This window comes from Megascapheus bottae, chromosome X, assembly GCF_031878675.1.
Source record: "Megascapheus bottae isolate mThoBot1 chromosome X, mThoBot2.hap1, whole genome shotgun sequence".
Taxonomy (NCBI): Eukaryota; Metazoa; Chordata; class Mammalia; order Rodentia; family Geomyidae; genus Megascapheus; species Megascapheus bottae.
In genome coordinates, this window is record NC_143547.1 from 36240555 (window position 1) to 36528912 (window position 288358).

A 288358-nucleotide genomic window follows, 5' to 3' on the forward strand; every position below is an offset into this window, starting at 1 on the left:
GAAGGGAGATTGATTATACAAAGATATTTTAGACCTTCATGACAAAGGTAGCCCTGCTTATCCCTGAACATATCCAATTTATTTCATAATAATGTAGTTTGTTCCAAAACATTTACTCTATTGAGGTAGGATAGTGAAAATGAGGGTTGGTGAAAGCAATTGCAGAAACAAGGTATTTAGAAGCATTACTGGGCTCTGGTGGCTCATGTCTGTAATTCTAGCTACTCTGGAGGCTGAGCTCTGAGGATCAAAATTCAAAGCATAAAAGTCCATGAGACTCTTATCTCCAGTTAACCACAAGAAGACCAGAAGTGGAGCTGGGGCTCTACATGATAGAGCAGTAGCCTTGAGCTGAAGAGCTCCAGGGCAACGCCCAGGCCCAAGAAGAAACAGAAGCACTATATTTGCTTCTAAGACAGACAACATGATGCATTCTTTTCCTCACTAATTAGCATGTGAGCCCAATGTTGGTGGATCATACATGTAATCTTAGCTATTCAGGAGGCTGAGATCTGAAGCAAGCCTGGGCAGGAAAGTCCACGAGACTCTTATCCAGAAAATTAACCACCGTCATGGCTCAAAGAGGTAGAGTGCTAGTCTTGAGCTCAAGAGCTCAGGACAGCGCCCAGCCTTGGAGTTAAAACCCCACAACTGACAAAAAAAATGCATTCCCTCCTGAGAAAAATGTCCCCCCAACCTGCTCCAAAAAAATTAAATGGTGAACCCAACACATAAATATCCAGAATGTGCACTGGGAGTGTGCTTGCCTAGCAGTCATGAACCACATACACAGAAAAGTCAGAAGTGGTGCTGTGGCTCAAGTGGCAGAGTCCTAGCCTTGATCAAAAAGTGCCCAAGGACAGTGCCCAGGCCCTGAGTTCAAGCCCCAGTGCTGGGAAAAAAATATATATATATACATGCATACATACATACATACAGAATGGTAAACAAGACCCAAAGAACTAGGAAGGGTAAACCACACCAAATATGACTGAGAGCAAATATATACACACACAAAGACACATACAGTAAAGATAATATGCCTAAGACAATGAGCAAGTCTATTGTCTTGTGTCTAGATAGCTTTTTATACATTTCTTAAACAACTTGCAAAACTTTTGGGGCATACCAAGGACTAGTAAGGGTGGTAGGAATCATAATAAAAGGGAGTTAGTGAAGGATTAGCAGATCTTGCCCCTATGTACACCAGGGATACAATTTGTTAAGTTGCTCTCAACACATGTCACATGCCCTGGCTGACCCATCCTGAAGGATATTGTGTGATCCAGTAAGAAGTACATAGGGGTGTCTTACACAAGCATAGACACTTGCTCTTTTTTTCCCAGTCCTGGGGCTTGAACTCAGGGCCTGGGCACTGCCCTTGGACACTTTTTGGTCAAGGCTAGTGCTCTACCACTTGAGCCACAGCACCACTTCCAGTTTTCTGGTAGTTAATTGTAGATAAGTCTTCCCAGTGGGGAAGAGTTTTGAGACCACAGCACTAAAGTAGATTCTCCCCTGACCATGAGAAGGCAAAAGGAAACAAGCAATTTCTCCAAGATGGATACACCTGCTGCTTGAGTCCAATTCTATGAGGAACTCAAGAAAGCAGCATTGAAAAGCATAGTAAAGTTGATTCCCATGAATTGTATTATTTTATTTGTGGCATGTTCAGGAGTTATATAACATTGCCTTTGGAAGGGAGGGAATTTGGGAGAGAAAAAACTGGGTGAAAATGAGGGAGGAGGTGGCACTGTTAAAAAAGATGTACTCATTGCCTGACTTATATAACTGTAACCCCTCTGTATATCACCTTTACAATAAAAAAATTTCCTCTTAATACATCTCTTTTATATCTGGGCATACTGTAGAGGCTCTAAAGCAAATAAGAGAGACAACACATAACTCAGAATAATAAAAGATACTTATACTCAGGTTGAATGTGCCTGTTAGATGTCCTACCAGTCAATTGAGTAATAACTATTACTATAATGGAAGGAATATTCCATTTGTAGAATAAATTACCAGAGGTGAAAGTAGATAAGCCCAATAGAGCCCCTGTGCCCCTGTGCCTCTGCAGGACTTTCCTGAACAGTTATCAGTAGTAAGAGAAGAATATACCCTTAGTTAATTGCCCAAAGCTTGTTGGGCTTGAACTCTGAGCCGGGGCACTGTCCCCGAACTCTTCAGCTCAAGGCCAGCGCTCTACCTCCTGAGCCACTTCTGGTTTTCTGGTAGTTAATTGGAGATAAGAACCTCACAGACTTTAGCCCCTGGGCAGGCTTTGAGCTGTGATCCTTATATCTCAGTCTCCTGATTAGCCAAGATTATAGGTGTGAGCCACCGGTCCCTGGTACCCAGAACCTCTCTTGGAAGCTGTTACCTGAGCATTTTTTGCCAGTCCTGGGGCTTGAACTCAGGGCCTGAGAACTGTCCTTGAGCTTTCTCAAGGCTAGCCCTGTACCACTTGAGCCACGGCACCTCTTCTGCCTTTTTCTATGTATGTGGTTCTGGGGTATGGAACCCAGGGCTTTGTGCATACTAAGCAAGCACATTACCAATAGGCCACGCTCCTGGCCCCTGAGCACATTTTTAATTTGGTCCCAGCTAGGATATTTTGGTGCCTGAACTTGTTGAGCCTGCATCTTCTGGGTCTCTTCAGATTTCTTTGTGGGGAAGGCTCCCTCCATGGCCTGCTCTGTCAATTTTATCGTCCTCAGCTTGTTACACACAAACACCCCCATGTTGTCTCACTAATCTGGAAGAGACACTTTGGTTGTTCTCAACCCTATACCAGTAACCTGTCTGGTCTCATCCATTGTCCTATGTTAACATCTTTCCTTAGAACCATAGGTGAGGTATAAGGAAACTGAGTCCCAAAGGCAAAAGAAGAAGATAGGTTTGTTCCCATTATGGGATTTGTGGTTGGGAGAAGAGAACCAGGCCATTTAATTAAGAGAGAGAGAATGGGAAAGAGGGAGAGGGAGAGGGAAAGGGAGAGGAACAGGGACAGGGACAGGGAGGGAGAGAAGGAGAGGGAGAGGAAGGAGAGAGGGGGAGGTGATTTGGCATAGGGCAGTCTATTTGGGGGCTGCATGGCATTAGCTAAAAGTTGTCATTAAATTTTAAGAAGTCTCCTCCCCGCTTTTATCCTGATTGTTAAATATGTTGAAGGCCATGTTAAGTAGCTGTTGTTGGAATTCGAGGGGGTGGGGCATGTTCTAGCTTTTGGAGTTTAAACAGGGCCTTTAACTCGTTGCTATGACTACAGTAACAAGACAAAGTTGCTTTACCTTTAAGGAGGATAGGGCTGCATTGGAAGCTAACACCAACCCCCATCCTGTGTCCGCCACACAGGCTAGACAGGTACTGGGGGAAGGTTGACAGAAGGAGTTTGCTTACAGAGGACAGACAGGTTCAGCTGAAGAAGACAGGAAGCCAAGAAGAGAGGAGGAATGTAGTGACAGGAGCAAGGATGGAAAAAACTTGGGCAGAGGGAACTTCCGACTGTTGCCTTATTTTCTTTTTCTTTTTCTTTGTTTTTTTTGTCAGTCATGGGGCTAGAACTCTGGGCCTGGGTGCTGTCCTTGGACTCTTCAGCTCAAGGCTAGCATTCTACCACTTGAGCCATAGCGCCACTTTCGGTTTTCTGTTGGTTAATTGGAGATAAGAGTCTCAAAGGCTTTTCTGCCCCACCTGGCTTTGAATCCTGGTCCTCAGGTCTCAGCCTCCTGAGTGGTTAGGATTACATGCATGAGCCTCTAACACCTGGCCCATTTGCCATGGTTTTGGCAAGAGTTATCTTGCAATATTGTGAGGTGCAACTAACCAATTGGTATCGAGGCCAAATCTGAACCCAGAGGCAAATGAGCAAAGATAGGAGTCCTTTGGGGAACTCTGTCCAGGATTTTGGCACCAAGAGGGCCAGTACCAAAAAGTACTGTTACTCCAATATTTTTCATAGGCTGTTAAATCTTCTTGGTAAATATTAACAAATTTAGAGTCAAAAGTGCCAAGTTGGGCTGGGAGAGTAGACTATTGGTAGTGTGCTTGCCTAGCATGCACGAAGCCCTGGGTTCAATTCCTTGGTACCGAATAAAACCTAAAAAAAGCTGGAAGTGGTGCTGTGGCTCAAGTGGTAGAGCTTGAACTTTGAGAAAGCTCAAGGACAGTGCCCAGGCCCTGAGTTAAAGCCTAAGGATTAGCTAAATAAATAAACAGGTAAGTAAATAAATAAAAGTGCCAAGTTAAGGATCTTAGAGGATTAGAAAGCAATTCCTATCCCATTTCCCTCTTTTTGTTTTTTCCCAGAGACTTTAACATGTGTTGGCACATTTAACTATTGCTTGGCCTAGAAGATTGTGAGGTAGGCCTGTCTTATGGGAAATGCTAAAAGTAAAACAAAAATTAACAAACTTTTGAAAGGTTAAGCTCTGTAATGATAAAAGACTTAACAGTAGTCATTACGAAAAAATTTAAACAACAGTAAATTATATTTTCCAGTTACTTTTATTACATATAGTACTTTGGGTTGCTAATTAATATTGAAATCATTATAGCTGTAACTAAGCCTTTTTAGTTATAGTGAGGAATGCAGGAATGTAGACCTGTTGTCTTTTTAAGCTCTATTTCTATTTGGAAAAAAGAAATACTAGACAGTTAAAAAGGAGAATTTTAGTTTTTCATATTTATTTAAAGGGAAATTATTTGAAGGACCTTGTCATAAGCAAACACTTTTTTTTCTTTTGCTAGTCCTGGGGCTTGAACTTAGGGCCTGGGTATTGTTCTTGGACAGTTTTTTTTTTTGCTAGCCCTTTGCCACTTGAGCCACAGTGCCACTTCTGGGTTTACTATGCATGTGGTACCAAGGAATCAAACCCAGGGCTTTGCACATGCTAGGTGAGCACTCTACCACTAGGCTATGTGTCTGGCCCAAGTTTTTCTTTTCTTTTCTTTTCTTTTTAATTATAGCCAATTTAACTACATCCCAACTTTACTAAAGTTTACTAATGTTTTATAAGCTCTAACTTATAAAACTCAAGATGTACAATTTATTTATTTATTTATCTATTGCCAGTCCTGGATCTTGAACTCAAGGATGGAGCACTGTGCTTGGGTTTTTCCTCAATGCTAGCGTTCTACCACTTAAGCCACAGCACCACTTCCGGCTTTTCCATGGATGTGGTATCAAGGAATCTTTGTGAATGATAGGCAAACACTCTACCATTAGGCCAAACTCCCAGCCCAACATGCTCTTTTTTTTAACCTCTTAGTTTTAGTAATTGTAAAGTTTGGTGAAAGGAGACCACCATGTGGTTCAGACAGAAAAAGAGTTTATTTGGGAGAGCCAAACTGCTGGGCAAAACAAGAATATAGGGTATAGCAGTGTGTGGAAGATTGAATAAATGGCAGAGAGAGATTATATAGGGAAGGGCAAGAAGAAGGTGTGGCCTCAGAAGATGCAGAAGTGACCTCAGCAGATGAGGAAGTGATGTCACAACCTGAGGGACCTTCCACTGCCCTAGGCGCTTGGTGACCAGTTACCTGGGTTACAGGTGCTGTCTGAGGACTTCTAGGGAAGGCCACATGTAGTCTTGTACACAGAACAAAGGGGAAGAGGTCTATGTACAGATTTGCATGTCGAGAAAACAGAGAAGGGAGCACCTTTCCCAACAGACTTACTAGTGGTGACATACATTGTTTACCAGCCTGGCATTTGGACTTAGGGCCTCAGCACTGTCCCTGGGCTTTCTCAAGGCTAGAGCTCTCCCACTTGAGCCACAGCACCACTTCTGGCTTATTACCAAATGCAGGTGAGTGTTTGTGACATTTTCCTCTAAAAGTAGGGTCCTTGACTTCAATAGTGGAATAAGGATATCTGGACAAATCATCATGGTAAGAAAATTTGGCAGAGCTTATTGAGTGAGTACATAAGCAAGCAGGCAAGCTGACAGGCAGAAGCCAGGGGCACACTCTAACAGAATGTGAGTGCTCTCAAAGGGTGATGCACAGCACTTTAGCACCAGGCGTTTTTATATAAGTCAGGGGGTCTGACTTAGAATTATGTAGAGATAGGTGTGTATCTTTGCTTTCAATCACTCAGTATTGTTACACTTGCTGAGTTCATGGTGCTTGTTTACAATTCTGTATGTTTACATGTTGGGTCCACCCTTTAATTTCTTTTTTTTTATTGTGCATCACGGGGCTTGAACTGGGCCTGGGTGCTGTCACTGAGCCTCCAGCTCAAGGCTACCACCCTACCCCTGGGCCTGGGCACTGTCCCTGAGGTCTTCAGCTCAAGGGTGGGGGGTAGCCTTGAGAAAGCCCAGGGACAGTGCCGAGGCCCAGAGTTCAAGCCCACGACAGAAAAAAAAAAGAAAGAAAGAAAAGATAATCCTTCCATGTTTCTTTTCTTTTCTTTTTCTTTTTTGGTCAGTTGTGGGGCTTGAACTCCGGGCCTAGGCATTGTCCCTGAGCCTTTTAACTCAAAGATAAGGGGTCTACCATTTGAGCCACAGCTCTACTTCCAGTTTTCTGGTAGTTAATTGAAGATAAAAGTCTCAGGCTGGCTTCTAATCACGATCCTTGGATCTCAGCTTCCTGAGTAGCTAGGGTTATCAACACAAACCACTGAGAACTGGCTTTGACCTCCTTTTGAAATTGTCCTGGCAGGTTGACGCCAGACCTGTGGAGGAAGAGCTATTGTGACAAAGGCTCTCAAGGATACCCACTGTGAAGTCAGTTGTAGGCCCATAAGCTTCAACTGCTGTTTTTAGATCCATTAAGGGTTTTAAAAGGAGCTGGCTACTAATATTGCATATTTTAGCCAGAATTGTTTGGATTGAACAGAGTATCTTGGACTTTTGTGCCTGGGCTGGCTTTGAACTGTGATGCTTAGATCTTAGCCTCCTAAGTAGAAAGATTAAAGCAGGCACCTGAAACATCCTGACTATGCCATAGTCAGAATCCTCTTCTGAATCACTCTCCCCTGACCCCAGTTCCAAGCAAGCAGTAACCGGCACACTAGGATTTTGCTATCTGCAACCTTCTCAGAGTTGCTCATATTCATTTACTGTAGAGAAAGGTATAATACTAAGCCTGTGTCTGAAGTGTTGGGAGAATGCACTTTTTCCTATAATCAAGACACCCATTTATGAACATCCACAAAGTTAAAGTAACAATGTACATAGGAGCTGGTGGCTCATATCTGTAATCCTAACTACTCAGGAGGTTAAGATATAAGGATCACTGTTGGCTGTATTTTTTATTATTATTATTTTTGCCAGTCAGGGAGAATGAACTCATGGCGTGAGCACTGGCCTTGGGCTTTCTCAAGGCTAGAGCTCTACCACTTGAGCCACAACAACACTTCTGGCTTTTTCAGTGTATGTGGTACCAAGGAATTGAACCTGGGTCTTCTTGTATGCTAGGCAAGCACTCTACCACCAGGCCAAACTCCTGGCCCTGATATCTTTTTTTTTGTCCCAATATTCTTTTTCTTGTGGTGGTGTAGGAGTTGGAGTTCTTTGTCTTGTACTGCCAGGCAGGCACCCTACTACTTGAGCCATGCTTTATGTCTTGAGTTGAATTCTTGCTTTTGCCAGTCCTGGGGCTTGGACTCAGAGCCTAAGCACTGTCCTTGGCCTTTCCTCAAGGTTAGCCCTCTACCACTTGAGCCACAACACCACTTCCGGCTTTTTTCTGTGTATGTGGTATGGAGAAATCTAACCCAGGGTTTCGTGAACACTAGGCAAGCACTCTACCACTAGGCCATGCTCTTGGCCCTCCTGATTTGAAATCTTAAAGGCCAGATACTGGTAGATTGTGCCTGTCTACCTAGCTATTCAGGAGACTGAGATCTTAGGATCATGGTTTGAAGCCAGCCTGGGCAGGAAAGTCTGTGAGATTTTTATTTCCACAAAAATACCTCCCCCCTGCAAAAAAAAAAAAGCTGGAAGTTTATCTGTGGCTTAAGTAATAAGTAGAATGGTAGCTAGCTTTGAGCAAAAGAGGCTCAGGGACAGCCTACAGACCCTGAGTTCAAGCCTCAGAACTAACATTAAATAGTAATAAAGAATTGCTGTTGGGGTTGGGAATGTGGCTTTGTGGTAGAGTGCCCAGACCCCCAGTTCAAACTTCAGGACTGGCAAAAAAAAAAAAAGTATCTCAAGGACTTTTTTTTTTGCCCAGGCTGGCTTTGAACCTTAATCCTCAGATCTCGAATAGCTAGTATTTCAGGCATGAGTAACCAGTACCTAGTCCTACTATCATTGTTATGGCGCTCACTCTCCATATGTAGTTCGTGCATACCGCTTGAGGGATAATGACTAAGTTATGACTGTCCACTAGCTGTCCTAAACTGGGAAGAGAAAAGAAGATCAAATAAACAGGCTTGTGTCCTCCCACACCCTGGCCACCCTGACTGCTTTGTAATCAAAGCATTTGGGGAGGCATGTGAAAAGATAGGGAGGGCTTCAGTTTCATGCCACCTAGTAACTCTATTGGATTAAATCCCAAGCTCAGACTGATCTAAGCAGTTGACTCCTACCCAAACTGCCCACCTCACCCCTTGATATGTACTTTGGCTTTTACTGATAAATAACTTTTATTTGGGGCCTATTTTGTTGTACTTGAGGCAGCATCCTAATCTTGGTTGTTGTATTCACTAAATAAGGAATAATTAAGGTGTGTGTGGCTCATCCTGGTAGTTTTATTTTTGCCAGTCCTGGGCCTTGAATTGAAGGCCTGGGCACTTTCTTTGAGATTTTTCAATACTAGAGCTCTACCACTTGAGCCACAGCACCATCTCCGGCTTTTTCTGTGTATGTGGTAACAAGGAATCAAACCCAGGGCTTGGTGCATCCTAGGAAAGCACTCTACCACTAGGCCATATTCCCAGGCTTGTGGTGCTATGGCTCAAGTGGCAGGTTGCTAACCTTGGGCAAAAACTGTCCAAGGACAGTACCCAGGCCCTGAGTTCAAGCCCCAGGACTGGCAAAAAAAAATCTCATGGGAACTTTTCTGCCAGAGCTTGCTTTGAGCCACAATCTTCAGATCTCAGCCTCCTTTGTAGATAGGATCACAGGTGTGAGCCACTAGTGCCTGGGTTTGTGAGATTCCTATGCTACTTATACTGTGGCTTGAACTTAGGGAATTAAGCTGTTGTTTGGCTTCAGTTTGAGTTGACACATATCCTCCAAAAGACTGATTGGAGGGCTGGGAGTTTGGCTTAGTGGTAACAGTGCTTGCCTAGCATGCACAAAGACCCTGGTTTGATTCCTTGGTACCACATACACAGAAAAAAACAGAAATGGTGCTGTGGCTTAAGTGGTAGAGCATTATGCCTTGAGAAAGTTCAAGGTCAGTGCTTAGACTCTGAGTTCAAGCCCCGGGATTAGCAAAAAAAAAAAATGGCAGGTTGGAGTTCTACCCTCATAGTACCTAAGCATTTAAGTATAGAATTGTTGAAGGTCTAATCTCATTAGGATGATGTCACACTGGATTTTGCTTGTTTCATCCACATTATGTTGCTAGATAATTCAGGGTAGTCAGAACTGGCATGACCCAAATACTTGGCCTGGTACCTCCAAAGGTTCCAGAAAAAAAAAAAGAAAGGATACCAAAAGCATAGTCCTGGTAATGTCACCTTCCTCTGTTCTTTTAAATCTAAGTTCCTAGCAAGCAGAATTTAATACATTATCTTAATCTTTTTACTATTTAGATATGAATGCTATCTAAGCATTATTTTTATTATAGAAAAATCATGTAACCATTTTCTTTAGTTATGTAAATGAAGGCAGGAAGGCTCTCTTAGACCAGGAATGAGAAGATCTCTCCAACTCTGTCTCTGTCAGACCCTCTTTTTTCCATCTGCGTCAATAATACTGTTTAGGGTTTAGCGTCTTGAGAAGGTAGTAGATAAATTTGCATAAGAAGTTCAAGGACTTCCTGAGAAGAAAGGGGACTTCGGATAGAAAGTTTGGAAATCTGAGGGGCCGAGAGTTTGGCCTAGTGGTAGAGTTCTTGCCTAGCATGCACGAAGACCCGGGTTCGATTCCTTGGTACCACATACATAGAAAAAAAGCCAGAAATGGTGCTGAGGCTCAAGTGGTAGAGCTCTAACCTTCAGAAAGTCCAAGGACAGTGCTCAGGCCCTGAGCTCAAGCCCACGACAGGGAAAGCTGAGAAAGTGGCTGGCCAGTACACTACCTGCAAGGCAACAAGAATCTAGGCTGTTTGGGGCCAGGAGTGTGGCCTAGTGGTAGAGTGCTTGTGTAGCATGCACGAAGACCAGCATTCAATTCCTCAGTATCACATACATAGAAGTGGTCCTGTGGCTCAAGTGGTAGAACGCTAGCCTTGAGAAAGCCCAAGGACAGAGCTCAGGCCCTGAGCTCAAGCCTAGGATGGGAAAAAAAGAAAAATAAAAAGAAAGAATATAGGCTGCTTGTCTGGGATCAGTCTAAAGCCCCAGGGTTCCTGGGGGCTGAGCTGCTTCTAAAGTTTTAAGACCCCAAACTAATCTGGCAAGGAAAGTGTGGTGTGTTTTGACAATCCACAGTTGAACAGGAGTCTTCACTTTAAGCACTATAATCTGATTTCTAGTCATGGGGCTTGAACTCAGGGCCTAGGCCCTGTTTCTGAGCATCTTTGTGCTCAAGACTAGCACTCTATCACTAGAGCCACAGCACCACGTCTACTTTTCTTCCTTCCTTCCTTCCTTCCTTCCTTCCTTCCTTCCTTCCTTCCTTCCTTCCTTCCTTCGTCGTGGGGCTTGAACTTTGGGCCTGGGCACTGTCCCTGAGCTCTTCAGTTCAAGGATACCTGCCTAGCCCAGGAGCCTCAACGCCACTTCTGGTTTTCAAATGGTTAACTGGAGATAAGAGTTTCATGGACTTCAGTCCCTGAGCTGGCTTTGAAACGTAATCCTCAGCTCTCAACCTCCAGAGTAGCTAGAGTAATAGGCGTGAAACACCCATGCCCAGCTCACTTCTGTTTTTTTTTCTAAGTAGTTTATTAGAGATAAGAGTTTTCTCTGACTTTTCTTCTTGGACTAATTTCAAACCATGATCCTCAGGTCTCAGCCTCCTGAGTAGCTAAGATTATAGGCACATATATAGAAAAAGCCAGAATCCATTCTATGACTTGAGTGGTAGGGCTCTAGCCTCGAAAAAACCCAAGGGCAGTGCTCATGCCATGAGTTCAAGCCCCAGGACTGGCAAAAAATTTAAGGGAAAACTTGAGGCCCTAAGCTCAAACTCCAACGCACTAGCTCAGTGGTAAAGTACCAGATTTAACCCGCATCCCCAACTCCTGTCTTCATTCTTTCTTCTTAAATTTTTTGTTGTTATTATAAAGGTTATATACAGAGGGGTTACAGTTACATATATCAGGTAATAAGTGCATTTTTAATCATTTTTTTTCTTTTCTTTCTTTCTTTCTTTTTTTTTTTTTGGTCAGTCATGGGACTTGAACTCTGGGCTTGGGCAAGAAAGTCCATGAGACTCATCTCCAATTAACCAGCTAAAAGCAAGAAGTGGCACTGTGGCTCAAAGTGGTAAAGCTATAGACTTGAGTAAACAAGCTCAGGGACAGAACCCAGACCCCAGGTTCAAACTCCACCACTGGCAATAAAGGAACAAATAAACAAACAAATAAAAATAGTACCTTTCTTTTTGGACAATGTCAATAAGTACATTTCTTTTGGAACAATGCCTTCCTTACAAATTAATAGAGAAATGCTAATTAGCCTGAGAAAGATGCCTATTTTTCACTGTGTAGGGCTTCTGGAAGGCTGTGTGAGAAATGAATAAAGGCAAGGGTGATTGGAAACAATGAAATTCCTATCCAACCCAGCTTTATACGTTGGATTTCACAATATGCATTAAATAAACACAGTGACCTATATATAAATCATTACCAACAAAATCTAGTAAGCTGGGCACAGGTATCTGTTAACTGTAATTTTAACTACTCAGAAGGTTGAGATCTGAGAATTGCAGTTCAAAGCCAGCCAGCCTGTTAGGAAAGTCCACAAGATAATTATCTCCAATTAAATATAAGAAGCTGAAAGTGAAGCTGTATGTAGCTCAAGCACAAGAACACTAGCACTGAATGAGTCCAGGCCTGGAGTTCAAGCCCCAGGACTGACACAAAACAAAAAAATTGAATGGCATTAAGTTCTTTCCATGAGCAAATAAAATATTTCTTCCTAAGAAAAAAATAAAGGCCTGGGCACTGATGGCTCACGCCTAAAATCCTAGCTACTCAGAAGGCTGAGCTCTGTGGATCAAGGTTCAAAGCCCTCCTAGGCACAAAATCCAAGAGACTCTTATCTCCAATTGACCACCAGAAAACCGGAAGTGGTGCTGTGGCTCAAGGGGTAGGGCAGTACCCTTGAGCTGAAGAGCTCAGGGACAATGCCCAGTCCCAGAGTTCAAGTCCCACAACCAACAAAATTAAAAAAAAAGTTTTATGGACTTCCATGCCTGAGATGGCTTTGAACAGCGATCCTCAAGTCTCAGCCTCATGAGTAGTTTAGGATTATAGGCATAGGCCATCAGAGCCTACTAGCCATCTCTCCCGTTTCATCACTGGATGGGAATGGTCTGAATTTCCAGTTCTGTAGTTTGGAGTAGACTGAATTTTGTATCTACTATTTTGTTTGGCTTTAGGGTGGGGAATTTTAGGGAAGGAGAGGACTAGGTCTTTCTTCCTCAGGGCTGGGGAAAACTCTGTGCCTGAATCATTTTAAACAAGGACCTCTCCTGTGAAGCCCTCTAGGCATAGCTCTTGTTTAGATAAAGTTGAGCTTTACCAAGTTAGTCTGCACCTTGAGATGAGTCAGATGGCCAGATCCACAAACAGACAGAGACAAACTAACCACAAGACTTCCTTACATTCCTTTCCATATCTCTGTTCAGTCCCAGAGCTTAACTGTGTGTGTGTGTGCCAGTACTGAGGCTTGAGCTCAGAGCCAGGGTGCTATCCCCTTAGCTTTTTTACTTATCCACTCTACCACTTCATCCATAGTTCTACTTCTGGTTAAAATCTGTCAGATTTGTCTACTTTGGGCTGGCTTTTGAACATTGGTCATCAGATCTCAGCTTTTTGAGTACCTAGGATTACAGGTGTGAGTGCTTGTTGCCTGGCTTCCAGAGAGTACTAGAAGACACTCACACTTAGCAGATTAGTGCTCTGGTCATAACTTGAGTTCTGTCCCTCTAGTCTTACCACCCTGACATTGAGTGATGGGGGGGCCAAGAAAAAACAAGCCAAAGAAAGTGATGAGTTGGCGTAGCTAAATGGCTGTGTGTTTGCCTAGTGTGAATGGGTTCAATTCCCAGTAATGCAAAATAAATCAGAGGTTCTCAACCCTTTGAGAACTTCCAGAAATTCCTGTAGGCTTGGGAGTCTGAATCAGGAAGAAATAGAAATTCCAGACGAGCCTAGGCTACATAGTAAGTTTGTCTCAAAAAGAGGAGTGGGAGGAGGATGAAGGGAGGAAAGGAGGGAAAGAGAATCAAAACTAAAAAAAGAAAAAAATGCACTTTCTGTTGTTACAACTACACACACACACATACACACACACATTCACACACACACATGAGGGATTATTCTACTGGTATCTTCTTGGTAGAAGTCAGAATGTTATAAGGCAAGAATTTACAGAATATACAGAATCCACTCTTTGCCAGTTCGAATCTTAGGGTCTTTAAAAGGCCAGTGCCTACATGTCAGACTCGTGTCTCAAAGGCCAACAGACAGAAAACATACTCAATACAGTCAAGAAACAGGCCAAAGATGACAGAAACAACAGATACAATACCAACAAGTCCATTCAGCTCTGAAGGATGGTGATGAGCAAACATCCAGGAGACAGGGCACAGTACAACAAACACGGAGAAACTTGGCAATGGTGTCTAATCTAGTTTAGACTTAAAGACTGAGGGAAGAGGGCAGGGTCACAGGAAGCTCCCAGTCACTGGTACTGGACTGACAGGCCTAGTAACCTACCAGCCAAGTGCCCACCAAGGATGCAGGCACCACCCATCACATGGGGGAGGGAGCAATACCTTCCCCACCAAGAGGACCAGAGTCAGACCCCAATCTCCATTTGTAAGGCTTTGTTTGCCCTCAAGCAGCTCACCTTGAGGTTAGGCTTCCGGATTTAATGTTTTCTCACTGTTAGGCTTCCCAGCTCTGGGTGGAGAATTCCCTCCCCCAGCCAGAGGAACCTGGGTGGCTGTGAAGCTCCTAGCCCCCAGCACCTGGACAAGTACTGGCATGGCTGGGACTCAGTTTCCTAAGTCTCAGCCACCTCATTTCATTACTGCTGAACACCCTACTACAGAGTGTATCCCCAACCAAAAATGCCCATATGATTTAAGACAAGAGACCTGGGTTAGGAAAAAAAATAACAGCAAAAACCCACCTGCAAACAAATAGGAGAGAGGGGAAAAACCCACCTGGCTTGAAGGGTTTCAGACAGAAAATGGTTCACCATTCCAAGTCTTCTGATTTCAGACCTCCAGTCCGGGGCTCCACGTGAGATTCCACTTGGTTCCCATTCTAGAGTGAGTAAAGAATTATGGTGTAAGGTCAGGTACTGGTGGCTTACACTGTAGTCCTTGGCTATTCGGGAAGCTGAGATCTGAGGATCTCAGTTTGAAGCACAGAAATTCAGCTCAGTCCTGGCAGACAAATTCAAGAAATTCTTTTTTTTTTTGGCCAGTCCTGGGCTTAAGCTCAGGGCTTGAGGACTGTCCTTGGATTTTTCTCAAGGGTAGAACTCTTCCACTTGAGCCTCAGCACCACTTCTGGCTTTTTCTAAGTATGTGATACCAAGGAATCGAACCGGGTCTTCATGCATGGTAGGCAAGCATTCTACCACTAGGACAGGAGACCCAAATTCAAGAAATCCTTATCTCTAACTAGCCAAGCTAGAAAGGGATATGTGTTTTAAGTGGCAAAACACTAGCTTTGAGGGGGAAAAAAGCCTAACAAGACTGTGGGGCTCTGAATTCAAGTCTCAGTGGAACACACACACACACACACACACACACACACACACACACACACACACACACACACACACACACACACACTGTTAGGAAAATGGAGGAGAAAGGAAGGAAACAGGCCAGACTCGATCTTCCACAGGCAAGGACTGTTTATTTAGATAGAGCAGCAGTGAGGAACACAACCTTCCCTTGGGCTTGGAGATTGTGTGTCTGAGCTGGGACAGGAACTGGGTTTTATGGGGTCTGAGCAAGGAGGCAGAGGTTAATGCAAAAGCCACTAGGTCAAGGGAAGTGGGGGCTTCCCTGTTGGTCCCAAGATAGAATGTTTACAGAGGGACTTAGATATATTATCTTGCCGGAGTCAGACTTATTGCCTGTCTGGTATCTGTATGCACCTAGGAAAACAGGGTGGAGGGGTCATTCTTTCATATACCACAAAGATGGTATAGAAATGGACATTTATCTAACAGAAAGATGTCCAAGCAAGGAGAAGGCCAAGACTGCTAATAGAGGTACATCAAAAAGAGATCCCCACAACAACAGATCATTATTATTGTTATTGTTTGCCAGTCCTATGGTTAGGATGCTGTCCTTGAGGCTCTTTGTGCTCAAGGTTAGTGCTCTACCACTTCAGTCACATCCTTACTTCTGGCTTTTTCTGAGTAGATTATTGGAGATAATAGTCTCACAGGGGCCGCGAGTTTGGCCTAGTGGTAGAGTTCTTCCCTAGCATGCACAAAGACCCGGGTTCAATTCCTTAGTACTGCATACATAGAAAAGCTGGAAGTGGTGTTGTGGCTCAAGTGGCAGAGCCCTTGCCTTGAGGAAAAAAGCCCACGGACAGTGGTCATGTCCTGAGTTCAAGCCCCAGGACTGGCAAAAAGAAAAAAAAACAATCAAAAAAGGATTTATCAAGCTGGGCAGGGTGTCTCTTGTCTGTAATCCCAGCTACTCATCCTTCTGAGATCTGTGGATCAAGGTTCAAAGCCCTCCCAGGCACAAAATCCAAGAGACTCCAATTAACCATCAGAAATCCAGAAGTGGCTGTGGCGCAAGGAGTAGGGCAGTAGCCTTGAGCTGAAGATCTCAGGGATAGCATCCAGGCCCAGAGTACACACACACACACACACACACACACACACACACACACACACACACACACACATCTTACAGATTTTGCTGCCCAGGTTGGTGTTGAACCATGATCTTTAGATCTTAGGATTACCAGTGTGAGCCACTGGTGACTGGCTAGCCAACATTAGCTTTTAACCTCTCTGTTCTTACCTGATAAGGGTTTATCCTTAAAAGAGTGAGAAACTCTAGAAAATAGTACAGAGGTTCCACAAAAGACTGAACATAGAGCTTCCCTAACATCCAGAAATCCAACCCCTAGGCATTTACCAAATGATCATACACAAGGCCATACTAAAACTACCAGCACTCCTATGTTAATCGCAACATTACTTACCATAGCTAAGATATGGAACCAAACCAAATGCCCTTCAGTAGACAAATGGATCAAGAAAATGTGGTATACATACACAATGGTTTTATGTTTCCAGGAGAAAGAATGGCATCCCATTTGGAAGGAAATTGAAAGACTTGGGGAAAAATAATATTGAGTAAGCAAGACCCAAAGAAACATAGGCTCCATAGTTTCCCTTATTGGTAACAATAGTATATGTCTAGGATAATCCTAGTAGAGGATCACGATAGCTCAATACTTAAGTACATATGACCATATAAAACAATACTAATGAAAATGAACTCCAAAGCTGGGCTCAATGGCTCACATTTATAATCCTAGCTACTCAGGAGGCTGAGATCTGAGGATTGCCGTTCAAAGCCAACCTGGGCACTAAAATCAGAGAGACTCTAATCTCCAATTAACCACCAGAAAACCGGAAATGGTGCTGTGACCCAAGGGGTGTAGGATGGTAGACTTGAGCTGAAGAGCTCAGGGACAGCACTCAGAGTTCAAGCCCCAACACTGACAAAAAAAGAAAAAAAAGAAATATATTCATTACTTATGTAACTACACTCCTTCTGTACATCACATTTACAACAAAATTAAATTTAAAATAAGAGTGAAAAAACAAGATGTCCTTAAATTCTATCAAAAAAATCTCCATTTTGCAAATAGAAAATTTCAATGTAGGGCTAAGAATGTGGCTTAGTGGTGGAGTGCTTGCCCAGCATTCATGAAGCCCTGGGCTCGATTCCTTAGTACCCCTGAAAGAGAAAAGACTAGAAGTGGTGCTGTGGTTCAAGTGGTAGAGTACTAGCCTTGAGCAAAAGAAGCTCAGGGACAGTACCCACCCAGTCTATGAGTTCAAACCCAGGAATGGCAAAAAAAAAAAAGAAAGAAAAGAAAGAGGGCTGGGAGTTTGGCCTAGTGGTAGAGTGCTTGCCTAGCATGCACAGAGGCCCGGGTTCGATTCCTCGGTACCATATATATGTACAATATACATAGAAAAAAGCCAGAAGCGGTGCTAAAGCTCAAGTGGTAGAGCTCTAGCCATGAAAAAGTCCAAGGACAGTGCTCAGGCCCTGAGCTCAAGCCTAGGACTGGCCAAAAAAAAAAAAGAAAGAAAGAAAGAAAATTTTTACTTATACCAATCCCAGTAAATTTAAACTTCTTTTATCCATGCCATTGTCTCTATTTGAAAAGGGTTGTTTTGTTTGATTTATAAATTTTATTATAAGTAGCTATACAAAGAGGTTATAATTCCATAAGTTAGGTCATTTTCCCACATTTCTCCCTCTCATCCCCCAAATTCTTTCTTTTCCATTTCCTCCTCCTCCTCCTCCTCCTCCTCCTCCTCCTCCTCCTCCCTCTACTCTTCCTCCTCTTTATTCTTCATCTGGGGCTGGAAGTCAGGGTCTGAACACTGTCCTTGGGCTTTCTCAAGGCTAGAGCTCTACCATTTGAGCAATAGCACCACTTCTGGCTTTTTCTATGTATGTGGTATCTAGGAATTGAACATTTTTGATTGTTTCTTATCTTTTTTTCTGGTAGTACTAGGAATTACACTCAGGACCTTGTACTTGCTAGGGAAGACCTCTATCATTTGAACTATGTGCCTGCAGCCTTCCCATCTACTCTTCTTTTTTTAGTGGGGGGTGTTGAGACAGGGGCTCACTATGTAACTCAAGTTGGACTGGAATTTAGAATCCTAATTCATTTTGAGAGATTGGATTACAGGCATGTGCCACCACACCTTGCAGAATGTCTTTTTATAGCATACATTCTTTTCTACTTTATGTTAGAGTTATTCTTATTAACAGGTGGTTTTCAGCTAGTATACATTTGGCTTTTATAAAATTGGTGTAATCATACATTATTCATTAACCAGCTTTGTGTCGAATTTGGACTTAAATATATCAAGTGATAAGCATTTGAAATTATTGCCTCTAAGTCAAAATCCAATTCCCACAATACAGCCATCTCAGTAGGGATTTTACATAGCAATTAAAATTATTTTGTTTGTATTTTTCTTTTAAAAATTATTTTCTTGCCGAGCACGGTGTCTCACGCCTGTAACCCTAACTACTCAGGAGGCTGAGATCTAAGGATCAAGGTTCAAAGCCAATCCAAGCACAAAAGGACCTGAGATTCTTATCTCCAATTAACCTCTAGAAAATGGGAAGTTGGGCTTGGCTCAAGGGTAGGGTGGTAGCCTTGAGCTGAAGAGATCAGGGTCAGTGCCCAGGCCAAGTTCAAGCCCTATGACCCACTAAAAATATTTTCTCTTATTTCATAAAAACATAAATGGAATGTCAAATAATGGGAATATGGCTTATTAGTAGTAAGCTTGCCTAGGGTACACAGGCTTTGCTGGTGGTACTGGGATTTGAACTCATGGTGTCACACTTGGTAGGTTTTACCTCTTGAGCCACTGCAAGACCTTAAGAAATTACTTGAGTTAGAGATCTTATTTGTTGAATTGGAGATTTGATTTTGAAGGAAAAATTTAAAAGGTAAAAGTGTATCTATAGGCCTGGAGTTTGGCCTAGTGGTTAAAGTGCTTGCCTACTATGCACAAAGACCCGGGTTCGATTCCTTGGTACCACATACATAGAAAAAAGCCGGAAGTGGTTCTGAGGCTCAAGTGGTAGAGCTCTAGCCTTGAGAAAGTCCAAGGACAGTGCTCAAACCCTGAGCTCAAGCCCAGGACTGGCAAAAAAAATGTATCTATAGACTTGCGCCAGGAGTTTGGCCTAGTGGTAGTGTGCTTGCCTAGCATGCACAAAGACCTGGGTTCAGTTCCTCAGTACCATATACATACAAAAAAGCTGAAACTGGTGCTCAAGTGGCAGACCACTAGCCTTGAGAAAGTTGAAAGACAGTGCTGAAGCCCTGAGTTCAAGCCTCAGGACTAACACAAAATCATTAAGAGAATATCTATAGATGACTAAGAATGCACCATTGAAAGCTAAATGAAGAGGACATGAAATGATAAAGGCAATGGAGGATTTAAAAAATGAATTTAGCCTGGTGCCAGAGGCACATGCCTATAGTCCTAGCTACTCAGAAGAGTAAGCTCTGAGGTTTGAAACTATGATCAACAATTAGTCACAGAAAAAGCCAGAAGTGGTGCTATGGCTCAAGTGGTAAAGTGTTAGACTCTAACAATATAAGTCAGGGACAGTGCCAAGGCCCAACCCCCCAAGACCACCAGAAATAAATTTAAAAAAAACCCCTCTGGCAGACTTGTGGCTCATATCTACCTGTAATCCTAACTACTCAGGGGGCTAAGTTCTGAAGATCAATGTTCAAAGCCAGCCCAGGCAAGAAAGTCCATGAGACTTCTATCTTCAAATAACCATCAAAAAGCCAAAGGGGAAGTGTGGCTCAAGTGGCACAACACCAGTCTTGAGCAATAATGCTCAGGAACAATGCCCAAGTCCTGAGTCCAAACCCAGGACTGACACACAAAAAAAGTGAACTGAGATGTAGTACATTACTGAGACATACTTGCTTCTAAAATCAAAGAAGCAGAGTGCCAGGCTAATCAAGAGGCTGACACCTGAGGATTGAAGTTCTAAGCTAGCCTGGACAAGAAAGACCTATCAAACTCTTATCTCCAATTATCTACCAAAAAGCTGTTAAGTAGAATTGTGGCTCAAGTGCTAAAATGCCAACATTGACAAAAAGCTAAAAGTTCCTAGTTCTTGAGCTTCAGCCCGGGTACTGGAACAAGAATAAAAAGAGGACACACACACACACACACACACACACACACACACACACACACACACATATCTTAGCCCTTGGAAGGTTAAGACAAGAGCACCATGATTTTGAAGCTGGGCACAGTGGCTCACACCTGTAATCCAAGCTACTCAGAAGGCTGAGATCTGATGACCACGGTTCAAGGCCAGCCTGGGCACTAAACAGTCAGGGAGACTCTTATCTCCAATTAATCGCCAGAAACCCGAAGTGGTGATGTGGCTCAAGGAGTAGCGCGGTAGCCTTGAGCTGAAAAGGTCAGGGACAATATCCAGGCTGATCAAGTCCCAGGAGTGACAAAAAGAAAAAGGATCATGATTTTGAACTATTGTGAGCTATACAAGACATTGTTTCAACATAAAAAGCACAACCAAACAAAATTTATTTTTTATTGTTATTACAAAGGTGACACAGAGGAGTTACAATTACATAAGTCAGGGGCCAGGAGCTTGGCATAGTGGTAGGATGCTTGCATAGCATGTATGAAGACCTGGGTTCGATTCCTCAATACCACATACATAGAAAAAAACCTGAAGTTGTGCTGTGGCTCACGTGGCAGAGCACTAGGCCTTGAGGAAGCCCTAGGAAAGTGCTCAGGCCCTGAGTTCAAGACCCAGGACTGGAAAAAAAAGAAAAAAAGAAAAAAGAAAACATTTCTTCCTGGGCATTAGGGGCTCACACTTGTAATCCTAGCTACTCAGGAGGCCCTTGATATGAAGATCACAGTTTGAAGCTAGCCTGGGCAGAAACATACATGAGACTCCTCTTATCTCCAATTAACCACTCAAAAAAACCGAAGTGGTGCTATGGTTCAAAGTGGTAGAGTAAAAGAGCTGGGGGGGTGATGCAGGAATTTAGCCTAGTGGTAGAGTGCTTGCCTAGAATGCACGAAGACCCAAGTTTGATTCCTCGATACCACATACATAGAAAAAAGCCATAAGTGGTCCTGAGGCTCAAATAGTAGAGCTCTAGCCTTGAGAAAGCTCAAGGACAGTGCTCAGGCCCTGAGCGCAAGCCCAGACTGGGGAAAAAAAAAGAGCTCAGGGACAGTGTCCAGGCTCTGAGTTCAAGCCCCACAACCAACAACAACAAAAGGCAGTGCATTTCTTTCTTTCTTTTTTCTTTCTTTTTTTAGGTTGTGGGACTTGAACTCTGGGCCTGGACACTGTGCCACTGCACCCTGCTAGGAGTACTTTTTTTGAACAAATTTATCCCTTTCCCTCACTCTCTCCCATTTCCCCCTATGCCCCACCCAAGTCGTCCAGTTCCTATTCAGCATAGTGTCTACTGTGTACCACTGCATTTAGTTTTTTTTTTAGCATTATTTAGTTGTACAAGATTTCAGATTGACATATCCATATATCCACACAATGCACGTTGACCATCACACTTCCTCATCCTCTCACCCATCCAAAACAACCTCAACAGGCTTCATTTGTCTATTCTATAAATTTTCATCATATAGATCCTCCTTCATTCTATTCACCTTACCTCACTTGCACTAGCACTCATGGTCCTGGGTAGGATATGTTTTACATCCAGCCATTTATTTTCTTAAGTGTATGTTTATTGTTCAAAGGGGTTTCACTGTGGTATTGCACATATGCATACACAGTACTTTAATCAGATTCACCCCTTTGTTTCCTCTCACTTTCCCCATCCCACCCCTATTATTCAACAACTTTCAGTGAGTTTCACTCATCATACAGACATACAGTGTATTTCAATATTGTTCACCCTCTAACATTGTTTTTGGAAGGTCATGGGGCTTGAACTCTGGGCCGAGGCGTTGTCCCTGAGCTCAAGGCTACCGCCCTACCCCTGGAGCCACAGTACCACTTCCAGTTTTCTGGTGGTTTTTTTGGAGATGAGAGTCTCACGACTTTAGTGCCCAGGCTGGCTTTGAATCTTGATCCTCAGATCCCAGCTTCCTGATTAGCTAGGATTACAGGTGTGAGCCACTGAGTCCGGCTAACCCTCTAACATTCTTTAAAAATTTATCAAATATTTATTAAGATGGTCACCAGTGCCTCCCTTTAGTCCTAGTTATTCAGGAGGCTGAGAGAGGAAGATCACATTTCAAAGCCAGCCTAGGTAGGAAAGTCTGTGAGATTATTTAGTAAACTAATCAAGCTGAAAGTGGAGCTGTTTCTCAAGTAGTAGCACACTAACCTTGGGCATAAAAGCTCAGGGGCAGTGTTCAGGCCATGGGTTCAAATCTCAGGAGCACAAAGTTAGCAAAGATTTATTTTAATGTAACAGGTAAAATAGGGGAAAATAGAATAAAAGAAGTATTTCCTGCTTCCTATGCAGGAAATGGAGTTAAAAACATTTGGGGGGCCAGGAGTTTGACCTAGTGGTAGATACTTGGTTAGCATGCAGGAAGCCCTGAGAGAAAAGAAAACATTTTTTTTCCCTTTCTCCCTTCCCCCTAATTCCCTCAAACAACCCCACAACTACAAACATTCTATAAATATATGTGTATATGGTTCTGTGTATATTTACGCATGTAAATATACTCACCAGTCACATAGGAGAATAAACATGTAATCTTTGTTTTTCTGGATCTGGGTTACTTCGCTTAACATGATTATCTCCAGCTCCACCCATTAATCTGTGAACAACTATTGTGTATATCTGCCACCTTTACTTTCCTTTTTATTCTCTTTATTTGGAGCTTAAACTCAGGGCCTGGGTGCTGTCCTTTAGCTGTCTTTGTTCAAGGCTGGTACTCTCCCACTTGAGCTATAACTCTGTTTTTTTTTGGGGGGGGATGGTCATTGGGCTTGAACTCCGCCTGGGCTCTGTCCCTGAGCTCTTCAGCTCAAGACTACTGCTCTACCCTGGAGCCAAGCCTCACTTCCCATTTTCTAGGGGTTAATTGGAGATAAGAGTCTCAGGTTCTTTTGTGCCCAGGCTGGCTTTGAACCTTGATCCTTAGATCTCAGCCTCCTGAGTAGCTAGGATTATAGGCGTGAGCCACCGCGCCTGACTTCAGCTATAACTCTAATTATAGCTTTTTTTCTGGCTAAATGGGAAAAAGTCAGATTTTTTTGCCAGTCGTGGGGCTTGAATTCAGGGCCTGGCCACTGTACTTGGGCTTTCGCAAGGCTAGTGCTCCACCACTTGAGCTACAGCACCACTTCCAGCTTTTTCTGTGCATGTGGTATTGAGGAATTGAACCCAGAGCTTCTTACATGCTAGACAAGCACTATACCACTAGGCCATGCTCTGGGCTCCAAGTTTTTCAGATTTGTCTGCCCAGGCTGGCTTCAGACTAGAATCCTCATATCTCAGCCTTCTAAGCAGCTAGGATTACAATCATGAGCCATCAATGTCTGGCTTATACCATATTTTCTTAACCAATTTCTCAGTTGTCAGGCATCTAAGCTTTTAAAATATCTTACAACTTTTAATTATGCTCTCAATAAATGAAGCTGGTTTGGATAAAATTACTAAAACAATTGAAAAGATAGCTCCAAGGCAGCATGAAAGTACCCTACTCAGTCCTTTAGAAGTCATTGTGAAATCCTCTTTCCAAGGCCAAAACAGATGTTTAAAGGAAGAATGTTGAAAAAATTTACAAGATTTGCTGAACTCTAGCCTGGCATGGTGATACATTCCTGCAATACCTGTACCCATATGGTGGAAGCAAGAGGATTATGATTTCAAGGTCAGTCTGTTCTACAGAGAGCTCCAAGCCAGGCTTGGCTACATAATGAAACTCTATGTCGAATAACATTTTTCTTCCTCCTTTGCTTCCCTACTATTTTGAGCCTAGGTGTTGTCACTGAGCTTCTTTTTGCTTAAGGCTAGCATTCCACTTCAGCCACAGTTCCACTTCCAATTCTTGAGTGGTTAATTGCAGATTTGAGTCTCACAGGGACTTTTCTGTTAGGGCTGGCTTTAAATCACAATCCTAAAGTCTTAGCCTCTTGAGTACCTAGGATTACAGGCGTGAGCCACTGGTGCTGGTCTTGTTTCTTTTCTTTTCTTTTCTTTTCTTTTGCCAGTCCTGGGACCTGAACTCAAGGACTGGGCACTGTCCTTAGGCTTTCTGAAGGCTAATGCTCTGCTGCTTGAGCCACAGCACCACATTCAGATTTTTCTATGTATGTGGTAATGAGGAATCAAACCCAGGGCTTCATGCATGCTAGGCAAGCACTCTACCACTAGGCCAAACTCACTGCACCCCTTCCCTCACTCTATCCTCATTTTTCCTCTCCCATCTCCACCTTCAAGTTGTATAGTTCATTTTCAATAGTTTTAGTGAATACCACTGCTTCATTTGTCCCACCATTTCTATGACCTCTCCTTACCATTCCAAAGACATGTAAACAAACAAAGAACACAAAAAAGAAAAGAAACACAGCAATGAAGATAAAAAAACACTTGTTTTCATTTCATAGAGTTCACTATTGAATATTTTTTTAACTGAGGATTTTTAAATCACAGGTCTTTTAGTCTCCTGAATGAATTTGGGAGCTCAGTGCTACAACTTGGCTTAATACTCTATTCCAGGTTTCCATCAAATTGGCACACAAATTTAATGAATGTGTGAACTTCATTGTTTCTAACAAATATTTACTGTGATCCATGGAAAAGATGATGCAGTTATTGAAAGCAGAATGTTTTCAAATGTTAAGACTTCCTTGTGAAGGAAGATTCTGTTCCTAACAAGTTACATTATTATTTCCAACAAGGAGTCTACTATCTTTTCATTATGGTTCTGTATGGTCTTTCTCAAAAGCTGCTTTTATGATTTTTCTCGTTATCATTGATTTTTAACATTTTGACTATGGCATGCCTTTGTGTAGTTTTTTATCTGTTTCTATGCTTGAATGCTTGCTTTTTTTTTTTTACCATCTTTGATATGTGTTTTTTCTAATTTCAAAAAAAAAGTTTGGGAATTGTGTCAGCTATACGTTCTTCAAATACTTTTTTTTATAGCCCTATGCTTCTTTCTGGAGCTCTACTTCCATATATATTATGCTGCTAGAAGTTTTCTCATACTTCACTAATACTTTGTTTATTTTGCAAATCTTTTCTTCTTCAAGTTTACTATTTTCTTTTGCAAGATATCTGTAATATGTATGTAATATGTATGACCTGGAATATATATATATATATATATATTTCTAGTGTCTGTTTCCTTTAAAACATTGCACTTTTTATTTTAGAAATTCAATTTGAACCAGGTGCGGTGGCTCACCCCTGTAATCCTAGCTACTCAGGAGGCTGAGATCTGAGGATCACGGTTCAAAGCCAGCCGGGCTCTAAAGACCATTAGACTCTTATCTCTAATTCACAATTAGAAAACTGGACATGGTGATGTGACTCAAGGGGTAGGACAGTAGCCTTAAGCTAACAATTTCAGGGACAGCACCCAGGCCCAGAAGTAGGGGGGTAACCTTGAGCTGAAGAGCTCAGGGACAGCACACAGGCTCAGAGTTCAAGCCCCATGACCATCAACAACAACAACAACAAAAGTTTAATTTGAGTCTTAAAAAACATCTTCTACTGCTAGGCTCATGCCTGTAATCCTAGCTACTGAGGAGGCTGAGATCTGAAGACTGCAGTTCAAAGCCAGCCCAGACAATAAAAGCAGGAGACACCTATCTCCAATTAACCAGCAGAAAACTGGAAGTAGTAGGGCAGTAGAAGAACTCAGGGACAACGCCCAGGCCCAGAGTTCGAGCCCCACCACCAACAAAGAAAAAAATATATCTTTTTCTATTTAGAGATAGTTTTTTAAATTAAATATATAAAAGTATCTTTCATCTGGGCACTGAAGGCTCACTGCCCTAATACAGCTACTCAGGAGGCTGAAACTTGGAGGAGTGATTTGAAGCCTGCCTAGGTAAAAAAAAAAAGCATTGAAGATACTATTTCCAATTAACCAGCAAATGCTAGACTTGTCTTGTGGCCCAAATGGTACAGCACCACCCATGAACAAAAAGCTGAGCATGAGGGCCGGGAGTTTGGCCTAGTGGTTAAAGTGCTTGCCTAGCATGCACAAAGACCCGGGTTCAATTCCTTGGTACCACATACATGGAAAAAAGCCAGAAGTGGTGCTGAGGCTCAAGTGGTAGAGCTCTAGCCTTGAGAAAGTCCAAGGACAGTGCTCAGGCCCTGAGCTCAAGCCTAGGACTGGCAAAAAAAAAAAGCTGAGCATGAGGCCCTGAATTTAAGCCCTAGTATCAGCACAAGAAATATCCTATTTCTCTTTAACATGTTCAGTCTTTCTTCTGCTTTCTCCAACATACAAAATCTATTTATGAGCTCTAGACACGATGGCGTCCCCAAACTCCAAGCTCCAGGAAGGTTCCCCTTCCCTGAAATGAGGTCTGGAAAGTTTCTCTAAGCATAACCTAGAGCAACCATAGAACCATTTCCACTGTTTCCCCTCTCTTGGACTTAACTTCTCTGCACTGTTTGCTTTCCAGTGTCTACCAAAGTTTCTTGCATATGTTCTTTTTTTCCCCAAGTCCTGAGGCTTGAACTCAGGGCCTGAGCTCTGTCCCTGAGCTGCTTCTGCTGATGGCTAGCACTCTACCACTTAAGCCACAGCACCACATTTGGCTTTTTCTGTTTATGTGGCAATGAGGAATTGAACTCAGGGCTTCATGCATGCTAGGCAAGCACTCTACCACTAGACCACATTCCACGTCTTTCTTGCATATAATCTGCTTTTTTTCATTATTTAAGGGCAAAGGGTCTCTCATAGGTAGACTATTGAAGGATTTTAAGACGGTGGGGGGCTGGTACTGGTGGCTCCTATCTGTAATCCTAACTATGCAGGAGGCTGAGATCTCAGGATTGTGGCTCAAAACTAGCCTGGCAGGAAAGTTTGTGGATTATTATCTCCAGGTAACTAGCAAAATGCTGTAAGTGGAGGCACGTAGAAGAGCATCATCCGTGAGCCAAAAAGACAAGGAAGAGTAAGAGGCCCAGGGTTAAAGCCTTAGTATCAGCACAAACACCTATACAAAAATAGAAGAGGAGGAGGAGAAGGAGGTTATCTGAAGGTTAGAAAGATCACTGGTAGCTGGTGGTACAAGACAGAGGGGCCTGGAACAGTTTAGATCCACGGAAAGAAGCAAAATGGAAGTATGACAGCAAAAAGCAGAAACTCATCTAGTCCCAAGACAGATTTCAAAACTGATTTCTGGAAATGAGTGACGAGAGATTAGAGAAAAGCTGTCCCCAAGCCCAACACACAGGACAGATCCTGTGGATAATAACAAGCCATGATATCAGTCATCTAAACTTTAGATAGCTTTTACAATAGAAGTCTGTGAATGAGGCACATGCTTGTAATCCCAGCGCTGGAGAGGGAGGCAGGAAAATCAAGGACATAGTTGGCAACAAATGTGCTCAGTGCTGGGGTTTAGGAGTGCACTACTAGCTAATATCCCTTCTTTTTTATGCCAGTACTGGAGCTTGAACTCAGGGGCCTAGGTGTTGTCCCTTAGCTGTTTTGCTCAAGATTAGTACTCCACCATTTGAGCCATACCTCCAGTTTTTGGAATTGGAGATAAAAATCTCAGGGACTGAGTGGGCTGTTTTCTCAGATGTCAGCCTCCTCAGTAGCTAGGATTTCAGGTGTGAGTCATGTGTCCTGGCTTTAATAATTCTTTTAAATCATACTATTTAGCTATTATTCTTGGCATATAGTTCATCGAGGTAATTTACAAATACTCCTTAACATCTATATCTATATATTAATGGTTGGGAATTGAATCTTAATTCTTTGAGTGTTCTATCAGTAAGCTATGCCCTAGTTCCCTATTTTTTTTCTCTTTTCTTTTTTGTAGTCCTGTGATTTGAACTCTGGGCCTGGGAATAGAACTTGAGCCACAGCACCACTTCTGCTTTTTTCTGTGACTTAATTGGAGAGAAGTGTCTCATAGACTTCCTGCCCAGGATGGCTTTGAACTGTAATCTTTCGATTTCAACCTCCTGAGTAGGTATGATTACAAGAGTGAGCCACTAGTGCCCAGCACTTGGTTCTTTTAGAGGTACTCTAATAGCTCCATTAAAAGACAAATGTATATAGCAGATACTGGTTGGGTTGCTTAGTTAGCTGGCATCCTCCCTTCCTTTCCTGAATATAAAAATCTAAGTTTATTCAAGTATAAGGCAGGAGATCCTGACCTCATGAAGTTGGTTCTATTCACTATTCCCTATATGTGGTATATTATCAGTTATGGCAAATAAATATAGGGATAACTTTGCTGGGGGTAATCTGGAAAAACTATCTTCCTTAGAAAAAGGAACATGGGGGCTGGGAGTGTGGCTTAGTAGTAGGGTGTTTGCCTAGTATGCATGAGGCCCTGGGTTCAATTCCTCGGGACCACAGAAACAGAAAAAGCTAGATGTGACACTGTGGCTTAATTGGTACAGTGCTAGCCTTAAGAAGCTCAGGGACACTGCCTAGTGCCTAGAACTGACAACAGAAAAAGAAACATGGCTCTCTTTTGCTTCCTGTGTCAGTGATATCTGTTCATCTCCTTTTCTGCCTTGGAATACAGTTGTGATATTCAAATTCAGCAGATAATCTTGAGCACGTGAAGTAAATAGCCTAAGGGGAAAAAAGGAGCCCAAATCCTAGTACATTAAAATGATGGCGTGAGTTCAGTATGGAAACATGCTTGTAATCTAGTGCTGGGGAAGACTTAGGTAGGAAGTGCTCAAGTTCATGGCAAGCCTCGGATATGTGTCCAGATCTGGTTGAAAAAAAATGACAGCCTGGCATGGTGGCTCACACCTGTAACCCTAGCTACTCAGGAGGCTGAGATCTGAGGATCCAGGTTCAAAGCCAGCCTGGCCACTAAAGACCATAAGATTCTTATCTCCAAATAACCACTAGAAAACCGGAAGTGGGATTGTGGCAGTAGCCTTGAGCTGAAGAGCTCAAGGGCTTATGTTTAAAGCCATTCTTGGCAAGAAATCCCATGAGACTCTTATCTCTAATTAACCACTACAAAATTAGAAGTTTTGTTGTGGCTCAAAGTGGTACAACACTAGCCTTTAGCAAAAGAGCTCAGGGACAGTGCCCAGGCCCAGAGTTCAACACCCAGGACTACAAAAAAACTATTTTAATCGACAAATATAATTGTATATGTTAACTTTTCACATGATTTGAAATATCTACATATTGTGGAATGGATAAATCAAGCTAATAATAAGCACATATACATTACTTTTTATTTGAGAATATAGTATTTGAGAATATAGTATCTTAGCAACTATCAAGAATACAGTACATTGGTCAATCAGGAGTTTGGCCTAGTGGTAGAGTGCTTACCTAGCATGCATGAAGGCCTGGGTTCAATTCCTCAATACGATACACACAGTAAAAGCTGGAAGTGGTGCTAGCCTTGAGAAAGCTCAAGGACAGTGCCCAAGCCCTAAGTTCAATCTACAGGAATGGCAAAAAAAAAACCAAACAAACCAGTACAGCTGTTATTAACTATAGTCTTCTTGCTAGAGAATAGATCACTTGAATTTATTTTTGTGTTTGTGGGTTGTGGGACTTGAACTTGACCTGCACACTGTCCCTGAGCTCTTCATCTCAAGGCTATGACCCTACTCCTTGAGCCACAGCGCCACTTCCGGTTTGCTGGTGGTTAATTGGAGATAAGAGTCCCAGGGACTTTATTGACCAGACTGGCTTTGAACCGTGATCCTCAGATCAGCCTCCTATGTAACTAGGGTTATAGGCATGAGCCACCATACCCGGCTAACTTGAATTCATTTTTATCATATATTTGTGTATCCCTTGACTAACAGCTCCTTTAATCCCCTCCTCCTTCATCTCTGGTAACTACCACTTAACTCTTTCTGTCTTTTCTTTTTTTTTTTGCCAGTCCTGGACCTTGAACTCAGGGCCTGAGTACTGTCTTTGGGCTTTCTCAAGGCTAGAGCTCTACCACTTGAGCTACAGCACCACTTCTGGCTTTTTTTTTCTCTATTTAATACCAAAGACTTGAACCAGGGTCTTCGAGCATGCTAGAGAAGTACTCTACCATTCGGCCAAACTCCCGCCCCAACTCTTTCTTAAGGTTACACATAACAGTGAGGTTATGAGTTGTTGTTTTTTTCCCTGAACCTGGTTTATTTCATTTAACACAATGTTCTCCGGGCTCTTCCGTGTTTCTGCAAATAACAGGATATCCTTCTTTTATTTTCTGTATTGGAGATGGAACCTAGAGCTACATGAACAACAGGGAAGCACTCTACCACTGAGCCATACTCTCAGAACTAGGATTTCTTTCTTTACATGGCTGATTTGTATTCATTGTATTTCTATACCACATTGTCTTTACTTATTCATCCATTGATGCTATATCTTGGGTATTGTAAATAATGGTTCAATACACACAGGAATGCAAGTGCTTCTTGGCTATACTGATTCAGTTTCCTTTGGTTTTACACCCAGTAGTGGATTACAGGATTATATGCTAGCTACATTTTTGTCTGCAAAATCCCCATATTGTTTTCCATGTTTGTTCTTATATACATGTATGATATTTTCTATTCTCCCTCTCCTTCTCCTCCTGCTTCTGTCTTTCCCTTTCAGTCTCTCTCTCCTTCTCTCTCTACCCCCTCCCTCTCCTCCCTTTCTCTCTTCCTGAGTAACTCAAAAACCTGAGTCCAGGGACAGGAGTTTGGCCTAGTGTTAGAGTGCTTGCATAGCATGCACGAAGACCTGGGTTCAATTCCTTGGTACCACATACATAGAAAAGCCAGAAGTGGTACTGTGGCTCAAGTGGCAGAGCACTACCCTTGAGGAAAATGCCCAATGATAGTGCTCAGGCCATGCGTTCAAGCATCAAGACCGGCAAAACAAAAATCAAAAAACAAAAACCCTGAGTCCAGTCAGGTGCCAATGGCTAATGGCTGTAATCCTAGCTACTCAGGAGGCTCAGATCGGAAGATCTTGGTTCATAGCTAGCCCAGACAGGAAAATCCAGTGAGATTTTTATCTCCAATTAACCAACAGAAAACTGGAAGTGGAATTGAGGCTCAAAGTTGTAGAGTACTAGCCTTAAGCAAAAGAGCTCAGGGACACTGCCCAGACTCTGAATTCAATCCCCACAACTGAAACAAAACAAAACAAAGTCTCTTACAGATTTTCCTGGCCAAATTGTCTTCTAACCACAACCCTCAGATTTCAGCTTCTTGAGTAGTTAGGATTACAGATAGCCAGCAGTATGCAGTAGCTGCTCACTTCTGAGGTAGGCAATGCTTCTCCTTACACAAGGGATGCTCAACTGTGCTGAGAGGAAGGAGGAACTCCTGGGAGGACGCTAATAACCCCTAGATCATCCAGGTAAGAAATTTCCCCAGTGCCAGAGTTGCCTAGAGAAAAAAATCACCCAGGAATCCATGCCCTGGGAGTTACTGTCTTGAGCAGGGATATATATGGATGAGAAACGTATTTTCTTTGTTTGGCTGTTAACATTTAATAATACTATTTTCAGATATCAATGGAATCAATCCTTCCCCCTCCCTTTCTTTTCTTTTCTTTTCTTTTCTTTTCTTTTCTTTTCTTTTCTTTCCTTCCTTCCTTCCTTCCTTCCTTCCTTCCTTTCTTTCTTTCTTTCTATCTTTCTTTCTTTCTTTCCTTCTTTCTCCCTGGGTCTCTTTGTACTCAAGTGCTCTACCACTTGAGCCACAGCACCATTGCCAGCTCTTTGAGTAATTTATTGGAGATTAGAGTCTCACCAGGGACTTTTCTGCCCCGCCTGGTCTTGAAGTAATCCTCAAATCTCAGCTTCCCGAGTACCTAGGATTATTGGCGTGCGTCACCAGCTCTAGGTAGATTTTTTTTCTTTTCTATATTTTTCTCCATTCCTTTCTCCAGTGAATATTTTTTTGGTTTAGTGCTATACTACTTTGAGCCATAAGGCCACTTCTGGCTTTCTGGTGGCTAATTTAAAATAGGAGTCTCACGGATTTTCAAGACCAAGATGGCTTTGAAGCTTGATGCTCATAGCTCAGCCTCCTGAGTATTTAGGATTACAAGTGTGAGCCACCAGCTTGGCTTCAGTGAGTTTTGTGGTATGTCACAGGAAAGGGAGATAGCAAAGCAGAAAAACATTCTGCCAGTCTGTTTATAGGTGTTTGTATGCATCTGGCTTTTTGCTGGTTAATTGAAGGTAAGAGTCTCAGGAACTTTTCTGCCTGGGCTGGTATCCATCTGATCCCTTATCCCCAGATCATAGCTTCCTGAACAGCTCGGATTGCAGGTGGAGCCATTGATGTCTATTTCTTTCTAGCTTTTATGTTCTGAAAAATGAGCCTTAAGAAAAGGTGGCAAAGGCAGACAGAGGCAGAGACCACATATTTGTGCCAGAAAATTAGAAGAAGGATTTGCACTAAGTTCTGAGTCCAAGCCCTAGTACCAAAACAAAAGGAGACAGAGAGGGAGGGAGCAGGGGAGGAAAGGGAGAGAATGAGAGAGAGATTTGAATCTTCTTCACTCTCCGGAAGAGGTGCTATGGCTCCACTCCCAGAGCTCTAACCTCAAAAGAGTTCAGGGACAGCACCCAGGTTCTAAGTTCAAGCCCCATGGCCCCCACCAAGAGAATGTATTCATACCAATGGTGGACTTGCTAATAAGTCTATACCTCCAACATGGTAAAGATTTTGGAGTAGACCATAGTACTTGAAGAGATTCACATGAGCAGACAGTTTGAAGTAATTGCTATGACCTTGGGAACTAGAAGCATATACCCTAGTTCTAAAACTACATACCACATCCATCTAGGCCTGTGCTCTTTTTTTTTCCTTTTTTGCCAGTCATGGGGCTTGAACTCAGGGCTGAATGCTGTCCTTGGGCTTTCTCAAGGTTAGAGCTCTACCACTTGAGCCACAGCACCATTTCCAGCTTTTTGTATGTATGTGGTACCAAGGAATTGAACCCAGGTCTTCGTGCATGCTAGGGAAGCACTCTAACACTAGGCCAAACTCCCAGCCCCAGCCTGTGCTCTTTCTATCTCCAAAGGTTGCTATCACCTGAATTAAGAGAGACGAACCTCAAGAATGGTTGATCGTGTTCTTCCAATAATATGATAAAAGGAGAGGAGAGAGTCAAAAATTGTGCTTCAGAAAAATTCACAAGTTTTTACCTGTAGGGTTGTCCATGAACTGTGAACTCTGGGGTTTCTCTCAGCTCCACCTTGTTGACAGAAGGAATGATTGTTCTGTGGGGGTAGAAAAGAGACCAGAATCTTTTAGGTCCTTGCATGGTGCTTTGCTCTAAAAATGTTTCCAGCGAAAGTTATTGTGATATTTTTGGCACCAGAGTTTCCAAAAACAAGAAAACCAAACTAGATGGCATGATGTAAAAGCAAATTACAAGTCAAAATGTCACACTTTTTTCCCTGCCTGATGAGTAGGAACATCACGAATGCCACTTGAGAAAGAGTGGAAATCAGCAGGTAGGAAGGGAACATTCCCAGATATACATTGGTGATTAGATCTAATTGCTCACTCTCCTTTCTGCTTTGAGTGGCATTTTGCTGAGCTCAGGACTAGATTGTCACAAATAGAAGACCATATATGTCACTAAAAGGTTAACATAGGAAAGTGTCTGTGGTTGGATGGGAACAGACTTGTCTAATTTTCATATTTTTAAAGCTTAGGGAAGAATTGTTGCACACTATTCAATAGGTGTTAAACCAATGTTTAGTATCCAAAGAGGGAATTCTTGGGAAGAGTTTATATCTCAGTGCATCGAAAAAGTAATATATTTGAGTTTGTTCTGTGCTGAGTATATCATCATGGCCAGAGACAAAAGCAGAGAGACAGGGCCACAAGAGCTAGGGGCTTTGCTTTTATAATTTTGACAATGACAGGAACGGGTTGCTACTGAGAAATTAAAATGGTGGGCATGGTGCTGGGAGTTTGGCCTAGTGGTAGAGTGCTTGCCTGGATTTGATTCCTTGGTATCGCATACGTAGAAAAAAGCCAGAAGTGGTGCTGTGTCTCAAGTGGTAGAGTTTTAGCTTTGAGAAAATCTATGGACAGTGTTCAGGTTCTGAGCTCAAGCCCAGCACTAGCAAAAATCAATCAATCAATCAATCAATTAATCAATAAAAATGGTGGCACATGTTTGTACTTCCCATTGCTAGTGAGATAAGAATGATAGACTTGGGATCATTAGGAATAATCTCTGAAAATGTTCCTTATTGGTTATTTGGCCACACTTCCATTCATTTCCCCATAGCAGTTAATAACCTGACACGGAAACGAGTGCCAGTGGTTCATGCCTATAATCCTAGTTACTCAGGAGGCTGAGATCTGACAATGGAGGTTCAAAGCCAGCCTGAGCAGAAAAGTCCTGAGAGTCTTATCTCCAATTAACCACCAAAACATATGTTGGAAGTGGAGCTAGAGCTCAAGAGGTAGAGCACTAGCCTTGAGCAAAAAAGCCAGAAGTGGTGCTGTGGCTCAAGTGGCAGAGCACTAGCTTTGAGCAAAAGGTGTCCAAGGACTGGCAATAAAAAAGAAAGAAAAAAAAGAAATTAAGAAAAAAAGGAAAGAAAAAAGGACTAGTTTTAGGGACAAAGAGAAGGATTCGGGGAAATCCACTCATTCTCTAGTTAAATGGAAATGCAGACACTTTCTTTTATTGTTTTCTTGGTTTTTTTTGCTAGTCCTGGGACTTGAACTCAGGGCCTAAGCACTGTCCTTGGGCTTTCTCTAGACTAGCACTCTACCATGTGAGCCACAGCACCACTTCTGCCATTTTCTATGTATATGGTACTGGGAAATCAAGCCCAGGTTTTCATGCATGCTAGGCAAGCACTCTACCACTAGGCCAAATTCCCCGCAAATGGAGACACTCTTGAGGTACAGGTGCTGGATTCATTTTGAGAAAACACACCTTGTTCTTCAAAATATACCAGGAAGAATGATTGGATATCTTAGACCTGACTAGTGTGCTCACAGTCTCTCCCGACATTGTTAAAATTGTAAGGTGAAATTTGAATTAATTAAGGGTATGGTCTGAGTTCCATTTTTTTTCCGTTGTGGGAATTGAACCCTGGGCCTAGTCGCTGTCCCTGAGCTCTTTAGCTCAAGGCTACCTCCCTACCCCTTGAGTCACAGCACCACTTCCGGTTTTCTGGTGGTTAACTGGAGATAAGAGACTCACAGACTTTAGGACTTTAGTGCCCTGACTGGCTTTGAACCATAATCTTCATATCTCAGCATCCTGAGTAGCTAGGATTACAGTTGTGAGCCACTGTGTCTGGCTGAGTTCCTTTTATGCTCTAGCAATGCTGGGTTTAATAAGTATTCTTTTAAAAGAAAAAGGCAGGGACTGGAAATGTGGCTTAGTGGTAGAATGCTTGCCTACCATTAATGAAATCCTGGGCTCAATTCCTCAGTTCCACATAAACAGAAAAAAAAAACCGGAAGTGGGACTGTGGCTCAGGTGGTAAGAGTGCTAGCATTGAGCTAAAGAAGCTCCGGGACAGGGCCCACGCCCTGAGTTCAAGACACAGGGTCGTACACAGAAAAAGAAAGGGGAAAGGAGGCGAGATAGGCCTTCAAGGCTTTACTATAATGCTCCATTTGGAGTTTGGAAATTGCAAAGTTAATTTTGCTGTTGGTGGTTTACACCCACCCTCTCATAGTGGAGATTGAATTTAGATCCTTGCACTTACTTGCAAGGTAGGTGCCTCCCACATCTTTACACTTCAATAGGGTCTCCTGTTCCCCCCCCACACACACACACTCCTGGCTGGTCTAGGATCGAGATACTGGTATCTGTGTGTCCTGGATTGCTGGGATTACAGGCGTTCTGACCACGCCCAGCCATAGTGGTGTTTTTAAACAGCAAGGGGAAAAAAAAACCCTAAGCTCTAGAGTCTACATTAAAAGAATAAAAGGTGGGGGTGGGGGGTGTTGGTATCACTTAGTAAAAGGCCTAGGCTAGGCAGTTGCAAAAAGTAGCCTAGTATCTCCCACTCTGGCCTTCAAAAGCAACAAGCTTACTAAGCAAGGCCTCAGGGTTACTGGCAGAAAAGAAATATAACCATTTAGGACCTTTCCTTCAGGTGCTGGGATACCAGGTGCAATCTGGGGAACCGGAAAATGCTTGGGTTCAGGAGGAAGCGCCTCTGGATTTTAAGTTTTAATTCCTCCATCCTTCGTTGTGTGAACTTCAGCAAATTATGTCCATTTCCCTCTCCTGAGCCTCAATTTTCGCCTGTTTTGCCAGGATTTTTACAGAATGACAGAAACGATTCTGCACCATGGCTCACATGGAGTACTGGAAGCACGTCTTAAATAAAGCCGCCGAGCTGAGATTAACGTGCTGAGAAAGCGCAAAGAAGGCAGCATTCACTGTCGGTTTGAGGACTTGGGAATTTTTCAGGGTGGACAGTGGGAGACAAGAGAGCCAGCCCCAGGGGGAGGAGGCCTTTTCGCATGCGCGAAGCTCAGGAGCTCAGCAGAGCAGCAAGTGGGAGGAGCCAGGTTTCTAAGGGGTTGCTATGGCATCATGGGGCCAGGGGAGGTTAACCTAACTCTTAAAACAGTGCACCCAACCCCCACTCGCCATCGCCGGGGCCGAGGGCCATTGTTCCCGGCAAAATGGCGTCGGTAATCCCCCCCCCTTCCTGGTCAGAGGCCTAAATAAAGCTGAGGGTGGGAGTGGGACTGGCGGTAGGAACAAAAACTACAATTCCCAGGGTGCACCGCGTCCCGACTGTGAGGCGCAGGGCACGTGCCCAGGCCTAGCGGGTACAAGCCGTCAAAAATCTATTTCCCTGCTTCCCTTTCCCATCCTTGCTTTGGTTGTTGCCTCGCCTCCGCGTGCGCGCACTGCAGTCCTGGGCAGCGAAGTTGGGGAGGGGGGACATACGCCGTGGCTATTACCTTTGCAACATAATCGGGAGACCCGAATATCTAAATCTGTGCTTCGACTTCTAATCCCGAAGCCGGCAGGTATGGGTCTCGCGAGAAAAGCCGGGAGTTGGAGAAGGGGAATTGGGGGGGGGCGGTGAAAGGGTGCTGGCGGCATTCACATAGTTACACTGTTACCGTATTGACATGCTTGCAGAGAACTGACAGTAAGCTTGCTAGGTAGGAAGTCGTGTATGCTTGGCTGTTTTTCTTTTCCTTTTTTTTCCTCTTTACGAGGGGAAAGGGTACAGCTGCGGTGAGAAAGAGAGGGCTTCTGAACCCGGAGGAGGTGCCGCGCGTGGCAGCACACTGAGATTTTCCTTTTGGAAGGGGGAGAAGCCTTTCTCCTCGACGCGCATCCCTCACTCCCGTTGCGTTCAAGAGGGCGGGGAAGGCGTGTGCACGTTCCAGTTGGCTAGCCACACGGCACCTCGCTGTGATAGGGGCTGCTCTGAGTTGGGGCTGCTCCTTTGGCTTTCCCCGCCCCTCCCCCCCTCTCTTTTCCTCCCCTCTCTTCCCCGCCCCCCTCCGTCCCTCTCCGCCCCTCTGCTAGCCATCTGAATTCCCTGGCTGGAGTACGCGTGCGCTTGGTCAGCTCTGGGGCGAGTGCGAGCTTGGGCTCGTACCCTATTCCCCTAACCCCGCCCGCTCTTTACCTACCGGAGATATCTGGTCTGGTGGGCTCGCTGGGAGACGCGCGCACGCGCATAGGACGCAGAGCAGAGCTCGACCCACCGAGGTGGGGAGTAAGAAGCATCCGAGGCGGCGATAGCGGAGGTGGCCGTGTACGTGTGTTTATTCTACGGTTTGTCTTGTTGAGGGGCTGGTGGAAGCGTGAGGGCGAAAGAGAAGCAAAAAAGAGTCTAGAGTCTTCCTCCGTGAGAGCCTCCAGTCTGGTGAGGGTCCCGGGCCGGCTGAGGCGCAGGGAGAGAGGGAGGAGGCCGGGGGGCGTGTCTGGAATCGGGCTGTGAGATGAATGGGCCGGGGATGAATGGAAGGAGGCAGCGGCGGCCAAGAGTCTGTTCAGAGTAAGCGCCCTAGTGGGGGGCGGCTTGACCGAGACGGGGTGAGTGCCTTTACCAATGGGTATCAGCAAGGCCGGACTCCGATCTTCGCGGGGTTTGGGGTTCTGCTGTCTAAGAGATCGGCTACAAGGGGAGGAAAATTTAGAGGGAGAAAGTGGGGAAGGACAGATCTGATGTTGAGCTGTGCAATTTTTGTCCCCCTCCCTTTTTTTGTTTTGTTTCTAGGGCGTGGGGGGGGGGGGTGGCAACTTTGGGAGCTAATGGGAGACCAGGGAACGGGAAAGATGAGGATAGTGAGGGAGAAACCGGAGACGGTTGACAAAGGACCGGGTGATTATTTAAGTGAGATTGAGGCTACTCAAAGGGAGGGTCGATTGGGATGTGGGAAGTTCACATTGGTTTCAGTGGGTTATATACATGGGAATAGGGTGCGGGGTAAAGTGGGTTTCATTTAAAGGACCAGTTGATATATGCGGGTCCGTGGGACTGGATCTGGGTGAGTGATATTGGCTGGGCGATTGTGTAAAAATGTGCTAATTTTAAGGCAATTGAGAGGTGTTCTTTGGGAAGGGGTGATTTTGGTTTTGCGACTGACAGTTGAGGATTGGGGGGATAAGATTGGATAGGGCTAGGGTTAAAGTGATGAGATGGCTTCACTGCTCAGAAGACGTTTTGTTTGATTAGTTAAGAGTGCTGAAACATTTAGCGATGTATCCGTGGAAATCCTGCACGTGAGTATCTCCAGATCCTGAGACTAAACCCCTCACAATATTTGCAAGTGATGCTGGTATATCTTAAGAGGAACTGTTGGCTGAGACTATCATATAAATAGTCTCTGGAGTGTGAAAAATCTGTAGTAGTGATTGCATCCAATTTTTGAGGCTATCTCATTTTCATGTGTAGTAAGTTTTAATACTAAGAGAACTTTTGAAGAGGTCTTTGTATATATGACACAGCTGCAGGTGTCTTTAATATCATCTTTTAAACCTTTGGATTGAAAAAATTTATTTTAACCTGACAGACCAAATGAAAGATACCTTACATGAAGGATAGCAAATGCTGATTCTGAATGCGTAAATAATTATAGATGACATTTTTGTGGTTATTCTGTATTTATCTCCTTTGAAAATTGGCACTTGCTTTTTGGTATGAATTGGTTAAAACAGCTTTACTTGGACATTTTGTTCTCTGAATATATCACTTATCTTCTGAAAAGGCTGTCTTGTGATTGTTTCATTCTGTTCTGGGTCAAGATTAATAGTTATAGATTGTTAACATTTCATGATTATTTGTAAAAGTTTTCTGAGATGTTTTCAGTCTTCATGGAAATGTTGCAAATTGAGGACCATTTGGGGGCCTATTTTGATATCGGGATGACTGTAATCATACAGTTGGAATTTGAAAGTGGACACTGTGTTCATAGTCTCAGATTAAGATGAATACTTTGTGTATGTGTCTCTGTGTGTATTTATCCAGCAGATAATATACATATATTCAATATAATGTTTGATTATATAGTTCATCTATATTTATATTACAAATTATAAATACAGCACCAGTATAAAGTACAGTCAGAACCTGGAAATGTTACAGCAAGTATGTGGGACTCCCACTTTTGAACTAGATGTTCCTAGAGAAGAATAGCATTCCTTTTTTTGGGGGGGGGCAGTCCTGGCTTGAACTCTTGAGCTTTCTCAAGGCTAGCACTCTACTACTTGAGCTATAGCTCCACTTCCAGCTTTTTCTATGTGGGGGGTACTGAGGAATTGAACCCAAGGCTTTGTGCATGCCAAGTAAGCACTCTACTACTAGGCCACACTCCCAGACCCAAGAATAGCATTGTTGTATAAAGGTATATTTGGAGATTGGAATGAATTAAGACTAGGATGGTAGTTGAGATTGTGGGGAAGGACTTTGCTTCTCACTATTCCTTAAGGCCTCCCTTCTTTCTTTTTCTAGCATCCTTTACCAAGCTAAACTAAATGCCTTTAGTAGAGTTCACAACCCATTTTGTATAGGAAAGATAATTTTCTCTGTACATTTGAAAGAAAAAAATAAAGTTAGAATAATAACAATTTCTGTAGTGAGTGGAAGACTCGAATTATGGCTTCTATATCAGCATTAAAATTGGTATAACATGTCTTCATTTGTTGCTATAATTATTTGTCTTTCAGGAGTTAGGATTCCAATCATGACTTAACCTTCTTGTTTTGTTTTATTTTATTTTTGTTGTTGTTGTCGCCAGTCCTAGGGCTTAAACAAATGCAGGGTCTGAGCATTGTCCTTGGGCTTTCTCAAGGCTAGAGCTCTACCAATTGATCCACGGTACCACTTCCAGCTTTTTCTGTGGCTGTGGTACCGAGGAATTGAACCTGGGTCTTCTGTGCATGCTAGGCAAACACTCTTATCACTAGGGCATGCTGCCGGAGTTAACCTTCTTGTATGAAGTAGAGGAGTTTCTGTTTTCTGTAAGTTGTCCATTGCTTGTCCAATAAATTATAAAAGCCAAAGTTTATTCTTTAGTCATAGTAGAAAGAACTACAGAAAACAAAAATTGTAACATTATCAACATATTTCTAGTTTTGTAAAAGCTGAATTAAAAATCATTAATGGACAGCTTAAGATTTCATATATATTTCTGTATGGTAAAAAATTGTGTATGAGGGAAAAAAACCCCATCAATCTTGCTGTGTTTTATCTCAGTACAACTAGACCAGCTCTGTTTGTAGATATATTCAAGTCTCTTGGCTAAAAGCCAGGATTCTTTCAAATGAGTGTGTTTTTTCCATTTTTGTTTTGAGATATAAAATTCTAGATGTTGTTAGTAGATACTTGATGATTGTAAAGGTTATCTATAAAAGCATTTATAAATTCCCTAAGAAGCATCAAAAGTAGAATTGATGTGTGTTTGAGTGTGTGTATTTCTGTGTCTGTCTGTTTGTGTTGTTGTATTTTGCTGGTCCTGGGACTTGAAATCAGGGTCTGGGTGCTGTCTCTGAACTATTTTGCTCAAGGTTGTCACTACCACTTGGAGCCACGAGTCTACTTCTGACTTTTTTGGTGGTTGATTCGAGATTTTAAGAGACTCATGGATTTTCCTGCCTGGTCTATCTTTGAACCATGTTTCTTCCTTAGATCTCAGCCTCCTGGGTATCTAGAATAACAGGCAGGAGTCAACAGCACCTGGTTGGCTTGATGTCATTTTTTTTTGGGGGGGGGTCGTCACAGGGCTTGAACTCTAGGCCTGGCCATTGTCTCTGAGCTCTTCAGCTCAAGGCTACCTCCCTACCACTTCAGCTACAGCAACACTCCCGTGTTCTAGTGGTTAATTGGACATGAGAGTCTCACAAACTTTAGTGCCTGATTGGGCTTTGAACTTCGACCCTCAGATCTCAGCCTCCTGAGTAGCTAGGATTACAAATGAGAAGCCACAATGTTCAGCTTTGATGTCATTTTAAAATCTTTTCTTATGGACATAAGAGGTTTATCTTTGTGATTGTTCTTAATGGTACTGTGTGAAATTATTTATTTTTCTCTTTTTTCCCCTTATGATTAATCCCATGTGGTGCTGTATCTGACTTTCTTACCTAGTATATTGTATATAATTTTATTTGTTTATTGGAAATAGGGAAAGAAAGGGGAAAAGCAAGATGACTGGGAGGGTGTTGGGGGAGGGACAAAACACATGAGAAGGGGTAACATTGAGAAGTAATATACCCATTACCTGACAAATGTAACTGAAACACCTCTATACATTATCCTGTCAATAAAATACAATAAAAAAAACTAATAAGAGGTAGAGGTTTTATGACAATTTGTCTGGAAAATGTTTGAATTAACTAGTTACAGAAGAAAAACTTACGATCCTATTGTTTTCATTAACATTTTTCTTCTGAGAATATTGTTCCTTTTTTTTTTTGCCAGTCCTGGCACTTGAACTCAGGGCTTGGGCACTGTCCTTGGACACTTTTTGCTCAAGGCTAGTGCTCTGCCACTTGAACCACAGTGCCATTTTCCGCTTTTTCTGTGTATGTGGTTCTGAGGAATTGAATTCAGGTCTTCATGCATGCAAGCCCAGCACTCTTATCACTAGGCTACACTCCAGGCCCATATTTTTCCTTTGTTTAAAGTAGGAAGTGGGGTTTGAACTTGGGGCCATATTGTTACTTAGCTTTTTGCTTAAAGCTGGCACTCTACCAGTTGAGTCACACCTCTACTTCTAGCTTTTTTCTAGTTAACTGGAGTTGATAGCTTGGACTTCTTCCTTTCTTTCTTTCTCTCTCTTTCTTTCTTTCTTTCTTTCTTTCTTTCTTTCTTTCTTTCTTTCTTTCTTTCTTTCTTTTCTTCCCTCCCTCCCTCCCTCCCTCCCTCCCTCCCTCCCTCCCTCCCTCCCTCCCTTCCTTCCTTCCTTCCTTCCTTCCTTCCTTCCTCTCTCTTCCCTCCCTCCCTCCCTCCCTTCCCTCCCTCCCTCCCTCTCTCCCTTCCTTCCTTCCCTCCCTCCCTCCCTCCCTTCCTTCCTTTCTTTCTTCCTTCCATCATATGGCTTGAACTTGGCCTGGGTGCTGTCCCTGAGGTTTTCAGCTTAAGGCTATCGACATACCCCTGGTCCTGGGTGTTGTCCTTGAGATCTTCAGCTCAAGTCTACCATCCTATCTTGAGCCAAGCCCCACTTCCTGTTTTCCGGAGGTTAATTGGAGATTAGAGTCTCAGGTCCTTTTGTGCCCGGGCTGGGTTTGAACCTTGATCCTCAGATCTCAGCCTCCAGACTAACTAGTTTTACACTTCACCAGGCAGTAATTTGGGTTTCTCTGCTTGTCTGCCTCCTGCTGGTTTTGAGCTGAGATTTTCAGATCTCAGCCTGCCGAGTAATGAGAATTACAGATGCCTGGCTTTTTTCCCCCCCAGTCCTGGGCTTGAGCTCAAGACCTGAGCACTGGCCTGGGACTTTCTTAAGGATAGCACTCTTATCACTTGAGCCACTACCTCACTTCCAGCCTTTTCGGTGTGTTACCGAGGAATTGAACCCAGGTCTTCATGCATGCTAGGCGAGCATTTTACCACTAGGTCGAACTCCGATTGCCATAGGGATTTTCGCATGCCAGGTAAGCACTCATACCACTAGGCCAAGCTCCTAGGCCTAAAATGTTTTTTTTTTATTATTAGAAATGGAATACATTGTGTTCTGTGATTTAGCATTGGTAACTTAACGAGTTTTGGTGCAGTGTTATACCAGTTTTCCCATTTAAACCACTTTATACAACCCAATGGCATAATTTATTGCATTGTGCTGCCAATACCCACTTAAAATCAGAAAATGTGTGAGTATGTGTGTGTGTGTGCGTGCCTGTATGCGTGTGCTCATGTGCGCGCATGTGTGTGTGTGTGTGTGTGTGTGTGTGTGTGTGTGTGTGTGACCATGTTAGGACTTTAACTGAAAGCCATTTTCTGGAACATAGTTGGTGCTTTCCTACTAGAACTTTGCCTCCACTCTGGCATCTTGCTGGTTAATTGGAGATGGAGTCTTGTGAACTATTCTACCATGACTGGTCTCAAATCAGATCCTCCAGATCTCAGCCTCTTGAGTAGGTAGTATTACAGGTATGAGCCATGGGTGCTGAGTTTATTTACTGGTACTCTACTCAGTAAGCACCGACTTCCTGTTTTTCTTTCATTCCTGGTGACTCTGTGGCATATAGCATATAACTTTTTATACCTGACTTCTTTCACTTGTTGTAGGATTTTTTTTTTGCCAGTCCTGAAGCTTGAACTCAGAGCCTGAGCCCAGTCCTGGAGCTTTCTCAAGGTTAGAACTCTACCACTTGAGCCACAGCACCACTTCCGGCTTTTTCTATGTATGTGGTACCAAGGAATTGAACCTGGGTCTTTGTGCATGCTAGGCACTGGACCACTAGGCCAAACTCCTTACCCTACTTAGTGTAATTTTGAGATTCATCAATGTTATGCATGTACCAATATATCATTTCCTTTTATGGCTGAGTGATATTCTGTAATATGGACATGCTACCTTTTGTTTATCCATTTATGAATTCATGAATATTTATTATGTTTCTACTTTGAAGCTTTCGTGAGTAGTATTATCAAAATTCATATATAAGATTTTATTTGAACAACTGTTTCAATTATTTTGGGTTATGTGCCTAGAAGTAGAATTACTGTGCTCTATATTATTCATACAATTAATTTGTTGAGAGACTACCAAATTTGTTTTATATATCACTGCACTATTTTACATCTCCACTAAGTATCAGGAGGATTGCAGTTTCTGTACATCTTATCTAACACTTGTTGCTTTCTTTTTCTTTTTGTCAATTTTGGGGCTTGAAATCAGAGTCTGGGCTCTGTCTCTGAATTTTTTTTTCTAGTCGTGGGGCTTGAACTCTGGGCCCAGGTGTTGTCCCTGAGCTATTCAGTTCAAGGCTACCGCCCTACCTCTGGGCCTGTGCGTTTTCCCTGAGCTCTTCAGCTCAAGGCTACCACCTCTCTTCCCCTGGAGCCTCAGCACAACTTCTGGTTTTCTGGTGATTAATTGGAGATAAGAATCTCAGGGACATTTTAGTGTCCAGGCTAGCTTTGACCTGCGATCTTCAAATCTCAGGCTCCTGAATAGCTAGGATTACAGGCATGAGCCACAGTGCTCTGCTGTCTGTAAAATTTTGTCCTCAAGGTTAATGCTCTAATACTTTCAGGTACAGCTGCACTTTTGGCTTTTTGGTAGTTAATTGGAGATTAGAGTCTCCAGGGAATTTCCTGCTTGTGCTGGCTTTCAATCATGATCCTTAGGTCTCAGGCACCTGCATAGCTAGGATTACGAGGTGAGCTACTAGTGTTAGCTCAGTTTGTTGTTGTTGTTGTTTGCTAGTCCTTGGGCTTGAACTCAGGGCCTGGGCACTTTCCCACAGCACCACTTTTGGCTTTTTCTGTGAATGTGGTACCAAGTAATCCAACCCAGTTCATGCTAGACAATCCCTCTACAACTAGGCCATACTCCCAGTCCCTAATTGTAGTTTTGATTTGTGTTTTCCTAATGACCAATGATGTGGAAATCTCTCTCTCTCCCTCCCTCCCCCCCCTCTTTCTCTCATCTTTGGGCTTCATCTCTGGGCCTAGGCACTCTTTCTGAGCTCTTCAGCTGGAGCCAAATTGCCATTTCTGGTTTTCTAGAGGTTAATTAGAGATAAAAGTCTCAGGGATTTTAGTGCCTGGGCTGGCTTTGAACCTTGATCATCACATCTCAGCCTCCTGAGTAGTTAGGTTTACAGGCATGAGCCACCATGCCTGGCAGGATTTTTCTCTTATACTTTCGTTATTTGTATTTTTCATTTGGAAATGTCAATGAAGTCCTTTGTTCATTTTAAAAATTTAGTTCTCTAGATACCAGACCCTGATCAGATTCATGATTTATGGTTTCTTCCATTCTGTAAATTTTCTTTGTAGTTTAAGAACAATTTTTTTAAATTTTTTGCATGAGCACTGTCCTTGGTTTGTTTTTTTTTTTTTTAAGGCTAGAACCAACACCTGAGCAACAGCACCACTTCCAGCTTTTTCTGTGTATGTGCTACTGAGGAATGGAACAAAGGTCTTTGTGTGTGCTAGACAAGCACTTTACCACTAGGCCAAACTCCCAGCCCCTGTCTTTGTAGTTTAGTGTTTGTTTGGTTGCTGTGCTAGGGATTGAACCCAGAGCTTTGGGCATATAGGTAAAGCTCTCTACCTTTACCATTGAGTTACATACCACACTTTTTGTCTTTTTCTTTTTTTTTTTGTTTGGTTTGGTTTGGTGGTGGTAGTTTTTGAAACAGAAATACCAAACACGTGGACCAGGCTAGCCTCAAACTCAAAATTCTTTTAAATTTATTTTAAATTGTTATCTGAAAGGTTATGTACTGAGGGGTTGCAGTTATATAAATAAGGTAATGAGTACATTTCCTTTTAAATAGAATCACCTCTTCCCTGGTTTTTCTCCCAAACTCATGATTCTTTTGCCTCAGGCTCCAGTGTTAGGATTAGTCATATAGCACCATACATGGCTTTCTAACCTTTTTTTGGTGGGTCATGTGGCTTGAACTTTGCCTGGGTGCTGTCCCTGAGCTCTTCAGCTTAAGGCTATCTCCCCTACCTCTGGGCCTGGGCGTTGTCCCTGAACTGTTCAGCTCAAGGCTGAACCCTTGAGCCAAGTCCCACTTCCCATTTTCTGAGGTTCATGGAGATAAGTCTCCGGTCCTTTTGTGCCCAAGCTGGCTTTGAACCTTGATCTTCAGATCTCAGCCTCCTGAGTAGCTAGGATTACAGGCCACAGCCACCCCTCACGGGCGTGCATGAGCGTTGGCTTTCTAAACATATATATAGATAGATATGACTGGCTTGAACTCAGGGCCTGAGCACTGTCCTTTGAGCTTTTTCTCAAGGCTAGAGCTCTACCACTTGAGCCATAGCACCATTTCCAGATTTTCTATTTATGTGGTACCAAGAAATCGAACTTGGGTCTTTGTGCATTTTAGGGAAGGACTCTTCCACTAGGCCAAACTCCCAGCCTTGATAGTATGTTTTGAAATTTGATGAAAACTAGTTTATTTTTTCTTTTGCTGTATGTGCATTCGATTTTACATCTAAGAAAACTGCCAAATCCAAGATCATGACGATTTATTATGGGGTTTTGTTGGTGGTAGTGGCTTCAGATATCAGAACTCAGCCTCCTGAGTAGCTAGGGTTACATTGCTGGTGTGATCCTGTGGCTACAGTGCATTTTCCTTTTTTTTTTTTTGCCAGTCCTGGGCTTGAGCTCAGGGCCTGAGCACTGTCCTTGGACTTTCTCTGGGCCTGGGTCCTATCCCTGAGCTCCTCGGCTCAAGGCTATCGCTCTGCCACTGGAGCCTCAGCACCACTTCCGGCTTTTTTCTATGTATGTGGTACCGAGGAATCGAACCTGGGTCTTCATGCATGCTAGACAAGCACTTTAACCACTAGGCCAAACTCCCGGTCCTACAGTGCATTTTCATCAATATCTTCCCTTTCATCATTCTCTCCATCCCTCCCACCTAACTTCTCCCTTCAATTTTCCTAGTTTCAAAGGATATGCATTGGTTATTATGACTGCATCCCCCCCACTTCATTTGTGTATCTTTCTTTCCTTTAATTTCCCCACTATTAGCCATAGGAGATTGAACTCGGGGCTTCTGGCTAGACTTTTTTTTTTGTTCCAGGTTGGCACTCTTAATATTTGAGTCACCCCTCCATTTTCAGCTTTTTGCTGAGGGGTTGCAAATCTTCGGGCCTTTTCTGCCTAGGGTAGCTTTGAACTGCGATCTTCATTTGTTAGCCTCTGAATAGCTAGCTACCAGCAACTGGCTTTAATTTGAAAATTTGAAAATATAAAATACTTTATATGTTAGTGAAATGAAACTGTGATAATTTTCAGTCACTTTTTTGGGCAGTGTTGGGGGAGAAATGCTTAATTTTTTGGTACCAGTAAAGGAGTTTCAACTCAGGCTCTGTTCTTGCTTGATTTTGAACACAGGGCTGGACCCTGTCCCTAGGCCTTTGTGTTTAAAGCTAGTTCTCTACCATTTGAGCCACAAGTCCACTTTGGGCTTTTTGGTAATTAACTAGGGATCAAAGTCTCATGCACTATCCTGCCTGGACTGGCTTTGAACCGCAGCCCTCAGATTTCAGCCTCTGGAATAGCTAGGATTGATTGATTACAGGTGTGAGTCAGCAGCAGCAGGCATATATAACTTTAAAATAATTAACACAGGAAGTGGCGCTGTGGCTCCAGTGGCAGAGCGATAGCCTTGAGCCGAGGAGCTCAGGGATAGGACCCAGGCCCAGAGTTCAAGTCCCACGACCGACCGAAAAAAAAAAAAAACAAGTTACACAGGAATTATTAATTGCGACATTTCCACATTTCTTTTTTCTTTTGTGGGTCAAGGGGCTTCAACTCTGGGCTTGGGCGTAGTCCCTGAGCTCTTCAGCTGTAGTCTACTGCCCTGGGCCTGGGCATTGTTAGTGAGCTGTTTAGCTCAAGCCTACCACCCGACCCTTGAGCCAAGGCCCACTTCCCTAGAGGTTTTTTTATTCCTAGGCTTGCTTTGAACCTTGATCCTCAGATCTCAGTCTCCTCCTGAGTAGATAGGATTACAGGTGAGAGCCACTGCGCCCAGCTTATTTCCACATATTTATACCATATATCTCAAACAACTTCACCTCCTTTCCTCCTTTATCACCCTAACCTGCTCCAAGACTTTTTTTTTTGCCAGTCCTGGGTTGAGCTCAGGGCCTGAGTCTGTCCTTAGAGTTTCTCAAGGCAAGAGCTCTACCTCAAGGCTAGAGCTCTATCACGTGAGCCTCAGCACCACTTGCAGCTTTTTTCTATTTATGTGGGAACGAGGAATCGAACCTGGGTCTTTGTGTATGCTAGGCAAGCACTCTACCACTAGGCCAAACTACCACCCCTCCCTTTTTTTGGTGTGTGTGTGTGTGTGTGTGTGTGTGTGTGTGTGTGTGTGTGTGTGTGTGTGGTGTGTGTGTGTGTGTGTGTGTGTGTGTGTGTGTGTGTGTATACTCAACTTTTTCTCTTAAGGCTGAGGCTCTACTTCTTCAGCCTCACCTCTGTCTTGTTCCAGCATTTTGCTGATTGATTGATTGATTGATTGGAGACAAGAACCTCTCAAGTTTAGAGATTAGAGAGTCTCAGGTTTTTTTGTTGGTTTTTTTTGCCAATCTTGAGTTCAGGGCCTGAGCACTGTCCTTAAAATCTCTCAAGGCCTAGTGTTCTACCACTTGAGCCAAAGCACCACTTCTGGCTTTTTCTGTATATGTGATACCGAGGAATCGAACCTGGGTCTTCCTGCATGCTGGGCAAGCACTTTACCACTAGGCAAACTCCCGGCCCTCATATTTTTTTTAGTTATTTTTTTTTATCAGTCCTGAAGCTTGAACTTTGGGCCTGGGCATTGTCCCTGAGCTCTTCAGCTCAAGACTAGCACTTTACCACTTGAGCCATAGCACCACTTCTGGTTTTTCTGGTGGTTAATTATAAGTCTCATCAACTTTCGTGCCCAGACTGGCTTTGAATCGCAATCCTCAGATCCTGATTAGCTAAGATTATAGGTATGAGCCACCATTGCCCAGCTAGTTTCTCAGATTTTTATCTGCTTGGGATAGCTCAGATTATTGAATAACTGAGTAGTTTGGATTATAGGCATGAGACACTTATGTCCAGCCCAAGGCTTGTTTCTTTTGCCTGCCTGTACTTGAACTAAATCCCATACGAGCTTGGCTTTCTTTCTCAGAATACTGTCCTACTTGAGTCATATCTCTAGCAAAGTGATTTTTTTAAGTTAAAAGTCTTTGTGACCTGGCACATACCTGGTCATCTCAACTATTTAGGAGATTGACAAAGGATCAAGGTTGGAGGCTGACCCAGGCAAAGCCCCAGATCATGTCTGAAAACTGTGGAAAACAAAAGGGATTGAGATGTGGCTCAAATGATAGATCCTTTGCCTAGCAAGTGCTACTAACTCATAAAAAAGTATTAAGCCTGGGAATGTGGCCTAGTGGTAGAGTGCTTGCTTAGCATGAAGCCCTGGGTTTGATTCCTCTCTACCACATAAACAGAAAAAGCCGAAATTGCAGAAAAGTGGTGTTGTGGCTCAAGTGGTAAATCAGGCAAGCCTTGAGTAAAAGAAGCTCAGGGACAGTGCCTAGGACGTGAAGTCAAGCCCCAAGACTGGCAAAAAAGTATTAAGTGCTGTTTTGATTTGCATTTCTTTTATGACCAGAGATGTTGAGCATTTCTTCATGTGTCTATAGGCCATTTTTGTTTCTTTTTCAGGGAAGACTCTCTCTAAGTCTTTGGCCCATCTTTTAATGGGATGGTTGTTTCTTTGGAGATTAGTTTTGGGGTTATTCAATTTTTTGAGCTGTTGATATATTTTAGATATGAGGCCTTTGTCCGTTGTTTGGTTGGTGAAGATCTTCTCCCATTCTATAAGCTTCCTAATTAATTTACTAGCTATGTCCTTTGCCATATAAAAGCTCTGCAGTTTAATGCAGTCCTACTTATCCAGCCTTTCTCTGATTTGTTGTGATTCTTGGTCCTTATTAAGAAAGTTTCGACCTGTGCCAAGGAGGCCTAGTGTATCTCCTATTCCTTCTTGTAAAGTTTTCAGTGTGTCAGCTTTTACCTCGAGGTCTTTGATCCATTTGGAGTTAATTCTAGTGCAGGGTGACAAAGAAGGATCCAACTTTAGTTTTCTGCAGGTGCTTAACCAGTTCTGCCAGCACCACTTGTTGAAGAGGCTGTCTTTCTTCCATTCTATTTTTTTGGCTCCCTTGTCAAAGATTAGGTGGCCATAGGTCTGTGGTTTAATATCTGGGTCCTCAGTTCTATTCCATTGGTCTTCAGGCCTGTTCTTGTGCCAGTACCAAGCTGTTTACACTTAATATATAAAAGAAACAATTCCACTACTAGGCATTTACCCAATTGTCCAGAAACAAGGACATACTAAATCCACTAGCACAACGATGTTCATTGCAACACTACCATAGCAAAGATATGGAACCAACCCAGATGTCCCTCAGTTGATGAGTGGATCAACAAGATGTGGTATTTGTACACAATGGAATTCTATGCTGCTGTCAGATAGAATGACATCGCCCATTTGTTAGGAAACAGAAAGACTTAGAAAAAAATCATATTAAGTGAAGTAAGCCAGACTCAAAGGAACATAGGCTCAATGGTTTCCCTCATTTGTCATAATCAGTAGAAACCTTGGGCTCTCCTAGCAGAGATTTGCAATAGAGCAAAACCTTGATACAAAAGGCCATATAGTAGGATGCTAAATGAAAGGATCTCTAGGATATAGAAACAAAAGCCCTATAATGAGTGATTGTTGTCCTTAATGTACTATGTTACCTCTCATCTCTTTTGCTGTCCCTTGGTTATCTCATATTGTTACAGTATCTCACTTTGTTATCTGATACATTGGATATATTTGTATTTGGGTATTTGAAATTGGATAGGGAAGGGGGGAAAACAAGATGAGGGGTGGGGGTGGGGGGGAGGGAAATGGGGACCAAGACATGTGAAAGGGTATCAATGTATGTGAATTAATGCACCTTCTATCTGGCAAATATAATGTAACCCTTCTATTAATTAAAAAATATATGAAAAAAAAGAAAAAAGTATTAAGAGCATTAGGTCTGGCATGGCGGCACTTGGGAAATGAAGGTAGGAGGATGGAAAATTCTAAGCCAACCTGGCTAAATAACAAGACACTGTCTCATATATATATATATATATATATCATATATATATATATATCTCATATATATATATATGGAGAGAGAGAGAGAGAGAGAGAGAGAGAGAGAGAGAGAGAGAGGGAGAGAGGGAGGGAGAGGTAGATAGATATATGACTGGGAATGTGGCATAGAGATTGATTGCTTGCATAGCATGCAGAAAGTCCTGGGTTCAGGGCCTCAGTACCACATACACAGGAAAAGCCAGAAGTGGTGTTGTGGCTCAGTTGTAGAGCACTAGCCTCGAGAAAGCTCAGGGACAATGCCCACTCAGGCCGTGAGTTCAAGCCCCACGACAGAGAAAAAAAATTGAAATAAATTAATATGTATGATAAATAAAAATAGAATAGGTTAAAATTTAAAAATAGAGTTTTTATGTTCACGATGTTTTTTTTTTTTTTTTGCCAGTCCTGGGCTTTAGCTCAGGGCCTGAGCACTGCCCTTGGACTTTCTCAAGGTTAGAGCTCTACCACTTGAGCCTCAGCACCACTTCCGGCTTTTTTCTATTTTTGTGGTACCGAGGAATCGAACCCCGGTCTTCGTGCATGCTAGGCAAGCACTTTAACCACTAGGCCAAACTCCCGGCCCTGTTCACGATGTTTTTGTAGGGTGAAAAATCTTTGCTTAAAACTATGGAAAAGCAGTAGAAAGGTACAAAAGGAAGGAAAAGTGAAGAGGAAGATGAAGTTCTCTCAAAGTATTTGGGTAGATCTAAACATTTAAACTTGTAACACATCAATATAATTATTATTTTTTTTGTCTGACTTGGCACTTGTATTCTGGGCCTGAGCACTGTCCCTGAGCTCTTCAGTTCAAGGATACCACCCTACCCCTTGAGCCATAGCACCACTTCAGGTTTTCTGGTGATTAATTGGAGATAAGAGTCTCACAGACTTTAATGTCTGGCTCGCTTTGAACCTCGAGCCTCAGAGCTCAGCTTCCTAAGTAGCTAGGAGCTATAGGCGTGATATTGCCAGCACCTGGCAATATAATTACTTTTGAGATATCTAATACCAATTTGGGCTTAAATAGTTAGTAAGAATAAATCACATGTGTTTTTTGGTTTTCCTTTTTGAGACAGGGTCTCGCTACTTAGCTTACACATATTCTTTTGCCTCAGCCTCCCAGGTGCTATGATTACAGGTAGGTCCTGCTTGGCTTTGAGCCCAACTTCCTAAGGAAAACATATATCAATCAATACTTTGAAGAAACTTTTTTGTGTATAGCTTAGGGTTTTTTGTTGTTTGTTCGTCCTGGAACCAACAGGGACTGGGTGCCTGAACTTTTTCTCTCGTCTAATGCTCTTTGAACCATAGGGCCACTTTTTTCTGAGTAGTTTACTGGAGATAAGAGTCTCATGGACTTTTCATGCCTGAGCTGGCTGTGAATCATGATCTTCAGATCTCAGCCTTCTGAGTAGGTGGGATTATTATAGGCACGAGCCACAGGTGCCCAGCTTAAGTAAGTCACGTTTTAATTGACCATGTATTATGCTATTCATTTAGTTACAATGTAAGATTATTTTTATAATTTAGTTATTTGTAGAAATGAGAAGTAAAATTTGGCATAGCACAGTTGGTTCCTGAATCTCAGCCTTTAGTTAAAAATAATTAAACTAGGACATTAATTTGTTTCTAAAACTAGGAGATGTGTTTTAAAACAAGCATGAGAAATCTATGCTTAATTAGTCCTAAAACTTATCAAGTGGTAGTTTAGTTCTAATTATAGCCATTGGTGCCCAGTGTGTGTGTGTGTGTGTATTGAGGATCGAACCCAGGGCTTTGTGTATTCTAAGTAACTGCTCTACTTCTGAGCCATACTCTTAGTCCTGGGAGAATAATTTTTGTTTTACTGAGTTTTATTGTGGCATTTTCATTTAGAATTAGCCTTTGAAAGTTTCAGTTAAGGGATAATAACCTTGGAAGTTAAATGGTTTATCTAAGGAACCTTTCAAAGGTACTGGGAGGTTACTCTAAAGCTGTGAGCCCCCATGAGTCATAGAATATGGCTTTTTTGTAGGTTTTCCCACTTATTTAATATTAAAATGTTGTAATGTTCCAGGATGGATGTATTGAATAGACTTTAAAAAGGGGGGGGTGCAAAGAAGGCTATGCCTCTGCTTTGAAGTTTCAGTACCTTGGAGAAGAATGAATGAATGAATGCTCAAATAATTTAAGAAAATAAATGCTAAGAAGAGTGTGCAGGGATAGAGGAAAGGAACTTCTTTATCTCAAACATCTAGGGAAGTCTTCTTTGAGGAGGTGACTTTAGACTCTTGGAGGCCAGATTATATCTCCTGGTGGTAGCTCCAGGTAATAAACAGAAAGATCTAGACTTTCCACTTGTATGGTTCCCTTCCCCCACTTCCCTCCTTTCCCCACCCTCCACTCCCTGCTCCTCCCCTCTCCTCTCTTCTCCTCCCCTCCCCTCAAATCTCTACTTCCACTTTGGCCTTGGGCTACTCCTCTAGGCAAACATTCTTATCACTGAACTTTGTCAGCAGCCTCCAAGTATATTGCTTATACTGTTTCATTGAGTTAAAATTTTTAGTAACTCATTTCTTTTTCTTTCTTTTCTTTTTCTTTTCTTTTTTTGCCAATCCTGGACTTGAACTTAGGGTATAAGCTCAGTCCTCTGGCTTTCACAAGGCTAGAGCTCTACTACTTAAGCTACAGCACCACTTCTGACCTTTTTTTTGTATGAGTGGTGCTGAGGAATCAAACAAGGGTCTTCGTGCATGCTAGACAAGCACTCTACCACTACGCCAAGTCCCAGTCCCAGTATCTCTTTTCTTGATTAAATCAAGTCTTAGGGTTCCCCCCCCCAGTATTGACGCTTGAACTCAGGACCAGAACACTATTCTTTAGCTTGGCCCACTGAAGACTGGCATTCTACCATTTTAGCCACACCTCTACATCCAGATTTTTGGTGGTTAATTAGAAAAGTTTCACAGACTTTGTATTTTTCTTTTTTCTTTTTGCCAGTCCTGGGGCTTGAACTCAGAGTCTCAGCACTGTCCTTGGGCTTTCTCAATGCTTTCTGCCACCTGAGCCACAGCATCACTTCCAGCTTTTTCTTCTTTTTTTTTTTGTTGGCCACTCCTGGGCTTGAGCTCAGAGACTGGGCACTATCCTTGGACTTTCTCAAGGCTAGAGCTCTAACACTTGAGCCTCAGGACCACTTCTAGCTTTTTTTTCTCTCTTTTCCCTTCCTTCCTTCCTTCCTTCCTTCCTTCCTTCCTTCCTTCCTTCCTTCCTTCCTTCCCTTCCCTTCCCTTCCCCTTCCTTCCTTCCCTTCCCCTTCCTTCCTTCCTTCCTTCCTTTCTTTCTTCTTTCTCCAGTCCTGAGCTTGAACTCAGAGCCTGAGCATTGTCCTTGGACTTTCTCAAGGCTAGAGCTCTACCACTTGAGCCTCAGTACCACTTCCGGCTTTTTTTCTACATATGTGGTACCGAGGAATTGAACCCGGGTCTCTGTGCTTGCTAGGCAAGCACTCTACCAATAAGCCATGCTCCTGGCCCCTTATAGGCTTTCTGGAATAGGCTGACTTTGAACTGTGATTGTTAGCTTTCAGCCTTCTGAATAGCTAGGATTACAGGTGTGAGCCACATTTTTCATTAGCATCAATAATTGTAAAAGAGAATTTTATTTTGACGTGTTTGCATGTTCATACAATGATGATCAGACTCACTCCACTTTTCTTACTATTGAATATGGGTTAGTTACTGTTTTGTTTCTTAGAAAAACAACCAAACAAAATCTGGTACCATAGGAGATGAAACTGTTCCCTGTGGAGATGTTACTGTTGTAGGAGTCAGCTTGAGTTCTAACCTTGCCTCAGGGTGATCTTGTGAGTCTCCAACCACAAAGTTTTTTGTTATTAAACAAAACAAAAGGCTTACTTTGCAGTTCTTTTGGTAATCAGTGGAAGAAATTACTCTATAATACACATGGAATATAATGTATCACATTTAATGTACTTCTGGAATTAAAGGATCTCAAGAAATCTTTTCCCACCAATTAAATCTTTTATGTATCTTCCCATCTGGTAAATGTTAGCAAAAAAAATGTTGAGGGGCTGGAAATACGGCTTAGTGGTATAGTGCTTGCCTAACATGCATGAAGCCCTCGATTCATTTCCTCAGAACCACATAAACAGAAAAAGCTGGAAGTGGAGCTGTGACTGAAGTGTTTTGGAGCACTGTCCTTGAGCCGAAGCTCAGGGACAATGCCCAGGCCCTGAGGTGAAGCTCCTGGATTAGCCAAGAAATATTGAGGAAGTGGTACTGTGGTTCAAAATAGTAGAGTTCTAGTCTTGAGTTGGAGAGGTCAGAGACACTGCCCAGGTCCTGAGTTTAAGCCCCACAACTGGTAAACAGAAACAAAAATTTAAAAAGCCTAAACTTTGATTAATCAAGAAATATTGGGTTCTTAGAAAGTGGTACTATTAAGCCGTGTGCGGTGGCTCATAGCTGTAATCCTAGCTACTCAGGAGTCTGAGATCTGAGGATCCAGGTTCAGAGCCAGCTGAGGCACTAAAGTCTATAAGACTCTTATCTCCAGAAAACCGGAAGTGCTGCTGTGGCTCAGGTGTCAGAGTGCTAGCCTTAAGCTGAAGAGCTCAGGGACAGCACCCAGGCCCAGAGTTCAAGTCCTATGACCAACAAAAAAAAAAGGAGAAAAAAGGAGAAAGTGTTGGATTTGAATTCCACCACTGAGATTCAGGAAAGAGGATAGAAAGTTTGAGATAATTCTGGGCTATTTAGAGATAATAAACCAAATACAATCACAAGCCAAAAATAATAAAAACCAAAACTATAACAATAACACAAAGCATGAAATGAATGCATGGTGGATTTGAATCTAGAAGACCAGGATTGAAGAAATCTCCCTTTCTTCACTTACTAGTGTGATTTTGGCAAGACACTGAACTTCTTTCTGCCTTCCTAATTTTCAAAAGTCAGTTAATATCAAATAACTCTGGGGCCTATTGTAATGAATAATAGAGTTAATTAGAAGAAGTTTATTCATTTATTCATTTGTTTTTTGCACTGTTGAAGGTGATTAAACCCAGGGACTTGCATACTGCTTCACAATCAAGTATTGGAGCCTTGAATGGATTTCTTTTCAAAACTATAAAGCAAGAGCTTACAAACTTTTTTTTTGTGGGTCATGGTTCTTGAACTCAGCCTGGGAGCTGTCTGTCTCTGAGCTCTTCAGCTCAAGGCTACCACCCTACCCTTGAGCTAAGCACCATTTCCCATTTTTTAGAGGTTAATTGGAGATAAGAGTCCCAGGTCCTTTTTTGCCTAGGCTGGCTTTGAACCTTGATCCTCAGATCTCAGCCTCCAGAGTAGCTAGGATTACAGGCTTGAGCTACCATGCCAGGCCCTTTTAACTTTGTTTTGTCTTTTCTTTTTTGGTATATGTGATCCAATCCTTGACATTGCACTTGCTAGGCAAATGTTTTCATTTTGCCCCTGAGCTACATCCCAGCTCCTGTTTTGTTTTGTTTTTTTTGCTTTTTCATATTTTTCTTGGTGTTTACAAACTTGTTTTGTGCAGGTTCTGGCGTTTGAATTCAGGGCTTAGACATCATCCCTGAGATTTTTTTTGCCAGTCCTGGGGCTTGAACTCAGGGCCTGGGCACTGTCCTTGGACTTCTTAAAGCTAGTACTTTACCACTTGAGCTACAGCACCACTTCCAGCCTTTTCTGTGTATGTGGTAGTGAAGAATCGAGCCCAGGGCTTTGTGTATGCTAGGCAAGCACTCTACCAGTAAGCATGCTTCTGGCCCTGAGATTTCTTTTTGCTCAAGGCCTGAACTCTACTAATTCTGGCCTTTTGGTGGTTAATTGTTGATAAAAGTCTCCCAGATTTTCTTGCCCCTCCTGGGCAGGATCTATCCTCAGATCTCAGCCCCCTGAGTAGCTGGGATTACAGGTGTGAACCACTTGTTCCCAGTAAGAGTTTGTAACCTTATCCTGTGTGAAGGACCAAATAGTAAATATTTTATGCTTTATTGGCCATGAAATGTCTCTTGGAACAACTCATTTCTGCTGTGATTGCAGCTATGGGTGGTATGTAAATGAACAAACATGGTTATCTATGTTCCAGTAAAGCTTTGTTATGGACCCTGAACTATGAATGTCAAATAGTTTTCATGGATCACAAAATACTATTCTTTTTATTTTGTTTCCATTAAAAAATGTAAAAATCTGTCTTTGTTTTCTGGCTTCACAAAACAGGCAATAATGCAGGTTTGACTTAAGGGCAGTATGTAGTTTGGTCACCCATTGCTACAAAGAGTTATGCAGACTGAATATTAATTAGGGACGAGAGACAGGTGGTTGATACAAAGAAATTACTTTTGATGAGAAAAGAAGATGAAGTTGGCTTTAGCCCCTTTTTTTTAGTTTGGACCTAGAACTTTTTCACATAAAATGTGTGTATTTATGGGGCACTAGTGGCTTATGCCTGTAATCCTAGCTATTGGGAAGCTGAGATCTGAAGTTCACAGTTTGAAACCAGCCTGGGCAGAAACTTCCTGAGATTCTTTTTATTTTAAGTGTTTGTGTGGGTCTTTGTGCATGCTACGCAAGCACTCTACTGCTAGCCCAACCTCCTGCCTCTTACCATAATCTTGATAAGCATTTTATCACATAGCCCTCAGCGCCCTGGTTCTGGTTTATTCTAGTTGTGTGATCTCAGTCAAGTTACCTCTTTTTTGCCAGTCCTGGGCTTAAGCTCAGGCCTTAGCACTGTCCTTGGATTTTCTCTACCACTTGAGCCTCAGTACCACTTACGGCTTTTTTCTATATATGTGTCTTTGAGTTGCTTTTGCTCAAGGCTAGCACTCTACCACTTGAGGCATAGCTCTAACTCCAGTATTTTTGGTAGCTCATTGGAGATGAAGCTCTTACAGACTCTCTACCCAGGCTGGCTTTGAACCATGGTCCTCAAATCTTAGCTGTCTGAGTAGCTAGGATTACAGTCCTGTGAGTGCTCAACTGTAATTTTTCTTTGTGAAAGAACCTTTCCTTAGATTATTAAAAAACCTTTCCTTCATTGTTATGTTCTATCACGTCCTTTTTAATCGTTGTGTAATTTTTCTGTGTACCTGTGACTCAGGTGGTCATCTTAGATACTCATACTAAAATCTGCAGATCATGTTTCAGAGCCATATGTAGCAGGACAGTCTCTTGAGTCGCTTATCTCCAATTAATCACAACAAATCAAAATCAGAATTGGAGGTGTGGCTCAAGTTATTGAATGCTGGCCCAGAGTGAAAAAGTGAAGGAACAGTGCCTTCACTTTTCTGCTCAAGACCAGAACCTAGACCCTAAATTTAAGCCACAGGATCCACACACACATGATTTTTTTAAAATGATTTGTCTTTCTTTGTTTGTGGTATGTATGTATGTATGTATGTATGTATGTATGTATGTATGTACCTACCTGTTGGTCCAGGGGGTTAAACTCATTATTTGGACACTGTCCCTGAGCTTTTTTAAAAAAATTTCCCATTTGAGTTATAGCTCCGCTATAATTTCAACTTCTATAGAAATGTTTTGTAGTTTCCTGTATCCGTACTCCAAGAGCTTAGATGAATGTATTCACTATATTATGAAATGGAAATGGTTGCAAGCACTTTATAATATATAGCTGTGAACTTAATAGGAATGACTTGATGTTATTTGAGGGTTGACTTCTGTGGACTTTTTTTGGTAGCAGTCCTGGAGATTGAGTTCAGGGTTTGTGCACTGTCCTTCACCTTCAGATTTTGTGCTCAAGGCTAGCTTATTTTTTGCCAGTCTCAGACTTGAACTCAGGGCCTGAGCATGGCCCTTGGGCTGTCTCATGGGTGGAGCTCAATCATTTGAGCCTCAGCACCACTTCCAGCCTTTTCTATGTATGTGGTATCAAGGAATTGAAACCGGGTCTTTGTGCATGCTAGGCAAGCACTCTACCAATAGGCCAAACTCACAGCCCAAGACTAGCTTGCTTTCTTCTTTTCTTTTTGCCAGTCCTGGTGCTTGAACTCAGGGCCTGGGCACTTTTTGCTCAAGGCTAGTGCTCTGCCACTTAAGCCACAGTGCTACTTCCAGCTTTTTCTGTGTAGGTGGTATCAAGGAATGGAACCTAGAGCTTCATGCATGCTAGGTGAGCACGATACCACTAAGCTACGCTCCCGGCCCGCAAGGCTAGCTTCCTACCACTTGAATCACAAGTCTATTTCCAGATTTTTAGTTGTTAAGCAGATAATAATGTCTCACAGACCTGTATTGACTTCAAACCACAATCCTCAGAACTTAGCCTCCTGAGTTACTAGGATTAAAGTGTGAGCCACCAGTGCCTAGCTTTGAGGACTTTTTCACTGAGCCACATCTCTATATTGCTCCTTGTAGAAGAGAGGTTATCCCGGTCACTAGAGCATATCCATTCAGTAATACCAATATGGTTGATACTGGAAAGCCTTTTAAAAATGTATTATACTTTTTGTGTTACTAAATTGAGTCTCCAAAAATGATTTAATGCTTTCTTGAGTATCATTACTTTAATAAAGTGCTTCTCTAAGGGTTATTAAGAGGTGGAGCATAAAAGGTTTCATTATTTATTGATTATTACAGTGTGCCAGGCACTGTTAAGTATTTTATGCATGTTTTTCATATCAGTCCTATGAGATTTCACAAATGAACTCAAGAGTGAGAGAGGTTAAATTGATTGCTCCAAGGCAACCATGATTTGATTGTCGTTGATTTCTACTGCTCAATCCTGCCTGAAATTTTTTTATTTTTTATTTTGTCAGTCATGCACGGGAGCTTGAACTCTGGCCCTGAGCTCTTCAGCTCAAGACTAGCATTCTACCCCTTGGGCCACAGCGCCACTTCTGGTTTTCTGGTGGTTAATTGGAGATCAGTCTCAAGGACTTTAGCGCCCCAGCTGGCTTTGAACTGTCATGCTCAGATCTTAGTCTCTTGAGTAGCTAGGATTACAGGTGTGATCCACTAGCTCCAGGATCTGCCTGAGTTGTTAAACATTATTTGTCTGCTACTGGGGCTTGAACTTAAGAGTTAAGACATTGTCCTCTAGCTTTTTTTTTTCTCAAGGCTTGTACTCTACCACTTAAGCCACCATTTCTGGCTTTTTGTGGTTAATTGGAGATAAGAGTCTCAGGGAATTTTCTGCTGGCCTGACTAATAAGAACCTCAGTCCTCAGATTTCAGCCTCCTGAATAGCTAGGATTATAGGCATTAGTCAGAGGCACTGGCCTAAACTGTCCTGATTTTGAAGAACTTCAGGACCTGAGCAGTGTCCCTTAACTTTCTTTCCCAATGCTCGTATTCTACCACTAGAATTACTGCTCCACTTCTGTCCTTTGTGTTAGAGATAAGAGTCACAGACTTTCCTGCTCTGTTAGCTTTGAACTTTGATCCTCAGATCTCAACCACTTGAGTAGCTTGAATTACAGGCATGAACAATTTGTGCCTGCCTTTCTCCCCTGTCTCTCTCCCATCTCTATACCCCTCACTCCCTCCCTTTTTCCTCCCTTCTTTCTTCCTTTTTTCCTCTCTCCATCCTTCTTTTCCCCTTCTTCTCTCTCTCCCCTCTTTATAGTTTTCCTTTCTCCTCTCTTAATGGCCAAGAAGCTATTTGATTTATGATGAAAGACCCTGAATAGGCTGGGAGTTTGGACTAGTGGTAGAGTGATTGCCTAGCATGCATGAATGAAGACCCTGGTTCGATTCCTCCATACAACATACATAGAAAAAGCCAGAAGTCGTGCTGTGGCTCAAGTGGTAGGACAGTTCTCAGGATCTGAGCCTAAGCCCAGCACTGGCCAAAAAAAAAAAAAGGAAAGAAAGAAAAGGAACCTCAGTACATGATTCTTAGCTCTTTTCCTAGTTTTGAAAATAATTGTTTATTATTGTTTGCAGTATTGCCCCGGACTTTGTTCATACTCATTAAATCCTATACTGAGGGATAGCACAAGCCAGAATTTATTTCTCTTAGTTATTGCTTACTTTTAAACTACTAGTTATTGCATCTTTTGTATCACAGAGTGTTTTCTCTGAAAGGATTTGGGGGGGGGTCGATTATGGGGCTAGAGCTTGGGGTCTGGGCACTGTCCCTGTGCTCTCTAGCTTAAGGATAGTACTCTACCACTTTGAGCAACAGCTCCACTTTCAGTTTTTGTGTGGTTAATTATTTAGAGATAAGAGTATTACCAGGATTTTTCTGCCAGAGTTGGCCCAGAATCGTGATTCTCAGTTTTCATCCTCCTGGATTACAGGCATAAGCCACTGGCATGGCTGAAAGGATTTTTATTTTTATTTTTTGCCAGTTGTTCGGCTTTAACTCAGGGCCTGGGCACTGTCCCTGAGCTTCTTTTAGCCACAGTGCCACTTTTGGCCTTTTTTGTTTATGTGGTAGAGGAATTGAGCCCAGGGCTTCATGCATGCTAGGCAAGCACTCTAACACAAAGCCTGAAAGGATTAGTTTTTTTGAATAAAAGGATATTTGTTTATTTATTTATTTGTACTTGTCCTGGATCTTGAACTTAGGGCCTAGACACTGTCTGTTAGCTTGCTTGTTCAAGACTAGCACTGTACCACCTGAGCTCTACTTTCAGGTTTTTGGTGGTTAATTGGAGAAAAATTGGATTTTCCTTCCTAGCTTGGTTTCAAACTACAATCTTCTAATCTAGGTGTGGGCCACAAATGCCCAGCAGTCTTCCTTAATTTATTGTTTTTTGTGTGATGGTCCTCAAACTTGAATTCAGGGGGGCCTGGGTGCTATCCTTGAGCTTTTTTGCTCAAGGATACTGCTGTACCATATGAGTGAACTACAGCTCCATTTCCAGCTTCTTTTTGGTCATGGTACTTGAACTCTGGTCCTGGGCTCTGTCCCTTAGTTCATCAACTCAAGGCTAGCAGCTCTACCACTTGAGCAACAGTGACACTTCTGGTTTTCTGATGGTTAATTGGAGGTGAGTAACTAGGATTATAGGTGTGAGACATGAGCACCTAGCTATCTTTTTTACTTTCTTAATGGTATTCCTTGAAGTACAAACATTTAGCAGTTTGCTGAGTTGCACCTCTTCCATTTTCTATTGCATTGCTAATGTTTTTTGGTTCTAGCTGGGAAATTTTTGTTTAGTACAAAATTATTGATTGTAGCACTTACATTTATATCTGTGTTTTACTTTGCATTGATTTCTGTGTATGATATGGGTAGATATCCAGCTCCATTCTTTTGCCTATTGATTCAAGTTATCCAAGCATCAGTAGATGAAAAGACTGTTGCTTACCCATTAATGTTCTTTGTCTCTGTGAATATTAATTGATATACTTGTTAGACTTTTGTTTATATTTCATTGATCTATATCTATCTTTACTTTGTTGCTCATATCCTTTTTTGTATGTAATTTAGTGGAGATAAGACATTTACAGACTTTCCTGCCCAGGGTGGCTTCCAGTTGCAATCCTCAGATTCAGCCTCCTGCATAGCTAGTATTACAGATGTGAGCCACTGGTGCCCAGCTCTTGTTGCTCATTTCTAATGTAATTCTTTTGTAGTAATTCTTTTTTTGTAGTAATTCTTTTGTAGTAGACCGAACATATATATTCTTTCTTTCGTTCTTCTCTGTCTCTCTCCTTCCTCCTTTCCCTTCCCTTCCCTTCCCTTCTTTCCTTCTTTCTTTTCTTCTTTCCTTCTTTTGCCAGTCCTGGGGTTTGAACTCAGGGCCCAGGCACTGTCCTTAAGGATTTTTAGTCAAGGCTAGCACTCTACCATTTCACCCACAGCAGGACTTCTGGCATTTTCTGTGTATGTGGTATTGAGGAATCGCACCCAGGGTTTCATGTGTGCAAGGCAAGCACTCTATAACTAGGTCAAACTCCTGGCCTAGAGAACATATTTTGTATCTTTCAATCCTTCCCAATTTATTGGGGGTTTTTTTGTTTGGTTTTTTTTTTGTAGTTGCATGGCATATGATCTCTTCTAGAAAATGTTCAATCTGTGCTTGAAAAGAATATATTTTGCTCTTGTTGGATAGCATATTCTGTCTATGTCAGCTAGGTCAAATTGATTGACAATTTTGTCTAAGTTTTCTGGATTCCCTCCCTCCCTCCCTTTCTTCCTTCCTTGTTTCCTTTTTGCCAGTCCTGGGCTTGGGCTCAGGGCCTGATCACTGTCCTTGGGCTTTCTCAAGGCTAGAGCTCTACCACTTGAGCCACAGCACCACTTCCGGCTTTTTTTCCATGTGTGTGGTTCCCTTCGTGCATGCTAGGGAAGCACTCTACCATATGCCAAACTCCTGGCCTAAGTTTTCTGCATTCTAATTGGTATTATATTTGATTCTGTTATTGAGTAGGGCATTTGTGCTTTGAATTGACTTTTTTGGACCTTCAATTTTTCAGATTTTTGTGTTTTATTATAGGGCATTGTTGAATGAGTATAAATAATTGTTATGTAGTTTAATGAATAAACGATTTTGTCCTATCTCTCTCTCTCTCTGCCTTTCTATCTCTCTCTGTCAGTCTCTCTGTCTCTTTCTTTCTCCCCTTTTTCCCTCTATTAACATTTTTCTTTTGAGTATTAGGCTGTGGTGTGTGTGTGTGTGTGTGTGTGTGTGTGTGTGTGTGTGTGTGTGTATTTGTGTCTACTATATTGGAGATTGAACTCAGGGCTTTATGCACATACTAGGTAGGCAGTAGGTGCTCTGACACTAAGGTACAATCAGAACCTAGATGAATAGTTTGTGTGTTGAATGCACATGCATGCCAGTAGTGGGGCTTAAACTCAGGACTTTGAGCTGTTGTTGGGTTGCCTGCTCATGACTGGTGGACTACCACTGGACACATTCATTCATTCCAACCAATTTGGCCTGGTGTTTTGCTACTTGATTGGAGATGGATTCTTAAAAGAGTTTTCTGCCTGTACTGGGTTCAAGCCACCATCCTCTAACTATAAGCCTGAGTAGCTAGGAGTCAGAGTTTTTAGTCCTGGGTCCCTCCCAGCCTGCAAGAGGGATAGAGAGAACACGCCCCAAACAGGACGAGCCGAGAAAGGAGAGGGCCCTCCTGCCGGAGGACAATCAGACAATCAGGGAGACCTGTCAAGGCAGGAGCTGGTCAAGGCAGGAGCTCAGTTTATTGAGGAAGTACATTCAGCTAATATATGGTGCAGGAGCCTATCAGCACAAAGGTGGGCAGGGTGGGGGACATCCACATCCACGTGTTTACTCTCACTATAGGTCTCAGCAGAGAGTGATAAAGCAATAACACATTCGTACCCAATGGTAATCAAGTCTTAGCAGAAAGTGATTCACGATACAGACAATATAGCACAAACTTAGGCAAGGCGTCATACAAGACAGCTCATTTCTTTGTGTGGTTATCTTACTCGGTGATGCAGATTCATGGGCCAGCTAGGATTACAGGCATGAGCCACCAGTGCCCAGCTTCAGAAATAATATTTGGGTTTAATTATTTGGAGTTCCTTTTAGTTCTTTATGTATTTTATGGTTAGCCAGATTTTTCCATAGAAGAACAAGCTACAATTGGTAGGTAGATCATATTGAGTAGTCTGGGTTATTTCTCCTGATTTTGTTTTGTTTTTTTATATTTTTCATTGCATTATAAAGGTGATGTACAGAGTGGTTACAGTTACATAAGTCAGGTAATGAGTACATTTCTTTTGGACAATGTCATTGTCATGAGCAGATGAAGTAATTCACCAATAGGCAGATAATATGATGCAACATAGTTTACTGATTTAACATATCTCAGCAGAGTTGACACTATATTCTAGTTCCTATGTTCTAGTCCTAACTTGCCTAATCCTAATCTGCCTATCCAGCATACCCGCTGGACTCACCTCTCCAACATCTCTTAGTCCCGAAGTGGAACAGGGCCTGCCTGTCAGATCTTAGACGCAGCTCCTATCTATTCTGCCCAGGTGTGTGGGCTCCTATGATACTACATCTTGTAAACTAGGCTCCTGACCGTTCCTATGGTTACAGTCATAAGTGTCCTTACATCATAATCTCCCATGTCCATAAGCCTTTAGGTACAAGTTTGTATTGGCAATATATTTCTTAGTTTCATTTCATTTAATTACTCTACTCTTCTCATATTATCATATCACTATTTTATATCTATTCATTTAGCATTCCACAATATGTTCATCATATAACATTTTCATATTATATTTATTATATCATCATGCTAATATTTTAACCCTATTAAATGTTCACCACAGTCATCCTTTCCTTGCTTTCTTCCAGTTTTTCCCTCCCATCATCACCCACAAGTTGTGTAGTTCATTTGAGTTTAAGTTAGTATTTTTCCTTTAGTTTTTTGAGATTAATATCTCACAGTGCTTTTTTGTTGGTACTGTAGTTTGAAATTCGTTTTCTTGCTTCCCTGGCTTGCATTCTTGACTAGTGTTCTACCATTTGAGCCAAGCCTGAAGCCTCAATTTTTTGTGGGTCATGGGGCTTGAACTTGGCTTGGGCACTGTCCCTGAGCTTTTCAGCTCAAAGTTACCACCCTATCCCTGGACCTGGGTGTTGTCCCTGAGCTCTTCAGCTCAAGGCTACCACCCTACCCTGAAGCTAAGCCCCACTTCACATTTTCTAGAGGTTAATTGGAGATGAGAGTCTCCGGTCCTTTTGTGCCCGGGCTGGCTTTGAACCTTGTCCTCAGATCTCAGCTGCCTGAGTAGCTAGGATTACAGGCGTGAGCCACCGCACCCAGCAGGAATAATTTTCTTATTTTTGAACTTCCATGTGAAAAAAAATTCTCATTTTTTCAACTTCTTTACATAGTTTCCATTAATATATGGCACACCAGAAAAATGTCCATAATTCTATAATTCACTTAGTATTATTTGTGTATTTCAAAGCTTATTGTATGTGTTCTTTTTGTCATTGATTTATATATTATATGGGAATATCTGTTTTTGTGCTAATTCTGTTGCTTTAATACAAGACCTAGGCACTGTCCATGAGCATTTTTACTCAAGGATAGTGCTAAACCACTTGAGCCACAGCTCCAGTTCCACATTTTTTGTGTGATTAATTGGAATTGAGAGTATCATGGAGTTTCCTGCCCAAGCTTGCTTTGAACTATGATCTCAGCCTTCTGGGATCTAAGCCATAGGTGCCCAGTTTAGAAAATGTCTTTTCAGTCTCATTGAAAACTTCATTTCCCCCTATATTTGCAATCAAATCCAGAGCTTTGCTTATCCTAGACAAGCACACTAAAACTGAGTTTATCCTTAGCTCTGAAATGTCTTCCTTCCTTCCTTCCTTCCTTCCTTCCTTCCTTCCTTCCTTCCTTCCTTCCTTCCTTCCTTTATTTTTTTTGTCAATCATGGGACTTGAACTCTGGGACTGGGCATTGTCCCTGAGCTCTTCAGCTCAAAGTTACTGCCCTACCCCTTGAGCTACAGCACCACTTCCCATTTTCTAGAGGTTAATTGGAGGTAAGAGTCTCAAGTCTTTTTTTGTGCCTGGGCTGGCTCTGAACTTTGATTCTCAGATCTCAGCCTCCTGAGTAGCTAAAATTATAGGCGTGAGCCACTGCCCCCAGACCCCCTCCTTTTTTTGCCAGTCCTGGGGCTTGAACTCAGGGCCTGAGCACTGTCCTTAGGCTTTCTCAAGGCCAGCACTCTACCACTTGAGCAACAGCACTTACTTCCGGCTTTTTCTATGTATGTGGTACCAAGGAATTGAACCCTGGTCTTCCTGCTTGCTAGGTAAACACTCTACCACTAGGCCAAACTCCCGGCCCTCCTGCTCTTATTTTTATTTTTTGTGCTGATACTAGGGCTTGAACTCAGGGCCTCACCTTTTTGCTTGGCTTTTCCACTCAAAGATGGTACTCTACTACTTTAGCCACACTTCTACTTCCAGTTTTTTGCTCATTAATTGGAGATGTGTCTCTCAGATTTGTCTGCCTGGGCTGACTTTGAACCTCAGTCTTCAGACTTCAGCCTTTTGTGTAGCTAGGATTGAAGGCACAAGCCAAAAGTATCTGGATACAGTGTTATTTTCAATGCTGTATCATAACTCATTTTGATATATTTACTTAAAGCTATATTAGGCTTACATTTAATTGGAGTTTTTCCAAAATATAAGTGTTAAATTATCTATGTGGTTAAATCTTAGCACAGAGTCTTAACTTTTCTTTTCCTTCCTCCTCTCCCTCCTTTTTGGTATGTGATGGATTGAACCCAGGGTCTTATACATACTATACACATGGGTTTTGTTTTGTTTTGTTTTTTTGCCTGTCCTGGGCTTGAGGTCAGGGCCTCAGCACTGTCCTTGGACTTTGTCAAGGCTAGAGCTCTACCACTTGAACCTCAGCTCCCCTTCTGGCTATTTTCTTTGTATGTGGTACCAAGGAATCGAACCCAGGTCTTCATGCATGCTAGGCAAGCACTCTACCACTAGGCCAAACTCCCGGCCCTAGACATGTGTTTTTTCACTGAGCTGAGTCTGTAGATTATGATTACTTTTTATAAATTAGCATATATTAATTATACAAAAGTATATGTTTCAGTTTGCACTTTTATAATACATATGATAAACTTTAATCATTTCCACCTATCTGTTGCCCCTCCTTATTCTTCCTCTCACATCCCTAATAGTCCCCCCTTTTTTGTCAGTCCTGAGCCTTGAATTCAGGGCCTGAGCACTATCTTGGACTTTCTTAAAGCTAGCGCTCTACCACTTGAACCACAGCACCACTTCTGGTTTTTTTTTTATGTATGTGGTACTGAGGAATTGAGCCCCGGTTCTGTACATGGTAAGTAAGCACTGTACCACTAGGACACACTTCTGGCACAAGTCGATCTTTTATTTCCTTTTTACTCCAGTGATTTCCACATATGAGAGAATACATGTGATACTTGGTGAACCTGAATGTTTCACCTAACATGATGATCACCAGTTCCATTTTCCAGCAAATGACATAATTTCATTCTTTATAGCTGTGTAAAATTTGTGTGTGTGTATGTGTGTGTATACCGCATTTCACAATTTTAACTATTATCTGCTGATGGACACCTAGCTTAATTCCATAACTTTGCTATTGTGAATAGTGTAGTGATAAACATGAGCATTTCTAGAGTCAGCTAACATTTTGTTATTGTTCTTTTTTGTTGTTGTTTTTGCAGTACCAAGTATCAAATATTGTTTCTTTTTAAGATTTATTCTATGAAGGGGGGTGTCACAGTTACATAAGTAAGGTAATAAGTAAATTTCGTTTTAAACACTGTTATCCCCTCCCTCATTTTCTCCTGTTTACCCCTCCCCTGCTTCCCTTACCCCTGGATTGTAAAATTCATTTCTAACATAGTGTCTATTGAGTATGACTCTTGCTTTAGTTCATCCTTTGTCCTGCTGTTTCTGTGATTCCTTTCTCCTTCCATGGATCAGATAAGCTCATATACAAAATAAGGGGTACAGAAAACTAAAACAGGAAGAAAGAATATAAGTCACTGCATATAGGACATAAGAAAAGTCTCTTATTCCCATAGATCTGGTGTTTTTTTTTTAATATGCTAGCATGTGTCTAAACCATGGAGTGACATACCTAGTCGTTTTCTGTTTTTCTCTGTTTTTTTGAGTGGGGGATTTCTTTTCCTCCATTTTTTGTGGGTCATGGGGCTTGAACTCTGGGCCTGAGTGCTGTCCCTGAGATCTTCAGCTCAAGGCCACTGCCCTATCCCTGGTCCTGGGTCTCTGAGCTCTTCAGCTCTAGGCTATCACCCCACCTCTGGAGCCACAGCCCCACTTCCCATTTTCTAGTAGTTAATTGGAGATAAGAGTCTCACAGTCTTTAGTATGTCGGCTGGCTTTGAACCTCTATCCTCAGATCTGAGCTTCCTGAATAGCTAGGATTACAGGTATGAGCCCCTGGCTCTCCACTTTTAAATTTAATTAATTAAATTTTCGGTGCCATTCCTTGGGCTTGAACTCAAGCCAGTCCCCTAGCTTTTGTGCTTAAGGTTGCTGTTTTACCACTGGAACCATATCTCCACTTTTAACTTTTTGGTAGTTATTTGGAGATGAAAGTCTCATGAACTTTACTGCTCAGGCTGGCTAACCTCAATACTGAATTCTTTTTTTTTGCCTTCCTGGGACTTGAACTCAGGGCCTGAGCACTGTCCTTGGGCTTTCTCAAGGCTAGAGTTCTACCACTTGAGCCACAGCACCACTTCCGGCTTTTTTTTCTATGTATATGGTACCGAGGAATTGAACCTGGGTCTTTGTGCATGTTAGGCAAGCACAAGGGCAAACTGCTGGCCCTGAATTGCTATAATTATAGTCATGAGCCTCCATCATCCGGCTGAGTTTTCTATTTTATTCTCTCAACTCCATGTCTCTCCATTTACAATACAGACCAGGCACAATTTATGGTCTGAGGTATATATGGAGTAGGTTATTCTGCTGCCTCTTTCTGTACAGCATAAGAACACAGCCAGTGATAAGCAATAGGATGTCTTGAGCTTTTAGGAACAAGATTTCACTGTGTATATAGCTCAGGCTTCCCTCAAACTTGAAATCATTTTCCTTCCTTTTCCTGAGTACTCGTGTGTTCAAAAATGCCCAGGTTTGACTAAACTGACTTTGATTCTTCTAAATATAAAACCTGGGGTTCAATATAGCTGGATCACATGGTAGTTCAAATATTCATTTCATCTTTTTTTTAAATTAGTACTAGTTCTTGAACTCAGGACTTCATTCTTCTGCCTTGAATCACACAATGATTCTTCTTACTTGCCTATGCCTCCAGAACTCCACTTTAATTTTTTGTGTTGTTGTTGGTGGTGGTGGGGATGGAACTCAAGGTGCTATCCCCAAGACCTTTTGATCAGGCTAGTATTATAACATTTTAAGTCACAGCACTACTTCCAGTTTTCTGGTGGTTAATTGGTGATAAGTGTCTCACAGACTTTTCTGCCTGGTTAGCTTTGAACCTTGGTACTTGGACCTCAGCCTGCTGAGTAGCTAGGATTACAGGAGTGAACCACTATCACCTGGTCTGTTTTTAATTATTTTTTTTGTTCCAGTCCTGTCCCTGTTTTTAATTCTGTAAGAAATGTCTGTGCTGATTTTCATAGTGACTGAACTAATTTACATTCACACCAACGGTATGTAAAGTCCCCTAACCACCATCTTTGCCAATATTTGTTGTTTGTTTTGCCACTCCTGAGGCTTGAACTCAGGGCCTGGGCACTGTCCTTGAACACATTTTGCTCAAGGCTATCACTTTACCACTTGATCCACAGCAACACTTCTGGCTATTCTTTTTTTTTTTGTGGGTCATGGGGCTTGAACTCGGCCTGGGCACTGTCCCTGAGCTCTTTAGCTCAGGATTGCCTCTCTAACCCTTGAGCCAAGCCCCACTTCCCGTTTTCTAGAGGTTAATTGGAGTCTCAGGTCCTTTTGTGCCCAGGCTGGCTTTGAACTTCAGATTTCAGCCTCCTGAGTAGCTAGGATGACAGGCATGAGCCACAGTGCCTGGCCTGGCCTTTTCTGTGTATTTGGTCCCTAGGAATCGAACCAAGCATGCATTCTACCACTAGGCTACACTCTTGAACAAATATTCTTTTTTTTTTGGTTGGTCGGGGTACTTGAACTCTGGGCCTGGGTGTTGTTCCTGAGCCCTTCAGCTCAAGGCTATCACCCTATCTATACCTTGAGCCACAGCCCACTTCCCCCATGTTTGTTCTCTTGGTGATAGTCATTCTGACTGGTATGAGATAGAACTGTTTTTTTTAGCATTCTTTAATTAACTTATATTAGTTACTATTTGATAGATTTGTTAAAACCTGAAAGCAAGCCCATAAATACTTGTATTATTTAAAACTACTGACTAGTCATAGTAACATTATTGACAATAGTAAAATAGTGGGAACAACTCAACCCATTGATAAATGAATAAATAAAATGTGATTCATACATACATATATACATATGTATGTACACACACACACACATACACACACACACAGTGGGATATTGTCTACCATTTCATGAAATTCTAGGACTATGGCTCATTCCTTTAATACCAGTTCTTTAGGAAGCAGAAAGGTTGGGATGTTTTAAGGTTTAAAGCCAGGGCTGGCAAAAAAAAGTCAGTGAAATGTCATCTTGGTAAGCTAGGCGTGTGACTCGAGCAGTGGGGGAGGCTATAGGTAAATTGATTGCAGTGTAAGGTTGCTCCTGGCAAAAAAATATAACTAAAGTATAAAAAGGCTGAGTGTATGACTGAAGTGGTAGAGTTCCTGCCTGGCAAGTTCAAGACTCTTGAGTTCAAACCTCAGTATTGCCAAGAGAATAAAAGAAGTCCTAGCATATGCTGTTACAGTGATAACTCTCAAAAACATTATGCTAAATGAAATAAGCCAGACACAAAAGGACAAATGTTTTATGGTTTCACTTAACATGAATTAACTATAGTAAGTAAATTCAGAAAGATAGAAAGTAGAATATAGCTTTCTAGGGGTGATTTTGGATCTTTGTTGTTGTTCTTATTGGTTCTGAGGATTGAACTGAGAATTTTTCTTAGCATGCTTAACATGTGCATTGTGCCATTCACCTATACCGTAATGCCAGTACAAAGTACTTTTCCTTTTTAGAGATGAGAGTTTAGTCATGTTGCTTAGGCTTACCTCAACTTCTTAGACTCAACTGATCCTCCTGCCTTCAGCTTCCCACATAGCTGGAACTATACATATACACCATAGCATCAGACTGAATAGAGAATTTCCTTCCTTCCTTCATTTCTTCTCCATTCCTTCTCCATTCCTCTCTTTTTCTCTTTCTTTCTTGTCTCCTTCCTTCCTTCACTTCCCCTCCCTCTCCCCTCCCTCCCTCTCTTTTTCTCTTTCTTTCTGGTCGGTCATGGGACTTGAACTTAGGACCTGGGTGCTGTTGCTGAGCTCTTCAGCTCAAGGCTAGTGCTTTACTGCTTTGAGCCACAGCACCACTTCTGGTTTTCTGATTGTTAATTGGAGATAGGAGACTCATGGACTTTCTTTCTTTTTTTTTTGCACTGTCCTTGGGCTTTCCTCAATGCTAGCGCTCTACCACTTGGGCCACAGCACCACTTCTAGCTTTTTTCTGTGTATGTGGTACTGAGGAATCGAACCCAGGGCTTCATGCACATGAGGCAATCATTCTTACAACTAGGCCATGCTCCCAGCCCCTCTCACGTACTTTCATGCCCAGGCTGGCTTTGAACTGTGATCCTCAGATCTTAGCCTCCTGAGTAGCTAGGATTATGAGTCGCTAGGATTACAGGTGTGAGCCACTAGGGCACAGCTGGGTAGGAAACTGTCATATAATAACTACAGAGTTTCAGGTTGGCATATTGAAAAACCATATGGGGATGGGTTGAAGTTGTGACGGCACAACTCTGTGAATGTATTAATGCCATGAAGCTGTTACACTTAAAAATGGTAAAATTGGTAAGCTTTAATGTTCTATTTTTCCACAATGAGAGATCTATGATTAGATGAATTCTGTAATTTTAGACAAGAATCACCTGGACTGAACTCAGGCTTTGGCCATTTGTTTTGAATTTGATGGGTTGATAAAAGTGATAACTAGGTTCCTAACCTATATTCTTGTAATACGAAAACATGCTTAGCTGTAGACTAAGTGGTTTTCTAGGTATCCTGAGCTCTGAGGTAAACAAGATAAGACACAGTCCCTGGAGTCTGCCAGTTGCTAAGGTTGGACAGAAAAAAACAAAGAATAAAATACTTATTAAGAAAAGAGGGATTAAAATCTCCTTAATGATTTCCTTTGTGGGACAATTTTTAAAATATCCTCTTTCTCCCTTTCAGGTTGCTATGGAAATATATGACCACATAGAAGGAAGTTCGTTCTGATTATTCTAATACCTGAGATGTAAATATACTGAAGAGTGGAACCAGAAATATTTAGTACCAACTTTCATTAAAATGGCCACTGATTCAGGGGAGCCAGCCAGCACAGAAGATTCTGAGAAACCTGATGGAGTTTCCTTTGCAAACAGAGTTCCCCAGGTTGCTACAACTTTGACAGTAGAAGGTAGATTAAAGGACAAAAACAGTACCATCTCTGCTTCTGGGGAAACCATAGAAAGAAAGCGATTTTTCCGAAAGAGTGTTGAGATGACTGAAGATGAAAAGGTTGCTGAATCTTCCCCAAAAGATGAGAGAATAAAGGCTGCCACAAATATTCCAAGGGTAGACAAACTTCCTACAAATGTTCTAAGAGGTGGACAAGAAATGAAATATGAACAGTGTTCAAAGGCAGCCTCAGAATCTTCAAAAGATTGCTTCAAGGAGAAAAGTGAAAAGGAAATGGAAGAAGAAGCAGAAATGAAGGCTGTGGCGACTTCTCCTAGTGGCAGGTTTCTGAAATTTGACATCGAACTGGGAAGAGGAGCATTTAAAACCGTGTATAAAGGACTGGACACTGAAACTTGGGTTGAAGTTGCTTGGTGTGAGCTGCAGGTGGGTAAATAATCTTCGTGGTTAAAATAAATTCCAGTTTTAGCTGATCAGGCCTTCTGGGGATTAAAATGTATCCGGGATTAAAAAATGAAGGGTGTGTTGTCTACCTTTCAGAAGTAAGTACCTCTTAGGAGCTGATGCCAAACATTTTCTTACCCTTATTTTTTGCTTCTTTTTTTTCCTTTTGATTGTTATTCTTCTTATTTTGTGTTTTATTTATAGTGCTAAAAACTGGATTCTGGGCCTGGAACATAGTAAATAAGCAATTCTTTCATTGAGCTACATTTCTTCTCTGTCTTTTTTTTTTTTGTCATGGGGGCTTGAATTCTGGGCTTGAGTGCTGTCGCTGAGCTCTTCAGCTCAAGGCTAGCACTCTACCACTTGAGCCATAGCGCCAGTTCCAGTTTTCTGGTGGTTAATTGGAGATAAGACTCTCAGGGACTTTCATGCCCAGGCTGGCTTTGAACTGTGATTCTCAGATCTCAGTAGCTAGGATTACAGGCGCCCGGCTTTGTTTTGCTTTTGTATCAGAACTGGTGTTTGAACTCAGGGCTTCCTTTCACACTCTCGCTTGACATTTTTGCTCAGGGTTGGCACTAGCATTTGAGCTACACCTTTACTTACTGTTTTCTTGTTGTTGGTGGTGGTGGTTGTGGTTGTGTGTATTTTATTTTAGTTTTAAGCACTGGGCTCAAAACCCTAGCCTCATGCCTGTAGACACATGCTCTACCACTGAGTTATATCCTTGTCCTTGGTTTTTAGTTTATGTAGCTCAAACTGGCCTTGAACATGTAGCCAGGTAATGGCAGCTTCCTCAGTGCTTGGTCTTACAGGTATGCCCCACCATGCCTGGCTTCCTCTTCTAAAAGGCAAAAGTCTATGATGGCTTTCTTTGGCAAAATTGTTTTATGCCTTAGAATATTCCCAAAATTGTTGTAAATACTTCTTTTGAAATGTTTATGTCACTGTTATACTAAATACTTGAGAATAATCTAGGCATATATTCAGTGTAATAGCCTTTCTCTTATTTTGTGCCATTTCTAGGGCATGATCTCAACAACATGTTTTCTCTTGGCTTTTTTGCTCAAGGCTGTCTGCTCTACCATTTGAGCCACACTTCCAGTACTGGATTTTTGCCAGTAAATGGGAGATGAGATAAAAGTCTCACAGACTTTTCTATCCCACTGTCTTTGAACCACCATCCTCAGATATCAGCCTCTTGAGTAGCTAGAATTATGAGTGAGCCTGTCTCCTCTGTCTCCATTCCTCTCCTCTTTCCTTTTTTCTCTCTCCTCTTCTTTTTCTCTCTTCTCCCTTCACCCCTCCCACCGCCTTTTCTCTTTCACATACTGTGGCATGAACTCAGGATTCTTGCTTGGCTTTTTTGTTCAAGTCTGGCACTCTACCCCTTGAGCCACATTTCCACCCCTGCCTTATTTTTATTTTCATTCAACATCTAAGAACAGTTTAGGGAAAAGTATATTTAAATTTTTTCTCTCTCTTGTTTCCCTTCTTTCTTGTTATCTTCCTTTTTGTCTTTATCTACTCCTCCTTTCCCCCCTTATTCTTTCCTTGGGAAGTCCTGAATTTTTGGACTGAAGTGATCTTTCAGCCTTTCAAATTGTTAGATGGTAACAATTCTATTTTCAAACATTAGGCTTACATTTAATTTTGAAATCAACACCAAATATGAAAACAGTTGGTTTTTAATTAGAAATCTTTTTAATTAAGCTTTCTTTTAGCTTAATAATTAAGTTTTTATATTTTATGAGTAGGTATTAATTATACAAATGTGTTTCATTATGATTTCCATACATGGAAAATATAGTTTATTTTGATAAAATTTACCTCATTACTTTTTCTTATCTTCTTCTTTAAAACAATTTTAACAAATTTCATTATTCTATTTTCATTCACGTATATGAAGTAGTTTGACTATATTCAGTCCTATCTTCATCCTGTACACTCATGCTGATTCCTATACCTAGCAGTCCTTGTTTTATATTCCACTCAGTCACTTTTTTTTTTTTTTTGCTGGTCCTGGGGCTGAACTCAGGATCTGGGCGTTGTCCTTGAACCACTTCGTACTCAAGGTTTGTGTACCACTTTTGACCTTTTTATTGTGGCTCATGGGACTTGAAATCTGGGCTGTGGCATTGTCCCTGAGCTCTTTAGCTCAAGGTTACTACCATATTGCCTTGGGCCACAGCGTCACTTCTAGTTTTCTGGTGGTTAATTGTAGATAAGAGTCTCATGGACTTTAGTGCCCAGGTTGGCTTTGAACCACAATCCTTAGATCTCAGCCTCCTGAACAGCTAGGATTACAGGCATGAGCCACTGCATCCAGCCACTTTTGACTTTTTGTAAGTAGTTTATGAAAAGAAGAACCTTATAGATTTTCCTGCCCAGACTGGCTTTGAATGTCAATTCTCAGAACTCAGCCTCCTGAGTAGCTAGGATTACAGGTGTGAGACACCATAACCTGGCTTCCCATTCACTTTTCTAAGGACTAAATCTGCATATGAGAAACAACATGTGATATTTGCCTTTTTCAGTTTGGCTTACTTCAGTTAACGTGATGATCTCTAGTTCCATGCTGTAATCTGCAAATGACATCATTTGCTTCTTTTTATAGCTGGATAGTACTCTGCTACTATTGAGCTATCTGAACACCCATCTTTATAGCAGCATATTCACAGTTGCCAAATCGTGAAATCAGCCTAGGTGCCCACCAACTGATGAATGGCTAAAGAAAATGTACCATATATTTGTTGTATTTTTATAGCTCTTTTGGAAATGTTGCTAGGTTCTGTTTGAGCCACATAAGAAAATGAAAATGGTACTTATAATAAAGACACCCTTCAAATAATATTTAGTTTTATTTTCTAGTGTCTTCATCTCATTCCTAGAAGTAGAACATACTCATGAGCAAGGAATTTTTGTTGAAAGAAGGATAAAGCTAGGTTTCTTTAACCACTGTTAATACATTTTATTAAGTCTAAACCAAAGGCAATTTTTTTTGCCAGTTCTGGGACTTGAAATCAGATCCTAAGCAATGTCCCTGAGCTTGTTTTGCTCAAGGCTAGCACTCTACCATTTGAGACACAGCATCACTTCCAGCTTTTTCTTTTTATGTGGTACAGAGGAATGGAACCCATGGCTTCATGCACGCTGGGCAAGCACTCTACCATCAATCCACATTCCCAGCAGGAAAGGCAAATGCTTTTACAAAAATATTAAAGGGTGGAGCCAGGAATTTGGCCTAGTGGTAGAGTGCTTGCCTAGCATGTACAAAGACCACATACATAGAAAAAAGCCAAAAGTGGTGCTGAGGCTCAAGTGGTAGAGCTCTAGCCTTGAGAAAGTCCAAGGACAGTGCTCAGGCCTGGAGCTCAAGCCCAGGACTGGCCAAAAAAATATTAAAGGGTGAAGTGACAAGAGGCAGCTTCAGTCTAGTACGTATCATTACGTTTTCCACTTAATTTAATCAGTTACTTTGCTTTATTTGCTTTATAAGCTAAAAGAAAAAGAGAAAATTATAAATGTAGTAAGCCGAATAATGACATCTCAAAGATGTCTATATCTTAATCTCTGACATCTCTGAATATTCCTCAAATTGAAAAATGGAGTTTTAGCCAGGTGTGTGGTGACTCACACCTGTAATCCTAGCTAATCAGGAGGCTGAGATCTGAGGATCAAGGTTCAAAGCCAGCCTGGGCACAAAAGGACCTGAGACTCTTATCTCCAATTAACCTCTAGAAAAGAGAAATGGGCTTGGCTCAAGGGTAGGTTAGTAACCTTGAGCTGAAGAGCTCTGGGACAGTGCCCAGGCCAAGTTCAAGCCCCATGACCCACAAAAAAAAAGAAAAAGAAAAGATATGAAAAAAAAATGGAGTTTTGCAAAGGATATTAAATTTAAGATCTAGAAATGATCTTGCATCATCTGAGTAGACACTATAATCACAGTGGTCCTTCTAAGAGGGACATTGGTTGGCTATAGGGAAAAGTCTATGAATGGAAACAGAAGGTGAAGTGCTTTTGCTACTGGATATGCAGAGAGCCAAGGAATGTAGGTATCTTCTAAAATGTTGGAAATAGCAAGTAAATAGATTGTTCCTTAGAGTTCTCAGAAGGAATACAACCCTCCTGACATCTTGATTTCAGTCTAGGGACACTTATTGTTAGCTTATGATCCCCACAATTGGAAGATAATAGATTTATATTTTAATCCACTAGTATGTATGCTAATTTGTTACTGTAGCAATAGGAAAGGAATCCAATATACTCTAGCTACCATTATTTTGGATTCAACAAATAAATAGTTCCTGCAATGTGCCAGATCTGTACTAAGTACCAGGAACACAATGGGGTGAAAAGGCAGATACAGGCCCTGATTTCAGAAAGCTTACGGTAGGGGGAGTTTATAGTCAGTAATAAGAGGCCTAGAGATTGGAGTTAGTGAAAAGATGAAAGGGATGTTAAATATAGGTTTGTTTAAAGGAAATGGTAGGGTTGCAATAGAAAGCAATGGGGCTGGACTACTTTGCTCTTTTTAAAAAAAAAACATTTTGGGATGATTTTCTACTTAGAGAAGAGTTACAAAGAATATAGGAAGCTCTTCATCTAGTCACCCCACTCTCCTCTGGTTAATGTATTACTCCAAGAGCATTTATCAGAACTAAGAAATTAATTATATTCTAGTCCACTAACATAAAGTACAAAATTTATTTAGAATGTATTGATTCTCCTACAGATAATCATTTTTCAGTTCTGTGATTCCATCCATGTTCTTACATGTGTCTCTTTCAATCTATGAAAGGTTTTCATTCTGTCTTTGAATCTTCTGTAGAAGTCTGTTATGGGTTATTTTATAGCTTGCCAAATTGAGTTTTATATTTTCTCATTATTAGAGACCATGCATTTTAGGCACGAATATCACAGCATGTACAAATATTGATGATATAGATTATGGTAATCATGATTTTGGTGGCCTTCAATGTCTAGAAGTGGTCAGACACATGGGGAAATTGACTTTTTTTTATTTTTGTTGGTCATGGGGCTTGAACTTAGGAGGACCTTGGTGCTATCCCTGAGCTCTTTTTCCCTACCACTTGAGCCACAGTGCCATTTCTGCTTTCCAACTGGTTAATTGAAGATAAAAATCTCATGGATTTTCCTGCCTGGGCTGACTTTGAACTGGGAACTCAGATCTCAGCTTCTTGAGTAGCTAGGATTACAAGCATGAATCACTACCACCTTGTTTTTTTCATTAAAAAAATTTGTCAGACATGGGTCTTGAACTATGGGCCTGGGCATTGTCCCTGAGCTCTTCAGCTCAAGGCTCACATCTGTAATCCTAGCTACTCTGGAGGCTGCGATATGAGGATCTGAGGATCACCTTCAAAGCCAGCCCAGCACTAAACACCAAGAGACTCTTCTTTCCAATTAATCTCCAATTAACCCACTAGAAAACTGGAAGTGTTGCAGTGGCTTCAGTGGTAGGACAGTAGCCTTGAGCTAAAGAGCTCAGGGACTGGGCCCAGGCCCAGACTACAAGCCCCATGACCCACAAAAAAAAATAATGAGGCATGGAGATAATGCATCTTAAGCACATAACATGATTGAGTATTCAACAAATGGAAATGATAAAATAGTGAGCAACCTTATAGTCAAGAATATTTTTTAGGGGCCAGGAGTTTGGCCTAGTGGTAGAGTGCTTATCTAGCATGCACAAAGACCTGGCTTCAATTCCTCAGTACCACATATATAGAAAACGCCCGAAGTGCTGCTGAGGCTCAAGTGGTAGAGTTCTAGCCTTGAGAAAGTCCAAGGCCAGTGTTCAGGCCTTGAGTTTAAGCCCCAGGACTCGCAAAAACAAGAAAAGAATATTTTTTAATAGTCTGGCATCAGTGACTCTGAGGATCATGGTTTAAAGCCAGCCCGGATAGGAAAGTCTGTAAAACGATTATCTCCAATTACTTCTGGAAGTGGAGCTGTGGCTCAAGTGGTAGAGCATTAACCCTCAGCAAAACAACTCAGGGACAGCTTCAAGACCCTGAGTTGAAGCCCAGCACACATACCCACACACAGAGAATATTTATTAATAGAGTGCGTTGTAATTTTTTAAGCATCAAAGCTTTCATATTTTTATTTATCCTTGCATGAACAAGTTATTTTATAATACAGTTTTTTTTCCTCTCATAATAGTACCAGGGCTTGAACTCAGAACCATTTGTTCTCACTTGGCTTTCTTGCTTACAGTTGGTGCTCTACCACTTGATTTACATCTCTTCTCTTCTCTGGCATTCATCTGGTTAGTTGGAGATGTCTTATAAATATGAACCTCTACTTAGCCTCTTGAGTATCTAGGATTACAGGTGTGAGGCACTGGTGCCTGGCATTATATAATGTAGCGTCTGTAGCATTATTTCATCTTTCACATTTGTGGAAACAAGTTCATCCAGCCTATGACCTAGTTCATTGTTGGTGTTTGCATTAACAGACATTGCTGATAAAGCCATAGTTTACCTTTTAGACATGAAATGTTTCTTATCTTGAACAAATACATATGCCTGAACAAATACATATAGTCATGTTGGTATTATGTCATGTCTCAGGAAAGGTTTTGTGTACACATTTACTATTCCACATATTAAAATAGATTAAATGTTTAGCTAGCGTATATAAATGGACATTATTTCTTTTTAAAGAAGCACTGAGGAACAGAAATCTATTTGGTATATTGTATTTAATATCTATCAGAAAAAAAATTAATGTTTATGACACTGAGCTTCTGTTTCATGCTTTTTTGGTGATATTACCTTGAGAAAAAATGATGTAGGGATCATCACTTTTCATAGTCTAGAAATTTTATGGTTTCTGACTATGTCAACTCCATTAGCTCTCGCTGCTCTTTAGTTTGCTTTGTGTGGCTTATCTTTCCTTTCTTGCGTAAGAACTCTCATGGGTGATATATGAGAGTTATTTTGTCAAAGTAGTTATCATTGCTATAATATTGTGTATGTGTCTCTGTGTGTGTGATTAAATGAGGATTGCAATTTTAGCTGAAAGCTCTACTCTTAAGTACTCCCTCTGGATTTTCATGCTAGTTTAACAGGCTTACTTTCCACTCCTTGAATTAGAAGTAGAGTCTTAATGGTGTTGGCTCTACCTTTTTAGTGGACTTTACCTCCAGCAATATGTCTAGGGAAGCAGTTGTAATTTTGTAAAGTTGTTTACTCCTAATACTGACTACTTTTGATCTATAGGATCAAAGGATGAAGTAGGGTAGTTTGATACATAAAAACCTTGTGTTCTCTTAATTTAATCAGGAGGCTCAAAAATTTATTTGTTCTTTAGAGTAGATCTGCTGATCTATCAGATGTGGATGACATCTACATAATTATAGGGGCATTTAGGATTTATTAGTCATCTTAGGTAAGGCAGAAAAGCATAAACATTTTACTTGTTTGTAGATTCCTTTTAAGGTTGCTTGTTTTTTTCCTTTGAATCTCTTGACTGTTCTTTTTTCCCAGTCATAGGGCTTGAACTTAGGTCCTGGCCATTGTTCTTGGGCTTTCTCAAGGCTAGCACTCTACCCATTCAGCCAAAGCACCACCTACAGCTTTTTTTTCTGTGTATATGGTACTGAGGAATCGAACCCAGGGCTTTGTACATGCTTGGCAAGCACTCTACCACTAGGCCAAACTCCCCGGCCCCTGTTGTTTTGTTTTGTTTTTGGTCATGGAGTTTTGAACTCAGGGCCTGGGCCCTAGCCCTGAGTTCCTTTGCTCAAGATTAGTTAGTGCTCTACCACTTGGAACCACAGCGACACTTTATTGACCTTAGCTTTAAAATAACTTTTTGTTAAAAAATGTACATTTTTAACTATACTTTTATAATAACAATAAGAAAAAAAGTACATTTCCAAAACAGCCTCTATTATTGTCATGGATACTAGGAGAAAGTGAAAGAGAATATGATTGAAATGGTTTACTTGCAAATATGAAAAGAGAATAATGAAAGCTGTTGAATTTATTCTAAAGTGGAGAGAGTGATGTTTATACCAGCACTCTTCACAATATCCAAATGTGGAATTAGCTGAAGTACCTGATAACCAGTGAATAAAGAAGACATGATACATATATACCATGGCATATTTTATATCCATAGAGAAAAATGAATTTATATCATTTTCAGGAAAATGGACAGAAAGTTGAGATAAAGCAATCTCAAAATGACCAATGTCTCATATTTTTGCTCATTTGTGGAAGCTTGATAAAAAAGACATACATAATTTTAGATGTGTACATGGGTATATACATATGTGTCCACATATACATATACATGCATACACAACATGATTTTAACTATGGGTCTGTTTGGTGGATGAGGAAGCCAGGTGTAGGAAAGAGAATGATGGAAGGTGAATAGTACTAAATTACATTATGTTTATATGTGAAAATGGCTTTGAAAGCTGTTGGACATTAATTGGATGGAGGGGATGGGGAAAGAGTTTATTCTTTCTTTCTTTCTTTCCTTTTTTTGTGAATCCTAGGGCTTAAACTCTGGCTGGGCACTGTCCTTGAGTTTTCTTAAGGCTAGCACTCTACCACTTGATCCAGAGTACCACTTCCTAGAAGAGGTTATTCTAATAAGAACATGATATATGCATGTGTGAAACACCATGGTGGAACCATTAGTTACAATTCTATTTTCTTGTCAGGCATGGAGCTTGAACTCTGGGCCTGGGCATTGTCCCTGATCTCTTCAGCTCAAGGCTAACACCCTACCCCTTGAGCCATATCACCACTTCCTGTTTTCTAGAGGTTAATTGGAGATAAGACTCTCACGGACATTAGTGCCCGGGTTGGCTTTGAACCATGATTTCAGATCTCAGTCTCCTGAGTATCTAGGGTTACAGGCATGAGCCACCGTGCCTGGCTCTATTTTTAAAATTAGACTAGAGCTTGAATTCAGGGCCTTGCATTATTGCTTAGTATTTTGCTCAAGGCTGGTGTTGTACTACTTGAGTCATACTTCCACTTCTGGCTTTTTTTGTCAGTCCTGGGGCTTGCACTCAGGGTTTGGGCACTGTTTCTGAGCTTTTCTGGTCAAGAATAATTCGCTACCACTTTAAGCCTTGGCTGGCTTTGAACTATCATCCCTAGATTTTAGCTCCCTGAGTACCTAACATTACAGGAATGAACCACCAGCACCTGGCTGGTTTTTCCCTGCCTAATTGTTGGTAAAAATCATGGGCTTTTCTGTTCCAACTAGTTCTGAACCTTGGTCCTCAGATTTCAGCTTCTTCAGCAGCTAAGATCATAGCCACTGGTGCCCAGTTGTATAATCCAAATTGTTGTATAGCTATCACACTATCTCTAGCTATCACACTATCTCTTTAGCTTTTTTTTAAAAAAATTATACCAAAGAGAAATTCTGTGCCTGTTGAATTAACTCCCCATTCCACAACTCTCCCTAGATCCTAGAACCTTCTATTGTTCTGTTTTTGAATTTGTCCCTTCTGGGTATTTTTGTGAAGTGGAACAATGGATTTTTGTTTGTTTGTTTGTTTGCAAGTCATGGGACTTGAACTCAGTGCCTGGGCAGTCTCTGAGCTTCTTTTGCTCAAGGTTAGCACTCTACCACTTCAGCCATAGAGCCACTTCCAGATTTTTCTGGTTATGTGGTAGTTAGGAATGAAACCCAGGGCTTCATGCATGCTAGGCAAGTTACCACATTCCCAGACCAAGGAACAATGTTTCCCCCCCCCAATAATTTTTTTTTGCCAATCCTGGGCTTAAGTTCAGGGCCTGAGCCCTATCCTTGGATTTTTTTCAAGGCTAGAGCTCTACCACTTGAGCTTCAGCACCATTTCTGGATTTTTTCTATGTATGTGGTACTGAGGAATTGAACCCAGGTCTTTGTGCATGCTAGGGAAGCACTCTACCACTAGGCCATACTCCCAGCCCAATATTTTTTTTAACTTTACTTTTATTGTCTCGGTGATGTACAGGAAGGTTATACTTACATACATAAGGTAATGTACATGCCTTCTCCAACGTTGTTACCCCTTCCCACATTTTTCTCCTCCTTTCTCTCCCCCAGAACAATGTTCTTTTATGTCTTTTTTTTCACTTAGCCTAATATTTTCAAGATTAATCAGTATCATAGCGCATGTCAAAAATATTCTTGTTTTTTTGTCCTGAGGCTTGAATTCAAGTCCTGCATCCTGTCCCTGAGCTTTTTGTTGCTCAAGGCTAGTGCTCTACCATTTGAACCATAGTTCCACTTTGGATTTTTTGGATGTTCGCTGGAGATGAGAATCATATGGACTTTCCTTCCTGGGCTGGCTTTGAACTGTGTGAGCCACCCGTGCCTAGCTACATGTCAGAATTCTATTTCATTGAACACTTAATACTTTTCTATTGTATGTATTTATTATTTTATCAATTTATTTTTGATGGTTATTTGGGTTATTTATACTTTTTGGGTCTTGTGAATAGCTCTATTATGAACATGGTGTAAAAAATTCTATTTGACTTTATACATTCAGTGCTTTTGTCTACATACTTAGAAATAGGAATGTAGGAGCCTATAGTAATTCTGTGTTAATATTTTGAATAACTGGTATACTTCTTTCCATAGTAATTGTACCATTTTATATTTCTGCCAGCAGTGTACAGTTTTTCCTTCAGCTTTCCCTCACCATTGCCAGCTATTTATTTATTAATTTGCCATCATAATGAATGTACCATGGTGTCTCATTCTTATTTTGATTTGTCATATCCCTAATGACTAGTAATGTTGAACATTTTTTCTGGAAGCTCCAAATCTCACTTCGGGGTTTGCCATGGTTACTTCCTGGCTTGCTGATGTGGAGATATTTTCTCTTATAAGGTTACTAAATCATAATTAGGGCCCCACTTATATAATGTTATTTAACTTTAATTACCACCATAAAGGCTCTATGTCCAAATTCAGTTAGATTAGGAATTGAGGTTTCACCATGTAAATGTTAGGGCCTGGAAAGAGGCACAAACTTTCAATACACAACATAGGAAGTCCTGTTGACTTTTAATTTTTACCAGTCCTGGGGCTTGAACTCAGGGGCTAGGCACTGTCCCTGAGTGTCTTTTGCTCAAGGCTGTTGCTGTAGTATTTGAGCCACAGCGCCACTTTCGGCTTTTTCTGTGTATGTGGTACCAAGGAATTGATTCTAGGACTTTGTGTATGCTAGGCAAGGCCACATTCCTGGACCCTGCTGACTTTCTTGCCTACTACTACTTCCTCAAATATGTGAGTGGTCCTGGAAGCCTGGTAGACCGATTCATTTTTACTCTAGAAAGCCGGAAAGGAGAGAAAGAAGAGAGAGATTTTACGGTACTGGATATGGAGCAAAGAATCTTCCTTGATGTCTATTAACATGTTAGCACAGAGTTTACTATATTGGGAGGGAGTCTATTCCTTGATCATTTATAATATTGTCATCACATAAGGCAATCTTTTGCCCATCTTAGTAAATCGAAGGGACTCACAAAAGGGCAATTCACATGAGGAAGGAATATCACTTTTAAGATTGTAGTTATTAATCTGAGTAATCAAGTAGAAAGAGCATCTAAAGTAGCTATTTAAAGAAAAGCCAATAAATAACTAGAGACTAAAGCAAAGGAATTGTATTTGTATATGATTTCTTATTTTCAGTGCTAGATACTAAAAGATGGTAGAATATAGATCAGTAAAAGAGAATAGATTTTACCACCCCAAAATCTCCAGCCATACAAAATATCTTTCATCTACAAAGGATGAAGCATATACATCTAGAGACCACAGTGCAGAGAAAAATATGTAATAGTTGCAAAGAAAGAGAGAAATGTGTGAAATCTCTGTAACTAACACGAAGACATTTAATGAATGGAGTGGTGATAAAAGTGCTAAAAGGACTGGGTAGCTCATGCCTGAAATCCTAAATACTCTGAAGTCTGAGATCTGAGGATCACAGTTTGAAGGTACCTCTGACACCAAAGTCTATGAGACTCTTATCTCCAATTAATCACCAAAAATCCAGAAGTGGAACTGTGAGCTAAGTGATAAAGCACTATCCTTGAGCACAAAAGCTCAAGCTCCAAGACTGGCACAAAAAGAAGTGCTAAAAGGACCATGGATGTAGTTTAGTGGAAGAACACTTGAACACTTGCTTAGTGTGTGAACAGCCCTGGTTTACATCGCCATCACCACACACACATTTAAAAAAAAACTGAGTAAAGACTGCAGTTAAAGCGGATTTAATGCAGGGAAAAATATAATGGTGATATATTATTTAGCAAAACTTGAGGGAGTAGCAGTTGTACAGTGTGGGTTTGATTAAATCTACATGGCTCATTAATATTTTAAATTATGTATTTTCAATCAGTGGGGGCTACTCTCTAGGGAGAAAAAATGATTTGCTTATTTATGAGAAATATGTTTTTGCTTTTGAGTATCAGTAGAAGGAGATAAACCACTAGTCAGAAGGGAAATGATGACCAGTTGTGATGACTCAGGCCTATAGTCTTAGTTTGTGGGATGTAGTGAATAGGAGGATCTGATTTTGAGGTAGTCTATGCAAAAAGCAAAACTCCCATCTCAACTTATTTTTTTTCTAACTTATTATTTTTTTTGGCACTGGGGAATGGAACCCAGGTCTTTGTGCATGCTAGGCAAGCACTCTACCACTAGGCCAAACTCCCGGCCCCTCAACTTATTTTTTTGCCAGTCCTGGGGTTTGAACTCAGGGCCTGAGCACTGTCCTTGGGCTTTCTCAAGGCTAGAGCTCTACCACTTGACCCACAACAACACTTCTTGCTTTTTCTGTGTACACAGTACTGGGGAATCAAACCCGGGTCTTTGTGCATACTAGGCAAGCACTCTACCACTAGGCCGTTCTGCCCCCCATTTCAACTTATGACCCAAGTGCCACTCCAGGCCTAAGGGAAGCTTAAATAGGATTGCCATCTTGGCTGGCCTGGGGAAGGAAAAAAAACCCAGGAGATTTCATTTGAAAACCTAACTAATGGTTGGGGACAAGATGCTTTTCCACCTATACCTCATATCCAAAAGAGGCTATTGATTTATGTAGGTGACTTTATAACATAGTTATAAAATATAATGAGTATTGCTTTGCCTTATTGGGTGACTTAAAGGTTATCAATGATTATATAGATTTTAAGAAAAGAAGTGAAAATTAGAAATGCATATATATGTAGAATGAAACATGCTAAAGCTGCTAGACATGTGCATGGAAATATATATATATATATATATTTTTTTTTTTTTGTCAGACATGGGACTTGAACTCTGCACCTGGGCATTGTTACTGAGCTCTTCAGCTCTTCAGTGGCCCTTTGAGCCACAGGGCCACTTCTGATTTTGTGGTGATTAATTGGAGATAAGATTCTCATGGACATTTTAGTGCCTGGGCTGGCTTTCAACTGTGATTCTTAGATCTCAGCCTCTTAAGTAGCTAGGATTATAGGCATGAGCCACTGCACCCTGCATGCATGAAAATTTTTATGGCTTTAAATTGGAGCTTGTTCTTATATTTCAGGACCGGAAATTAACCAAAGCTGAACAACAAAGGTTCAAGGAAGAAGCAGAGATGTTGAAAGGTCTACAACATCCAAATATAGTTCGATTTTATGATTCCTGGGAGTCAATATTGAAAGGAAAGAAATGCATCGTATTAGTGACGGAACTAATGACATCAGGAACCTTAAAAACGTAAGTTGACTCTGGTAGTGCCAACCAAGCTTCATTTGAAATAATCTTCAGGAGTAATAAAAGTGGTTTATAAATGAAGTAACTTTTTGAGATAGATGCGATTGGTGTACACTTGTAATCCTTGCTACTCAGGAGTCTGAGCTCTGAAGATCCTGATTCAAAGCCAGCCTGTGCAGGAAAGTTCATGAGACTCGTTATGTCCAATTAAGCACCAAATTAAGCTCAAATTAAGCACCAATTAAGCTCAAACTGGAGCTGTGGTTGAAGTGGTGGAGCCCTACCCTTGAGCAAAAGAGCTCAGGGACATCTTCCAGGCTCCAGGAAAAAGGGTACAAAAAGCATAACAAAGCAGAGCAGAGCAAAGCCAAGCAATGCTGAGCAAAAACACAATGTAAATTTTTGTTTTTGGTTTGGGTGGTAGTGGGGCTTGGACTCTGGGCCTGGGCACTGTCCCTGAGTGTTTCACCTCAAAGCTACGACCCTACCCCTGACCCCTGCGCCTGGGGCCTTGTCCCTAAGCTCTTCAGTTCAAGGCTACCACCCTACCCCTAACCCCTGGACCTGGGGCCTTGTCCCTAAGTTCTTCAGTTCAAGGCTACCACCCTATGCCTTGAGCCACAGCACCACTTCTGGTTTTCTAGTGGTTAATTGGAGATAAGAGTCTCATGTTCTTTACTGCCTGGGCTGTCTTTGAACAACAATCCTCAGATCTCAGCCTCCTGAGTAGCTAGGATTATAGGCATGAGCCACTGCGCCTGGCTACAGTGGTAGTAACTTTTTGTAGTAGTAATGAAATTTAAACTCAGAGCCTTGTGTTCCATACTCCAAAGCTCTACCTCTTGGAGTCACATACCCCTAGCCCTATAAAATATTACCTGGTTAAAAATTGTGAGTTGGGGCCAGGAGTTTGATCTAGTGGTAGAGTGCTTGCCAAGCATGCACAGAGTTCTGGATTCAATTCCTTGGTATCACATACAAAGAAAAAGCTGGAAGTGGTGCTGTCACTCAAGTAGTAGAGCTCTAGCCTCAAGAAAGCCCCAGAATAGTGCCCAGGCCCTGAATTCAAGCCATAGGACTGGCAAAAATAATTGTGTTTGTTTCAGAGAAGATTAAAAGTAGGATGTTAATGACATTTGTTACAAAGCACAGTGATGAAGAATTAATTATATTTTGGCAGTCATAGGGAATGAACTCTGGGCCTAGGCGCTGCCCATGAGCTCTTCAGCTAAGGTTAGTGCTCTACCACTTGAGCCACAGTGCCACTTGCAGTTTTCTGGTGCTTAATTGGAGATAAGAATTTCAGTCTCGGGCCGGGAGTTTGGCCTAGTGGTTAAAGTGCTTGCCTAGCATGCACGAAGACCCGGGTTCGATTCCTTGGTACCACATACATAGAAAAAAGCCGGAAGTGGTGCTGAGGCTCAAGTGGTAGAGCTCTAGCCTTGAGAAAGTCCAAGGACAGTGCTCAAGCCCAGGACTGGCAAAAAAATAAAAAATAAATAAATAAAAGAATTTCAGTCTCGTTAAATGAAAGAACCTCCAGGATATAGAAACAAATGCCATATAATAAGTGATTGTTGTCCTCAATGTACTGTTATTTATCATCTCTTTTGCTGTCCCTTGGTTATCTCATATGGTTACAGTATTTTACCTTGTCATCTGATATACTGTATATATGTTTATTTGGGTATATGAAATAGGATAGGGAAGGGGGGAAACAAGATGAGGGATGGGGGTGGGGGAAGGGAAATGGGGACCAAGACATGAGAAAGGGTATCAATGTTTGTGAAATAATGAACCTTCTATCTGGTGAATATAATGTAACCCTTCTATTAATTACAATCAAAATATATGAAAAAAAAGAATCTCAATCTTAGCAGGTGCGGTGGCTCAAGCCTATAACCCTAGCAACTCAGGCAGCAGAGATCTGAGGATCAAGGTTCAAAGCCAGCCCGAGTACTAAAGACCAGAAGACTTTTTTTTTCTTTTTTGCCAGTTCTGGGCCTTGAGCTCAGGGCCTGAGCACTGTCCTTGGATTTTCTCAAAGCTAGAGCTCTACCACTTGAGCCACAGCACCACTTCTGGCTTTTTTTCTATATATATAGTACCAAGGAATCAAACCCAGGTGTTCGTGCATGCTGGGCAAACACTCTACCACAAGGCCAAACTCCCAGCCCCAAAGACTAGAAGACTTATCTCCAAGTAACCACTGGAAAACCGGAAGTGGCACTGTGGCTTAAGGGGTGGGCTGTAGCCTTGAGCTGAAGTGGTGCTGTCAGGGGCAGTACTCAGGCCCAGTGTTCAAGCCCAAGGACTGACCAAAAAAAAAAAGGAACACAGGGCTGGAAGTTTGGCCTAGTGATAGAGTGCTTGCCTAGCATATATGAAAACCCACGTTCAGCCTCGGTACCACATACATAGGTAAAAGCCCGAAATGGTGCTGTGGCTCAAGTGGTAGAGCTCTAGCCTTGAGAAAGTCCAAGGACAATGCTCAGGCCCTGAGCTCAAGGCCAGGACTGGCAAAAAGGAAAAAAGAATCCTGCCCAGGATGTTTTGAACAGTGATTAGGGAATTAATATTTTGGAAAGTATCTTGGAATTTTGCATTTAAATCATTATACAGAAAACATGTCACATTGTAAAATAAAATGATTGGGAATTTGGCCGAGTTTATAGTTCTAGCCAGCAATAAATACTAACTATAGAGCCAGATGCTTGTGTATGTGGTACCGAGGAATTGAGTCCAGGGCTCCGTGCATGCTAGGCATGCCCTCTACCACTAGGCCAAACTCCCGGCTCTTTAGTTATTTTTTTTCAGGTAGGTTTTGGTTTTTCCTAGACTACCATTGGATTATGATCTTCCACCTATACCTCCCACCTAGCTGGGATTTCACTACTCATGGCTTGATTTTTTTTTAATATTTTGGTAAACTTACTGTTTTTTTAAATTGTATTTTATTGTCGGGGTAATGTGTAGAGGGGTTACAGTTACATTCGTTACATAATGGGTACATTACTGCTCAAACCTTGATACCCCTTCTCATGTTTTGTCCCCTTTCCCTCCCTACATCCCCTCCCAATCATCTTGTTTGTCCCCTTCCCCTCCCTATTTCAAATAAAGAAATAAATGTATGTACAATACACCAGGTTAAAAAGTCAGATATAGTCACCACATTAACAATAAGGGCAAAAAAAAAGAGAAAAGAAATAATCAGTTTCTTTATTGATGGACCGGGGGATAAATTTAGAGGAGTTGAGCTTTAGTTATTGAAAATTTGGAAATCTCATCTAAGGACGTTGTCTGATTTAAATTGTGTTTTTTTTTTTTTACCATGGCAGACAATAGAAAGCAACCCATGGATAATGATCATAGTGCATAAATGTTAAGCGCTTACGTGTTCATCTAGTAAGCTGGATGTATTTGTTCACGCCTAGTCTTTTATCTTTTTGTATAGGTACTTAAAGCGATTTAAAGTCATGAAACCAAAGGTCTTAAGGAGCTGGTGCAGACAAATTTTAAAGGGGTTGCAGTTCTTACACACAAGGACTCCTCCTATTATCCATCGAGATCTGAAGTGTGACAACATCTTCATCACTGGACCCACCGGATCTGTGAAGATTGGTGATCTAGGACTGGCTACCCTAATGCGTACATCATTTGCTAAAAGTGTCATTGGTGATTAATATTTTACATTTTACTGGTTGGGTATTTGAGAAATTTCTCAATTATATATGTTTAGAACAGAGGTGTGTCACCTCCGGCTCATGGGCCCAATTTAGTCTACTGCTTACTTTTATGAATCAAGTTTTATTGGAACACAGCTACGTCCATTCATTTACAAGTTGTCTGTAGCTGTTGATCCACTGTAGAAGTAAATATTTGCATAGTCCATATGCATTGCAAAGTTGAAAATATCTGGATCTTCATAGAAAAATTTACTTCACCAGTCACTGATCTTGATTGTAAATTTGTTTTGAAATAGTTATTATATGGTCATTTACTTCACAGGAATCTACTATATTTCTTTTGTAGGCTATGTGTCTGGATTATGGAAAGATTCTGAGGATTTAAGGAAGTTAACTAAGTTGAGAAAAAACTGAAACAAGGATAGGAATAAAATCGAGTTTGAAAACTCAAACCTGAGTTTTGAGTATTAGAAAATTATATATTTTATTTTTTATTGTCGTGGTAATGTATAGAGGGGTTATAGTTGCATTTGTCAGGTAGTAGGTGCATTACTTCTCACACACTGATAACCCCTTCTCATGTTTTTGTCCCCATTTTCCACTCCTTGGAAAATTATATTTTATCCATGTGGAAAAGCAAGGAGATTCTTCAAGTGTTTAATATAGATAATACAAGTTTTATAGTTAGGCATGTGCCTTGGGTAGCACACATTGGCATAATTTTTATAGGGAAAGAAAATTTGGATGATATGTTTATTATTAAAAATGTGTTTGTGGCATATTGTAGGAACTCCAGAGTTTATGGCTCCAGAGATGTATGAAGAACACTATGACGAATCCGTAGATGTCTATGCTTTTGGCATGTGCATGCTAGAAATGGCTACTTCAGAATACCCTTACTCTGAGTGTCAGAATGCAGCTCAAATATACCGTAAAGTAACCAGTGTAAGTATAACTTCATTCTTTTACTTCACAAATTGCTACGTTTTAGGTTGAAGTTGGTAAATCTGATTTCCTCTAATATAATTGAGGGCTAGGGCTGTGGCCCAGTGATAGAATGTTTGTCTAATATGTTTAAAGCTTATATTTGAAATTACATAATTTCTTTATGCTTTTATCTATTGGTGGATACTTAAGTGGCTATCTTGACAATTGTGGATAATGCTGCAGCAAACATCATAAGAAAACATATACCTTGAGCATATTTTTAGCTTTGTTGAAGAGTCTCCATGGATTTCTCTCTTCCCTCCCTCCTTCCTTCCTTCCCTCCCTCCTTCCTTCCTTCCTTCCCTCCCTCCCTCCCTCCCTCCCTCCCTCCCTCCCTCCCTCTCTCTCTCTCTCTCTCTCTCTCTCTCTCTCTCTCTCTCTCTCTCTTTCTTTCTTTCTTTCTTTCTTTCTTTCTTTCTTGTCATGGGGCTTGAACTCAGGGCATGGATACTATGCCTGAGCTTCTTTTGCTCAGAGCTAGCACTTTACCACTTGAGCCTCTGGCATTTTCTGTTTATGTGGTACTGAGGAATCAAACCTAGGGCTTCATATATGGTAGGCAAGCACTCTACCAGTAAGCCACATTCCCAGCCCTCGATAAATTATTCCACCATTCCAGTGGTCCAGCCTCTAGACAAGTGTTTGATTGCAGAGCTTGAACTCAAGGACTGGGTGCTCACCCTGAGCTCCTTTTGCTCAAGGTCGGCACTCTTCCACTTGAGCCACAGGGCCACTTATGGCTTTATCTGTGATTAATTGGAATTTCACAGACTTTCCTGCCCAGGCTAGCTTCAAACCACTATCCATAGATCTCAGCCTCCTGAGATGCTTGGATTACAGGCGTGAACTACCAGCATCCAGCCTAAGGTGCTCTTTTCTACACATCATTGCTAGCACTTACCTTTCATCTTTTTGACAATAGGCATCATCAAAGGTGTATTTTTAAATGTATGCTGTGCTCTGCACGGTTTAATCTTTGTATTCATATGAAAGTAGGTGTAATCTTCAGTTTTTATTTTTATTTTTTTGTCAGTTGTGGGGCTTTGAAGTCAGCCCCTGGGCACTGGGGGCCTGGGGGATTTTGCTCAGCTAGCACTCTACCACTTCAGTCACAGCTCTACTTCAGTTTTTGAGTAGTTAATTGTAGATAGATTCTCATGGAGACTTTTCTGCCTGGGTTGTCTTTGAACTATGATCCTTAGATCTTAGCTTCCTGAGATTATAGGCTAGGATTACAGACATGAGCTACAGATGCCCGGCAATTTTCAGTTTTTAGATGATGAAATTAAAATTCAGATGTTATGACTTGTCTACCTTCCCACAGCTATTGATACTTACAGGTTTTGACCCCATGTCTCTATGACTCTAGAGGTTTGTAAAGGTAGACAAAAAGATAATAAGACAATACGATAATAGACCTAAGACCAGAATCTAGGCCATTGTAGAGGACAAATGGCATAGTTTTTCCAGCAAATTAATTTCATAATAATAGGAAAAGAAGCTTTTGTTGAATATAAGAGACTTTAGTAAATGTTTAACACCAGATTCTCTTGTGGAAAAGAAAACACTAATTTCTAGTATTTGCTAGTGATAGAATGCCTGAAAGTTTATGCATCAGATATTTAATGCATTCTATCACTTGCCCACTCTACCAGTCCCCTTTTGCTTTATGCTCATTTCAAGCCAGGACTGTGATCCTTGTACTTGTGTTTCTCTTTGTCACTGGAATGACAGGTGCACAGTGTTATATGTAGCCATTCATTATGATAGAATCTTTTGAGCTATGTTCAGGCTGACTTTAAACCACAATTTTCTGAGTCCAACTCCCAAATAGTTTACAGGTTTGAGCCACTGTGTCAGACTTAATAATATGAATTCTTTAAAAAAGGAAAGAACGAAAGAAAAGGTCCTAGCTTGGGTGCCAGTGGCTCAAAATAATAATCCTAGCTATCAGGAGGGTGAGATATTGGGATTATGGTTCAAAGCCAGTTTGTCTAGGAAAATTTCCAACTAACCAGCCAAGTCCAGAAGTAGAGGTGTGGCTTAAGTGGTAGAATACCGCCTTGAGTGAAAAAGCTAAGGGACAACATCCAGTCCATGAGTTAAAGGCATACAAACAAAAAAGGTCCTTATATGATGCTTATATATACTTCAAAATATTATAGTATGTGAACAATGTGGGAGTAGATAACTGAAATGAGGTTCACAATGGTGATTGCTATGGAAGGTGGTCATGGTTATATGAGATTTATTAAACTATTCTAATTTTAATATGTTTCAAAGTGTCTTTAAAAGGTAAAAAATGCTAGAAAGTAATTTTAGCTTGTATTTTTAATATGGAGAGTCATAAGTAGAAGTGTTTTGCACTTTATTATTGTTAATATTTTTTGTTGGTCCTGGGGCTTGAACTCAGGGGCTGGGTTCTGTCCCTGATCCTCTCTGTGAGCAAGGCTAGTGCGCTACCACTTGAGCCACAGAGCCACTTCCAGCTTTTTCTGTTTCTGTGGTACTGATGACTGGAACACAGGGCTTCATACATGGTAGGCAAGCACTCTACCACTAATTCACATTCCCAGCTCCTTGTACTTTATTTGTAATTTACAGTACACCAACTTTTTTCATTTAGGAGGCAAGAAAGACAGTCATTTACTCAAGGCTGGAACATAGTTAAGTGGTTAGTGGAAAGGGTAGAGGGTATAGTGTTGTGTACCTGTATACTCTTAGTTATTTAGGTTTCTGGTGGAAGGATTCTGAGCTTGAAATTAGCCCACGCACCCTGTCACTAAGCAAACAAGCCATTTTTCGCTAATTCAACACCTAATTGTTATACTGCTGCATATTTCAGGATTCTACATTTTTTCCTTGTTTATATTATAGTATCAGCATTAACTATATCATTGGGATTATTTTTAGTCCCTGTATATGCTCACATAAATACATATAATGTATGACTTTGTCTTTGATTGACAAATAGCAATATCTTTTTTGAGGAAGTTAGATATATGTATGTATTATGTCATTTAATACTTGAATGTGGTTTTGTGATAAAAATAATATTTAGGGGCCTTTAGTTTGGCCTAGTGGTAGAGTGCTTGCCTAGCATGCATGAAGACCCGATTTGATTCCTCTACTACATACACAGAAAAAAGCAGGCAGTGGTGCTGTGATTCAAGTGGTAGAGGGCTTGCCTTGAAAAAGCCCAAGTGCTTAGGCCCAGGGTTCAAGCCCCAGGACTGACAAAAAAAATACTTAGCTACAAGTGTGGGTCAGCAGTAGAATGCCTAGCAAGTACAAATCTCTGAGTTTAAACTCCAGTGCCACCGTGCCAAAAATGTTTGTTATGCTGATTTGGGCTTTCAAAGGCTTTATTAATGATAAATCATTTTTCCTCTCCTAGGGTATAAAACCAGCCAGCTTCAATAAAGTCACTGATCCTGAAGTGAAAGAAATCATTGAAGGATGTATTCGTCAAAACAAATCTGAAAGGTGGGTGTAGTGTAGGTAAATAAATGATGTAACATGATGGTTGCATTTTTCTCTCATTTTATACTGAGTCATTTTTTTGACCTCAGGCTTTTTATTGGTAATGAGTTTGACCTTTGAGTGGGAGCTAAACTGTGTAGAGTGCAGTGAATCAGTGCATGTTGTTTGCTGGTTTAGAAATGTTGCTGTATTTTTTTTCCCCGGTACTAGGGATTGAATCCAGGGCTTCTTACATGTTAAGCAAATGTTCTACAGTTTGAACAATGCCCACAGCCATGTTTGCCATTTTTAGACTTCTGAATTCTTTTTTTTTGCCAGTCTTGGAGCTTGAACTCAGGTCCTGAACACTATCCTTTGGCTTTCTCAAGGCTAGAGCTCTACCACTTGAGCCACAGCATCACTTCTGGCTTTTTCTGTGTATATGGTACTGAGGAATGAAACCCAGGTGTTCATGTATACTAGGCAAGCACTCTACCACTGGGCCAAACTCCAGTCCCTGAATTATTCTTGAAATGACTTTGTGTTATCTTTCTACATGTGTGTTATTTTTCAGTTGGCCCTCACAAGTTAGCAGATAATTGAGATTATATCTATATGTTTATTTGATCATATATCCTATGTCAACAATGGGAAGCTAAGATGGACACATTTGTTCAAAAAGTATTATTGTAGATTTATGTCACAATTTGTGTTTTATATAGTTTTTAGTGTTAATGTTGACTTCCCTTTAAATTGAACCTTGGACAATTACTGACAAGCTTGGTAGGTTCATCTTTTTTTTTTTGCCTTTTACCTCTATATTAATGATGATTATAGGCTTTCTATAGAATTTCATGGACCTCTCTCTCTTTTTTTATTTGCACTGTCGCTGAACTTCCTTTTTTGTTTGTTTGTTTGTTTTTTGTCTGTTGTGAGGCTTGAACTCTGGATCTGGGCGCTGTCCCTGAGCTCTTTAGCTCAAAGCTAGGGCTCTACTACTTGAGTCACAGTGCCACTTCTGGTTTTCTGGTGGTTAATTGGAGATAAGTGTCTTACAGCCTTGCCCACCTGGGTTGGCTTTTTTTTGTGAGTCGTGGGACTTGAACTCAGCCTGGGAATTGTCCCTGACCTCTTCAGCTCAAGGCTACCACCCTACCCTTGAGCCAAGCCCCACTTCCCGTTTTCTAGAGGTTAATTGGAGATAACAGTTTCAGGTCCTTTTTTGCCCAGGCTGGTTTAAATCTTGATCGTAAGATCTCAGCCTCCTGAGTAGCTATGATTACAGGCATGAGCTACAGCACCTGGCCTGGCTTGGCTTTGAACTGTGATCCACAGATCTCAGCCTCCTGAGTAGCTAGGATTACAGGTGTGAGCCACTGGTGCCAGGCTAGTCCTTGAGCTTCTTTTACTCAAAGCTAGCACTCTACCACTTGAGCACAGCACCACTTCCAGCCTTTTTTATTTATATGATACTGAGAAACTGAATCCAGGGCTGCATGCATGCTAGGCAAGCACTGTACCATAAGCCACATTCCCAGGCCCTTGTTTTTTGTTTTTTTTTGCCAGTCCTAGGGCTTGAACTCTGTACCTGGGCCCTGTCCCTGGGCTGCTTTTGCTCAAGACTAACACTCTACCACTTGAGCCACAGCACCACTTCTAGCTTTTTTTGTGATCAATTGGAGATATGAGGCTCAAGAACAATCCTGCTCTGGCTAGCTTCCAACCACAGTCCTCTGATTTCAGCCTCCTGAGAATCTAGGATTACAGACATGAGTCACCAATGCCCTGCTGTTTGGTTTCTGTGTGTGTGTGTGTGTGTGTGTGTGTGTGTACGTACACACGTGCACATTCATGAACTTAGTCCTAGGTGATGTACCTAAGATTTTGAGCCACATCTGAACTTCTGGCTTTCTGGTGGCTAATTGGAGATAATAGTTTCACAGACTTTACTTGGCAGACTACCTTAGAACCTCAATCCTCAGATTTCAGCCTCTTTATTAGCTAGGATTATTGGCGTGATCCACTGGCACCCAGCTTTCCCCTGTTTTTTAATAATGTCTACTCAATTTCAGGGTTGCATATCTCAGGTTGTATAAAGCCACCTGTTTAATAATGGCTTTATTCTAAAGCATTTTTAGTGTTTGTACAGACTGTGGAATTACTAATTGTAGTGAAAATATATAACTGAAGTTAAACCATTTTCAACATTTGAAGTACATATTTCAGTGGCATTAAGTACATCTACTCTACATACAACCATTATTACTATCCAGCTGGAGAATTTTTTCATCATCCCAAAGTAAAACATTGTATGCACTAAACCTTAACTTCCCATTTCTTCTCTGTTCTACCTTCTGACTCTGTGAGTGTGCCCGTTTTAGGTTGCTCATGTAAGTAGAATCAAGCAGGGTTTGTTCCTTTGTGTTTACTTTATAGCATGAACTCAGCTTCTGTACTTTTTTCTTAAAGGTTGATTCCCATTATAGCAGGTATTAGAATTTTCCTCCTTTATTTTGTGCCAGTATTGTGCCTTGAATTTAGAGCCTGGATACTCTCCATTTTTGCTAAAGGTTGGTTCTCTACAACTTGAACTACAACTCCACTTCCAACTCTTTTTTTGCCAGTCCTGGGAGCTTGAGCTAAGGGCCTGGGTATTGTCCCTGAGCTTCTTTTGCTTAAGGCTAGCACTCTACCACTTGAACTACAGTGTCATTTGTGTTTTTTTCTGTTTATGTGGTACTGAGGAATTGAACCCAGGGCTTCATGCATGCTAGGCAAGTACTCTACCACTAAGCCACATTCCCAGCATACTTCCAACTTTTTTTGTAATTTGACATAAGAGTCTCATGGACTCTCCTGCATAGACTGCTTCATACTGTAATCCTTAGGTCTCAGCCTCTAGCCATTAGCATCCAACTTTTTTTTTAATAAGACTGAATTTATCTGATTATATGAATATGCTACATTTTGTTTATAAATTTATTTGTTGATAGACATTTAGGTTATTTTTACCTTGTGGTTACGGTGTGTAATGCTCTATAAATGTTAGTATGTGGTTATGTTCCTGCTGTCCTATCTTTTGAATGTATATGACAATTCTGTTTTACTCTTTGAAGAACCACTCAACTTTTTTCACTGCAGCTACAACATTTTATATATCAAATCTTTATTTTTTTCCTCTTTTTTTCCTGTTGGTACTCGGGTTTGAACTCAGGTCTTCATGCTTATTAGGCAGGCACTATATCTTAGCCCATCTTGTCTCAATTATTTATAAGGTAAGGTTTTACTTTTTGCCTGGGCTGGTCCCAAAAACATGATCTTCCTGAGTTGCTAGAATTTCATGTTTCTTAAATGATTTTCATCTTGTGATTGGAAGAACTGGTAACAAGATGTATGCTTTGTTTATTAGGTTGTCCATCAGAGATCTTTTAAACCACGCATTTTTTGCTGAAGACACAGGACTGAGGGTGGAGTTAGCAGAGGAAGACGATTGTTCAAATTCATCCCTGGCTCTAAGACTATGGGTTGAAGACCCTAAGAAATTGAAAGGAAAACACAAAGATAATGAAGCTATTGAATTCAGCTTCAATTTGGAAACAGATACACCTGAGGAAGTAGCGTATGAAATGGTAAGTAAATCTTACTGCTGTTGGCCACATTTCTTGTAGTATCACAGGTGATTCCTTTCTCCTTTTCTCCTTTTTTTTCCCCTGCCAGGCCTGGGGCTTCAACTCAGCGCACTGTCCTTGGACTTTCTCAAGGCTAGAGCTCTACCACTTGAGCTTCAGCACCACTTCTTTTTTTCTATGTATGTGGTACCAAGGAATCCAACCCTGGCCTTTGTGCATGCTAGGCAAGCACTCTACAACGAGGCCAAACTCCTGGCCTTTTTTTTCTGTTTATTTTTGTGCCAGTCTTGGGGCTTGAACTCAAGGCCTGGACAGTGCCCCTAAACTTTTTTGTTCAAGGTTAGTGCTCTACTATTTGATCCACAGCTCCACTTTTGAGTTTTTGGTGCTTAATTGGAGATAGGAGTCTCATGGACTCTCTTGTCCAGGCTGGCTTTGAACCAGTAGCTTCTTGAGTAGATAGAATTACAGGTGAGTAACCAGCAACCAGCTTTTTCTTTTTTTTGTTCTTGTTTTGTACCAGTTCTGGGACTTGAACTCAGGGCCTGGGTGCTATCCCTGAACTTCTTTGTGCTTAGTGCTAGTGCTCTACCACCTGAGCCACAGCTCCACTTCTGGCTTTGTGATACCTACTCATAGATAAGAGTCTCACAGACTTTTCTGCCTGAGCTGGCTTGAGCTGAGATCTTCAGATCCCAGCTTTCTCAGTAGCTACAACTACACTTGTGAGCCACCATCACTGGGCTCCTTTTATCCTGATTTAAATTATTTTGTTATTATGAAGTATAACCTAAAAACAGCAGTGTATTAAATGCATATGTACGATACAAAGGAAAATAAAACACTACGTAGAAAACAGAACATTGGTGCTGAGAGTGTGGCCTAGTGTTAGAGTGCTTGATGTAATATCTCAGTTATTTTGGGGGGCCCGAGCCCCCCAGCAATAGTCACCAACACTCAGTGAACTGAGCTAGGAGTTAGTTTAATAGCAGCACAGTGGCTATGCTCCACCTTTGTGCAGCCCCAACCTTTTATGGGGCTGAGCTTTTAAAGTTAAACATAACATGCAGGTGGTAGTCATGGTATAACATCACCTTACAATGCCCATAGTCAATAACCACAAGGATGAGAACACACGCAGTTGGTCCTAACCACTCATGAGTGGTCGAGCAAAAAACAAAAAACAATTTGGCAGCTAACCAGGTTATTACACTTGACTAGCATGCACAAAGCCCTGGGTTCAATTCCTTGGCACCCCGTGGCTGAAATGGTAGAGTGCTAACCTTGAGAAAGCTCAAGAACAGTGCCCAGACTCTGAGTTCAAGGCTCAGGGCTGGCAAGAAAAAAGAAAATAAAATAGAAAATTATCATTGCTTTTAGTAGCCACTTTGGTGTCCCTCCCAGCTGTATTGCCTCCTCCTTCATTGCATGCAATTGGCAATATTTGCCCCAACTCTTTCCTTTTGTTTTTCCTTATAGTTTACCAAAGTGAAATGCATTGCTTTATTTTGAAAACTTAAATATAAAGCATATATCTGTTGTTTACCCAAGGGGCAATACTGAATGATTAGTTCCAGGGGAGAATAAGCTGCCTAGAGTCTCTGGGTCATTGTCTGGATTCAGCTTCCTTAAGAATGTACAAGAATAGCTTCAGGGGAAATTAAAGCCTAAGATCATGAGCGAGTTTAGGGAAAGAAGCTCATGACCGAGCACCAGCAAGGCTTTTGTATGGACTAAAAAATTAGTAGTCTGATAACCATATGGTTGGATGAGGAACAGTGGGGGAGGGTGATATTCTGATATTTTTGTTTCTACTCTCTCCATACCCAGCACCCACCCTCAGTAGCTGATAGAAGATAAGTACTGTGGGGGGGGGAATGCCTGTCCACACCTGCTCCCTGCAGCTGTACTGCTGGTGGGAGGGGTAGGCTGGAGCTGAAACCAGACCAGCTGGGTCCTGTCTGAGCTGCTTTGCCTCCTCTGAGTTTAAAGACAGGTGGGACTGGGACGATGACAGTTGGATCATGGACAATATAGCCCTTAATATGACTGCCATTTTAGTCACACTATTTTCATCTTATATGTTTGGTGTGGAACTATGATCTGGGCTTTTTTTTCCCAAGTCATGGAGATTTGAACTCAGGGCCTGGGCAGTGTCCTTGGACACTTTTTGCTCTGCCACACGAGCCACAGCACCATTTCCAGCTTTTTCTATGTATGTGGTGCTGAGGAATTGAACCCAGGGCTTTGTGCATGCAAGATAAGCACTCTACCACTAGGTTAGGCTCCCAGTCCTGGGCATTTTATTTAATGTTTTCTTAGACATCTCTTTGCCTCACTCCTATATTGGATTTTATGTTTCCTAAATTATGCCTCTTTTTCTTTCCTAACTTATCCTTTTGTCTTAGTATATACTTTCTTTGTATCTTTTATCTTATTTTTACTTTTGCTGTGTGTGTGTGTATGAGAGAGAGGGAGAGGGAGAGGGAGAGGGAGAGTGTTTACTTACTGGAGTTGAACTCTGGGACTGTATGTTGAGCCGGGAATCTGGCCTAGTGTTAGAGTGCTTGCCGTAGTATGCATGAAGATGGGTTCGATTCCATGGTACCACATACATAGAAAAAGCCAGAAGTGGTGCTGTGACACAAGTGGTAGAGTCCTAGCCTTGAGAAAGCCCAAGGACAGTGCTCAGACCTTGAGTTAAAGCCCCAGGACTGACAAAAAAACTGTATGTTACATACTTTTCTATTATTTTAATTTTTTCGTGAACATAATGTTTCAGAGTGAATAAAAATAAGGTAAAATGGCTTTAATTCAAAATCTATGAAATTTGAAAAAGAAAAAAAATACTTCCTCAATCCTACCAATAAGTGAAGATATAAAAAGCACAGTAAGTACTGTCTGTATTGTTGTATAGTGTTTTCTTCCAGCGTGTTTTTTAAAACAAGGTTCATAAGAGGTTCATTCTTTAAACCTTGCACATATTGGATATGCCTTTTTCTATCTTCATATGTAATTGATCCTTTTGTATATCCAATGTATTTTAGGTTGACTTTTTTTTTCAATTTGGAGTCATTCTTTGCACTTCTATTTCACAAGCTTTCTTCAGGGACCCATTTTTTTCCTCATCTGTAATATCCTAGCTATTTTCTCAGCAGTCTAAACTTTCATAATGCTGTGTCTTGGTTTGATATTTCTTGATTTGTTGTTTCTTTTTTTTTTTGCCAGTCCTGGGCTTGGGCTCAGGGCCTGAGCACTGTCCTTGGATTTTCTCAAGGCTAGAACTCTACCACATGAGCCTCAGCACCACTTCTGGGTTTTTTCTATGTATGTGGTACCATGGAATTGAACCTGGGTATTTGTGCATGCTAGGCAAACACTCTACCACTAGTCCAAACTCCCGGCCCTTTGATTTGTTGTTTCTTGATCTGGACCGTATCAGCTTCAAGTACTTTAGTTTCTATGAAATTTGTTGAAGTAGTTTGCTGATAATTTCTTATTTATCTTCTCTTTCTGAAACTATTGTTAATTTTGATGGTTTAGATTGTTCCTCCAATAGTCATATCTTTTCTATTTTTTTTGTTGGTCTTAGGGCTTGAACTCTGAGCCTGGGTGCTGTCCCTGAGCTCTTCAGCTCAAGGCTACCACCCTATCCATTGAGCCCCAGCGCACCACTTCCAGTTTTCTAGTGTTTAATTACAGATAAGAGTCTCCCGGAATTTAGTGCCTGGATTGGCTTTAAACTGCAATCCTTAGATCCTAGCCTCCTGAGAAGCTAGGATTACAAGTGTGAGCCATCATTCCCTGCATGTCTTCGTTCCTTATAGATATATATATTTGTGGGTCATAGGGCTTGAACTCTGCCTGGGCTCTGTTCCTCCCGAGCTCTTCAGCACAAGGCTACCACCCTACCCTGAGCCAAGCCCCATTTCCCATTTTCTAGGGGATAGTTAGAGATAAGATTCTCAGGTCCTTTTGTGCCCCGCTGGCTTTGATCCTTGATCCTCATATCTCAGCCTCCTGAGTAGCTAGGATTACAGACATGAGCCACCACACCTGGCTACTCTTATAGCTACATTGTTACACTTCTGTCAAGTTAGTGTGTGTGTGTGTGTGTGTGTGTGTGTGTGTGTGTGTGTGTGTGTGTTTTCCGATTTGAGCTCAAGGCTTCACACTGGCTAGGCAGGTAACCACTGTAAATACCATGTGGCTAATGCTTTTTGCTCTAGTTATTTGTTTTTTTTGAGGGGGGGTGTGCATATGCACTCACACGTGCTTTTCCCCAGGCTTAAACTCAGAACCTGTGTGCTCAAGGCTAATGCTCTACTGATTGAATCATAGCTCCACTTGCAGTTATGTATAGTTAATCAGAATTGTCTATGCTGACTTAGAACCAAAATCCTCAATTCTCAGCCTCCTGAGTTGCTAGGATTACAAGAGAGTAATAGCTTTTTCCCTAAGCTGGCCTATACTGCAGTCCTATTTTATGTTTTAGTTATAATGACAGTGCATACCACCACACCCAACTCTTTATTTTAGATGAAATGTGAAAATTTTTTACCTGGGCTCATCTGGAACCACTATCCTCCTTTCCTCTCTCCTTCCCTCCTTTTCTCTTTCCCTCTTCATTTTTTTTTCAAGAATCACTATATACTTCAGATTGCTTTGTATATTCACTTCTAACTTGTGATCCTCCTCCCATGTATTGGGATTAGTGACCTGTCATCATATTCTGCCTAAGCCTGAAGTATTTCCATAATACATGGTAATACTATTAGGTTGGGTTTGTTTGTTTGTTTGAGACAGCCTTTTACTATGAGCTCAGGCTGGCTTGTAATTCTCAATCCTTGTGCCTCACCTTCCCAAGTGCTGGGATTATAGGTGTGAACCACCATGCCCAGTTTAATACTCTTGCTTTACTTCTATCCTCATTACAAGCTTATATCTTTAATAAAGATTGTAGAAACAAATTAGCTATTATTTAATAGCTTTGGGTTTTGTGATATAAAGTAATGATGGGCATTAAAAGAATGGTCTAGTGTTTAGTATTAAGAAAATAGTTTATTTATTGTGTTTTGTTTGTAGGTCAAGTCTGGATTCTTCCATGAGAGTGATTCCAAAGCTGTTGCTAAATCTATTAGAGACCGGGTGACCCTGATTAAAAAGACAAGGGACAAGAAGCCTGCTGGCTGTTCAGATGAACGCCGGGATTCCCAGTGTAAGTCAACAGGAAATGTATTTCCTCAACACCAGACTGCAACTCTGTCCCCTGCTCCTGTTCAGCACACTGGGGCTGAAAGTGAAGAAACAGAAGTTGATCAACATGTTCGACAGCAACTTCTGCAGAGAAATCCACAGCACCCCTGCTTCTCTACTAGAGGTAAACAAACAAACAAACACAAGCAAATGGCCAGTTATATTTCCTAATTTTTAAATGACATGTTTGTGCTTTCCAATGCCTTCTATTATCAATTATTTTATATAGACTTTTGCAAAGCCCCTGAAGTAGACCAGGGAGTTTGTTCTCTCTGTCTCCCTCTCATTTCCCTTCCTTCCTACCCCCATCCTTTTCCTTCCCCCTCCTTTCCTCTCCCCTCCCCTCCCCTCCCCTCCCTCCCCTTTCCTCTTCTCTTTCTATTTCCACTTTACCATTTCCCCTCTCCTCTTCCTTGTGTTCATTTGTTTTAAGACATAAACTCAAGGCCTGGGTACTGTCCCTGAGCCTTTTTGTTCAAAGCTAGAAATCTACTACTAGCCACAACTTCACTACAGCTTTTTTGGTGGTTGGTTGAAGATTACCTCATAGACTTTCTTGGCCCAGGCTGACTTTGTACTGTGATCATGAGCTCTCAGCCTCCTATAGTAGCCAGGATTACACGCATGAGCAACCCATTTTATTCTGTTGTATTCCTTTTTTTTTCTAATTTTTTTTCCTGTCCTGAGCTTGAGCTCAGGGTCTGAGCATTGTCCTTGGACTTTCTCAAGGCTAGAGCTCTACCACTTGAGCCTCAGCATCACTTCCAGCTTTTTTTCCTATGTATGTAGTACCCAGGTCTTCATGCATGCTAGGCAAACACTCTACCACTAGGCGAAACTCCCAGCTCTGTTCTATTGCTTTTTTAAAATTAAGTGGAATTTCTGTCAGTGCATGTTTAATGTGTTAGTTGTAGGAAGATTATACTGTGACAAGTAATTTTGTTCATAGAAAAAAAATAAATGACCTTGCTAACATGTTAAGAGTCTTGCTAAATTTTTGTTGCTCGTTGCTGTAATACTGAGGAGGCTGAGATCTGTGTATTGCAGTTTGAAGCCAGCTGAGACAGGAAAGTTTTTGTGACTCATCTCCAATTAAGTATTACACCAGAAGTAGAATTTTCTAGCCTTGAGCAAAAAAAGCTCAATGACAGTGCCCAGGCCCTAAGTTCAAGCCCCAGAACCAGCACAAAAAAGAATCTAACATAAACCTTTTAACAAAGAAAATTTTAGAACTAAAGATAAAATGTGTTTCTCAAGAAGGAATTTTCTAGATGCCTAAAATTTGCATTTTAGGCAGATCTATAAACAAAATCTTTAGGTTTTTTCCTGCTCTAAGTTTGTAAAGCCACAGTATTTACATAGCACATAACCAATTATTTTGCAAAGATAATATTTTTTTACCAAGTTTCTAGAAGAAAGAGAACATGACACTTAAAAAAATAATCTTCTGGAGCCAGGAGTTTGTCCTAGTGGTAGAGTGCTTGCCTAGCATGCTCAAAGACTCAGGTTCGATTCCTCGGTACCCCATACATAGAAAAACGCTGGAAGCGGTCCTAAAGCTCAAATGGTAGAGCTCTGGCCTTGCAAAAGTCCAAGGATAGTGCTCAGGCCCTGAGCTCAAGCCCAGGAATGGAAAAAAAATCTGTGTATGTGAGGAGGTATTAGAGCTTGAGCTCAGAGCCCAGGCACTATCCCTTAGCTTTTTCCACTCAAGATTGGTGCTCTTGCACTTGAACCACATCTCTCCTTGTAACATTTTGGTGCTTAGAGATGAGTCTCATGTACTTCTTGCCTGAGCTGGCTTTGAACCATAATCCTCAGATCTCAGCCTCCAGAGTAGCTAGGATTAGCTAGGATTGCAGGCATGAACCACTGAGATCTCTGTGTGTGTGGTCATTGATCTATTCAGGGCCTTATACATGCAGACAAGCAGTTGACCCCTGAGTTGTATCACCACTCCTGGAGTTGATATATTCCCTTTTTTTGTGGTAAATGGAGTTTGAACTCGGGGCCTCCAGCATACTTGATTTGATTTTGCAGCTTACACTGTATACTGTACCTCTTGAGCCATGCAGATTATAAAGTTGATTTTTATATGATTGTAATTACAGTTTTTTGTTCCTTGGACTTGAACTCTGGGCCTGGGCACTGTCCCTGAGCTCTTCAGCTCAAGGCTACCACCTTACCCCTGGGCCTGAGGCATTGCCTCTGAGCTCTTCAGTTCAAGGCTACCACCCTATCCCTTGAGTCACAGCCCCCCTTCCCATTTTCTAGTGATAAATTGGAGATTAGTCTCCCTGCCGGGCTGGCTTCTGAACCTTGATCCTCAGATCTCAGCCTCCTGAGTAGCTGGGATTACCCAGCTACCCAACTTAGGTTTTGTTTTTTTTTTTTTTTTTAGAAAAAAAATTAAAGCTGGGGAAGGTAGGTATGGTATTGTATACCTAAAATCCCAGCTTTGAGGAGGGTGAAACAAGAGGACTGAGAATTTGCAGCTAGCTTGGATATATAGCAAGACCTTGTCTCACAGCCTCCTTGACCTGTTTTTTAGGACTAGAAATAACTCAGTGTTAGAGTGCATATTTGGCACATATGAAGTGCTAGGTTGTATTAAAACAGTTAAAAAAAAGAGGAGAAAATTTTAGTTATGCCACTCTGTTGACATTTCATTGATTCATAGAGTTTAATTCATAGTGGTTTAATTACTAATTTCATATTTGCTTACTTCCTTGGAGATGGGGTGTTGGTATATAACCCAGGTTGTTCTCATCATCCTTCTGCCTTAGCTCCCAGTGCTCTAGGATTACAGGATTTGACAACAAAATTGACTTTAAAAATAATTTAATTAGGGGCCGGGAGTCTGGCCTAGTGGTAGAGTGCTTGCCTAGCATGCACGAAGACCCAGGTTCAGTTCCTCGATACCACATACATAGAAAAAAGCTGGAAATGGTGCTGAGGCTCAAGTGGTAGAGCTTCTAGCATTGAGAAAGTCCAAGGATAGTGCTCAGGCCCTGAGCTCAAGCCCAGGACTGGCGAAAAAAATAATTTAATTATTAAGTAACAGCTTAATATTGTTTTAATTTCTGAAACTAATTTGAGATGCATGTATATACATACATACATCTGGGGCTTGAGTTCTGGACCTGGCCATTTCCCCTCAAGACTAGTGCTATACCACTTGAGTCACAGCTCCACTTCGGGCTTTTTTTTTAAATAGGAAATTGGAGATATGATTTTCCTGCCCAATCTAGCTTCAAACTTGAATCCTTAGATCTCAGCCTCTTTAGATTATAGGCACAAGCCACTGGTGCCTAGCAAATAATATTTGTATGATTTAAGATTTTATTAGTTATACAAGGAATATTTTTGTTATGGTATTTGAAAATATTCTCACACTATACCTCAGAAACATGCTCTCTCTCGCATTCTCCCCTACTCCTTTGTCCCCTTCTAAAGCAATTTTAGCAGATTTGTTTCATTGTCATATATATATGTGTATATATATGTATACATATATATGTATATATATGACTGTAGTCATTGTTTCTGTTCACCCTACTTCCTCTTCTGTTAACTCCCCAATAGAGCCTGTTTTATATTTCTCTCACTAGTTTTTTTAGCATATATTTATTGTACCACAGGGGTTTACTGTGGTATTCTGAATAGCACATATTATATTTTACTCCATATGACACTGCTCCTTATTTTCTGTTTTCCTGTCAATCTTGCCCCCATTGATTAGAGCTCTGATTAAGTTTCTTTTTCTTTCATTTTTTGAGGGTCATGGGGCTTAAATTCAGCCTGGGTGCTGTCCCTGACTTCCTCAGCTCAAGGCTACCACCCTACCCTTGAGCCAAGCCCCACTTCCCCTTTTCTAGAGGTTAATTGGAGATAAGAGTCTCAGGTCCTTTTGTGCCTGGGCTGACTTTGATCCTTGATACTCAGCTCTCAGCCTCCTGAGTAACTAGGATTACAGGCGTGAGCCACCAGTGCCCAACTAGTATTTGATGATTTGAGAGTGGTTTATCTAGTTTAAATGATAGTTTAAATTAATTCTTATATGTATATGTTATATATAAGTATATATAAATAAAATATGTCAGTATAATAATAATATATAGAGAGAATATATGTATACATATGTATGCATGCATACATATATATATATTATATATATATTAGCTATTTGAGCTATCTCTTGTTGCATAGTAGAAAAAACATTAAAGCAATACTGCTTACTGCTATTTATAGCATTTGGACATTCTGCTTGAAGTTTTCCTTTCTACCTGTTGCTTGTTCTCTTTGTTGTAGGTGACAATTTGTCCGACACAGGAGCTGGATCAGTTATGCCTTCAGAAACTTCAAGTCAGCCCAATGTTGCCTACTCATCAAAACAGCCAATTGGCTCCCAGCTGGTTTCTAACATCCCACAGGCTGATAAAAATGTTCCAGGGCTAATTTATTCATCTCAACAACTAGTAGGACATTGCCAGGCAATTTCAGGGGTGAGGTGAACTGTTAGATTTTAATATACAATTGTATATTTCCTCTAAATGGGAAAGTTTGTCCTTCATGTCTTCCCCCTTATTTCACAGTTGCAGGCGCAGCCAAACCTGTCTCAGCCCCATGTTTTACCTGTGGTTCATGGTCAGTCTTCTGTTTTGCCTGTACATGTTGTTGGACCTTCAGTTGTTGGACAGCCGCAGGTTTCTCCACTATCTACTCAGAAGGTCTCACAGGTAAATGTAATACATGTTTTTTTAAGCTATATATTCATTTAAACAAATTTAATACTACCTACATTTTTCTCTTCTTTTCTTTTCTTTTGTGCTAGTACTGGGCCTTGAACTTAGGACTTCACATTCTTGCTTAGCTTGTTTGCTCAAGGCTGGCACTCTACCATTTAAGCTACATCTCCAATTCCACCTTTGTTTTTACTGGTTAATTGGAGATGAGTCTCTCAAATTTGTCTCCTTAGGCTATCTGTAAACCATGATCCTCAGTGCACCGGCCTGTGTTTTTCTGACAAGCGAAGATTCTCTTTCATAAATAAATTTATCATAGTTTAGACAAGTCACCAAGAGCTAAATGTTAGGTTATGCTTTCTTGCATTCAAGACATTGTTCTTGAGGATGCACCTAAGTAATATAAGTAGAATCTAGGGATACTACTTGTATAACTGGAGAAGATACAACGAACTCAGTATATAGACAAAAGATCTCTTTGAAACTCTGATTTCTTTTTCTTTGTCAATTAGTGTTTTTCTTTGTATTATACTTTTCTGCCTTGACAGTAGAGGTCTATGTGTTGCAGTTAATTAGAAGTTGTTTCTCATAGACTTTCATAATTTGTAGCCCATTCCTCTACATTCTTGGCTTGGTTTGGGTTCATGTTTACTTCTATTGGAGAAAAAGGAAAAGGAGTTTGACTTTCTAACTCATGAAGTCAGTATTACTCATTTCTGAAAATGAGTAAACAGTCTTTGAGTGCATGTCTTCACATTGTATCCTGGTCGCCTAGGTTATAGACTCTGAACACATGATTGGGCTTTTCTTTGCTATTATTCATTTTCAGCCTCCCTACCCCCACCCTGTTACCTGCATGTGCGTTTCCTGTAAGATGGTCTAAGCTTTTGGGCAGTATCTATTTAGCTACCAGCTGGATTCTTTTTATGAGATTGATATCTAGTCAGTCATAGTTCAGCAACAAACTTTTAATGGTTACTACCTTCTGGAGATATAAAGTAAATTAAGGCATGATCGTTGCCCTCAAAGTGGTTAGAATCTTATAGGAGAAATCATATACATACTTGGCAAATGCCAGGTGTTCTTAAAGTCTGCTGGCAGTAGACTTAATCTGATATAGTTGAGAGTGCCTAGTATTTGCGTAATGTTTATGAGTGATATGGTAAATATCTGTAATTGAGATGATAGTGTGGTTGAGTTGTCTCTTTCTACTATACTGCAAAGTATGTTGAAAGGATGCCTGGATTTAATTTAGGTTTAGCCCTGTATGGATAGAGACGTATATTTAAGTCTCATTTCCTAAATTTAAAGAAGTTTAAAAGACTGGTGTGGAATATTTTTTTTGAGTATTGAAAAATAATGCCTGTGTCAGGTATGATGGCATACTGTAATCTTATTACTTGGAAGGCTGAGACAAAAGGATTATGAGTGGGGCCAGGAGTTTGGCCTAGTGGTAGAGTGCTTGCCTAGCATGCACGAAGACCCGGGTTTGATTCCTCAATACCTCACATACATAGCAAAAAGCCGGAAGTGGTGCTGAGGCTCAAGTGGTAGAGGCTACCCTTGAGAAAGTCCAAGGACAGTGCTCAAGCCCTGAGCTCAAGCACAGGACTGGCAAAAATTAAAAAAATAAAAGGATTATGAGTTTGAGGTCAATCTGAGCTACATAGTACTAGGTCAATTCGGGCTGACCCTCTCTTAAAGAAAAAAGCCCATAAAATCAGGAAAAAGTGACAATTACCTGTTATCCCTCTTACTAGAGAGACTAATCAGTCCTCTCCTGTCTTTATGAGAGAACACATGTTCATTTTACAGTATTGAAACTCTTTGAGTTTTCTCTCATGACTTTTACTGACTTTTGTATGAAGATATCCATTCTTTTGAGTCTGCCAGAGTTTTCATGAGTTATATGTGGTAATTGTAATAAATGAGAAAGCATGAACAATATGTTGCTGAGACTACTCTTAAACAACTTCATGTATCCAATTCACATTTATTCATAGAATTTTATAAACCTATTACTCTATCACCTTTTAGGTAATTTGATGAACATTTTAAAATACAGCACTATTTTATCAATCTGTTTGAAACAGTCCCATTAACATGGGCATGGTATGTGCGTTTCTAATTTGAATTTTCCCTGCACTAACACCAGGAACTGCAGCTGTCCCTTGGAGCAGATGGACAAACTTCAATCCAACACATGACTTTAGACTAGTCAGTTAATAGAATTCCATAACCAGTCCCTTCTGTAGTTTTTCCTCTAACATTGCCTATTTCACAGATGACTTCCCAGCATCCAAAAGTTGGTCTTCTACTTGAGCCTGGCCCCAGAAATGGGAATCAGGGATAAACTAAAGCATCAGATGCCAATCAACCTTTAGTTCCTTTCCAGTTAATCACTTTCAAGCTTTGGTGAATCATTCTTGTGCTCAATATATTAGCAGTGCGCAGAATGTTGCTGGCATTGTTCAGATCCCTTCTGATTCAATTGTGGGGCATTCATGGGTCTGTCAGCCTTCACCAAAGGTTCACTCAATACCACAGCCTTACCTAGTGATACAGCTGAAATCAGCAACTCCAAGTTTTTCAATGCCACAAAATCAGATCGTGCATTTGAAGGAGCCTTACTTCCAAGCCTATGTTCTGCAGCAGCCATTAGTTTTACAACCTAAGATTATGTTAGCACCACAAAAAATGTTGAGCAGGATTGTATTCTGCAGGAGTCTGGAGTTCCTAGAAGTCAGCAGCAACCAAAGGATGATACTGAAAGTGTGACTCGGTCCAGGGAAAAGCCATCTTGCTCTGTTCATCACACTTATCCAGGCCCACCCCCAGAACTACCACCTTTCCCAGTGAAGGCTCCTGAGCAGCTGTCCTTAGTGACAAATACTCAGAGACAAACTTTTCTTTGCCAGTCCTGGGCTTGAGCTTAGGGCCTGAGCCCTATCCTTGGACTTTCTCAAGGCTAGAGCTCTACCACTTGAGCCTCAGCACCACTTACAGCTTTTTTTCTATGCATGTGGTACCGAGGAATCGAACCTGGGTCTTCGTGCATGCTAAGCAAGCACTTTAACCACTAGGCCAAACACCCGGCCCCTTCAGGAACAAACTTTTGTCTCCTCACAGACACCTTATCCAATGGTGGCTGCAGGACAGCATATTTCTAAACTGCTAGCCCCAGAGCATCTACTTGAAACTGTACAGCTTACTCCGCACAGACTTCTTATCCAGACCCACCTTCAGTACAGTCCACTTATCTCATGCAATCTCCAATTGGATCACCTTTTCCAGACCAACTGGCATATGTACTCCAGTCAGTTTACCCTAGGAAGCCTATAAATCAGCCTGCTTCTCAGGTACTGCCTACTGAACGTGTCTCTCATTTAGAACAGACTGCTTACACCATCCAGGCAACTGAACAGGCAACCTTCATAATGCAGCAAGTATACACAGTAAACCCTCCAGAGAGTAAATATACATACATTACAAACTCTGCAAGTGAGAAATTAGACTCTGTACCATCTTGTGTAGCACAGACTTCTGGACAAAAAGCCTATTTAATTCAACTCGAAGACAGTACTTCTTTAATGTTGGAGGAAAACATGGATTTGACACCAACCTCAGGTACACAGATACATTCTCCTGAGCCTTTACTTAGTGTGCCACATTTAGTGGCTCCTTTCCAAGCAAATGTCAGCTTGGGATATCAGCAGTTAAAATCTCAGGCCTAGTCAATTAGCATTACATCTCAGGAGGAATCGGAAGGACCAAGTCAACACCTTGAACATATGACCTTCATTCAGCAGACTTCTTCACAGGCCCAGATCCAGCCTCCTCATTTCCTCCCACAGCTTTCCCAATCACATTTAATGCCAAACCAGGTTCCTCATTCAGCTTTCATTCAGCATCAGCAGATGACTCATTCATCTTCATAGACGACTGCAGAAGATTCATCAGTTGCCTACTCAAGATAGTTCCATAAATAAACAGCAGTGTTTGTGTAGCCAACATTCTTCTGCTTTACAACAACAGCAGATACCTGTTTCACAGTCACCTAACCAAGTTCAGCCATTACCAGACATTTCTCAGACTGTTGCAAACACACTCCAGATCATACCTCCCTTGCAATGACAGTTGCTGCCAGTGGCAGTGGAACAGCAATATAAAACACACCCTTTAGAGCAGCCTCAAGTGCTTCAGGCATTAGACAGGAACCAAACCTTTTCCCCATCAGAACAAAACCAGCCAGTGTGCCTCCAGCAGCAATCGGCTGGCCAGCCACAGGGGCAGCCATTTTCTACTTTAGCATTTGTTTCTGACTCCTCAGAACCACAATTACAACAACAGACCCTCTATCAAAACTCTGGGATAGCTCTTCAAAATCAGCTGTCATTTTCTGTTCACCTTTTGACTCTTAGCATTCCAGTACAGGCTTCCACACGCTTCCACTGCCTATCAGCACATTTCTGTGTTACAGAATGTGTTGCAGCATTTACAAAGCCAAGAAATTCCAAAGGTAAAACCTCCTGGGGGTACAATGTGCATAACTGTATCTTTTTTTTTCTGTCATGTTCTAAGATCAGGGAAAGAATGAGTTTAGTTACAGAGCACTAGAAGTTCAGTGTAGCTGTCTATAATCTTTTGGTTCTAACATCTAGGCGGATATGCTTCTCTTATTCTAGATTTATAATAAAACACTTAACTTGTTGGGATGGAAATGAACACTATGGAGTGACTCTGAAGTGCCAAATGTTATAGTGTGTGTGTATGTGTGAGTGTGATATTGGGGTTGCACATTCTTGGCAAATCTCTTTCTACTGATCTGTAACCCCAGATCCTCAAACACAACTCTAAAGGCATTGCATATGATGCCTCATATCAGTCCTGTGGTGAGCATCCTTGTGTCATGGGTAAGGAAGGTGAAGTTCACAGAGGTGAAGTCTTTTTTTTCAAATATCAAAAAAGAGAGACAGCCAGGCGCGGTGGCTCATGTCTGTAATCCTAGCTACAAATAGGCTTGCTGGTTTTCAATAAGGCTTTGTTAACAAAAGCAGGTGTGCACCAAATTTATCCTATAGGGTATAACTTACCAACCTGACTTAGAATATTGCTGTTACTACCAAGATCCCTATTGGGCAGGTGACTCAGCTCAAATGGCTACAATCTGCCTAGCAATGTCAAGGCCTTGAGTTTAAATTCCAGTACCACAGAAAAAATTCCTTGTTGCTCTTCAGTCCCCATAGTCTATCTTTCCCACAGTTCCAATATGAAAATGAGAGAAACAGAGAAAGAGGGGGGATATATTTCACTCTATTCTGGATGATATTTTTATAAATGGAATCATAACAATATATGCTTTTGTTTAAGCTTGTCATTGAACATTTTTTGTTTGCCAGTCCTGGGCTTGAGCTCAGGGCTTGAGCACTGTCCTTGGGATTTCTCAAGGCTAGAGCTCTACCACTTGAGCCACAGCACCACTTCCTGTTTTTCTATGTATGTGGTACTGAGGACTCGAACCCTGGTCTTCGTGCATGCTAGGCAAGCACTCTACCAAATTCCCAGCCAATAATTATCAATCTTTTTTTTGCCAGACCTGGGGCTTGAATTCAGGGCCTAGGCCTTGCCGTCGTCGTCGTCTTCTTCTTCTCCTTCTTCTTCTCCTTCTTCTTCTCCTTCTTCTTCTCCTTCTTCTTCTCCTTCTTCTCCTTCTTCTTCTTCTTCTTCTTCTTCTTCTTCTTCTTCTTCTTCTTCTTCTTCTTCTTTCTTTCCTTCTTCTTCTTCTCCTTCTTCTTCTTCTCCTTCTTCTTCTTCTTCTTCTTCTTCTTCTTCTTCTTCTTCTTCTTCTTCTTCTTCTTCTTCTTCTTCTTCTTCTTCTTCTTTTGCCTTATGGAACTGAGGAATCGAGCTCCCTAGGGATTCATGCATGCTAGGCATGTACTCTACCACTAAGCCATATTCCCAGCCCTTCATCTCTAGTAATTTTATTTCCTGTGAAATATACTTCATCTGATAGTACAAATGCACTCTTACTTCCTTTTGATTAATGTCAGCATGATACCTCCTTTTCTGTCCTTCCAACCTGCCTGTGTTTAAGGTGAGTTCATTATAGAAAGCATTTAGTTTTTTAAAAATTGTTTTTATAAAGATGATGTACAGAGTGGTTACAGTTACATATGTCAGATAATGAGGACATTTCTTTTTGGACAATGTCACCCCTTCCCTCGCTCTCTCCAAGTGTTCCCCCTCATCCCCATTCACAAGTTATATAGTTCATTTTCAACATAGTTTCTAGTGAGTACTACACCTGTATTTGTTCACCCTTTGTCCTTCCATTTCTGTGTCCTCATTTACCTTCACAAAGATAGATAAATATACACGATAAAAAGAAAAGAAATAGAGCCGGGAGTTTGGCCTAGTGGTATAGTGCTTGCCTAGCATGCACGAAGACCCGGGTTCAATTCCTCGGCACCACATACATAGAAAAAAGCCAGAAGTGATGTTGAGGCTCAAGTGGTAGAGCTCTAGCTTTGAGAAAGCCCAAGGACAGTGCTCAGGCCCTGAGCTCAAGCCCAGGAGTGGCAAAAAAAAAAAGAAAAAGAAATAAAGGAAAAACCTTCTTGCTTCCATTTGCTGGAGATCACTTCAATATTTATTTATATGATCACAGGCACATAGGCAGTTGAGCCTTTGTGATCCTCCCCTAAGAACATATAGATGTTTTTAATTCATGTTTTTATCTATTCTAACAGCACTTCTTAATTTTTTAGTAAGACCACGTGCATTTGAACTATTTATATGTTAGGACTTATGCCTAGCATTTCCGTATTTAATTTTTTGTTTTGTTTTGTTTTGTTTTTCTGTTATTTTCCCTTCTCTAGTTCTAGTTCTCTTTTCATGTCTGCCTGTGGGCTACTTAAAATTTTTGCTGGGGGCGGGGAGTTTGGCCTAGTGGTTAAATGCTTGCCTAGCATGCACGAAGACCCGGGTTCGATTCCTTGGTACCACATATATAAAAAAAAGCTGGAAGTGGTGCTGAGGCTCAAGTGGTAGAGTTCTAGCCTTGAGAAAGTCCAAGGACAGTGCTCAGGCCCTGAGCTCAATCCCAGGACTGGCAAAAAAAATTGCTGGATGTTTTTCTTGTGTTGTTTATATTGTTTGGAGTGCAATTATGTAGTTTTCATAGTTGTTTGATGGTACCATATATATATATATATATGTTATATATACAGATATGTATATATGTATACATGTGTGTATACTTTTATTTTTTTTAGGTAAAGCATTGAAACCTTGCTTACATTTAAACACCTTTTCCACTCACCTTTTCTGTATAATTGTCTCAAGTATTTCCTAGACATATATGTGCATCTCATTTTTTTGTTAGGGGGGCAATTCTGGGGCATGAACTCAGGGCCTGGGCACTGTCCTTGGTCTTTCTCAATGCTAGCACTGTACTATTTGAACCACAGCACCACTTCTAGCTTCTGTGTATGTAGTAGCAAGGAATTGAACCCAGAGTTTCGTGCATGCTAGGCAAGCACTCTACACTAGGTCATGCTCCTGGCCCGATATGTGCATCTTAATAGATACTTTTATTCTTTGTGTATGATTCTAGGGTTTGAACTCAGGGCCTTGATGTTGTCAATGAACTTTTATATTCAAAGCTTGCACTCCACCACTTGATCTACAGCTTCACTTCCAAATATTGATTTAAGATAATAATTTTATTTAAGATAATAGAAAAAATTTTATTCATCCTTAACGTTTCAATTAAACACATCAGTATATGTGCACATCTTCATCAGTCTCACCCCTTCCATCATTCTCCCACATCCATCCCACTTACATTACCCAGATCCATTTTCACATACATACGTTGAGAGTAGGGTACTGAGATTCCTAAGTAGAATTATAGAGTCAATGTAATTTTTCTGTTATATATTTGCTGACTATTCCTCTCTCCATTTGTCTCTCCCTCTCCTCTTGAACTCCATCTCCCTGTGATAAATCATGTTTCAGTTTCCTGGTATTCATTTTATTAGACTGTAAGTTGTATAAAGGAATTACACCATTAGAATCTTACCCTTTGTATACAATACTTTAGTGAATTTGTGCATATATTGATATGCCCTGGTATATTCATTCTCTCTCTCTCTCTCTCTCTCTCTCTCTCTCTCTCTCTCTCTCTCTCTCTCTCTCTCTCTCTCTTCCTTTGTCAGGTACTTGGGCTTAAATTCAAGGCTAGAGCATTCTCCCTTAGTTTTTTCACTCAAGTCTGATACTGTACCACTTGAGCTCCATTTCTGGCTTTCTTTTGCAGTTGGTTATGAGTCTGCAATAATTCCCTGCCCAGGCTGTTTTTGAACCTGGATTCTCAGACCTAAGCCATCTGAGTAGCTAAGACTATGGATGTGAGCCACCGGCACAGGGTTTTATTCATCCTTATTTTAATTCATGATTTGTTATTTCCTTTCTGAAATTCAAAACATCCTTCTCCTTTTTGTTTCTCCTTTGGAGAGCTTCCTTTTTTCATTCTTTAATAGATCTGATAAAGATAGGTTCACCCTTGTTTTCTTCATCTAAATTATTTTCCTTCCGACGATGTCTCTTCACGGATATAGATTTTATAATTTACAGTTGTTTTCAGCACTTGAAAAATGTCATGCCACTTCCTTTGGAGCTCAGTATTTTCAGATGAGTAATTTGCTTTCATTAAAACTGACCTCTTACGCCTGTAATTCTAACTACCCAGGAGGCTAAGATCTGAGAATTGAGGTTCAAAGCCAGCACAGGCAGGAAAGTCCTTAAGATTCCTATCTTCACTTAACCACCAGAAAGCCAGAGGTGGAGCTGTGGTTCAAAAAGTGGTAAAGGGGGGCCAGGAGTTTGGCCTAGTGGTAGACTGCTTGCCTAACATGCATGAAAACCCGAGTTCGATTCTTCGGTGCCACATGCATAGAAAAAAAAAAGCCAGAAGTGATGCTGAGGCTCAAGTGGTATTGCTCTAGACTTGAGAAAGTCCAAGAACAGTGCTCAGGCCCTGAGCTCAAGCCCAGGGCTGGCAAAAAAAAGTAGTAAAGGGCTAGCCTTGAGCAAAAAAGCTCAAGGGCAGTGTTCAGGCCCCATGCCATACAAAAAATACCTATCAGTTTATCCCTTTTGCAGTTCACTTGGTTGTATAGATTTGTGTTTAATACCTTTAGCCAAATTTGGGATGTTTTTACATATCATTCTTTTAAATCTTCTTTTTTTCATTTCTATGTTCTTTGTTAACTCTTTGCTGTATTCTAGTTATGTGCTACATTTTCAGTGCTAGAAATCAATCCCAAGACCTTATACATGGTAGGCAAGACACTGTACTGCTGAACTACATGCAGAGCCTATATTCATGTTGTTGCTTTTTAAAAATGTTCCCTCCATTTCAATGCCCTATTCATTTTCTTTCATTCTTCCTTTATTTTGATTCTTATCTTTAAGTAATTATACCAAGGAGTTGCCATTTAACAAAGCAGTTTATGACAACAATGTATCTTGATCAATGCCACAGTTTTCAGTATTTTCAGCCATCCCCTTTTACTCTCCCTTCCTCTTCCTCTTCTTAATTTTGTGAGACATACATTGGATTCTTATCCTCATTGCCCCAGTCTTCCCCTCATCATTTTTCTATCCATTTCCCTTTGACCCCACCCATGCTTTTGAGCACCTACTTCTGGCGTTCTTCTTGCTGAACTTTGATTTTGGCTTTCTAAGTATTTATGCTATTTAAAATCTTCTTTGAATCTACCATATTTTAGTTAATACATTTGTATACACTTGCATACTACTCAGTGTATTTACATATGAGTTTGTCAGCTAAATCTAGTTTCCACATATAAGGGAAAACATGGATTCTTTGTCTCTCTGAGCCTGATTTACTTCATTTAACATGTTTTTTTCCAAGACTTTCCATTTCTTTACATTCTACATGAATTGTACAATATCATCTTAATAATGGATGAGTAAAATTACACACACACACATTTTTTGATCCAGTCCATTAAGGCTGATTCTTTGCCTTGGCTATAGTGAGTAGTGCTGCAATAAACATCATTTCAAAATGGATTAGAGATATCAGTGTAAGACCTGAAACCATGAAATGATTACGGCAAAGAGTAGGGGAACATTACGACTTCTGGGCAGAGGTGGATACTTTCTGAGTAAAGGTACAGAAGCACACCAAACCAAAGAAAAATTCTTGATAAATAGCATTGGATCAAACTAAAGTTTCTGCATGGCAGAGGACATAGCCAACAAGCTAAAAATTCTATAGAATGGGAGATTTTGTGAGCTATATAGCGGACAATAGCTTACTATCCAAAATACAGTTGTATCTTGCTATATTGTGGTTCACTTACTGCTGCTCCACCATTTCACTTTATTGCAGTGTGTGTGAGTGTGTGTGTGTGTGTGTTTTGCTGGGCCTGGGGGTGTGTGTGTGTGTTTTGCTGGGCCTGGGGCTTAGACTCAGGGCCTGGGTGCTGTCTCTGAACTTTTCTCTGTGTGCAAGGATAGTGCTCTATCACTTGAACTATAGGACCACTTTGGATTTTTGAGGGCTTAAGTGGATTTTCCTATCTGGGGTGGCTTCAAACTGTGATCCTCAGGTCTCAGGCTCCTGAGTATTACAGGCATGAGCCACCAGTGCCAGACTCAGGATGTTTGTTTGTTTGTTTATAAATACATAAATAGTGATCCCTCACCTATCACGGGAGTTACAATCTAGAGCCCCCTGTGATAGGCAAAAATCTGTGATGTAGCAATAAGTGAACTTCAATACAGCAAGGGATGACTAACACTGCTATCTCATCAAAATCCCAAAGACATTCTTTACGGAAATAGAAGATATAATCCAAAGATTCATATGGAACATGAAAAGACCTAGAATAGCCGAAACAATTCTAGGCAAAAAGAGCAATGCTGGTGGTATTACAATACCAGACTTCAAACTCTACTATAGAGCCATAATAACAAAAACTGCTTGGTATTGGCACAAAAACAGACCAGAAGATCAGTGGAACAGAATAGAAGACCCAGGAATAGAACCACTTACCTATAGTCAACTTGTATTTGACAAAGGAGCCAAACATATACAGTGGAACAAACACAGCCTATTCAATTATTGGTGCTGGCAAAACTGGGCAGCCACATGCAGAAAACTAAAAATTGACCCTAGCCTTTCACCATGCACAAGCATTAACTCAAAGTGGATCAAAGACCTCAACATCAGACTGGAAACCGTGAAACTGTTACATGATAAAGTAGGAGAGACACTGGAACTCATAGGCACAGGCAAAAGATTCCTGAACAGAATCCCAGGGTCATAACAGATTGGAGAGAGACTCAACAAATGGGACTACCTAAAAATAAAAATTTTCTGTACAGTGGGGGAGGGGGGAAGGGAAATGGGGACCATGACATGTGAAAGGGTATCAATGTGTGGGAACTAAGGCACTATTTATCTGGCAAATATGTAACCCTTCTATTAATTACAATAAAAATATATATAAAAAGTTTCTGTACAGATGAAAACATAGTGGCAAAAGTAGAGACAACCAACCAACTGGGAAAAGATATTCATCAACAATACATCAGACAAATGCTTCATATCCAGTATCTACAGGGAACTCAAGAAACTAATCCCCCCAAAACCCAATAAACCATTCACTAAATGGGCAAGGGAACTAAAGAGAGATTTATCAGAAGAAGTGATTAAAATGTCAGAAAAGCATACGAGAAAATGTTCATCATCTATGGTCATAAAGGAAATGCAAATAAAAACAACCCTAAGATACCACCTTACCCCAACAAGAATGGCCAAGATTTTGAACTCAGACAATGACAGTTGCTGGCGGAGTTGTGAAGAAAAAGGAACCCTACTACATTGCTGATGGGAATGCAGACTAGTTCAGCCACTCTGGAAAGCAGTGTGGAGTTTTCTTAAAGAACTAAAAATAGACCTCCCCTACGATCCTGCCATACCACTTCTGGGCATCTATCCTGAACATCATGACCCAAGATATTTTTTTTTTGCCAGTCCTGGGCTTGAGCTCAGGGCCTGAGCACTGTCCTTGGACTTTCTCGAGGCTAGAGCTCTACCACTTGAGCCTCAGCACCACTTCCGGCTTTTTTCTATGTATGTGGTGCCGAGGAATCGAACCCGGGTCTTTGTGCATGCTAGGCAAGCACTTTAACCACTAGGCCAAACTCCCGGCCATGACCCAAGATATTATAAGGACACCTGCTCAGCTATGTTCATCTCTGCACTATACACAATAGCCAGGCGATGGAAACAATCCAGATGCCCTACTGCAGATGAATGGATACAGAAAATGTGGTATATATACACAATGGAATTCTACATAGCCAACAGACAAGATAAAATAATGGCATTCACAGGGAAGTGGATGAATCTAGAGCGAATCATGTTGAGTGAGACAAGTCAAGACGTAAGGATCAAAAGGCGCATGGTATCCTTAATATGTGGCTATTAAATCCAAAGTGTACAAGAGCGTGGACTGAATAACTGCATACCCAAAGCAATGGACATGGTAATGGAAATACAAACATAACTATATAGACAAAAAAACCTATGACTCTATAATCATAATGTTTTATTTCATAAACTGATATGTTTCTATGACATACAAACCCTTAGCCTAATTTTGATTAAGTTCTAAAGACTAAGTCCCAGAGAATGTAATTAGAGATTTCCTCCTTGAACAATTGTTTGTTAAACTTGTCATTTAAAATATGATGTAAACATAAGCCATATAATTAATCATTGTTGTTCTTAAGGCATTATGTTATCTCTCATCACTTCTACTGTCCCTTGGTTATCTCATATTGTTACACTATCTCACTTTGTTACCTGATATATCGGATATAATTGTATTTGGTTATCTGAAATTGGATAGGGAACGGGGGAAAACAAGATGAGGGGTGAGAGGGGGGAAGGGAAATGGGGACCATGACATGTGAAAGGGTATCAATGTGTGGTAATTAAGGCACCATTTATCTGGTAAATACCATGTAACCCTTCTATTAATTACAATAAAAAATATATTAAAAAAACCTATGACTATAGATATAATGTTTTATTTCATAAATTAATATGTTTCTATGACATACAAACCCTTAGCCTAATTGTGATTAAGTTCTAAATACTAAGTCCCAGTGATTATAGAGATTCTCTCCTTGAACACTGGTATGTTAAACTTGTCATTTAAAATATGATGTAAAAATCAATGTTAATAAATTCTTTAAAAAAAGAATGTAGATAATGTTTCTCCTAGGATAAACACAATGAAAAAAAATCATGAAATGCCACAAAAGGATTCACTGAAAACCCCTAGCTATAAAATAAGAGCTAGTCCCTTGGTTGTCTCATATTGTTACAATATTTCACCTGGTTATCTGATATATTGTATATATGCGTATTTGGTTATTTGAAGTTGGATAGGAAAGGGAGGAAATCAAGATGAGGGGTGGGGGAACAGGGAGGGAAATGGGGACCAAGACATGAGAAAGGGTATCAATGTATGTGAAGTAATGCACCTTCTATCTAGTGAATATAATGTAACCCTTCTATTAATTACAATAAAAATATATGAAAAAAATTTTTCACCTATTGTGGGAGGTCTCTGGAACAGAACTCTTGCGATAGGTAAGGAATCACTGTGTACAGAGAAGTTAAAAAAATTAAAATATCAAAAACCCGACAATAAATGGGCTAGTGAACTAGAGTCTTCTCAGAAGAAGAAGTAAAAATACTCAGGGCTGGGAATGTGGTTTAGTGGTAGAGTACTTGTTTAGCATACTTGATTCCGTGGGTTCGATTGCTCAGTATCACATAAACACAAAAGGCCAGAAGTGGGGCTGTAGCTCAAGTGGTAGTCTAATTGCCTTAAGCAAAAGAAGCTCAGGAACGATGCCTAGATCCTAAGTTCAAGCCCCAGCACTGGCAAAAAAAAGGCCAATAGACACATGAAGAAATGGTCAACATCTCTGGCCATAAAGCAATTGCAAATCAAAACAACACTGAGATTCCACCTCAGTTAGAATGGTCATTATCAAGAAAACAATAACAGATGCTGGCCATGATGTAGCCAAATGGAATACTAATACACTATTGGTGGAAATGTAAACATTTTTAATCACTGGAAAGTAGTGTGGAGGTTCCTCAAAAAATTAAACATAGAACTACCCAGTGGGACTGAGTGTGTGACCTAGTGGTAGGTGCTTGCCTAGCATGAATGAAGCCCTGAGTTAAATTCCTCAGTACCACATAAACAGAAATGCCAGAAGTGGTATTGTGGCTCAGGTTGTAGAGTGCTAGCCTATAACTCTCTGGCACTAGATAGATGACAAGTATATAATGGCCTGGATTGCTGTCTTCTCTTTGGTGAAGGATCAGGAGATTCCTGCCTTGTGTCTTTTCATGCTTCTTGATGGAGTCTTAGTAGTTTCCTAGATCTGAATGGTTTTGTGCTGTCAGGTGAAAACTTGTAGATGCTGGCCCTTAGTATTTGTCTGCTGCTAAATTAAGGGCTAGGAAATAATAGGCCTGCTGACACCTCTTGTAGGAATGCCAACCCTCCACTCGCTGTTGTCTGGTGTTGAATGAGGATAAGTCAGTCTACTTGTTGATACTCTTATGGGAAAACCAACCTAATACTTATTGCTTAGCCATGGTGCATGGGATTGCCACTCTTTTTTTTATTAAAGAATTTATTAACATTGATTTTTACATCATATTTCAAATGGCATGTGCCACTCTTTTTTAAAATTTAATTCAGTTTTGGGTTTTTTTTGCACGTTGTGAGATTGCCACTCTTAATCTGCACATTGACCTCATTGCTACTGTTGTGTATTAGGGGTGGTGTGAGTCAGGTTATTCTTTCTATGTGTCTATCAGGCCTACTAGCCCAGCTGTTGCCACACTTGTGTAACAAGTTATTGCCTCTAGTATGGTGCAGTGTAGTGTGTGTGAGGTCTTTGTATTGTGCAGATTGTTACTAGTATAGAAAGCTTGTGCTAACTGCTGGTACCCTAGGTGAAGTATGGAGTGATGGGGCCTACCTGTTTTCTGTTGTTGTTACTGGACAAGACTGAAGACGGATTGAAATAATCTGGGGAGGTGGGAAAATAGAATATAGAATAGAAAATAGAATAAAATAGAAAATAGAAGAGTACATGGAAATGCCTAACTCATTCATAATAGCTATAATGTGCTATAGCTTCATGGTAGAGAATCAGACTACGCCCCGTGCACAGCAGATTTGATTTGCTCTCTCAAGGAATCTAACATGTTAGAGAATGAGAAGCCATCATACAGGGTTTAACTAGGTAGGGAAATGATGACTTTTGTTAGATTTGCATCCAAAGTCCCTTTTTGTTGTCACCAGTAGTAGTGCATAGATGTTGGAGTCAGGAAACTTTTTAAATTATTTTCCAACATGATTGATATTTGCCTTTTTAAGGGAAGATGAGTCATTGGCTTATCTGCTTGTGGGATGGCAATATATATTTTTCTGCTATAATTTTATTTCTTTCAATGTTTAGTTTATGGCTATCTATTAGAGGAAGAAAGATAATTATCATACTAGATTTTTTCATATATTTTATTGTAATTAATAGAAGGGTTACATTATATTTGGGAATGGCAATATATTAAATCATAGTTTATATCTATGACTGGAAGTTCAATAATAATGCTCAGTGTTGAGACAACACAAAAGTATATTAAGTGTTAATTTATTAAGTGCAGCAGGGTGGCTTCCACCCAGTAATCCTACCTACTCAGGCGACCGAGATCTGAGGATCACCATTCCAAGCTTGCCAGAACAGGAAAGTCTATGAGACTCTTTATCTCTAAATACCCCAAACAACAAACAAAAGAGAAACAGCCCAAAAAGTCAGAAGTAGAGCTGGGGCCTAAGTGGCAGACCACTGGTCTTGAGCAGAACAGCTCAGGGACAGTACCCAGGCCCTAAATTCAAGGCTCAGGACTAGCACAAAACGATGTAATTGGTGCTCACTTTGGCAATACATATACTAACATTGGAATGATACAGAGAAGATTAGCTTGACCCCTGCACAGGGATGACATGCAAATTTGTGAAGCTTTTTATTTGTTGTCACTGTTTTTGATTTTGGTATACTGTGTCTTGTATATATGTTTGTCTGATTTGGGGAAGGGAAGGGGAATCACAAAATGGTGAGGCAGAGGACAAAGGATGAACCAATGCACCAGGATTGGAAATGAACTATATAGCTTAGGAGTGGGGGAGTTGGAGGGATAGAAAGTTTGGGAAAATGGGGAAGGGTGTAACAATGTTCCACAAGAAATATACTGACTACTTTACTTATGTAATTGTAACCCCTCTGATATCACCCTTATAATAACACAAAATTAAATTTAAAAAATTCATCAGAAATAAAAAAATTGATAACTGATTTAATATAAAATCTTGATGAATTAGATACACTTGAGGAAACAATGTGAATAATTTGTTTGATGTAGACAATAGCAAGAGACATTCTACTTGATTTGCGAGGTAACTAAAATATGAAATGTAGCAATCATGCTTTCTGAAATTATATCTTTAGATTGAATTTTTCCATTGTCGTAACAGCCTTTATTTCTATACTGTTTGTAGCATATATCCCAACCAGTTGGTGGTGAGCAAGTTGCTATTCAAAAACCAGATGTAATTCGAAGGTAAGTATTATCAAATTAGTATGATATACCCTTACTTATTAGATACTTAATATATCTTAGTGAAAGAAGATTTGTATTCTTGTTTTAGTGTATACATTTAATAAAAATGGGAGGAATTAATTTTATTCTTTTTGTGTTTATAGCAGTCATACAGTGTTAAATTATCAAACATTTTATTGTATTTATTAGAATCCTACTACTAGTCATTTCTATTATTTAGTATTAGTATGCTATTTTTAAAAAGCTTAAAGGCTTAAAAAGAGAAATGAGAAAAATATAATTTAGAGTAATTCCAACAAATCTCAAGATATAAGTTATAATTAGATAAATTATTATTAATAGGTAGTTATAAATGTTTTTTCTATGTGTTGTTTAAGTTGGATAGTTGTTCCTCCATCTTCAAATTCACTAATTTCAGTGTTCTGATTTACTCCATTGTTGTGCCCATTCATTTAATTTTTTATTTCTGTGATTGTATGTTTAAATCTTTTGGGTGCCAATCCTGGCATGGGTACTGCCTCTGAGTTTTGTTTTGTTTTCTTTTGTTTTGCTCCAGGCTACACTCTACCACTTGAACCACAGCTCCATTTCTGGGGTGGTTTTTTTTTGTGGTTAATTGAAAATAAAAGTATCTCAGTCTTTCCTGCCCCAGCTGGCTTTGAACCACAATACTCTGATCTCAGTCTCCTGAATAGCTAGTATTATAGACATGAGCTACTAGCACCAGGCCATTTGGTTCTTTTTGTAATATTTTCTTTTTCCCATTGATTTTGTTTTCCTTGTGTGTGTGTGTGTGTGTGTGTGTGTTTTACTATCTTCAAGTACTTGTACAGAGGGTTTTCAATTAAACATGTCAGTTTATGAGTATAATGCCTTTTGATCAACCCTTTCATAATTCTTCCCCATTTTTTCCAACCCTACCCATACTCTAATTTTCAAGTGTCTGTTTGTTTATTGTCAGTCCAGGGGCTTGAACTCAGGGCCTGGACACTGTCCTTGAGCACTTTAGTCCAAGGCTAGCACACTACCACTTGAGCCATAGCATCACTTCCACCTTTTTCAGTGTATGTGGTACGGAGGAATCAAAGCCAGGTTTCATGCATGCTAGGCCAGCACTCTACCACTAGGCCACGAATTGAAGCATGAGAATTTTCTTTAGAAAATTGTACATGATTTATGAGCACTCTGCCACTTCACCTTTCAATGTAGCTATGTGTGTGTGTGTATTTATGTGTGTGTGAAGTACTGAACATAGGTCTTTGTGAATGCTAGTGTGTGTGTGTGAATGTGAGTGAAGGACTAAACCTAGGGTCTTGAGAATGCTAGACAAGTGCCCTATCACTAAGCTATGCCCAGCCACCTGAAACATTTTGACTATGGCTTCTTTAAAATTCTTGTCAGAAAATTCCAATATCTGATTCATCTTGGTGTTAACACCCATTGATCATCTTTGTGCATTCAAGTTACGATTTTCCTGGGTTTTTTTTTTGGCGGGGGTGGGGGTCAGTTGTGGGGCTTGAACTCTGGGCTTGGGGCACTGTCCCTGAGCCCTTGAGCTCAAGGCTACACTGTACCCCTTGAACCAAAGTTCCATGTCCAGTTTTCTAGTGGTTAATTGGAGATAAGAGTCTCATGGACTATCATGCCCCGGCTGGCTTTGAACCGGGATCCTAAGTTCTCAGCCTCCTGAGTAGCTAGGATTACAGGTGTGAATTACCAGCACCTGGCTTATTTTGTTTTTTGGGTTTTTTTTTGTTTTTGTTTGTTTTGTGGGACATGGAGCTTGAACTCTTGGGCCTGGGCGCAGGCCCAGAGCTCTTCGGCTCAAGGCTACCACTCTACCCCTGGAGCCACAGCACCACTTCGCCTTTTCTAGTGATTAATTGGAGATAAGAGTCTCAATGTTTTTTAGTGCCCAGGCTAGCTTTGAACCAAGATCTTTAGATCTTAGCTTCTTGAGTAGCTAGGATTACAGGTGTGAACCACCATGCCTGGTTTTGTTTTGGTTTTATATGACAAAAAATTCTTTTCATTTTAGATATTTTGTAAGGAGACATTGTATCCTACTTAAATCTGTGTTAGCACCCACACCCCGTGAGTGTGTGTGTGTGATCATGCCTTTAATCCTAGCTACTCAGGATGCTGAGGATCAAGGTTCAAAGCCAGACCAGTCAGGAAAGCCTGTGAGATTTATCTCCAAATAACTAATAAGAATCTGAAAGTAGAGCTGTGGCTCAAATGGCAGAGTGCTAGACTAGAGCAAAAAAATTAAGGAACAGGGGCTGGGAGTGTGCCCTAGTGGTAGAGTGCTTACCTAGCATGCACAAAGCCCTTGATTCAAGTCCTCTGTACCGCATACACAGAAAAGGCCAGAAATGGTGCTGTGGTTCAAGTGGTAGAGCACTAGTCTTGAGAAAGCTCAAGGACAGTACTTGAAACCCCAAGATTGGCACTCATGCCCACGCGCATGTGTGCGCGCACACACACACACACACACACACACAGAAAAATATGTGTTTGAAATTTTGAGATACCTGTTTTGCACATAGTGCTCCTCTCATTAAAATTTTAAATGTATTATTGAAATCTTGCTGTTCATGTATTTAATTTTATTAAAGAAAAAACTCAAAAATATGAGTCTAGAGATAAACTAAAAATTAGTCTGCCCTTGTAATCATACTGATTATATTTATAAAATATAGCTGGTTAGATTCAATCATACTCAACCATTTTTACATCATATATTTTTTATTAACTTACGTAGTTATGTGGAGGCAGCCCATTGAGGTTGGGGGAATTTCATGGGTACATTTGCAGGCATGTTTACAATATATTTCAATCAAGCTCACTCCCCTCTATCACTCTCCCTCCTCGTCCCCCTTCCTAAGATGATGTCAACATATTTCATTGCTCTATATTCATAGTTTCAAATGATCTATTTGGATCATATTGAACCTATGAAATCTTTGTTAGCCCAACATCCTCTACGCATACTTACCCCACCCCATATATACAGAGCATATTTTCCCCATTCCCCATGCTTCAATTGATCAGCAGCTTTCACTGAGGTTCTTTAAAATTTTTGCAATGCATTACAAAATTGTATGTCTGCTATCTTTTCTTTTTCCCTTCCCTCTTGTGCTTCTCCCCCTACGTTGTCCCCTTAGCTAGATTCATGTGCTGATTATCCATATTATATGTGTGTGTTTATTCCGATATAGTCAATGAATATGTATGTCTTTTAGATCTAGCTTTCACCTTTGAGTTGAAAACATACTTTTTTTGTGTGTGATCTTGGTTTGTCTCACTCAATGTGACATATCCCATATTATCAGCTATTTTTCTGCAAATGATATGATTTCACTTTTCTTTATGGCTGTGTGATATTTCACAGTATATATTTATATGGTGTGTGTGTTTGGGGGGGGCTTTTTACCAGATCTGGTGCTGTGCCATTTGAGCTATGTTTTCACATCTGGCTTTTTTTTCTGGCTTTAAACCATACACCTGCATAACTAGAATTATAGCCATGAACCACGAGGAACTTAGTAGTGTATTCCATTTTGAGTAAGAAGTTGTTTTTATTTTAGAAGTTTTATTTGAAAATATTAGTAAAATAACACCCAAACAAATAAAATTGATCAACATCCTCTAATAAAAGATTCTACAAATATCTATGACTGATAACATTTTACTTCATTCCTATTAATAGTAAGAAAATGTAACAAAATATACAATATCACCTCAAGTTTTGCATAACTTGGAAAAACTGCTTTATTGAAATACAATTTGCATATCATACAACCCACTCATTTAACTGTATGATTCAGTGGCATTTAGAACATATATAGAGTTGTATAGTCACAACTTTTTTTTGTTAGTCGTGGGTCTTGGACTCAAGGTGTGGTCACTGTCCTTGGTCTTTCCTCAAGGCTAGTACTGTACCACTTGAGTCACAGCACCACTTCCAGCCTTTTTTGTGTATATGGTACCGAGGAATTTCACAGGGCTTTGTGAATGCTAGGCAGACACTTGGCCACTAGTCAACATTCCTGGTCCCCAATCATCACTTTTAAAAATACAATATCCATTTTCTGGTGAGTAACTGTAGATAAGAGTCTCAGGCTTTGTAGTACTAGGGCTGGCTTTGAACTGCAATCCTCAGATCTTAGCCTCTTGAGTAGGTAGGATTATAAGTGTGAACCACTGTGTACGTCTAGATTTTTTTTAACAATTTTACTGTTAGGATTTGAATAAATTGCTTTTTTAAAATTACTAGCTCAAATCAAGATGTGGCAACTATGAAGGAAAATGTCAATAACCCTGATAACACAAGTGGAAATGGCAAACAGGATCGGATCAAACAGAGAAGAGCTTCTTGTCCACGACCAGAAAAGGGGACTAAATTTCAGCTTATTGTTCTCCAGGTGAGTGAATAATGTGGTTTGCTTAGAGTGTATTTACAAGTCTTAGAGGGCAATGCTGTGCATGTAAGTATAAAATATTATGAAACCATCTGCAAAGCAACTTTTCATCCATTAAAGATTTCTTCCCTTTTTTGGGGGGGGGGCAGTCATGGGGCTTGTACTCAGGGTTTGGACTTTTCTCAAGGCTAGAACTCTACCACTTAAACCACAGCATCACTTTCAGCTTTTTCTGTGTATTTGGTACCAATCTATCAAACCCAGGACTTCATGCATCCTAGGCAAGCACTCTACTAGGCCACACTCCTAGCCCCATTCAAGATTTCTGGTAAGAGTATTCTACATATTATGTGTTAATTGTTAAAAGTGTAGAATATAGGAGAAATACAATGGAAGAAGATAAAAAAATTGTTTTTAGCTACCTTTCACAGCATGCTCATGCTAATATTTGTTTTCATCTCTTTTTTTGTGTGGGTACATAATGTTTTAAGAGTATAATCCTCCTAATAATAGTAGAAAAATGTATTGAATTATTTTCTAGTAAGAATGCTAGGTGTCATGCATTCATTTTTATTATGTAACTTCTATTTTTTTATTTAAGATTTTATTAACATTGATTTTTACATCCTATTTCTAATGTCATGTTTAACAAACAAGTATTCAATAAAGGAATCTCTATATACAATTACTGGCACATAGATTTTAGAACATAATTAAAATTAAGTTGAGGATCTGAAATTGGATAGGGAACAGGGGAAAACAAGATGAGGGGTGGGGGAGGGGGAAGGGAAATGGGGACCATGTCATGTGAAAGGGTATCAATGTGTGGGAATTAAGGCACCATTTATCTGGCAAATATCATGTAACCCTTCTATTAATTACAATAAAAAATAAAATATATATATAAAAATTAAGCTGAGGGTTTGTATGTCAGATACATATTAATCTATGTAATAACATATTATGTCTATAGAGTATATAGCCTATCATAGATTTTTATGTCCATGTAGTATACTCATCTTTAAAATTGAGCATGTAGAGGACTTGAGGTAAAGCATTTATCCTGAAGTCATGCAAGTAGGAAGTGACAAAATCAGAGCTGAATCCAGACCATACTTTATAAATGAATCATTTGTTCTCTCCCTTTTCTTTTTTTTTTTTTTGAGAATTTTGGTTTTATTGTTTCTTTTCTTTTCTTTTTTTTTTTGCCAGTCCTGGGCTTGAGCTCAGGGCCTGAGCACTGTCCTTGGACTTTCTCAAGGCTAGAGCTCTACCACTTGAGCCTCAGCACCACTTCCGGCTTTTTTCTATGTATGTGGTACCAAGGAATCGAACCCGGGTCTTCATGAATGTAGGCAAGCACTTTAACCACTAGGCCAAACTCCTGGCCTGTTCTTTCCCTTTTCATTTAGATATAGATTTATTCTTTCTGCCAGCCACCACCACCACCTCTTCTTCTTCTTCCTCTTTCTATTCTCCTCCTTCCCTCTTCTCCTCCTCCTTCTCTCTCCTTCTTACCCCTTCTTCATCACCTTATCCTTCTCTTCATCCTCCTTTTCCTTTACCTCCTGTCCCTCTCATCCCCCCCCATTCTCTCCTCTTTTTCTTTTATCTCTAGCAACTTAGACCATAGATCTGTATATCTTTTCCTGAGTATTTTCTTAGGTTATATCCCCAAAGTAGAATTTGTGGGTTAATGGGTATGAAAATCTGGGACTAGAGGCATTGTCAGTGATAGAGTAGGCATTTACCATGTACAAGGTCCTGGGTCTAATCTCACTGAAATTATGGTGATTTTGAAAGTTTCTAATTACACGTTACTAGAATAACATATTTTTGCAAACAAATAGCTGAATTTAGGTATTACTTTGCATATAGATGTAGTGATTTTCAATGTTTTTTGCTTATTATAAAAAATTTATATAAGTAAGTTTCCATTTTCTTTCCCATAGAATCACAGTTCTAAGTTATTTTTATGCTCAGTAATGTGTGCTTGTTAAGATTCATCATGGAATGGTTGTTTCAATGGTGTTTCACCAAAGGAAAGCATAACTTCTTACATTCTAAAGTATTTGTCATTTTTCCACATATATTGTACAGTCCCTGTGCAATTTACAAAAAGAAAACAGTGACTCTTAAACTGGTAAATTATATGTATTTAGGTGTCAACCACTGGAGACAATATGGTCGAGTGTCAATTAGAGACACACAACAGCAAAATGGTTACCTTCAAGTTTGATGTTGATGGTGATGCACCAGAGGATATTGCAGACTATATGGTAAGTGTAGTGCAACAAAATTATTTTTTCTTCGCTTATCTCTTGTCTCTTTCTCCCTAATTCTTCACTTATTTAGAATTACCTCTCTTTATTTATTTTTTGGTAGGTCATGGGGCTTGAACTCTAGGTCTGGGGATTGTCCCTGAACTCTAGCTCAAGGCTACTGTCCTACCGCTTGAGCTATAGCCCCACTTCCCATTTTCTAGAGATTAATTGGAGATAAGAATCTCACAGTCTTAGTGGCTGACTCTGAACCTCGATCTTCAGATCTCAGCCTCCTGAGTAGCTAAGATTACAGGTGTGAGCCACTGCACCTGGCTTTCAAATTATCTCTTTTTAAAGGATGCATTCAGTTTTGAAAATCTCTACAAAGCTAAATTGTTTATGATCAGGGATTAGGCACTGGACATTTTCTGCTTTCTGTATATTCACCTGGAGTAATATGACAGAATCTTATTCTAAATCAATGTCTTTTTATCCCTAGCTCTATGCTTAAATACTTGATGAGGTATGAAAAACAATTTTTTGCATATATCTTACTTAAATCTTTGAAGGAGAAACCGAAGTTTCAGTAAAGGTACCCTGTAATTTTCATGTGTTAGTCACCGATCTTGCATCTAAGTGTTCAGGTTATATTCCTTAGTATATTTTTTTAGTCTTCTATGTATTCATTGAATTTTTTATGTGGGTCCTGGGGCTTGAATTCAGCCTGGGTGCTGTCCCTAAGCTCTTCAGCTCAAGGCTACCAACCTACCCTTGAGCCAAGCCCCGCTTCCAGTTTTCTAGAGGTTAATTGGAGATAAGAGTCTCAGGTCCTTTTGTGCCTGGGCTGGCTTTGATCCTCAGATCTCAGCCTGCTGAGTAGCTGGGATTACAGGCATGAGCCACCGCACCCAGCTTACATTCTTTGAATTTTTAAACTTAAGTTAAGCTTAAGTTGAGGGGAAAACCAGTCCTAGGGCTTGAACTCAGTATCTGGGTGCTGTCTCTGAGCTTTTGTGCTCAAGGAAATAGTAATCTACTACATGAGCCACAGCTCCACTTCCAGCTTTTTGGTGGTTAATTGAGATAAGAGTCTCACAGATTTTTCTGCCAAGGCTGGCGTCAAAGTGGGATCCTCATGGTTAGTGACAGCCTGAGAAGGAATGTCTTTGAAACTTTCATCTCCACTTAACAATAAAAAGCTGATAACGGAGCTGAGGCTGAAGTGGTAGAGCACTAGCTTTGAGAACAAAAACTCAGGGACAGTGCCCAAGCCCAGAGTTCAAGGCCTAGGACTGGCAGGAAAAGAAAATATGGCTTGAAAGCAGTATAATTTAATGTACTCTGTAGCTTTAGTCATATTTATTATTTTACTACTCTTTAAACTATCAGGCTTATGCTCAAGTTTGTGGTTTTTCTTTTACCATTAACACAATATTATAATTTTGAAGAAACTAAATTCATTTTCATGACTAAACTGACTATTTTGGGGCAGGTTGAAGATAATTTTGTGCTGGAAAATGAGAAAGAGAAATTTGTAGAAGAATTGAGGGTTATTGTAGGTCAAGCTCAAGAGATCCTTCATTCTGCTGCAGAAAAGGCCACTGGTGTTGACTCTGTTACCCTGGAATCCAATAACCAAGTAAGAGCAATTGTTTAGCAAGTAGGTCTTTTTTTGGATATACAGCCTGGACATCTTTATTTATCTATTCATTTTTAATTTAGACAGGATCATCTGAACAAGTACAGATAAATTCTGCATCCACTCAAACCAGCAGTGAGTATATTTAATAAAATTTACTATTTGGCTTTTGAAACATGACATTTGGAAACTTTATATACTTTGCTTGAGAAAGATATTAGCCAATAAAGTAATTTGATTAGTTGGGATTTTCTCATACATTAAAAAGGATGCTTCAACTCAGAGATGAAAATCCAGAGTGTTAATTCTTTATATGATGAATATACTTCTTAGTTGTATGATATGTTGCCTGGAAGCAGATACAGTACTGATGACATTTAATAGCCTAAACTTGACTGGTAACTTGTTTATTCTGATATGAGATAGAAAGTTTGTTAACTAAAACCATTATGTAAGTTTGCCTCTTTTTGTTTTTTGGGGATTTTGGGTGATGGTGGTGATTTGGGGCTTGAACTCATGGTTAGGGTTCACTTTCTCTGAGCCTCTTTGAGCTCAAGGATAGCACTCTACCACTTCAACCACAGCACCACTTCTGATTTTAGAGTGGTTAATTGGAGATAAGGGTCTCACAGGGACTTTTCTGCGTGGGCTGCCTTCGAACTGCAATCCTCCAATCTCAGCCACCAGAGTAGCTCTGAATTTTATTTTGTGGGTTTTTTCCTATTGCTTTAATAGTCATGTATATCTTTATTCTGTCCCTCGATTATACACTTTACCTCTGAGCACTGATTTTTTTGTAAATTAAATAATGAGGTAAAATTTCAAAATAAAGCTAGAGTTCTGTTTTCTGTTTTCACAATTTTATCTCTCTCCTCATTAAGAATGGGTAGACTTTGCCTTTGCCTTTCTAAGGAATGACACTACTTGAGTTCTCCCTTGAATCTGCCATATTTCAGTTAATACATTTGTCACTGCTTGCATACCAAAATGTGTGGTATGTGACTTGTAAGTTTATAGTCTATTTCTAGCTTCCACACATAAGGGATATCATGCAATCTTTGTCTCGCTTTGTCTGACTTACTTCACTTAATATAATTTTTTCCAAATGAAAATTAATGAAGCAGAGAAGGGGTGGAGAATGCAGTAAAGAATTCAATGTATATACTGCAAACTTAAAAAAATTAAGGAAAAGGGTGGGTTAGCAGGAGGTGAATGAGAATGTTGAAAAGGGTAACACTGATCAAGATGAATTGTATCAATAAATTGCTTTGTTAAATGAAAACTCCTTTGTACAACTACTTGAAGAGAATTTACTTTAAAAAGAAAAAGGAATGGATGGAATGCTGAGTGCCTATGGCTCATGCCTGTAATCCTAGTTTGTAATACTAGCTACTCATGGGGCTGAGATCTGAGGATCAAGATTCAAAGCTAGACAGGGTAGAAAAAAATCTGAGATTCTTGTCTCTGATTAATTATTAAAAAAAAGAATAATGCAACTGGAAGTAAGGGTATAGCTCAAATGGTAGAACTTTAGCTTTAAGCAAAGAATGTAGCCTTGAGCATAAAAATCTTTAATTTTTTTCTTTTTTTCTACATATATTTTTATTGTAATTGATAGAAGGGTTGCATTTTATTCACCAGATAGAAGGTGAATTACTTCACAAACATTGATACCCTTTCTCATGTCTTGGTCCCCACTTCCCTCCCCCCACTCCCATCCCTCATCTTGTTTTCCCCCCTTCCCTATCTGATTTCAAATAACAAAATAAGCATATATACAATATATCAGATAACAATGTAAAATACTGTAACAATATGAGATAACCAAGGAAGAGTCTTCCCTGAAGAAGAAATAAGAATGGCCTACAGACACATGAAGAAATGCTCAACATCTCTGGTCATAAAAGAAATGCAAATCAAAACAACTCTTAAGATTTCACCTCACTCCAGCAAGAATGGCCATGATCAAGAAATCTAATAACAATAGATGCTGGCAGGAATGTGGCCAGGAGGGATCACTACTACACTGTTGGTTGGAGTGCAAACTCATTCAACCACTATGGAGAACAGTATGGTGATTCCTCAAGAGACTAAACATAGAACTCCCCTATGACCCAGCAATTCCACTTCTTGGCATTTACCCAGAAACAAAGACATACTAAATCCACTAGCACAACGATGTTCATTGCTATTTACCATAGCAAGTATATGGAACCAACCCTGATGCCCCTCAGTTGAGGAGTAGACCGACAAGATGTGGTGTTTATACACAATGAAATTCTATGCTGCCATCAGAAAGAATGACATCGCCCCATTTGTAAGGAAATGGAAAGACTTGAAAAAAATCATATTAACTGATGTAAGCCAGACTCAAAGGAACAAAGGCTCAATGGTTTCCCTCATTTAGTCATAAAAACATTTTTTTAAAGACAGTACCCAGGCCCTGGGTTCAAACCCCATGACCAGCACTAATATTTTTTTAAGGTATAGGAAGGGGGAAGAAGCAAAACAAAACAAAAACCTGTGAGAATAATTGAACTAGATACCATTATCTTGAAATTTGGTTCATCTGTCTTAAGATGTCATGGCTTTTCTTGTCTTATTTTTTTTTTTGATCCTAGAGCTTGAAGTCAGGTCCTAGACACTGTTCCTGAGCCTCTGTCCCTAAGCCTTTTTAGGCTCAAGGCTAGTGCTCTGCCACTTGAGCCTCAGCTCTACTTCTGGATTTTTCTGAGTAGTTTATTAAAGTATCAAAGAATTTCCTGCCAGGGCTGGTTTTGAATCATGATACTCAGATCTCAGCTACTGAGTAGTGAGGATTATAGGCATAAGCAACCAGCATCCAGCTTTTTATTTTATTTTTATATTATCATACAGTAAAACTGACTTTTTTCTTTTGTCGGTAAATGCTGCAAATTTTAATTCTTTTCTAAATTTATACAGAGAGAATGCAGAAGACGAGAAGTTTTAGTGAGAAACTTGATTTTCCATTTATTGAAGATGATGATGAGTACCTTGGTTTTATGTACTACTTTAAAAAAAAAATTTTTTTGTCAGTCATCTGACTTGAAATCTGGGCCTGGGCTGTGTCCTTGAGCTCTTCAGCTCAAGGCTACTGCCCTACCCCTTGAGCTACAGCGCCACTTCAGTTTTCTGGTAGTTACTTGGAGTTAATATTCTCACAGAGGACTTTTTACTGCCTGGGCTGACTTTGAACTGTGATCCTCAGATCTTGGCCTCCTGAGTAGCTAGGATTACAGGTGTGAGCCACCGCACCCAGCTTATATACTATTTTTTGCCAGTCCTGGCTTGAACTCGGGACCTGATCACTGTCCTTGGGCTTTCTCAAGGTAGAACTCTACCACTTGTACCATAACACCACTTACAGTCCTTTCCATGTATGTGGTACTGAGGAATAGAACCCAGGTCTTTATGGTTGCTAGGCAAGCACTCTACCACCAGGCCAAACTCCCAGCCCCACTTCTATATACTATTAATAGATATATAGTGTTTACTTGTTTACACTATTTTTCAGGTTTGGGAGATCTATTTTTAATATGAATAATTATTTTAGCATTGTTTGAAATAGAAATATGGCATACATTGACTTTTTAACCTAGTTTCCTTATTCAGTAAATGAAATGATCATTGCTAGGATATAAATTTTTTCTTGGTCATAGGGCCTGGACTCATTGCCCGGGCTCTGTTCTTCAGTTCTTTTTGCTCAAAGCTAGTACTCTATAACTCTGATCCACAGCTTGACTTCTGGTTTTCTGGTAGTTAATTAGAGGTAAGAGTATCCAAGACTTTCTTTGCCCAGACTGGCTTGGAACCACGATCCTTGATCTCAGTCTCCTGAATAGCTAGGATTAAAGGTTTGAACCACCAGTGCCAGGCAGGATATTAATTTTTTTGTTAATTCTTTCTGCAGATGAATCTGCTCCTCAATCATCCCCAGTTGGTCGATGGCGATTCTGTATCAATCAAACAATAAGAAACCGTGAGGCTCAGTCTCCTCCTTCTCTCCAGCCTTCCATGGCTATGATTCCTGGGCTACATCCACTTCCCTGTAAGTTTTTATTCTTTGCCAGTTTTTTTCAGAGTTGGAAGATAGGGATATGATATATATACCATATTTTTGTGCTAGTCTTTAGCTTTAAACTCAGGGTCTGGACACTGTCCCTGAGCTTTTTTGCTTAAGGCTTGTGCTCTTGATCCATAGCTCCACATCCAGCTTTTTTGGTGCTTAATTGGAGACAAGTATTTCATGAACTTTCCTACCCAGGCCGGATTTGAAGCCTGATCCTCAGATCCCTGCCTCCTGAATATCTGGGATTACAGGCATGAGCCAACCAGTGCCCAACTTATACCACATTTGTTTTGCCAGTCCTGGAACTTGAATTCAGGGCCTACGCACTGTCCTTAGATACTTTTTGCTCAAGGTCATTGCTCTGCCACTTGAGCCACAGCACCACTTCTGGCTTTTTCAGAATATGTGGTACCAAGGAATTGAACCCAGGGCTTCATGCATGCTAGGTGAGCATTCTACCACTAGGCTGTGCTCCTGGACACCACATTTTTTATTGTTATAATAAGGATGAAGTAGAAAGAGGTTAAGTAACATAGGTCAGGTAAAGAGTATATTTCTTTTTGGACAGTGTCATCCTTTCTCTTTCCTTGCTTTCTCCCAGTTTTTCCTTCCCATCCTCACCCATAATTTGTATAGTTCATTTTGAATATAATGTTCCTTGATTACCATTGCTGCATTTGTTTACCCTTTGTCCCTCCATTTCTCTGCCTCCCTTTATACTGCCAAACATATAAATGAACAAACAAAACAAAAAGGAAAGAAGAGCCAGGCACGGGTGGCTCACATCTGTAATCCTAGCTACTTAGGAGGCTGCATTCTAAGGAACACTATTCAAAGCCAGCACTAAGCCAGCCTGGGCACTAAAGTCTGAGAGACTCTTATTTCCAATTAACCACTAGAAAATGGGAAGTGGCACTGTGTCTCAGGGGTAGGGTGTAGCCCTGAGCTGAAGAGCTCAGGGACAGTACCCAGGCCCAGAGTTCAAGCCCCATCACCGACAATTTAATAACAAAAAAAAGAAAAAAACAGAGAAAAAAATCCTCCTGTTTTCATTTCTGGAGTTCATTTTATACCATTTTTTAACTTGGTTTATGTTTATGACAATTTTCATAAAACTTTTGAAGATAATATTACTATACAAGGTCAGCAGTATTTATTGAATACTTATGAAGATAGAAAATAATTTTCTGGACTGAATTCTTTGTTGTGAAGGATTTTTTTGGTTGGTTGTTTTTTGTTTGTTTTTTTTTGTCAGTCATGTAGCTTGAACTCAGGGCCTGGTCTCTCTCCTGGAGCTCTTTTGATCAAGGTTAGTGCTCTACTACTTTGAGCCACATTGCCACTCCCAGTTTTCGAGTGTTTAATTGGAGATAAGGGTCCCCTGGGGACTTTTCTACCTGAGCTGTCATCAAACTGTGGTCTACTGAGTAGGTAGGATTACAGGTGTGAGCCACCAGTGCCCAGCTTACTGTAATGCTTTTAAGCTTATTAGTGTATTCGCATGCTGATTTTCATTTATATCTAGCTTTCCCTGTCTTTTTTAGCACTAGTCCATGGTTTACATTCACCAGTTCATACTTAGCTACTGTTTGTTATTGTTCCAGGCTCAAGAAATACAAGTCATAAGGAAATATCAAATGATACCCTGTACTCTATAGAAAGTAATTCATGCCAGCATGCAATTTTCACCTCCAATACAGATCACAAGGATGTGGTTGATGGTAAGATTTCTGAATGTGCTAGTGTCGAACCTGATCAGCCATCTCTGCTTTACCCAGTGGATGATAACAGGCAAATAATGGCACCAGTTCCTAGTAGTCCCAGTTATTCTGCTACTTCGATGTGCACAGTTCCACTTGAATGTAAGGGACTCGTCAGCCAAGCAGGCATGTTCATACCTGTATATCCATGTCACCAAACTGCCAACCAGCCTGATGTGCTACTGTCTCATCCTAGTGAATCGACTCCAGTTACTGGTAATACCCTTTCAACTTTGGCATTTGTGTCTGATCGAACACCTCAGTCTTTATCAGTACAGCAGCCAACTATGGATGCAGAGCTTATTTCCCAAGAAGGAGAAGCAACAATGAGCATTGATACAAATTCTCCTAAGGCAGTAATTCCCATTCAGACCCCTGGCCATGAACCAACTCCTCTTCCACCTACTGCTGTGCTGGAATCGGATGGGGAAAGACCTCCAAAAATGGAGTTTGCAGACAACCGAATCAAAACACTGGATGAAAAATTAAGAAACTTGCTCTATCAGGAGCACAGCGTCTCTAGCGTCTATCCAGAGAGTCAGAAGGATACCCAAAGCATAGATTCTCCATTTTCTTCATCTGCTGAAGATACACTGTCATGCCCAATGCCAGAAGTCATAGCTATCAGTCATTGTGGAATTCAAGAAAGCCCTGCACAGTCCCCAGTCTTGCAACAGACAGGTCCTAAGATTCTGTCCAATGTGGCTGCCAATCAGCCTGCTAATGTATCAGTGTTCAAAAGGGACCTGAATGTGATTACTTCTGTACCAAGTGAATTGTATTTACATGTAAGTATCATTCTTTCTTATTCTCCTATTTATGATTTTTTTAAATACCTTTCTTAAAATTCTGTCATAAGACCCTGGCTGGTGGCCCACACCTGTAATCCTACCTACTCAGGAGGCCAGCCCAGGCACTAAAGTCTGTGAGACTCTTATCTCCAATTAACCAATAGAAAATTGGAAATGGTGCTGTAGCTCAGGGGCAGGGGTAGCCTTGAGCTGAAGAGCTCAGGCACAACTCCCAGGTCCTGAGTTCAAGCCCTATGACCCACATAAAAAAAGTTCTGTCATAAGAAATGACATTGTTTATGTCATAAGATTCTAAACATCACAGAAGGCCATACCTGAGGCTACAGTTGCTCAGAACTTTTCAGTAGAAATGGCAGGTCTATCTTGGAACTAAGAGAGCCCCCTGGCGAATGAGCTTGGTACCTGCAAATAATGTCTATTTGGGTAAGTTTTTTTGTTGTTATTGCATTTTTCTGGTCTTGGGGCTTGAACTAGGGGCCTGGGCAAGGTCCTTTAGCCTCTTGTGCTTAAGGTTAGGGCTCCATTACTTGAGCTACAGCACTACTTCTGGCCTTTTCTGATATTTCTGCCTTGACTTGAAACAGAGATCATCAGATCTCAGCCTCCTGAGTAGCTAGGATTTCAGAAAAGGAATTGATTTGTAGACTGGGTAGGGAATAGATTTCTACTTAAAGGAAACTCTCTTCATGAATACTTTATAACTTAAAGTATATTTCTCTGAAGTCCTTTAGAAGTGTTTTGAATTCAGAGCCTTTCAAATTTCAGAATATTTGTAAATACATGAGTTATCTTGTAGGTATAGATGGGACCCAAATCTAAACATAAAATTTTTTTGCCAGTCCTAGGCTTGAGCTCAGGGCCTGAGCACTGTTCTTGGACTTTCTCAAAGCTAGAGCTCTACCGCTTGAGCCTCAGCACCACTTCCGGCTTTTTTCTATGTATGTGGTACTTAAAAATTGAACCCGGGTCTTCATGCATGCTAGGCAAGCACTCTATCACTAGGCCAAACTCCCTACCCTAAACATAAAATTCTTTTATGTGGCTGGGCGGGGTGGTTCATGCCTGTAATACTAGCTATGCAGGAGGCTGAGATCTGAGGATCACAGTTCGAAGTCAGCCCAGGCTGGGAGTCGGGAGACTCTTATCTCCAATTAACCACTAGAAAATGGAAAGTGGGGCTGTGAATCTAGTGGTAGAGTGATAGCCTTGAGCTGAAGAGCTCAGGGACATTGCCTACTCTCAGATTTTTGAGCCCACACTGACAAATAAAAATAAATAAATATATTCTTTTATGTTTCATAGACTTATTCACAAATCCCAAGGGCTTTATTCTGTAATGTTTTTAGTGCATTTAGGTTTTAACTGAACCCCATTACTTGAGGCCATATGTAAAATTTTCTACTTGTGCCTTTATGTTAGTTTCAGATTCTATATACTCAGATTAGGGATGTTCTCCACTTCCCGCCTCTAGTATATGATCTTTAATTCCCTTTCTTTCCTTCTTTTCTTTTCTTTTCTTTTTTTTTTAAAGTCAGTCGTAGGGCTTGGACTCTGGGCCTAGGCGCCACTGTCCCTGAGTTCTTCAGCTCCAGCTTACTGCTCTACCCCCTGAACCACAGTGCCACTTCCAATTTTCTAGTGGTTAATTGGAGGGAAGAATCTCATAGTATTTAGTGTCTGAGCTGGCTTTGAACCAAGATCCTCAGCTCTCAGACTCTTGAGTAGCTAGGATTACAGGTGTGAGCCACCACACCTGACTTCCCCCTTTCTTTTTTTTCTTCTTTTTCTTTTTTTTTGCCAGTCCTGGGACTTGAACTCAGGGCTTGGGCACTGTCCTTGGACACTTTTCACTCAAGGCTGGCACTCTACCACTTGAGTTACAGCACCACTTCTGATCTTTTTCTCTTTTTGTGGTACAGAGGAATCAAACCCAGGGCTTCATGCATGCTAGGCAAACACTCTACCTCTAAGCCACTTTCCAAGCCCTCTTCTTTTTTCTTGTTGAGAATTGAACTTCATGTCTCATGCACGCTCTCTACTACTAAACAATGTTTCAAAACCCAATTTTCCTTTTCTACCTCTTGAAATTACAAATATAGCCTCTTAGTGATTTGGTGCTTAATCCTTCTTGAAATTTCTTTTGGGGAGTACAGTACTGGAGCTAGAACTCCTGGCTATAAACTTACTAAGTAGGCACTCTACCACTTGAGCCACAACTTCTTATGTTTATTGCTTTAGATTTATTTTTTTTCAGGTAGGGCTTCACATTTTTTGGCCTGAGCAGGCTTCAGACCATAATCCTCATATTTATGGCCAATTGTGTATCAATTAATAGGTATGCAGGACCACATTTTGCTTACTGATTAAGATTAGGTCTAACTAGGACCGGGAGTTTGGCCTAGTGGTAGAGTGCTTGCCTAGCATGCATGAAGACTCGGGTTTGATTCCTCAGCACCACATACATAGAAAAAAGCTGGAAGTGGTGCTATGGCTCAAGAGTAAAGCTCTAGCCTTGAGAAAAATCCAATGACAGTGCTCAGGTCCTGAGTTCAAGCCCCACAACTGGCAAAAAAAAGATTAGGTCTAACTAATTTTTGTTGGACTGGTCTCTCAAACAGATCATTCTGATCACCTCCTAAATTGCTGGGATTATACATGTGTCTAAGGATATGGATTGATAAAGCTACAACTTAAAGATCCTAGTTAATACATATTTTAAACCCCCAGACCAATGTATATTGTAATGTTATTGAGATATTTCTTTTTTTTTCCAATTTTGAGGCTTGACCTCAGGATCTGAGCACTGTCCTTGATCTTTCTCAAGGCTAATGCTCTACCACTTGAGCCACAACACCATTTCTGGCTTTTTTTAAATGTATATGTTACTGAGGAAATAAACCCATGTCTTTGTGCATGCTAGGCATGCACTCTACCACTAGGCCAAACTCCCAGCACCTGAGATATTTCTTTTTTTTCTCATTGAAGTAGTATTTTCATTTACCCTAAACAGGACGTTGGAAACTAAAACCTTATTGCTTCAAATTTTACTTTTTTTTGGGGGGGGGTACCAGTAGTGGGATTTGAACTTGGGTATTGAACTCATCACATGGCTTTCTTGCTCACAGCTGACCCCTTATCACTTGTTGAGCCATCCCTTCATTCTGGCATTTTGCTAGTTAATTGGAGATGCAGCCTGAGGAACTTTTCTGCCCTATATGGCAGATTCCCAGATTTCAGCCTTTAGAGTACCTAGAATTACAGATGTAAGCCACTGCTACCCAACCATAATTTTATTTGGGTAACTACTGTTCTGCCCTAAATGCTAACAGGGTATACCTAAGATAGTATGCCAAACAAATGCCAAATCCCATTCTTTGTGCTTTTAATCATTTTGATTACTAGTTTGTATTCTAATGTTTCACAGTGTTTATGACTCTGTGTATTAACTTTCTTTTTTTTTTTGTTAGTCATGAGTGCTGGGTTCTGTCCCTGAGTTCTTCAGCTCAAGGCTCTACCACTTGAGCCACAGCACCACTTCTGGTTTTCTGGTAGTTAATTGGAGATAAGAGTGTAACTGACTTTAATGCCTGGGCTGACTTTGAACTGTGATCCTCAGATGTCAGCCTCCTGAGTAGCTAGCATTACATGTGTGAGCCACCAACGCCCGGCTATGTATTAACTTTTGTATTAATTATTGTAGAAAATTTATCTCTCCTCTTTTGTAAGTATAGGGACTTGCTAGCTAGGCAGACCCTATAGCACTTGAGCCATGCCACCAGGCCCAAAATATGCCTTTAAAGTATCCAATTAGATTTAAAAGTTTAATTCTGCATTTTATTTAGGGGACATTGTAGAGTAGAAGAGGGAAGAGTAGTTTTCTAGCTAGGATGGCTTGATGTAAAAATTTTTAGAGCATGAGGGCTGGTAGTTTGGCCTAGTCATAGAGTGCTTGCCTAGCATGCAGGAAGACCCAGGTTCCATTCTTCAGTTCCACATACATAGAAAAAGCCAGAAGTGATGCTGTGGTTCAAGTGATAGAGCTCTAGCCTTGAGAAAACCCAAGGAGCGTGCTCATCTAGACTCAATCACAGGACTGGCAAAAAAAAAATTAGTGCATGATAAAATAATTTTTCATGGGCCAGGAACGTGGCCTAGTGGACTGTTTGCTTGGCTTGCATGAAGCCCTGGGTTCAATTCCTTTGTACCACATATATAGAAAAAGCTAGAAGTGGTACTGTGGCTCAAGTGGTAGAATGCTAGCTTTGAGAATGCCCAAGGACAGTGCTCAGGCCCTGAATTCAAGCCCCAGGATGGGCAAAAAATAATACTTTTTCATTACAGTGTAAATTACTCTAAGAAATTTGATTTCTTAATACTTTTCTCTCATTTTAGATCCTTGAAATACCTTGTTTTTCCAGGTTATTATATATCAGGCACAATTTTCTTTTTTTTCCAATCCTGGGGCTTGAACTGAGGGCCTGCTCCTTGGGCTTTTTCCTCAAAGCTGGTACTCTGCCTTGAGCCACAGCACCACTTCCAGCATTTTCAATGCATGTGGTACCGAGTAATTGAACCTGGATCCTTGTGCCTACTAGGCAAGCACTCTACCACTAGGCCAAATTCCCAGCTAGGCACAGTTATCTTTTTCTTTTTTTGGGGGGGGGTGAGTCATGGGGCTTGAACTTGGCCTGGGCGCAGTCTCTGAGCTCTTCAGCTCAAGGCTACCACCCTACCCCTAGGTCTGAGCATTGTCCCTGAGCTCTACAGCTCAAGGCTACCGCCCTACCCTTGAGCCAAGCCCCACTTCCCATTTTCTAGAGATTAACTGGAGATGAGTCTCAAATCCTTTTGTGCCTGGGCTGGCTTTGAACTTTGATCCTCAGATCTCAGCCTCCTGAGTCACTACAATTCCAGGTGTGAGCCACCACAGCCAGGCACAATTTTCTTATGTAGCATAATAGTTTATTGTAATCCCATGGGGATTTCAGTAACCTTTTTGAGTTATTTGATCCTTGGAAAGGGTATCCTTTTTATCGTAGCTCACATTTTTCAATGCTCACATATGAAAAAGTATACTGTGACATGGAATATTAATCTTGTCTTTTATTCATCCAAAGACCAACTAATATTTTGAAAGAAGTGGAGTAATCCTAAATTCCTACATGTGACTTCAGTTTCAATGTGATGTAGTAACAATGCAACTGTACGTCGATTTCTGATTCATGATTTGTTCATATAAGAAACTCTAAGGCACCAACAGAATTATTAACCTGACTGAAATTACTACTACTTTAGTTTCTTCCCCCCCCCCCTCTCTTATTTTTTGTCTCCATTAGGAGATGTCCCCAGATGCTTCACTTCCAGGGAATCCTGAGTCCTATCCTGCTGCTGTGTCAAGCGGTGGAGCCATTCATCTGCAGACAGGAGGTGGATATTTTGGCCTAAGCTTTACTTGTCCTAGTCTCAAAAATCCTATTAGCAAGAAATCCTGGACTCGCAAATTAAAAAGCTGGGCATACAGGCTACGGCAGTCAACCAGCTTTTTCAAGAGATCAAAAGTCCGTCAAGGTAGTGTGCTTACAGTCAGGGACATAGACTAGGTAACATCATTTTTCATTTACTTATTTTTTTTGTTGTTCATACACAAACGAATCTTGTTACTTTTTTCCCATGTAGCCCATGTATGTGACTTGTCCCATGAATGTCATTGCCATTTTCTTTTTTTCCTTTGGTAACTAATTTGGTTTTCCAAATTACTCATTTCATATAGATCTTAAGTCTTGGGATATATCTTACAATGTCTGATTTAGAGATAGGATATTATACAATCTTGCTTATTACATTAACACCTTTGAATTATCTAGCAGGAGTTAAGCTTGTTCTACTTTGTTTTAATCATGGAAACAAATTTAGTCTCAAAAACCCATTTTTTCTTTTCTGCCTATAATTTGACCAAACGTCCAGCGGAAACAGAAGAGTTAAGATCAACAATTGCTCATGATCCCATTCCTCTGACACGAGAGTCCACAGCTGATACTAGGGCTCTGAGTAGATGTAAAGTGATGAGTGGATCATTTCAACGGGGTCGGTTCCAGGTTTGTGTCTTTGGTTAAATCCTTATCTCTAAGGGCCTTATATAAAATAAAAAGAAACATCAAAGCTGCGCATGAAACTCAGTAGTAGAGCATTTGACCATATATCCATGAGGCTCAGTGTTCCATCCCTAGAACTGTTTAAAAAAATAAAGTAGTATCCTTTGTAGATTGATCTGGAGATGACAACTAGAGATCTTTTCATATTTAATTTGTTTGCCTTGCCACATAGCCTCTCATTTTTGAAGTCCATCAGTAGGAATTAGTCTAAAGAATATGATGATTTCAGTGACTTCAGAGAGCACTGAAATGAATCATCATTTTGTTGATGGGCAGTTAGGTCATCTAATAAATCCATTTTATTTCCCGTCTTTTATAACCTCTACAACTTAAGTGATGGGATTTTATTAGACACAATTTTAATTATGGGATTTTATTTGAGAAGTATAGTACCTGCTCTTTTCATCCAAAGGGCCCAATTAAAAGACTGAATCTAAGTTTTGGTAGTATCAGCATAACCTAACCTCCACTTGTCTATGCTGCATATTGAAGTTGAATTTTTTCATGAGGTATGCCAGTTGGTTAGGTAGAGCCAGACACTTTTTACCTTTTTATACCTCAGGTGATAACAGTTCCTCAGCAGCAACCAGTAAAAGTGACATCTTTTGGAATAGAGCACAGACCAGCATTAAAGGAAATGCCAAGTCAATCTAGTGAAGAAGCTCTAGTCTTTACTGAAGCTGCAAAGGCTCCATTGGTAGAAGTGGAACCTACCATGCACAAACCTCAAACTTTACTTTCTTCTCAGAGGTTACGAACACTTCCTGAAACTTTTAAAGAAGATAAAGGAATTCCCGAGCAAGGTGACAACTTATCTTTCAGCACAGCTTGTGAGACCAATGCATCTACAATGACGTCAGCCAAGGAACTTGAAAGAACATCAGCTACAAGGAGCCGCCTGCAGTCTGAATCTGAGCTTGTGCATATAGAAAAAGAGGTCCCGACTGCTGGGAAACAGTGTCATTCTAATACCGCCACTCGTGGTGGTAATGGAAAATCAGTGGCAAAAACCCGTGCAGAGAGTGGTCAGTGTTTACCACTCCGTGAAGAACAAACTTACACTCAAACACAGAGTTCCCTCTTCTATTCTCCATCATCCCCCATGAGCAGTGATGATGAGTCAGAGATTGAGGATGAAGACTTGAAAGTGGAGCTACAAAAATTACGAGAAAAGTAAGAACTCTTGTCACATATCTGGTTATATAATAGAATATAATACTTGCTTGATAGCTGATATTTTAATGATTGAAACCCACACATGTGGGTGAAACTCACACATGTGATTATTAAAATCCTTATATATAAAGTATTTTTGTAACTAGGCACTGATGGCTTATGCTTGTAATCATAACTACTGAGGAGACTGAGATCTGAGATCGAGGTTCAAATTCTGACCAGGCACTAAAGTCCATGAGACTCTTATCTCCAATTAACCACCAGAAAACCAAAAGTGGCATTGTGGCTCAAAGAGGTAGCCTTGAGCTAAAGAGCTCAAGGATATTGCCCAGACCCAGAGTTTAAGCCCCACAAATGATTTTGTGTGTGAGTGTGCGTGTGTGTGTGTGTGTGTGTGTGTGTGTAGAGAGAGAGAGAGAGAGAGAGAGAGAGATCTATAGAGAAATCTTTCTCATTTCAAGACTAATTACATTTGATTATTTACCAGAATAATTTTAATTATCCTTTCTGCTGAAATTTTCAATCCTAGTCCTTCACAGCTAAGATTAAGATTTTACAACTATTCTCATTATGCAGATTAATAAGTAAACATCCAATTTATTTTATTTTAATTTTTGTGAGTCATAGGGCTTGAAGAGGGCCTGGGTGTCATCCTTGAGTTCTTCAGTTCAAGGCTATCGCCCTACCCTTGAGCCAAGCCCCACTTCCCCTTTTCTAGAGGTTAGTTGGAGATAAGAGAGGTCTTTGGCTGGCTTTGAACCTTCATCCTCAGATCTCAACTTACTGAAGATTACAGGCGTGAGCCACTGCCAGTGTAAACATCCCATTTATATAGTCAATGGTTCATCTTGTTTAGGAAAAGGTAAGACCCTTCTAAGATCAAGCTTGTTATAAGATCGTGTGTGTGTGTGTGTGTGTGTGTGTGTGTGTGTGTGTGTGTGTGTGTGTGTGTGTGTGTGTGTGTACTCTGGATTGGATGCTGTCCCAGAGCCTTTTTGTTCAAGGCTAACACCCTGCCACTTTAGCCACAGTCTCCCAGACTTGGTTGCTTTCAAATTGCTGCCCTCAGATCTCAGACTCCTGAGTGAATAGGTTCAGAGGTGTGAGCCACCAGAGCCAGGCTTTCCACTGATGGCACCCATCGAAGTTTTTTGTTTGTTTTTAGTTGAAAGTGCTATTGAGTTAAAAAGAAGGCAAATGTTCCAGTGAGTCAGTATTTTTTGCTGTTGTAGTTCATTAACTTTGCCTAAGGATACTGTCGTGATTTGTTTTGTCATATAGAGTGGTATTTTGTATTTAGTCTATTTTTTAACAACTTGGTGTTAAGTTGATGAATTTTCTCTAATCCTATTAATGTGGCTCAAATTCAAATGATACAAAAGGATTAGGAGGTTAGCCTCCTCCCTGCCACTGAACTTATACCACAGTTCTTCTATTAAAGCAACTGTTTCTAGTATATTCACATAAATCTATGCATTGCAAACAAATGCATGCTTGTATTGTAGATTTTCTTATCTCTAAGAGAAAGGAAAAGAGGAAGTGAAAGTAAAATACACCAAGGGAAATGATTAATCAAGCTGGCAGACTCAAGAGCCCCATCCATCTGTTTTGCAGTTCTATAGTATTTCCCTTGAATTCTACATTTTATATTATTTTAGCAATACATTTCATCCTATGTGTAGTCACTTTTTGGTGACAGTTATGATGCTTGAATTCAGGGTCTAGGTGCAGTTTATGAGCTTTTCTTATTTTTGTTTTCCTCAAGGCCAGCACTCTACCACATAAGCCACAGCTCTACTTCTAGCTTTTGGTGGTTAATTGGAGATAAAAGTCTTATAGACTTGCCTTTCTAGGCTAGCTTCAAACCATGATCCTCAGATCTCATCCTCCTGAGTAGCTAGGATTACAGGTGTAAGCCACAGGTGCCTGGCATAAACTACCTGTGCCCAGCTAAACATGATTTTTTTTTTGCCAGTTCTGGGCTTGAGCTCAGGGCCTGAGCACTGTCCTTGGACTTTCTCAAGGCTAGAGCTCTACCACTTGAGCCTCAGTATCACTTCCGGCTTTTTTCTATGTATGTGGTTCCGAGGAATCGAACCCAGGTCTTTGTGCATGCTAGGTAGGCACTCTACCACTAGGCCAAACTCTTGGCCCCTCAACATGATTTTTTGATAATGTTCCATATACACACATATATCCTAAGTACTATTTTGTAAGTACTACATTTGGGATTCTGCAATCAAATATTATTGAAATGGTTTAAGATTTGAGATGTTAGTACTTTATTTGCATTTTATTGTTATTTTAATATTTTTGTGACACAGTCTTATCATTTAGCCCAATTGGGCCTCAGACTTGTGATTAGCCTGCCTCAATGTTAAGATTTAATAAATATTTTAAACCAGTCTCTTAAAGACTGTTAGCTTTTGTAGTCTTCAGTAATAACTATGAGCACTTGATTTTGAATTTGATGCCTGGATTCTCTCTCATAGAAACCAAGGCCTGGAGGGGTCTTAAATAATTTTCTATTGAAAAAAGAAAGAAAATTCTACTGCAAGGAAAGGGATAATATTGACCAAAAGGAAATGTACTTATTACCTGACTTATAATTGCAAACTCTCTGTACATCACCTATTTTTTTGGTCAGTCATGAGGCTGGATGCTGTCCCTAAGTTATTTTATGCAAGGCTAGTGCTCTACCGCTTTGAGACACAGTGCCACTTCTGGTTTTCTGGTATTTAATTGGAGATAAGGGTTTCATGGACCCTTATCAGCTCAGGCTGGTTTTGAACCATGGTCCTTTGGTCTTGGCCTACTGAGAAGCTATGATTACATGTGTGAGCCACCTGTGTCCAGCCATAATTTGCTTTTATAAACAAAACTAAATTAAACATTTTTCTAGTTTTACATCTTTATATGAGTACATCTGTAGGGTAAATATAACTGAAATGCTGAGTTTAAGTGATAGCATTGTAATAACACATTGTAGCTACACAATTTTATACTTCAAATAAAATAAAATAAGGGGACTTGTTTCCCCACATCTTTATAATTCCTGAGTGGCCATTACCAGGCTTTTCATTTTTCTAATCAGTTAAATTTATTTTATTAGTTTTCTTAGTTGAGTAGGGTAACACATACCAGTCATTTGCAAAACCTGAAGCAAAAGTATTGCCAAATGTGGTGGACTATATAGCAAACTCATCCCTCCTCAAGTTTCTTTAAGTTAATTTTGTTCATCTGCTTAATTTTGAGATTGTGCATCATCTCATGTTTATTGCTGTTTACAAATTTGGGGCTTAAACTCAGCTCCGGAGCAATGTTTCTTACCTTTTTTGCTCATAGCCGGTGTTCTACCACTTAAGCTGCAATTCTATTTGTTGGTGTTTAATTGCAATTAAGAGTCTCACAGGCTAGGCACTGGTGGCTCATGCCTATAATCCTAGCTACTCAGGAGTGTGAGGTCTGAGGATTGCATTTTTTTTGCCAGTCTTGGGGCTTGAACTCAGTGCCTGGGTAGTGCCCTTGGACACTTTTTGCTCAGGGTTAGAGCTCTGCACTTGAGCCACAGCACCATTTCTGACTTTTTCTGTGTATATAGTAGCGAGAAATTGGACCCAGGCCTTCATGCATGCTAGGCAAGCACTCTACCACTAGGCTATGCTACCAGCCCTGAGAGTTGCATTTCAAAGCAAGCCAAGGCAAGAAAGTCTGTGAGAGTCTTATCTTTGAACAATCACAGAAAATGGAAATGGTGTTGTAGCACAAGTGGTAGAGTGCTAGCCGTGAGCAAAAGGAGCTTAAGGACAGTGCTCAGGCCCTTAGTTCAAGGTCCATAACTAACAAAACACACCAGCAAAAAATAGCCTCAGAAACTTTCCTACAAGACTGGCATTGAACTGTGATTCTCAGTTCTCAGCCTCCTGAGTAGATAGGATTATAGGGATTGAGCCACTTGTGCTCAGCTCTCTGCCCATTTATTAATGATATTTATTAATTTATTGAATTTTATAACCTATTTACATATTCTGAATATTAACCCTTTGCTTGTGAATGTTTACACACACTCAGAGCTTCTTTTCTTTGGCCTTTTCACTCAAGGCTGGCACTCTACCACTTGAGCTATGCTTTAATATCCTTAACTCATTTTAAATCTTGAAAATATTTGCTTTCTGGCTGGAAGCATGGCCTAATGGTAGAGTGTTTGCCTGGCATGCATAAAGCCCTGGGTTTGATTCCTCCATATCACATACACAGAAGTGGTGCTGTGGCCCAAGTGGTAGGGTGCTAGCCTTGAGAAAAGCCAAAAGACAGTGCTCAGACCCTGAGTCCAAGCTCTAGGACTGGAAAAAAAATTTCTTTCTGATTATAATTAAAAAGTTGATGTTATTAGAATATTTTGTTTTATATTTTATTTAGTTGTCTGTATTATTATATTGAAATCTTAGAAATTTCTTATTAATATGTTCTTATTTTTCTTTACAAATGCTTTGTTTAATGTCATGCTTAGGAAGATATTTATGATCTTAAATATGTGAAAATATTCTGTATTTCACTTCTTTTTGTATGGTTCATGAAGCTTGAACTCTGAGCCTGGGCGCTGTCCCTGAGCTCTTCGGGTCAAGGCTACCACCCTACCCCTGGAGCCACAGCCCCACTTCCCATTTTCTAATGATTAACTGAAGATAAGACTCTCATGGACTTTAGTGCCGGGGTGGCTTTGAACCGAGATCTTCAGATCTCAGCCTCCTGAGTAGCTAGAATTACAGGCATGAACCATTGCACCTGGCTTGTATTTCACTTTTCTTAGGCTCAATTTCTGGCTAAACTGTCTTGTACTACCATAGTTTCTAGATTCACCTTTGTGAGATTGTGGTCATTGAAATGTTTTATGTATAATTTTTTATTCAGACACATCCAGGAGGTTGTAAATCTGCAAACCCAGCAGAATAAAGAGCTGCAGGAACTCTATGATCGTCTGCGATCCATTAAAGATAACAAAACAGAGACTTCAGAGATACCTCTGGCACCTACGTCACCACGTCGACCAAGATCTTTCAAAAGTAAACTTCGCAGCCGCCCCCAGTCCTTGACACATTCGGACACTAGCATAGTTGCAAAAGGTAAATCAATCATAAAAGTAGCTTTTCAAAAATCTGTCAGAGCCAGAGTTATGGCTCTGAACTCATTTCTGGGGACCTGGAGTCAGGGGGAGGTCAGCCTAGGCTATGTTATAGACTATCTAAAAATACATTGTGCACAGATTAGCAAAAATCGAAATACAGTGATAATATAATTTGTTTTTTTTTCTTATTAGACTAAAGTGATTTAGAGAAGTGCACATTGTTCTAAGATGTTTTTCTTACCCTTTGTTGAGAAATGTTCTTCTGTGAATTAACAAAGATAACTGATTGATGATCAGAGAACAGCTGAATTTGTTTCATCTTTTCATTCAGTAAACTAGAAATCAAATGTAATTTCCCAGAATTTCCAATATAGTCTTACCAGTCAGGGAGAACTGCCGCTCTAACATTGAGAGTACATTGATAACAAGGTTATTTAAAATATTGAGGTGAGGCTCAGTAGTAGAATGATAGTTTTGCATGCATAAAGCCACTGATTTGATCCCCAGTGCAATACACACATCAGATATTCTCATGTGCTATCTGAAATGAGAGATCATTGTTATTATCTATAAGAATATTATTGGCTTGGTGCTGGGAAGGTGGCTTAGTGGTAGAATGATTTCCTAGCATGCGTGAAACCTTGGCTTTGATTCCTCAGTACCACATAATTAGAAAAGTCCAGAAGCGGTGCTCTGGCTCAAGTAGTAGAGTGCTAGCCTTAAGCAAAAAGAAGCCCAGGAACATTGCCCAGACCCTGAATTCAAGCCCCACAACTGGCAAAAAAAAGAATATTAAGGGCTGGGAATGTGGCTTTGTGGTATAATGCTTGTCTCACATATGAAGCCCTGGCCTAAATTCCTCAATAAACAGAAAAAGCCAGAAGTGGCTCTGTGGCTTAAGAGCCTGTGTGGTAGCTTTGAGCGAAAGAGGCTCAGGAACAGTGCCCAGGCCCTGAGTTCAAGCCCCAGGACTAGCAAAAAAAAATATACATACACACACACACACACACACGTGTGTGTGTGTGTGTGTGTGTGTGTGTGTGTGTGTGTGTATTAGTAGCTGGGTAAGGGTGTCTTATTCCTATAATTGTAGGTATTCAGGAGGTTGACATTTTCGAATATTTTAGTTTTTAGCCAGCCTAGACATAAAAAATCTAAGAGACTAGCCGGATGTGGTAGCTTCCACCTGTAATCCTAGCTACTCAGAAGGCTGAGATCCAAGGATCATGGTTCAAAGCCAGCCCAGACACTAAAGAAAATGAAACTCTTATCTCCAATTAATCACTAGAAAATGGGTAGTGGGGCTGTGGCTCTAGGGTTGGGGCAGTAGCCTTGATTTGAAGAGCTCAGGGACAATACCTAGGCCAGAGTTCAAGCCCCATTACTCACTCACACAAAAAAAATATAGGAGGCTGGGACCAGAAGTGTGGCCTAATGGTAGAGTGCTTACCTAGCATACATGAGTCCCTGAACTCGATTCCTCAGTACCACACTCACAGAAAAAGCTGGATGTAGTGCTGTGGTTCAAGTGGTAGAGCACTAACCTTGAGAAAGCTCAAGAACAGTGCCCAGGCCCTGAGTTAAAGTTCCAGGATTGGCAAAAATAAAAAAAAAATCTAAGAGACTTTATTAACAAAATAACTAGCAAAAAATGGATTGCAGGCATGGCTCAACTGATAGAGTACTAACTGATTAAGCAAGCAAAATAAGTGTAAGGCCCTGAGTTCAAGCCCCAGTACTGGCTAAAAGTATGTTACTGGAAAAAGAGAAGAGTCGGTATATCCTTAGTTAAGTAAGAAGTCTGGGAAAGTTTCTTTGATTGCATGTTCACTCAGGTTAGATTGAGGGTACACTCTAAGACATATATGAAATTTTAATAAAACTTATATTGGGCAAAATAATGGCTCCTTAAAGAAGTCTATGTGCAAATATCGAGAACAGTTTTATAGTAAAGGAAAATTAAGAGTGCATGTAGAATTTAAACTGATTTTAAGCAAGAAAAAGTCTCTCAGATTTGTTTGCTCAGGCTGTCTTAGAACCCTGAGTATTACATCACAGATTCTTGTGTAGTTAAGATTATAGGCATGGCGCCCAACCCACATCTCATTTATTTACTGATTATGTACTATTCCAATTTCCTTTTTTTTTGGTGAGTCATTGGGTTGAAGTCAGCCTGGATACTCTCCCTGAGCTTTTGTGTTCAAGGTTAGTGCTCTATCATTTGAGCCACAGCTCTACTTCTGACCTTCAGGGGTGGTAAATTGGAGATAACAATCCCATGGACTTTTCTGCCCATGTTGGCTATGCACTGTGATTCTCAGCCTTCTGAGTAGCTAGGATTACAGGCATGGGCCACCAGCACCCATCTCCATTTTCCATTCTTTCATTGGATTTGTGGGGGTCCTGGTCGGGAGGGCTTAAACCCCGAGCCTGGGCTCTGTCCGTGAGCTATTTTGTTCAAGGTTAGCACACTACCATTTAAGGCACAGCTCCACTTCTAGCTCTTTGCTGGTTAATTGGAGATAAGAGTCTCAAGGACTTTCTTGCCCAGGCTGACTTCAAACTGTAATCCTCAGATCTCAGCCTCCTAAGTCGCTAGAATTAAAGGTATGAGCCAACAGCACCTGGACAAATTTGTGGGGGGGGGGTTTGTTTATTTTTTGTTTTTTGCCAGTTGTGGGCTTGAGCTCAGGGCCTAAGCACTATACTTTGACTTTCTCAAGGCTAGAGCTCTACTACTTGAGCCTTAGCACCACTACTGGCTTTTTTCTATGTTTGTGGTACTGAGGAATCGAACCCTGGTCTTTGTGCATGCTAGGCAAGCATTCTACCAGTAGGCCAAACTGCCGACCCCAGATTTGTGTTTTTAATCCAGTCATTCTTTTGTTTGGGGGGGTCAGGAGGGCTTAAACTCCGGGCCTGGGTACTTGTCCCTATGCTCTTCAACTCAAGGCTTGTGCTCTACCACTTGAACCACGGTGCCACTTCCAGTTTCCTGGTGGTTAATTGGAGAGATGTGTCTCACAGTCTTTCATGCCTAGGCTGGCTTTGAACCTCAATCCTCAGATTTCAGCTTCCCGAGTAGCTAGGATTATAGTTATGAACCACTGGCACCAGGGAATAATTGTAATTTTTTTTTCAGTATTAGGGTTTGAACTCAAGATCTACCATTGGACAACCATTAGGATCTACCATTTGGACAACATGCCAAGCATATATTTTACTTTAGTTATATTTTGTAAAGGGTCACATATTTTTGCCTGTGGCTGACCTTCGACCACAATCCTCCTGTCTATGTGTCCTGCATAACTGGGTTTACAGGTGCTCACCAGCATGCCTGACTTACTGGTTACAAGGGGTTCCTAGGTTTTTGCCCCAAAATCTAGTCCTCTCAACCTCTACCTCATGAGAGTAGCTGAATTTGCAGCTGTGTGCCACAAGACCTAGCCTACAATTAGCTTCTTAATTTAAAGCAATTTAGTTCAGATTAACACTAATTTAATTTCCATGGTATATAAAACTTATCTCTGTTCCCTCCCACCTTCTTTGTACTGTTGTTATATGCGTTACAATTTTATATGTTGTAGGGTGAACAACACAGTTTCATTAATCAATACTTTATACCTTTGAAACCAATAGGGAGAAAAAATTTATAAACACAAAGTATACTTATGCTGAATATTATGTTTATAATTCAGTTTTCTTCCACATTGTGCTTGCTTGCTTGTTTGCTTGCTTGCTTTCCTTCTTTTTTTGTGGGTCATGGGGCTGGAACTCTGGACCTGGGTGCTGTCCCTATGCTCTTCAGCTCAAGGCTACTGCCCTACCCCTGGAGCCACAGCCCCACTTTCTGTTTTCTAATGGTTAAATGGCGATAAGATTCCCACGGTCTTTAGTGCCCAAGCTGGCTTTGAACCCCAGTCTTCAGATGTCAGCCTCCTGAGTAGATTGGATTACAGGCGTGACTTAGTGCACTTTTATTTCTTTGTGTAGACTTTTTTTTCTCTCTTACATCTGTTTAGTTCATCCTAAAGGACCCGTTTAGTATTTCTTATAAGCTAGATCAGATTAATTTCAAGATGTTTTATTTTAAGAAATTTTGCGTTTTTCCTTTTTAGTGTAGAGCTTGAAGGAATAGTACAGAATTTCAGTGTGCAGAATTTGTTTCACAAACAAGAATATAGAGAACTATCCTAAATTCAATCAGGTAATAGTAAAAGGATTTAATATAATTCCACTTAAAAAAGCTCTTTCCCTTCCACAAAATGTAACATGAAAAAACACACTTATGGGGCCAGGAACATAGCCTAGTGCTAAGGTGCTTCCTAGCATGTACAAAGACCAGGGTTTGATTCCTTGGTACCACATACATAGAAAAAACCAGAAGTGGTGCTGTGGCACAAGTGGTAGAGCTCTAGCCTTGAGAAAAGCCCAAGGACAGTGCTCAAGCCCTTAGTTCAAGCCACGAAACTGGCAAAAAAAAGAAAAGAAAGGAAGGCAAAAAAAGGTATCAGACCCAAAGGTGAAGGGAACAAAGGAGCCAGGTAAAATATGAAAGCTAAGAAGCCAAACTCATTCCACTGTGTTTTAGTTCACTACTAGACACTTTTGTAAGCCCAAATACAGAATCATTGCTTTCAGCAAAAATGAACATCAAGCTCCAGGCAAGTAACCACGGCAATGATTAATCTTCATAATTCACATTTCAGAGGTGCCATCTACAGTGAAGCTGGTAGGGGAGGGGCCGGGAGTTTGACCTAGTGGTAGAGTGCTTGTCTAGCATGCACGACTCTCTGGGTTCAATTCCTCAGTACCACATACACTGAAAAAACTTGGAAGTGGGAGAGTACTGATCTTGACAAAAGCCAAAGGATGGTGCTCAGGCCCTGAGTTCAAGCCCCAGTACTGGCAAAAAAAAGCTGGTAGGGGACCAATGAATATATCTGTCAGCTGTGTGACCTCCCCAAGTCAACTACAAAATGGTGAGGCCAGGTGCCAGTGGCTCAAGCCTGTAATCCTAGCTACTCAACGGAATCTGAGGATCACAGTTCAAAGCCAGCGAGGGCACAAAAGTCCCTGAGATTATATCCAATTAACAACCAGAAAACCAGAAGTGAAACTGTAGGTCAAAGTGGTAGAGCCCTAGACTTTACCTGAACAGCACAGGGACAGCACCCAGGCCCAGGGTTCAAGCCCCACAACCGATTCAAAAAAATTGTGAAACCAAAGAGTTTATTCAGATTTTCTTATCATTTTATTAAATCCCTAAAATAAGAAGTAAACAAACTCTAGTGACATGGCAATTTTGCTATTGTAGCTGGTTTTTTTCTAACTCTTCATGGTTTAAGTTTTACTTACTATTTATTGATTTTCCTGGAAGAATTGTGTGTTCTTTCCAATTTGACTATGAAATTCCATGCTAGATTTTTTCCTTTTTTTTTTCAGCTTAGGCCTGGTTTCCTAAGATTCACAACTGGGCCAGTATCATTAAGTGATGAATTGATGATTGTTCCAAAGATTTCATTAAAGCCAGGTGCAGGTGGCTCACACCTGTAATCTGAACTACTCAGGATGCTGAGATCTGGAGATCACAGTTCAAAGCCAGCCATGCAGGAAAATCTATGAGAGACTTATCGCCAATAACCACCAGGAAACTGGAAGTGGGACTGTGGCTATAAGTGCAGAGCATTAGCCTTGAGCAAAAGAGCTCAGGGACAATGCCCATATTCAAGTCCCAAGACAGACAAAAAAAAAGGGTTTCATTAAATGTCTTCCCTGGAATACTGTGTGTGTGTGTGTGTGTGTGTATGTACGTACGTGTGTACGTGTGGCTTGAACTCAGAGCCTTGACCTATTGCTTAGCTTTTTCCCTTAAGGCTGAGTCTAAAACTTGAGCCACATGTGCACTTGTGGATTTTTGGTAATTAAATGGAAATGAATCTCACAGATTTTTCTGCCTGGGCTGGCTTTGAACCATGATCCTCAAATATCAACCTTCCAAGTAGCTTGGATTACAAGCATGAGTCCCTGGAGCCTATCTTGAATGGCTTTCTATTAGAGAATCTGTACGGGAAGGCATACCTTAGAACTTTAGGAGATTTACCATGACTATTTATTTATATATTTATTTTAATTTATGGATGGATAGATGAATTAATTGATGGTTCTAAGATAAGAACTCAGGGCCTGGGTACTGTCCCTGACCTTTTTGTTTACTCTACTACTTTTTTTGTGTGTGTGTGGATCATGGGGCTTGAACTCAACCTTGGCACTGTCCCTGAACTCTTCAGCATAAGGCTACCACTCTACCCTTGGGCCTGGGTGTTGTCCTTGAGCTCTTCAGCTCAAGGCTACCGCCTACCCTTGAGCCAAGCCCAGCTTCCCATCTTCTAGAGGTTAATTGGAGATAACAGTCTCAGGTTCTTTTGTGCCCAGGCTGGCTTTGAACCTTGATCCTCAGATCTCAGCCTCCTTTGCTTTCAGTGATGTCCTTCAAGTAGCTGTCTGTATTTTTCATGTTCCTCCACTGTCGGCTGAGTCAAGCCCTGAATGAAAGCAGATACACACCACATGGTTTAAAATACAGACTTTTTTTCTGAGTTGCTATAAATATTGATGGTGCTTTGTGGGTAATCCATTTTTTTTGCCAGTCCTGGGGCTTGAACTGAGGGCCTGAGCACTGTCCTTGGGCTTTCTCAAGGCTTGAGCTCTACCACTTGAGCCACAATACCACTTCTGGCTTTTTTATTGGAAATTCAAGTCTCATGGACTTTTCTGCCTTGGCTGGCCTCGAACTGTGATCCTCAGGTCTCAGTGATGTATGAACCACAGCTCTCAACTCCATTGAAGTTCTTTATGCCATCTTAAACACAGTTGTATTTTATTTCATTTATTCCCCCTCCACCTTCCTGTTTCCCTTAATTTACTTTATTGTTGTTTTAGAGATGATACACAGTGGGGTTGCCTATACATACATCAAGTGATAAGTACATTTTCTTCCCACAATGTCATCTGTTCCCGCATTCTCTCCTGTTCCCTCCCTCCCATCGCCCACATTCATCTTTCTTTTTTCCCTACTCTGTTCTTCATCCTCCTATGTAGTCCCATAATTATAATCTATGTTAATGTCAGAGTAAGAATCTGGGTTCTACATATCTGTATATAACCATATATATGAATACACATGTCCATGACTATGTATGTGTCATTTGTAGAAGAATGAATGAAGTTGGAGAACATATTCATTTACATAAATTAAACTGAAAAGGCCAAATATTATATGTGTAGCCTGTCCATCCTACAGTCTATTGTCCTTTGATTCCTTGCTTAAAATTGTTTTCTCTTTAAGCCTAGCTTCTAGGAGTTCTTCCTATAACTGCATGTTTAATATTCAGTAGAAGTTTGGTCCAAATACAATTGAATTCAACCTGGTTACATTAAGCCAAAAAGACTTTTACTCTACTAGTTTTGTGTGGGTTCTGAAGCCGACAAAATCTATACTTCAGGAAATAAGATGGAGGGTGAATAACTGTATAATGCATTGAATATATATTATAACAATAAAGAACCTCAGTAAAAGGTGTTGATCAAAACGGGGTAGTGGACAGGGATAGAGAAATAGACTCTGTTGGAAGTACTAGTACGAAGGGACTGGGCTAACAAGAATGAAGAAAAAATAATCCTCTGAAAATAGGTTACTTGCAAATATAATAGAACAATCAAAGGTGTTGAAATTGTCATGGGTAGTCAGGAGAGGAGGAAGGTGATAGTGAAACAATGTTTGGAAAGGAAACAATGAAACCCCTCCTCCCCCTAAAACTAATGAAAGATAATTTTAAAATAAAAATAAAAGCTATGGGGGTGGAGATTTGTCCTAGTGGTAGAGCCCAGGACTGGCAAAAAAAAAAAAAAGCTAGAAACAGATTTAATTAGTGCCAACAGTTTTGCCCATCTAGAGTACCTTAGGAATATTTTAAGTAATTTTTATCTTTGTTAGTTCTGGGCCTTGAACTCAGGGCCTGAGCCCTGTCCTTGGACTTTCTCAAGGCTAGGGCTCTACCACTGGAGCCACAGCATCACTTCCGGCTTTTTTCTATATATGTGGTACCCAGGAATCAAACCCGGGTCTTCATGCATGTGAGGCAAGCACTCTACCACTAGGCCAAACTCCCAGCCCCATCTAGCTCTCTTTTCTTTTGCCAATCCTGGAGCTAGAACTCAGGGCCTTCTCACTGTCCTTGAGCTTTCTCAAGGCCAGTGCTTGCCCACTTGAGCCAAAGCACCACATCTGGCTTTTTCTGTGTATGTGGTACTGAGGACTCAAACCCCTGGCTTCATGCTTGTTAGGCAAGCACTCTACCACAAAACCACAATCTCAACCCTCTAGCTTGTTAAACCTACCTGGTACCATTTTTCCATGCTAAGAATCCAGTCTGTAAAGGCTTCAGCTCTAAAATCTTCCTCAACTTTGCTGTTTAATTTTTCCTTCATTGAAGTTGCCAGAGAGGTAGATGTGTACAGAGGGATAACAAGAAAACAATTGATACTTTATTATAAAATGACACTCTTATGTGTGGGGTGTGAATTTGTTTGTGTGTGTGTGTGTGTGTACACTCGCCAGTACTGAAGACTGAACTGAGGGGGTAAACTTAGGGCCTGCGAACTGTCCCTTAGCTTTTTCACTCAATGCTGGTGTTCCTCAAGATTTCTATGGAGAGGTGGGATGTGCACACACATGCATACATCTCTCCTGGGGCTTTGAACTCAGGGCCTGGGTACCGTGTGGTCTTTTTCTGCTTAAAGCTAGCTTTCTACCAGTTGAACCACAGCTCTACTTCTGGCCCTTTGCTGGTTTATTGGAGGTAAGAATCTCACAGACTTTTCGTACCTCAGCTAACTTTGAACCATGATCCTCAGATCTCAGCCTAGTGAGTAGCTAGGATTACAGCCATGAGCCACTGGATCTGGATAAAGAAAGAGCCTCAAGATTTAAAACAAAAATTAGGAATTCCAGCAAGATTGGTATGTCATTTTAGCACATAATGGTGGTTTCAAATTAGTAAACATTATTAGAAAACAGACATATATATGGATGTTCCAGCTCATTTATTAAACATGTTTATCAATTTTTCCTATCCATTTAATATTTAATCTTTTTAAATTAAGCATTCAGTAGGCAAGTGTTCATAGACAGTCATTGAACTTATCATATACTTCCTTGTTTAGCAATTTCCTCATCCATTTCCTAGATTATTACATGGACTGGTCATAGTACAATGGGAATGTTGTCAATATTAAGTTAGCTATAACAGTCAGGATACCTACACTCTAGCTCGCATACATAGCCCTCTGTGTTTACCATCTCATTTCCAGTCTCCCTGTCTGTAAAACAGCATATTCATTGTTGTGAATGACTATCAAATCCCTGGTACAAGTTTCAAAGATGACACACAGTATTTTGAATACTGTTGATATAGAGGCTTCTCGTATTTTGTATTTTCTGTATTTTTTATGATTACAAAAAGAGGACCACATGATTATGTGCTCATCTAATTAACACCTGGGACAGGTTTTTTTTGTTTTGTTTTGTTTTTTGCCAGTCCTGGGCTTGAGCTCAGGGCCTAAGCACTGTCCTTGGACTTTCTCAAGGCTAGAGCTCTACCACTTGAGCCTTTGCACCACTTCTGGCTTTTTTCTATGCATGTGGTACCAAGGAATTGAACCTGGCTCTTCATGCATGCTAGGCAAGCACTCTACCACTAGGCCAAACTCCCAGCCCTGGGACAGGTTTTTGTGATTTTCACAACTATACTTCCTAAAATTAATTTTAGACCGCTCTTTACATTCTTGGCTTATAAGTCAGTCTCTTTCTTTCTTTCTTTCTTTCTTTCTTTTTTTCTTTCTTTCTTTCTTTCTTTCTTTCTTTCTTTCTTTCTTTCTTTTTTTCTTTCTTTCTTTCTTTCTTTCTTTCTTTCTTTCCTTTCTTCTGCCAGTCCTAGTGCTTGAACTCAGGACCTGAGCACTGTCCTTGGGCTTTCTCAAGGCTAGAACTCCCCCACTTAAGCCACAGCACCGTTCTTGCTTTTTCTATCTATGTGGTACTGAGGAATCCAACCTGGGTCTTCATGCATGCAAGACAAGCACTCCTACCGCTAGGGCAGATCCCCCCCAACCTTATGAGTCTTTTCTATGAAAATAATTTTGTACGCACAAATAATAGTACTAAGTTATAAAGAGTAGTATAATGTTCAGATTAGGACATTTCCTACTGAGTTATCTGTGATACTAATTTCATATGTTTAGATATCTTATGCTTTAAACCATCTATATTCACATTACTGCAATTACAGATAAACGGGTTTTTTTGTTTTTTTTCTTTAATTTGAGCATTTTGGGGGGGGTAGTTTTATTTTGTTGATGGTACTGGAGTTCAAATCAAGCACCTTATACATGGTAGACAGGCTCTTTGCCACTTGAGCCATTCCACCAGCCTAATTTTGGGGGAGTTTTTTGAGGCAGTCTCGCTGTGGACCCTTTGGATCCTTCTGCCTCAGCCGCCCAAATGCTGTGGTTAAAGGCTTGTATTACTTCACCTATATCTTTCTAAGTCTTAACCATAAATCAGAAATCTGAGTAAAATGTAAAATGTGATTATAGTTTTTTTTAGAAACTTGTTAAATCATCGATATTTCATGCCTATCTCTGATGGAAATTACTTACAGTATTTCTAAAATCTCAATGTACTTTTTCTGGATCTGATTTCCCACAGTAAAGTAAGTAGCTATGATTGTAATTCTAAGGTTCTTTTGTTTCCTGGTTTTCTTTCTTTTTTTTCTTCTTTTCTTTTTTTGTCAGTAATGGGACTTGAAATCTGGGCCTGAGCACTGTCCCTGAGTTTTTCAGCTCAAGGCTAGTGCTCTACCACTTAAGCCACAGCACCATGTCTAGTTTTCTGGTGGTGGTTTGGAGAAGAATGTCTCCCCCACTGTTTTGGCTGAGGCTGACTATGAACTGTGATCCTCAGATCTCAACCTCCTGAGTAGCTAGGATTACTGCCACCCAGCTTCCTGGTTTGTTGTTGTTGGGTTTTGTTTTAAAAACACTGAGGCTTGAAGCTAGAGCCTCATATTTGCTAGGGCAAGTGCTTTACCTTTTGAGGTAATACCTACAGCACAATTCTTTCCAGTTTTATCATTCCATGATTTATTGATTTATTTATTGATTTATTTATTTTTGTTGGTCATGGAGCTTGAATTCTGGGCCTGGGAAGTGTCCCAGTAGCTTAAAGCTACTGCCTTACCCATGGAGCCAAAGCACCACTTCTGGTTTCCTAGTGATAAATTGGAGATGAGTCTCATGGACTTTAGTGCCCGGGCTGGCTTTGAACCGCAATTCTCAGATCTCAACCTCCTGAGTAGCTAGCTCTTTTTTTAATACAATATTATTGTTGTTATTAAGTGTTATACAGAAGGGTTAACATTTTATAAATCAAGTAATGACTAAAATTCATTGGGGGGTTTTGGGGGTTTTTGTTGTTTTTGCCAATCCTGGGGCTTGAACTCAAGGCCTAAGCACTGTCCTTGGACTTTCTCAAGGCTAGAGTTCTACCACTTGAGCCACAGCACCACTTCTGCCTTTTTCTGTGTATGTGGTACCAAGGAATCAAACACAGGGTTTCATGCATGCTAGGCAAGCACTCTACCACTAGGCCATGCTCCTGGCCCAAACATTCCCTGAGTCTTTTTTCTCTCTCCTTTTGTGATCCTGGGGATCAAACCCCTAGCCTTATACTGTATCATTGAAGTATATCCCTAGCTTCATGTTCCTTTAAAAAATATTAAGTGTCTACCTGAGGACACGTATGAAAAGATAAAAGTTTATATTCATTTTTTATGATTCTGCATACTTGAGTTATAACTAAGAAAAAATTTAAAAAATATGAATCAGGCCTTCTTGCTCCGTGTCCAAGAAACTTTGCGACTGAAAGGGGAATGCTGAGAAATTAATCCAAGACAATAGCTTTACGTGTGTGTGTGTGTGTGTGTGTGTGTGTGTGTGTGTGCGCGCGCGCGCATGCACACATGTGCACATGCGTGCGTATGCATGCGTGCTGGTATTAGGTCTTAAATTCAGGGCCTAACGTTCTTTCTTAGTTTTTTAATCTCAAGGTTAACATTCTGCCACTTGAGCCATAGCACCATTTCTATCTTTTTGGTGGTTAATTGGAGATGAGGCTCTCATTGACTCTCCTGCCCTGGATGGCTTCAAATCACAATCCTGAGTAGCTAGAAATACAGGTGTGAGCCACTGGAAACTAGTAGCTTTAAATGGGGACTGTCCCAGGTAAACTAGAATATGTGGCTACCTTTTTCTGTTCCCTATGTGTGACTCTATTAACTGCATTGTTGTAACATGCTTTATCAAATAGCTAAAATTCTTTTATTTCTAACAGTTTTCCTGTTTATTTTTTTTCAGATGTACTCTGTACAGAGACTAATACAGCATCATGCCAGCAATCACCAGCTAGTAAAAAAGGAATGTTCACAGATGACTTACACAAATTGGTGGATGACTGGACAAAGGAAACAGTAGGAAATTTTCCTATTAAACCAAGTTTAAACCAACTTAAACAGAGCCAACAAAAACTAGAAACAGAAAACTGGAGCAAGGGATATGAAGTAAGTTGTTTATCCCCAAACATTTTGATAAAAACTAAAGCCATAAAAATTTTTAGGCCACTGATTATGAGAATGTGATGTAACTTGATAACATCAACATTTTGATGTCTGTCTCGATTTATGAAATCCTTGGGCAAATCATCTTTTAGACCAAGTCAATGACCTTCCAGGTAGGCACCCGTTAATACATATTTAGATGTGGAAAGTGCTTGTCAAGTTGTTTGCAGTTCCCAAGCAACCTTTGACAATATACAATCAGAGTAGCTTTGAGCCATTAAATTTTGTGAAGAGATGGTGAGCCATATTTTCTGACTCTTGTTTTTAAACTATTTTATCTTAAAAACAAACAAATTCAGCAGCCAGAAGTTTGACCTAGTGGTAAAATGCTTGCCTAGCATGCTCAAAGATCCAGGTTCGATTCCTCTGTACAAGAAATATATAGAAAAAGCCGAAAGTGGTCCAGTGGATCAAGTAGTAGAGTTCTAACCTTGAGAAAGTCCAAGGACAGTGCTCAGGCCCTGAGTTCAAGCCCCAAGACTGGCAAAACCAACAAACAAATATGGAAAAAGAAGCCTATGGAATGAGGATTGATGTAGTCATATAAGAGGAGTTTGAGATTTGAGGAAAAGTTTTCCTGTGTTACATATCAGGGTTTTTTTATTGTGATAGTCTTGGGACTTAGAATTTTTTTTTGGTGGGTCATGGGGCTTTAACTCAGCCTGGGCGCTGTCCCTGAGCTCTTCAGCTCCCTACCCTTGAATCAAGCCCCGTATTTTAGAGGTTAATTGGAGATAAGAGTCTCAGGTCCGCCGAGAGTTTGGCCTAGTGGTAGAGTGCTTGCCTAGTTCGATTCCTCGGTACCACATACACAGTAAAAAGCTGGAAGTGGTGCTGCAGCTCAAGTGTAGAGCTCTAGCTTTGAGAAAGTCCAAAGACAGTGCTCAGGCCCTGAGCTCAAGCCCAGGACTGGCAAAAAAAGTGTCTCAGGTCCTTTTTTTGCCTGGGCTGGCTTTTGAACCTTGATCCTCAGATCTCAGCCTCCTGAGTAGCTAGGATTATAGGTGTGAGCCACTTTACTCAGCTTAAACTCAACATTTTTGTGCTAAAGGATAGTATTCTACCATTTGAGCCACAGCTCCATTTCCAGATTGTTTTGGGAGGTTAATTGGAAGTAAGAGTCTTATGGATTTTCCTTCCTGGACTGGATGAAAACTGTGATCCTCAGATCTCAGCCTTCTTGGGTAGCTAGGATTACAGAGGTGAGCCACCAGCACCTAGCTCATATAAATATTATTAAAGCCAATCGTACTGAAATTATAAAATACCATACAAGTCTTATAAGATGTCTTGAATTTCTTTTTCTTTTCCTTCTTTTTTTTGCCAATCCTGGGCTTGAACTCTGCCTGAACACTATCCTTGGACTTTTTCAAGGCTAGAGCTCTACCACTTGAGTCTCAGCACCACTTCTGGCTTTTTTTTCTATGTATGTGGTACCAAGGAATTGAACCTAAGTCCTCATGCATGCTAGGCAAACACTCTACCACTAGGCCAAACTCCTGGCCCAGATGTCTTGAATTTCTTAAGGAGATGCCCAATTATGGGCCTTATTCAAGTTTACATGCAAATTGAAATGCAGAAAGATGTGTACAATACATTCTGAAGTAAGAAAATGGCAGATTTATACTATAGCATCTAGAACAATATAATTTAGGTGAAATATGTACATTAGATATGTACTTATCCATAGGGAAAGATATTTTACCTCATACTGTTTTATGTCTGTCTTTTTGTCAGTCCTAGTGCTTGAATTCTGGTCTTAGGTGCTGTCCTTGAGCTTCTTTATGCTTAAAGTTAGCCACAGAACCACTTCCAGGTTTTTCTGAGTACTTTATTGGAAATAAGAGTCTCATGGACTTTCCTTCCTGGGCTGGCTTTGAACCACAATTCTCAGATCTCAACCTTCTGAGTAGCTAGGATTACAGGCATGAGCCACTTGCAGCTCATACACTCTATGCACTAGTTTTTTAAATTTGAAATAAGTAAGCCTGGGCCAGGCATTTGGCCTAGTGGTAGAGTGCCTACCTAGCAAGCATGAACACCTGGGTTCCATTCCTCGGTACCACATACATAGAAAAAGCCAGAAATGGTGATATGGCTTAAGTGGTAGAGCTCTAGCCTTGAGAATGCCCAAGGACAGTGCTCAGGCCCTGAGCTTAAGACCCAGGACTGGCAAAAAAACATAAGTAAGCCCATTAAAATGTGAATCCAGTCTTAGAACCTGAACTCTCATAATCAGAAGATATTTATCTAAAGTGTGTCTGTATTATATTGGTAAATCTTTAAGCAAATTATCCTATAGACTCAAGAGTATGCACACTTAGAGGAAGAGGCTAATTAGTAAATAATTTAAACTTCATAAGACACTTGGTTACAACTTGTCTCTGTGTCCATCTTCTGACTGAGTGTATAGTTTAGTAAGGAATGTATGAAAATACATTTATGGAGCTGTGATATACTGGTAGAAAACAGAACACTTGTCTGATACAGTGCAAGAGTTCCATTCCCAGCACTGAACATCAACAACAACAAAAAAAAAAAACAGTCTGCTTTAAGCTGGTCATGTTGGCATGCACAGCTAATTCTGGCACTTAGGAGGCTGAGGCAATAGTATTCTGAATTTGAGGCCAGCCTCAGTTATAGAATGAGACTTCACAGTAAGACTTTGTCTCAAAAAATACACTTGTTGGGCTGGAAGTGTAGCTTAGTGATAGGGTGCTTGCCTAACATGCATGGAGCCTTGGGTTCAATTCCTTAGTACCACATACACAGAAAAAGCCAGAAGTGCTTGGCTCAAATGGTAGAGCACTAGCCTTGAGCACAGAGAGGCTCAAAGACAGAGCCCAGGCCCTGAGCTCAAGCCCCCCAGGACTGGTTAAAATAATAATAATAATAATAATAATAATAATAATAATAATAATAATTGTTACCTAGATTCCAGCGACTTCTTTCTATAATCCTAGCTATGCTAGAAGCTGAGATCTGAAGATCACAGTCCTAAGCCAGTCCATAATAGTTATCTTCAAGTAACCATCAAAATGGCAGAAGTGGAGCTGTGGCTCAAGTGGTAGAGTGCTAGCATTGAGCAAAAAGTATCCAAGGACAATGCCCAGGCCCTGAGTTCAAGCCCCAGGACCAGTCAAGAAAAAAAAATATATGAATAAAAACTTTTAAATCATAGATTTCTCAAAATAGTAACTAATGTATGTTCTTGGGGGCTTTGATTTTTTTTCTTCCTAGAACACCTAAATAGTATTGACCATAGTGAGGCAAATTTCAAGTCAGAAGTGTATTTTATTCTGCCATGGAGAGATTGTCTAATGCACTATACAAATGGAAGTTTTTGTTGACTAGTCAATGATTGGTTGCAGTATTAAAGGAGGATGTTTGGAGGAAGGGTGAGGAGAAAATAGTGTGTGAATAAAAATTTGAAAGGTCTTTTGACAGACCGGGATCTCGATGTCAGCTAGTCATTTACTAATCATGTGACTTCCTGGCCTTTTCCTCAGTTTTCATGTGTTTCAAACGAGCATAATGCCTGCCTATCAGAATTACTGGGGATTAAATGAGTCAATACCTATAAAGCTGTATCATGACAGGTGTTGTATTATAGGTGCCTAGATATGGCAACTAGTTTTGTACTGTGACATTTATTTGATTATATCTTAGTGTAGAAGCTAAATTCACCCATGTCTTTGCATGTTACTGTCAAAATGCATACTCTGCAAAGCAGAACAGTTAAGATAAACTGACATAGGTATGTAATTACCTCTAACACACAGGTTGGTGCTCTCCACATAGTAGCCCATTGTGCTACTAATGGGAGTAGTAAGCCAAAAAGTATAGGAATGAGCTGGATGCCAGTGACTCACTCCTGTAATTCTAGCTCCTCAAAATGCTTAGATCAGCTGGGCCCCCGTAGCTCAAGACTAGCTATTTTAGGAGGCTGAGATCTGACTATCGGGGTTGAAAGTCCAATTAGCCTCCAGAAAATTCAAAGTGGCTTTGTGGTTCAAGTGATAGAGCACTAGTCTTGAGCTGTAGAGCTCAGGGACAGTGCTCAGGCCCAGAGATCCAAGCCCCACAACTGACCAAAAAAAAAAAAGACTTAGATTTGAAGATCACACTTCAAAGGAAGCCCTGACAGGATTGTCTGTGAGATTCTTATCTCTAATTGACCACCCAAAAGCTGGAAGTGGAGTTGTAGTTCAAGTGCTAGAGAATCAGGGAGAGCATCCAAGCCCTAAGTTCTCAAGCCCCAGGACCACACACACACACACACACACACACACACACACACACACACACACACACACACACGCACGCACGCGCATGCGCACGCGCACGCGGAAGAGGGAGAAAATGTAGAAATGAATATAGATTGCCAAAAGCATCTGAAGTATAGGAATGGATATAGATTGTTAAATGCATATACAAAATCAACTGATCTTTTGTTTCCCGGTTTCTTTTGTTAGACTACTCCATCTACCATGGGCTATACTTCAACATGGATTTCTTCTCTTTCGCAAATACGTGGAACAGTCCCAACTTCTTTGCCACAAGGACTTCCACTCGCTTCATTTCCTGGGCCATTATCATCTTACGGAGTATCCCATGTTTGTCAGTATAATACTGTAGGAGGCACAGGGTATCCCTTACAGTGGGTAGGAATCGCAGGAAGCACACAGCAGTCTGTAGTAATTCCTACCCAGTCTGCAGGACCTTTCCAGCCAGGGCTGAATTTGCAGGCGTTTCCAACTCCACCAGCACAGACTCCGTCTACAATCCCTTCCACAATCCCTCCTGCTCCTAAATGAACCAGAGTAGACGTGATGAAGAAAAGGGAGATTTTTTTCCAGAATTCTTTTCAGGATACCTAAGATATTAAAAAGTTTTCTTCTTCTTGGGTTCTGCCATATTTTCCCTCATTTGAGTTTACTTTCAAATGTGTTTCGTTGTTCCAGTGTGATATTTGATATGGCTTATCATTCTGTAGAAATGTGCAGTTTGCACATAGAACACTGCACAGAGAAATGTTTTTTCACTTCAAATCCTATCCTCTTTGATACTTGATTTTTTTAAAAATACTCTTCAGAATGCTTTAATAAGCTCAGCTTGAGCATTATTACCATTTCCAGGATACTTGCCATTGCCATGCATTGCTAAGAAGCCCTCATTCTTTTTTCTTTCTTTTTTCTTTTTTTGGGGGGCTACAGCTGTGATCTGCAGCTGGACGATACTTTACTTTTAACATGTATAAAGATGATTTCCATTTACTCTCCCCAAATGTGGAAAAAGTGAGATCCTCCAATAGTCTTGTGGGATTCTTCACAGTTTTTCTTACAGGTTTACCTTTCACAGGAGGCAGGGTAACGCTGCAGGAAATGTTTTGTCAACCAGTACAGAACATGAGCCCTTTTTAATGTGATTTTTCTTCCCGTCGTCACAGCAGTAGGAGTGAAGCCTTGTTTTGAGTGAGGCGGAGGGAAAGGAAAAAAATGAGAACTGTAACAGTTCCTTGATTCTACAGATACTATAGCTGCTTGAGGATTTCGGTAATCATTCAAAGCAGCTCTCTGCTTCTCCTGTGCACACTACATTGCTTTTGGGCACTGGAGAGGCATCCATTTGGATTGCATTGTTTTGCAAATGACATTTTGCAGCCAATAAGAATCTCATTTGGGGGAAAATCTTTATATTCCTAACAAAGGGGATTGAAGTTAACACCTTTATTCATCTATTCTTCTGAAGGGAAATGAACTTAACACAGTAGGGGTTTTTTTTGTAGGTTTTGAGACTTACACATGAAACACTGGCTTTACAGGGTCCTAAGAGATGTGGGGTATTACACTGTCTTGCAGAGAGAGAGTAGACCCTAGAAGGATACTATTTAAGTTGCCCTTAGCATTTTTGGATTACCATTTTATGGTTGTTTAATTTCTTATTAGTAATCTAGAACGTCTTAGCTGACTTTTAGATCTTAGATGAGTTTGGCAGCCTCTTTAGACTGAGAGAGATCACTGTCAAGTTGCACTTTACTGGGTTTTATCCAGTTTTAGGAGGAAGGGAGGCAGTGTCACCTTTGGTTTTTAAGAAAGTTAAATATGATAAAGTTAAATATAATAAAGACTGGTCACAGGATTTCCTAGTGTTCAGTCTGTGAAACCCAAATAGAATTTTTTAAGGGGATCTAACTACTAAATCTACATGTTCAAACTACTTAGCTTCCACTGAAGATTTTAAAGTCATTTCTGGTCCACATTTATCCAATTAGGAGTTTTGTCTATTGGTGAGCATTCCAAATTTTTGTTAATGGAATTGATTTTTCTTCCATATTCCTCTAAAAAAATTGTACCTTCATGGACTTGCCAGGGAATAGGGAAAACTTAATATGTATACTTCTTTTTGGGTGTTTTTTTTTTGCACAGTATACTTTATAGCATTCAGTTTACTTCTTTTTTTAAAATATGACTTTTATTGCTTACCTAAAGAACACACCCACTGTTAGTGTCCTCTCACATCAAGGGCAGCATTTTGAGAATTGCTGTTGCTTAAGAACCACAGTTATTTCAGTTTTGTTGTTACTATTGTGTTTTTTTAATTAACTAGCCTCAGTTTCAGAGGAATCTTTCCAATCCTTCTGTAGAGATTCCTCCCATTTATCTGATGGCATTGATTTATTTGCAAGTTTTATTGATTTTAGGATATTCATGCAGATTCTTGCATTGCAGTGTTTCTCATGTGTCCAATAACAATCTTCCTGTAATCCATAACTTTCAAAGGAAAAAAAAACTTGGTATTTTCTTAGATGCATTGATTTTTGCCTAATTACATCAAGATAGATAACATAAAATGAACTTCTTCCTTTGTGGCCATCTTTTTCCACAATTGTACCCCGGGGTGAAAAAAAAAGCTCCATGGATAACATGTCCTATTCCATTTAATCATGGCTGCTCTCTACCCTATGGCCTGCATTTTGTCACCCACCTCAGTTTTACATAGAATTCATCATTCTGATTTGCCTGCAGACTTTTTTGCAGTGCCTTGTAATAGAATCTTTTCAGATTTTTGCTGGAAAGAAAAGTAGTCTTCTAAAGTTTGAAGATGGTGAATTAGGGTACTGCTGTCTCCATGCTGACAGCAGTAGCTAGGTTAGCATATATGTTATATATACATTGTGTATATGTAACATGTGTAAGAATACAGGAAAAAATGAGTTTTTGCAGAGATAAAGAAAAATAATGTTATTCACATTGCTATGGGGTTTTATTTCCTTCCCCCCCCCATTACTTAAATGTTTGATTTCAATGATAGTCACTTGGACTGTAAATATTGGCTAGTTTTCTATCTAGGATTTTTGCATTCTTTCATATTTTTTTTTCTTGAATCATATAATCGTGCTGGTTTCATCCTTGCCTGAGGTACTTTTCCTCCCCAGGAGTAACTAATGCTTGAATAACTAAAGCTCAGAAATTCCCTTCTTACCTAACAAAGAGCCTACTATATAAAATAGGTGGTCTTGTTCATTTGAAAAAACAAATCACACCGCCCCATCCTATTCATTTTCTTGTAAAAGAAAAAAAGGTTGTGTGTAATCATTGTGCTCATAATGTTGATTTGGGGAATTGTATGTTCAACCACCATGTTTACTTCTTAAAGTTCAAGTCTGATGAAGAGTACTGTATCTCCATCTGTGGCAACGTTTGCATCTTATCATGAAGTATCTGCTGCTATGTCTGTGAAATTGGGTGTAACATCATAAGAATATGAAACAAGTATTGGTGTAAATCTAATGAAAATAACCCTCTGTGTATTTGTAGCAGTCTTGAAAAAAATCTATTTAAGGTAATTTGCTGTAATATAACAAATATCCATTCTGTTTCCCATCCCTTTCTTGCTTCTATCAAGCATGATTACTAACGGTCTGACAGCAAAATTATCTGTGAAAGTTTAAAAGGCACTTTTCCGCTGGGATTTTTGGATTGAGTGAGGTATTACCACTAGTATGGCAGGATGTTATCATCTTAGAAACCCAAGTTTAATTCCAGTCCACTTTTGTTTATCTACCTCGTCTTCAGTGCTGTTTTTGATGCACAAGTAAACACTACCTGTGAAACTTGCTTTCCCCCCCTTGATTCTCAGTTGTTATTTTTTAAGATTATAAATCAGGCTTGCCTTTTTGTCCCAGCATTCACCATGAGTGTGCAATGAAAGGTGTCACCACTCTGGCAATCTGTATTTAGGTGATGAGAGCCATGTGCCTATTCGAAATAAGCTTAGGGGATCTGGGAGAGCAGAGAAATCAATCTGACTGATGGCAGTAAAGAACTTTATTATAAGCGTTAGTTATAAAATAAACAACTTGTTCAAAATATACTTAAATTAGTGCCAGTGCCTGTAATGTTGCATTTATTTTTTTTAATAAGAGATGCATTTCTCATCTCTGTGCCTAAAGGGCTATGGGTTGAAATTACTTTGAACTGTCACAATGAACTATTTGTTCAGTACTCTAGCAGTGACCTGTCCTTTCAAGTATTAGCATACTGCTAAGTATTTGCAGTGATATTTTGTTATCTTAAAATGGCCCACTGCATTTTAAGTTGAATTGCTTGTAGTTTGTGATAAGGGGTTTATATAAGTTTTATCCTGTCTCTACAGTTTCTGGAGGCATTGGCTTACTTCTTTGCTGTATGTGCTGAGAGAATAAAAACGATGCATTCCTCTTTCAACCCAAATCTAAGCAAATGTTTGTAACCAGACATTCCTGGTTTCACATATTTACTGTGTAACACTACAGCATAGTTTATATTGGTACTGTATTTCAGTCGCCCTGCATAAATACGTTCCTGAGGTATATTTGCCACCACTTTTGGGATTCAGTTACTTCATCTTCTGTTTGGTTCAGATAAACTTAAGCCATTTGAAGTGATATGATGTGCAGACCATTTTCTAGAATCATTTCAGAATCTTTATCAAGGATTTGTTTTCTCTCCCTTTGTTTAGAAGATAAACTAGAAAGTGTGTGTGTGTGTGTGTGTGTGTGTGTGTGTGTGTGTGTGTGTGTCTGTGTCTGTGTCTGTGTCTGTAGGTATGCAGAAAAGGCCTTAGATTTGGTAAATGGAATTTCTATGATTAAAAATTTTAAAAACCTAATCCAGGTTATGAAATGGAAACAATCAAATGGGAAAATATCATTGAAATGCAATTGATATGAAATTTGAATGGAGCCAAGTACTTTCAGGTCATCCCAGAAATAGTCTTTTTATGAAGGATGAATATAAATATTGGTTGGGGATTTTGACCCCAACATATGAAGGAACTTGAAGTAGTAACTAGGTTACCCTAAAATTATTTTCAGCTGAGATAGTGGAAAAGTGGACAAATTAATTCTGGAAGATCTTCTTTTCATTTAGCAAGAAAGGCTAAAAGTCAAGCAAGAAGGGAAGAGAGAAATTTGGCTCTGAGAAAAAAAATGCGCAGTGTCGATGAAACTTAAATGTGTTTATTATCCTTTAGTTTTATTTGAAGTTACATTTTAATTTGCACTGTAATTTAAGGTTTGAGATTGAAATTCGTGGTCCAGAACATACCCTCAGCAGATAAAGTGACTAATCGGAAAGTGCAGTTGTTCAAGGTCTGTCATGCTCAATCACTTAAAGCTGTAATTTGTTTGATATGAATATTAAGCATGTAGACCTCGTGCAGCATGGGAGCCACTCAGGAAGTTTATGCAATTAATAAACTTTCATGCATAATTTACTATGAAGTATGCAGAATTTCAGCCACTTCTCTACACTTAACATTTAGTTGTATATGTGAACTCTCTTTTCTTAATTGGGGAATGTAGCATTATAGAGAATGTTGTTCGATTTCAGTTTAATCCTTTCTGACATTAATGTTTTCTTTTGTTAATTTTGGGGAAACCAAGTGATCTGCCTTTTACCAATTGTCTCATTTTGATTCTTTGAAACTGTGATTTTTATTTCATTTGTACCCAGCTGTTGTTAAGTATTTTGTTTCCTGGAAATTTTGTTTTGAAGCAGAAAATAAAGTTTGTGTTAAATGAGTATGTTATCTTATTCAAATGCTTTCATAGTCACTGCAATTATCTGGCTTAAAATAGTTCTTTAATTACCAAAAGGAATTTAGTAGATTTAGGAAATTTAGTTCTATATATTATGCTGATATATATCCAAAACAACAATTAAGCACACCATGTTTTGCCTTTTCAAACACATTTGACATTTCCAGTAAGATCCCTCCACATTTGCAAATGAATCATAATTATAACTGATTTTTGGTAGCTATGATTTTGACCGACTTTTTGGATGTATTCAGTTCAATACTCTAATTGTACTTCTTGGCTATGAATATTTCAATTCACACAGCAGTGCTAAAACAGGTTAATAGTCCAAAATTGAGGATTAGTAGGATTAAAGAGTTTGCTCGGCCAGGCACTGGTGGCTCACACTTATAATCTTAGCTACTGAGGAGGCTGAGATCTGAGGGTAAAGGTTAAAAACAATCTCGGCCAGGAAAGTCTGTGACCACCAAAAAGGTGGAGCTCAAGTGGTAGAATGCCTACTTTGAGCAAAAATGCCCGGGAATAGCATCCAGACCCTGACTTCAAGACCCAGTCCTAGCATGTGTGCGTGTACACACACACACACACACACACACACACACACACACACACACATGTTTCCTAGAGTCATATGGTTAATAAGTAGAGACATCCAATCTCATATCTCTGTGATTCTCCAGCTAATGAGGTAACTCACTAATATACAGTGATTTGGGAAACTGTCAGACTGGGTCAGATCACATGCTCATTTGGTGGTTTGTAAAGAACTGTGGATCTGCATATGTAAAGAGTCCTGTAGCAAAGAATGAAAGGCCTATCAGAAATACTCAAGCTGGCCAGGCACTGGTAGCTCACACCTGTAATCATAAATACTCGAGGCTGAGATCTGAGGATCCAGGTTTAAAGCCAGCCCTTGCAGGAAAATCCATGAGACTCTTATCTCCAATTTAACCACCTAAATACTGGAAAATGGAGCTGTGACTGAAAGGTTGAGAAGACTAGCCTGTGCCCAAAAGCTCAGGGATAACACCTAGGCCCTGAGTTCAAGCTCCATGACCAACCAAAAGAAAAACCCTCAAGCTGCGAGGCATAGTGGTATATACCTATAGAGTCAATTATTTGGGAGACTGAAGAAAGAGGTTCACAGGAGTCCAGGACTTTGATGCCAGCCTGGACAACAACCCTGTCTCAAAATAGGGAAGGAGAGGGCTGGGAGTTTGGCCTAGTGGTAGAGTGCTTGCCTAGCATGCATAAAGACTTGGGTTCAATTCCTTGGTGCCACATATATAGGAAAATCCAGAAGTGGTGCTGTGGCTCAAGTGGTAGAGCTCTAGCCTTGAGGAAAAGCCCAAGGACAGTGCTCAGGCACTGAGTTCAAGCCCAGGACTGGCACAAAAATAAAGAGGAAGGGACCTGATACTATGACCTGAGGCATTTTGTCTTAGGTGATTTCTAATTCAAGGTTCAAAATAAATAGTGATAGAAGAATACAGTCTTTGATTCAAAGCCCTCTTGAACTTGCATTTTCTCATTTCTAAAATAAAATTGGTTGTGATAAATGGCATGTAAAAGCACTTACCTGTGTCCCTAATTTACTAGTTGAGTTTACTATTAGATAATTGCTAATCATTTTCACATTCAGCTTGCACTTGGGAAAGCAAACTACTTGGACATAATTCTGATTTTATTTTGCCAGCCCTAAGGCTTGAATTCAAAGTCTGGGCACTATTTCCAAGCTTCTTTTGCTCAAAGCTAGTACTCTACCACTTGAACTCCAGCACCACTTCTGGCTTTTTCTGTGGTATGGAACAATCTAACCCAAGGTTTCATGTGTTCTAGGCAAGAACTCTACCACTAAGCCACATTCCCAGCCCAGTTCTGATCCATATTAGTGGTAACACAGCTTTTATAGTCCAGCAGGTCATTATTTGTATTCTAATTTTTAAACTTTGGAGAACTGCTTAACCTGTTTACATCAGTTTCTTTTTAAAAAAACAATAACTTGGGGCCTAGTGGTAGAGTGCTTGCCTAGCATGCACAAAGACCCAGGTTCGATTCCTTGGTACCACATTGATAGAAAAAAAAATCTGAAAGTGGTGCTGAGGCTCAAGTGGTAGAGCTCTAGCTTTGAGAAAGTCAGTCCAAGGACAGTGTTCATGCCCTAAGCTTGAGCTCAGGACCGGCAAAAAAAAAAAAAACAAAACAATAACTGAGGGGCCAGGAGTTTGGCCTAGTGGTAGAGTACCTGCATAGCATGCATGAAGCCCTGGATTGGATTCCTTGGTACCACATACACAGAAAAGGCTGGAAATGATGCTGTGGCTCAAGTAGAAGAGCATGAGTCTTGAGAAAGCCCAAGGACAATGTCCAGGCCCTGAGTTCAAGTCCTAGGATTGGCAAAAAATGGATAACTGATATCAGAGGCTCATGTTAGCTACTCAAGTGGCTGAGATCTGAGAATGGTAGTTCAAAGGCAGCCCATGCAGAAAAGTCCATGAGACCTTTAGTTAGCCACCAAAACCCTGGAAATGGGGCTGTGGGTCAAGAACAAAAAAAAATAAGTGACAGTGCCCAGCCCCTATGTTCAAACTCCAGAGAGGGGTTGGGAGGAAAGGAAGGAATATGAAGGGAGAGAGAGAAAAAAGCAAGAGAGAAAGAGAAGGAAAGAAAAAGAGAACTGATTCACATATAAAGAGTTAAGCCTTGTGCTGGTTATGCTTTTATTTTTCAATAGTGGAATTTGAACCCTGGGCCTCATGCATGCTAAGTAGACACTTGGGTACTCCAACCTGAATAATGTTTACTACATAGTAGGTTTGCTCAAATAATAGTAACTACTACCCAAAGGACATCTCAGATCACTATTTTTATTATTTTATTTTCTTTTTTTTTAATGTCAGTACTGGGGCTTGAACTCAAGGTCTAGACACTTCTGGCATTTTGCAACTTAAATGGAGATACGTTTCACAGACTTATTTTCCTACATTGGCTGACTTCAAACTTGATCCTCAGATCCCGAGTAGCTAGAATTACAGGTGTGAGCCACCAGCATCCAACTATAGATCACTAAGAAGAGAAAAACATGACAAAATCCAATTCTAAGCTGGCGGCTGGAGGCTCATGCATGTAATCCTTAGCTACTCAGGAAGCTGAGATCAGAGGACTGCAGTTAAAAGCCAGCCCAGTCAGGAAAGTCTGTAAGTCTCTGAAATTAAATGCAGAGATGGGCTGCAAATGTGGTTGCCTAGCATGCATGAATCCCTGGGTTCAAGTACTCCATTCCATATATATAACAAAAGCCAGAAGTGGTGCTTTGGCTCAAGTGGTAGGGCACTAGCCTTGAGCAAAAGAAGCTCAGGTCCTGAGTTCAAGCCCCTGGGGGGGGAACAAAAACATGACTGTCTGCACAAGGCAGAGCCTCATCTCCTAATTAACCAGCTTGCCAGTACTGGTGCACTGGGATGAAACATAAACTTTGGGGGAACACAAACCATATCTAAACCATAATGTCCCACCCTGGGCCTGAAGACTCAGGACCTCACAATGCAAAATGTAGGTATGCCATGCAAATAGTCACAGCGTATCCACTTGTTGTAGCAGCTAAAATTCCCTTTGAAACTCAAGGAAAATTCCCAGCTGGGAACCTGTAAAATGAAAAGCAAATTATCATCAGACTTGGGAAATAGCTCAGTACTACAGTGCCTGGCATATTTGTTGAGACCCTGGGTACAATGCCCACCTGCAGAATTTAAATACACACTCACACACACACACACACCACCACCACCACCACCACCACCATAATTGCAAGCTGAATTCCCAAATCCTTGGGAGTCTTTGGCAGCCCTGGGCCCATAGATTTGATGATCAAAACCCACATGGATGCTATGCATTTAATGCTTTCAGGTTTCCTGCAGAGCCATGCATGCTGCATGATGGTCCTATGACTCTTCCAGGCCCCTGCAGTCGGGCCCCCTAGGCTTTCCTTTAAACGTTCTAGAGATGTTTAGCAAAATGAATAGCAGGAAGTGTGTGATATCAGAGATAAGGGCAAAGGGAGGGAGCACACAAATGGAGAGAGGAAGGGTGAACAAAATGGAGAGGGGCAGGGGGGGGGAGAATGATGGGAGGGTGACACTGATCAAGATGTATCAGACTCTGTGGGGAGAGACATGAGAAAGGGTATCAATGTCTGTGAATATAATGTAAACTTTCTATTAATTACAATAAAAATATATGAAAAAAAGATGTATCAGACTCATAAAGTGACATGTCAAATTGAAATCCTTTTGTACAAATATTTTAGGATAATTTTTCAAATTTAAAAAAGGCAGGGGTGGAGCAAGAATTTGGCCTAGTGATAGAGTGCTTGCCTAGCATGCACAAATAACCGGGTTTGATTCCTCAGAACTATATACATAGAAAAGCCGGAAGTGGTGCTGTGGCTCAAGTGGCAGAGTGGTAGCATTGAAGAAAAAAGCCCAAGGATAGTGCTCAGGCCCTGAGTTCAAGCCTCAGGTCTAGCAAAAAAACAGCAGGTGGGAGGGTGGCCTAATGGCAGAGTGCTCTCCTAGCATGCACAAAGTCCTGGATTCAATTCCTTGGTGCCACACACACAGAAAAAGATGGAAGTAGTGCTGTGGCTCAAGTGGCAAAGTGCTAGCCTTGAGCAAAAGAAGCTCAAGGAGAGTGCCTGGGCCCTGAGTCTAAGCCCCGGGACCTGCAAATAAAGACCCCAAAAATTAAATAGTATTTTGATCATATTTTGAATTGAAGAGTACTTTCAAATTTTAATTAGTAGACATTAATCGTATGGAGGGGTTTCATTGTGACCCTTCCTTTTGTTTGTGCTAGTCTTTAGAAAGCAATTGATTGGCTGCACCATCATTTTGTTCAGCTGAACACATTTTTTTTCACCAGGCTGTGAAGTTTCTAATGAGTCTCACTGAAAGTAGCCACTAATAACCATGCACCAGCCCCCATGTCTTGTTGTTTAGCTATTTCTCTGCCAAAGATTTATTTCCCTGCTCTTACATTCACCCGTTCACAAAGCTGTAAGGCACAGACACAGCAGCAGCAGCAGCTACACTTTCTGTAGTAATGTGACATAATAGTCCCCATTTCCATCAGCATTTTAGTCATAAACACTTATCCAATTTCTAAGATGTGTTAGCTTTTTCCTAATCTCCTTATCTTCAAAGCCCTCAACGGAATCACCCATAATGCTCTGTTTACAGCATTGTAAGCCTCTGGCTTCTTCTAATGCCTGTTATGCATGTCCAAAGCTGCTTTTATATTTTCAGGTATTGCTAAAGCAGCTACCTCACTCTTTGGTACCAATTTTTTGTCCAAGTCTGTTTTGTGTTGCTGGGATGACGTACTTGAAATTGGTCACATTATTAAAAACAGTGAGGTAATGTGTACTATAATTTTCTTCTGTATCAAAGTGACCACATTTCTATAAAAATAATTTTTCTCATTATAGCGATCCCCCCATTTCTAGCAAACAGAGTAAGATGGATTTGTTTACAATCTAAATTTAGTCTCATTAAATTTAGCCTAATTGTTTACATAGGTGTAACAGGATTTATGACAGTCCTCAGAGAAACTCTTCAAACTTGCCTGCCTAAATCAGAAGTGTAGCTCATTGGTATTGTGTTTCTGCCTAGCAAGAAGGCGGTCCTGAGTTCAAAGCCTAGTAGCACCAAAATAATAATACTATTATTATTAAGCTAGGGACTAGTGGCTCATGCCCATAATCGTAGTTACTCAGGAGACTGAGATATGAGGATCATGGCTTGAAGCCAGCCATTACAAGAGAGTCCATGAGACTCTTATCTCCAATTAGTCACAGAAAAGCCTGGAAGTGGTGCTGTAGCACAAGTGTAGAGCATTAGCCTTGAGCAAAGGGGGCTTGGATAGCACCCAGGCCCTGAGTTCAAGGTCTAGGCTAGGCAAAAAAAAAGAAGAAAGAAAAAAAGAAAATTGCCTTGCTGAAAGATTATATACTGAAAAATTTTAGATAAGACTTTAATATTTATTTTTTGAAACAGAGTCTCCTTGTGTAGTCCTGAGGCTTGAGCTCAGGGCCTGGCACTATCCCTGAGCTTGTTTTGCTCAAGGCTAGCAATCTACCACTTGAGTCAGAGCACTACTCCTGGCTTTATCTGTGTATGTGGTACTGAGGAATCAAATCCAGGGCTTCATGCATGCTAGGCAAGCACTCCACTACTAAGCCACATTCCTAGCTCATGGAGTTTTCAGTCCTCTAGGCCAAACTCCCAGCCCATACTTCCAAAATTTTAATGATTAATTAGAAATAAGAATCTCACGAACTTTCCTGAGTCTAATAACTTTCCTGAGTCTAATAGACTTCCCTGTCTGGGCTGTATTCAAAAGATTATTCTCAGATCTCAGACTCTGGACATTACTAGTATAAGCCACTGGTGCCTAGCTTAGGAAGAAACATTCCTTTTTATCTTAATTTGGTCAGTTGTGAAGCTTGAATTCTGGGTCTGGGCACTGTCTCTGATCTCTTTTGCTCGACCACTTTGAGCCACAGCTCTACTTCCAGTTTTGGAGTATTTAATTTGAGATAAGAGTCTCATGGACTTTACTGTCTGGTCTGGCATTTAAACATTATCCTCAGATCTCAGCCTCCTGTGTAATAATTACATGCATGAGCCATCAGTGCCCAGCTAGAAATGACATAAGACAAATACGTGATGTGGGTGCAGTGGCCCACATCTATAATCCTAGTCACTCACTCAGGAACCTGAATCTGAGGATCAAGGTTTGAAGCCAGTCTGGGAAGACATATCTAGAGATTCTTATCTCCAATTAACCAGCAAAATGCTGGAAGTGAAGGAATGGCACATGTGGTAAAGGGCCAGCAATGAGCAGCAGAAAAAAACATGTAGTGGAAACGAGACAACAGTGGTTCACAATTGTAGCTACTCAGGAGGCTGAGATCTGAGGATCAAGATTTAAACCCAGCCTAGACAGGAAAAGTATGAGAATTTTATCTCCAATTAGGTAGCAAAAAGCTATAAGAGCTACTGTGTCTCAAATGGTAGAGCACCGGCCTTGAGCAAAAAATCTCAGGGATAGTGACCAGGTCCTGAGTTCAAGCCCTAGGACCAGCACAGAAAATGTGTACTAATAACACAAGGCCCTCATTTCAAGCCCTGGTACTAATATACATACACATATACACTCACACACACACACACACACAAAGACATGAACCATCTGTTCCAGGGACTATGCCAAGTATGACTTTGTAATATCAACATTGGTTCCTTAAAGCTTGTCTGGTAACATCTGAAACTACAACCTTCTAGTCAAAACTTGGGTAATACAACTAATATTTCCAATTGTGTTCTGTGTTAAGGAGAAGAATTTTTTTTATTGAACTGCCACAAAGAATCATTGCCACAAAAAGATATTTACACATAGTTCAGAGTTCTGAAAGGTAGGCAAATTCAGTGTTTTGCTTTCTTTTTCTTTTTTTTTTGTTGTGGTTGGTTTGGGGGCTTGAATTCAGGGCCTGGGCACTGTCTCTGGGATCTTCAGCTCAAGGTTAGCACTCTACCACTTTGAGCCACAGCACCACTTCTGGTTTTCTGGTGGTTAACTGGAGATAAAGAGTCTCACTGACTTTTGTGCCCATGCTTTGAACCTCAAACTTTGAACCTTTGATCCTCGGATCTTAGCCTCTGGAGTAGCTAGAACGGTAGCTGTGAACCACTGGTACCTGGCTAGTGGTTCAATTTTTGTTCACAAAATATTGTCTGTGCAAAGTTTTTCTAAAGCCTAGATGTCTACAAAATGGGTTTTACTGGCCAAGAGTGTGGCCTAATGTTAGAGTGCTTTGCCTAGCATGTAGGAAGACCTGGGTTTGATTCTTCTGTACCACATACACAGAAAAAAGCCAGAACCGGTGCTGTGGATCAATGGGTAGAACAGTAGCCTTGAGAAAGCTCAAGGACAGTGCCCAGGCCCTGAATTCAAAGCCTAGGACTAGTTAAAAATGTTTTTGTTTTACTCTGGGAAAGAAAATGTTAAAGAATGCCAGGAATTGGTGACCCATGCCTGTAATCCTAGCAACTCAGAAGGCTGAGATCTAAGGATCATGGTTGAAAGCCAGTGTGAGCAGGAATGTCTGTGGAACTGTTATCTCCAATTAACCATCAGAAAACCAGAAATGGAACCATGGCTCAATGAGGTAGAGGGGTAACCTTGAGCTGAAGAGCTCAGGGAAGTGCCCAGGCCCAGAATTCAAGCCCCATGACTGACCAAAAAAAATTATTATCAATTGATTCTATATTAATTCTATTCTATATTATCATTCAATCTATTTTGTATGTTAATTCTTGTTCTGTATGATCATGGTTGGAAGTTTCCTGATGTCGCTTTCTTCATTATAGTTCTGGACATTCTTATGCAGGCAGATGGCACGAACTTAAAGTCGTCAGGAACGAGTACGTCAATCTTGCACGAGTCATCTTGAAGAAGAAACCAATTTGAACTACAGTTGATGGTAAATGCTTTTAGGAAACAAAACAACAAAGGTACAAATGGCAAAGACCTAGAATGACCATGTTTAGGAATTAGATAGACAGCTTATAACCAGCAATTATTACAGCAATTTGGCAGGGCCACAATGGCTCACACACCTGTAATCCTAGCTATGCAGGTGGCTGAGATCTGAGAATCACAGTTCAAATCCATCCCAGACAGGAAATTCTGTGAGACAGTTACCTCCAATTAACCACACACACACAAAAAAAGCTTAAAATGGGTGCTGGGAGTGTGGTCTAGTGGTAGAGGGCTTGCCTAGCATGCAGAAAGCCCTGGGGTTCAACTCCTTGGTACCACATACACAGGAAAAACCGGAAGTTGTAACTGTGGCTCAAGTGGTAGAGCACTAGCCTTGAGAAAGCTCAAGGAAAGTGCCCAGGCCCTGAGTTCAAGCTCCAGGACTAGCAAAAAGAAAAATGCTGAAAGTGTTGCTGTGGCTCAAGTGCTTACAATGACCTTAAACATAATAGCTCAGGGAAAGTGCCAAGGCCCAGATTTCATAAGAAGCATGAGCATGCGTGCGCACACTCACCTACACACAGACAGAAGATTTGAATATTTCCAAGGAATTTAATGTTTGAGCATAATAACCAAAATGAGCAGACAATGGCTTTTTAGGAACATGCAGTCATATCAGTAGCATTCCATACCCATAAAAAATGACTTAAAGAAGAACAATCATGAATTTCTGTAAGTTAACATAATAAATAAGCCTAATTAGTTTAATATCTCTCAATTGCAAGGTGAGAGACATGCCTTCTAGATTTTTCAGAGGCCTAGTTACAAAATGCAAAGATAATTCGAGGTCAAAACTCAATTTAGAATTTCATTTTGAGAACGTAGTGAAAATGTTACAAGTTTTAAAACAAATATGACCTCACAAATAGAAGGAGTCAGGAGTTTGGTCTAGCATACACGAAGACCCGCGTCCCATTCCTTGTACCACATACAGAGAAATAGAAATAGCAAGGCACTGCTGGCCCATGCCTGTAATATTAGTCACTCAGGAGGCGGAAATCTGAAGATCATGGTTTGAAGCCAGCTCACATAGACTTCAAAAGTGAATCCTTTCAATATTAAAAGATCTAGTTTGTTGGTACACATCCATATAACATTTTGCATTCTCTTTTCAAACCTATTATTATTGAAAGAGAAAGAGCATAGAAAATAAAATTTTCTTTTCTTTTCTTTTCTTTTTGTGGGTCATGACACTTGAACTCAGCCTGGGCACTGTTCCTGAGCTCTTCAGCTCAAGGCTACCACCCTACCCCTTGAGCCAAACCCCACTTCCCATTTTCTAGAGGTTAATTGGAGATAAGAGTCTCAGGCCCTTTTTGTGCCTGGGCTGGCTTTGAACCTTGATCCTCAGATATCAGCCTCCTGAGTAGCTAGGATTACAGATGTGAGTCACCACACACGGTGAAAATCAAATTTTCTGAGAATTCTTTCTTTTCACCCGTACTGGGACTTGTACTTAAGGCCTGGGCACTGTCACTTCCCATTTTATGCTCAGGGTGGTGCTCTACCATTTAAACCACACCTTCACTTTCAGCTTTTTGCTGATTAACTGGAGATAACAAACGGGTTTTTTTTTCTTTTGGTCTTCTTGTTTCATTTATCGGTCTTTGGGGAGGTAAAGGAGTTATAGAAATTGAGAGACAAAGGGTGAAGAAATGCAGCAGTAATACTCACTAGACAATATGTTGAAAATGAACTATACAACTTGTGAATGGGGACAACTGGGAGAGAAAGAAATAATGGATGACATTGTAAAAAAAAAGCAATACACTCATTATCACACTTATGAAACAGCAACCCTTCTGTATATCACCTCTATAATAAATTTTTAAAAGTTCTTTAAAAGAACAGCTCAATTAGGTTTTTATCATCTCTTTCATAAACTATTTTAAATAACAAAAATAGCTCAAGCCCCATAATAAACACACAGACACACACACACACACCACAGAGAGAGAGAGAGAGAGAGAGAGAGAGAGAGAGAGAGAGAGAGAGAGAGAGAGAGAGAGAGAGAGGAGCAAGCCCAGAACCAGTGAATCACACCTGTAAGCATAGCTATTCAGGAGGCTAAGATCTGAGGATCAAGGTTTGAAGCCATCCTAAGTAGGGAAGACTGTGAGGCTCTTATCTCCAATTAGCCATCAAAAGGTCAAAACTGGAGCTGTGGCTCAGTGTTAGAGTACTAGCCTTAAATGCAGGGAAGTAAGGACTAAGGGACAGGGCTCAGGCTCTGAGTTCAAACCCCAGAACTGGCACAAAGAAAGAAAGAAAAGAAAAGAGCCAGTAGGGGCCTCGAGTGTGACCTAGTGGTAAAGTGCTTTGCTTGAATGCACAAAGTCCTGGGTTCTAGTCCTTGGTACCACATACACAGAAAAGCCAGGGAGTGGTGCTGTGGCTCATGTGGTAGAGTTCCACCCTTGAGTAAACCTAAGGACAGTGCTCAGGCCGTGGCCATAAGATCAAGCCAAGGACTGGCAAAACAAAGAAAGAAAAGAGCCAGCAGGCACTGATGACATACATGTCTATGATTCTAGCTACTGAAGGCTGAGATCTAAGGATCTTCTTGGGCTTTTTTCTTGTTGTGGTGGGTCACTGGTCTTGAACTCAGGGCCTGGGTGCTGTCCCTGAGCTTTGTTGCTAGTACTCCACTTTGAGCCACAGCTTCACTTCTTTTGTTGTCATTGGAGATAAGAGTCTCAAGAACTTTCCCACCCACCCTGGCTTTGAACTGAGATCCTCAGATTTCAAATTTCTAAGGAGCTAGTATTACAGGTATGAGCTACCAGTGTGCAGCTAGGATCTTGGTTTAAAATCAGTCTAAGTAGAAAAGTCTGCAAAGATCTATCTCCAGTTACGTAGCCAAAATGCTGGATTGGAGATTGGATTAAGTGGTAGACCACCAGCTATAAGCAAAAATGCCATGCAAGAACACAAAGAAAAAGTTCAATCTGTGATATTGGAACTAAGAGAAAATGAAGAGCCAAATTATATGCTTAGAAGGGATAAAGAGTGTACAGCCATGTAGAACTATACTTGGACAAAGGGGTATTTCTAGGAGTTTGTTGAACAATACACAGTTGGCCTCTGTGGAAAGGTAATGTGACAGGGACTTGTTATGAGAGCCAAACTCCTAAGAAAAGGCCAGCTGGGTAAAACAAAAGAACAAAAAAACTCAACTACAGGGTAGAAAAATGGGAAGGAAGAACAATGAGTCCTTACCTGATAAGAAAGGGACATGGAGACCCATCAATCAGCTGCTTTTTCCAATGGCCCACAAGATTTGCCCCCAATCTGAACATAAATACTCAGTACATGGCTGAGTAGTCAGTCTTTCTGAGTCCCTCCTGTGTGGGAGTATTGTTTTAATCTTTCAAGAGAACATTGTATTTAATGGTCATTCAGTGTTCAAACCTTCATTCCTTGACTGTCATCAGCACTGAACTTGACTACCACAACACAGTCCCAGTATAATGTAATTTTTAAAATTTTAAATTATTTTATTGTTATTATAAAGGTTATATACAGAGAGGTTACAATCCAGATAAAGAGTACATTTCTTTTTTGAGCAATGTCACCCCTTCCTTTTGCTCTTTCCCATTTTTTCACTCCCATCTCCACCCACAAGTTGTATTGTTTATTTTCAACATAGTATCTAGTGAATATCAAATATCACTGAATGTAATGTTCTAAGGGAATGAAGGGAAGAAACCCAAGAAACATGTCCAAGTTTGCTTGACCTATTAATGTAGTATTTTTTTAGTCCTTAACATAGAATAGGATCACATTAGAATGAATGATTTCAAAGAAAAAAAAGGAAGAGAATGATTTCTCTGGGTTTTTTGGCTTGCTTTGGAGGAAAATGGTTCATGTTCCTATGATCCAGGCTAGATGATGGTAGTACACACTTGTAAAATTTTAGCTTTTCAGGAGGCTGAGATCTGAGGATCGCAGTTCAAAGTAAGCCTGGACAGGAAAGTCCAATTAACCACAAAAAGTCAAGTGGTGCTTGGCTCAAGTGCTAGAGCACTAATTTTGAGCACAAATGCTTAGGAACAGTGCCCAAGCTCAGACTGGAAAGAAAGTCAGTGAGACTCTTTTTTCTTTGTCTTTTATTTTTTGGTTGATTTGTGGCCTGAGCACTGTTTCTGAGCTCTTTTGCTCAAGAGCTAACTCTCTGCCATTTTGAGCCACAGCACCATCTCTCTCTCGATCTCTCTCTCTCTCTCCTTTTTTTCCTCCTCCCTCCCTCTCCCTCTCTTCCTCTCTATCTCTCTGCCAGTCCTTGGGCTTTACTCAAGGCAAGCATTTTACCACTTGAGCCACAGCACCACTTCAGGCTTTTATTCTATGTATGTGATACCGAGGAATCGAACCGGGTCTTCCTGCATGCTAGGCAAGCACTTTAACCACTAGGCCAAACTCCCTGCCAGCACCACCTCTTTAGTGAGACTCTTAACCCTAATTTACCACCAAAAGCCTGGAAGCAGATCTGAGGTTGAACTGGTATAGTGCCAATCTTGAGCCAAAAAGCTAAGGAACAGAGACGAGGCCCTGAGGTCAAGCCCCACACAAAAGATGAAGAACAAAGAAAATAACCACAGGCACAGTGCAATGGGCTTAATCCATTATTTTAGTTAGGCTGAGGGGGTTATTTCATTGTTAGATTTCTACATGTTTACAATATATGCTACTCATTCTTTCCAGCCCGATCTTTTGATCTTTCCTCCTCCAGCTCAATACCAAATTCACTGGAATGTGCAGTAATGATGGCACCTGTGCAATCATAAGGATAAGATTGAGGTGGTGGCCAGGCATGGTGGCTCACACATGTAATCCTACCTATTCAGGCCCACAGTTCAAACCCCATGACCGACATACATACATACATAAATAAATAAATAAATAAATTGATGTACATAGAGGTTACACAATGAGTATATTTCTTTTTTTTGTCGTTCGTGGCCTGGACGTTGTCCCTGAGCTCTTCAGCTCAAGGCTACTGCCCTACCCCTTGAGCTACAGCGCGGTCACTTCTGTATATTTCTTGTTGAACTCTTCTGCAGCTTTCTCCCAGTTTTTTCCTCCTGACCTTCCTCCCCCACAAGTTGTAGCTTTAATTTCCAACATAGTGTCCAGTGAGTATCACTGCTAAATTAGTTCACCCTTTTTCCTAAGGTTTCTGTTCCTCCCTTTCCCTTCCCCAAATCAGATAAACTTAATATACAAGACAAAACGTTCCAACAGTCCTTCTTTTGGCTGCCCCACAAACACATGTGTCATTTGCCTGCTATGTACAATTGCAAAAATGTCCCAGCCCTAACATAATCCACAGACAACTGCATCCAGAAATAGTGGCATTCCTGGACACGCCCCTTCCTCTGCTAGTTCAATGTGGCTCCTTTAAACGTCACTGCCACCAATAGAGCTAATATGCTGCGGGACCCATGACACACGACTGTAATCCTAGCTACTTGGGAGATAGGAGAAGCTGGGTTAGAGACTAACCTGGGGAAAAACACTGGACCCTCCACTGAAAGAAAATGAGCTGGGAATGTGCCTCAAATGGCAAACTGCTTGCCTAGTAAGAGACCTTGAGTGTAATCCAATAAGAATATTATATCTCCTATGAAATAATTAAACACAACCAAATTTCCTTTTTAGAAAAGAAGACATCACACTAATTTATCAATTACCAAGTATAAGGAAACATCCTTTCAACCTGAACAGGAGTAAAGAAAATAAATTTTGTGTATAAGAAAACTCACAGGAGGGGCTGGGAATGTGGCTTAGTGGTAGAGTGCTTGCCTAGCATGCATGAAGCCCTAGCTTCGATTCCTCAGTACCATATAAAAAGAAAACGCCAGTCTTGGCATCATAGCTCAAGTAGTAGAGCCTTGAGCAAAAGAAGCTCAGGGACAGTGCACAGGGGCTGAGTTAAAGCCCCACGATAGAAAGAAAGAAAGAAAGAAAGAAAGAAAGAAAGAAAGAAAGAAAGAAAGAAAGAAAGAAAGAAAGAAAGAAAGAAAGGAAGGAAGAAAGGAAGAAAGAAAGAAAGAAAGAAAGGAAGGAAGGAAGGAAGGAAGGAAGGAAGGAAGGAAGGGAGAGAGAGAGAAAGAAAGAAGAGAAAGAGAGAGAGAGAGAGAGAGAGAGAGAGAGAGAGAGAGAGAGAGAGAGAGAGAGAAGAAAACTCATAGGGTAAAAAAGAAATGCTACTGCTTTTGGGCTTGAACTCAGGGCCTGAATGCTACCTCTGAGTGCTTATTTTTGTTCAAGGCTAGCACTGTACCTCTTGAGCCACAGCTCTACTTCCAGCTTTGTGTGTGTGTGTGTGTGTGTGTGTGTGTGTGTGTGTGTGTGTGTGTGTGTGTGTGTGTAACTGGAAATGGTCTTATGGGCTAGCTTGAAACAATGACCCTCAGATTTCAGCCTACTTGTCAGCTATTGGAGCCTGGCTCAAAGTCTTCCAATGTGCCCTGGAAGGTTGTCCTTGACCTCTTATAAGCTTCAGCTCCAACTGAATGCAATGATAAAAAGATATCATCACATTGTGAGAGAATTGGTAAACAAGAGGAGTAGGGGAGGAGGGTATCTTCATATAACCTTAATATATTTATGCTAGATTCTTAATGAGCAAAATCTTCAAAGGGGGCTGGCTTATCTCAGTAATTGCAGACCTCTTGATAACTAGCAGAAAGGTTGTCAGTTTGGGGCCAGGAGTTTGGCCAAGTGGTAAGAGTACTTGCCTATCATGCCCAAGAACAATGCTTAGGCCCTGAGTTCAAGCCCCAGAACCGGCAAAAGAAAAGGTTGCCAGGTTTGTTGTTGTTTTGATTTTTGGCTGTGCTGGAGGTAAAATTCTGGGCAAACACTATCACTTAGCTACATTACTAACCCCAGGACTATTCTCATTTGAGTCCTCAGAGAAACAACTGTTTCACTGATAGAGAAAAGTGACTGCCAACTCCCTATCAATCAGCAGATACTGGAGATTTCACATCTATCACCTCCATATTTTAGGGTCAGTAATTTCCTATACCCCATCTTTGTTACTGGTTCTTAAATTAGTTAACATTATTTTCCTATGTAGTTTCCAACAAAACTCAAAATATAATAAAGACGGTAAGGATATAGGTTTGTCTTAGAAACCAAGGATTGTAATACCTCAAGAATGAGGTGGGTGCCAGTGGCTTTGCCAGTAATCTTGGGTCTCAAGAGGGTGAGATGTGAGGGTGGCATTCCAGAGCCAGTTTGAACAGAAAAGTCTGTAAAAGTCTCTCTGCAATTAGCTAGTAAAAAAAAAAATAGTGCCTGAGCGGTGGCTCATGCCTGTAATCCTGGCTACTCAGGAGGCTGAGCTCTGAGGATCAAGGTTCAAAGCCAGCCCAGGCACAAAAAGACCTGAGACTCTTATCTCCAATTAACCTCTAGAAAACGGGAAGTTTGGCTTGGGCTCAAGGGTAGGGCAGTAGCCTTAAGCTGAAGAGCTCAGGGACACGTCTAGGCCCAGGGATAGGGTGGTAGCCTTGAGCTGAAGAGCTTAGGGACTGCGCCCAGGTGGAGTTCAAGCCCCATGACCCACAAATACATGAATAAGTAAATAAATAAATGTTCAGGAACAGGGTGCTGGTGGCTCATGTCTACTCAGGAGGCTGAGATGTGAGATTGCCGTTTGGAGCCAGCCCAGGCAGGAAAGGCTGTGAAAATCATCTCCAATTAACCACTAGAAAACCACAAGTGGCACTGTGGCTCAAGTGGTAGAGTACTAGCCTTGAGCCAAAACAGCTCAGAGACAGTGCACAGGCCCACAGTTCAAGCTCCAGTACCAGCAAAAATAAAGTAAAAAAAAATAAAAAAAAACCTGGAACCAAAGCTTTGGCTCAAATGGTAGAATGCAAACTAAGCAAGAGCTTGAGGTACAGAGTTCTATCCCTGGCACATGTAAGCGAAGGGGGAGTGGGAGAGGAGGAAAGAGGGAGAAAGAAAAAGAGATGGAGAGAGGAATGGGGAGAGGGAGATGGAATGTCTAGACTCTGTGGTTTGAACTTCCTGTCACTTTGTCTTTTTCTCTCTCTCTCTCTCTCTCTCTCTTTCTTTCTTTCTTTCTTTCTTTCTTTCTTTCTTTCTTTCTTTCTTTCTCTCTCTCTCTCTTTCTCTTTCTTGGTGTTGGTCCTGGAGTTTGAGCTCAGGGCCTATATGCAGTTGCTGAGCTCTTATGCACAGGACTAGCACTCTACTACTTCTAGCTATTTTTTTTGTGAGAAATTGGAGAAACAAATCTCACACTTTCCCATCAGTGCTGGCTTCAAACCTCGATCCTCAGCAGCCTTCCGAGTAGCTAGAATTACAAGCATGAGCTACTGGCACCTGGCTACATTTTTCTTTTTATGCAGACGACATATTTGTTTCAGTTCTTTGATGAGACATTTGACTGCTGAGGGTTTCCAAATTTTACACTTAGATAAAAGCTGGTATCTTTGGCTTAAGTCCAAAATATTTAAGGAATGAGGTCCTGATTAGTACTGGTTGGATTATATGTCCTTCTCTGATCTAATCAGCTATGGATGTAGGAACATGGTAATATATGCCGTGACTCTAAATGTGGGAAGCACAGAGTTAATTCCTCCAGGCTAGGCAGACTATCAAACAGGTGTCCACTTTTTTTTCTTTTTGCCAGTCCTGGGGCAGAAAAAAACTCAGGGCTTGAGCACAGTCCTTGGGCATTCTCAAGGCTAGAGCTCTACCACTTGAGCCACAGCACCACTTCTGGCTTTTCTATGTATGCAGTATGGAGGGTTCGAACCTGAGTCTTTGTGCATGCTAGGCAAACACTGTACCACTAGGCCAAACTCTCGGCCCAAACAGGTGTCCATTTTACTACAAAACCACTATTCTTCCATCTTTTCTGTTTGTTTGTTTTTGGAGTGGTTTCAGTCATGGCCTTGAACTCAAGATTTGGGCATTGTTCCTGAGCTTTTTTGCTCATCTGATTTTTAGGTGGTTAATTGGAGATGAGTCGTGAACTTCCCTGCCTGGGCTGTTTTTGAATGGTGTTTCTCAGATCTCAGACTCCTGAATAGCTAGGATTACAGTTGTGAGCCACTGGCACGTGGCAATTCTTCCATCTTATTTTTTGCTAGTCCTGGGGCTTAAACTCAGGGCCTGGGCACTGCCCCTGACATTCTTTTCCTCAAGCCTAGCACTCTACCACTTGAACCACAGCATCACTTCAGGTTTTTCTGGTTATGTGGTACTGAGGAATTGATGCCAGGTGTTCCTGCATGCTAGACAAGCACTCTACCACTAAGCCACATTCCCAGCCCTCCTCCATCTTTGATCCATTTTCAAGACACTGCTCTCTTATTTCACTTGGCTTGTTTTCATGAATAACCTATGTGTACTGCCTTATTATCTTCTTATTCCTTGCCTTTCTGGTTCATTCAACCAGTGTTTTACAGTGACTTCTTTGATAGTTTGGGGCCTTTATGCTTTTCCATGCTAATAGATTGTTCTTAGACACCATCCCTTTAGATCTCTCTTGAATTCTGGATGTTTGTGGTCTTCCAAAATGGAGCACCTTTCCGTACATTCCAAGAAAGATGTGCCTACGACTCACTTCTTGTTTTCTGCTGTGTATCTGATGAAGACAGGGGTTCCAGGGGTTTCATCAGAGAAGCATTCTTAAAGTAGATTTTAAAAATGACTGCGATGAAATTAGAGTCCTTGCAGCTATTTGGAAGAGTTTGTACATACTGAAGAGCTCCTACACTGACTGATTCACAGTTTGGGAACAAAGGCCCTAAGTATATGGTTCCAAAATGACACAATGTCTAGTTTGTGTTGGCAGTTATCAACCAGACCGAAAAGATGTGAGCGCAGAGGCTATGCAATTCCATTTTGTCTCTGCATTGTCTTAGGCAATTTTTTTTTTACCATTTCTAACTGAGCAACTACTCTTCAAAGAATCTCAGAAGCCAGACGTGGGTTGGTGTAGACATGGTAGTGGTTATTTTTATGCTTCATGCTCTTTTTTTTCTTCTTCTTCATTACAAGCTATGCAGATGATTTTATCTATGGAAGGGAAATTTCTCTCTCCCAGGGAAGTTTAGCTCACTTTAGCCAAATGCAATCAGTTCGCTCTATTTCCTTTCCCAGGAAGCATCCCATCCTTTCCACCCACACCCCCTTTTCCTAGGAATAGCAATAAAGAGCCCGAGGCAAAAACGGTGGTATGCAAAGAGTTGCACGAAAATGCTAAACACACGTCTTCACGCCCCCACCTCTGGTAACCCAGTGAGCAGCAAGGGTGGTGTTCTCATTCGCTGGCTGTATCACGAGGCCAGACACGGGATGACTACAACTCCCAGGATGCCGATCGGCCCCGCCCCGCCCTCCCTCACCCCCCTTTTCCAGTTAGAAAGCGTTTATCATAGAGAAGACAAGGCAACATGGCTCCCGGAGGTGGAAGGAAGAGGCTTCACCACCTTTGAAATGGTGAAGAAGAGCAGCGGAAGAGGAAAAAAAAGAGGGACGTGACTACAGCCTTGGCAGCGCTTTTATCCTCCCAGCCTCTCCAGGGTCTGGTCAGCCTCATCCCTCCTCTCCATCCTCATCCAATCTGTGGTCTCTTCCCCCTTCGCTCCCCTGTCCCTGCATCCCTCCCGTCGGGAATCCTGTCCCCGCCCCCCTCGCCCCCCACGGAGTGCGCACGCGCTCGCCCCCAGCTTCGCGCTCAGATCTTCGCCAGCCTGCTTGCGCAGCCGCTGTCTCATCTGCCCACTGACCAAGCATGGGCGTCCAGGGCTTCCAAGAGTTCCTGGAGAAGCGCTGTCCGGGGGCCGTGGTGCCCGTGGATCTTCTCAAACTCGCGCGTACCGTTTCACGCCAGCAACAGCAGCAGCAGCAGCACCTGCACCGCCAGCTGCCGCCTACGGCAGCCTTAGCGCCCGGGGCTGCACGCGCCGCCCGGGGCTCCGGTCCTCTTCCGCCACCGTTCCCGCCTGCTGCCTTGGGTGCCTACTCCGGGGGCGCGGGGCCCACTCGGCACCATCACCCTGCTCACCATTTCCATCACCACGGCCAGGCGCAGCCCGGGCTGCACCCGCCGCTGCCTCCGCCGCCCCCTCCGCTGCCTGGGGCCCGGGTACTGGTAGACGCGGGCTCGGCGCTGCCGCGGCTCTATGGCGGCTACCAGACGGATTGGGTGTGTGGCGGCCAGTGGAACGCCATGCTGGGCTACTTGTCAGCGCTGTGCCAGGCTTGTGCCTATCCCGGCGGCGACGGCCTGGAGCTGGTGGTCATGTTCCCCGGGGGCCTGGGCAAGGACCGATTGGCCGAGTGGGGCCGTCGGTGCCAGGCCGAGCGGCAGACAGCGCAGCTGATCGTGGGACACGTGGGCAACAAGGGCACCCCTCCACCGCGGGCCTGGTTCCTGCCACCTGCCTGCCTGAGCCACTGCGTGAGGCTAGCACTCATCCGCTTCCGGGTCAAGGTGAGGGAGGGGCCGGATTTTAAATAACACTTTTCACACCTATTCCATCCTCACCTAACTCCTAACCACTCCACTAACTTAATTGCTCACACCCATTTTGTCTGCCCTCCATGCCACCCCCACATCAATTTACTCACCTCATTGACAACATCTTTATCCTTGTCATCCTAGCACCTCCTTTTACCTTCACTCACCTAGTTGGCCTACCTCCAGGTTTTAGCACAATTTTAGTGAGAATTTCTTGGGAACCTCACCCTTCTGCTGCCTTATACAAACTGAAATACCTTTTCCTTGCATTTTTCCTGTTGACACCCTCCTGTAACTCTTTTCCAACCACACAACAAATCTGGTAACCGTGTTGCCTAGCCACCTTTCTTCTATATTTCCCCCCATTTGATCCAGTATTTCTAATCATTCATCCTTTTTCATTTGAACACACTTCTTTCTGTATCCTCTGGCTTTAGCCTAAACACATTATTTTTTTAAAGAAAAAAAAACCCAGCAGAACTGATTTCTTCACTGTTCAACAAGTATTAACCCACTGTGAGTAAGGTTTGAGAGACCTGGAGACACCCTTCCTTCCCCTGAAAGTCAAACATATACTCTCAGGACATTTTAATTGTATCTGTACAATGACTACGTTTACCTTTGCGGTGCACACAGTAAGTACAGTACTTGTTTGTGTCTATGTGTGAATAGGTTGATAATCTGGACTAAAATGGTGGTGTGGGAGGGGAGACTTTCTGAAGAAGTTGGGCCTTACCTAGATCTTCAAGGATGGGTTGGGTTTGAATGGATCATGGGTTTGGGATGAGGTTGTTTTAAATGAGAGAAAGAAAATGAGCAGAAGCAAAAAGGAATACCAAGTGTATGAGGCCCCTGGTGGGGGGAGTGGGCTACTAAGTCCAATCTGCATGGAGTTGGGTCACTGCATATGGGGTCCAGGGAAGAGCTTGGCAGCATCCCCAGTTCTTGGCACCACTCTATTGCTCTGTTGCTCTTAGGTTTCAAGTTCCTACGTGGAGAGAATAGCAAGGCTTGAGAAGTAAGGAAGAAGCAGTAGAAGGAAAAAAATAATATAGGGGTGAATTGGATGAAACTGCAAATCCATTCCCCAACCTAGGGAATGTACTCATTGTATGGGATTGTGGGATTCACCAGCTAAACAAGTGGTGCCTAGCAGAGTAATGAAAGAAATCTCAGCTGAGACACGGAAAGATTTGCTACTTGTAGTGCTTATTGAGCTTGTGGCTAGAGTCCAGTAATGCTAGACTGCAAGTGCCCAAAATGGAATCTTTGCCTGGGTACATTGCAGTTGTTTTAATTTTTAAAAAAAAATCCAGTTAAGGGGCTGGGGACTGAACTCAGTGATAGAGTATATACTGTATAACAACCTCACTTTGCTTGTCCTGGACATTCTAAAGTAGATTGATTCACAGCCATTCTTTCCCCGTTGTTTTCATTGCTACTACCTGGGCTTTAAGGATATATTTGGGAGGCTCCATTTTGTTTGTTTATTTCTTGGTATTGGGACTTGAACCCAAGGTTTCCCCCACATGCTAAATAAGCACTGTAACAGTTGAGTCATTCCTCCAGCTTTTATCTTTCTTTGTAACCTTATTATTACCAGCACCCTGATTGTTGGCAGGAGGGACAACATTGATACAGTGCTTACTCTGTGTGTGTGTGTGTGTGTGTGTGTGTGTGTGTGTGTGTGTGTGTGTGTGTATACAATTGTGTGAGCAAGTGTGCATGAGTATTGTGTTGGTGAATCAAGGGCTAAAAGCACACAAGGCAAGTGCTCTACCACTGATCGCCTGATTTAGAAAAATGACCATCTCATTGAATCCTCACAATAATCTAAGAAGCACGATTACCTTTGTTTTCCAAATGAAGAAACTCCGGCACAGGAACTTCTCCCAGAGATACCCAGCAATAAGTGGCAGAGCTGGGATTCTGGGACTTGTGCCCATGCAGTCTGGCTTCAGAGCTCATGCTCTCAAGAACAGTTGTTCTAGGATAAAGCTTTCAAAAGTGCCACTGTGATTAGGCCATTTCCATACTCAGCATTTCCTTGTTTAACTTAGTTCATTTGTGTTATTCCTACTGTAAGGGCAAGTACTATGCTGGTTGTTGAAGCTTCAGAGGTACATAAGGGAATTCCTACTCTCAAAAAGGCCAGATTTTAGGGGTCAGGAGCATGTCCTAGTGACAGTGTGCTAGCCTAACTTGAACAGAAAAAGTCAGAAGTGATGCCGTGGCTCAAGGGGTAGAGCACTAGCCTTGAGAAAGCTCAAGGCCAGTGCCCAGGCTTTGAGTTCAAGCCCCAGGACTGGCAAAAAAAAGGTCAGAGCTGGGCACGGTGGCTCATGCCTGTAACCCTAGCCTCTCAGGAGGCTGAGATATGAGGATCAGTTCAAAGTCAGCACAGGCACAAGAAGACCTGAGACTCTTATCTCCTATTAACTTCTAGAAATGGGAAGTGTGACTTTGGGTAGGGTGGTAGCCTTGATCTGAAGAGCTCAGGGACAACACCCAGGCCTAGGGGTAGGGTGGTAGCCTTGAGCTGAAGAGCTCAGGGACAGTGCTCAGGCCGAGATCAAGCCCCATGACCCACCAAAAAAAAAGGTCAGGGTTTAGAGGAAGAGACAGACTGAAAATAAAATAACAGATCCTGCACACTAATTGCAAATGATGAAAATGTGGCCCCTCTGAGAAACATGGTAAGTTCTGAGTAAGAGAATGAGTGAGTGAGTGAGTGAGTGAGTGAAACTTGGGAAGACTTCACAGCTCAGTGCTGAGCCAGGAAGAGGTCTACCTATAATAGAAATATTGGAGAAGGGTGTGGTCTTAAAATGGCTGTTTGACTTCTGAAGAGATTTTTTTTTTGCCAGTCCTGGGCTTGAGCTCAGGGCTTGAGCACTGTCCTTGGACTTTCTCAAGGCTAGAGCTCTACCACTTGAGCCTCAGCACCACTTCCGGCTTTTTTGTATGTATGTGGTACCAAGGAATCGAACCTGGGTCTTCATGCATGCTAGGCAAGCACTTTAACCACTAGGCCAAACTCTCGGCCCTTCTGAAGAGATTTTGATTGGAGATGGGCAGAAGAGATGAACACTGAGCATGGTTTATGATTTACAGCCTTAATTTGTATACTTCTAATAGTAAAATAAAATGTCAGTTCTGGGGCTTGAACTCAGGGCCTGAGCACTGTCCTTGGGCTTTCTCAAGGATAGAGCTCTACCACTTGAGCCACAGCACCATTTCTGGCTTTTTCTATCTATGTGGTACTGAGGAATCAAACCCTGGCCTTTGTGAATGCTAGCAAGCACTAGGCCAAGCTCCTGGCCCTCAAAAATTTTTGAGAAGCAATTCCAATACACACACACACATACACATATACACATAAACGTGCATATATCTGTATTATACATATATACACACATATATGCATATATATGTATATTTATGGGTGGGTGCTGCTAATGGGGCTTGAACTCAGGGCATTTTCCTTGAGCTATAGCTCCATTTCCAGCTTTTTTTGATGCTTAATTGGAGATAGGAGTCTCAGGAAATTTTCTGCCTTGGCTTCAAACTGATCTTCAGATCTCGGCTTCCTGTGTGTGTGTGTGTGTGTGTGTGTGTGTGTGTGTGTGTGTGTGTGTGTTTTGCCAATACTGGAGCTTGAACTCAGGACCCGAGCACTGTACTTGAGATTTTTCAAGGCCAGCATTCTACCACTTAAACCACAGCACCATTTCTAGCATTTTCTGTGTATATGGCACTGAGGAATCAAACCCAGAGCTTCGTGCTTGCTAGGCAGGCACTCTTGCAATAGGTCACGCTCTCGGCCCCCAAGTATTTTCAAGTTCCAACCCTGGCCAGGCATAGTGGCAGGCTGAGGCAAAAGAATTTCTTAAGCCTTGGAGTTTGAGGCCAGCCTGAGTAGCATAGCAAGACCCTGTCCCTAAATATAGAAGTGTAATATAAAAATTCCAGCAGGTCAAAAGAAAGATTGGTTTGAATAAATGGGTGGATAAATGGTAAGTTTTATAAAAGGTAGATTCTCATTTGTCAGTAGTCGATTGTTCACTGTAAAATTGTTTCTACTCTGCTGCATGTTAGAAGTACATTATCTCAAAATTTTGGGGACTGAGCAGTCCCAGCAGTTTTTTTTGAGTCCTGAGATCACTGGAGGACATAAAAATCTGATTATGTTACACTGTAAGCACATTCTGAACTTTTCTTGTTTTCATCATGGCTCATATATTTTGGCATAGGCTTTCCTTTTTCCTAAGTGAATAGGTAACTAATCTTAAGAGAATGGGTTGAAGAAATGACTTTTTTTGGTGGGTCATGGAGCTTGAAGTAGGCCTGGGCACTGTCCCCCCTGAGCTATTTAGCTCAAGGCTACCTTCCTACCCTTGAGCCAGGTCCCACTTCCCATTTTCTGGAGATTAGAGTCTCAGGTCCTCTTGTGCCCAGGCTAGCTTTCAACCTTGATCCTTAGATCTCAGCCTCCTGAGTATCTGGTATTACAGATATGAGCTACCACGCCCTGCTCAAGAAATAACTTTAAAAAAATGTTTAGTTTGCTTAGTGTGGTACAGCATATCTGTAACACCAGCATCTAGAGGCTGTGATTGAGAGTTTTGGGCTATAAATAGTGAAAATTCTGTCTTAAAAAATTTATATGGGGTGTATGTGTGTGTGTGTGTGTGTGTATGTGTGTGTGTGTACATACATGTGTGTACGTGTATGCGCCAATACTAGGAGTTAAACTCATGGGGCTTGAAATCAGGGCTTGGCCACTGCTGCTGAGCTTTTTCACTCAAAGCTAGTGCTCTACTGTTACTTTTGAGCCACAGGGCCACTTCTGGTTTTCTGGTGTTTAGTTGGATAAAAATCGCATGAACTTTCCTGCCCATGTTCGCTTTGAGCTAGGATTCTCAGATCTCTACTTCCTGAGTAGCTAGGATTACAGGTGTGAGCCACCTTCACTACTTTGCACTTTTTTTTTTGCTGGTCCTGAGGCTTGAGAGTGCCTGGGCACTCTCCTTGGTCTTTCTCAAGGCTAGCACTCTCCCATTTGAGCCACAGTACCACTTCTGGCTTTTTCTATGTATGTGGTACCAAGGAATTGAACCTGGATCTTTGTGCCAAACTCCCGGCCCCTCGTTGTACACTTGCTTGGCTTTTTTGCTCGAGGCTGGCACTTTCTCACCTGAGTCACAACGCCACTTCTGGCTTTTTTGTGGCTAATTGGAGATAAGAGTCTCACAGGGACTTTTCTGTCCAGGTTGTCTTTGAACCATGATCCTCAGATCTCAGCCTCCTGAGTAGCTAGGATTACAGGCATGAACCACCAGCATAAACCTTAATGTGGTTCTTAATGTAGTGCACTTAAGACTGGCTCTAGCCTCGCAAGCCTAATGCCCTCAGTTCAAAACCCAGTCTCTCCCACCCACCCTACAAAAAAAAAAGACTTGCTCTACAATAGAGTATTAAAGTGCCAATGTTACTGGTGAGTGAAGTTCTCTTGGTTCTGGTGAGTGATGTTGGAGTAATGATCAATTTCCTCAATTACAGCACAGACTCATTGAAAGGTGTTTAATAATAGATGGTCATTTGCCTTTCAGAATAAAGTTTGATTTTTTTTGCCAGTCCTGGAATCTTGAACTTAGGGTCTGGGTACTTTCCTAGAGCATTCTCAAGGCTAGTGCTCTACCACTTGAGCTATAGCACCACTTCTGGGTTTTTCTGTGTATGTGGTACCAAGGAATTGAATCTAGAGCCTCATTAATGTTAGGCAAGCACTCTACACTAGGCTGCACTCCCATCCCCAATGTTTGATCTTTTTATGTATGTGTGCCCCTACTAGAGATTGAACTCAGTCTGGCTTCATGCTCTCACTTGGTCCTGTACAAGTTGAGCAACACATTCAGTAGGGCATTTTGTAGTTAATTAGAGATGAAGTCTCAAAGACTTCTGTCTGGGCCAGCTTTAAACCAGAATCCTCCAGGCCTCAGCCTCCTGAGTAGCTAGAATTACTAGCACCCAGCTGAGATGTTCTGTCTTGCCGGCAACAATTTGTCACTTGGCTGATTTGTCTGCCTGGCATTCTTTTGAGTGTATATTATTGCTTCAGAACAAAACCCACTGTGGGATCCCTTAGTTTTGTTCTTTAGGCAAGACCACAAGATCACTCTTTCTTCCTAGGCTCATTTTCATTTATAAAAGAGAATGTAGGGGTGGCAGTGTTAAACCGTAGAGAAAATACTGGCTTGTCTGTTTAGCTTTAGACAACTTAGGAGTTGCCATGAAAAAAAAAAGATATTTTATTGTTGGAATGAATTTTGTCATCTTGTTTCCATTATATGCTTCATACACTTTTGTAAATGAAAATCCCTAGTAGCAGGAAAATTCAGCAAATCCACAAATTGCTTGCCAGGTCTTTTTCAAAGAGTCTCAAAAGTAGAAGAGCCAAAAGCTATTTTAGACTGACTCAAGGAGTTGATGTAGTATGATGAAGGAAGTGAAAGCTTCATTTAATAGTTAATGTCTATGAGGAAAAATAGATAATCAGCAGCTGGGCATGAAGCGGCATGCCTGGAAGCCTAGCATTCTAGAGGCAGGAGCAGAAGGCTTATGAGTTTAGAGGCCATGTGCAGAGTGGGTTCAAGGTCAACTTGAACTATATAGACCCCCTCCATTTTTTTGCCAGTCCTGGGCTTGAGCTCAGGGCCTGAGCACTGTCCTTGGACTTTCTCAAGGCTAGAGCTCTACCACTTGAGCCTCAGCACCACTTCCAGCTTTTTTTTTCTATGTATGTGGTACTGAAGAATCAAACCCGGGTCTTCATGCATGCTAGGCAAGCACTCTACCCCTAGGCCAAACTCCCTGCCCCGACCCTCTCCATTTATAAAACTGAAGTGGGGAGAAAATAGTAACATTCAAACCCATCATTATAAGGCTGTATGTTTCTTTTTTTTTCTGTTATGGGATCTGAACTCTGGGTCTGGCCGCTGTCCCTGAGCTCTTCACCTCAAGGCTAGCGCGTTACCACCTTGATCCACAGCATCACTTCCAGTTTTCTGGTAGTTAATTGGAGATAAGAGTGTCACGGATTTCCATGCCCAGGCTGGCTTTGAACCACTATCCTCAGATCTCAGTCGTTTGAGTACAGGTGTGAGTTACCGGAGACTGGCTTTTAAATTTTTTTTAATGCATCCAGTTAAAGCAAAATGAGGTGGAAAACTTGTTCATGTAGTAGAGCAATTGCAAGCATAGACTCCTGAATTCTATCCTTAATACCACACACACACACACACACACACACACACACACACACACACCCGTTGATAGAAGAAACATAATATGTTGTGATACTTGCTTGTGAGAGAAAGCATATTGGTGGCACATGAATAACCAGACATGGAAAAATCCTAGCAGGAGCCTGTGTTCTTCATTCCAAGAGATCTTGAAAAGTCAGCGATGATTCTAGATGTTCTCATTAGTAGTAGCTAGGAAATGGTCTACTCGTTGAGTATTGAATTGTATATGAAGTGCTTTTAAAATATGTTATCTTGTTTAATCCTCACAGTCTTACAAGATGCATAATGTTTTCCCCATTTTGTAGGTGAATGGAATAAGGTGTAAAGAGGTAAAATTGTTGATGCAGTGTAGTTCAATGACAGAGTGAGACCTTAGATTCAGTCTCCAGCTCCTCTTTCTACTTATCCCCCTCTTTCTACTTATCCCCCATAGAAACAAAGCTAGGTGCTGGTGGGTTACACCGATAGCACTAGCTACCCAGGAGTCCAAGATCTGAGAATCCATGTTCTAAGCCAGTCCTACCAGGAAAGCATATGAAACTCTTATCTCCAGTGAACCACCAGAAAGCCAAAAGTAGCTTCAAGTTTTAGAGCAATAGACTTGAGCACTAAATAAATAAATAAAGTAATTGGAAAAAAATGTACCGAGGATCATAGTCAGGGCCCATGCATAGTAAGTAAATGTGGTATACTCACTAAGCTACACTCCCAGCCCCAATTTTTTTTTCTTTCGTATAGATACTAGTAAATGGAAAATAGTCCTTCCTGATTATTGCTCTCTTTTGCAGATTCTCCTGTTTCCTTTTTATTTTAAAAGCCAGAAGTGGCACTGTAGCTCAAGTGGTAGAGCACTAGCCTTGAGAAAGTCCAAGGACAGTGCTCAGGCTCTTGAGTCCAGTTCCCAGGACTGGCAAAAAAAAAAGGATTATAATTTTTTTTTCTGGCTACCTGCATAGACAAAACAACAACAAAAAAAAAACAGTAAGAAGGTTGCTAAAATATTCAGTATTATCAATAAAAGAAAATATGTAAGTTGATTACCAAAGGAGATGGTACAGGAATTCAGAAGTAGTAGTTCTACAATTCTCTGCATGTGTGACTCTGGGGTTTGGCTTCAAAGTCTTGCTAGCCAGGCAGGTTTTTTTTTTTAAAGTGCATTGTAGGGCTGGGAGTTTCGCCTAGTGGTAAACTGCTTGCTTAGCATTCATGAAGTTCCGGGTTTGATTCATTGGTGCCACATACATATAAAAAGTCAAAAGTGGTGCTGTGGCTTAGGTGGTAGAGCTCTAGCCTTGAGAAATCCCAAGGACAGTGCTCAGGCCTTGAGTTCAAGCCCTGGGATTGGCAAAGGAAAAAAAAAAGAATAAATCCCCTCGTGGCATTGTGGCTCAAGTGGTAGAGTGCTAGCTAGACAGCACCCAGGCCCAGATTTCAAGTCCCACAACTGACTAAAAAAACCCCCAAAGGTATTGTTTTCAGCCCAGGAGTGTAGCCCAGTAGTAAAAGTGCTCACCTAGCATGCATGAAGCCCTGGGTTCGATTCTTTGGTACCACATACACAAAAAAAGCCAGAAGTGGAGCTGTGGCTCAAATGGGAGATTGCTAGCCTCTAACAAAAAGTGTCCAAGGACAGGATACAGGTCCTGAGTTCAAGCCCCAGGATTGGCAAAAAAAATGTGTTCATAAAGGTAATATACATAGCACTTATTGTTTCATAAATCAGGTACTGAATACAATTCTTAAAATTAATTTTTGTATTGTCAGAATAGTGTATAGAGGGGTTACAGTTAAATTCATCAGGTAGCAGGTATATTACTTCTTGTGCATTGATACCCCTTCCCATGTTTTTCTCCCAATTTTTCTCCTCCATTCCTCTCAATCATCTTGTTTTTCCCCTTCCCTATTTCAAATAAACAAACATGTATATAATATATCAGTTGCAAAATCAGGTACAGATGAGTACATTTTTTTGGACAGGGTCACCTCTTTTCTCTCTGTTTCTCCCTCTTGTCCCTGCCACAAATTGAATAGTTAATTTTCAAAATGGCATCTACTAAGTACCACTGCTGCATTTATTCTCCCTTTGTCCCTGCATTTCTGCATGTACATACTTTTTTTTTGCCAGTCCTGGGGCTTGAACGCAGGGCCTGGGCACTGTCTCTGAGCTTCTTTTACTCAAGGCTAGCACTCTACCACTTGAGTCACAGTGCCACTTCTGGCTTTTTGTTTGTTTCCTTAAGTGTTACTGAGGAATCGATCCCAGGATTTCATGCATGCTAGGCAAGCACTAGGCAAATGTTCCCTTTCCCCATGCATAGTTTTTTTTTTTTGCCAGTCCTGGGCTTGAGTTCAGGGTCTAAACATTGTTCTTGGGCTTTCTCAAGGCTAGAGCTCTACCACTTGGGCCTCAGCACCATTTCTGGCTTTTTTCTATGTATGTGGTACTGATACATTGAGCCCGGGTCTTCATGAATGCTAGGCAAGCACTCCACCAGTAGGCCAAACTCCTGGCCTATGCACAGTTTTTTAAGTAAACACTTCATTATCAAACAGCACGTTCAGTACTACCTTGTTAATATTTACAAAGGATTTCAAACAGTTCATAAATCACAGTATCTTATTCTATTTAATACACATTTCTATAACATTTCCTGAAAATTCTAAAAAAATTTTTTTAAAAAATTTCAAGTGGGCTGAGAGCTAGGCTGGGTCCCTATTGTCTTGGTGCCATCTTCCGACCTCAACATCCTAAAGTTATTCCATCCTAGAGCTACCCTCCTTGGATTCTACAATCCTGCTATTTATTTCGTTTATCTATCTGTCTGTCTGTCTGTGTATCTATCTATCTATCTGTCTGTCTGTCTGTCTATCTATCTATCTATCTATCTATCTATCTATCTATCTATCTTATCTATCTGTTGTGAGGCATGAACTCTGGGCCTGGGCACTGTCCTTCAGCTCTTCAGCGCAAGGCTACCACCCCACCCCTTGAACCACAGCCCCATTTCCTGTTTTCTAGTGGTTAATTGGAGATAAAGGTCTCATGTTCTTTAGTGCCCTCTTTAGTGCCAGGTCTGGCTTTGAACTGTGATCCTCAGATCTCAGCCTCCCGAATAGCTAGGATTATAGGCGTGAGCCATTTTGCCCATTCTGTTATTTATTTATTTTGAGACAGGGGTCTTTTATTTGTCCAGGCTGGGTTCAAATAATCCTGCCTTGACATCTTGAATAGCTGGGACTACAGGCCTGCACCACTGTGTTAACAGCAACAGACACATATGCTCACAGCTATAGTTGTACCCCAATAAATCATTTCACTAGTCAGTTTACATTGCATAAATGCTCAAGCTTCAAATTTCTTTTTCCCTTCATTTTCTCCATGTTGGGGAACTCAAGATTGATGCTCTTTCAGCCATGCTGGGCCAGGCTTGCCCTTTATTTTACACACCACTGGAAAGGAAACCTTTGTCCATAGGACCTATAGCTTTAGAGTGGCACCAATAAACCAGGAAATGAGTGCACCCAGACATGTAAAATGCCTGGCTTTTTTCCTAGCCTCCCTCTTGGGCAGAGACAGGTTTTTGAGACTCTAGCGCACACTTTTTTTTCCTGCCAGTCCTGGGCTTGGGCTCAGGGCTTGAGCACTGTTCTTGGACTTTCTCAAGGCCAGCACTATACCACTTGAGCCTCAGCACCACTTCCAGCTTTTTGATATGTATGTGGGGTACCGAGGAATCGAACCTGGGTCTTCGTGCATGCTAGGCAAGCACTCTATCACTAGGCCAAACTCCCAGCCCCTAGCCCACACATTTTTAGAGGGGGGAAACTAGAATTTTTTTTTGCTAGTGCTAGGGTTTGAACTCAGGGCCTGGGCACTGTCTCTGAGCTTCTTTTCACTGTACTACTTCAGCCATAGCACCACTTCTGCCTAGTGTGAGGAATCAAATCCAGGGCTTTATGCAAGGTAGGCATATACTCTAACACTAAGCCACTTTCCCAGCTGGCAAATGAGTTAACCTTTACCTATTTTTCTCCAAAACTCAGCCCCTTTTATGGGTGAATTGGCAGCAAGTTCACTGGCTGAGTTTTTTGTAGCAACTGTGCCCAGTAACCCCACTCACTCATTTTCCTCATGAAATTCTGGCTTTCTTCAGTGTTGGTGCTCTCAGAACTGATGTCCTAGTCATATTATGTTACATGTGATCTCAGTGTAAGTGAAGTAATTGTATGATTATGTGAATGCACAGGCAAGTCCATACGAGGACCAGAATCTGTGAATTCAGGCCCTGGGCACTCTTCTGTAGCTTTTTTGTTCAAGGCTGGTGCTTGGGACATCCACTTTCAGCTTTTTCTGCCTTTTCTGTGGGGGCTTTAAACTGTGATCCTCATATTTCAGCCTTCTGAGTAGCTTAAGATCACAGGTGTAAGCCATTCGCACCTGACTGATCACACTAATTCTGTGGCTTTAAATAAGGGCTATGTTCTGATGATTCTTTTTGCGTGTGTGTTTCGGGTGTGAGGCTTGAACTCTGGGCCTCCGCACTTTTCCTGAGCTCTTCAGATCAAGGCTACTACTTTAACACTTTGAGCCACAGTGCCACTTCTGGTTTTCTGGTGATTAATTAGAGGGAGATTAGAATCTCACAGATTTTTCTGCCTAGGCTTTGAATCACGGTCCTCAGGTCTCAGCCTTCTGAGCAGCTAGGATTAGAGACATGATCCACCAGTGCCTAGTTTCTGATGATGCATGTAGCTCTTTTCCTTTCCTCAACCTCTCCATAATTTTTAGCACACCTGTTCAGGTAACTACCCGTATAGCCTTTTCTATTTATGGTATTGTCTTTTTCTCTGAATTGTGTATTTTCACCATTTAAGACAGAAATTGTGGAGCCCTAGATTCTTTGTCACTCCCCACATAGGCTTCATCACTTTAGTTCTTCAAAAGTACCTTGTCCAGTTATATTTTTCTGTTTCCAATCCCATTACCTTTAGTTGAGGCCACAGTATTATTATTTTTTAATATAAAGCATGAAAATTGCTTTAACTTGTTTCCTTCCCATACTGCTCTGTGGACATCCTCTGTCACACCGATGTATTCAGAAAACAAAAGCTGACTTAGTCCAGTGATACCTACTGACTACTGTTAGAAATAATTCGGAAGGGAACTGGGAGCGTGGCCTAGTGGTAGAGTGCTTTCCTAGCATGCAAGAAGACCTGGGTTTTATTCCTCGGGACCACATAAAAGGCCAGAAGTGGTGTTGTGGCCTTGAGAAAGCCCAAGGACAGTGCTCAGGCCCTGAGTTCAAGCCCCAGAACTGGGGGGAAAAAAGAACTAGGAAGGCTAGGATGTAGCTCAATGGCAAAGTGCTTGCCTAGCAAGTGCAATGACCTGGGTTCAATTCCCCAGTACAAAAAAAAGAAAAGAAAAAAGAAAAGACAGAAATACGTAGGGAATCTCATCTTTATATTCTTTCTTCCTCTCCCTTTCTTTACCCTTTTGTTCTTTCCTTTCTTCACCATGAACTATTCAATTAATATAGAAATGATTCCTGCCAATAATTTATATGAGTGAGCTTGGTAGTGGGTCATTTCCCAATGAAGCATTGAGAAATGGTCTTTACTAAGAATTACCATGTTTTTCTGTTTCAACACTACATGAATGGAGCCTGCTGCTGGCCCTCCTCCTTAGCCAGATGCTCAGAACAAGCAGCTCTTAGTCACTTCCTTGTATTGGCCTCAAACTGCCCCAAGGCTGCTGCACTGCGCAGCTGCTGAGTCCCTGTTTAGCTGTAGCCATCATGACCATGGAGAGGCACCAAGAACTACCACCAGGATTTGTTGGAGGCCACTATCAACTGCCAGGGCAGCCTGGAGCCCTGTATCTCCTTCATCTCCCTCTTTTTACTACTTCAGCTGAAATGATATTTTTGTGAAGAAGCTTGCCAGATATTTTCTTCACCAATCTCACAAGGAGATGGACAATGATGAGAGACTGAGGAAACTGCTGAACCAATGAAGTGGACAGATGTTCCTGCAGGATGTCAAGAAGCCAAACTGACTTCCTGAGAGCATGGGCTGGATGCTATGCTATAGTGCATCATATGTGGACAAAAAGTAATCACGCACTACTGGAACTGTACCTGAGCCCCCCCACACCAGGTGACTTCATTGAGATACATTACGTGAATGAACAGGTAAATTCCATCAAAGAATTGGGTGACCTTGTTACCAATTTGCTCAAGATAGGAGCCTCTAACTCTGGATAGCCAGTATATCTGTTAAGCACACCCTGAGATACTAAAAATGAGAACAAAGTTTTAAGAGGGATGCCCTCAAATCCAGTGACTTCTTGTCAACAAGGCAGTATATGCATGTTGGAATTACCTTTCCCTTTTCTATCAGTAGTACTGAAACATTCACTTAAGTTCTTTTTCTTTTGTGTGGTATGGCGGGGAAGGGGGGATACTATGGCTGGATGCTGTCCCTTAGCTTTCTTCTCAAGGCTGGTACTCTACCACTTGAACCAAAGCTCTACTTCTGACTTTTTGCTGCTAAATGGAAATAAGAATCTCATGGACTTTCTTCCCTGGGCTTGCTGCAAACCCAATACTCAGCTCTCATCCTCCTGAGTAGCTACGCTTACTGGTATGAGCCACCAGCATCCAGCCCTCTTAATTTGTATCATCCCTTCAAATAAAGAAAACTGGTACCAAACAAAAAGAAAACATCAAGGCTTGCCAAGTTAATTGCAGCCCGTGAAACAGCTAGAGGACCCATATAAGCCATGTCCATCAATTGCATGAGACAATAAATGTTTTAAGCCACCAAATTTCACATAAAAATAAATCACTAAACAATTTTAAATAGTAGTTTGTGGAACAAATATACTATTTTTTGTGAGTCCTGGGGCTTGAACTGAGGGCCTGAGCACTGTCCTTGGGCTTTCCTCTAGGTTAGCACTCTACCACTTGAGCCACAGCACCACTTTGGTTTATAAGTGGTTAATTGCAGCTAGAGTTTCACAGACTTTTCTCTCCAGGCTTTGAATCACAATGCTCAGCTATCAGCCTTATTCAGTAGCAAGGATTATAGATGTGAGCCTACAGTGCCTGGTTTCATATAATACTTATTTGTGCAACTGAGGTTTGGAACTCAGGGCTCATACTTGGTAAGCAATCACTCTGATTCTACTTATGCCACATCCCTAAGAACTTTTTGCTTTAGTATTATTTTTCAGACAGGTTGTAGTACTTCGGTCTGGAGCTGATCTTCAACTGACCTTCCTTACTTCTACTTCCCCAAACATGATGCCAAAGATAAGGGCTACCCCATCCACTGAGTGCAGTCCCTGAGCTCTTCAGCTCAAGGCTAGCACTCTACCACTTGAGCCATAGCGCCACTTCCCAGCTCTTTCTCTTTCGAGTTAAGGGGGGCAAGGCACTATTTTTCTGAAGCAGGTTTCAAATGACAAATTTATCTCCACCTTCTGAGTAGCTGAGATTACAGGTGTGCCACCATCATGCTAGGCCTTGAAGTGCTTTTTGTATCCACATCTATGCAAGGTGGAAAAAAATACTAAAGAAAGTAAAATATTAAAGAAAACAGGGCTGGGGCCGGGAGTTTGGCCTAGTGGTAGAGTGCTTGCCTAGCATGCATGAAGACCCGGTTCAAATCCTTGGTACCACATACATAGAAAAAAGCCGTAAGTGGTGCTGAGGCTCTAGTGGTAGAGCACTAGCCTTGAGAAAGTCCAAGGCCAGGTGCTCAGGCCCTGAGCTCAAGCCCAGGACTGGCACACACACAAAAAAGAAAACAGGGCTGGGCACTGTCTTATGCCTTTAGCCCTTGCTCCTCAGAAGCCTGAGATCCAGGATCACAGTTTGAAGCGAGCTCAGGCAGGAAAAATCTGAGCCTTATCTCCAATTAACCTCTAGAAAACTGGAAGTAAAGCTATGGCTTTAAGCGATATAGTGCTAGCCTCGAGCAAAACAAGCCCAGTGACAGCACGCTGAGATTCTAGCCTCATTGCCAAAGTGGCGGGGGCGGGGGCGGGGGGGGGGGGGGGGAGGGGGGAGGTGCAGAAGAAAACAGGATCAAGCCTGTTTCTTGGAATTGATACAGTTTCCTATGCATATCAATAAAATGTGCCTACTGAAGTATTCTAATTTAAGGTATTACTTAAAATTAAGGTATTTTAAGGCCATTTTAAGAAATGATAACCAAATACAAAAAATGGTCAGTACTGAAATGAACTTCAAGACAGGCTATTTTTTTGCCAGTCCTGGGTCTTGAAATCAGGGCCTGAGCACTGTCCTAGGGTTTTCTCAAGACTAGAGCTCTACCACTTGATCCACAGTACCACTTCTGGTTTTTTCTATGTATGTGGTACCAAGGAATCAAACCTGGGTCCTTGTGCATGCTAGGCAAGCACTCTACCACTAGGCAAACTCCTGGCCCTAAAGCATGTGTTTTTTAGTCCAGATAGAATAAATGATCCTGCCATGATAGGGAATGATATATTAGATAAAAAATTTGTCAGGTCTTGGAAGCATTTTGTAGGTAGTGTCATTAAAGAGGTTTTGCTGAGTATTGCAGCAACTACTTAATAAGCAAGCATAGTTTTTTTGGCCAGTACTGGGGCTAGAACTCAGGGCCTGGGCACTGTCATTGAGCTGTCTCAAGGCTATCACTTTACCACTTGAGCCATAGCAACACTTCTGGTCTTTTCTTTGTATGTGGTACTGAAGAATTGAACCCAAGGCTTTGTGCATGCTAGGTGAACACTCTGCCAGTAGGCTATGCTCCTGGCCTCAAGCAAGCATTTATAAAGACAGGGAATCAGGGAAGTGGCACTGTGGTTCAAAGGGGTAGAGCACTAACCTTGAGCTGAAGAGCTTGGACCCAGAGTCCAAGGTCCACGATCACCCCCCCCAATATATATATATATATATATATGAAATCAGGGTGTTATTTGTTGGCTGAACATTTTTGGTACAAATTGGGTCAGAAAGTTCAATTATTTTTGAGATTTTTAGATAGCTTGTTTCAATAGATGTAACTTAACCATATGTGTAACCACTAGTTCTCAAAGTATGGCCCATGAGCAACAAAAGTGTGTCACAGTGAGAAATGCAAATTCTCAGGTTCTTAGATTGAGTAAAGCCTCCTATCAACTGCCAATTAGGATCTCAGGCCTTTAGTCTAGCACCCTGCAAAGAACTGAATCTTACAATTTCCATGAGTGAGCCTGGAATTGGATCCTTTCCCATTGAAGCCTTAATGCCAACTGTAAGTCCCAGATAACAACTGATTGCTGCTATGAGGACCTAAAGGATTCAGATCTACTTACCCAGAGACAGATAGAGGCACAGCAGTTTTTTTGTTTTTTGTTTTTTTTGTCAGTTGTGAGGCTTGAACTCTGGGCCTGGGCTCTGTCCCTGAGCTCTTCAGCTTAAGGCTTCCACCCCATACTTGAGCCACAGCGCCACTTCCGGTTTTCTAGAGGTTAATTAGAAATGAGAGTCTCATAGTCTTTAGTGCCTGGGCTGGCTTTGAACCTTGATCTTCAGATCTCATCCTCCTGAGTAGCTAGGATTACAGGCTTGCGCCACTACATCTGGCCTGTTTTGTTTTTCTTTTGGTTATTTGTAGAGTGTGAACTCAGGATGTCAACATTGTCCCTGAGCTTTTCTTTGCTCAAAACTAGTACTCTACCACTTTGAGCCACAGCTTCACTTCCGGTTTTCTGGTGGCTAATTGGAGTCTTATGAACTTTCCTGCCCCACTTGGCTTGCAATACTAATTCTCATATCTGTGTCCTGAATAGCTTAGGATTACAGGTAAGAGCCACTGGTGCCCAACTACAACAACCTGTTTTACAAGGTCCCCAGCTGATTCTGATTTATGCTAACATTGAGAAACACTGTACTTTAGTATCATTCATGTGTTAAGATTATAATGCTACCTGACTTGTGGACTTGCAGCCTGTTGGGTTCATCTGAAAATACCAAGATTTTGAGTGTTAAGAAAAGTGTGTACACTTTCTTCCTTTCTCTGTTTCTATTCTTTTTACATTACATACGTGGAAAAGCCGGAAGTGGAGCCAGGAGTTTGGCTTAGTACTACAGTGCTTGCCTAGCACTGGGTTCAATTCCTCCCAAGACAAGTGTTCATGCCATGAGTTCAAGCCCCAGGACTGGCAAAAACAAAAAAACAAACCAAACCCCAAAATCAAACAGTAAACATAGCTGGATACTGGTGCCTCATACCTGTAATCCTAGCTACTCAGGACACAGATATGAGGATTGTGGCTCAAAGGCAGGTCAGGCAGTAAACTCTATGACTCTCACCTTAAAAGCTGGATTTAAACTGTGGTGCAAATGGTGTTGCTTCAGCCTTGAGCAAAAAAGCTGAGGAATAGTGTTCAGGCCCTAAATTCAAGCCCTGGCACTAGCACACATGCAAAAAAAATTACTAAATGTAACTATAGGTACTGTTCCTGTAAGACCCCCGACTCAGCGGGACGTCTTCCAGGAGGAGACCCTTCCCAAGGAGCAACGAGACCACGCAGTCGGATGCAAACAGCAAGAGGTTTATTTGGGTACACAGGCGTCCGGGGCAACAAAGTCTCCTAGAAGACTTGCGCGCCGAGGCTGGGGAGAGGGGAGTATTTATGGGTAGCTGAAGCGGGGTTACAGAAGCAGAAGCATAGTTACAGGGTAGGGATTGGTTAATTCAAATGAGGCTGGGGGTTTACTCTGGGCAGTAGTGGAATTTTCCTTTTTGGCTAGAGAAGGGCTTACGTGTCCTTCTTCTGGTCATAACATGTTTTTCACATACTCCTTATCTTACTCCTTATCCTGTCTATACAATTTCAGTTCTCGGTCACTCTGACCGTGAACATCTTGCTGGTTATTTTTCAATTTCTTTTTATAACTAAACTGCAGCTGCTACACAAAATGGAGTCACTTCTGCTATCCTGGGAATTACAGTTAAGACTATACATTTCTCAGTTCCTACAGTAGTATCACTGTTGAACTTAGGAAAGTTCTGCTTGAAGCAAATAGCACTTTCCAAGCACCTAAACTTGTGAAATTTGTTGTATCCCTCTTTAGAATTCACTTTGCTAAAAGATTCCAAATAAATCAGGTGAAGAACTAGAAATTAGATTTGCATGCTTTGATGTACTATTAGGCACATGCTCTAGAAATAAGGTGTACTATTATATGGAGGCTTACTTGCTTAGTTTAGATACAATATTCTAGATGCTGAAAAATGACATGTACCTATCACATCGGGAAAGGTTAAAATAAAATATTTGACTAGTTTGGTTTGCTTTACAACTCATGTAGACACATTGAGTTTTCTCTTCTTTTTCTTTTTTTTGAAAAAGGAGGATTATTCAGAAATAGATTCACAAATGTATAATTGTATTTTCTTGTTCCTGGTAAAATTATGCTGTGGGGAAACTCATTTGGCAAGAGATGAACTGGCTCATTTTCCTTTGCTAAAATTGGTTTCCAAGAAATGAAAGTCATGGCCTGAATTACGTTCCCACAATTGTGGAGTTGACTGTTGAATTCTAGAAAGGGCTTGCTGCTATGTTTTATGAAAATGAATGAATATTGTTCAGTTAACCTTACTCAATGTTCATGATGTGAATGGCAGTGGAGATACTGAGTTGACAAGCTATGGTATGGAAAATGAGGCATGATTTCATTGAAATATTAGAATTCTATAAGTATCTTGGGAATAGTTACCTTAAAATATTTTTTTGCCAGTCCTGGGTTTGAGCTCAGGGCCTGAGCACTGTCCTTGGACTTTCTCAAGGCTAGAGCTCTACCACTTGAGCCTCAGCACCACTTCCGGCTTTTTTCTATGTATGTGGTACCGAGGAATCGAACCTGGGTCTTCATGCATGCTAGGCAAGCACTTTAACCACTAGGCCAAACCCCTGGCCCCCGTTAAAGTATTTTTAAAAAGCCTTAAACAAAACATCTAGGGCCTGGAGTGTGGCCTAATGATAGAATGCTTGCCTAGCACACACAAAGCCCTGGGTTCGATTCCTTGGTACCACATACAGAGAAAAAGCCAGAAATGGTGCTGTGGCTCAAGTAGCAGAGTTCTATCTAGCCTTGAGCAAAAAATGTCCACAGACAGTGCCCAGGTCCTGAGTTTAAGCCCCAGGACTGGCAAAAAAATCTGCTTTCTATTATGAAATGGGATGATATTAATCACCCTGTTAACATGATTCAATACTAAATTCTGTTACTGGAGGTCTGGGGATATAATATGTGCAGGTGCCTGAATTCAGTTCTTACCAGTACATATGCAATACTGTTTTTTCTTGTGGGTCATTGGGCTTAAACTCTGGGCCTGGGTGCTGTCCCTGAGCTCCTCAGCTAAATGATAGCACTCCACCACAGTGCCACTTCTGGTTTTCTGGTTGTTAATTGGAGATAAAAGTCTCTCAGGCTTTTCCTTACTGGCTGGCTTTGAACTATGATTCTCAAATCTTAGCCTCTGAGTAGCTAAGATTACAGGTGTAAACCGTTACGCCCAGCAAGGGCCTTGTAATTTTTGCCTGGATCTTTTTTTTTCCAACTCCTGGCCTTGAGCTCAGGGCCTGAGCTCTGTCCTTGGGCTTTCTCAAGGCTAGAGCTCTACCACTTTGAGCCTCAGCACCACTTCCGGCTTTTCTTTTTTTATGTATGTGGTTCTGAGGAATGAAACCCGGGTCTTTGTGCATGCTAGGCAAGCACTCTACCACTAGGCCAAACTCCCAGCCCTCCTGGATCTTTTACTCACTCTACCATTTGAACCACAGCTACTTCTGCCTTTTTGCTGATTAATAAGAGATAAGAGTTTTGGGGATATTTTTGTCCTGTCTGGCTTCAAACCACATTCCTAAAATCTTAGCTTACTGAATAGTTAGGGTTACATAGGTGTGTGAACCATTGACACCCAGCTTTACTAGTCTTTTATTTTTGCCAGTCCTGGGCCTTGAACTCAGGGCCTGAGCACTGTCCTTGGACTTTGTCAAGGTTAAAGCTCTACCACTTGAGCCACAGCACCACTTCTGGCTTTTTTTTTCTATGTAATTGTTACTGAGAAATCAAACCCGGGTCTTTGTACATGCTAGACAAGCACTCTACCACTAGGCCAAACTCCCGGCCCTTTACTAGTCTTTTAATCTCCTTTTTTTTTGGTTGGTTGGTTGTGGGACTTGAACTCTGGTCCTGGGTGTTGTCCCTAAGCTCTTTACCTCAAGGCTACCGCCCTACATCTTGAGCCATAGCTCCACTTCCTGTTTTCTGGTGGTTAATTGAAGATAAGAGTCTCATTACTGGGGGTGTGGGGGGGAGGGAAATGGGTACCAAGACATGTGAAAGGGTATCAATGTATGTGAATTAATGCACCTTCTATCTGGCAAATATCATGTAACCCTTTTACTAATTACAATAAAAAAAAGAACAACAATCACAAAGATTTAAAAAAAAGATTTAGAAGTCATACTATTATCTGAAAGATAATAAAAATCAGTTTAAATAAATTAAAAAAAAGAGTCTCGTGACTTTAGTGCCCAGGCTGGCTTTGAACTCTGATCCTCAGATCTCAGCCTCCTGAGTAGCTAGGATTACAGGTGTAAGCTACCAAGCCTGGCTAGTCTTTTCAATTGAACATATAAACATCAGTGTTTTGCATGTATACAATGATACCTTCCATCCTGGCTTGTCAATCCTGACAATTTGCCTTAGGAAGAAAAAGCAGTCTATATCCTGACTTCTGGTCTCATATTATTTGTAAGGACCTTCAAAAAGTAGTATAAGCTATAGACTTTATCTCTTCAGAGCAGATTATGATTTATTTCCTAGTTTTTTTAAACGATAAAATACCTAGTTCACTGGATGGAAAGGAGAAGCAAAATATATCCCAAATTTTCTAGTTCAGTGATTACACTGTGAGCCCTGTGAAAATAGGAATTTTGTCTTTCATCTTTATATCCACACTTTGATTGGTACCTTATGTAGTAAAACACCAGTTGAAAGATGGAGTTCAGGTGTTGCCTGTCCTGTGGGAATATTCTTTGTATTGGAAATGCAGCAATGACCAGAACATATATTTTTTAAAAATCCAGTGTTGAGAGTGGATATAGATCATTGTTAAAGTGCTTGCCTAGCATGTGCAAGGGCCTGGGTTCTGACCCAGTAACCCACACACATACAAAAATCCAACCTTATCATAGCTGCTTAGGAGCCTGAAATCTGAGGCTCGAAGTTTAAAGCCAGCCCAAGGAGACTCTGATCTCCAATTAACCACCTGACAACCAGAAATGACGCTGTGACTCAAAGTGGTATAGTGCTAGCTTTGAACCTAAGAGTTCAGGGACAGTGCCTAAGGCCCAGGGTTCAAGCCCCAGGACTAACGCACGAAAAATAAAAGAAGTTTAAGATGATGTATGTAGAAGTTGTTGTTGTTTTTTAAGAGGTTCTGAGGCTTTGGGTTTGGGTACGGTCTGTTAGCCTTTTCTTTTTGACAGTCTGGGCTTGAGCTCAGGGTCTGAGCACTGTCCTCGGGCTTTCCTCAAGGCTAGTGTTCTACCCTGAGCCACCGTACCACTTATGCCTTTTTCTATGTATATGGTACCAAGGAATCGAACCCTGGTCTTCGTGCATGCTGTGCAGGCACTCTACCACTAGGCCAAACTCCCGTTCCTGGTCTCTTAGCTTTTTTTTCTTAAGGTTAGTATTCTTGAGCCACAGTTCATTTCTGGCTTCTTCATGATGAATTGGAGATATGAGTCTCACGGACTTTCCTGAATGGGCTGGATTTGAACTGCAATCCTCAGATGTTAGACTCTTGAGTAGCTAGGATTACAGGCATGAGTTACTAGTACCAACTGTTTATACAAGTTTCATTCAGAAAAGCAGGAAGCAAAGCACATTCCAATAGGCTGGAGGCATGGAGTTGTAAATAAAAAGTCCAGTGAGCTGGGTGCAAGTGGCTCACACCTGTAATCCAAACTACTCAGGAGGCTGAGATCTGAAGATCATGCTACAAAGCCAGCCTGGGCACGAAAGTCTGTGAGACTCTTATCTCCAATTAAACTGCCAAAAAAACAGGAAGTGGCTCTGTGGCTCAAGTGGTAGAGTGCTAATCTTGAGCTGAAGAGCTCAGGGACAGTGCCTAGGCCCAGAATTCACAGGAACACACACACACACACACACACAAGTCCAACTTTATATTTATATATATATATATGGCTCTTCTTTCAGTCTAAAAACTGTAGAGGTCTTTTCCTCTGTACTTGCTGTTTTTCAGTTAACCTCATTTGCTTTAACCACCCTCATTTACTTGCATCTTTTCTTAGGACTGGTAAGTTTGGGACTCCCAAAGACCAAGTGTCCTTAATTAACATAGGTGACGTAAGTATGAGACTGTCAGGTGCTTCTTTGAAGAGCTGTTTATGGAAGAAAGGTCCATATCTAGGATATATTTATTTTTCTTCAACAAGGTCCCCTTGTAATTTAAAAAAATGAGTGTAACCCAGTTTTTTTTTCTTGAAATATTTCCCCAGAATGTGTGTATGCAAATCTACAATCAAATCATTAAGGCAAGGCTAAAAACTTGGGTAGCTGCTTTAGTCTAATAGGGGAAGCAGAAGGCTTAAATGACCTATTAATACACTGTTTATTCTTAGCTCCTGGCTCGTAGTTCCTATGCCTTAATGTCCCTGATTCAGTATTCTTCAGTTGTAGCTATTGAAGTCTATTTCTCTTTACCCTACACAATATTTGATAGCTATACCTCACGGTAGATCATATTTTGCTCATAAATGTTAGGCTGTATGATCTATCTAAAAAACAAATTTGTCTAATCATGAGGATCATCTGATGATCTTTTTATTTTTATTTTTTTTGATGATCTTTTTAAAAATAGATTTTAACCTGACCGTAAACCTACCGAAACAGCTCCTTCAGTGGAGGGGCTAGACTAGCACGTACCTGCAGAGCATATTTAAAAAGTCATTCTGGGACCAGGAGTGTGGCCTAGTGGTAGAGTGCTTGCCAAGCATGCATGAAGACCTGAGTTCCGATTCCTCAGTAACACAAAGAAAAAGCCAGAAGTGATGCTGTGTCTTAAGAAATAGACTGATAGCCTCGAGAAAAGAAAAAAGGCAAAAGGACAGTGTCCTGGCTCAGAGTTCAAGCCCCAGAACTGGCAAAAAAAAGGGTGTTTCTTTTTACTGTATATGCCCCTATATTGTTTGATCCTCTGTGTATGTTTCTTTTACTTTTTTTTTGGCGGTGGGGTTGGTCATGGGGCTTGAACTCTGGGCCTGGGTGCTGTCCCTGAGCTCTTCAGCTCAAGGCTAGTGCTCCACCACAACACCACTGCCGGTTTTCTGGCATTTACTTGGTCTTTAGTGCCCAGGCTGGCTTTGAACCTCGATCCTCAGATCTCAGCCTTCTGAGTAGGTAGGATTACAGGCGTGAGCCGCTGGCTCACCCGTAATTTTCATTAGCATATTAATATACACAAAAGAATGGGTTTTATTAAAACATTTTCATACTTTCATCATATTTACCCTCAATTACCTTTCCCCTTTCATTCTGGTAATCATTCTCGTCTCAAATAATTCCTTCAACTTTCTCTTTTCTGCTTCTTTTCCTTTTTCTTTTCTTTTTTCTTTTTTTGTGGGCCGTGGGCCTTGAACTCTGGGCCTGGACGCTGTCCCTAAGCAATTCAGTTCAAGGCAACCACCCTACCCCTGAAGGTACAGCCCCACTTCCTATCTTTTAGTAATTAATTGGAGATAAGAGTCTCTGGGCCTTTTGTGCCTGGGCTGGCTTTGTACGGAGATCCTCAGATCTCAGCCTCCTGAGTATCTAGGATTATAGATGTGAGCCACCACGGCTGGCTCTGCCTTCAACTTTCATGTTTGTATTTGTTTAGTGTTGTGCTGATCCTGGAGGCTGAACTCAGGGCCTGGGTGCTGTCCCTGAGGTTTTTTTTTTTTAATTCAAGAGTAGCACTGTTACCACTTCGAGCCAGATGTTGGGGACCGACTGTGGGGTCAGACTGTGGGGTCAGTGACCGTGACTGTGGGGTCAGTGACCTTGGACCCACACAATTGGGTACACAAGGAAGTAGCTCTTATCAGGATCACTTTAAGCTATGTCAATCACTTCTTATTAAGATGACTTTGGGCAATGTTAATTGCTTCTCATTTATCCTATTTGCGACTTGATTACTATTTTGTACAAATGTAGCCCCTGGCAGTTCCCTAGTCAGAACTTGAAATAAACTGGGCTACAGTCTTAGGCTACAGTCTTAGACTACAGTCTTAGGCTGCAGTCTTGAGCTCACAGCTTTCTTGGGCTGCTGTCTTGGGCTGTAGTCCTCCCGAACCCTATCTGTTTGTCTCTCTTCTATTTTTTCCTAGTCCCTGCCCACTATTTCAGGAATCCCAATTTGCAGCCGGCTGGCTCCGGCATAGTACCACTTAATGGTTTTTTGGTGGTTAATTGGAAATAAGAATCTTATGGACTTCCTGCCTGGGTTGGGATCAGGATTGTCAAATTGCTGCCTCCTGAGAATACGTTGAGCCACAGGTGCTCAACTCATGTCATTATTTTGTATATATTTAATTTTGGTGCCAACCCTGAGGCTTGAACTCCAGGCCCTATGTGCTATCCCTAAGCCTCTTTTGATCAAGGTCAGTGCTCTGCCAGTTGAGCCACTATGCCACCTCGAGCTTTTTGGGTAGTTTATTGGAGGTAAGAGTGTCATGAACTTTCCTGTGGTCTGGCTTTGAACTGTGATCCTCAGATCTCAGCTTCCTGTGTAGCTAGGATTTCAGATGTAAGCCACAGGTGCCTGGCTCATGTCTTAATTTTATCTAGATTTTACATATGAGAGGAAATATGCCATATTTATTTTCTTGAGGAATAGCTTGTTCTTCCAGTAAATATGATGGTCTCTGCTTTTATCCAGATTCCTGCAGATATCATTTCATTCATTCTAGCTGAATAGTACTTCGTTGTATGTGTATAATACATTTACCTATTTGTGAGGATTGCTGCAGTAAATATGTGAAGGTGTCTCTCTAAGAGAGTCTATATTTACTCATATTTTATCAGGTATATAGCCAGGAGTGGCGTAGAAGGATCATAAAGGAGGTGTGCTTTCAGTTTAGTTTTTACTGGTTTTAGAGCATGACCTCAGGGCCGTGTGCTTTTTTTTGTTTTTCATTTTTGTCAGGGGGCTTGAACTCAGGGCCTGGACAATGTTCCCGAGTCTCTTTGTGCTCAAGGCTAGTGCTCTACCACATGAACCCCACTTCCAGTTTTTGAGTGGTGAATTGGAGATAAGAGTCTTATGGGGACTTTTCTGCTCAGGCTGGCTTTGAACCATGATCCTCAGAGCTCAGCCTCCTGAGTAGGTAGGATTACAGGCCTGAGCCACCGGCGCCCATCTGGCCTTGGGCTCTTGTTCAGCTTTTTTACTCAAAGGTGACACTCTACCCCTTGAACCACACTTGCGTTTCCTGTTTTTAATTTTCTGAATAGCTTTCATGTTGATTTCCATAGTGGCTGCAGTAATTTACATTCCCACAAATGTATGAGGTTGCTCTCCCATCCCGGTGCCAGCATTCACTGTTGTTTCAGTATTTTCACTTTTTTTTGCCAGTCCTGGGCTTGAGCTCAGGGCCTGAGCACTGTCCTTGGAGTTTCTCAAGGCTAGAGCTCTACCACTTGAGCCTCAGCACTACCTCCAGCTTTTTTTTTCTATGTATGTGGTACCGAGGAATCAAACCCTGGTCTTCGTGCATGCTAGGCAAGCACTCTACCACTAGACCAAACTCCTGGCCCAGTATTTTCACTCTTTATGACAGTTGTGGGAATTGAAGTCAAGACCTAAATTAATTCTTTCTTTTCTTTTCTTTTCTTTCTTGCCAGTCCTAGGGTTAGAACTTAGAGCCAAGGTGCTATTCCTGAGCTTTTTTTGCTTTAGTGTTCTACCACTTGAGTCATAGTTCCATTTCTGATTTTTTTGGTGATTAATTGTATATGAATGTCTCACAGACTTTTCCTGCCTGGTATGACTTTGAACCTCAAGCCTCAAATCTCAACCTCCTGAGTAGCTTGGATTACGGAAGTAAGCCACCAGGGCCCAGCTTATATTTCCATTTGTACATATTACTTTTACAATGTGAGGAGTTTTATTTGATATTTCCATATATGTATATATTTATCATTCATCCTCTAGATTCTTTTTTTTTCTCTAGTAGTGGGGCTTGAACTCAGGGTTTGGACACTGTTCCTGACAGTCATTTGCTCCACAGCACTACTTCCAGCTTTTTCTGCTTATGTGGTATGGAAGAATTGAACTCAGAGCTTCATACATGCAAGGCATGCACTCTTCCACTAAGCCACATTTCTAGTCCCTTTAGATTCTTTCTTATTCTCCCTCTATTACTTCTTTTTCTATTGTCTTTCTCAAAGTTTTAGAAATAGATTTCATCATGACCTCTTATTTTCTTTGCTGATAATCCTCTAACTACTGTCAATGTTCCTTTGAGGGGACAGGTATTTCTTTGGGGATAGGGGTTATGTAGCTTAGGCTAGCTTCAGAGTCATCCATTATAGGGCATTTGCGCTGTTTCTATAACTTGGCTATCAGTCAACATGGATGTGCATGTGGCTTTACTGTATCCTGACTTGTAATATTCTGGATAGATGCCCAAGATGATGGTTTGTCTTTTGAGTTACCTATATTTCTTTTTCTTTTTGGTTGGTTGTGGGGCTGGAATTCAGGGCCTAGGTGCTGTCCCTGAGCCTCTTTGTGTTCAAGGCTTGCACTCTACTACTTGAGCCACAGGGAAACTTCCTGTTTTTGAGTGGTTAATTGGAGATGAGAGTCTCATGAGACTTCTATCCAGGCTGGCTTTGAACCATGATCCTCAGATCTCTGCCTCCTGAGTAGGCTTACAGGTGTGAGCCACTGGAGCCTGGCACTATGCTGCTTTCTCTCAAGCAGAAAAGTTTGATTTCTTTTCTTATTATCTGATCATTCACTTAAGCAATCATACTATAGAAGTGTTTGTTTTTATATAATTAATTGAGTTAGTGTTTTTCTTTTGTTTTACTGGATTTTCCTAATCATGCACCAATTCACCACAGGGGTATATTCAGAGAACTATATTATTAGGTGATATTGTCATTTCACTATCATATAATTCCTTACCTTAGCTACGATAGAATATCCCCTAGGCTATATGGCCATGATGAATGGAATAACATGAGGTTGTATCAAGCACAGAGAAAATATGACAGTGGGTCAGGTGCTGGTGGCTCACGCCTGTAATCTCATATAATTCTCCATTTATATCCTTTGTTGAATAATCTCTTTTGATAATTTAACTTTTTCTAATAGTATCTTCTATCTACTAAGCAGATTTTAATGGTTCTTCTAGTTGAATTGTGAAGTATGGATCTATTTTTTTCTTCTCATATAGTTCTCCATTGACACATTTTGTTAAATAATTATATTATTCTGATGATTATTTAATAATGGCGGAGCTTGGCACTGGTGGCTCATGCCTGTAATTACAGCCACTCAGGGAGGAGGCTGAGATCTGAGGATCATTATTGGTAATCAGCCTAGTTTGGAAAGTCTGTGATATTCTTAACTCCAATAAACTACTCAAAAATCTGGAAGTAGAGCTGTGGCTCAAGTGGTAGAGCACTAGCCTTGAGCGCAAGATCTCAGAGATAGCATTCAGGCCCTGAATTCAGCCCCAGGACTGACTCATCAACACTCAAAGTTACTGTTTGCTGTATTGTACTCATAACCTGTCATATGGACTTGAAACCTCTTTGGGGAGCTATTTAATAACAATTTCAAAAATATTGTTAAATTAGTTGACTCTAATAATGGTATTATAGCTGTGTTGATTATTTTTCCCCGTTATTGTGGTTTAAACTCAGGGCACTGTGCTTGCTTGGTTGGCTCCCTACCACTTGATCAACTCCTCCAGCCCAGCTTTTTGCTGATTGTGGAGATGGAATTTTCTGGACTTTTCTATCTGGGCCTGCCTTAAACTGCAAACCTCTGGATCTCAGCCATCTGAGTAGCTAATAATATACATACCAGCCACTGGCAACCAGCTGGTTATACTATTTTTAACTCCTGACTGTAAGAAATAATGAAGTATTTATGTTGGAAGTGATTTGATTTCTGGAATTCATCAGTAAGCATATGAAAAGATGCTCAACATTACTAATCGTCAGAGCTGTACAAATGAAGAAACCACTATGAAATATCACTTTACGCTCATTGGTATGGCTACTATTAAATGAAAACAAAATAAGTCTTGTTAAAGATGTGGAAAAATTGAAACACTTGTTCACTGTTGGTAGAATTGTAATTGATATGATGACAGTATGGACATTCCTCAGTAATTAAAAATAGAACAGCCTTGATCTAACTACTTTTGGACATATACCTAAAAAAATTGGAGCTGAGGGCAATAGCTCACAACTGTTATTCTAGCTACTCAGGAGGGAGTGATCTGAAGGATTAGATTTAAGGCCAACCCAGACAAAAAGCTAGTGATATCCCTCTTTCAATCAATAGTTGGATGTAGTAGCTCATCCTTATGTTACTAGGAAGCTTATATAAGGAGGATCATGGTCCAGGTTCGGGCATAAACATAAGGCCATAGTCCCAAAAATAACTGAACCAAAAAGTCTAGGGGTTTGGCTCAAGTGGTAGAGTATATGCTTAGTAAGCCCAAGGCCTTGAGTGGAACCTTCATTACTGCCAATATTAAGAAAAAGAAAAGAACAGAAAAGAAAGAAAGAAAGAAAGAAAGAAAGAAAGAAAGAAAGAAAGAAAGAAAGAAAAGAAGAAAAGACAAAAACATGAGAAGGGGTATCAATGTGTGAGAAATAATACATCTTCTATCTGGTGAATGTAACTGTGACCTCTCTATACATTAAAATTAAATTAAATTTAAAAAAAGAAGAAGGAAAGAAGAGAAAGCCAGAAACCAGTGGCTTATGCCTGGAACCCTAGCTTCTCAGAAGCCTGAGATCTGAGAATCACAGTTCAAAGCCAACTCATGCCAAAGAAAAATGTCTGTAAACTCTTTATTCCAACTAATGACCAAACAGCTATAAGTGGAGGTATGGCTCAGCTGGTAGAGCACTAACTTTCAGAGCAGAAGTTAAGGGTGAGGGCCAGACTCTGAGTTCAAGCCCCAGTCTCATAGACTTTTCTGCCCGAGCTGGCATCCTCAGATTTCAGCCTTCTGAGTAGCTAGGATTACAGGCATGAGCCACCAGTACCCGGCTTCTCACTATAGTTTTGATTGATATTTTTCTCTTTTTTTTCAATGATATTTTTATCTTTAAAGTAGTTGGTCATCTTTCTTTCTTTCTCTCTTTTTCTTTCTTTTGTTCTTTCAGTCTTTCTTTTTTCTTTTTTGTCTGTTGTGGGGCTTGAATTCTGGGCCTGGGCGTTGTCCCTGAGTTTTCAGCTCAAGTCTAGTGCTCTACCACTTTGAGCCACAGTGTCACTTCCAATTTTCTGATGGGTAATTGGAGATAAGCATCTCACAGACTTTAGTGCCTGGGCTGGCTTTGAACTGTGATCCTCAGATCTCAGCCTCCTGAGTAGCTAGGATTGCAGGCGTGAGCCATTTTCACCTGACTTGATTGACATTTCTCTAATGAATAATCATGGTGAGCATGTTTTCATGTACATTTTTAGCTTTGTGACTTTGGTTAAGCCCTCTTACCTTTGCGCCTCATTAACCAATGTTGACAAAATAGAGGTACACTAGTATCCCTCTAATCCTTAGTTTTTGTTTTTTGTTTGTTGTTTTGTTTTTGCCAGTCCTGGGCTTGGGCTCAAGGCCTGAGCACTGTCCTTGGACTTTCTCAAGGCTACAGCTCTACCACTTGAGCTACAGCACCACTCCTGGCTTTTTTTCTATGTATATGGTACAGAGGAATCGAACCTGGGTCCTTCTGCATGCAAAGCAAGCACTCTACCACTAGGCTAAACTCCCGGCCTTCAACCTTAGTTTTACTTTTTATATTTTCAGGTGCTTGTAGCCAAACGGGGCCTGAGAATCTCTATTTAAAATATTAGATATAGGGCTGGGATGTAGTGGCAAACTGCTTGTCTAGCAAGTACATCCTGGATTTGATCCACAGGACCTAATAAGTAAAGATATTAAAAAAAACAGTTAAAACAAATAAAATATTAAATAGAACATTGCAGAAGTGAACATTCTAAGAAGTCTGATGACATTTTACGCCAGCCTGTTTCATATCCAGTATGAATCCAGGATATAGTTATGATCCCTTCCTCCCGTGCCTGCCTATGCTGCACACATTGTCAGCTAGTGGCTGTCTTGATGGTTAAACTCAGTAGTATCACAGTGCTTGTGATTTGGTAGCTTTTATTTTACACTAGTGGCTTCCTTTGTACAAAGGTAATGATGCTGGTGGTTCAGATATGCTGAAGGGAATCAGTCAAATGCTTTGTTACATAAACAGGTGAAAGCTCTCAACTCAGTAAGGAAGCCTCATACTGAGCTTGCTAACATCTCACGGGGGAAATTAGTCTTATCTGTGAAGATTTCTTCTGTTGTGTTTCAAAGCAGGGATGGAGGATGAGAAAGAGTGATAGAGGAGATGAGACTGATTGTGGTATATTGTATGCATATATGGACAAGTTAAAATGAAACCCCTTTGTGCAACTACTTCACGTTAATAAAAGTGTGGATTAGAAAAAGAGACAATATACAGGCACTGGTGGCTCATGCCTGTAATTCTACCTGCTCAGGAGGCTGAGATTTGAGGATCCCAGTTTGAGGCCAGCTTCAGCAAACAAATCCCATAGATTCTTAATTAACCTGCAAAACACTGGAAATGAAAGTGTTAGTCAAGCAATAAATGCCAACTTTGAAAATAAAGCTAAGGGAGTGTGTGAGACCTTGAATTCAAGCCCCCTGTACTAGCACAAAAATAAGAAAAGAAAAAATGTGTTGAAGGAAAAAGTAGTTTAAGTTAGTTTTGCCATTGCATCTTCGGTGTCCTAAATTACCACCACAATGGCTGGTAAGTTCTTTCTGAATATGGAAAAGGTAGGCCGGAGTGCCAGTGACTCATGCCAGTAATTCTAGTTACTGAGGAGGATGAGATGTTATGATTGCTGTTCGAGGCCCGCCTGGGCAGAAAAATCCATGAGACTTCTCTAGCTAGCATAAAAAGCTGGAAGTGGAGCTGTGATTCAAGTGGTATAGCACCAGCTTTGAGTAAGAAACCTGAGACAGCACACAAGTACAATGTTTTTTGTTTGTTTGTTTGTTTTGTGGGTCATGGGGCTTGAACTCTGGGCCTGGGCACTGTCCCTCACCTCTTCATCTTAAGGCTATCACCCTACCAGTTGAGCCTCAGCTCCACTTCCCATTTTCTTGTGGTTAATAAGAGTCACATTCTTTAGTGCCTGGGCTGGCTTTGAACAGCCATCCCCAGATCTCAGCCTCCTGAGTATTTAGGATTACAGGCATAAGCCATCAAGCCCGGCTTCCAGTACAAGAGTGTGTGTGTGTGTTTGTGAGTGAGTGTGTGTGTACGTGTGTACATGTGTACATGTGCGTGCACGCGCGCGTTCGTGCGTGCGTGTGTGTGTGTGTGTGTGTATGTATGAAAAAAGCATAGTCTCTAGAGTTTGTCAGTTATCAGCCATTTCAAGCATTTACTGGGGGTCTTGAACATATTCTGGCAAACGAGGAAGGATTATTGTAATAATATCTTATGTAAGGTTAACGGGCCTGCAGTGGGTTTTGAACAGTGTCTGATAACTGATAAATAATATTACTTCAGTACTTGAGATGTAAGTAGCTTACAATATAGGCGAACATTTCATACTGATATTCCTACAATCAAATGGAGAGATAGTCGTGCATCTTTTGCTAGAGCTGACTTGGACTCAATGCCTAGCTACTGTCCCTTAGCTTGTTTGCTCAAGGCTGGCACTCTGCCCCTTGAGTCACAGCTTCACTTCTGGATTTTTGGTGGTTTAGTAAGAGGTAAGAGTCTCTTGGACTTTCCTGTCCTGGCTGACTTCAGTCCCCAGATGTCAGTCTCTTCAGCAGCTAGAAACACAAGCATGAGCTACCAGTACCTGGGCTGTGTGGTTCTTTTTAAGAGTGTTCTTTTTAGCTACATATAATTGTGTGTGTGTGTGCGTGTGTGTGCGTGTGTGTGCATATGTGCGTGCACTCGTGAGAGAGAAAGAGAGAAAGAGAGAGGGAGTCAGTCATGGATCTTGAACTCAGGGCCTAGGCACTGTCTCCGTGCTTTTGTGCTTAAGACTACTGCTCTACCACTTGAATCACAGCTCCATTTCTGACTTTTTGCTAGTTAAGTGGACATAAGTGTCTCCTGGAGGGCCAGGAGAGTAGCCTAGTGGTAAAGTGCTCGCCTAGCATGCATGAAGCCTTGGGTTCGATTCCTTAGTACCACATACACAGAAAAAGCTGGAAATTGCGCTGTGGCTCAGGTTGCAGAGAGCTAGCCTTGATCAAAAGTGACCAAGGACAGTGCCTAGGCCCTGAGTTCAAGTCCCAGGACTGGCAAGAAAAAGGAAGGGTCTCTTGGATTTTCCTGCCTGGGCTGGCTTTGAACCACTGTCCTCAGATCTCATCCTCCTAAATAACTAGGAATATTGGAACGAGCTTATATTCATGTAATCTTAAGTGTCACAAGGTCTACATTGATTTACTAAGCATTCTGATTTCTAACAAAACATACCAGTTTCTCTGACCTGATACCTTTCTTTTCTTTCCTAGGTCTTTCAGAGCCTTGAAGACCACCATTTGGAAGTGGTAGCTTTTTTCCGGGATAATGGCTTCCATGGCCTTCTTGCTCATGACTCCGAGTATGCTCTCTACAATATTCCCTTTTACTACAGTTCTCATGCTCTGAAGCTGAGCTGGAACGGAAAGAACCTCACTACCAATCAGTTTCTGATGCAAGAGGTGGCAAAGCAGCTGGGCCTGAAGCGGATGAATTTCCCCATTTTTGCAGCACTGTTAGGTAAGTAGTTTCCCCCCTGTATTGTTAAGATATGACAGCTAACGATAGTTAATTTGTCTTTTCTTGGATTTACCTTTTTATAAAATGATTATTTATTACTTATTTATTGCTCAAGGCTAGCACTCTGCCTCTTGTGCCACAGTGCCACTTCTGCCTTTTTCTGTGTATATGGTAACGAGGAATCAAATGCAAGGCTTCATGCATGCTAGGCATACCACTAGGCCATACTCCCGGCCCTACCTATTTTTTTGTTGGTTGTAGAACTTGAACTCAGGGCCTGGGCACTTTCACTTAGATCTTTTGCTCAAGGCTAGCATTCTATCTCTTTGAGCCAGAGCTTGACTACTGATTTTCTGGGTTAATTCTAGATAAAGAGTCTCATAGACATTCCTGCCAGGAATAGCTTCGAACCGCAATCCTCAGATTTCAGCCTCCTGAGTAGCTAGGTTTACAGGCATAAGCCATCAGCAACTGCTTTGATTTACCTTTTGAGAAACCTCATGCCAAGCATGGTTATATCTGGCACCTGAGCTTCTAAAAATTCAGCATGTCTGACTTAATTAAATTGTCACATTATAGTCCCAGAACATCATTTTAATTCTTACAAAACTTTTGTCACATTTCCTAACTGTATTTATAGAGTATATTTTAGGCCAAATATCGTACTGGTCTTAGTCATGTTGGATTCCCTATTCTGATCATTTGACTTAGATCAGAAACACAAATTTGTGATTATGATTTTCTGTTTCTTTTGTGCTGATGTTTTATGAAAATTCCAAAATTGCAGCAAAATTGAAGGAATTGTCCAGTGAAACCCCACCTGTTGCTTGATTGCATATCCGTTCCTCTATTAATCTTCATCAATTATTTATTTTTTTTCTTTATCTGCTATGCATGATTATTGCAAAGATATAGTTATGTGTAAGGCCCGAGATCTATATTTGGTAATGAACACATAGCTAGCATAATTATTACATCAGTAAGTGTTTGGCCTGGAGCATGGAATAGTGGTAGAGTGCTTGCATAGCATGCATGAAGCCTTGGGTTCGATTCCTTGATATCCCATCCACAGAAAAAGCTGGAAGTCATAAGTCATGCTGTGGCTCAACTAGTAGAGCAGTAGCCTTGATCAAAAGTTCGAGACCAGCCAGCCAGGAAAGTTCATGAGACTCTTATCTCTACCTACCAAAAAGCTATAATTGGAGCTTTGACTCAAATGGTAGAGCACTAGCTATGAGAAAATAAGCTTAGGGACAGCACCTAGGCTCTAAGCTCAAGCTTCAGGAATAGTACAGATACACATACATGCATAGCACCTAGGCTCTAAGCTCAAGGGTGCAGCATGCATACAAGTGTTGCTGGGTACCAGTTGTTCATGTCTACTATCCTTATTACTCAGGACACTGAGATGCAGGAATCATGACTAGAAGCTACCTCAAGACAACAAATCAGTGACATTTATCACTAAAAATAGCCTGCAGAAAGCCAGAAATGGAGATGTGGCTTAAATGGTAGAAGAAATTCTTGAGTGAAAAGTCTTCTAGACTTGCCTAGGAATTCAGGCTCTAGTACTGGCACCAGAAAGAAAAAGAAACTATATATCTATGTGAATTATTTGATTATTTTCTCTCCTAAGACTCATTTCATGGTTTAGAGGTTTGTTTTATTATCATTATCTGGTCATGGAGCTTGAGCTCAGGTCCTAGGTGCTCTTCCTGAGCTCTTTTATTCAAGGCTAGCTAGCACTCTACCACTTTGAGCCATAACACCACTTGCAGTTCTTAGTGGTTTTTCTCTCAGTGACTTTTTTGCCTGGACTGGCTTCGAACTATAATCCTTAGAGCTCAGCCTCCTGGGTAGCTAAGATTAGAGGCATAAGACATTGGTACCTGGCTAAAAGATTTCTAAGAAAACATTTGTACTAGGCAAATTGTACCCTCTTTGCGAGGGTAAGAGGAGGCCTGAACACTGTGTTCAGGGCCTGAACACTGTGTTTGGGCTTTCTCAAGGCTAGAGCTCTACCACTTGAGCTATAGCATCACTTCTAGCAATAAGTCTATGTAGTACCAAGGAATCAAACCCAGGTTTTTGTGCATGTAATTGCAAGCATTCTAGCATTAGGCCAAATTGTCACCTTTTTTTTGTTGTTGTTGGTGGTGGTTGTGGGGCTTGAACTCTGGGCCTCGGCCCTATCTCTGAGCTCTTCAGCTCAAGGCTACTGCTCTACCCTTGAGCTGTAGCACCACTTCTAGTTTTCTGGAGATAAGAGTCTCATGGACTTTAGTGCCCAGGCTGGCTTTGAACCTTGACCTCAGATCTCATCCTCGTGAGTAGCTAGGATTACAGGCCTGAGCCACCACGCCCGGATTCAATTTTTTTTTAAAGAAGAAATGTACTTTTTTACCTGACTTATGTAACTATTATCCCTTTTTACATAACCTTTATAATAACAATAAAAAGTTATGGAAGAAAGTATTTGTGCAGTTAATAAATGACCAATGTACTTTATAGGTAACCACATTCTCCCAGATGAAGACTTGGCTGCGTTTCACTGGAGCCTGTTGGGACCAGAACATCCCCTTGCATCACTTAAGGTAATGTTCAACATTTTCTGCCTGCACAGATTAGGGGACAAGAAGCTTTTTGCTTTTGTTTTGGGCCAGACCTGGGCTTGAACTAAGTGCCTTGGCACTGTCCTTGAGTTTTCTGGGTTAAAGTTAATACTCTACAGACATGCTTCTAGCTTTTTTGGTTAATTGGAATAAGAATATCAGTCTTGGGTAAGGAGTTTTTGCCTACTGGTAGAGTGCTTAGCTAATATGCACATAGCCTTTGGTTCTATTCCTTGGAACCACATACACAGAAAAAGCCAGAAGTAGTGCTGTGGCTCAAGTGGTAGGGTGTTAGCCTTGAGGAAGCTCAAGGACAGTTCCCAGGTCGTGAGTTCAAGCTCCAGGACTGGTTAAAAAAGTATCTCAGTCTTTCCTGCCTGAGGTGGCTTTGAACCACAATCTTCAAAACTCACCATCTAGAGTAGCTAGGATTATAAGCTTGAGCCACTGTGTCTGTCGACAGCATTGTTTTTTTAAATTAATTAATTAATTTTTATTGCCAGTCTTGGTGACTGAACTCAGGTCCTTAACACTGCCCCTGGGCTTTCTCTAGGCTAAAGCTCTACCACTTGAGCCACAGCACCACTTCTGGCTTTTTCTACATATGTGGTATCAAGGAATTGAACAGGGGTCTTCATGCATGCTAGGCAAGCACTCTACCACTAGGCCAAACTCCCAGCCTCATAGCAGAGTTTTGAATGGAGCTTGGTGGAGTAATTATCTTCCATTCCATTTCAAATATCTTACAAAAGAAGAAAATTTACAAAAGAAGAAATGCAGTGATTGATAGATAATATGACTAGTTATCAGGCACATAAGTCAGATGAGCATTTTGTTACTTTTTTAACAGTTTAGGAAATATTAAAACATAGCCTCTGATACTTCTGGTGGCAATGTCAGTTGGTGATTACATGAAAGTTCATTTGTGTCTTCGTTATCCTGAACAGTTATTTCATACCTTCTCTCCTCCAGCCTCTAATACTATCAGCTCATGTGTTTAGATGATAGTATGTGGTACCTTTTTCTATTTCACTCAGAAAGTGGAAACAATGAGAAAAGAATCTTCTATAAACTCCCACCCTCTCTTTTCACCTGTTTGTTATTGCTGTGTCCTTGAATGTGCAGCCTTCCTTCATATCCCCAAAGCCAAATCTAATTGTACTAGCTCCTATCTAGTCTTCCCAATATAGGGGCATTGATTCAACCATTTTTCCCTTTTTTTCTTTTGTATCATTCGCTGGCTCTTTCCTATATTGGATGTGTAACCCTTGTGATAGTGTGCTGGTCTTGGAGCTTGAATTACTGCATTTGGGCACTGTCCTTTAACTGTTTTGTGTTATCACTTGAACTATAGCTCAATTTCTAGCTTTTTGGTGATTAATTGGAGATGAGAGTCTCACAGATATTTTTGTCCATTTTGGCTTCCAAACTTGATCCTCAGATCTCAGCTTTCTGAGTAGCTAGGATTATAGGCATTACCCACTGGCACCAAGCTTCATCTTTTTTTTTTTAAGGATAGATGTTAATTACACATATTTTGAAGGGAGAGTCAATGCTGCTTGTGGTAGACTTAATGTGAGGTATGAAAAAGATAGAAAACAAGATTATCCCAAGAACTTTTTTTTGCTAGTCCTGGGGCTTGAACTCAGGGCCTGGGCACTGTCCCTGAGCCTCTTTGTGATCAAGGCTAGTGCTCTACCACTTGAGCCACAGCGCCCCTTCTGGCCTTTTCTGTGTATGCAGTACTGGGGTATTGACCCCAGGGCTTAGCACTGAGCCTTCTATCCAGGCCCTATCTCAAGAATTTTCTCCTACAAAACTGGAATTATAAAGTTGCCATTAGGAAAATGAGGGATGATGGGGAAGGAGCAGCTTCAAAGGAAAACCAGCAATTTCCATTTGGAAATATTATTGTCAGAGATATATTTGATATATAAATGAGTATGTTTACTAAATAAATATTAAAATCCGGAGTGCAAAGGCCAGAGGTAGAGATAAAATCTTAGAGGTCAACAATTGGTAGATATTTGTATAGTCATGAGTCCAGATGTGATCCATCATGTGTGCAATCAGAACAGAATGGAACTAGGCTGAACTCTGAGCACCTCACTGTTGGAAGATAAGAGAACAAGAAAAGAGACTTAAGAAAATAAGAGTTAGTGAGGTATAAAGGAATCCAAGCATGTGCTGTCTTTTTTTTTTGGCGGGGGGGTCATGGGGCTTGAACTCGGCCTGGGTGTTGTCCCTGAGCTCTTCAGCCCAAGACTACCGTCCTACCCTTAAGGCAAGCCCCATTTCCCATTTTCTAGAGGTTAATTGGAGATAAGAGTCTCAAGTCCTTTTGTGCCCGGGACTGGCTTTGAACTTTGATCCTCAGATCTCAGTCCTGAGTAGCTAGGATTACAGGCCTGAGTCAACAGAGCCTGGCAAGAGTAGGTTTTGTTTGTTTTGTGCCAATATTGGAGCTTGAACTAAGGGCTTGGTGCTTTTGCTTTCACATTTTTTCCCTCTGGATGGTGCTCTACCACTTGAGAGACACACTTACTGGGTAGTTCTGGGTTGGTTTATTTTATGATAGATCATGCTCACTTGAACATGACAGTATACATTGATAATCCCAGCACTTGTGAGTATGAGGTATCAGTGGAATTTAATGTCTGCCATTAATAAATGTGGTCTATATACATGATAGAATGTTATTCATGATTTAAAAAAAGAATCCCAATGTCATTTGCAAGATAATAGATGAATAAAATAAAGCAGACTCAGAAAGATAAATATTACGTGTTTCCTATCTCATAAAAAAATCTAGATTTTTGAAAAACCATATGGAAATAGAAGGAAGGACTGTGAGGGTGGCCTAGAGTTCTTGCCTAGCATGCACCAAGACCTGAGTTCAATTCCTCATTACCACATACAATGAAAAAGCTGAAAGTGGTGCTGTTCAAGTGGTAGAGGGCTAGCCTTGAAAAAGCCCAAGGACAGTGCTCAGGCCCTGAGTTCAAGCCCCAGGACTGAAAGCAAGCAAGCAAGCAAGCAAGCAAGCTCAGACGCAAAGAGAAAAATCAAGTATTTTCCTATCAATTTCCAGGTTCTAGAAGTTGAGGTCCCTTTTCTGCTAAGTGTTTGCTATTTGTTGGTAACTTGTTTTGTTGTTCTGTTTATAAAGACCAAACTCACATGTAGCCCAGATTAGCTTTGAATTTGTAATAATTCTGCATAAAATTCTGGGACTATAGGGATGTACCATCATGTTGGACTTGGTTGATAACTTGAATAAAGCTTCCTTAAGAGTATATATTTAGATAGATGCTGGCGGCTTATGCCTGTAATCCTAGCTATTCAGGAGGCTAAGAGCTAAGGATCATGATACAAAGTGAGCCTAGGCAGGAAAGTACATGGGTCTTTGATAGCCAGTTAACTACGAAACAACTGGAGGTAAAGCTATGGGATCAAGTGGTTGAGTGTGAACCTTGAGAAAAAGCTCAAGGACAGCACCCAGGCCCTGAATTCAAGCTCCAGGACTAGCAACACACACACACACACACACACACACACACACACACACACATTCAGATATCACAAAATTGGGAAAGTTAATATAATCATTATTGTTACGTACGGTTCTAACAACAATTGTATAGATTTTGCCAGATTTACTGTGGTTTGTTTTCATCAATCTAAAGTAATTTAATGCCAATACCAAACATCAAGTTATTGCACTCCTATAACACTGTTGATCCTAGGGCTTTGTGCATGCTAGATAAGCACTCTATCTCTAGGCCGTACTCCCAGCGCACACATTACTTTTGCCAGCCAAAATCATTGGAAGCAGGCCTAGTGGTAGAGTGCTTGTCTAGCATGCAAAAAGCTCTGAGTTCAATTCTTGAGTACAACATACCTAGAAAAAGCTGGAAATGGTGTGGCTCAAGTGGTAGCACACTACCCTTGAGAAAGATCAAGGATAGTGCCCACACCCTGAGTTCAAGCCCCAGGACTTGAACAAAACAAAAACAAAAACCATTGGAAGCAGCTGAAATCTCTCATGAAAGTCAACTAAGTAATTATGGCAATGTCATAAAACAGTAGCTACCTCTATAGGAGGATTATGAATATGATTTCAATGTCCTTAAACTTTTAAATCTTTCCAAAATGTTCTGTACTAATAATTAAGGGGGAAAACTCTATATGGAAATAGCTTATCTCTCAATGGATTTACTGAATTTGAATTCTGTACTGCAGACCACCCAAGTTACTTTTTTTCTTACTGGTCATCCTTGTTCAATGTTAGTATCCTTTACTTGCCTTTTCTAGGTCCGAGCTCATCAACTAGTTCTCCCGCCCTGTGATGTGGTAATCAAGGCTGTTTCTGAGTATGTTAGTTCCATCAAAGATCCGTCAAACCTGGATGTAGTTGGCAAGGATGTTTTCAAGCAATCTCAGGTAAGGGAGCTTTCTTCCCAAGATTTCTTACACTCTCCAGTAACACTGGTAAATGTCCTGTTCTTTTCTGTGTCTTCTAGCTTTTCTTTTCCTATCTGCTTGCATCTCTATGCTTGTAGACTGAAGCCCTAAAATTTTCTTATAAGGATATAACTAGACCTGATGATTTAAGTAATACAAGTTCATTTGGAAAAGTTTGGAAAATCAAGCACAAACACTCTACTTAAAAAAATCTCCTTTTCTCGCTGGGTACTGGTAGCTCACACCAGTAATCCTAGCTACTCTGGAGGCTGAGATCTGAGGATCATTGTTCAGAGCCAGTCCTGTTTACAGTTGTTCACAGTCTAATTAACCACTCAAAAAACAGAAGTGACACTGTGGCTCAAAGGGCTAGAACAATAGCCTTGAGCAAAACAGCTCAGTGACAGCTTCTATGCCCTGAGTTCAAACCCAACAACAACAACAACAACAAACTTCTTAACTAGAAACAACTTGTTATAGTTAATACTCTGATTTATCCTCATTTTGTGTGTGTGTGTGTGTGTGTGTGTGTGTGTGTGTGTGTGTGTGTACACTCAGAGTCTGGCATATGCTAGGAAATATTCCCAGCCAATTTTAACCAAATAGAGGTATTATTTACCAGACAATAAAACAGATAACGTGAAAGATTACTTAAAACAAGTCCATGTAAAATAAGAATCACAGATTCCTTTTTAGTCATGGAAGAAAGGGATCTATCGTTACAAAACAAAACTAAAAATCCTGAAAGCTCATTAGTTTTAGGGTATGTGCCAGTTGTGGGACTTGAACTCAGGGCCTGAGTGCTATCCCTGAGCTTTGTACTCTGTCACATAATCCACAGCCTTTTGGTGGGTCATTGGAGATGATTCTCATGGACTATCATGCCTAGGCAGGCTTCAAACCACCAACTTCAAACCTCAGCCACCTGAGTAGTTAGGATTACAGGCATGTGCCACTGGCTTGCTGGCTTACTTTTATTATTTATTTATTTATGGTTGGTTATGGGGCTTGAAATCTGGGCCTGGGCACTGTCCCTGAGCTCTTCAGTTTAAGGCTAGCAGCCTACCACTTTGAGCCACACCACCGCTTCTTGTTTTCTGGTGATTAATTGGAGATAAGAGACTCATGGACTTTAGTGCTCAGGCTGGCTTTGAACCATGATCCTCAAATATCAGCCTCCTGAGAAGCAAGGATTACAGGCATGAGCCACTGGTGCCTGGCTACTTTCATTTTTAAATTAGTATACAAACTGACTTGTGTGTGCATTCACAGCTGGATTTTAATGTAACCACCATTCCAATCAGGATACTGAGCAATTGTACTGTCCTGTCCCTTTGTGATAACATAAAACCAGTCCTTAACTTGTGGTGACCATTGGTCATGTTTGCTGTCACTGTATTAATGTCTTCTATAGAATAGCACATGTATGGAATTTTATTGCTTGTAATTTTTTAAGAATGACTTCTTTCATTTAACATAATGCTTTTGAGATTTTTTGAAGTTATTGGATATTATGTGTATTAATGACTCATTCCTTTTTGTTGCTGAGTAATGTTCATTGTACTATATAGCTTGTTTATTCATCCCTCAAATGATATTTAGGTTAATTATAATTATTGTGGTTATGAATAGAGCTGCTATAAGCATTATGTGAAGACTTTTTCTGTGAACACAGTTTTTCATTTCCCTAGTGTAAATATATAGGTTTGGGATTTCTGAGTCATACAGCAATGCATATGTTGCTTTTTAATTTTTTTAATTTTTAATTTTTTTTGTTGTTCATGGGGCTTGAACTCTGGGCCTAGGCACTGTATCTGAGCTCTTCAGCTCAAAGCTAGTGCTCTACCACATTGAGCCACAGTGCCAATTCTGGTTTGCTGGTGGTAAATTGGAGATAAGAGTCTCATGGACTTTCTGCCCAGGCTGGGTTTGAACAGCAATCTTCAGATCTCAGCCTCCTGAGTAGCTCGGATTACATGTGTGAGCCAGCAGTGCCTGGCTATTGTTTGTTGTTGTTATTTTTTAATGCCAGTATTGGGTCTTGAATTTGAGGCCTTATGTTGGTGCTTTACCACTTGAGTCACACTATTACTTCTGACTTTTTGCTGGTGAGTTGGAGATAAGAGTCTCTCAGATTTATTTGTCTGGGCTGGCTATGAACTGGGATCCTCAGAATTTAGCCTCTTGTAGTGAGGATTACAGGTGTGAGCCATCAGCACCTGGCACAAGTGATGGCCTTGTGCATAATAGGTAGTTGCTCTACCACTGAGCTATCATAGTTCTTAGTTGTTTTGATGCTGGGCCTTAAACTCAGGGCCTGGACTCTGTCCCTAAGCTTCATTTTTTTAATATGTTTTATTTTATTTATTTATTTATTTATTTTTGCCAGTCCTAGGCTTAAGCTTAGTGTCTGAGCACTGGCCTTGGACTTTCTCAAGGCTAGAGCTCTACCACTTGAGCCTTTGCACCACTTCTGGCTTTTTTCTATGTATGTGGTACCGAGGAATCGAACCCCGGTCTTCATGCATGCTAGGCAAGCACTTTAACCACTAGGCCAAACTCCCGGCCCCCGCTTCATTTTTTTTTTAATTCAAATTTTTCTAATTTTTTTTTACCAGTAATGGAGCTTGAGCTCAGGGCCTGAGCACTGTCCTTGGACTTTTCTCAAGGCTAGAGCTCTACCACTTGAGCCACAGCACTACTTCTGGCTTTTTTCTATGTACATGGTACCGAGGAACGAACCCGGGCCTTTGTGCATGCTAGGCAAGCACTCTACCACTAGGCCAAACTCCTGGCCCCCAAAGCTTCGTTTTTTTTTTCTTTTTGCCAGTCCTGGGGCTTGAACTCAAGGCTTGAGCACTGTCCTTGGGCTTTTTCAAGGCTAGAGCTCTACCATTTGAGCCACAGTACCACTTCCAGCTTTTTCTATGTATGTGGTACCAAGGAATTGAACCCAGGTCTTTGTACATGCTAGGCAAGCAGTCTTCCATTAGGCCACACTCTGGGCCCCCATCTCTCTCTCTCTCTTTTTTTGAAAACTCAAGACTAATGTTCTACCAATTGATCCACAGCTCTACTTTCAGCTTTTTGGTGTTTGAGATAACAGTCTCACAGACTTCCCTGCCCAGACTAGCTTAGAACTATGATCCTCAGGTCTGTTTCCTGAATAGCTAGGATTACAGGAATGAGTCACCAGCACCAGGCCTATCATGGTTTCAATTTGCATTTTATAAATGACTAATGATGGGCAGTTTATTCTTGTGTTTACTAGTCATTGGTAAGTGATCTTTATAAAACTGTGTTTTGCACATTTAAAAACTTCATTCATTTGCATATTGTTCAGCTTAAATGTTTTTATATATTCTGCCTATGAGTCCTTTATCAGGCATCTGATTTCTCACGGTATTTTGTTTGTCTTTTAATTCTTTTTTTTTTTGCCAGTCCTGGGCTTGAGCTCAGGGCCTGAGCACTGTCCTTGGACTTTCTCAAGGCTAGAGCTCTACTACTTGAGCCACAGCACCACTTCTGGCTTTTTTCTACATATGTGGTACCAAGGAATCGAACCCGGGTCTTTGTGCATACTAGGCAAGCACTCTACCACTAGACCAAACTCCCGGCCCCTGTCTTTTTATTCGTTTAACAGAATATTTTGCATAGGAATATTTAAAAATTTTAGCTGTTATTGTCATCTATGAAATCTTTGATTTCATGTCTAAGAATTCTTTGTGTAATTACAGGTATGGTCATTTCCTACATTTTAAAATAAGTGCTGGGAAGAACTCAGGACCTTGTGTGTGCTAGGAAGGCACTCTACACCACGGAACTATGTCCCCATTCCTTTTTTTGGGGGGTGGGGGAAACAACGTCTGCCTGAATAGTACTGGAATTATAGGCATGCATTACTATGCCTAACTCTTCCTGTGCTTCTTTTTAAGTGATATGTTTTACACTTAAATCTTCAGTTTATTTCAGTATAGTGTGAAGAAGTTTTATTTGGTTTTGGTTTTGCATGTGGATATCCACTTGTCTAAATACAATTTATTGAAAGGGACAAGAATATCTTTTCTCCCTTGCCTTTGCAATTTTGTCCGAAATCAATTGGTTAATTTATACAAGCATATTTCTGGGATGTTTTCAGTTGATCAATATGTCTGTTTTTTCACTTTCTCAATTACACTAGCTTTATAGTAAATTTTAAAATTGAGTAGTGATTCCTCCAATTTTATTCTTTTTCAGTATTATTTTGTCTTTTTAGGTTCTTTTGCCTTCCCATATAAATTTTAGAATAATATTGTCTCTATCTACAAAAAAGAAATCCTGCTGGGATTTTGATTGGAATTTTGTTAAATATCTAAATGACTTCGGTGAGTATTTGAATCCATGAATATGGTACACCTCTCTTATTCAGGCATGCTTTGATTTTTTTTTTCATTAGCTATAGCTTTTAGCATATAAGCCCTGTATATTCTTCTTATTTATTTTTTTTACCTTTATTGCCTTTTTTTCTTCTGATACTGGGTATCAAATGTAAGGCCTGGTGCATGTTAGGTAAGTGCTCTACCACTGAGTTAATCCCTTAGTACACAATATTTAGACTGCAGTATTTCATAAATGACTTATATATAATAAATATTGTTTTAATCATTTTAACTTCTAATTATCCACTCTTAACATATAGAATTATAATTTTGGTGTGTTGTCCTTGTAACTTGTGTCTTTTGTAAATTATTTATTAGTTCTAGGAGTATTTTTATAGACTTCTTGGAATTTTTTTTGGCCAGTCCTGGGCTTGAGCTCAGGGCCTGAAACACTGTCCTTGCATTTTTCTCAAGGCTAGAGCTCTACCAGTTGAACCACAGCACCACTTCTGGCTTTTTTCTATGCATGTGGTACCAAGGAATTGAAACTGGGTCTTCGTGCATGCTAGGCAAGCACTCTACCACTAGGCCAGACTCCAAGCCCCTTGGGATTTTTTTGTGTGTGTAGATGTTCATATTGTCTTTTTATAAGGATAGTTTCTAAGGATAGTTTCATTTCATTTTAAAAAATCTACATAGCTTGTTTAGTATTTCAAAATGTTGAAGAACAGGAATGTGAAGAGTAGATATTCTTGTCTTATCCTGATCTTAAGAAGAAAGCATACAGTAATCAGCTGTAGATTTCCTAGCTATATCTTAACAGGTTGAGGATGGTCTGTTCTCTTCTTAGTTTACTAAGATTATTCATGAGATTACTCTATGAATGTACAGTACATTTCTCCATATGCATTTTATCATGCATTGATAAGATCACAATATTCTCTTCTTTTTGTGGTGGTTCTAGGGGTTGAACTCAGGGTATTTTGTTTTGCTTGGCAACTGCTATAACTTACATCTCTAGATCTTTTTGCTTTAGTTATATTTTAGGTAGGATCCAGGCTTTTTGCATTGCTCTCCTTGGACTATACTCCTTTCTATACCTGCTGAGTACTTGGCATTGCTGCTGTATGCAGTGGTGTCTAACTGGTTTTTTAGTGAGATGCATATCTCACTAACTTTTTGCCGAGGCTGGCCTTGGGATTGCTTAGTCAGTACTCCTAATCCCTACCTCCCAACTAGCTGGGATGACAAGTGTGAGTAAATGGGCTTGGCCCTTTCTTCTCCTTTGATCTATTAATATTTTTTTGCCTGTCCTGTGGCTTGAGCTCAGGGCCTGAGCACTGTCCTTGGGCTTTCTCAAGGCTAGCACTCTACCACTTGAGCCACAGCACCACTTCTAGCTTTTTCTATGTGTGTGGTACTGAGGAATCAAACCCAGGTCTTCATGCATGCAAAGCAAGCACTCTACCATCTGGCCAAATTTCTGACCCCTTGAAGCAACTTTTTAGAATATTAAACTATCTTTGTATTCCCAGAACATAGTTCTGTTATATTATTCCCTTTATGTATTGTTTGAATAATTATTGTTTCATTGAGTATTTTTGCATGATATTTCATGGAGCACATAGGTCCTTTTTTCCTAATTGTTCTATTGTGGTCTATTTTTGCTAGGTAATATAGATTCATATAATGAGTTTACAAGTGTTCCACTGTTTATTGATTTGTCTATTTGTTGGTTTGTTTATTGCCATTTCTGGGCCTTGAACTCAGGACTTAGACATTGTCCCTGAGCTTCTTTTGTTCAAGGCTAGCACTCCCCCCCCTTGAGTCACAGCACCACTTCTGGCCTTTTCTTTTTATGTGGTACTGAGGAATCAAACTCAGGGCTTCATACATGCTAGGCAAGCACTCTACCACTAAACCACATTCTCAGCCCCCTTCCTTTTATTTTTGAAGGTTGTGTAGAGTTCATTATTTGATTGGTTGAATTTGCCAATAATAGACTTATTTGAATTGATTGTTTAGAATTTGATGAGTTTCTTTAATTCTTAATTATTCATTTATTTTTATTGTAAAGATGATTTCTTGTAGTTTTCCCCCCAACCCACCCCACATGTTATATAGTTCATTTTCAGCATAGTATTTAGTGAGTGTCATTGCTGTGTCTGTTTACATACCATTACTATGCTACCCCTTACCCTTACCAAAACAGATAAACTTAGACAACAAGACCAAAGGTACAGAAACCAAACCCAGCAACAAAGGAGAAAAGAAAAACGAAAGGCAAAATAACAACAACAACAAAAACTTCTTGTTTTCCTTTCTTGGAGTTCATTTTAATACATATCATTAATTTGTATGATTTGGCTATTGGGCCTTTGTGATCCTCTTCTGAGAATATCCTTTGGTTTCACTTTTTTCTTTTACTAAATTTTAAAAAGTTGTGGGTTTTGTTTTGTTTGGGGGGAGTTGTTTTTTTTTTTGTTTTTTATCATGGTCTTGAATTCAGGAACTGGGTGCTATTCCTGGTCTCTTGTGCTCAAGGCTAACACTTGAACCACTTTGAACCACAGCTCTACTTCTAGTTTTTTAATGGTTAATTGCAGATGAGTCACATGGACTTTCTTATCCAGGCTGGCTTTGAACCACAGTCATCAGATCTCAGCTTCCTGAATAGCTATGATTATAGGTATGAGCCACCAACTCCTGGCTCATTCTCAGTTTTATTAATGGTCTCTTTAAAGACTTTACCAGATAATTCCAACCTCTGTTTCATCTAGCTGTTGTATTTTTGCAGGAGACAAATATTTGCTGAAGCTACCCATGTCATGTACTTTCGAATTGTAGTTTGAACATTTTTGAATATTTTGTCATGAGACTTGATCTCTTTTTGGTGTTATGCACATTGTTGATATTTTTGGTTTAGGAAGAACTTAGATTTGTGCCACTAGTTTTTGCTACCCTCCTCTGCACTGTGCTTTCAATGTCGGGGCAGTTTTCAAAGCCTATAACTATATTTGGTTCATCAAAAGTACATGCCCCTCAGTGTCCAGTGTCTGGGACTTGAGTCATGGTCTGTCTTCATTCCATTCTTAGGAGTTTGTGCTTCATTGTTTACTGTCTAATCCATACTTGCTCAGATCAGGAATGAGTCCAGAACTTCAAGAAATAACGTTGTAATTTCATTTTTTTGAGTTGCACGCTCCTGTCTCTTCAGTCTTGTGGATTCGTTTCTCCACACTTTCAGTGCTTCTGCCATGAAGTTAGGGCTTTCATGTATCCAGTTCTTCTGTGCAATATTTGGTGACTGTGCCCATGGCTGAAATCAAGCAGCAGAAGGAAAAAAAGGAGGGAAAAACCCCTTTGATTGAAGAAGATACATTTTATCATTCAGGTTTTGTTTCCTGCTATCCCCCCATTGTCCCTGCTGCCATCAAATCTTTGTGTGCACTAGCACACAAAGGAACAGAAAAAAAAGCCAAGAAACTCATGGGACTTCTATATTTTAACTGAAGTTCCAAAGCAACTTTCTTAATTCTCAGGCCAGATTTGGACTATAGTCTTTTCTGGAGCTTCTCCAGTAGCCAGTGGATATTTTCAGATTTCATTTTGCACTGATTCTGTCCACACCAAGTAACACTAAATCCACGATTAGAATCTGCAGTACTTTGACTACTAATCTTTTTTTTGCCAGTCCTGTGCTTGAGCTCAGGGCCTGAGCACCGTTCTTGGGCTTTCTCAAGGCTAGTGCTCTACCACTTGAGCCACAGCACCACTTCTGGCTTTTTCTGTGAATGTGGTACTGAGGAATAGAACCTGGGATTTTGTGCATGATAGGCAAGTACTCTACCACTAGGCCAATCTCCTAGCCTGACTTCTAATCTTTTCCAATCTGCCTATGACTTTTTAGAGTCAAAAAACAGAACAGTTATCGTTTTTGTTTTTGTTTTTGTTTTTTGGTCCTGGGCCTTGAACTCTGAAGCCTGGGCACTGTCCCTAAGCTCCATTTGTTCAAGGATAGCCTTCTACGACTTTGAGATACAGCACCACTTCTGGAGTTTTCTGTGAGTAATTGGAGATAAGAGCTCACACCTATAATACTAGCTACTCAGGAGGCTGAGATCTGAGGATCAAGGTTCAAAGCCAGCCCAGGCACAAAAGGACCTGAGACTACTAATCTTTTTTTTTTTGCCAGTCCTGTGCTTGAGCTCAGGGCCTGAGCTCCGTTCTTGGGCTTTCTCAAGGCTAGAGCTCTACCACTTGAGCCTCAGCACCACTTCCAGCTTTTTTTTCTATGTATGTGGTACCGAGGAATCGAACCCGGGTCTTCATGCATGCTAGGCAAGCACTTTAACCACTAAGCCAAACTCCCGGCCCTGAGACGCTTATCTCCAATTAACCTCTAGAAAATGGGAGGTGGGACTTGGTTCAAGGGTAGGGCAGTAGCCTTAAGCTGAAGAGCTCAGGGACAGCACCCAGGCCGAATTCAAGCCCCATGACCCACACCTACACAAAAATATCTCATAGAGGTTCCTGCCACAGCTGGCTACAAACCATGTTCCTCAGATCTCAGCCTCCAGATTAGCTAGGATACAGGCATGAGCCACTGGCACCTGGCACCATTTTTTAAAAAATAGTTTGCCTTTTAATAGTTATCCTCAGTGAAATAAAGTAAACTGTGCTTACTCTAGTACAGAAACCTCCCCCCCCTCTCTCTCGCCAGTTCTGGGGCTTAAACTCAGGGTCAGAGGGCACTCTCCTTGGACAATTTTTTTTGGTCAATCCTAGCCATCTGCCAAGCCACAGTGCCACATTTGACTTTTTTTCTGAGTAATTTATTGGAGGTAGAGTACTAGCTTTGAGCAAATAAGCTCAGGGATAAGCACAAAAAATAAAAGCGTTTGCTAAGCATTAGGATATAAATGTGAATCTGACATTTTCAGTTCTCACAGAATTTCAGGTTAAATGGAGAGGCAGAAGCAAACAAATAAGTACAATAAAGAAAGAACACAGAAGGTTGGGAATGCGGCTTAGTGGTAGAGTGCTTCCCTAACATGCATTAAGCCCTGAGTTCAATTCTTTAGTACCACATAAATAGAATAAAAAACTGGAAGTGGCTCATGTGGCAGAGTACTAGCCTTGAGCAAAAGAAACCCATGGATAGTGCCCACGTCCTGAGTTTAAGCTCCAGGACTGGAAAATAAAAAAACACAGAAAGCAGGGTGCTGGTGGCTCATGCCTATAATTGTAGCTGCTCAGGAGACTGAAATCTGAGGATCGAAGCCAGCCTGAAAAGGAAAATCCATGAGACTCTTATCTCCAATGAATCATAGATAAATCCAAATGAGATGCTGTGACTCAATTGGTAGAGCACTAGCTTTAATCGAAAAGGAGCCAAAGAATACCACCTAAGCCTGGAGTTCAAGCTCCAGGACTGGGAAAAGACAACAACAAAAAAATGAGGGGCAAGGAGTTTGGCCTAGTAGTAGAGTACTTGCCTAGCATGCAAGGTTCAATTCCTTGGTACCACATACATAGAAAAAAAAGCTGAAAGTGGTGCTGTGGCACAAGTGGTAGAGCTCTAGCCTTGAGAAAAGTCCAAGGACAGTGCTCAGGCCCTGAGGTCAAGCCCCACAACTAGCAAAAAAAAGAAAAGAAAAAGAAAGCACACAGAAGATTAACTAGAAAAACATCGTCTGGAAAAATTTTAAAGAAGTATGGCCTCTTAGGCCAGGAGCATAGCCTAGTGGTAGAGTGCTCACCTAGCATGTATGATGCCCTGGGTTCAATTCCTCAGTTACCACATACATAGAAAACGCTGGAAGTGGCGCTGTGGCTCAAGAGGCAGAGCACTAGCCTTGAGCAAAAAAAAGTGTCCAATGACAGTGCACAGGACCTGAGTTGAAGCCCCGGGAATGGCAAATTAAAAAAAAGGTAGTAGGGCCTCTTGAACAATAAGTCTTTGCCTGTTAGGAAACAGAAGAGCAGGGTTTGCTTAGACAATTTGGTATTTCAGTAGATTGGGTCAGATTGGATCTGCAAGAGAATGTATTAAACACAAAGCAAAGTAAATGTATTAATGTGATTCCATTCATGTGAAAAAAGAAAGTTTTATAATTTATCCATGAGTGTATCAATATAGCACAATTTCTGAAAAAAGAATCTACCAAACTGAATGACTTCTAGGGAGGAGAATGACTGTAGAATTAGCCACATGAAACTCGATTCTGAGCTGGGTGTAGTGGCTCATGCACCCAGGAGGCTGAAATCTGAGGATCACCTTTCTTTTTTTTTTGTCCTGGGCTTGAGCTCAGGTCCTGAGCACTGTCCTTGGATTTTCTCAAGGCTAGAACTCTACCACTTGAGCCTCAGCACCACTTCCGGCTTTTTTTCTATGTATGTGGTACCAAGGAATCGAACCCGGGTCTTCATGCATGCTAGACAAACACTTTAACCAGTAGGCCAAACTCCCGGCCCTGAGGATCACCTTTCAAAGCCAGCCAGGGCATCTCCAGTTAACCACTAGAAAGGCGGAAGTGGTGCTGTGGCTCAAGGGTAGGGTGATAGCCTTGAGCTGAAGAGCTCAAGGACAGTGCCCAGGTCTAGAGTTCATGCCCCACAACTGACAAAAAAAGAAGGAAGAAGATAGATTCTGTTCCTAAAGACATCAATAAATTAATAAATACTGGAATGTTGATAACAGGGGGATGTTATTCAATATTCTTTATATTTAAAACCTTTCTTTCACCCAATTATATCAAGTTCAATTTTTTTTTGCCAGTCCTGGGCTTGAGCTCAGGGCCTGAGCACTGTCCTTGGGCTTTCTCAAGGCTAGAGCTCTACCACTTGAGCCTCAGCACCACTTCCGGCTTTTTTCTATGTGTATGGTGCCGAGGAATCAAACCAAGGTCTTCGTGTATGCTAGGCAAGCACTCTACCACTAGGCCAAATTCCCAGCCCAACTTGAAACTTTTTGAGAAAGTAAAATGATATTGTTAAGTTAGGCCAATGGCTAGAGATCATTTGTTCCTTTCTTTGTGTCTAGACATGCATGCATGTAAAAAGTCCTGGGGGTTTTTTTTGTTTGTTTTTTTTGTTGGACATGGGGCTTGAACTGTGTGCCTGGTTGCTGACTCTGAGCTCTTCAGCTCAATGCTAGTGCTCTACTTCTTGAGCCATAGCACTACTTCCGGTTTTCAGCTATTTAATTGGAGATAAAAGTCTCATAGACTTTTTGGTGCCCAGGCTGGCTTTGAACTGTGATCCTCAGATCTCAGCTGCCTCAGTAGCTAAGATTACAGGCATAAGCCACCTCGCCCTGCTACTTTTTTTCTGACAGTCCTGGGACCTTGAACTCCAGGCCTGTGCATTGCCCTTGGGCTCTGTCAAGGCTAGAGCTCTATCACTTGAGCCACGGCACTATTTCTGGCTTTTTTCTATGTATATGGTCTTCATGCATGCTTAGGCAAGCACTCTACCACTAGGCCAAACTCCCAGACCTACTTTTCTTTTTTATTCTAAGTTCTTTTTGTTTGGTAAGAAACAAATCTTATTTGTTAGAGCTAGTAGATGATTTGTGTGTGTATGTGTGTTTGTGTGTGTGTAAGATCCTCAACACTGGAGTTGTATGGTAAAGTGGATATTCTCATGCATTGGATGATAGGAAGGTAACTTGAGAAATCTATTTTAGAAAGAGATTTTAGTATGTGTCATTGGTCTGAAAATGACCACACTCTTTGACCTAGTAATTACACTTCTAAGAATTTGCACCGTAAAATAACCTACAAGACTTAGGTACAGATGTATTTCTGAGAACATTGTTTATAATAAGAAATTAGAAATGTCATTAAGCAATGACATTCTGGGAAGGTGTTAAAATTCTGTTTCAAGAGAATTGGGAAAGGCTTGATAAGTCATTTCTTAGTTGCTTTCTCCACATGGAAATTAAGTAGTAATTTATTTCTTTTTTTGGCAGTGCTGGAGACCAAACCCAAGACCTCTCATATGCTAGGCAAGTGTTCTGCAACTGACATACACTCCTAGCCCATTCATTTTGTTTATGGTACTGGACCTTGATCTCTCATATATCAATCACATACTCGATTACTAAGTTATTTTTTCAGCTCCAGTCCAATATTATTTTTTACTTCTTTTGCCAAAGATGAGTTTCACTTCTTCCTGAACTTTGTATGTACTCCTTTGTGCCTCTCTTCTTTCATTCAGTATATTGAGATTTATTAAATGTTAAGTGTACCACTATTTCCTTTGTTTTCTTTCTTTTTTCCCTCTCTCCCCATCTCCTTCTCTCCCTCTCTCTCTCCCTTTCCCTTTCTGACACTTCCTCTCTGCCTCTCCCACTTTCCCTTTTCCTCTTTTTCTCTCCTTCCTTCTCCCATCTCTCCCTCTTCCTCTCTCCCTCTCCCTTTCTGTCTTTCCCTGTCTTCTCTTCCTTTTTCCCTCTCTTTCCTCCCTCTTTTCCTTCTCTCCCTCTCTCCCCCTCTGTGCCTCTCCCTCCTCTCTACCTTTTTCCCTCTCCCTCTTTCTCCTTCTCTTTCCCACTCACTCTCCCTCTGTCTCTCTCTCCCTCTTTCTCCTCCCTCCTTCTCCATCTCTCCCTCTCCCCAGTAGGTTTAATTTTATAACACACTGCTAAACTCTTTTCCAAACTGTATCACCATACACTACCACCAGCAGTATCATTAGAGTTTTAGTGACTATCCTGATGAGTCTATAATAATAATCTTTTAAATTTTAGCCCTTCCGGTGAATATGTAATGGTTTCACATTGTAATTTTTATGTGTATTTTTGTGCTTTAATGTTCATACCTTTTAAGCTACAAATTTAATTTTGAGGATACTTGCCAATGGGAAATCCAGAGAAAACTTATGGATAATATGTGCTCTTTAGTGCATATCCTATAATAGCAAAATGTGAGAAACAACCTAATTGGCAGTTTTGTGGCAGTGGTTATAAAATGTCTTTTTTTGTGTGAGGGTCATGGGGTTTGAACTTGGCCTGGGCACTGTCCCTGAGCTCTTCAGCTCAAGTCTCCCACCCTATCCCTGGGCCTGGGCATTGTCCCTGAGCCCTTCACCTCAAGGCTACCACCCTATCCTTGAGCTAAGCCCCACTTCTTGTTTTCTAGAGGTTAATTGGAGATAAGAGTCTCAGGTCCGTTTTTGCCGGGCTGGATTTGAACCTTGATAATCAGATCTCAGCCTCCTGAGTAGCTAGGATTACAGGCGTGAGCCACCGTGCCTCGCTAAGGTTATAAAACCTCTAGTGGCAAAATATGACAGCATTCACAAACACTATTAATGCAATAAAAACAGCGTAAAGATTATACATATAGTATCAGCTGTAGGAAATAATATGTATTAGGGCAGACTAGGTATGCTTAGCTGGCCATGGATTGATGTGTGCTAGTCGTCTCTTGAGAGGCTCACACAGAGGGATTGTGTGTTTGAGACCATAGTGAGAAAATAAAAAGAGAGAAGAAAAGAAGGAAAGGTAGATACAAGGCAGAAGTGAGGAAAGGAAGAAAAGAGTAATAACTCTTCAACAACAAGAAGAAAAATTTTAAATACTGTAAGGAAACACACCAAAATACCTTTGTATGGTCATTCTATATGATTGATCTCAAATCCTAATGTATTTTTTCCTAAATATTATGATCACTTTTGAAAAGAATGAAATGTAAGTAAAACCTTCTTGAAGGTATTCTCGATTTTATGTTCCATCATGCTTTTTCCCTAGCTAATCTTTTCTGTTAAGTGAAAAGTTACTCTTTTAAGTGTCTTTAAATATTTGATTTCTGCTATTGTTTTGACTACCAAATTCTAAGTTGTATGGAAGAGACACTCATGTTATTATTTTTTTTTTCTGTAAATCTGATGTTCCCATATCCAGTCCAGGACAGAAGATAAAATAGAGCGATTCAAAAAAGCAGTTGAATACTATTCAGTCACAACGAAACTCTCTCCGATACCAGTGGGTCCCTCTTTTCTAGGTAAGGTTTCCAGCTGACCCCAAAGTGTCCTGTTAATAGGGGAAACTGAGTTGGCCCATCAAAAACCCAAGGACCAATTTAAATTCACTCTCTTTTATGTGCTTGTCCTGGGGCTTGAATTCAGGGCCGAGACACTGCCCTTGAGCTTTTTAGATCGAGGCTAACACCCTGCCACTGGAGCTATGGCTCCACTTCTACATTTACTCATTTTCACTGTGTTTACTTAGAACTCATTGCTGTCTAGTAGGCTTTTCTCCTTTTGATTTCCATGTTGTAAGAAAGAGTTCTGCCTCCTCATGTTTGTAGATGAGGATTATGCCATTTACTTAGCTTGGTTTCTTTTTGTTGTAACCTCCATTTGGGCCTGTGTATTTAAATAATAGTCTGGTCTTTGGCATCAGGTCTGCATTTCAGATCTGCCTCTGCTGCTTACCAGCTGTATAACCTTTGCAAGTCTAATTTGTATGAAATATGACTCAAAATAACTACTCCATGGGATGATCAGATAAAATCATTTATATATAAATGCCAACATAGCACATAGTAGCTGCTCAATTTTCATTTTTTCTTGGGCACTGTAATGCACATTAGGCAATCACTCTACCACTAAGCCATATGCTAACAAGTTACTCATGACATTCTTTGTTGTGTGATGATGAGTTAGTAGAATATAATATAGGAAAATTGTGAGGATTCACTGAAGTATAGCCCTTTCTCTTGGCTTCAGGCTTTCGAAATAATCGGCTTGGAAATCCTCCCCTACCGCGAAATCAAGTAGGCACCATTTCTGCTGGAAAGCCAATGGTGAGTATTGTTGAAAAAGCCCAAGACCATCCGTTAGCATTAGAATCTGGTTGCTTCCCCATTTTTTATGATCTGAGTTGAGACATGAACATTGATTCTGGGTTAGCAAACTATGAGAGTCATGAATAATTGTATCACATTCTACCTTGAGGCCAGTAGACTCTGTAAGGATAGCATCCAAATCAGGAATCATTAGGGCACTGAGAAGGTGCCCTAATAAGTGAATATCACAGAATGTGGGGTTTGAACTCAGGGCCTGAGCACTGTCCTTGGACATTTCTCAAGGCTAGAGCTCTACCACTTGAGCCACAGCACCACTTCCAGCTTTTTTTTTCTATGTATGTGGTACCAAGGACTTGAACCCGGGTCTTCGTGCATGCTAGGCCATCACTCTACCATTAGGCCAAACTCCGGCCCAGAATGTGATTCTTGGAAACCTTTTTGGTTCATTGTTCGTCCTCTGTAGGATTGTGGTCAGGCATCTCTGCTAGAATTAGTTCTTAAGAGCAAGTGCCATCATTATATTCAAAGAATATTATATAAAACCTGAACTATATATAGCTTGAGGATAGAGATGGTGGGTGTGGGGTTGGGGTGATGTGAGGAAATGAGGGAGAATGAAGGAAGGGGTGACAGTGACCAAGAAGCAATGTACTCATAACCTGACTTATGGAATTCTAACCCCTTTGTATAATTATGTAATAACAACGATAAAATGGAATTATTTCTTATTCATCTCAGTACCTTTGTACCTCAGTACTTTGTACCTCAGTAGTCCTTATGACTAGCATCATTCACTGTGTTAGAACTTCTGAAGAGTGGGAAAATGTTCAATAGCCTTTGTTTCTGGTTTTCTTCTCTAGTTTCCTCACCAAGTGCCCCAGAAAATGAAATATCCACCACCATTCACAATGGGACCCAACTCATCTCTCCTCTTCTCCTCTCATGCACTGGGAGAATCCAGTGCTTTTGCTGAGGATCCCATGCTACAGGACAACAACCCCTTTGCCAGCTGGGCTGTCTCATATGACAATTCTGCACCTCAGTTTCCCAATTACCTGACTTCCAAACCATCCCCTCATTTGGGACCAGACTCCTCCCACTCCTCCTCCTCTGATGGAGATGAGCCAAATGGAACCAATTCTGAGTAAGTATCTCAAAAGGGAAGCCTTCCAAGAGAATGTAAGGAACTTTATGTTCTTAGCTTCTCCCCATTGTTACTCTTCATTCTTTGTTCTGGTGTAGGTGGTCATTTTCAGAGATGTAGGCCATTGAGAAAAAGCACAATAGCAGCAGGTTAAAGGGTTGCTTAGCTTTGTTACTGTAGGATGATTGACATTTCTCTGTAAGGGATATACACTGAATGCAAAAAGAAAAGAAAATATTTTTTTGTGAGTTGAATCATTGGTATAGTTGAGTGGGAATTTATTTTTTTTTGTTGTGGTGATTATGGGGTTTGAACTCGCCTGGGCTCTTTCTCTGAGCTCTTTTGCTCAAGACTAGCACTCTACCATTTAGAGCCACAGTGCCACGTCCAGTTTTCTGGTGGTTAATTGGAGAAAAGAGTCTCACAGGATCTGGGTGCTGATGGCTCACACCTGGAATCCTAGCTTCTCAGGAGGCTGATATTAGAAGATCCTGATTCAAAGCCAGCTCAGGCAGGAAGGTCACTCTAATTAACCAGGTAGTGGCACTTTGGCTCAAAGTGGTAGAGCACTAACCTTGAGCAGGTGAACTCAGGAACAGTGCCTATGCCTTGAGTTCAAGCCAAATGACTGACAAAAAGATATAAAAAATAAAGAGTTTCACAGGGACTTTTCTTCCCGGGCTGGCTATGAACCATGATCCTCAGATCTTAACCTTCTAAGTAGCTAGGATTACAGGTGTGAGCCACCAGAATGTGGCTGAAGTGTTTCATTTTTTTAAGTGGCTCATCTGTTTTTAGATTATTCCTCCAAACAGATGTTTTTCCCTGAGAAACAGCAGCTTTTGGATTGCAAGTGTAATTATTTTCTTAGAACATAAGTAGACTCTAAACATGACTTCTTTTTTAAATGCTGGTACTGAGATTTGAACTCAGGGCCTGGATGCTATCTCTTAGCTTTTTCACTCAAGGCCAGCATTTCATCCACAACTCTACTCTCAGCTTTTTAAATTTTTATTTTTATTTTTTTAATTGTTGGGGTCATATATAGAGGGGTTAAAATTACATTCACAAGGTAGTAGGTGCATTACTTCTCACACCTTGATACCCTCTTTCTTTCTTTCTTTCTTTCTTTCTTTCTTTCTTTCTTTCTTTCTTTCTTTCTTTCTTTCTTTCTTTCTTTCTTTCTTTCTTTCTTTCTTTCTTTGTCATGGGGCTTGAACTCTGGGCCTAGACGCTATTGCTGAGCTCTTCAGCTCAAGGTTACTGCCCTACCCTTGAGCCATAGCCCCACTTCCCATTTTCTAGAGGTTAATTAGAGGTAAGAGTCACATGTTCTTTAGTGCCTGGGCTAGCTTTGAACCGCGATCTTCAGATATGAGCCTTCTGAGTATCTAGGATTACAGGCATGAGCCACAGAGCCCACCTTCCAGTCTCAGCTTTTTTGGTGGTTAGTAGGAGATACTACTTTTCCACCTGAACCTGGATTTTCAAATCTCAGCCTTCTCAATAGCCAGCATTACAGGCTACAGCCACTGCACCTGCTTAAACATGCCCCCCTTTTGGGGGTGGGGGGAGGGAAATGGGGACCAAGACATGTGAAAGGGTATCAATGTATGGGAATTAATGCACCTTCTATCTGGCGAATATCATGTAACCCTTCTATTAATTACAATAAAAATGTATGAAAAAAACATGCCCCCCTTAAAAGTACAAAATATTCAGTGTGATTCCAATGTCCTTTGATCATATTAGTTTCTGTCAAGCGAAAGAAGCCAAGAGGACAGTGGTGGGTCACTGAGAGGAAAGTTATCAGGTTCAGGGCTCATTCACTGTCCTTAGGATCAGAGGAAACAGCTCAAGTCAAAATAATGGTTATCAACCTCCCTTTTCTGTCTTGTATTGTGTTTAGTCACATCACAGAAGCACTTCAACAGCAGCCTGGATGGGAAGACCCCAGTGGCAACCGAGGGTCTTGGGTTCAGCCTGTTGATGCAGGAGTGTCAGAAGCCAGCCTAGGGAATGAGGAACCTCACATCCCATCTCTGTTATCTATGTCTACACGGAGCCACATGGACATTACCATTCCACCCTTACCTCCCGTAGCTCCAGAAGTTTTGCGGGTTGCTGAACACAGACACCGGAGAGGTCTTATGTATCCATATATCTACCATGTCCTCACTAAGGTAAGCTGGCACATCAGTATCTCTCTGTCTGTTTCTTACCCATACTTCATCCTGTCTAACACTAAGTTAACAAAAAAGAACATCTGACTATGAGAACCTAAAGGGAGGTAAAAGAAGGATCCTGCTAATGTCTCTCCTTGCATTAAGGGCCTCAGGTGACTCGAGACCAATAGGAGATGCGACTATGCAATAAACGAGGCTTATAAAATGAGAAGTGTTACTGTGAGATGTGTGTGTGTGTGTGAGAGAGAGAGAGGGAGAGAGAATGTATTGGGGCTTAAATCCAGGGCCTTGTGCCCTCACTTAGCTTTTTCTGCTTAAAACTTGATCTCTACCACTTGAATCACACCTCTACTTCTTGCTTTTTTCTTGTTACTTGAAGATAAGAGTCTTACTGAACTCAGCTTCCTCAGTAGCTAGGATTACAAGACAAACATGACCCATCTGCCTTTAGTGAGTCTTGTGTGTGTGCCCATGCATGCTCCTGTTCGGGGGCTTTAACTCGGAGCTTCTTGTTCTCACTTGGCTTTTTCCGCTCTACTGCTTGAGCCAGAGCTCCACTTGTGACTCTTAGACTTTGAAGGCTACCAAGTTGATAAGTACTGGTTCAAGAGGGAGAACACAAAAGAGACCCTTTTTCCTTGTCTCTCCTTTATTTCTGCAGAGCCATTTCCCTCCTATGATCCTACCATATAATGTATCTCTCAATAAAATGTTTAAGATGGCCTCTGTTCAATAGCCAGCTATAGCTGGTCATAGCTGCGACTTTAAAATGGAATCTAACTTACAAAATGACTCTGGGCCTTTGGACTTCTTACAGCTTTTTTATTAATCAGAAATTCCTTCTGACTATAAATAGAAAAATTGATTGACTCAGCTTCAGAGGCTGCAGTTCATTGTGTGTGCTTTCCTGCCTAGCTCCCAACTTTGAATGAACTCAATTTGTTTTTTTTTCCTTTCCCCTCTATCCTTCTCTTATTAGGGTGAGATCAAGATTCCTGTATGTATTGAGGATGAGTGTAACATGGAACTCCCTCCAGCGGCTCTCCTATTCCGGTCTGCTCGTCAATATGTATATGGAGTCCTTTTTAGTCTTGCAGAGACACAGCGAAAATTGGAACGCCTGGCCATGCGTCGGCGGTTACCTGTGGAAGGTAAATATACTTCTCTCAGTGCTCCACACTAACAAAAAAATTCAGTGGAAGAGACAGCCTAAAAAATGCATCATAGCCAGGCACCGGCAGCTCACACCTGTAAACATGGTTACTCAGGAGGTGAAAATCTGGGGATCTAAATTCAGAGCCAGCTCAAGCAGGAAAATCTGTGAGACTCTTATCTCCAATTAATCTCCAGAAAACCAGAAATGGTGCTGTGGTGCTTTGGCTCAAATTGGTAGAGGCTAGCCTTGAGCAAAAGAGCTCAGGGACAACCCCAAGGCACTGAGTTCAAGACCCCACGACTGACAGGAAAAGTGCATCATGATCAGAATTTATATTGATATAGAAGATAAACTAATGCAAGCCTCCATTTTGCAGTCATAAAATATTCGTAATGACTACTTGTATGAACCATGCTGGACTTTGAGAATGTAGAAACATATCTGACATAGTCTCTCCTCAGATAGTTGTTTAGGGATTTAGCATTGCAGATCATTAAAACTGTTGTGTTTTAAGCTTAAGTTACTTTTTTGTGTGTGTGGGTCATGGGGCTTGAACTTGGTCTGGGCCCTATCCCTGAGTTCTGATCATGGCTACTGCCCTACCCTTGAGCCAAGCCCCACTTCCTGTTTTCTAGATGTTAATTAGAGATAAGAGTCTCAGGTTCTTTTGTTCCCAAGCTGGCTTTGAACCTTGATCATCAGATCTGCTGAGTGGCTGGGATTACAGGGGTGAGCCACCACCCAGCCTTAAATTACTGTTGCCAATGACTGTGCTCAAAAGAATATTTTGGAGCTGGGCAGTGACGCTGGTAGGAAAGTCCATGGGACTCTTATCTCCAGTTAGCTACCAAAATACTGGAAATAGAGCTGTGGCTCAAGGGATATATTGCTAGTAAAAGAAACCACCAGGAGCATAGCTTGGTGGTAGAATGCCTGCCTACCATGCAGGAAGCTCTGGGGTTGATTCCTTAATACCACATATCCAGAAAAAGTTGAAAGTGGTGCTATGGCTCTAGTGGCAGAGTGCTAACCTTGAGCAAGTGTCCAAGGACAGTGCCTAGGCCCTGAGTTCAAGCTCTAGGACTGGCAAAAAAAGCACAGGTATAACACTCAGGTCCTGAGTTCAAAGCCTCAGGACTGGCATACACAAAAAAAATATTTTAGGACAAGGAATATGGCTCGAGTGGTAGGCTACATGTCTGCCAGGTATAGGACCCTGAGTTTTCAAACTTCAGTAACCCCCCAAAAAAAGAATGTTTGACATTTCTTTTGTCAGGAAGATAAACTAGCTCTATATAGTCCTTATTTTTCCTCATAAGTACAACTACAATTCCCAGGTATTATATATGAAGCAACCAAAAGAGAGACAGGCTGATAACCTTGGCACACAAGCAATATACACTGGTACAGTAATGAGTTCTCAGGGTTTTCATTTTGCCTCCCCCATTTCAGACTTGGTGTGAGACAAGCTGGCAGGCAGCCTGGAAATTTCATCAGTGACAGAGCAATAAAAGCCCACCAGAAGCCAGCTTTCTCTTGCCAAAGTACCAAAAGGAGCAACCTAGCAACACAGAAAATTTTTAGGTAGTGATTGTTGTACTCCAGCAAAACACCGCAGAATAAGACTTGACTTCCCCTCACCCCCACCACAGAGGCCTTGCTGTGAAAAGCCTACACTTCTACCCTTACCCAGGCTATGATATGGTGCTTTCTCAGATAGCATTCAGTGTTACAAAAAGACATACAGAGGATCTAGACATATACTTCTACCATGAGATGGTGTCCTCCTTTACACACTTGAAGAGTCAGAATAGATCTGCCCAGATACAAGATTTAAAATGAGATTCAGAGTGTTTGTTTTTTCCATTGTGAGACTTGAACTCTAAGACTGGGCACTGTCCCTGAGCTCTTCAGCTCAAGGCTATCACTCTACCACTTGAGCCACAGCACCACTTCTGGCTTTCAGGTGGTTAGAGATAAGAGTCTCACAGACTTTCTTCTGCCCGGGCTGGCTTTGAACTGCAGTCCTCATATCTCAGCCTCCTGAGTAGCTAGGATTACAGGCATGAGCCACCAGTGGCCAGCTTCAGGGTATTTTTAAATAATGATCACAGAAGGTCCGGAGTCAGTGTCATAATAATAATAATCATAATTGTTGGCCTCAACTGAATATTGATCATCATCTACAAAACTAGAAAGGTATGAAATTCAGTTCAACACCCAGATGACAGAAATTTAAATGACCTGAGGATTTCAAAGCAGCCATGATGAAACATTTTAATAAACAGTTGTAAATAGGCTTGACAAAAATTGAAAATGCAGACTGATAGTTTGGCCTAGTGGTAGCATGCCCGAAAACCTAGATTTGATTCCTTGGTACTACATACATAGAAAAAAATGAAAATGCAAAGTCTAAGCCACGAAAAAGATTTAAAGACATCCAAAAGAAACTGGGCACTAATGACTCAAGACTGTAATCCTAGTTACTAGGACAAACTCCAGGCCCCAGAACTAAATTCTTAATTGGTGAGTTAAATGGCAGATGGAGACAAAAGAGAAAGAAATCAATGAACTTAAAGTCAGAATTATCATGAAAATTGAAACAAAAAGAACAATGAATTGTAGAACTACAAAAAGATCTAGTATATCATCAGAAGATGAGAAAGAGGATGAAGTTAATAAAATATTCAATACAATAATGGCTGGTATATCCTCTAATACAACAGTAAACATAATCCTACAGATTCAAGTATATTATAAGTAGTATAAAGCCAAGGACAATTGGATTTATCCCTGTCAAGATAAATCATGGTCGGGGGATGGAGGGGTGGGGGGAGGGTAATGGGTACCAAGTCATGTGAAAGGGTATCAATATATGTGAATTGATGCACCTTCTATCTGGCAAATATCATGTAACCCTTTTATTAATTACAATAAAAAATATATTTTAAAAAAAAGATAAATCATGGTCAAACTTCCCAAAAATCAAAACAAAGAAAACTTACTGAATGGAAGCAGATAGAAAAGATTATGACCAGAAGTGTGACCTAGTGGTAGAGTGTTTGCCCAGCATACATAAAGCCCTGGGTTCAATATTTTGGTAGCATACACATAGAAAACAATGCCAGAAGTGGTGCTGTGGCTCAAATGGTAGAGCACTAGCCTTGAAAAAGCTCAGAGACAGTACCCAGGCTCTGAGTTCAAGCCCCAAGACTGGCAAACAAAAAATAAATGATTATTTATAAGGGGGAAATAATAAAAATAATAAATGATCCCTCATTAGAAGTTTTTAAGTTCAAAAAGAAGCGACACAACACAAAGCAAAGAATTGTCAATAAGTACAATGGAGTTGCTTTCTCTTGAGTTTCTAAATTTATGTCTCACTGAGTTAAAAACTATGTACTATTTTTTTGGTGCTGGTATTGAGGGGTTGTTGTTGTTGTTGTTGTTGTTGTTTGCCAGTCCTAGGGCTTGAACTTAGGGCCTGGGCACTGTCCTTGGGCTTTTCCTCAAGGTTATGACTTTACCACTTGAGCCACAATACCACTTCTGGCTTTTCTATGTATGTGGTACCGAGGAATCAAACCCAGGTCTTCGTGCATGCTAGGCAAGCACTCTGTCACCAGGCCAATCTCCCAGCTCTGCACCCAGCTCTTTTAGTTATTTTTTGAGCCAACGTCTCATTGTATTGCCCACATGTGCTCAAGCTTCTGGGCTCTAGCAGTCCTCCTTCCCCACCTTCCTGACTAGCCAAGATTATAGGCATGCGCCATTACACCTTACGTATGTTTGATATTTTTTAGTCTTTTGAGATATACTATTATCTGTTATGAAGCTACATATTCACATAATTTTTCCTCATACTTTTTTCCTTGTCTAGCCTGCTACAATTACTGAAGGAATGACTTTCAAGGTAGTTAAGAGACATTGGGCCTTAATGACTTCCTCTGCAAAATAGCACATAATAATATAATCATAATCATTCTTCCTATGGGCTTTTATAAGAAAGAAATCAGATTGTATACCTGAAGTTCCTAACACATATCAATTTCCTAATGTACATTCCTCCTCTTGTGATTACTGCTAGCAATAGAAATTATTGTGATGCTTGGTGCTGGTGGCTCATACCTGTAATCCTAGGTACTCAGGAGATCTGAGGATCATGGTTCTAAGCCAGCCCAGGAAGGAAAGTCTTTAAAACTCTTCTCCAATTAGCAACCAGAAAATGAAGTGGCACTATGGTTCAAAGTGGTAGAGAGCTAGCCTGTGTAAAAGAGCTCAAGGACAGCACCCAGGCCCCGAGTTCAAGCCCCACGACTGGAAAAAAAACAATTCTTATTGTTACCAATTTAAACATAAACATTTTTGAGGTAGTCAGTATTTTAAAGATGTTGAAGTTAATAGATTCTATTTTAGCCAGCTTCAGAAATTTTCAGAATCTCTACAGCCTAATTTTCCTCAATTTCTATTTTCCAGTTCCTTCAGTGATACTTAAAGAATGGTCTGCTTATAAAGGGAAGTCACCTCAAACTCCTGAGCTGGTATCTGCACTGACATTTCGAGAATGGACTTGCCCAAACCTCAAGAAGCTCTGGCTAGGCAAAGCAGTTGAGGATAAGAACCGAAGGATGCGGGCTTTCCTGGCCTGTATGAAGTCTGATACTCCCAGTATGCTTAATCCAGCTAATGTCCCCACCCATCTGCTGCTCATGTGCTGTGTACTCCGGTAAGCCACGGGACTCGTATCTGGTTTTTTGTTTTTATATTTTTATTTTTTTTGCCAGTCCTGGGGTTTGAACCCAGGGCCTGGGCACTGTCCTTGAGCTTTCTCAAGTCTAGCACTCTACCAATTAAGCCACAACACCACTTCTGTCGTTTTCTGTGTATGTGGTATTCAAGAATGGAACCAAGTGCTTTGGGCATTCTAGGCAAGTGCTTTACCAGTAGGCCCCACTTCCGGCCCCACTCTTACCTTCATTATTTTTCCAGTCCTGGGGCTGGAATTCAGGGCCTGGGCACTGCCCCTGAGCCTCTCTGTGCTCAAGGCTCGTGCTTTAACACTTGACCCACAGCACCACTTTTTCTGTATACTGAGGAATTGAACACAGGGCTTCGTGCATGCCTGGCAAGCACTCTACCACTAGGGTATGCTCTCAGCTCCAAAATAGAGCTTTTTTCTTTCTTCTTGGTAGGGAGTGTAAATCATGCGACTTGAACTGAGCTGTTCAGCTCAAGGCTACTACCCTACCCTACCTCTTGAGCTACAGCGCCACTTCCACCTTTTTTATTATTATATATTTATTATTCCTCTTCTAAAGGTGATATACAGATGCCTTTTACTTTATGATTGGCTCTCTACCTCAGAAGCAAATTGGGATTTTTTTTGAAGGGGGGAGTGGTGGGGCTAGGACTCTGGGCCTGAGCGCTGTCCCTGAGCTCTTCATCTCAAGGTTACTGCCCTACCCCTTGAACTACCGTGTCGTTTCCAGTTTTCAGTGGTTAATTGGATATAAGAGTGTCACAGACTTTTTAGCACCTGGGCTGGCTTTGAACCATGATCCTCAAGTAGCTAGGATTGCAACTGTAAGCTACCTCCCCTGGCCAAATTGAGAATTTTTCTTTTTCTTATTTTTTTTCTTCTTCTTTTATTTATTTATTTATTTATTTTGGTTAGCAGTGGTCTTGAACTTAGGGCTTGGTGCTATGCCAGTTTCTATGACACTTTACCATTTTGAGCCACAGTACCACTTCTGTTTTTTGGTGGTTAATTGGTGTTACATGACTCATGGACTTTCCTGCCTGGGCTACCTTTGAACCTGATCTTCAAATCTCAGCCTCCTGAATAGTTAGGATTACAGGTGTGAACCCCCAGCACCTGGCTTGGAAATGATTTTTGTATGGATAATCTCAGTGAATGATCCTGTCATCAATAGTCCATGGGAATCCCTCACTTGTTTGGCTTTATTTATTGTTTGTCACCTTCAGTCCTCACTGCTGATTAGTTCTCTTTGATATATGTCCTCATGAGCCATCATCTATATATTTAGTTAGATACACGTATATCTATGCACAGACTGTGGTGTTTTTCTTTTTAGTGCTGGGATTGGAATGTATGGCCACCATACAGTATGCAGACCTCTAGTTTATATCCATTACTACACAGGTTGGAATGTTTCAGGGTTTTTTTTTCTTTCTTATTTCTTACTTGAAGCTACAATTCATGGCCTGGTTGTTGCCCTTGAGCATTTTTCTTCAAGGTTACGGCTTTACCATTTGCGCCACAATTCCACTTACCACTTCTGCTTTTTTTACTGGTTAATTGGAGATAGAGTCTCAGAATTTCCGACCTGGGCTTGCTTTGATCCTCCATCCTCAGATCTCAGCTTCCTGAATATTTTAAGGATTACAGGTGTGGGCCACCAGCACCCAGCTCATGTGTCAGTTTTTGTTGTTTTTTTTTCCCCCAGTCCTAGTGCTTAAAATCAACCTGGGTGCTGTCCCTGAGCTTTTTTGGTAGTTAATTGGAGATAAAAGTCTCAAGAATTTCCTTCCCTGACTGGACTTGAATTGTGATCCTCAGATTTCAGCTTCTTGAGTAGCTAGGTACATGTGTGAACCAATTGCACCCAACGTGTATCGTTTTTAATAATAACTTCCTTCTGAAGTAATTTCATCCCTTTTGAAATAGCTTTCTGCCTAGGAATTTACACATAAAACCATCCTAATATTATTGAATCGGTCAGATTGTATATCTGTGGCATAACTGGAACTTTCTGAAAATATAATAATACCTTTATCCATCTTTGGTTCCCTCACCTATCCACTACCTGCACCCTAGGGAATTAAGGTAGAGCTTGGTTCTGTTTTGATTTTCTCTTTTGCTTTTGTATCTTACTGTAGTTTTCTACTTCCCTGCTATCTCCTTCGTGATTCCCAATGCTTTTCCTCTCTTGCTGTTTAGAATGTAGCATACCCTTTGTTACCCGATTCTTCTAATTCGTGGAGTCAAAAGTAAAGGACACTTCTAATCTGTCACCTTGTCCCACCCTCCTCGATTTCCATATAATTCTATAATATCTTCCATGTCAGATCTTTAATATAATGGGTATTTCTTTTGTGATTAATGAGGGATTAATGATTAATTGCTTCATAACCAGCAAGTTTCCAAACTCCATGTATTAAATGTTCTCTTCTTTTATCCAATGATGATTCATAGTACCACCTTCTTATAGACCAAGTTCCTGCGTATACATTACAATACATTCCTGGATTCTATTTTGTTTCATTGCCCATTTGATCCCTCATCATTATCACATTGGTTAATTGAGAATTTATGAGTTTCTTCAATATTATGTAGGGTCTATCTCAGGAGGATTTTCCCAGCAGGAGTAATAGGTTTATTTTTTCTGCTACCTAATATGTCTGAGCCACAGCCCCACATTGGCCTGGATTGACTCTGTAATTGCATATTTTGTTTATCTTCTTCCTAAACCTCATAATAATAGCTCACTTTTTTCCATCTATTTGTTTCTCTCAGTCAAATAGAATATATTCAAGAACATAAAAATTGCCTAAGAATAGTAAAGGTAATTATCACAAAGACTATATTCTAATAGGCTAATGGGTACCTTATAATTACTGAGAATAATTCCTTAGCTTCTTGTTCAACCTGTTTGTTTTTTACATAACTTTTACTTTATTTAAAGTGTATAAAAGAAGTTAATTCTAGCCAGGCACCAGTGGCTCACACCTGTAATCCTAGCTACTCAGGAGGCTGAGATCTGAGGATTGAGGTTAAAAGCCAGCCTAGTCAATAAAGTCTCTGAGACTCTTATCTCCATTTAAACACCAGAAAACTGGAAGTGGTGTTGTGGCTTAAGTGGTAGAGCACTAGCCTTGAGTTGAGCTCAGGGACAGCACTCAGACCCAGAGTTCAAGCCCCATGGCCGAAACACACACACACACACACACACACACACACACACACACACACACACACACACACACACAAAGTCAATTCCAAAATCACATTAAACATAATAAATACAAAACTTATTTTGTTAAAACTCACTCATACCCTACCACTTTGAGCCACAGCCCCATTTCTGGTTTTTTGGCAATTAATTGGAGATAAGTGTCTCACAGACTTTCCTTTATAACTATTTTTGAACAGCAATCCTCAGATGTTAGTTTCTTAAGAAACTAGGATTACAGACATGAGCCACTGACACCCTGAAGGAATTATATTTAATACATTGATTGAACTATGTTCATATGCCCAGGAATGTGATATCTGGAAAAATTCTGAGCAGAATGTGAAGCAGAAGAGATTTAGTCAGCTTAGATATGCAAACTGGAGACCCATTAGAAATCACTGTGAGATTTCTTTGGTAATGGCCTTAAGTGTTAAGTGTACAAGTTGTCAAGAGTCAGGGTACAGTGGCTCACAATTGTAATCCTTGATTCTCAGGAGGCTAAGATCTGAGGATCACAGTTCAAAGCCAGCTGGGGTAAGAATGTCTGACCAATTAACCACCCAAATGCCAAAAATGGAGATATAATAGAGCCAGCCAGACTTAATGAAAAGGCTAAAAGGATAGCACCCAAGCCATTAGTTCAAGCCCTAGAATTGGCACAAAAAAGTCTGAATCTGAAGGCACTCATAAGTTGTACATTTTCTGTGTTCTGGTGATCAAAGGCAGTCTTATTTAAAAACTTACTTTTGCCAACTGTCTTTTTCTTCTTCAAATGCCTTTCTCTCCAATCCCCAGTTCTCCAATACCAGCTTCTTTAAAGCATTGTCTTTCTCTCTCAAATGTCCTTTCTTTTTTTTCCTCTTTAAAAAAATGGCCAGATCACATGCCCAGTCTCTGATACTTACCATTATTTAGCCTGGGTGATGTGCCCCAGAGCAGACATACCGACCTGGCTAGCTCTATTAAATCTAATGTGTAGCTCATTCAGTAGGGAAACCTTTCTTCTTAAAACATTTATCAAGGGCCGGGAGTTTGGCCTAGTGGTTAAAGTGCTTGCCTAGCATGCATGAAGACCTGGGTTCAATTCCTCGGTACCACATATAGAAAAAAAAGCCAAAAGTGGTGCTGAGGCTCAAGTGGTAGAGCTCTAGCCTTGAGAAAGTCCAAGGACAGTGCTCAGGCCCTGAGCTCAAGCCCAGGACTGGCAAAAAAAAAAAAAAAAAAAAAAAACATTTACCAAAAACAAGGGTAAGTTTTATTGCTTGTGGTTATGCAGTGGTGAGGGAAATGTAACAGGATAACCTCAAACTTTAGCTAGGAGCTGGGAAATGAGATGTCTGTATAGACATAGTTCTTATGTGTTTCTTTAGGTGATATGATGTCATGTGCTTGTATACAACTATATACACAATGCAAGATTGTGTGCATGTTCAGAAGAAATGGGAGAGAACTCGTACCAATTTTCATTATCTTTGAGGCTGGGAAAGTAAAGACTGCATAAATGTTTACAGCTGCTTGGCTAAATAGTGAAGGCTTGCTTCAGAATGAACACAGAGCCCCTCACAGAGATTGGAGACTTCTTTTTTTTTTCAGTTGTGTTAAATAAATAAATAAATGAATAACTAGCAAAGGATTATAATAGTTCAAAACCTAGATACAAAAGCCCATATAGGATGAGGCTAAATGAAAGGACCTCCAGGATATGGAAACAAGAGCCATATAATGTGTGATTGTTGTTCTTAATGTACTATGTTATCTCTTATCTCTTTTGCTGTCCCTTGGTTATTCTCATATTGTTACAGTATCTTACCTTGTTATCTGGTATATTGTATATACGTTTATTTGTTTCTTTGAAATAGGAAAGGGAAGGTGCAAAGCGAGATGAGGGGAGGGGGTATGAGAGGGAAATGGGGACAAAAACATGAGAAGTAGTATCAATGTATGTGAAATAATGCTCCTTCTATCTGGTGAATATAATGTAACCCTTCTATTAATTACAATAATAAAAAGAAAAATAAATAAATAAAAATGGTCAGGAGCCATTTTCTACTCTAGAAGTAGAGTGCTTGCCTAGCACGCACGAAGACCCGGGTTCTATTCCTCAGTGACATGTACATAGAAAAAGCTGGAAGTGGGTCGGGAATTTGGCCTAGTGGTAGAATGCTCACTTAGAAAAAGCCAGAAGTGGTGCTGTGGCTCAAGTAGTAGAACTCTAGCCTTGAGAAAGTCCAAGGAGAACACTCAGGCCCTGAGTTCAAGCCCTAGGATAAGGAAGGAAGGAAAGAAAGAAGGAAGGAAGTAGGAAGGAAGGAAAAAAGAAAAAAAATGGCCAGGTGCTGATGGCTGTAATCCTAGCTACTCAGCAGGCTGAGATCTAAGGATCACAGTTTGAAGCCAGTCTAGAAAAGAAAGGCTATGAGACTTTTTTCTCCAATTAACTACTGAAATGCTAGAAATGGAGCTGTAGCTAAAGTGGTAGAGAGTTAGCCTTGAGCACAAAATTCTCGGAGACAATTCCTAGACTCTGAGTTCAAACCCCAGATCTGGTACCAAAAAGAAAAATAACCATTCTTCTGTGAGGCTTTCCTCTTTTCAAACATATGACACTCTTACATGAGTGAAGTGGTGTTACCATCATCACATGCAGTAGTGAGCTGCTGCTATAAAATTTGCTGCACTGTTTTCAATTAACCTTTTTTTTTGCCAGTCCCAGGGCTTGAACTCAGGTCCTGGCACTGTCCTTGGACACTTTTTGCTCAAGACTAGTACTCTGCCTCTTGAGCCACAGCACCACTTTCAGCTTTTTCTGTGTTTGTGGAACTGAGGATTTCAACCCAGGGCTCCATGCATGCCATGCGAACATTCTACCACTAGGCAACCTCCCTGGCCCTGATTTTATTTCCATTGCTGAATTTCTAGCTCATTTCTTAGTTTCTTGTTCATGGTCATTTTGTGAGATGACATCATCATTATTACAACCTTCTTAAATGTACCTTTGAAACTTGATTGTCAGGTTTTTCTACAAGTCTTTAAAGAATGCTCCACTGTTTTCTGATGCTATTTGTAAGCTTTTCTCTCCGTGTCACAGGTAAAGCGCCCTACATTCTCTGTTGTACATCAGAAATAACAGTTCTCATACTGTTTTCTATATTATTGGTTGCTGTTGCTGATGTTCATCCTCCTCTTCTTGTTCCTCCTCTTTTCCTCTCCTCCTCCTCCTCCTCATCCTCCTCCTTCTTCTCTTTCCCCTCTTCTTCCTCATCCTCCATTTTACTGATTCTGGAGCTTGAACTCCTACTTCTTCCTTCCTCATCTCCATTCTCTTCCTCCTTCTCTACTTCCTTCTCCTCTGTCTCTACTTCCTCAACCTTCTCCTTTTTGCTGGCATTGAAGCTTGAACTCAGATCTTAGTATTTTAGGGTTTTTTTTTAATTCAAGGCTGGTGATCTACCACACAGCTCCACTCTGGCTTTTTGGTGATTAATTGAAGGTAAGAGTCTCACAGACTGCTCAGGTTGGCTTGAAATCCCAGTCCCCAGATCTCAGCCTCTTGAGTAGCTAGGATTACATGAGCCACGGGCATCTACTCTAGGTTTTTTCTTTTATAGAGAGATAAATGAAATAATTTCTTATTTTATTTGCTGAAGAACCTTTTTTTTTCTCAGTAGTGAGGCTTGAACTCGGCCTGAGCCGCTATCCCTGAGCTCTTCAACTCAACACTAATACTAAACCATTTGAGCCATAGTGCCACTTCCATTATTCTGGTGGTTAATTAGAAATAAGAAAATCACAGATTTTTTGTGCTTGGGATGGCTATGAACCTTGATCCTCAGATTTCAACTTCCTGAGTAGCTAGGATTACAGATGTGAGCCACCAGCATCCAGCTGGAGAAAAACCGTCCGTAGACATTTCATCTTCATTCTTGGCTTCTATTTTACAGGTATTCAAGCAGCCTCTTTTTCTATTACTGTTGCCCCCATAATTTAAAATGATCATGGGTAATTTTTTCTTTCTTGTTCATAACAAGTTGATGAGGTATTTCTTCAGTTTTTGATAGGCATTTTTTTCTTCAGTAGTTCATCTTGGATTGATATTTTTGTAAATTTTTATTGTATTTTATTGTTGAGGTAATGTATAGAGGGGTTTCAGTTACATTCGTCAAGTAGTAGGTACAGTACTTCTTGCCCATTGATACCCTTTCTTGTGTTTTTGTCCCTATTTCCCTTCCTCCACCCCTCTCAATCATCTTGTTGTCTCCCTTCCCTTCCCTATTTCAAATAAACAAATAAGTGTATATACAATTTAGCAGGTAACAAAAGTCATATACAGTAACCACATGAGATTAGCCATAAGTAGAAAAAAAATGAGAAAAGGAAAAACATCACATAGTACATTAAGAACAACAGTCACAAAGATAAACCTCTTGTTTCCATAACCTAGAGTTCATTTCGTTTACTCTCATCCTGTATGACCATGTGTACATAGGTTTTGAACTATTGTGATCCTCTGGTAAGAGAATCCTAGATGTGTGCTAATTATGACAAATGAGGGAAGCCATGGAGCCTATGCTCCTTTGGGTCTAGCTTACTTCACTTAATATGATTTTTTCCAAGTCTTTCCATTTTCTTAAGAATGGGGCTATGTCATTTTTTTCTGATGGCAGCATAGAATTCCATTGTATAGAAGTACATCTGGATTGAGTCCATACCTTAGCTATGATAAATAATCCTGCAATGAACATCGTTGTGCTAATGGCTTTAGTTTGTCCTTGTTTCTAGACATTTGGATAAATGACAAGTAGTGGAATTACTGGGTCATAGGAGAGCTCTATGTTTAGTCTTTTGAGAAATTGTCATACTGCTTTCCATAGTGGTTGAACGAGTTTACACTCCCACCAATAGTGTAGTATTGATCTCTCCTGGCCACATCCCTGTCTTTGAGGCTATTGCAAAAGGAGTTGCTTTCCTGATTTCTGCCTCACTCTACCCGTTGGCTTAGAGGAAAGCCATTGTTTTTTTTTTTGTTGTTGTTTTGTTTTGTTTTTGTGGGTCATGGGGCTTGAACTCCGCCTGGGCACTGTCCCTGAGCAATTCAGCTCAAGGCTACTGCCCTACCCCTGGGCCTGGGCATTGTCCCTCACCTCTTCAGCTCAGGGCTACCACCTAACCCTTGGGCCAAGCCTCACTTCCTGTTTTCTAGAAGTTAATTGGAGATAAGAATCTCAGTTCCTTTTGTGCCTATGCTGGCTTTGAACCTTGATCCTCAGATCTCAGCCTCCCTACGTAGGTATGATTTCAGGTATGAGCTACCTCGCCTGGCAAGCCATTGGTTTTTGAGGGTTAATTTTATATTCTGCTACTTTCCCAAAGTTTCAAATCAGCTCAAGTAACTTGGGAATGGAGTATACAGGGTTCTTTAAATACAGACTCATGTCATCTGCACAGAAGGTAAGTTTCACTTCCCCCTTCCCTATTTAGATCCCCTTTATGTTTGGTTCTTGCCTTATTTTTCTGGCTAGGAATTCTAATACTATATAGAAGAGGAGTGGAGAGTGGACATCCTTGTCTCATTTCTGATTTTAGAGGAAATTGCTTTAGCTTTTTGCCATTAAGTGTATTGTTACTGTAGGTTTCTCATACACAGCTTTTATTATACTGAGGAATGCTACATGGATTCCTTGTTTTTCCAGAGCTTTTATTTTTATTTTTTATATATTTTTATTGTAATTAATAAAAGGGTTACATGATATTTGCCAGTTAGAAGGTGCATTAATTCACATACATTGATACCCTTTCATATGTCCTGGTACCCATTACCCTCCCCCCACCCACCACCCACTCCCTTTCCAGAGCTTTTAGCATAAAGAGGTAATGCATCTTGTCAAATGCTTTTTCTGTATCTATTGAGATGATCACATGATTTTTGTTCTGTTTTGGTATTTTTTGTACCTCATCTTTCTCAATTTTTGGTAACTGATGTAAACTCATATTTTCTTTTTTGCCAGTCCTGGGACTACAATTCAGGGTCTGGTCACTGTCATTGAGCTTTCTCATCGCTAGCACTTTACCACTTGAGCCACAGCACCACTTCTGGCTTTTTACTGTGTATTTATTACCAAGGAATTGAACCCAGGGCTTCATGCACTATACCACTAGGCCATAGTCTTAGCACAAATTCCTACTTTTTTCAGTGCAACTTTCTGTCTCCCTACTGAAAGCCAGTCATTTGCCTCTGGGCAAGTCCAGTTCCTTAGGTTTTGAATAGCAGTCTATAGATGGTCTCTATCACTTCTAAGTTTCAGATTCTGTTTCCATATTCTTCTTCCATAGAAGTACCTGTAGATGACCCATACAATTTAAAACAGCAGCTCTATTTTTATTTTTTATTTTTGTCTGTCAATTCTGTCTTTGTTTCTTTACTATTGGATTCTTTATCTAATGAAGGAAGACTGAAGGCAATCAATTCTTAATCAAGAGGTGGAATTCTTTGCTCAACAGTGGAGTGCCAGTCACACCTATAATCATAGCTATTCAAGAGTCTTAAAATCTGAGCATCACAATTTGAAGCCAGCCCAGGAAGGAAAATCCGTGAGACTCTTAACTGCAATTAACAGCAAAAAGCCAGAAATGGAGCTGTGACTCAGGGCTGAGCACTAACCTTGAGCAAAAATACTAAGATTCACTTTCCAGGCTCTGAGTTGAAGCCCCAGTACAGGCATAAAGATTATACTTCATTTATCATTCTCTTCTGTGTAGAAGGTACTGGGAAAACTGTGCATATTTTTGTAAAAGTATTGGAGAATATAATACTATAAGTATAAACTTCTTGGAGACAGTCTTTTTCTGTGGTATGTTGAGAAATATTTTTTTGTTTTTTGCAGGCAGATACAGTCCTATCTAATCTCGCATAGCAATTTCAAAAGCCAGAATACCTGAGGAACTAGTTTAACACTGAAACATTTAGAATAGCTGCTATTATTCTTCTATGTAGGCATTTCCCTCACAGCCCCAGGAATGGTGAGAAGTCATTGCTTCAGGCATGCTAGGGCACCTCCTCTAGCCTCTCAGCCAGTCCATGCACAGTGGGATGCAAAGAATCCTGTTTATTCTTACTTTAGCCATACTTATGATGGAGTAGTCATAGAACTTTACAGTGTTTAACAGATCAGGACCAGGAAAGTGTAAGACAAACAGCTCCTGTTAGAATCAATGCCAGTGACAGCAGAGGCAAGTGATATCTTACTTTTCAGATTATTTGTTTTAATGATTACAAAAGAAAGGCAACAGTGGCTCACACCTGTTGTAGTCTTAGCTATATAGAAGGCTGAGATCTGAGGATCATGTTCAAAGCTAGCCCCGACATGAAAATCCCTGAGACTCTTATCTCCAATTAACCACCAGAAAACCGGAAGTGGTGCTGTGGTTCAGGTGGTAGTGTACTAGCCTTGAGCTTATGAACTCAAGTGCAGTGCCCAGGCCCAGAGTGCAAGCCCCATGTCCAACCAAAAAAATAAAATTGTTTTGAATTCTTTTAGCTGATCCCTAGTGACTCATGCCTATAATCTTAGTTACTGAGGAGGTTAAAATCCAGAAAAAGGCCACTCTCGGCAGAAAATTCCAAGGAACTCTTATCTCCAGTGTAACCAGTAAAAAGCTTGGCTGGGGGGCCAGGAGTTTGGCCTAGTGGTAGACTGCTTGCCTAGCATGCACGAAAACCAGGGTTCGATTCCTTGGTACAATATACATAGAAAAATGCCAGAAGTTGTGCTGTGGCTCAAGTGGTAGAGCTCTAGCCATGAGAAAGTCCAAGGATAGTGCTCAGTCCCTGAGCCCAAGACTAGGAATGGCAGAAAAAGCTTGGCTGGAGGCCTGGCTCAAGTAGTAGAGTAACAATTACAAAAGCAAACCTAGTGAGAACTCAAAACATTGAAAAGCCTCAGGACTTGCAAGTAATAATTTACTAACTTTTTTGTCTTTTTTTATATTTGAACTCAAAATCTGGGCCCTGCACGTTGTAGCAAATGCTGTGCCACTGATCTATAAATTTTCATTCTTCGTTTGATGTTTATTTTTTTCCTTTCCTGGAGCTTGAACTTGGTGTCTGGGCACTGTCCTTGGGCTTTCTCAAGGCTAATGCTCTAACACTTGAGCCAAAGCAGCACTTCTGGCTTTTTCTGTGTATGCAGTAATGAGGAATCTAACTCAAAGCTTGGTGCATGTTAGGCAAGCACTCTACCCAGTAGGTCACACACCTGGACTTAACTTTTTAAATTTATACTTTTTTGTGTGCCAGTCCTAGAACTTGCCACTCTAGGCCTGTGTGCTGTCCCTGAGCTTTTGTGTTCATGGCCAAGCTTCTTTTGTATCAGATAAAAAATTCCCATAAATACAATGATCTCTTTCTAGCTTATTTATTATAGTTTATTTCTCAAGTTAGAACCACACTGACTTAAATTGTGCATGTGTTTTAATATTTGGTAGTCTCCTTTTACTGCACTTTGAATTTTAAGTAATATTAACATTTTAAATAATTACAGAAATCACATTCAATTATTCAATAAATATTAAAGAGCTGTTGGCTCATGTTTATGCTGGTTTAAAAAAATCATTCCATGGAATGAAACAGTAACTCAGAAGTTTCTAGATTCCTAACCAGACTGTCTGGTTGCCTAGTCCTGGCTCTTTCTAGGGCACCACACTCCTTCCAATGGTAGTAAGTGGGCCAAAATCCCCAGAAACAGAACAGATGACCCCAAGCATTCAATGCCAAGTTTCTAGATTCTTGGATTAATGAGCATTCTCTTGTGTGCCCTCCCAGGGCTAATAACACACTGCCCTCATATATTTGTATTTTTTCCTCTGGGTCTCTCTTTTTGCATTCTTCACATCTCAAACAGCAAGATATAGTCAGTGTAGGGGCCTTCCATTCAGATAGTCATAAATAAGTATCAATTAGTAGAGTTCCTATCTTGGAAGATAGGAAATAAAGCTGTGTCTCAAGTGGTAGAGTGCTAGCTTTGAGTTAAAAAATAGCTCAGAGACAGCCTCCAGGCCCTGAGTTCAAGCCCTAGGGCTAGCAAAAGTAATAATAATAATACTCTTAGAATTTTCTTTTTTTTAATATTTTTTATTGTAATTAATAGAAGGGTTACATGATATTTGCCAGATAGAAGGTGCATTAATTCACATACATTGATACCCTTTCACATGTCTTGGTACCCATTACCCTCCCCCCCACTGTGCCCCCCCCATCTTGGTTTCCCCCCTTTCCCTATCAAATTTCAAATAACCAAATACAAATAAATTCAATACATCAGATAACAAAGTGAGATACTGTAACAATATGAGATACCCAAGGGACAGCAAAGGAGATGAGAGACAACATAGTACATTAAGGACAACAATCATTCATTATATGGCTTTTGTTTCAATATCCTGGAGGTCCTTTCAATTAGCTTCATACTATATGGCCTTATGTATCAAGATTTTGCTCTATTGCAGATCTCTGCTAGTAGAGCCCAAGGTTTCTACTGATTATGACAAATGAGGGTAACCATTGAGCCTAAGTTGCTTTGAGTCTGGCTTACTTCACTTAATATGATTTTTTCTAAGTCTTTCCATTTCCTAACAAATGGGTCGGTGTCATTTTTTCTGACAGCAGCATAGAATTCCATTGTGTATAAATACCACAACTTGTTGATCCACTCATCAACTGAGGGACATCTAGGTTGGTTCCATATCTTTGCTATGGTGAATAATGCTGCAATGAACATTGTTGTGCTAGTGGATTTAGTATGCCCCAGATTCTGGATGGTTGGGTAAATGCCAAGTAGTGGAATTGCTGGGTCATAGGGGAGTTCTATGTTTAGCCTTTTGTGGCACTGCCATACTGCTTTCCATAGTGGTTGAACAATTTCCAGCATCACAAAAACATTGATTACCAAGTCCTACCTATTTATAAATCCTCAGTAGCTCTTCTCTTTGTCCCCTGGCCCAGTCTGTGACCTTTGCCAATGTTTAATTTAATCTCATTTTGGCCACAGGTCCAAACGCCTCCCACCTATAAAAGTCCCAAGTTCCATAATACTGTTTGGAAACCATTCTTGAGCTGGACTACTTTCTAATCTTCTTTACTATCCCTCCAAGCATGCTTAAGTTACAGCAATACTTCTGTCATTGTTCCATGCTTCCATACATGCTCTTTTCTCAATCTAGGACATCCTTTTCCTGTCCTGGATCTCACTGATTTATATAGACACTTTGAAATTCAAATCCTGCTGACATTTATGAGATGCCCTCTCAGGATGTGTGTGTGTGTGTGTGTGTGTGTGTGTGTGTGTGTGTGTGTGTGTGTGTGTGTGTGTATTTATTGCTGGTCTTGGGGCTTGAACTCAGGACTTGGGTACTGTCCCTGAGTCTCGTTGTGCTCAAGGCTAGCATACTTTCACTTGAGTCACAATTCCACTTCCAGCCATTTTGAGTAGTTTATTGGAGATAAAAGTCTCACAGGGGCCAGGAGTTTGGCCTAGTGATACAGTGCTTGCCTAGCATGCATGAAGACCTGGGTTCAATTCCTTGGTACCACATACATAGAAAAAGCCGGGAGTGGTGCTGTGGTTCAAGTGTTAGAGTGCTACCCTTGAAAAGCCCAAGGACAGTGTTCAGACCCTGAGCTCAAGGCCCAGGACTGGCAAAAGAAAGTCTCACAGGGACTTTTCTGCTTGGGCTGGCTTCAGACTGTATTCTTCAGATTTCAGCTTCCAGAATAGCTAGGATTACAGGTGTAGCTACCAGTGCCCAGCCCTCTCTGAAATTTTATACTCACAGAATATTTTTTGTTCTCATAGAATTCTGTACATTTGTTTTTGTTGTTGTAGTTATTGTTTTTGCCAGTCCTGGGCTTGAGCTCAGGGCCTGAGCACTGTCCTTGGGTTTTCTCAGGGCCAGAACCCTACCTCTTGAGCCACATCACCACTTCCAGCCTTTTCTATGTATATGTTATTGAGGAATCAAACCATGGTCTTCACGCATGCTAGGCAAGCACTCTAACACTAGGCCAAACTGCCAGCCTGTACATTCGTTTTTTGTGTATGCTGGCCCTGGAGCTTTAACTAAGGGTTTAGGAGTTGTTCCCGTTTGTACAAGCCACACCTCTACTTCTGGCTTTTTGGTGGTTAATTAGAGACAAGAATCTCCCAGACTTTCCTGCTGGGGCTGGCTTTGAACTGGGATTCTCAGATCTCAGACTTTTGAGTAGCTAAAATTACAGGTATGAACTATTGCACCTTGCCAACCTGTGCATTGTTTACTCTTGATTTTTACACACTGTCCTGTCATTGATACACCTGCCTATCTGTCCTGCAGACAAGTTATCAAATTTTTCATAGTGGCAAAAACTTAGCCTTAGGATTAAGCCAGGGATAGATAGATTGTGTGATTGTGTTGTGTTGTGTGTGTGTGTGTGTGTGTGTGTGATGTGTCACTAGGTATTGGACCCAGACCTTGTGCCATGGGAGGCAATCATTATTTTACTCGGCTGCATATTTGCTCTTTGGTTTTTTTCTTTTTGTTTGTTTTTTACCAGTCTTGTGGCTTGAGCTCAGGGCCTGGACATTGTCCTTGAGATTTCGCAAGGCTAGAGCTCCATCTCTTAAGCCACAGCACCACTTCTAGCTTTTTGTTGTATGTGGTACCAAGGAATGGAACCCAGGGCTTTGTGCATGCGAGGCAAGCACTTTACCACTAGGCAACACTCCCAGTCCCCTACTCCTTGTTTTAAAATGTCCCATACTGACTGAATTTGCTTTATAGTTCAGGCTGTTTTCAAACCTTGTGTTCTCATGCTTCTGCTTCCCACATGCTGAGCTTACAGGTTTCTTTTTCATTTAGCCATGATGATTTTATTTTCTAGGTACATGGTTCAGTGGCCTGGTGGTCGAATCCTGCATCGCCATGAGCTAGACACCTTTCTTGCACAGGCAGTATCTACCCAACTTTATGAACCAGATCAACTTCAAGAACTCAAGGTGATTTGATCTACCCTCATTTCAATTCTGTGGCTTCATAGCTCAATTTTAAATTTTTTCTCCTACTAGAATTAGGGTAAAGAATAACTACTGAAGGTAAGTGTTTGATTTCCTTTAGCCAAATATTTATATTTATTAATAAAATCAAGAGATGCCGGCTATCCTGTCCCTACACTGATGGAAAAGAATGAAAAGATGGATATTGTGGAAGGCAAACACATCATAGCACAAAGACCATGGTATGATTTTTGGGGGGGGGCAGTTGTGGACTCTAGGCCTGGGCACTTCAACTCAAGGCTACCACCCTACCCTTGGAATCACATCACCACTTCCAGTATTCTAGTGGTTAATTGGAGATTAATAGTCTTTAGTGCCTGGGCTGGCTTTGAACCTTGATCCTCAGATCTTAGCCTCCTGACTAGCTAGGAATGCAGGCGTGAGCCACCGTGCCCAGCCTCATGGTATTATTTTTGACTGTTGTAAGATATATTATAGGAGACTATTCTTGACATCTTGCTTGTCTCTGAGTAAATGTATATCCCTCCTTTAATGATACATACTATGTATCTTTCGGTAAAATCTAGAAAAGAATAAAGCAGATAATGAATCTGCTACGTAACTCAAAGCAATACAACAACATGGGTAATAAGAAAAGTAGAGGGGGGAGGGAAATGGGTACCAAGACATGTGAAAGGGTATCAATGTATGTGAATTAATGCACCTTCTATCTGGCGAATATGTAACCTTTTTACTAATTACAATAAAAAAATGCAAAAAAAAAAGAAAAGTAGGCTTTGATAGCCTTGAACCAAAGAGCTCAAGGACAGTGCCCAGGCACACAGTTCAAGCCCCATGACTGACAAAAAGCTAAAAACAACAAAAAAAGTAGGGTTTGAAAGCCAGGCTGTCTTGGATTTCTATTAGTGGTTTCTTTACCTACTAGCTATGTGACTTTTGGTAGGTTATTTAACCTCCCTAGTTTAAGGTTCCTTTCTTGCCAGACTATAAGTAAAATAACCCCATGTAGAACACTTAGATCAATCTTTTGCATATTTTAAGTTTATAATATTCAATAAATGTTAGCTCTTCATGCACCAAACCCTTTCCATGGACTTCATTAGCCATGTTCCTTTACGGCCCTAGGGTAACTTAGAAGATCAAGTTCAGTAAGACTTCCAAAATTGAAATGAATGCATTGGCACATAGATGTAGTTCCAGCTACTCAGGAGGCCGAGGTATCAGAATCACATGAGCCTTGAAGTTTTAGATCAGACTAGACATTATAGGGAGATATAGTCTCAAAACATAAATATGTAGCCAGGCGTGGTGGCTCATGCCTGTAATCTTCTCTAGTCAGGAGGCTGAGATCTGAGGATCAAGGTTTAAAGCCAGCCCGAGCACAAAAGAACCTGAGACTTTTTTTTTGGCCAGTCCTAGGCTTGGGCTCAGGGCCTGAGCACTGTCCCTGGATTTTTCTCAAGGTTGGGCTCTACCACTTGAGCCACAGCACCACTTCTGGCTTTTTGCTACGTATGTGGTACCGAGGAGTTGAACCTGGGCCTTCGTGCATGCTAGGCAAGCACTCTACCACTAAGCCAAACTCCCAGCCTGAACCTGAGACTCTTATCTCCAGTTAACTTCTAGAAAATGGGAAGTGGGGCTTGGCTCAAGGGTAGGGCGGTAGCCTTGAGCTGAGGGACAGTGCCCTGACCAAGTTCAACCCCATGATGCACAAAATAAAATAAATAAATAAACAAACAGATTTAGGGAATTGAGCACACAGTTCAAAGGTAGAATACTTACTTCAACACAAGGGATGCCAATAGCTCACATTTGTAATCCTAGATATTCAGGTGGCTGAGATTTAAGGGTCACCATTCAAAGCCAGCCCAGAAAAGTCATTGAAATTTGGCTTTTAACCCCAACTCTCAAATCTCAGTCTCCTGAGTAGCTAAGATTACAGTCATGAGCCACAGACATTCGGCCACCTGGCTTTTGTAAAAAATCTTTTAAGGGAGGTCAACCAAAGAATTGATTCATGTGTGTAACACACATGAATTGTTGCTTTCTTTTTTTATTTGCCAATTCTGGGGCTTGAACTCTGGGCATGGGCACTATTCTCGAACTTTCTCTAGGCTAGTGCTGTAACAGTTGAGCCACAGCACCACTTTTGGCTTTTTCTGTGTTTGTAATGCCAAGGAATCGAACCCAGGGATTCGTGCATCCTAGGCAAGCACTCTACCACTAGGCCACACGCTGGGCCTGCATGATCTATTCCTTTCTGTAGAAAATGTAGTATTACCGAGACTTAGAGCAGCTCCCAACATCAGATCACACCCAAGAGAGAATCTACAATTATTTCTTTTCATATAAAACATGCCACTGTGAAGACCTTGCTGTTTTCTCAATCTGTGTGTGTGTGTGTGTGTGTGTGTGTGTGTGTGTGTGCTTCTGCACATTTAAGTTATTTGTGTAATTAAAGTTTCTCCATCTGTAAACTCAACTAACCTTTGGTTGAAAATATTTTGAAACGTTGCACTTACCCCAAGTGTAATAGTGCATGTTCATAATTCCAGCATTAGGGAAGCTAAGGCAGGAGCTTCATCAAAAATGTTAGCAAATATTTTTAGCATCTTATATCATTTAATTGTTATACTGTTGGTCATTTTGTTCCCAGGTTTCCCCATTATATGTAAAATTATTATTAATCCCTTTTTCTTCTGGCAGTACTGGGAATTGAACTCAGATCCTTGTACTTGCAAGGCAGTTACTCTACCACTTGAGTCACACCTGTAGTCCGTTATTGCATTGGTTCCTTCTGAAATAAGGTCTCCCATTAGCTTGGGTTATGACTGGGGATGACAGGCACACACCACTATACGCAGACATTAGTTGAGATGGAATATCGTGAACTTTTTTGCTCCTGCTGGCCTGGAACCAGAGTCTCCTATCTCTGCTTCGCAAGTAGCTAGGATTACAGGCTTGAGCCACCATGCCTGTTTTACAGTCAGTATGAGGCCAAATATAGTATTTTTCACTTTTGGTATCATGCCAGTGTTAAGATAGTTTCAGATTTTGGGGCATACAACGTTCCAAAATATATCCGATTTGCACTGCTCATGGTAACACATGCCAATCATTGCTACTTATACAGGCAGCATAAATTTTAAGAATCACAGTCTTGGCCAGCCCAGGCAAGAAGACACTCTACCTGAAAAGCAAGAGGACTTAACTGGTAGGCATGCTACCTGCCTAGCAAGTATAAGGCACTGCGTTCAATCTCTAGCATGAGAGAAGAAAAGAATTCAGATGAAGGATGCCTGTTTGTACTTCTTAATAATACTTTTCCCCTTTGTCATATTTTCAGATTGAGAAACTAGATGCCCGAGGAATCCAGCTTGCTGCCCTCTTCATGAGTGGGGTTGACACAGCTCTCTTTGCCAATGATGCCTGTGGCCAGCCAGTCCCTTGGGAACATTGCTGCCCCTGGATTTACTTTGATGGCAAACTGTTCCAGAGCAAGCTCATTAAAGCAGGTCGAGAGCGAGTATCCCTGGTTGAACTCTGTGATGGCCAGGTACCAACATGTTGGGCAGCCACTGCGAGCTATCTGTGAACTGCTGTGGAAGTAAATGAATGGGCAGGGAGGACAGAGCTACGATAGTAAGGAGCTGAAGTGGGAAACATGTGTCTTTCCCAAACCTAATTTCAATCAACAGGGTCCCCAAACGCCCTAAGGCTGATGTGTACATGTGATAAAATTATATGTTGGAAAAGTTTTATTTGGAAACTGAAAGTTTTCATTTTTATTTTCTTAAGATGACTATTTTTTCCAAATGAAATACTTTCAGAATTTAATTTCCTTTCTTTACAAAAAAAATGTGAGTCACTTGTGCAAGTGGTTATTATTTTTTTAACAATACTTTGGCATCAGGAAGTGAGTGTTATTCTTTAGCTTTTTCCATTCAAGGTTGGCATTATACCATTCAAGCCACAGCTTTTTGGTGGTTAATTGGAGAAAAGAGTCTCAATGACATTTCTACCAAAGCTGGCTTTGAACTGCAATTCTCAGATTTCAGCATCCTGAGTAGCTAGGATTACATGTGTAAACCACCAACAATGACAGGTGTTTTGTTTTTTGTTTGTTTTTTTAATATATTTTTTATTGTAATTAATAGAAGGGTTACATGATATTTGCCAGATAAATGGTGCCTTAATTCCCACACATTGATACCCTTTCACATGTCATGGTCCCCATTTCCCTTCCCCCCCTCCCCCACCCCTCATCTTGTTTTCCCCCCCGTTCCCTATCCAACCAGGTGTTTTGTTTTTATTTTTATTTATTTTTATTTTTTTCATATATTTTATTGTAATTAATAGAAAGGTTACATTACATTCACCAGATAGAAGGTGCATTACTTCACATACATTGATACCCTTTCCATGTCTTGCTCCCAATTTCCCTCTGCCCATGCCTGCTGCTCAACTAGTTTTCCTCCCTTCCCTAACCCACTTCAAATTACCAAATATACATACATACAATATGTCAGATAACCAGGTGAAATACTGTAAAAATATGAAATAACCAAGGGACAGCAAAAGAGAGGAGAAATAACATAGTACATTAAAGACAACAATCAATCATTATATGGCTTTTTTTTCTATATCCTGACGTCCTTGCATTTAGCATCATACTACATGGCCTTATGTATCTAGATTTTGTTCTATTGTGAATCTCTGCTAGGAGAGCCCAAGGTTTCTATTGATTATGACAAATGAGGAAAACCATTGAGCTTATGTTCCTTTGAGTCTGGCTTACTTCACTTAATATTTTTTCCTAAGTCTTTCCATTTCCTTACAAATGGGGCGATTTTGTTCTTTCTGACAGCAGCATAGAATTTCTTTGTGTATAAATACCACATCTTGTTGATCCACTCATCAACTGAGGGACATCTGGGTTGGTTCCATATCTCTGCTATGGTAAATAGTGCTGCAATGAACATTGTTGTGCTAGTGGATTTAGTATGTCCTTGTTTCTGGACGAGTGGGTAAGTGCCAAGTAGTGGAATTGCTGGGTCATAGGGGAGTTCTATGTTTAGTCTTTTGAGGGACTGCCATACTGCTTTCTATAGTGGTTGGACGGGTTTGCACTCCCACCAACAGTGTAGTAGTGATCCCTCCTGGCCGCATCCCCTCCAGCATCCGTTGTTATTAGATTTCTTGATCCTGGCCATTCTAACTGGAATGACATGGAATGTTAGAGCTGTTTTGATTTTCTTTTCTGTGTCTATAAGCCAATCTTATTTCTTCCTCAGTGAAGATTCTCTTTATGTCTTTGGCCCATCCTTTAATGGGATGGTATTTTCTTTGGAGATTAGTTTGGGAGTGATTCAATTTTTTTAAAATATATTTTTATTGTAATTAATAGAAGGGTTACATGATATTTGCCAGATAAATGGTGTCTTAATTCCCACACATTGATACCCTTTCACATGTCATGGTCCCCATTTCCCTCCCCCTCCCCTCCCCCGTTCCCTATCCAATTTCAGATAACCAAATACAATTATCCAATCAGGTGTTTTGTTTTTATTTTAAACTATGTTTAGAAATACAACAAAGGCCAAGTATTGATGGCTCAGGGCTCAGGCCTATAATCCCAGCTACTCGATATGCTGAGATATGAGGATCCTAGTTCAAAGCCAGCCTGTCAGAAAAATTCATAAGATTCTTATCTCCAACTAATCAGCAAAAAGCCAGCAGTGGAGATATGGCTCAAATGGTAGAGCATCAATCTTGAGTGGTAAAAACCAAATAAGAGTGTAAATTCAGGCAACAGTATTGGCACACACACACACACACACACACACACACACACACACACACGAAAGAAATAGAGGGAAGTAAATAAAATTGATAATACCTTAGAAACAAAGGAGGCTTTGCAATAAAAACTTGCAAAGCTGAGATAAAACAAGAAAAGAAAACCTTAGTGTCTCTCTCTCTCTCTCTCTCTCTCTCTCTCTCTCTCTCTCTCTCTCTCTTTCCCTCCCTCCCTCTTTCCCTCCCTCCCCCCTCTCTTTCTTTCTTTTCTTTTCTTCCCTTCCTTCCTTCCTTCTCTTCTTCTTTCTTTCTTTCTTTCTTTCTTTCTTTCTTTCTTTCTTTCTTTCTTTCTTTCTTTCTTTCTTTCTTTCTTTCTTTCTTTTCTTTCTTTCGCCAGTCCTAAGGCTTGAACGCAGGGCCTGGGCACTGTCTCTGAGCTTGTTTTGCTTAAAGATAATACTCTACCACTTGAGCCACAGCATCATGTCTCGCCTTTTCTGTTTATGTAGTACAGGGCTACATACAAGCTTGGCAAGAACTCAACCACAAAACCATATTCACAGCCTCCCTTAGTCACTCTTATAACAAGGTCTGGCAAACTAGTCTCAGCATCTTTTTTTTTTTTTTGTAGGTCACCGGGCTTTGAGGGAACTCAGCCTGGGCACTGTCCCTGAGCACTTCAGCTCAAGGCTACCACCCTGCCCCTGGGCCTAGGCATTGTCCCTGAGCTCTTCAGCTCAAGACTACCACCCTACCCTTGAGCTAAGTTCCACTTCCTGTTTTCTAGAGGTTAATTGGAGCTAAGAGCCTCAGGTTCTTTTGTGCCTGGCTGGCTTTGAACCTGGATCCTCAGATCTCAGCCTCCTGAGAGCCACCATGCCCGGCCTTTTTTTTTTTTTTGTAATGCACCCCATCTTCTGTTTTGATAAATGAAATTTTATTGGAATTCAGCCACATTTATCCATTTGCCTATTCCTATGACTTCTTTCATTTTGCAATTGCAGAGTAGAATAGTGGCAGAGACCATGTGGGCTATAAAACTTAAAATATTTACAATCTTGAAATGTAGATGTTTATTTATCCTGTTTAGAGTTCAAAGTCTCCAATCTTGGGTATGGGGGGAGTTTAGCCTAGTGTTAGCATGCTTGCCTAGCATTCAGGAAGCCTTGCGTTCGATTCCTGGGTACCACATACTCAGAAAAAGCTATACGTGGCACTGTGGCTTAAGTGGTAGAGCTCTAGCCTTGAGCAAAAAGTGTCCAAGGACATTACTAGGCCCCAAATTCAAGCCCCAGGACTGGCAATAAATACTTTGTATATATTAGGGTATTGTTCTTTTTTAGCTCTCCTCTAAAATATAGCCTTACCTATTGCTAGTCATGTCATCAACCATCAATAAGTCCTTATTCCATTTGTTTACATTGACTTGGTTATTGTGTCCCATAGGCCCTTATTGGGAACTAATCTTGATCATGTTTTGGTTTCATGCAAGGAGCTGACAGCTTCCTTTCCAGAAGCCTTTCTATGCATGTAATCTGACATCATTTAACTCCACGTTCAATTCTCTTAAGGGAAATAGGATGTGAAATTGCACGTACAGTGCCTGCCATATGGGAAAAATGTGAAAAGTAGCAGATGTGATTACTGTCCTTTTTTCTTTCAAAGGCTGACCTGGCAACCAAAGTAGAAAAGATGAGACAGAGTATCCTTGAAGGAGTCAACATCAATCATCCACCACCTTCTGCTCTTCTTCCATCACCTACTTTTGTGCCTCCCATGGTGCCGTCTCTCTACCCAGTTTCACTTTATTCCCGAGCCATGGGCTCAATGCCACCTCCACCTCAAGCAAGGAGCCGGGGGTTTGCAGGTCAGTACTTAAGAATAAAGTTTTTGCTATGTAATTACATTCTTGTAATTTTTTGTAATAATATTGGGGTTTGAACTTAGGGCCTCATGCTCTTAACTTCCTAGAGCCACACCATCACTTCTGTTTCTTTTCTAGTTCATTGAAGATACATCTTTCAGGTTTGTCTGCCAGACCTGGTTTGAAATGTGATACTGAGATCTCAGACTTCTGAATAGCTAGGATTATAGGCATGAACCACTGGTGCTGGGCTTCTAATTTAATTCTTAATCATCCATCCAGTACTCACCAGTTTACAGAATCTCTAGGGTTACTTTGTGTGGGGTTTGTTTTCTTGATTATGGAGCTTAAACTTGGAACCTGGATGTTGTCTCTGAGCTGTTTTGCTCAAGGCTAGTGCTGTACTACTTTGAGCTAGGGCTCCACATCAGTTTTTTGGTGGCTAACTGTAGATAAGGGTATCAAAGACTTTCCTTGACCTGGCTGATTTTGAACCATAAACCTCAGATCTCAGCCTCCTGAGTAGCTAGGATTACAGTCATGAGCTACCAACACCAGATGAACCTCTAGTTTTTTGTTTTTCTTTTTTTTTTTTTTGCCAGTTGTGGGCTTGAGCTCAGGGCCTAAGCACTGTCCTTGGACTTTCTCAAGGCTAGAGCTCTAGCCCTTGAGCCTCAGCACCATTTCTGGCTTTTTTCTATGTATGTGGTACCGAGGAATCGAACCCGAGTCTTCATGCATGCTAGGCAAGCACTTTAACCACTAGGCCAAACTCCCAGCCCTTGTTTTTCTTTTTTTGTTTTTTATTTTTTTTTGCCAGTCCTGGGCTTGAGCTCAGGGCCTGAGCAGTGTTCTTGGACTTTCTCAAGGCTGGAGCTCTACCACTTGAATCTCAGCCTCCCTTCTGACTTTTTCCTATGTATGTGGTACCAAGGAATTGAGCTTGGGTCTTAGTACATGCTAGGCAAGCACTCTACCACTAGGCCAAACTCCTGGCCCTACCTCTAGTTTTATATATATTTTATCTCATTTATATTCTGTGCTGTGTGGTGATACTTTAAAGAATAGCTTATTGTGGTAGAAGGAGAGAGCCTGAGGAACAAACAAGGTCATCAAATTCCCAGTACTCTCTAGTAGTGTTGCTTGAGTCCCAGCAATGTGACTCTCAGTAACTAAAATCATGGTATCTAGCCTGATGTAGAAGGTAGGAATCATTTCATTTTTTTGCCAGTCCTGGGCTTGAGCTCAGGGCCTGAGCACTGTCTTTGGACTTTCTCAAGGCTAGAGCTCTACCACTTGAGCCTCAGCACCACTTCCGGCTTTTTTCTATGTATGTGGTACCGAGGAATTGAACTCGGGTCTTTGTGCATGCTAGGCAAGCACTCTACTACTAGGCCAAACTCCTGGCCCCCATTTCATCATTTTGAGAACTGTAATTCATATGACCTGGATCTTCATGTTTGCTTTTAATTCATCATTCCTTATAGGCCATTGCTCATAGGAGTTTATAGAAAGTATAGAGGAGGAGGGTGTTGGTATCTTACATCTGTAATCCTAGCTATTCAGGAGGCTGAGATCTGAGGATTGTGGTTCAAAGTCATCCTGGGCAGGAAAGGCCAGGCAGGAACATTTGTGAGACTCTTTTCTCCAATAAACTTCTCAGAAAAAAACCCAGAAGTAGTAAGTAGTACTATGGCTCAAGTGGTAGAGCACAAACCTTGAACAAAAGAAGCTCAGGTACAATGCCCAGGCCCTGAGTCCAAGCCCCAGCACTGCTGGGGAAAAAAAGGAAGTACAATGGGAGTGGAGTGAGAATGAAGATGGACAGTGTTGGAAGATAATGTGGTTTGATGTAGTCTTATCTACTTTGGGGATAGATTTGACAAATTTCCTTTCTTGGACTCCACAAGCATCAAGAGAAACATAATTTTTCATGTTCCCCAAAGGACTGCAGTTTAGTGGACAAAGCAAATCTACACATTAATACCTATACGTGTGTGTGTGTGTGTGTGTGTGTGTGTTGCTGTTGTAAAAAATATATCTATTGTTATTTTAGAGGTGATGTACAGAAGGGTGACAATTTCATAAGCCAGGTAATGAGTACATTCCTTTTCAGAAAATGTCACCTCTTTGAGCTGCTGCTTATTAAGGAACAGATAAACATGCCTAGGTAACTCAGACAATGATCTTGATACTGCAAACAAATATACCCTGGTGAAACAAGAATTTTTTGTATCTGATTGTGTGGTTTGGATCCAAGAGCTGGTGTGTGCTAGGCAGCAAAAAGTTCTACTTCTGAGCTAAATCTCCAACTCTGAAGCTGGATATATTTTTTTTTCTTTGTCAGTTGTGGTACTTAAACTCAGGGCCTGGGCACTGTCCCTGAGCTTTTTTGTTCAAGACTAGTGATCTACCACTTTGAGCCACACCTCCACTTCTGGTCTCCTAGTGGTTAATTGGAGATAAGTGTCGTGGTTTTTCTGCCTGGGCTGGCTTCGAAATGCTATCTTCAAATCTCAGCCTCCTGAGTAGCAGTGTTGGTGTGAGCCATCAGTGCTTGGCAAAACTAGATATTTTAGTGGGAACATTTTTTGTTTGTTTTTTTTGTTTGTTTGTCTTTTTGCCAGTCCTGGGCTTGAGCTCAGGGCCTGAACACTGGCCTTGGACTTTCTCAAGGCTAGAGCTCTACCACTTGAGCCTCAGCACCACTTCCAGCTTTTTTCTATGTATGTGGTACTGAGGAATCGAACCCGGGTCTTCATGCATGCTAGGCAAGCACTCTACCACTAGGCCAAACTCCCGGCCCCTAGTGGGAACATTTTAACATGAAACAGCAAAATTCTGTGACCAGGTAAATGTATCGTTGCTGTGGGTGAAGGTGTATGCTGTCTATCGCTCCTCTGTAAAGACATTAAAGCTAGAAGTTGACTTTAGTCTTAAGGTCACAGAATTCCATATGGATATTTAACTTAAGGCTGGCCTTATATGAGAAGTATGAAATTCAGCTCCAATATAACTTTATTCACTCCAGTAATGGTGTAGTTTTACAAATGAGGGAGCCAGCTATTCCATTCCTTTCTGGTGACCAAAGCACGTCTCTCATTTGATTTTCTGTGTTCATTTTGTTATAAGTCTCACTAGACACCTTAATTAATGCCACATTCCAGGAAGGTACTCATCGTTGCCCAGATATCAGTGGTACTTAGTTTCCAGTCACTGGTGGCTCACAAGAGCCGCCTGTCTTCTGAAAGGACACAATAGGATTGTTAAGTACACATTGTTCTTCTCCCTCTTGGGAGAAGAGTTGGTAGCTCCCTAGACTGTCACTTATTTGTTTGTATGTTTGTTTGGATAGTGTATGCCAATGCTGGGTATTGTCCCTGAGATTTTCTTTCTTATTAAAAGATTTTATTAACACTGATTTTTTACATCATGTTTCAAATGTCATGTTTAACAAACAAGTATTCAAGAAGGGAATCTCTATAGGCAATCCCTGCCACATAGATGTTAGAACATAATTAAAATTAAGCTGAGGGTTTGTATGTCATAGATACCTATCAATCTATATAATATTATGTCTATAGTGTATATATCCCACCTATCAATCTATATAATATAACATTATGTCTATAGTGTATATATCCCATCATAGATTTTTATGTCTATGTAGTTAACGTTTATAGCTCCAAGATCATGTCAATGACCTTGAGTACCTGAGTATCGAGTCATTGCTCTTGTACTATTTGGATCTAATATCCATTTATCAAGGAGACCATGCGCCTTTTGTTCCTTGGTCT

At 40.9% G+C, this 288358-nt stretch overlaps 2 protein-coding genes and 2 non-coding genes across 7 annotated transcripts in view; 3 read left to right on the forward strand and 1 right to left on the reverse strand.

The window, feature by feature from the left end:
* Positions 1–37810: 37810 nt before the first annotated feature.
* On the forward strand, positions 37811–171414 carry Wnk3 (WNK lysine deficient protein kinase 3). 3 transcript variants are annotated; one of them, XM_090326868.1, is made up of 23 exons: positions 37811–37967; positions 73397–74050; positions 87639–87811; positions 91263–91483; positions 92282–92439; positions 95879–95967; positions 99353–99572; positions 104658–104952; positions 109140–109333; positions 109424–109567; positions 126274–126335; positions 130615–130762; positions 132922–133038; positions 134516–134662; positions 134746–134797; positions 138594–138731; positions 140357–141300; positions 146661–146751; positions 147289–147419; positions 148039–148649; positions 153564–153775; positions 166252–166454; positions 170987–171414. In XM_090326868.1, the coding sequence occupies exons 2-23, from the start codon at positions 73514–73516 to the stop codon at positions 171326–171328; spliced, it is 5229 nt and encodes a 1742-aa protein (XP_090182994.1). In that variant the 5' UTR covers positions 37811–37967; positions 73397–73513; the 3' UTR covers positions 171329–171414. The 3 variants fall into 3 exon arrangements, with proteins under 3 accessions (XP_090182994.1, XP_090182996.1, XP_090182995.1); XM_090326870.1 differs by having other exon boundaries at positions 37812–37967; positions 148225–148649; XM_090326869.1 differs by lacking the exon at positions 37811–37967 and adding an exon at positions 38200–38248.
* LOC150040852 (small nucleolar RNA SNORA51) lies at positions 69917–70043 on the reverse strand. Its single transcript, XR_016533954.1, has one exon. It is a non-coding gene; the product is annotated as a small nucleolar RNA SNORA51 (small nucleolar RNA).
* On the forward strand, positions 125645–125751 carry LOC150040853 (U6 spliceosomal RNA). Its single transcript, XR_016533991.1, has one exon. It is a non-coding gene; the product is annotated as a U6 spliceosomal RNA (small nuclear RNA).
* A 24487-nt stretch (positions 171415–195901) lies between the features above and the next one.
* Fam120c (family with sequence similarity 120 member C) overlaps positions 195902–288358 on the forward strand; it is a 110013-nt gene continuing 17556 nt past the window's right edge. The window contains exons 1-13 of one of the 2 annotated variants that reach the window (XM_090326811.1): positions 195902–196684; positions 229892–230138; positions 232650–232732; positions 237065–237193; positions 251483–251582; positions 252310–252386; positions 253250–253533; positions 255443–255716; positions 256699–256870; positions 261352–261601; positions 276763–276877; positions 280245–280454; positions 284363–284564. In XM_090326811.1, coding sequence (XP_090182937.1) covers positions 195983–196684; positions 229892–230138; positions 232650–232732; positions 237065–237193; positions 251483–251582; positions 252310–252386; positions 253250–253533; positions 255443–255716; positions 256699–256870; positions 261352–261601; positions 276763–276877; positions 280245–280454; positions 284363–284564 — 2845 coding nt within the window. In that variant the 5' untranslated portion in view covers positions 195902–195982. The remainder of the gene's footprint in view (positions 196685–229891; positions 230139–232649; positions 232733–237064; positions 237194–251482; positions 251583–252309; positions 252387–253249; positions 253534–255442; positions 255717–256698; positions 256871–261351; positions 261602–276762; positions 276878–280244; positions 280455–284362; positions 284565–288358) is intronic. The other variant, XM_090326812.1, reaches the window with a different exon arrangement.

Bases quoted from the DNA above. Each gene is read 5' to 3' on its own strand.
- Wnk3 (XM_090326868.1), top strand. From the start codon at position 73,514: ATGGCCACTGATTCAGGGGAGCCAGCCAGCACAGAAGATTCTGAGAAA. The intron at 91,484-92,281 runs GTGATTAATATT...GGCATATTGTAG, and splicing joins ATTTGCTAAAAGTGTCATTG to GAACTCCAGAGTTTATGGCT. The intron at 148,650-153,563 runs GTAAGAACTCTT...TTTTTTATTCAG, and splicing joins CTACAAAAATTACGAGAAAA to ACACATCCAGGAGGTTGTAA.